This window comes from Squalius cephalus (assembly GCF_949319135.1).
Source record: "Squalius cephalus genome assembly, chromosome: 21".
NCBI classification, from domain to species: Eukaryota; Metazoa; Chordata; class Actinopteri; order Cypriniformes; family Leuciscidae; genus Squalius; species Squalius cephalus.
This window is the reverse complement of record NC_137142.1, coordinates 31,133,621-31,344,654: the sequence shown is the minus strand read 5'-3', so window position 1 is coordinate 31,344,654 and position 211,034 is coordinate 31,133,621. Positions and strand designations below refer to the sequence as shown.

At 36.3% G+C, this 211,034-nt stretch overlaps 10 protein-coding genes across 21 annotated transcripts; 9 read left to right on the top strand and 1 right to left on the bottom strand.

Annotated features, from left to right (window-relative positions):
• Nucleotides 1-9,783: 9,783 nt before the first annotated feature.
• On the top strand, nt 9,784-24,637 carry chp1 (calcineurin-like EF-hand protein 1). Its single transcript, XM_079856028.1, has 7 exons — nt 9,784-10,109; nt 12,963-13,035; nt 16,696-16,776; nt 17,797-17,924; nt 20,285-20,346; nt 21,060-21,182; nt 21,377-24,637. Exons 1-7 carry the CDS (start codon nt 10,043-10,045, stop codon nt 21,428-21,430), a joined length of 588 nt encoding a protein of 195 aa, XP_079712154.1. The 5' UTR covers nt 9,784-10,042; the 3' UTR covers nt 21,431-24,637.
• Nucleotides 24,638-26,410: 1,773 nt separating this feature from the next.
• khdrbs1a (KH domain containing, RNA binding, signal transduction associated 1a) lies at nt 26,411-36,649 on the top strand. 8 transcript variants are annotated; one of them, XR_013819541.1, is made up of 11 exons: nt 26,411-26,666; nt 29,269-29,390; nt 29,474-29,590; nt 29,672-29,818; nt 30,675-30,808; nt 30,914-31,151; nt 31,634-31,707; nt 31,925-31,953; nt 32,164-32,331; nt 34,480-34,533; nt 36,342-36,649. XR_013819541.1 is itself a non-coding variant. In XM_079855444.1 (9 exons), exons 1-9 carry the CDS (start codon nt 26,423-26,425, stop codon nt 32,262-32,264), a joined length of 1,206 nt encoding a protein of 401 aa, XP_079711570.1. In that variant the 5' UTR covers nt 26,411-26,422; the 3' UTR covers nt 32,265-33,633. The 8 variants fall into 8 exon arrangements, 4 of the variants coding, with proteins under 4 accessions (XP_079711570.1, XP_079711569.1, XP_079711568.1 ...); XR_013819542.1 differs by having other exon boundaries at nt 32,161-32,331; XR_013819543.1 differs by having other exon boundaries at nt 31,925-31,983.
• Nucleotides 36,650-42,796: 6,147 nt separating this feature from the next.
• On the top strand, nt 42,797-91,469 carry LOC307149609 (V-set domain-containing T-cell activation inhibitor 1). The gene is made up of 4 exons (XM_079856014.1): nt 42,797-43,181; nt 73,218-73,565; nt 75,846-76,118; nt 90,162-91,469. Exons 1-4 carry the CDS (start codon nt 43,136-43,138, stop codon nt 90,269-90,271), a joined length of 777 nt encoding a protein of 258 aa, XP_079712140.1. The 5' UTR covers nt 42,797-43,135; the 3' UTR covers nt 90,272-91,469.
• zbtb8os (zinc finger and BTB domain containing 8 opposite strand) lies at nt 91,288-104,732 on the bottom strand. Its single transcript, XM_079856021.1, has 7 exons — nt 104,519-104,732; nt 103,276-103,300; nt 102,846-102,967; nt 94,607-94,689; nt 94,473-94,525; nt 92,683-92,719; nt 91,288-91,426 (listed from the first exon to the last, which is right to left on the bottom strand). Exons 1-7 carry the CDS (start codon nt 104,598-104,600, stop codon nt 91,340-91,342), a joined length of 489 nt encoding a protein of 162 aa, XP_079712147.1. The 5' UTR covers nt 104,601-104,732; the 3' UTR covers nt 91,288-91,339.
• A 2,362-nt stretch (nt 104,733-107,094) lies between these two features.
• On the top strand, nt 107,095-112,265 carry LOC307149682 (uncharacterized protein). Of its 2 annotated transcripts, none has more exons than XM_079856188.1 (2): nt 107,095-107,173; nt 111,007-111,885. In XM_079856188.1, the coding sequence occupies exon 2, from the start codon at nt 111,037-111,039 to the stop codon at nt 111,787-111,789; it is 753 nt and encodes a 250-aa protein (XP_079712314.1). In that variant the 5' UTR covers nt 107,095-107,173; nt 111,007-111,036; the 3' UTR covers nt 111,790-111,885. The 2 variants fall into 2 exon arrangements, with proteins under 2 accessions (XP_079712314.1, XP_079712313.1); XM_079856187.1 differs by lacking the exon at nt 107,095-107,173 and adding an exon at nt 109,233-109,974 and having other exon boundaries at nt 111,007-112,265.
• A 5,771-nt stretch (nt 112,266-118,036) lies between these two features.
• On the top strand, nt 118,037-120,911 carry LOC307149608 (uncharacterized protein). Its single transcript, XM_079856013.1, has 2 exons — nt 118,037-118,162; nt 120,010-120,911. The coding sequence occupies exons 1-2, from the start codon at nt 118,049-118,051 to the stop codon at nt 120,790-120,792; spliced, it is 897 nt and encodes a 298-aa protein (XP_079712139.1). The 5' UTR covers nt 118,037-118,048; the 3' UTR covers nt 120,793-120,911.
• Nucleotides 120,912-121,421: 510 nt separating this feature from the next.
• On the top strand, nt 121,422-124,718 carry LOC307149611 (uncharacterized protein). Of its 2 annotated transcripts, none has more exons than XM_079856018.1 (2): nt 121,422-121,596; nt 123,485-124,718. In XM_079856018.1, exon 2 carries the CDS (start codon nt 123,522-123,524, stop codon nt 124,110-124,112), a length of 591 nt encoding a protein of 196 aa, XP_079712144.1. In that variant the 5' UTR covers nt 121,422-121,596; nt 123,485-123,521; the 3' UTR covers nt 124,113-124,718. The 2 variants fall into 2 exon arrangements, with proteins under 2 accessions (XP_079712144.1, XP_079712145.1); XM_079856019.1 differs by having other exon boundaries at nt 123,488-124,338.
• Nucleotides 124,719-125,568: 850 nt separating this feature from the next.
• On the top strand, nt 125,569-131,498 carry glo1 (glyoxalase 1). Its single transcript, XM_079856020.1, has 6 exons — nt 125,569-125,794; nt 126,891-126,973; nt 127,453-127,593; nt 128,956-129,023; nt 130,160-130,249; nt 131,099-131,498. The coding sequence occupies exons 1-6, from the start codon at nt 125,726-125,728 to the stop codon at nt 131,188-131,190; spliced, it is 543 nt and encodes a 180-aa protein (XP_079712146.1). The 5' UTR covers nt 125,569-125,725; the 3' UTR covers nt 131,191-131,498.
• Nucleotides 131,499-132,921: 1,423 nt separating this feature from the next.
• Nucleotides 132,922-148,152, top strand: btbd9 (BTB (POZ) domain containing 9). Its single transcript, XM_079856012.1, has 11 exons — nt 132,922-133,120; nt 135,211-135,422; nt 136,557-136,920; nt 137,005-137,272; nt 138,685-138,907; nt 142,138-142,257; nt 143,826-143,935; nt 144,034-144,223; nt 145,239-145,346; nt 145,455-145,533; nt 145,748-148,152. Exons 2-11 carry the CDS (start codon nt 135,238-135,240, stop codon nt 145,904-145,906), a joined length of 1,806 nt encoding a protein of 601 aa, XP_079712138.1. The 5' UTR covers nt 132,922-133,120; nt 135,211-135,237; the 3' UTR covers nt 145,907-148,152.
• Nucleotides 148,153-148,331: 179 nt separating this feature from the next.
• Nucleotides 148,332-182,005, top strand: zfand3 (zinc finger, AN1-type domain 3). Of its 3 annotated transcripts, none has more exons than XM_079856016.1 (6): nt 148,332-148,409; nt 173,083-173,123; nt 173,231-173,410; nt 173,827-173,892; nt 175,575-175,742; nt 181,298-182,005. In XM_079856016.1, exons 1-6 carry the CDS (start codon nt 148,366-148,368, stop codon nt 181,450-181,452), a joined length of 654 nt encoding a protein of 217 aa, XP_079712142.1. In that variant the 5' UTR covers nt 148,332-148,365; the 3' UTR covers nt 181,453-182,005. The 3 variants fall into 3 exon arrangements, with proteins under 3 accessions (XP_079712142.1, XP_079712141.1, XP_079712143.1); XM_079856015.1 differs by lacking the exon at nt 148,332-148,409 and adding an exon at nt 160,911-161,269; XM_079856017.1 differs by lacking the exon at nt 148,332-148,409 and adding an exon at nt 160,911-161,290.
• Nucleotides 182,006-211,034: the final 29,029 nt, after the last annotated feature.

The window sequence follows — 211,034 nt, the reverse complement described above, 5'->3', positions numbered from 1 at the left end:
TGGCCGACGCTGGTCATGTGTGTGATGCTGGCCAATAGTGAGCCTACGTTCTGACGTACACCCAGAAGCGCTGCGCTGTTACACTACGGGAACTCACTCAGAGGCCCACACAGAAGAAAATTAATAATTTAATAAAGTCGTTATTTTATGTGGGGTTTTTTTGCGCACAAAAATTATTCTTGTCACTTGATAAACTTAAGGAGAGTAATTACTGACAGAATTTTCATTTTTGGGTGAACTAACCCTTTAACTAATTGTTCACCACAGATGGATATTTTACAGCATGTGTGTGTGTACCAGTGAATGTTAAATATAGCTTTGAGGGCGATTTTTTATTATTATTTTAATTATGTCTCTGTGGTCTACTTTTTATTTTACTGACTTTTTTTTTTCACTAAAACTGTCATAATTTTGCTTTTTATCCCAATTTTCACCCTCCATTTCCATTTTTTGTTTTCTGACAAAAAAGAAAGAAAGAAAGAAAGAAAGAAAGAAAGAAAGAAAGAAAGAAAGAAAGAAAGAAAGAAAGAAAGAAAGAAAGAAACAAAGAAAGAAAGAAAGAAAGAAAGAAAGAAAGAGCTGTGAGTAAAGCGTGTGTGTGTTATTGATGGTTAAAGCAGTCAGCGCTGTTATGCTACTTAATGCCACTGGCTTGAGCTAATGGAGCTATTAGACTAAAGCCCTTAAACCCCACAGAGAAACACAGACAGAGAGAAGCTGAGGGAAGATCAAGGGTCTAGTGCTTTACTTATGGCTGAGATATGCATATCACTGAGAAACACCTTCACAACAGCGTTGGCTTTTTTGTAATTTGATGATGCAAAGGTAATATAGTGTAGTCTTACATATGTACATACTATTTTTTTTTCTTCATTTTTTATGAATATATAAAGAACTTTGCAGGATTTACGATGCTGTAAAACGTAGACTATCACTGGCCAGTGAAACGGGTCCCTTAACCATGAAAGCATCAGGGTTAGATCATATTCACAATTTTGTGTCTAAAAGTTACCATATTAACTTATTGATTATTGAACTGTTGTATAAAATCAATATCACATTTGTGAACGTGCTGATATTTGAGAAAACAGCATTTCTCGTGTTGTATATTCTTTATTAAAAACAAGAACTTATGTATAGACATTTTTTGCACCATATCTTTGTTTTTGGAAACATTTTTTGCTCATTTTGGTGGCATTTTTGCTCCAAGCCACTGTTGATTTCTGCACCTGGGGCTCTTTTTCGAGCGCTAAAGGGTTACACACGTTTTATGTTAATAATGTTTAGCATCTCAGAGACCCCAGATGAACAAATGCATTGCATTTCCTTGTTTATTTTGATTTCTTTTATTGTATGAATCACATTGAGAATTCTTATTTCTCAGTTCTCAGTGGAAATTCTCATTAAATTGAGTTTTTGTGTTTGGAAGGGCATAAAAGATATAAACTAAAGACAGAGAGAAGGATAGAAAACAGCTTTTTCACTTCAAATAACTATTTCCTTCAGCCGATGCCATCAGAGAACCTGCTGGTGAGCAAACACACTTTTTCTGCAAAGATTAATGTTTACTATGGTATTAGCCACCTGCACAAATTACATTAAATCTCTATTTTAACAGCACATCAGCTGCCGTTACATTCTGGTATTTCTGATATATTTTTGAATACATAAATGTGCATGTATCAGCTGTCTTTAGCCCACACACACACACACACACGACTTAAACTCTAAAGCGTTTATGCAGTTGATCTCTGTGACATTGGCGTCCCCTAGTGACCAGAGAAAATATATTTTAAACCAATTTAATGAGTTACAGTAGTGTTTTACTGTTGATTAATTATTGATTAAGATTTGGCTAAAGATTTGAAAGCTCTAATATTGAACATTCAATATTTGAAGACTGTTTTGGCTCTTAATTGCCATTAATGTGTTAGTTAACATTTGGATATGTCTTTTTTTTTTTATTGTTGCATTTTTATTGTTTATTATAATAGAGAGGCACGGCTAAAAAAGTAAATAGACAGGCTCAACACAATTCACTTAAAGGGGTGGTTGATTATGATTTCACTTTTTAACATTAGTTAGTGTGTAATGTTGCTGTTTGAGCATAAACAACATCTGCAAAGTTACAACACTCAAAGTTCAAAGCACAGGGATATGTTTTCTTTTAAAGAAATTGCTCCTGGGTTAGTGACATCACTGACCCTAAAATTTAAATAAACCCCGCCCCCAGAACACGATTTATAGATGATCAGACACAATATGCTAATCAATGACTAGAAGATAACTACACATAAGCTACATAAATTCATCAACTAACCCTTCGGAAACGTCCTGTTGCTACTACATGTTGTCACTTCTTCTCGAGTCTCTCCATCATTGTCTGACTTCGGTTTGAACATAAAAGGCTAAAAGTTTTTGACATTTTCGGTGCATGTCTGTGTGAGGTAAAAAGACACAAGCTCTTGAAGCTCCACCCCCTGTGCCGGGAGCAGCAGCTTATTTGCATTTAAAGGAACAGACACAAAAACTGTGCGTTTTTGCTCACCCTCAAAAAGTGACAACTTTAACATGCTATATAAAAATATCTGTGGGGTATTTTGAGCTAAAACTTCACATACACACTCTGGGGATTGCGATTCACACACACGCAACATTTTCAAATGAAAAGTGTATGAAATACTTCAGTATCTACATGTACATCTTTTGCTGTCCTTTTCCATAAAGTGCAAAGTTGTGCTGCCAAGCTCGAAAAAGAGCAAAAAAGTACAATAAAAAATCTCAAACGTCATTCATGCTTGTGTTTAATAAAAAATGTAGACTTTATTTGTGCCTAATTTGACATCATTGATATGAAATGCCTTTGAATATGTGTCCATAAATGAGAATCGAAAGCTATGAGAGGGGAAATCTTATGTGAACATGAACTTTTATTTGGAATGTAGAGCTAGAGTAATAAGGACTTTTATTATATTTTATGGTGTTTTTTAGGGGCCTTTTGAAACGTAGTAGGCCAACTGGTAACCATCCACACTCCACATTAAATGTGTATCTTGTATTTCACTGAATAAAATACCAGTGTGTGTGGTTAGAAATGACCTGAAACACAGGACAAGAATATATCTTTAAATTTTGACCTGAATGTCAATATACTGAAGCATTTGACTTAACTGGAAATGACAGCGTCTCTCCTGCTTCACCTGTGCTTCAACAGTGCTCTTCAGAACTCTAGAAGAGTGTTTCCATCCATATTGACTGACTGTTTGTGAGGAGAAAGTATCATTTTGCAAATATCTCTGTTCACACACAACTCCTGTTCTGTAAAAGTGGCATAATACACTCATACACAGAAGATATCCGCTTTCCCGAACCCACTGCAGGCTTCACGCCACTCCTCGGGCTCTTGGTTGGAACGGAAGATCTCGCACAGATAAAGTTGCTGGAACCCATTAGAGCATCTGTGGATTTACAGGGCTGGAGAAACGCTCTTCAGACGTCCAAGAACAACACCCGCGTGTCCTGGCGGGCGTTCCCCTGTCCCGCGTGCGCTGCGTGCGAGTGTGTCTGCCGGGGGAACTCAGGCTCCAGCCGAGGGTTGAATACGGTAAGCTTTGTATTACAAGTCATGCAACCACTCAACTCATAATATTTCTTGGCAGGAGCAGACATTTGCTCTTTTATTGAGCCTAAAATCTGTTTATTTTAAGGAATGGAAAGCCACCTGTCCCAATACGAGTTCATTAGGCCTACTTGGAATCATCTAAATGAAACCCTCCCTCATGCTTTTTGTATAACACTTTACAATAAGGTCATTTAGTTAGGCTAATTTATTAGTTAACGTGAACTAATGAGCCATCAGCCTATATTTTTTACATTAGCCTTTGTTAAATGTGTAGTTCACCCAAAAATGAAAATGTTGTCATCCTTAAGGATACTCACCCTAAAGAACTTTGTTCCAAACCTGTATGAATTTCTTTCTTCTGCTGAACACAAAAAAATATACTTTCTGTGGGTAACCAAACAGTTGATGGGCCCCATAGTATACTATGGAAGTCAATGGGGTCCATCAACTGATTGGTTACCAACATTCTTCAAAATATCTTCTTTTGTGTGTTTGCATCAACTCAAGGCTGAGTAAATGATGACAGAATTTTCATTTTTGATTGAACCATCCCTTTAATGTTGGTTAGTAAAAATGTGTTCATTGTTCATGTTGGTTCACATTAACTATTATGTTAACAGATACTTTTTTGATTTTAAATATTTAATTTCAATAAAGTAATAAATTAACATTAACTAAGATTAATACATGCTGTAGAAGTATTGTTTATCATTAGTTCATGGTAACTGATGTAGTCAACTAGTGTAACTTAATGAAAAGATTCCAAAAGAGGGTTTGCATATATGAAAATAATCTTTTTTTTAGTGTGAAGAACAATTTAATAATCTACAGTATTCCACGATAGGGAAAGATTCCATGGATGTTAAAGATTCGTCATGGAACCTTAGAAGCCAATAAAGAACCATTATTAAGGGTGTTGCATTGTGCACCACGTGGTTATGGTCCAAACCTGTTACATATTAGGTTTTGTGATATGAACGGCTACCTGAAATATAGAACATGCATTAGAATTGATCCCTCACACCTCAAAAAGTGATCAGGAACTCTTAAATCTCTTAAATCAGTCAGTGTTTACTCAGCTTTATGAGATATGAGTGTCTGGCAAACCCCTGAACTCATGATCTCTGCCCATTTAATCTCAAATATTTAGTAATAATAATAATAATAACTCTTTTGTGCTTGTGCTAAATTTTTGATTGTTTTCACTTGTGTCCTCGAATTATACAATAATAATAATAGAGCTGCCATCATTATTAAAACACACCACACAAACCTCAAAAATGAAAACAGTAATAAAGTTTATTTAATATATGTTTGGTGTGAAGTGTTTGTCTAATGTTTTATGTTGTTGCAGTTTGTTATCTTAAAGCTGATTATTCAGCACTTTGGTCTACATGTGTAGTTTGAAAGTGCTGAATAAATAAATGTAAAATAATAATAATAATAATGAATAAAAGTTCTTTCTGATTTAGATCTAATTTATTCCAGCTTAGTATTTCTGGTTTATATAGGGGAGTTATAGAAGTTTTCATCATATACATAAATATTAGGCTAAAAAAAATCTTTAAAACATTTCTAAAAGTACAAATATTCATTCGAGAGTCCAGAGGTTCAGCATTTGTCATATTTAAGGTTTTTATATGTAGCCTATTTACCTAAATTGATATTTATGCATTATTAAAGTAAATGTTGCTAAATGTATATTGTTTTATTTACATTTAATCATTTAGCTGACACTTTTATCCAAAACAACTTACAAATGAGGAGAACAATAGGGCAAATATGCAAGTGCTGTAACCAGTCCCAGTTAGACTACAGTACATGTAGCAAGGTGTTTTTTATATATATAAATAAAAAGAATAGTAAAGATATAATAGTGCAGTGTTATAATAATGTAAGTGTTAGTATTAACTAATTAACAGGTCAAGTGTTTAATTGTTGTTGCTTTTGTTAAATATCGATTATATTGACATCTCAACGAATAGATCGATCGATTTTTGCATTATTTCATATCTCATATCTGTCATATCTCTCTTCATGCAGTAGTTGGCAGCATTGTCACGCAAACGCACAACGCTGTTATTCCTCTAGTCGGCGCTATTTTGCCAGGAGATTTGTATTCTATTAAAGGGATAGTTCACCCCAAAATGAAAATTCTGTCATCATTTACTCTCCCTCAAGTTGTTCCAAACCTGTATGACTTTCTTTCTAGACTTTTTAGAGATAAGAATACCCGTTTATACTTAGATTTAAACTTAGATTCTATTGGCTACTCCACATAAAAATGTGGAAATATCTGAATGTGTAGATTGTTTGATGTGTAGACACATAATATTAACATTAAGGCCTCTCTGTGGCAGCACAAACTCTTTATCCCCATCGTCCTGTGAAGTACACTTTATAACACTATATTTGTCATCATTTCTGGTGTATTGAGTGGCTACTTACAACTTCCTGGGGTTCTGTTGGGACAGGAGGATCCAAAAGGCAGATATTACCATCAGAATCTGTTGGGACCAACAAAAAAACCCAACCCAAAGTAAAATAAATGGAAATATCAAAAATAGCCTATATGCACATGTAAACCTCTTACATTTCATGCTCAAGCCTTACCTGATTGAATTATGTTTTTATATTTAATTTTCAGCTGCTGCCATGTTCTTTTAATGCCTGCAGGATTGCACCTACATGAAAATTAAAATTAGGTTGAATAACATACTGTTATTCACCTCTGATATTATAACAGTTGGGTAAGTTACTCGAAAATAGTTATTAATTACTAACTACAAATGACATCTTCAACAGTGTTACAAGATAAATGTAATAATGACTATCTTTAGGAAGTATTGGTACTTATTGCTAATAACTAAATCCTATATCAACCTCAACCACTTGATACAAGGAGAGACAAGAATCTGCACTTTTAATGCTTTCAAATTAATATACAATTGCATGAATTATTCTTGAATTGACCAAAGTGTGTAGAGGGAGAAGGTTACATTAAAAATATACCTTTTAAAAATGTATGTTAAATATAAAGAATTGTTCTACACTGTAAAAAGTGAACAGTTGGATCAACTTAAAAAAATTACTTCAATTGGTAACACCTAAAGAAATTAAGTTTTCTCAACTTAAATTATCACGTAAAACTTAAATTCTTTAGGTGTTACCAATTGAAGTATTTTTTTTAAGTTGATCCAACTGTTCACTTTTTACAGTGTATAGTCTAATGCAATTACATCAGATTTTACTTTAAATTACAGAAGAATTAAGAGTAATCCCTTTAATTAAATTACAGTATTTAGATTACTTGGTAATTAACCACACCCAACTGTATAACAGTAATTAAAATGTAAACTTAAGCATTGACTCGAGCAACTATTTTCTCCCTATAGCTAACTCTCTGTCCCGGAGATATAATAATAATAATAATAAAATAATAATATGTGTTCGTACTCTCCATATACTTCAGAAGCTCATCCAGTTCTGCTGGTGAGAAATATGCAGACCTCTTTTTGTCTGGCGCTGTTGCCATGGTGACTCATAATATCTGCACTCCATTGATAATGGCTTTTTATAGTTGTGGTGCACGCGCTTAACTCAGAGTCAGTCAACTCAGAGTTGATTGAACTAACTAATTTCAGCTGTTCTGTAACCGAAAACTCAGAGTTTCCCATCTCAGGGTAAGTCAACTCAGAGTTCAAGTTTTAACTCAGAGTTGGTTGAACCTCCTTATTGAAACAGGCCCCTGATTTTCTCCCAGCGTCAATATTTATCCAGCTGTATGAAAGTATTTATCATTCTAAACCCATTTATTCCATAAACCCAAATATTTAGTATAATAATAATAACTCTATCGTGCTACAAGTTCGGTTATTTCACCGTTGTCCTCGAATTATATAGCCTAATAATAATAGAGCTGGTAGTACATTTCTGAAATACATAACTTGGACACAGTCACCTCTAATAATATATCACTCTAAATTGCAATGTAGACATGCATTTTCTGTAAAGCTGCTTTGAAACAATATGTATTGTGAAAAGCGCTATACAAACACACACACATATACATACATATATATATATATATATATATATATATATATATATAATCTTAAAGCTGATTGCTTTGGACATGTGTTGGAAAGCGCTGAATGAATAGATCAATAAATTCTAAATATTACTAATAATAAGAATAATAAAAGTGGTTTCTGAGTTATATCTAATTTATTCCAGCTCAGTATTTCTGGTTTATATATTCTGGTTTTTAGGCTATTAGACAGTTATATAGCTATCTGGTTTATTAAGTGTAAACAAACAAAGCAAGCATTACGATTCCTTTCTTATTTCTAAGCCAAATTTATGTACAATGAAAAACTTATTTGAATGCTACTCAGATTATATAGACATAATACAATAAACCTCACGTATATATAAACAAACAAAAAATACATATATACAGGAATTAGAAAATAAGTGATAAGCAATAAGATAATCAGTGACAAAATAAATAAGACAATAAGGTGACAAAAGTGACATTATGAAGTGTCCAGTATTCTTACCTAACACAAACATTAGTGTGTGTTGAACAGTCTTGGGGTAGAAACCATTCCTGAATCTTGTAGTGCGTGTTTGAATACTGAATGAATGAAGGAATGATGGATGCTGCGTGCTCAGTCCATGTGAGTTTACATGGACCATGAGGATTATGAGGGTGAATGTATAATTTAACTACTGTGGGTTGAGTGGATTTAGCTATTCTTGCTATTATGAAATATTCCGGATGTTTCTTCATTTTTTTCATTTTTAAATGTTTCGTGGTCATTCCTGTGGTCTGTATGTTCCTGTGACTATTAGACTCTCTGTTACCTAAAGCTCAGCTACTGACATCATCTTCGCGGAAGTGAGATCATTTTTTTGTTGGGAAAACAGCACCATAATAGCCCTGACAGATCATCACACTGACTGGGAATTATCTATGTTAAAGTATTGCTCAAACAAGGGGGAGGTGAAGTAAATATCCTTCAAAATGTTCTGTAGCTGTTTAAATTATTTTTGTATTTGTATATCAGACTGATTTTTTTTAATGAAATGTTCATTGTTTTTTTTATTTGTAGGTTTGGTGTGATTTGTTTTAATGTAGTTTGTCTTATGTTTGATATTGCTGTGTGTTATGTTAAAGCTCTTTGTTGAGCACTGGGCTGAATGAATAAATAAATGTAAAAAGAATAATAATAATAACAATAAAAAAGTTGCTTCTGATTTATATCTATTTTTTTCCAGCTTAGTATTTCCGGTTTATACAACAAAATGTGCCCTTTCTTATTGCAAACAAATATGGGAACATAATATAATTGCAAACATAATAAGAGAGCTTTATAAAACTCTGATCTTATATTTTGTATGTGACAGCTGGTATAACATTTGTGGTAACACTTTATTTAATGTGTCCCGCTACATTTATTTACTATAGTAATAACTAGGTCTAATTACATGCAACTAACCCTAATCATACCCTAACCCTATAATAAAGACAGTTTATTACTATAACTCAGTACTTAAATGTGTAATTACACAAGAGGGACACATTAAAATAAAGTGTAACTGAATTTGTATATTTGTAACAATAAAGCATACAAGCAGTGTAATGAACAAACCATCTTGTAAGGCAACTGCCAAGAGCAATGAACTTTAACTCTTGATTTCCAACATGTTCTTTCGCTTTCAAGCTATTATTTAGTTGACATGTCTGAGCTTGACTAGGGCATTTCTGATGCCATTTAATAGGCTAATAGGCATGTTATAATAATAATACTTTATTTTATTTCTTTTTACAACAAAAGCAAATTTATTTTAAGTCACATAAGGAAAATTATTATAAAGAAACAAATAATCGGTTTAGAATGTTTTAGTCTTTATAAGTAAATTTTGAATGGGTTTCAAAAGACAAATGAAATGCAGTTCTTTTGTGCTGTTCTCATGTTGTATTTTCTGACATGGCATCCCGTTTCATTGTCACTTTAGCCGCTTTACTCTATTTCTAGGAATTATTTTGCACACGCCTGGCCCTTTAAATCCCGCCCAACTTGACAGACAACCGCACAGACCAATCAAAGTGCGTTATTCTCTGGGCGTGGCTATAGCGCACACAAACGCGAATCGGCATTTGCTGACGTCACGGAGATCCACTCTCCGACCTGCCTTTAGCTTAGCCTCTTAAAACTCTTCCTTTTTCTTCTGGATTTGGTTTGTATCGCGCCTGGTCCGGGTGTAATTAAGAGGCAAGCGGGTAATATCTCCGGATAGACAGTTGCGGAGGCTGACTGCTCATCTGACAGCCTTCTAGAGCCCTGTGTTTAGAGATAACGAGTGAATTTCACGTGTTAGCTCGAGCTGATCTTCAGGAGAAACACAGCAGTCATGGGCTCCAGAGCTTCATCTCTACTCAGAGAAGAGGACATTGAAGAAATCAAGAAAGAAACTGGATGTGAGTATTAGTTTTGTGTGGGTTAATAGTGTGTTTGGCTCATATAGACTTGGTTTGAGAGTTCTGGTGATGATGACACATATGTTGATGTAATACAGTGCTTTCTGTCTTAAATGGGTTAGTTGACTTGACATACTTTAGGGAAGTATACATGTCTTGTGGTGTGACATTTAGCTATACTTTTTAGACCTGCAGTGTGCTAATGAGATACAACTATGATATACTAACTAACTATACTATGATAACACTAGAAAGGCTATATAAGTAGCTAATATTATATATTTTTTAACTAAATAGAAGCTCACAACATGTTATGTTTCAACAACCTGTATTCAACTATTAGTAGAGGTCTCACAAGCAGGTTTGAGAACCACTGAAATAAACTGACTGGGTGACCCCTGCTCCTCTATGGGGCAGATGATTGTGTGTGTGTGTGCGTGTGTGCTCCTGTCTGTTTCATGATATGAGTGGGGTGTGTGTGTGTGTTGAGGGGAAACAGATGAATATCTCTCATTTTCAGAAGCTGCTGGTGTGTTTGTATCAAATACTGCAGTACAGATATACACTGCCTGGCAAAAAAAAAGTCGCTGTTTGGATTTAAATGGGCAAATGCATAAAGCGATAATTTACATTTTTAAGTGAACTATGTCATCATTTACTCCCCCTCAAGTTGTTTCAAACCTGTATGAATATCTTTCTTCTGTTGAACACATAATAAGATATGAGGGGTGTCTGTAACCAAACAGTTGATGGACCCCATTGACTTCCATAGTATTTTTTTTTTCCCTACCATGGGATCCATCAACTGTCTGGAATGAACAGATCAGGGCTGCGTTTTCCGAAAGCATCGTAAGCCTGAGTTGATCGTTGAGACCACTGGTGGCAATTGTTCCACAATCAACTTACGATGCTTTGGGAAAACACATCCCAGACCATCAGACTGGCGTTTAATAGATCAAACCATGCAGCCAGCCCTATTTTTCCGACATCTGGATGAACTGAAGTTATATCTGGATCAGGGTTTGGTAATCTGCATTCCACTGATGTAAATATTGATATTTTAATGACACTGTTTACACCTGTGCAGCTGTAATTAGAGGTTTACTAAATGTTATGTGATCGTTGGTGTGAGGGCCGAGAAAAGCAGCATTTTCTGATCTCTGCCGTCTCAGTGCTTTGGCCTTCGGCACGGATGAACCACATGAGACGTACACCCCCACAAGATCTAGAAATAGTCTGAGGATACGGTTTATACCTCACTTGAGCTATATGGATTATATGTTAGTCTTTATTTTGCAGACCACACAAACCTAACTCAAAGGGGTTGCAGGCTTTTTAAATGTTTTGAATGGCTGTTAATATTTCATAGTTTCTAATGCCCAGATTTGTGTGAATGTGACCTATTTCATGTGCCTAGATTTCACTACATTCCTGTAAAGCCACATGAAGTGCTCTCCTACTTGTAATTGTCAGTTTTTCCGCTCTCTTCCTCTGGTGTCAAAGCCCACAGGGAAGAATCCAGGATTTCACACTGGTTGAGTTTTAACATGTGCTGCTGTATCCTGTGTGATTTCATTTATCACGTAGGATTGTTCTGTATTCATTTACTCTAAGCTGTGTTGATCAAAGACTGAATTGTTGTGGCAGATGTTCCACTGATGTGGTCGGAAATTGGCTTTACTGTGTTAAAAGAAATGTATAAACAACAGTTTATTTGTGTAGGGATTTCCAGGAATATATACCGTTCCAAAGCTGCTTTATTTATTTTTTGCTAAATGTATTCGTTTTGAAGTGAAGGAAACACAAGCCAATAAGAGTCAAGTATACATAAAACCTCATGAAGTTGGTTTAGATAATGAACAGTGTGTAGAGCTGGAATCAAAACAGTTTTGATTTATGAATTATAGTCCCTTTTTTGTATTTATTTAATGGTTTTGATGACTTTAGTTGAACAAATGTACAAGCAAAGTAAAAAATCCAAAATATATGCAAATTACAAAATCTCTATCCTGCAAATAAATCAAATACATTTATTTGCAGGATAGAGATTTTGTCATTTTCATATATTTTGATTTTATATATATATATTAGGGCTGTCAAACGATTAATCGCGATTAATCGCATCCAAAATAAAAGTTTGTGTTTACATAATATATGTGTGTGTATGGACTATAATTATTTTCTATATATAAATACACACACATGCATATATATTTAAGAAAAATGTGTTATTTATATATAAAATATTTATATATAATATAAATTATATATAATATAAATATATATACACAGTATATACATGCAAATATTTCTTAAATATATACATGCATGTGTGTGTATTTATATATAGAAAATAATTATACACCGTACACACACATATATTATGTAAAAACAAACTTTTATTTTGGATGCGATTAATCGTTTGACAGCCCTAATATATATATATATATATGCCTACCCTGAAGTGAACTTTGCTTGTACATTTGTTCAACTAAAGTCATATTGGACATTTTGTCATTTTCATGTATATCAGGGTTTCTGTGGGTCTTAAAATTACTTATTTTTATACACATAAGGGCCTTAAAAGGGTCTTAAATCAGAGCAGAACATCTTAAGTCTTAAATTTACCTTCATAAAACCTACAGAAACCCTGTAATCCTGTCTAGATGGATCTCAAGTTGTTAATAACTTGCTCATTATATCTTGTCTAGTTTGAGAAATCTGTAGTATGTAAGGTCATTGAGATAAGCCTTAAACCAGCACTGTCAATCTGATGATCACATCTGTGACCTGAATGTTCCCTGTCCTTAACCAGACTTCATTTGTGTGTGTGTGTGTGTGTGTGTGTTGCAGTCTCCCACAGTCAGATCACTCGCCTCTACAGCCGCTTTCACAGTCTCGATAAAGGAGAGAACGGAGCGCTCAGGTACGAGACACATGAGTTACATGAGTTGAGTAATAATGAACTTTAACTCTGTGATGTTACAACACCTTTGTCCCTTGAGGAAGCAGGTATTACACAAGCAGCTCAGTTATATCTTCACACTCGCTTTTAACATTCACTCCAGCCTCAAGCTCTGTAAGTTAATATGTTAAGGAATGTCTAGCTCAGTGTTTGAGTTTTGCCTATGAGGAAAGAGTTTTTCCTATTACATTGTTAAAAATAGGACTTTTACTGTAAATATTCCTTGTAAAAGAGGGAGCTCAAGGACAGTAATGAAGCACGCGTTTCCTTGTGTGACATTGCCGTAGTCGTTTCCATAATGTCCTACGTGTGTCCTCTGGAGTGACCTCTGTACACACCATGATTAATATCAATGAAAGTATGAAGAATATAGAACGCAAGCTGTGCTGGTTGTGTTCTGGTAAATATAGCAGTGATGGTGCATTTATAGCACAAACTGTCCACAAGTATTGCAGTATGTTTTATTGTTGTGCATATGACAAATAAACATTACTTAGTTAAAAAATTAACCGTTTCTAATTAACCCACTGGTGCTGTTCGGTCGTTTTTGACTGGAAAATCGAATGTTTTGGTTTTTAATTTTTTTTACTTCATCGGAATGGTACAAAACTTAGTAAAGGTTCGGGAACTTGCTATGTAAATAAAAAAAATTAAAAATAAATCATGGATATGATTTGAAAAAAACAAAATGGACCAAACGAATGGGAAGCGAATTTCATCTAGTGGAAGTGTTTGGTACTGCGCACAAACAATCTTATTGAAAAGCAAGTTTTTTGAAATATTAACCTCAAATTAACATCAAAATGGCTTTGATTTTCTCACAGCTTTTGAGTAAAACATGTTTTGGAAAATATTTATTTTATATAAAATTTAAAAATAGTATTTTTATGCACTTTCATAATAATAAACTTAAACTTTTTTTAATTCACTTTTGATTAACTATTCCATAAATTTAATTTAGTACCATAAAATCCCCCCTAAAAATACAAAATATTAAATAAAAACATTATCAAACTAAAGTATAGTACATTCATTGAAATAAAAATAAAAAATCTGTCATTTTTGTCCGCCACCAGAGGGTTAAAGTGTAACGTGTACAATCATAGTCAGATTAAATAAATTGTCAAAAAAAAACTACCCAAAGTACACTACCGTTCAAACGTTTGGGCTTTTTCTTTTTTGAAAGAAATGTTTACTTTTATTCATTAATTATTCTAAGTATAAATTGTTTAGGAGTGTCAGTAAAGGCATTTATAATTTTTTTTTCTTCTATCCATCAAAGAATCCTGAAAAATTGTATCCCAGTTTCTACAAAATTTTAAGCAGCTCAACTGTTCTCAACATTGATAATGATAAATGTTTCTTGAGCAGCAAATCATCATATTAGAATGATTTCTGAAGGATCATGTGACCCTGAAGACTGGAGTAAAATTCAGCTTTGTTTCACAGGAATAAATTACATTTTAAAAATCTTGCTGAGCATAAGAGACTTCTTTCAAAAAGCCCCAACCTTTTTGAACGGTGTTGTATAATAAGCCAAATTCAACTTTGAAAACTGACTCTTTTGTGAAAGATTTGAATGATTTTTGTGACATGCCTTATGAAACGAAACTCATTCTGTTGACCAAATATGCTGAAGTCACAGGTTGTGTTCTTGTTATAATCGTTTGTTTTTAATGACAACATCCTCTGTGGTTTAAAATGATGGTTACTTCAACAAACATCCTCAGCGATGTGGTTAGTATTAAAAAAAATCCCGATCGCTGCACGTCAGAGTTTTGATGACCTGCTGTATTTGTTGTCACCCCAAACATCCGTCAGACTGAGATTAGAGACACAGACTCTTGTGTTTGAACAATAAATAGCCTCTGAAATCCGAGGTGGCAAGGTGTGTGTCCTGTGTGTGTGTGGAGGTCACCGGCACTGCCAATTTCCTTATGCACGAGAAGGTTGCTCCCAGAAATAATCTGTCACTAAACTCTCTTTTCATCATTGTGATGGGATTACGGGTCTAATTACGCTTTCTGCACAGTAATTATGTTATTATTACTCATATCAGCCTTTACTAGATGAACAATAAAAGGATAGACATCAAAGTATCCTTTTAACAAGTCCCATTTTCACAGAATCAGGGTTGGGCTGTCCTGTGAAGCACAGCTTTATACACATTACTTTGTCCAATGTCAGCTCAAGAGCACAGAGACGTGCGCATGCCGAATAATACTAATTGGCTCAAAGAAACAAGCCTGAAAAGATCAAGCCGTATCAAATGTTTCAGCAGTTTTACTTTTCACCAGGAGAAAAGTGCTTGAAAACAGTCATTGTTATAGCAGATTTGTTTGGTTGTGTATTCAGGAAAGGGCATTTTCACAAGAACAGTCATTTAATCATTAAAAAAAAAGGATGGTTTCTCATGTTATTTCATTATTGGAAAACGTTTTCTTAATACAGTAACGATACACCCGACTCGTTTCCATAGAGGCACATCTGTAAAACCTGAAACTCAACCGAAACGTATTTACACACAACAGTGGTGTGAAGAATTTCAATAAAAGTAATTGGTTAATGTATTTAAGTATCTTTTAAAGTACATGTGATTTACTCCAATATATTCGCAGTGAGTAATGCAATAGATTTTTGAAGGCATCATAGATGTATCCTTCACTGCTTTTGATATCCCACAATCCTGTGCGTTCCATTCTGTGACAGTTGAGCTAAAATATAAAGATGGTGTCTGAAAGTTGCAGTTGGTGGTCAGATATTTATTTTTTTAATACCTACGTTTTCCACTTCTGATGTCATTTCGAGCGTGAAATTACTTTTACAAAAAAAAAAAAAAAACCTCAAGTTGTATTGAAATGGACCTGTAACTTGTAATTTTTCACTGTAAGGATACAGACTTTTTATTACTCTTAAAAATAGACATCCACACCAGATGTCGTATGAGTTTGACCCATGCTTTTTTTGCTTAAAGGTGAAGACCCAACTTTATGCATGTTTTGTAAGATTCCCCTCTCTGTTAAACATATTTTATTAGATTGTCCTGGACTTAATACTAGTAGAATGCTCTCTTATGAAGTTACCGCACTTAAGGACTTTAGTAAGATTATGCCTGAAAAGCAAGTCATGTTATACAAGATTTTTTTTATTAAAATATGATAAAAAAAAATCTTGTATAACTTGACTTGCTTTTTTTTGTTTGGTTGGTTTTTATTGTATTAATATGATATTTGGATTTTTGTAATTTAATTTTTGCCATGAAAATAGCCTTGAATGCTGACATGGCACTAAATAAAACAATCTGAATCTTCACTGTGAGGTATCTGTACTTTTACTCAAGTATGGTTGTCAGGTTCTCTTTACACCTCTGACACTGAATAACACCTCATTCTCTCTCTCTCTCTCTCTCATTCTCTCATTCTCTCTCATTCTCTCTCATTCTCTCTCTCTCTCTCTCTCTCTCTCTCTCTCTCTCTCTCTCTGTCTCCCTCTCTCTCTCTCTCTCTCTCTCTCTCTCTCTCTCTCTCTCTCTCTCTCTCTCTCTCTCTCTCTCTCTCTCTCTCTCTCTCTCTCTCTCTCTCTCTCTCTCTCTCTCTCTCTCTCTCTCTCCCCCCATCTCAGCCGAGAAGACTTCCAGAGGATTCCCGAGTTGGCCATAAATCCTCTTGGTGATCGGATAATTAATGCCTTCTTCCCAGAGGGGTGAGTAACATCTCAGAAGACAATTTGAAATATTAGATCTGTTATTAAACTAGAATAGTGTTTGTTTTTCTGCTTGTACAAAGAACATCAACACATATAAGTTAAAGAAAACAGCAAAACATAAGTAAATGGAAAAGAAAGATAAAATGGGTAATATTAAAGTGAGAAAAGGGTGTCCATATTTCACTTAATTTAATCAATTCTATTTTGGATAATCTTATTTCAGCACCAATAGGTTTTTTTTTTTTTTTTTTTTTTTTTGTTGTTGTTGCAATTTGACATTGAATTTTATTATAAACAACACATACACTTCTGTCCAAAGATTTAGGGTAAGTAAGATTTTTTTGAAAGAAGTCTCTTATGATCAAAAATACAGTAAAGACTGTAATACTGTGAAATATTATTACAATTTAAAATAACTGTTTTCTATTTGAATGTATTTTGAAATGTAATTTATTCCTCAGCTTTATCACTCCATTCTTCAGTATTCTACTTAATATTTTTATAGAAACCAACGTTTTTAAGGATACTTTAAAGAAATGAAAGTTAATATATAACTTTTTTTTTTTTTTGGCTTTGGGGGAAATTCTTGACCAGTCTCATCACATTCGTCTAGATTTCTCAGAGGATATAGTTTCCATATAGGTTTATCAGTGTTTGTGTGAGTTTTTGGCTGAGATTGTTACTGTAAGATACAACATGTTTAGTAACAACTAAAACTATGTCACTGCTCTCTCAAAACAGACAGCATGTGGGTGGTGTCATATGGGTTGTTGGTTTCTTCATGGTTTATTTGGTTTCGAGTGTTTGTTTCTTGAAGCATGAAGAAACTTTCTTGTGGGCATGTCTGTAAAAAACATTGTAAAGCACGATTCTAAATTAGGACTACAGTTTTTATAGCATCAGGGATCTTGTCTGGGCCTATAGAGATTCAGATATCAGTTGCCAACTAGTGTGGATGTTAGTAAACAAAACATACATTTTAAAGTGGTGTGTTTCTCTCTCTCTCATGTGTCTCAGTGAGGATCAGGTGAACTTCAGAGGCTTCATGAGGACTCTGGCTCACTTCCGTCCTGTGGAGGACAATGAGAAGAACAAAGTTCTGACACCTGGAGAGCCGCTCAACAGCAGGACCAACAAACTCCTCTGTAAGTTCAACCCAAACATCTCTCATGTTGATCAGAGAAAGCATCTCGGAAAGCTACTTGCCGGAAGCACCTTGTGTGAAGTAATCCCAGAAGGTGCTCTTTGGTTGGGTTTCAAACATACTCTTTAGAAAAGAGTCCAAGGCACTTCTTCCGGTACAAAAAGGTTAAATAGCCTTTATTTACATCATGGCTAATCACAATAGAACATTAAAAATAGTTAGAACATAAAAACAAAGCAAAAGAATCATTGCAGAGGGACCTATCATATCGTTAACCAGTACAAAGTATACTGACATGCATCAATTAAGAAAAAAGAGAAAAAATAATAATAGTAATTTCATTATTGAATGCATTTTGTGCCAAAGCAATGATAAATAATCCATAGTTTAGCCCACATACTGATGTTGTGCTCACTGTGTGAAGACAAGATTTGAAAAAGTAACCCAAGTGTTGTGAAATGTGTCATAGCAATTGTAAAAAACTGTACTATGAGCGCACCATCTTTGTAAAAGAAGAATGAAGTTAAATATAATTTAACTTAATAATTAAAATGTGTGTATATATATATAAAGTGCATTCACTTTATATATATATATATATATAGTACAGTCTATGCTTAGTCTGGCCCACATAGAAACAATTACAAGGACACTGAAGCCTATAAATCACATATGTACTTTTAAAATTAATATTTGATCTAATTGGATACATTTTCTTAATGCAAACATCTACAAATTATTTGGTTTGAATTACATTCTCACAGTGATTGCAACATCTACACTTAAACATTCCTTTTATTTCTCCGTCCAACTACGTTGTCCGTTTCATAGCAGGCAAGTCATTTCTTGTAAAGACTAATGTCTTTAATCGTGGGAGCATTTCTAGAGCTCACAATTTGAGGTCCCTAAATCATTTTAAACATTGTTACAAAAAAATATTAAAAATATTTTAAATAAATGCTGTTCTATTGAACTGTCTATTCATCAAAGATTCCTGAAAATAAAGTATCAGGGTTTCCACAAAAATATTAAACAGCACAACTGTGTTATAATAATTAGAAAAATGTATAATATTCAGAAAAGTTTCTTGATCAGCAAATCTTTCAGCTTTGCATCACAAGAATAAAATATAAATTTTAAAATATACTGAAATAGAAAACCGTTATTTAAAATTGTAATAATATTTCGCAATATTTACCAATTTTACTGTATTTTTTATCAAATAAATGCAGTCTTGGTGAGCAAGAGACTTCTTTCTAAAACATTTAAAAAATCTTACCGACTCCAAACTTTAGAACGGTGGTGTATATATAATCTTGCCTCCATATTTATAATTTTGCAAGGCCTCTATGAACATTTTTAAATGCTTTGAGTGAAATACTGTACACAAATAGCAGAATCAGATGGCAGAATAAATTCATTGAAATGGCCAGTTTTAACTAAATCACAAATATAAATGGAACTTAACATCTCCAATGCTATTTTTGCTGTAAGGTTTAAAAAGTCACAACATAAGGAATGATGGCAAAACTCATCTAATGCCCTTTTATAGAGGCAGTGTGGAGAAAAAATTCTCTGATAGCCGAGGCACTCCTTAATTAAAATGTATTTATTGCAAAAATGACATGTCCTAACTGGACAACTTTAAAATGCCCACGCGTAGCGGCATGGGGCCTTCTTCAGGGCATAGTGAAGCAGATAGAAAACTGATCTTATAATGACAAAGACACACAAGTAGAAGCAAACACACAGGTGCTGACAATCAGTGTTGAAGATCTGCAGGTAATTGCTAGGACACGCCTCTCACATGGTTCTCAGCACTAAAGCTATAAGTCACAATAATAAACAGAAACACAGGCAACAGATAGCATGCATATATATTCATGCATACATTGCTAGGGCACGCCTCTCACATGGTTCTCAGCACTAAAGCTGTTGGTCACAATAATAAACAAAAAACACACAAGCAACAGATAGCATGCATATACACTCATGCACACATTGCTAGGACACGCCCCTCACATGATTCTCAGCATTAACTCTCAGCATTAACTCTCAGCCCTTTTATAGATGCTTAATATAAAACTTGAATAAAAGACAATACAATTACAATTACAGTACAATTACAATGACAGTAAAATGTCATTTCCGAAAGAAAAGGAAGGGCTTGAACTGATCCTGGTCTTAAACCTAATTACTGTTTGTAACGATTCTGTAAAACCTGCTTTAGTTCACAGCTACTCTTTATTTCAGCTCAGGAAAGACGTTCTCTGCCACCAGCTCTTGCAGTGTGTTCATGACCATAGTGTTGCGATTATAAAGCTTTTCATAATAATTCGATTTTCTCTTATTTCTTCACAGTCGCTTTCCGGTTATACGACCTCGACAGAGATGACAAGATTTCTAGAGACGAACTGCTACAGGTGAGAGAATCGTACAACAGAAAGCCTCTGCACTCGGCTCTGAGATGGGACACAAAAGAACGTTCTGTGCCTGAACAATGACGTGCTGACTCAAACGCCCTTGCCACCTGAAACCAGCTATTGGTATTCGTGGAAGACACTCTGTTAGGCAGGGAAAACACTTAGTCATTCAAGCTGGATTTCAAAAGGTCATTCAGGAGCAATTCAGGGGACTTCTGAGAAATAATTGTTTTGCTATCAAAGATGAAACCAGTGAGTTCTCATGCGTTCTGTTGAGCTTCTATTTATGTTCGCGGATCAATGGATGCACAAAGCTACAAATTATCAGTTATTGCAAAAAAAACAAACAAAAAAAATGCTGGAATCTTAGCGACCGATTTAATATAAATAGTATCCATCCTACTTGTATTATGTTAATGTAACTGGTGAGCCATTACTGAATAGGCATGGAAATGTCATGATTGTATTTGAATTATCCCGGTTTCTGACATTAGAAATCCAAGGGTTTCAGTATGAACCTTTTTTGCAGCTTAGTTTCAGAAGATGGTCTTTATCACATCAAATGATATTCCTCATGAAATAAGCCATTTGAGAAAAAAGTGAATGCATAGATAATTGCAGTCTGCTTTTCAGCCTCTAGAGGACACTGCATAACAATGTAAAAACCAAATAAGACTCATACCCCCCCCCCCCCCCCCCCCCCCCCCCCCCAGGTGCTGAGAATGATGGTGGGAGTGAATATTTCTGATGAGCAGCTTGGAAGCATTGCAGACAGAACCATCCAGGAGGCGGACACTAATGGAGACATGTGTATCTCATTCAATGAGTTCACCAAGGTAATTACTGGAAAAGGGATTAGCAGGAAGTTTGTGCCCCACCTAAAGGGATAGTTCACCCTAGAGTTTCCTTTTGTGTTTCACGAGAGATTGAAAGCAATACAGGATCGGAATGACATGGAGGTGATTAAATGATGGCAAATTCTGTTTTTGGGTGAACTATTTCTTTTAAAATGCCTCTTTTTGTTCCTCAGGTGTTGGAAAAAGTGGACGTCGAACAAAAGATGAGCATCCGCTTCCTTCACTAAAGACCAAACGCGTTCTGAACTCTTGAGTGGAGATGATACGTGTCAATATAGATAAGACATGCCCCCGATTCTTATTTCTGTGGGACGATTCGTTCTTGATAAACATAATTGTGTTACTTTAGTTCCAATCGTCTGTCACTCTTGGGTTGCTGTTGCACTAGACGGATGGCGTGTCCTGGTGCCTTCACTGTTCTCAAGTCACTGCGGCTTTTCTCTCGTGTATTCAAATGAAATTTATTCCAGCTGTGGAAACAACTTTCCAGATGGGGAATATTGCTATTGATGAATGCTTTTCATCACCATCGTAAAAAAGGCCAAATCTGATGCTTCTGTAAAAAAAGGAATGAGTTTATGAGGTTATACATAAGAAACTTTCCTTCACACCCATGAAATTACTTTTATGACTGTTTAGATCTCAAAGTTAATTTTTAAATAGGAAAAGTGTGTAATTTCTGTGTCGCCTCGGTACCAACACGAAACTGAGATCTTTTTGTGTAAGCCACCCAACATTTTCCAAAATGCTTACCCTAAACAAGGCCGTAACATGCCTTGCACTTTGCGGGGGACCTTTTTTTTAATTATTATTATTTAAATTAATTAAATGATTAAAAGAGTTTTAAAGGAATAAAGAAATATTTGTAGGCGTGAACTAATCAATTAAGCCTATTAGCAAATTGTTTTATTTTAAAATATGCACACATGCAATCTCATTCGTATCGCTAATGTTGAAAACGCGAAATGTTTCTGGTCTCGTCACTTTTAGTTATGCATGAATAATGTACATGATACCATGTTTTATTTCGAAACGGCAAGACTTGATAAAGTTCAGTAGTTTGCATCACTGGATATTACCGTGAGTCGTTTAACATTTCTGTCGTGAAACATTTGTCAAATATTATATGATCAGCTACTCACATCTCACATAAAGCTAAAAGCATTGTGTTTGATTTCTCGCTCGTCTTCAGTGAACCGTAAACCCTGCCTTCTTTGATTTGATTGGCCATCTCAATCATTCTAACAGTGATGAGCAGATCGGACTAAGAATATAACTTTTCTTAGTCTGACTTTTCATCAGCTGAACAATCGGTATGTTAAACAACAGTACAATCCATTGAGCGCACTGTAATTCTATCCATCACAGCATCGTTTTACCCTGACTAAGGTCTGTTAAACAGCATGTGATGCGCACCAAAGTTTGTGTTACAATATGAAATTGTGCAACTTGTTGAGGAAAGTATGTTTTACTTTTCTTAGTAATCAATTAGATTTTAGATCAATTTAGTGTACACATTGCAATTTTCACCTTCCAGATAATAAAACAGCCTCAAAAAATCAGCTAGATTTGCTTTTGAAGAATGGACTCGAATTATAGAGAGGACCATACAATAATAGAGATGCGCATGGGCTCTTTCCATTTAGACCAGTAAACATCTATACATCTTAGCAACATGGAAAAAGACACTAAGAGCTCTTTATCAACCCCATAGAAACACCTTGGCACCCGCCAACAATGCCTTAGCATCAAGTTTTGCACAGTCAAACTTCTGAAAGTGTTCAAATCTAGTGATTTTTTGCAATAGTCGTGCAGAATTTACTCGCTTCACCTTCAAGCTTGGTCAAGTCAATTTCATGAAACTAAACATTGGTTTAGTGTTGTGTTGTGAGTGTGTGTGTGATTTGTGATGTATGTTCTCAGAATTCTCATGCATCATTATTATAAGAAGTGTACTCTGAGCCAAAGCGTCACTCCCGTACTACATCACTGTGCTGTTAACACTCAATCATTTAAAGCGCTGACCGAACGCTTGCGTTGATCAGGGTGGGAACTACAGTCTGATGCATTTCAATGCTTAATGAATGAACAAAATCAAACACTGATTATTTAATTATCAATACTACGATTAAATCCATGTATAGTATCGCTCACAGGTACTTGAAGTTCTGCTGCGCTCCATGCAGATTCTTGCTTCATGTAAAGATTCTTAAATAAGCTTGAGTTGGACTTGGAAAGGTTTTTCAAGAGAACAAAGGAAATGAAATCATTCAATGTGGTGTAATAATTATGATGTACATTTAAGGTGTTGACTCTAAATTAATAAAAAAAAGTGCCATGATTCCTTGGTGTTTAGTGATGTAACTGGTGTGGTTCAGACTTTAGATTTACAAAGATTGTGCGCTCATAGTACAGTTTTTCACAATTGCTTTGACACATTTCACAATACTTGGGTTACTTTTTCAAAACTCTTCACACAGTGAGCACAACATCAGCATGTGTGAGCTAAACTATTTATCATTGCTTTGGCACAAAATGCATTCATTGATGACATCTTTCAAATTACGTGAATAGATTTGTCTTTTAGACACAAACTCCACTGAAACTCTATGTATCAGGCCAATTCGCACGTTTACACACTCTTCTCAAAACTGTTGCACATGTAATGGGTGACACCACCTTTTTTTTTTTTATCCAGTTCTAAGGACCATCAAGATCAATACTTCTAATTATAACATGCTTTTATTTAATTAATTAATTTGTATGATTTATATGTATAAAATGGGCAATCATAGCTGTTTATTAGAAAGCTGGCATCATTCATTATAAAAACAAAATCCTATCGATCAGAGGGCAGAAGGCATGTTTTGTATAACAAAAATTAATATATTAAATATGATACGGTGGGCTTGGTTTGCAGGGTTAAGGTTAATGTTAGGCTAAAATAAACAGATTTTATAAAATAGACACCAGGGACATTTTTCTACTGTAGTGGTCAGAATATCATTGAAATATCACATGAATTTAAAATAAGGACAATATCCAATATATTTTTGTCTTTTAATTATTGTGGTGTAATATTATAATTAGTACACTGAATTTTTTTTGTGCCTTTTTTAAGATTTACAAATTGATTGGAACAAGGGAATGGACCATTTAGATAATGTGATTCATATTCATAAATTTACAAAAAATGAAAATATTTAAATGTATTAATACAAATCACATAAACTAAATGGTCCACTCATTTAAAATTCTTAAATCATAGTATGAATAATCAACTTGATGGAATTTTACTTTACGATTGAAATTTGTAAATCGTAAAGGCTGACTCTAGTTGGTTTTAAAACAATTAAAACAGGCAGAAAGTCTTAAATAAAGTCATAAAGTCATGGCATTAAATGTATTGCAAAAAATAAAATAACAAATGAATATCCTTCTCCAGTATTTTTGTCTTGTTTTTCAATACAGATATCTAAACATCTTTAAATCAAGACACATTTGCTTGAGATGCAAATGTAAAATGTCTTGAAAGTCTTGAAAAAATGTTGTTTTTGTACATTTTCTATAATATTTTCATTTTAATAAACTGAATATACTGTATATAGTAATTGCAAAGTCAGTAAAACATATAGGCTTTAAAGCACAATGAGATTAAATTCAACCATGTTCTAGTATGAATCTCTCTCATTTCCTAAGACTATATTCAGGAGATAAAGCAGACTCCTGCTGCTCTGCTCCCATTCCCAAGCACCCATTCATTCATTGTCCTATATGCCAGACATGCTGCAAACGGCACCATTTATGTTTCTTTGTCTTCGCCTTGCTCGCATTCACATTCTTACCCTGTGTGAAACACAACAATATGACCTAATCAATATTCTTTTGTCTCCAGTCTTCACATTTACATGTTAAAAACAATCTGCCCCATCAACATCAACCTCCATTCTACATGTACTCATCTTTGCACTTGTAATGTCAATCTATAAACATCACCAAGTCACCCAGTTTCACTCAGTCATTTCTGAATTGACTTTATAGAATTAAACTGATTATAAAATATTTATTTAGGACTTAATGTGGTTATTATGGGTCACTTGCTCACTTTACTTAAATACTTAATTATTATTCTGAATTGTAGCCCAAGTCATTTTTATTTTCTGCACATCTTTAAATTAGATTGTCTCATTTTATGTTATGTTAAGGTCAACATTCAGATTAAGTTATGGTGATCAGATTTCTGAAATGGAGACTGGGGACATTTCCTAATTTAGTGGTCAAAATATCATTGAAATCTCAATTTTATGAAAACACACACACACACACACAGAGAGAGAGAGAGAGAGAAAGAGAAAAGATTTTTGATTGAGTTTGTGTTTATTTGTTGTGTCCATTCCATATGACCTAAAATCATTATAATTAGTAATTATTATGATGTTTGAAAGTAACTGGTTTTAATACAATTCCTCAAAAATCACATGAAAAGTTAAATAGCAATCATTGCAAACAGCAAAACAGTAAAGTAACTACAACTTAACAAAAACTGCAAAATTAAAACAAATATGAGATTATACGATAAACTGTATTTAACCATTTTTTTTAACGTTTTTAAGTAATTACAACTTTTTACAAATATAACCTTTGAAAGTGCTTGATCATAGTTTAAACTCAGAAACACACAGCCAGTTGTTGTTGTATTTTACACCTTTTCTTTTAGAGCTTTCAGCATTTAACAATAGCCAGGTATATAAAGACAAAAATACAAATAAATAAATAAAACACGTAGATGAAAACATTGAATGCATTCAATACATACATGAATACATTTAACAGCTTTCTTGTTTTCCAGATTATAAATTGTCTTTAGGTATTGGAACTCATTTCAAAATTAGAAATAGTGGTTTATGATACTACTAAATTTTGTTAACAGAAGTAACAAATTAATCAAATAATATTCCTTATGGAGAGACATGTAATAAATGAAAAAGCCAAATTAAACATTGTTCAAGCTGGGCATGATATGATGTTTTACACCTCTTATAATGCATAATCACGTTTGAATTATAATAAAGTAAGGCTCACGATGGGCCTAAACTCATTTCTACCCGTGACACCTGATACTTTCCTCAGCGCTGATCGGGACCGTCCAATCACAGTCGTTTGCCATCAGTAGTTGCCCCTCCCCCAGGCTCTAAAACGGAAGCAGATTTCGCCTCCTGATGTCACTTCCACCCGCGCCATTAGCCGCTGCTTCCTTTGTTCAGAGAGTAGATAAGCTTCAGCACGCGCTTGCACCACCAGCTCTGACTTCGCCTGATTTCGTCGCGAAAACCGTGATCAACATGGATGCTAATAACAAGAGGAAGAGCAGCAGCGGGGACAGTAAATATCTGCCGGAGTTACTGGCGGAGAAAGACAGTCTGGACTCCTCGTTCACGCACGCGATGAAACTCCTCAGTGCAGGTCAGTGCGTCTCTATTCACCATTAAACCAATCACGCAGAACTTCTCTAAAATGTTTAATATTGAGCTCGAGATGTTTGAATGGTGGTTAGTTCATCTATACTCGCCGGAGAGAGTTTCACGTGCGTCGGGGAAATGCGTGTGTGTAGGCCCGAGGCGCGGATTTGCTCCGGTAGGCCGCGTCGTGTTTTTCAACGCAATGCTGTATGGGGAGGATTTAGTTTTGTTTTGTTTTTTGCGTTATGTTGAGTTTAATGTCGGGTATGTGGGAAATGACTATTTCTGTCGACCTACACGTTTAGCTCCTGATAGGTTTTTCTCATACAACATTATTGAGATTAAATTCGCCAGTTTATTGCACTTAGTAACTAATTGCGTTTTTATCTAGCAGACAATGACTCTTTTTTTTGTTTAATCCTGTTTCACATTGAGAATTAAGTCTCATTTGTACCACGTTGAAATCCATGTATTCATGATTCGGCCACCAGGGGTTTCATCAAAGAGAACCGATTCTGATTAAAAGGTTAAACAGGAGAAATATTAAAAATGTGCTTGCAACATAAGTTCAGTGCATTTAGGCCAATTGTAGAGTTCAATTTAGTTGAATATGTAGTTTTCATTCAATGTATCAAATTGAGGCAGCATCACGTGCTTTCCCTTTGTGAAGGAGCCATCCCATAATTCCTCTGTGTAAGGAACCCCAAGATTGCAGACAAAGAGATGTGGATTGTGTATTTTTTTTCTTTTATACAATAGTACATTATTTTAATCTCTATTGTTGTGTATATCTGAGTGAAACTGCTTCTCGAACAGAAATGCAAGGCAGGACTTTTGTTATTGGGGAATTGATTGAATCGTTCTCGTTTGCGATGGCTGTGATCACGTGATCGACCGGTTTTCCCGCCCTCGCGGGGATTTATGCACCTTTAGGAAAGATGGCTGGATCTCTCCTCCTATTTTTGACTCTAATCTATTTGTTGAACAAATGTCTTTTCAGTAGCATAAATCTTAATCTCTTATTCTCAGATTTCTCTACCGGCTTGTGTAAGTTTTTGGAATAAGTTGAGAGATATAGAATGGGAATTTCTGGCTTAAACAATTTATCTAAAAGTTTCTGAAGTCTATTAAATTATAGGTGATTGCTAACCAGTAAATTATAAACTTGCTCAATTTAATAGTATTAAGTGTGAATTTTATTTTTTATTTTCAAGATTTTGATATAAGATTCATGGATTTCTAAAGATTCTATTGCATGCAGGACTCTTATGTTGTAATAGGTTAGTATAAGCTTTGAGAGAATGTAAGGTGACCCTTTTTTATTAAACTTTCATGTAACCCCTATTTTTTTGGTATAATTCTTTCTTGCAAATCAAACTAGAATTTGCATAAAAATGTTCGTGTAATTTGTTTGCAACATGTTGGATACCACATAAAATTCTAGGTTTGGTTCTTTCACACAGGAAACAGGTTATGGTTTCATTCGAGAAAGCAGAATCCAGATTTGAGGGCCTGCATTTGACGTTTATTTAAATCCGTTAACCACAAGGATCAAAGGGCATACAAATCAACATCAGTCTTTATCATTCAATTAAATTAGATTTTCCATTATCACAAACCATTATGATTTGGTCCGTCCTGACAGAAACTGGCACCACGTGACAACACTGTGCAGCTTCAGCAGTGACTGATGGCGTAAAACTGGGGTTCTCAACTCTGCCCTCAACATCCTCTTTCAGCTTCAGAGTTCAGCTTCAGCTCTGAGCATCTGCCTGTAACTTACTAGTAATCCTGAAGACCTTGATTAGCTTGTTCAGGTGTTTGATTATGTTGGAGCAAAACTCTGCAGGAAAGTGAATCTTGAGGGCCAGAGTTGAGGAGTTTCTGCTTTGTTTTTTTTAACAAGCAAACTTCTAGTACTTTTGAAAAACCATGCTCTAGTCCTGAGCTCTGTGGGAAGAAAATGAAAGTTATGTTTTTTTTTGTTTTTTTTTTCACTTTCTATTACAATAACTGCAGCCAGCTAGTAATTACACATTTAAATCAAAGTGCATAAAACAAAGTAACAGTTCTCAATCTATTTCTATTTGAAGTTGTTTTTTAGAATGTTTGCAACTTCTAGGATTGATGTGGCAATTCAAAATTGGACCATTTGTGACTGGATCACAAACCAAGTCACATGTCGCACGGGTATATTTGTTTCAATAGCCAACAATACATTATGGGTCAAAATTATCGATTTTCTTTTATGCCAAAAATATTAGGATGTTAAGTAAAGATCATGTTCCATGAAGATATTTTACCATCAATATATAAAACATTTATTTTTGTGAGTGAATGCAGCACAATCGTGAACATAAATGGACAACTCTAAAGGCGAGGATTTTTCTCAATGTTTGCTTTTTTTGCACTATCAGATTCCAGATTTTCAAATAGTTGTGTATCTGCCAAATATTATCCTATCCTAACAAACCATACATCAATGGAACGTGTATTTATTCAGCTTTCAGATGTATAAATCTCCTTTATGAAAATTTACCCATGTGACTGTGACAAGGGTCACATTTCTTCATTTTGCTGTGAGCTGATTGTCTTTTCTTTTGCAGAGATTGAGAGGGTTCAGAAGGGTGAGCCTAAAAAAGAGTCCGAGACATACCTGGATCTGTTCACTGCCAAGAATGTGAGGGTGAAAGAGCGAGTGCTCATTCCCGTCAAGCAGTATCCTCGGGTAAGTCATGCGCTGTCAGTTCTCTACAATGCAAGAACATGTTGTTGAATGTTAGACTAATATTTTCTCATTTCTCCTGTCAGTTTAATTTCGTGGGAAAGATTCTGGGGCCGCAGGGCAGCACCATTAAACGTCTACAGGAAGACACCGGGGCAAAGATCTCAGTGCTTGGCAAAGGATCCATGAGGGATAAGAACAAGGTAATGAACTGGTCTTTGACCTGCTAATGAGTTTACTATTAAATGACCCGGTTACTAAATCTTAAATTGTGAAACCTTCAGGAAGAGGAGCTGAGGAAGGGTGGTGATCCGAAGTATGCACACTTGGCCATGGAGCTGCACGTGCACATCGAGGTTTTTGCTCCCATTCCTGATTGTTACCTGCGTATGGCGCATGCTATGGATGAGGTCAAGAAGTTCCTTATGCCTGTAAGTGTGAATGCAAGCCAAATGATACTTTTACATCTGAATTTTCCCCCCTTTTTTTTAATTTATCATAATCTGTGCATGAGCCGTCACTGGAAGCTGTATTGGCCGATATAGATCACTAAAATAAATACTACATGATTAATGGAGGTCTTCAAATAGACCTACTGGCGTTTAGCGATTTAATGAGGCATTTTAAGGATAAATTAAGAGATGGGAGCGTTTATTGGCAAGCTATGTGCAACATTCCATTCCCTCTCTTAAAAAATTTAGGAACGGCTTGGGGCTTGAATATAGCATTCCTGTGGGGGAAAAGAGGTCTATCAAATTAAAACCACTGCATAGTTCTTCACTGTAAATTAAATTTAGATTAATCCTAAGTCTACTAAAGAGCAGTGAGTGATTTGGTCTTTTATTTATGAACATTGAAACAGACGGCAGCAAGTTTATTGGACTGCTGTCACTTTAAGAACTACTGCACGGCTCAAATATACGGTTACACATGAAACTTATTTCCCAACTGTTTGTTCACTTCAGACATAACTGATTTAAGTAAATGCTCACCAAGCCGGCATTTGGACGTTTTGTTGTTTTTGAACCCAACGTATACTTTGCTTCTCCATGTTCCACTCCACCCGGTAGTGCACGCACAGAAAGCCACTCGGAGAATAGTGTTTTCGTTGTGGATCAATGCTTTGTTTTTAACTTTTAAGCACACCCTGCAGTTTAGCAACAGTATACTGTATTTACCGTAATCACTGAGTTTAGCTGATTTGGTGGTTAAGTTTAGGCTTTAAGCATTGCCGTTTAAATCTGTTTTTTCTCCTCACAATCTCACAATCCTTTTCTCTTGTGTCAGGTGGATGGTCTTGATGAGATGCATCCGGATGCTTTCATGGATCCAGGGTTTTTGAATGGCTCCCAGGATATGTCTGGCCACGGCAGAGGTCTCGGCCCTCCTGGCAGAGGTCGTGGTGGCCCACCACCCCCTAGGTGAGAACCAACAGATATGTAGCTAACAGGCTATATTTGATATGGAGTTATTGCTCTGAACAATCATAAGTGTTTGGAGTGTATATGTAATACATTTTCTCGCAGGGGTCGCGGTATGCCCCCTCGTGGAGCACCACGTGGAGGAGCTCCAAGAGGAGGTCCAGGGCGCGGAGCTGCATCACGAGGTGCCCCCGTGGGACGGGGTGGTCCCCCACCCTCCACAGCAACCAGAGGAGGAGGTGCCTCTCGATCAAGACCACCAACCCAGACTCAGAGGATGACACCAGCATCTGCTCTCTCCCACCAACAGCACTCGGCCAAACCTGAAGCTTACGGGGAATATGTGAGTATATCCACGACACCAGCAATTGCTCCTGTTTTATATTCGCTGCCATTGAAAAGTTTGGAGCCAGTATGTAGTTATTGGAATATATATATATAGATATGCGTGTCTTGTAATATAATGCATCCTTGCTGAAAGTTATTGTTAAATATTTGTGCAAACCATATTTTCAACATTAAGTCTTTAAGCATCAAATAAGCATTTTTAGAATGATTTCTGAAGGATCATGTGACACTGAAGACTGGAGTAATGATGCTGAAAATTCAGCTTTACCAACATGGGAACAAATAACATTTGAAATTGTATGTTCAAATAGAATAGTTGTTTTAATACCAGTTTGAATGCATTTCGTTCATTTGATGACACATACTTCAGTCACAACTAACCATTCTGTTGGATCGAGCCAGTAATTTGTAACTTAAAGGCTTCGCAAGTCTTTATAAATGTGTTTGACATCTCCATTGTCTCCTATGCTTTCTCAGGCCTATGAAGAACAATATCCAGAGGCTGCCTATGAAGGATATGAGAGCTACTACAGTCAACCTGCACCACAGCCGTAAGTGCCTTTTCATCTTTAGATTTGAAAATTCTTCCTTTGATTTCCAAAAAGTTTCATTTAGTTTCAAGTTAAAATGTTTCCGAGAAAGTCGAATTGACTCAATGTAATCCTGTAACTTTCTGGCTGGCCGAAGTCCAAGTCCTGCCATGATTTAAGATTAAGACTCCGTTTAATAACAGCTTTTAATTAATAGCTTCCTTTTTTCCTTCCACAGAGACACAGAGTATTATGACTACGGTCACGGTGAGGCACAGGAGACTTACGAGTCTTACAGTAAGACATGTTCTCGATTGTGCAGTGCATAGAATATGGTTGTTGTACAACAGCTCTTATGTTAGATGTTTAGCATGCTTAAACTACAACAGCAAAGTGCCTAATGCAAGGAAAAGTACATATGATGCACTTATCCTTGAGTGAATATCCATGTTTAATGTGCATTTGTGTGTTTAGCAGAAGATGACTGGGAAAGCGCCGCTTGGGGTGGCGCTGGTGGAAAAGCACCGACTCCCCGCCAGGGCAAATCATTTCGGGAACACCCGTATGGCAGATACTGAGAGCTTTCCGTCACTGCAGTTGTTTGGGCATCCGCCTCCCCTTCGTAACTTCTTGTAACCACCTAAAGTAATTCTAGTTGTTTTTGTATCCTGTTTTGGTTAACACTCCCTTTTTAATATGAATCTACTCTTTACGTAGGACGATGACCATTTATAAGTTCAACATGACACGTTTTAGATTTGCGATTATATGCTGTGCTTATATTCTTTGCATTTTGTTTTACTTGTTTTTGTTATTTTATTTTTCTTTTAATGGTTAACTGTTTCTTCTCTGAAAAATTGATACCTGAATGCTAGATAATTAGCTGACGTCCATGTGTAAAGTGACTTGCTAAAAAAAGAGAAAATTGCCTGTTAATATCACTAAGATTTATTACAAACGCGCTTTTGTAAGGCATAACAAAAAAATTGAGGGATGCTCAAAAAAAACCAGTTCCTGTACAAACCAACATGTTACTTAGTTTTCAAAGAACAGATTCCATTTGGTTTGAGGCTATTTATTGTTTGAAAGTCTCGTGAAAAATTTTCAAAATTCGCATCATCTGATTCCTTTTGTTAAATGAGCAAAACAAATATCGCAAAGGTTCAAGTTTACTTCTAGACAGGTAAAAGTACAGCCCTCTCAAACCTTTGTACGTACAAGATCCAAATATTAGACTTGTTTTTTGGTGTTTTTAGTTTTTCAGTTTCCGAAATATTAGCAACCTTGTGTGCATTGCCTAACTAGGGAACTAAATATGTCCAAAATGTGTCCCTATCAGTTTGTCAATAAAGCATAGTTTTCTTTTACAGCCTTCAAAACGTTTGTTTTTGACTTATTAAAGTTGTAATAGTCATCCTATATAAAACTGTCAACTGTTGCAAACTGTCAAAATTCTGCATGCATTTTATAACATCACAATATTTAGATAGAAAACTTTGTTTTGATGTTCAAAATATATTGTGTATAAACCGTTGATAAATAGCCTGCAATTAGCGTGGAGTTATTTGTATCAAGTAGATCGTGAAAAAGCTGCACCTTATGTCTTGTACAGGAACAATTGACATTAGAATAACATTAAAGACAAATATTTCCAAAATCTGTTACCTTGGTCCTCCAACAAGCTAATCTGAGTTGTTTTTGTATTTCTGAATAATTTAAAGGGGTCATATCTTTTAAATCAGTTTATGCTTTTGATGGTCGTTGTACTATGAAAAAATTCAGAGCTCAAAACTTTCAAGTAAATGAATTCAGTCGAGCCACGACGCTAGTCTATTCGGTAAGACTACTGGGACAAACTACGATGAAGTGTCTGCCTGTTTTTGGTGCAAAAACAAGTGGATTGATGTGACCTCTTTAACAATAGTCAACCTATTCAACATTAACCAATGATTTATACACAATAAGGAAATCCTGGCATTTTAATGTGTTTATACCTGTTTTTAAAAGCGATAACCCTGTTGCAACCTCGCATCAGTCACTAAATCCCTCTGATGTCACAGACTCTACATGTTTGTCTTCTATTGAAAAGGATCTTGAGGTAAGACCTGCAGAGTCACCTCTAAAAGCACAGATAGATTCCCCTTTTTAAAAGGTAAAGTATACATGCACAAAACAATTTAGATGTTTGGTGCTCATATGGTAACTTTGCGTGCAAAACAACAAAAAAGCAAAAGAAACGGCATGAGATGTATTGTCCAACCAGATCACTCAACACAAAGGCTTTCGTAGCCCAGGGTCAAAGTTTTGACCGTGAAGATGATTTCAAATGTTCAGTCTTACCTGACTTTCGCCGGCTTAAACGACAAAATTGGGAAAGATGGCGTAAAGTGTAATGCAAGCTTCAAAAAGGTAATATCAACCCTAAACTTCTCTCTTAGCACAACTGTTCATTCACTCATTTGTACACAATCATTGCAAATTCAAATTGCGTTGTTTACAAATTCAAAAGTCAGTATTCCTAAACCTGGATCATAACACATCATAAAACATTCAACTTTCTCAAAACAAGCTTAGTGTTATTTTATATGCAACTCTTGTTTTAAAAACAAATAGATTCTAGTTTTGTCAAAATTACACTGTTATTAAAAGTTTTCTTGTAGCTGTACAAAATAGACAAAAAAATGTCCTCAAATTTTACAAGCATTAGATATTTGTGTAGCGCTGGACTTGTCTCTTTGTGAAATTGTTGTTTTGTGAGGTCTTGTGTACTAACTCTTCTCTTGTGTTGCTCAGTGACTGATGGCGAGAGCTTCTCTCCAGACTGGGTCTACTAGGCAGCTGCTACAGGTGAAATGTGTAAATATTTAATGAGTTATCAGCAAATACAAGAGATAATTGTGCACACGAGAATTTATAAAACCACTTTAGTTGGATCTGGTGGCTCCACTTTATATTAGGTCTTTAACTACGATGTACTATTAATCATTTGATAGTGCACTTGTGTGCCTGTTTTTACACCTATATTTTAAACACACCTGCATCTAATTACATCTGTAACTAATTTCTGTGTTTCAGAGTTTTAGTTTTATTTTGAATTGGCTATTTTAAAAAAAAAACTAACTTTATATGTGACCCTGGATCACAAAACCAGTCACGATTCGCACGGGTATATTTGTGGCAATAGCCAACCATACATTGTATGGGTCAAAATTATAGATTTTTCTTTTATGCCAAAAATCATTAGGATATTAAGATCATGTTCCATGAAGATATTTAGTAAATTTCATACCGTAAATATATAAAACATTTATTTTTGTGAGTGCAGCACAATCGCCAACATAAATGGACAACTTTAAACATTGAGAATCACCTTTAGTTTTTTTTTTTGCACCCTCAGATTCCAGATTTTCATATTGTCCTATCCTAACAAACCACACATCAGTGGAAAGCTTATTTATTCAGATGATGAATAAATCTCAATTTAAAAACATTGACCCATGTGACTGGTTTTGTGGTCTAATATAAAATATTAATTTGAGTGCTTAAACTAAATGGCAATATTAAAAATAAAAATATTATTTCCAGTTTATTTTAGTGCTTCTTGTATTTCAGTTTATTGCTAAAGTAATTTAATTTCAGTTTTTCAACTAATATACATCTTATTTTCAATTAGCAAATGGTTTTAAGGGGCGTTTACATGACAATTTTTTGCATACAGACAAGAACATTGTCGATCTGCAGAGGACAAACTTGTCTGTTAGTACATTGTGTAAACGTACCTTTCGTTAACAATAACCCTGCTGTAAATGCATCTATATTTACACTGTTGACCATTCACTTACAACTTAAACCGAACCATACCACCAAACCTGTCCCTAACCTTACCCGCATCCCACCTCACTAGCAGAAAAAGTTTTGCAATACAACATGTACTAAGTACATTGTACCTAACCATATTTTAATTTATTTTGCCATAAGAACATGGTAATGGATCCTAATATAAAGTGGGACTGATTTGTGATTGAACTTGTACATAAATGCATTCATTGGCATAAACGAATGGATTCTTCATGGGTTTTGAACCTCAATTTCCATAAATAAGGTCTTTTGAGATTTGTCACCTTTGATCTTGGTACTGAGATTTAAAAAAAAAAAAAAAAAAAAAAAACTTTTTTTTTGTTAATGAATCCTGACAAACATTCTACCCTTTTATTTTAGTCTTAGTTTGAGTCTGACAAGGACATTTCTATAGAATGCTACTTTCTAGGTTTTTTTGGTCCAAATTTGTTTTGAACTGCAGCTGCATATCTAAAGCTTGACGTTACATCCAGTTTCCTATTCCATAGCAAGTTCTTTCATGTTTTCTTTTGACTGGAATTCTCATGGGAAAAGTTCAAATTCATTGGACCAAAAATAATTGGTTCTCTAAAAGTAGATTCATTTCTGTGGGACTTGTGTATTGTATTATGAATGTGTTTTTAGTATGGTACTTGTAGCACCAAAGTTCACCTTATTTTCTATGTAGCTAATTGGCATGCATGTCAGTACAGATCCTTGATCTTTAAGTGGGGAAATACAAAGTCTGCAAGACATTTTAAAGGTTTTGTTCCAGTGTGACTCACTTTGTGTACAACCTGTTTCTTTGTTTGTTGCAGGCTTTCGGTGCCATTTTGTACTGAAGAGGAAATTTACTGTACTTTTTTATACAATCTTGTGTAATGTTTAGTGAACGAGTCATTTTTAATGTATTTTAAGTTGTCTTACTCTTTTTATACATGCATTTTTTTGGATCCTAATAAAAAATGATTTTATACGGTTTTATTGAAGTTGTGAAATTTTAACTTGTCTTCAGAATGAGGAAGAAAATGTTTGTCTTGCTAAAGTTAATTGAATGTCTCCCAGTTGTCACTTACATATCAGCAAGTTTGTTTATTTTAAAAATTAAAGCTAAAACTGTTAGTCTAATGTATTTGATTTAAATTATTTGACGGAGTTGGTTAAATGTTTAAGGGGATTCATTTGGGGAATACAAGCCATTAGAAAATTGGTTACCCACTGTTGTGGTGAACTCACTGCTTTTTCCTGGTCGTTTTAGTGTGACCACTTATTGCTGCAATTGACCAATCAAAATTACAACAGTAGATGTTGCTGTGTAGCTGCCAAGGTATTATTGGTCGTTACTAGGGTGTTGCGGATGTGCTATTGACTCGGGTGAATAATTAAATGCCTTGGGAGGAATTCAGTAGGCTATTAAAGGTAGGGTAGGCAATTTTGGAAAGACTAGCTTTGAAAGCATAAGATCCACCCTCCCTTAAGAGCATCTCCAAAGCCACACCTCAAAGCGCATGAACATGTACAGCAAGGAGCAAACGGGTGTTAAATCACTGTTAATTAACAAGCGTACTCTGTGTGTTGGCATGGTGGCCACTACAAATAAAAAACTGCTTTACCTAATGCAGCAAAATCCTGTGGACCATGGTTGGTTCCAGAATCAAATCACAGCGGGTGTTTCTGAAATTACTGAGGCTATTTTTGTCTCGTCCTTTGCTATGATTATCAGTCAATCATCACAATTTTTAGAGTGAATCGCACATTTATATGCAGATCGTTTTCAATCTGGAATAGATGTTTTCGACCTCGTTACCTGATTTTCTAATTGAGTGGGAGATTCCTGGAAAAACACAGATCGCCTGCATATTTGTAAGTGGACTCTAGTGGAAAAAAGTGGACTTTATTGTATTTGAAATGTATTCCCTTTTTTAATAGTACATTGCAAATATACTAACAAAAATTGTACTCTTTAAATGTATTAAAAGTATATTAGCGACATGTTTTTACCTATTTTCACAATACCACTTTTAACACACTTTAAAATAATTGTACTCAAGTATATTTTAGAAAAATATGCTTGCAGTCAAAGTTGAGTTTTTAGTGTTTATTTGCACTTTATTAAATATATTTTAACACTGCTGAAAATGATCATTTGTAATCCAGCAAGCAGCAGCCGTCATTCCACCGTCTCTAGGTTAAAGGTATAGCGGAGGATTTTCCTGAATTTTAGAAAAGAACCGCCCTCTCCACTTTTTGAAAAAATGCACATGCGCAACACTCTACCTGCTCCTGAGAGGGAACGCCTATTAGACGTGTGCACGAGAGCATGCACGAGTTAATCATAGCTTACATTAACTTTTACTAGCAGTGATTTTAAATGGATTTCTCCAAATAGCATGCCAAACTTTACCTGTCGAGAAACTTCGCGACTGAGGCATCAGTGGGAAGCCCAACCTGTGTTTTGAGCGCACGCCATCGTGTGAATCGTGTGCACGTACGACGGCCTTACGTGAACCTTTAATTATAGATCCGAAATAGTCTGGCTATGAGTAACCCACTTCTAGCCAAAATAACCTTGATTACATGTCTTTTTTGCCAAAATAACTTGCGAGATGTATGATATTCCATCATGAAAGCAAAGTCAACAGTAATTACAAGGTGTTTGGTTTCAAGTTTGAATGTCTATTCTTGGGCTATGGTTAGACATCTATTAATTTTTCACAGAAATTTAGCCTTGTTGTAGCCTAGGCGTCAGGGCTGTGTTTTTGGACGTCTTTTAAATACAAAATTGCTGGCTGGGAACAATGCATTGAAAGAATACTTTCAAAATACATTATAGTAGGCTATACAATAGTATTTTGTACAAAGTATAACTAAGTTTTATTTGTCTAATAATGTACATTTGTTATTGAAGACAAAGTATGTAATTTGTAGTATTTGGAATAAGCCAAAGATATTAATGAGCCTATACTTTTTACTCAAATATATCACCACAATAGCCTTGTGGGTCTCTCTCTCTCTCTCTCTCTCTCTCTCTCTCTCTCTCTCTCTCTCTCTCTCTCTAGCAACTGTACTATCCTAATAAAATACCAAAAATTATAATTTTTTTTAAAATAAAAATATATATAAATACACTTATGGTATATTGCTTCTATGTTTCGAAGACACTCGTAAAGAATTTGTAGTACACTTTAATATCACAGTGATATTAAAGTGTAGGCTACTACAAATTCATTACGAGTGTGAAAACTCCTCACGTTTCGGCGAAATTCGCCGTTTTAAAACCAAAATGGGTCACCTACGTGATTTGTGCAGATCCGATGAGAAAATATTTATGGGGGGGGGGTCGTGGTCGAGGTCGAGGCCAGCATTTACCCGCTATAAAGTTACCATAAACTTGGCAGCTTTAAAAAACAATCATCATTCCTAATGCCGAAACATGACAGCCAATACGAGTCAGAGTAACGTTAGGGCAGAAATGTTTTCGAAGTCTTTTACACCGCGAGTCTGACAACTGGACACACTGCCGAACAAAGAACCGCACGTCGGAAAGCAATCCTGAGGTAAGTTAGCTTACAATGTTAACTGTCCTGTCAGATAGGCTACAGTACAGACAGCGATGTTGCCAATGTCATTATTTTTAATGTCAATTATTTTAATGCGCCATGAGCTCTGAGCGAGCAGGAACGAGTAACGAGTTGTCGTCGAAAAAGATGGATAACGCAAAAAAGCTGTCGGGGGCTAAAAATAGAAAAAGAAAGAGGGGAAATGAGATGGCATGTCAACTGATGCGACAGCAGCTAAATAAGTGGATGGTGAAAGGCATTTGTTGCATTTCAGTGCATTTGTTTTACAATATATGGCTATTACTATCATGGGATTAATATTATAACTATTATTGTAGTAGTAATGTAGACAGACACTGTAACTAAAAGAGTATATATGCCGCATCCTTCTCACCTTTTTTACCCCTGACCTGTTTTCATGCCTGATCACTAATCAATCATGTAATTAGTCCCTACACAGGCATATACTTATACTAAACTTAATCTACTCACAGAGAGGTGTGACGGCAGGGAGAAACATTTGGAGGTTACTGAGGTCAGGTGTCGCCAAAGGAGTCCGAAAAGTAGCTAAAAATAGCGACAAAGGCGCGAAGTTGCCAACACTTGGGAGATGGTCCTCAATGCAGAGCATAAAATCCGGGGGGAGGAGTCGGATAAAATCCAACTCCTCCCACCTTACATACCTAAACCTACCAATCTCCACCCCCTGATCCCTAAACCCACCCCTAAACCTACCCATCTCCACCCCTAAACCTACCAATCTCCACCCCTTATATAAGATCCGACTCCTCCCCTCGGATCTTGTGTACTGCATTGAGGTGCTACTGACACTTGGCTGCATGTGCACTTGACATGAGACTCCGCCCACACGCTGTTCTGACTGGCTGTGGGTTTTGATTGATTTCGACGCATCTCGTATTCGCAGGGCCGTATAGAGAGCCTAAGTCCCACCCCTTCCGGTCGACCACCATGGGACCTTATTTCGGAAAAATATTGTATGGTAGTCAATGGCGAGAGACAACAAATATTTTGATCTCGTTTGAATTGTGCCCTGATTTACACATATGATGTTTGTCAATTTAAAAGATACATTTTAAAGTCAAGAAAGTCGCAGCTTGATGTAAAACTGCTGAGGTATAAGACTGTGAAAATACGTAATTACAAAGACTACAAACCCAGAAGGCGCACATGCGACGTCATACCTTTTCTCTCAATGAATGAAGCTAACTTTACTGAAGCTAACGTCTGTCATTTTTTCTATAGTCTTACATTATAATCGTAACGTTACGCCGTCATGCCTGAGTGTTTTGAGCCAGAATACACACATACGAGCAACGGATCTTGTGACGTACATAGTGCGAGACGAGAGATGTAGTTCATTGAGCGATTTTCACATAAAACTAAACGTTACTCTTCTGTTTTATGACAAACTGCGACTTTCTTGACTTTCATAATTACCTTTTAAATTGACAAACATCATATGTGTAGTTCAGGGCACAGTTCAGACGGAATAAAAAGATAAGTTATCTCTCGCCATTGACTTCCATACATATTTTTTCCGAAATAAGGTCCCATGAGCCGGAAGCGGAGGGGCGGGACTTAGGCTCTCTATAGAGCATCACAGTCCCGCCCACAGCCGGTGCCGGAAGTAAAAATTCAATACAATTTCTCCATTGACAGTTGGGGTATAAGCCATAAAAACGTAACCATACATGGTAGACTTAAAACCAGCTACGGCTGTACTAAGCGATTGTATATGCTCATATAACCGCCAAAAGTTCATGGGGCACTAACCTTGTTTTGAGATAAATGCCTTTTATTCGCGATGTCTTGGAGAAGTACTTCATTACCCACAATCCTAAACAATCCCACAATCCCACAGTGATGCATCTGATTGGTGGAGCTCGTGTAAACCCCGCGAAAGTTCGTGAAGACTCAAGATAAATAGAAAAAAAAAAAAAACTGTTGCGTTTTTTTGCACGGTATCACTGATGTGACATTTGAACCGAGGAGTCTTCATATATGGTATGAGTCATATCAAGCATTTTATGATGCCACTGTCAAAACAATATTTAGCTTTGACATACCCAGAGCCATAGAGAGCTCTTCATGCATTTACTGAACATTTGTGTAATAATTCATGGCAAGTTAATAAACTGAATATGATGCACTTTCTGGTTTGCTGACCTTCACTTTTTAATTTTCACTTGTTGTTATTAAGAAAATACATTAAATGTTATTAAAATTAAGGATGAACTATAACTTCATGAATAAAATGAGCATGGGCCACAAGTGGGAAATTGTTGAGGCATTTGTCAGCAACCTGCCCGTGGGCCGCTGAAACTGATGAGCAGAACGCCGCGCGGACTGCCAGATCTGCACCCGTGAGCCGCGGACCGCCAGCCATGCTTTCCAGTCTATTTACACAATTACTACTGAAAGAACTGCTATAAACGGCACAAGAAAAAGTTCGCGTGGCTGTCGTCAGATTTTAAAGTCGCTCTAAAGGCTCTTTCGCGGTTGTGGCTTCAGTCGACTTCAGTGAGGCGCGGTGGTTTATGGGATGAGTAGTTCCTTCGCTCGGAAATGAAAATATGTACACAGTCTTGTACCTTTGACTTTTTTTGGATTTTCTCTCCGTTTTTTCACTCGAAATGATATGTTGTATGCCTATGAGTTCAGCCGTAGCTGGTTATCCTCAGACATGCTCTAAAACTCTTTAGATACGGATTTTCGAAAACGTCAATGGGAGAAATGAATGGGAAATTTACTTCCGGCACCGAAGCGCTCTCGGGCTGTGGGCGGGACTGTGATGCTCTATTAAGACAGTGTGGTGCCCCTGGGCACTATACCTCAAAGCCCCGCCCCCCCCATCGGACATAAGGTGATTTCTCAAATTTAATTTACTAACTTGTCCAACTACATACATGCAGGCATATGAGCAGTGAGCACTATATTCAAATGTCTCAATTCAAAATGTAGCCTACATCAATTCATTGACAGCGTCAATTCACGTTTGCCCAAAAAACTTAATTAATTAATGTCCTATTCCTCACCCGAGTCTTCCTCGCTCCTTTCTCCCCCAAGAAGAATATCCTCATTCGCCTGGCGGTCATCGCCGACGCCTAGTAACGGTGCGTGTCCACTACAGCGGCAAAACTCCGCTCAGTGCCACTGGCAACGCTGTAACGTCTCCGCTTTGGTTGCGAGTGTGTATAATCGAAGTTTTTTTCAACACGCGGAGAGTAGGCTATAATCATCAGCGATGCTTAAATTTAGAAATAGACCAGATTTGTTTCCAAATGCACCAAGCAAAGATCCTTTCAATTTTATAAACTTTTATAAACCCAGCCAGTAATCACAATGAACACATCCAAAATAAAATCTTTAACATATAACAACTGCAAAACCACTCAATTGACATCTGTCCATTTTGGATTTAGATTCATTTTCTGTAGCGGTTAAAAAAAAAAAAAAAGACACATTTGCGCGTACTTGTTGTGGACCAACTCAACTCTGACAGATTGGGGAGGGAGGGGGGGGGAGTGATAGTGGTCATGTAATCTTTATTTATTTATAATTTATTATTATTATTATTGTTAAATTAGTGTTCATAAACGAGTTATGTATGGTCTTTCAAGAATTCCAAGTTAATAATAGAACAATTTACGAAAAATATTTTTAAAGCTTGTGTCATGTGGTGCCCCCCTAGTGGTTGTGAACTGGCCCAAGTGCCCTTATGGATAATCCGGCTCTGCGTATTCGCGTCGGACAGACTAATTATTTGTTGCAGGAATCATCGCGTCTGGTTAGGACAGGGTGTGAGAAGTTGGATTCAGATTCTTCAAATTGAGTTGCTTCAACCGCGGAGGCGCGGACTATAAAGAACAGCTCGCTGCAACACAGCCATTTGGCTCAAAAGTCTGAGGGGTAACTTACCCTTTTATTTCCCTCTCTTTGAAAAGGTTAAAGGTACTTACTGCACTCGTTCCATCACCATTGAACCAGAACTGTTTGCATGATTTACTGGATTAAAGTAATCATCACCAGGAATGCTGTCGTCTCTTCTTCTGTTATGGATCTTACTGCGTTGCGCAGGTTGGTACAAGGATTTGATCTGCGTTTTTTAACTTCGTGTTTCTGCTTGCAGGACCTTACACGGACTTACTGTCCACGCTGAATCTAGGTGATGTTTTAAACTATAGTTTATAATATACAGGAGAGCTAGAAACCTAAACCATCACAGACGGGTTAAAAACTTTGTTTTTACCTACTCTAGAAGTTTTGTTTGCATCTCCATGAGAGTCAAACTAAACCTAGTGGAACTGTGATATTTGCATGCGTTTTTTAACCCTATCTCATTCCACATGAGCATGTCTACTTATCTAATGAAGTTAACTCTGTAGCTTAAAGAAGTTTAGTAGAGTAGCTACTTGGACAAAACAGCAAAAGCACACAAAAAAAAAGAAGAACAAACTCTTAGGTCATGCTTTTATCTCTGGTGAGGACTTACAAAGAAAGGTTTCAAGTTTCCATAAACAGCCTGTGTGGTGTTGAGCGCATAGGCAGGTGGAATAAGGACAGAAAACCATCAAAACGTGTTCTCTTATTCATTATTGTAATGTTTTCATTAAGACTATGATGAAGAAGAGTAAACAACACTGTAAAAACTTAGAAAAGAGGTGCATTTTTAGTATTCTTTACAATAAAGTCTCATTTATTAACATTAGTTAATACTAATCAATATATTTACTAATACTGAACAATATATATATTTTACAACATTACAGCCTTTGTTAATGTTATTTAAGCTAATAAAAATGTTCATGTTAGTTGATAGTTCATTAACTAATATTAACAGATACAACATTTGATCTTCGTAAATGCTGAGATTTAACATTAACTAAGATTAATAAGACGTATGTTGTTGATGTTAAGTAACGTATAGTTAACTAAACCTTATTGTTAAGTGTCGCCCTTTATTCTTTAAGGACATAGTAGTAAAGTTTCTTTTAATTATACATATTTATACTTATCCTTTTCCTAAGTTTAATATATATTTGAATCTGTTGGAAGTATGAGGACAGGTGGTTTTCAATGAAAATGTTGTGATCCTTTTTTTAATATTCAAGATTGTATTTGTCATTTGTAGAATGATCATTTTTATGAAGCTTGTATATTTAAGTACAGTAATTTCACATAAATGGCAATGAAAATGACCTATTAATTGTCATTTAAGTAAAATTACTGAACTAATATAACCAAGCTTGATAAAAATGATCATTCTAGAAGAAAATTTCAGATGGCACTTAGAGGCTTTTGCATCTGAACTCTTCATATATATATATATATATATATATATATATATATATATATATATATATATATATATATATATATATATATATATACTGTATATATATGGGTCACTGACGAATAAGGTTTTTAAAAGTGTAAAAAAAAAAATAGAATGGAGATATAACTATATTTGAAACCATTTTTTTTAAAGTTTACCTAGGTGTTAACAATAAGATTTTGTGGTTTGTACAATCAATTAACACTGTTTTTTGTCATTTTTTTACAAGATGGAAAAAATGTCACCAAAAAAGTCATTCGGTTTCACCACTGATTTGAAAGTTAAAAACTGATTTGACATTGATGTTGAGATAGTATGTAGTGTGTACCACAGAAGAAATATTAAAAAAAAATTATCACTGATCTCATAAATGTAATCATTTATTGGACTACTCTAAACACTCCAACATATTCAAGTAAAACATTGCACAGGGAAAGGAGAAAAGGGGAAATGTAAAAAAGAGCCTTATCTGCTTTATATTTGTATTATTGTAGTTCCTTTAGTTATTAAAAACAATATTATTCCATTTAAATATTTACTATATCGGTTTTACCGAATGACCTTTTGACACTTCAGAATCTTTAAAATACCTTTATATGTAGTAAAATATAATTAAAACCTTTTGGATTCAGTAAAAGAGATCAAGTTGTACTACCTTACATACTTTGGATGTTATATATTTAGGGCCCAAGCCCTGAAAGGGCGAAGGCCCTATTGTTTCCGTAAGGATTATTTTTTTTTTTTTTCTTCATTATTTTTTTTTTTGCCTTTTTGACACTTTTGGGGCCCTTAACATGCTCAAAAACTCTTGAAATTTTGCACACACGTCAGAACCCGCGGCCATCAGGGCCGGGCTGAAGCTGGTACCGGGGCGTGGCAGGGGGGCTCGACGGCGCCCCCTGGAATGGGGTCCGAAAACTTGGTCCATAAATCAAACACGCTTGCGTGTAATAATATGAAACTCAGTACACATATAGATCTCATCGGGCCGAACAACTTTCGTGCTCTAAGTTTTACAAAAGCCCAACAGGAAGTCGGTTATTATACGTTGTTTGGAAAACGCATACAATGGAATGTGAAATACTCCTCCTAGGGATTTCATCCGATCGACACCAAACTCGGTGAGAATAAAGTCAAGACATTGAGGATGAATTCTTGCGAACAGATTTTTGATATCTCGAACGGTTTGGCCGTGGCGAGGAAACTAATTTATGGCGAATAATGGGACACAGGAAGTGTGTTATAACTTCTGCATACATTAACTGATCTTGATGAAACTTCAGCAGTGTATTCGTTGTAAGAGGCCGATCACATGGATGTGACTATTGTGAGTCAAAGTTATAGCGCCACCAACTGGCAGCAGGAAGTGTGTCACTTTCAAAATGCTTTGAAGTCACCCTCTTACTTTTACCCGATTTGCTTCAAACTTTATGTGTATAATGTAAACACACGGCAGATGTAGACCTGTGAAAGGATTATTGATATCTTAGATACTGTTGCCGTGGCAACGCATCAAATTTTAATGTTCTTTTCGGATGCGTTTGAGACTCTTAGCATGCTTGAAATTGGATGAAACTCGACAGACACATAACACTTATTAGCCAGTAGACATGTGAAAAGTTTCAGAAACGGGCGTGGCAGGGGGGCTCAACAGCGCCCTCTTGAACAGGGTCTGAAAACTTGGTCCATATATCAAACACGCTTGCATGAATTAATATGAAACTCGGTACACATATAGATTTCATCGGGCTGAACAACTTTCCCTCTGTCAAGTTTCACGCCAGCCCAACAGGAAGTCGGCTATTATGGGTTGTTTGGAAAACGCTTGCTGTGGAATGTGATGTACTCCTCCTAGAGAATTCATTCAATCACCTCCAAACTCAGTGAGCATGAAGTCAAGACATTGAGAATGCTAAATTGCGGACGGATTTTTGATATCTCGAACGGTTTGGCCGTGGCGAGGAAACAAATTTATGGCGAGAAAAGAGAGGAGACGAAGTGTTATAACTTCTGCATACATTAACTGATCTTTATGAAACTTTAGCAGTGTGTTCGTGGTAAGAGGCAGATCAGATGGATGTAACTATCGTGAGTCAAAGTTATAGCGCCACCAACTGGCAGCAGGAAGTGTGTCACTTTCAACATGCGTTTGACAAAAGTGGGTGGGTTAGTTTTACCAACAGTTACAAAAATCAGTATATATATTGGTCTCACCGAGCCGGACAACTTTCTAATTTACAGTTATTAGCTCAGAGCAAAAGGAAGTCAGATATTTTGGTTTGAATGTGGATTTTTTGGATATTTCAGACTCTGAGTTTTTAGCTACTCTTCCTAACTGGTTTATTTTATTCACACCAAACTTTTTCAAAATGATAAAGATACATTAAAGATGCTAAATTGTGAACGGATATTAAACATCTCAAACGGTTTTGCTATAGTGAGGGACTAAAGTAAAGTAACACTTAAAGCCTCATCTTCTAAAAATGTAATTAAACACCATTTATTTCTATATAAAAGTATAAAAATATCACAACTAAACCCATTTTATTCTTTTTTTTTTCAATTTAATAAATATTTATAAGTTTAAAAATAGTAATTGTACTATTTAGTCCCATAAAAGTCAAGTCATACATAGGGCTATACTGCCCTCTTATGTTCAAAATCAGGTAGGCCTATTGTATCTACTTAAAAATATACTAGGTATGTGACGGTGAGAATATTTTACCACCGGTTAATCGACGTGTGACACCGCTGGGGGCTTTTGAATCGCCAACTTAAAAACGAAAGTAAAATATGTTCGTCCACACTGACATTGATAGTGGTTGAGCGAGCGTTTCAAATTAATTCCTATGGAAGTAGGAATTAACTGAAAAACGTTCACTCTGTTCTGCTCGTTCCTCGCCGTGGATGCGCACCGTTATGAATGCCCGTGCAGCCATGAGCATTTTAGTTTCATTTTAAAATTAGCGCCTTTCGGGGGTTGATTGCTTGAAATTATTTTACAAAAGCACAATGTTGTGTTTTATTGCGACTGTACACAAATATAAGTTAACACTTTGCAGTTTGAATGTCGTCCTGTATAATGACGGAGTATGTTTTTATGTGTCCACTGTTCCATCGCGCCCACGCCACACACACACACGCACACACACACACACACACACACACACACGGTTTACTATCTTTGTGGGGACTCTCCATAGACTTAATGGTTTTTATACTTTACAAACTGTATATTTTATCTCCTCACACTAACCCTACCCCTAAACCTACCCATCACAGAAAACTTTCTGCATTTTTACATATCCCAAAAAACTCATTCTGTATGATTTATAAGCTTGTTTACCCATGGGGACCTCTATTTAGGTCCCCACTGTGACACGAGTCCCCATGAGTCTGTGTGAATTCAGGTTGAAGTCCCCACCGGGATAGAAAAACATGAACACACATATACACACACACACACACACATTCCAGCATTGCAATCTTGACATCGCAGCCTGATCATTATAGCCTTAATAAAATATAATAATAAAATAGTCAACCTAACATATAAAAATTACACTGCTCTAAATAGTCAGTAGAACAATTCGTACATTCACAGTAAGCACCGCTCCACTGTGATGTTTCCAAGCACATTTTTGCGCATGTGAAGAGGATGATTTTTTCCATCAATATTGGAACACGAGTGAAGAACAAAGCCTATAATAAAGAATAGTTTAGCATCCAAATACATGGCAAATGTTGAAACATTTTGATTCTAATGAGAGGGTTACGTGAACCCAACACTGCTTACTTTCATTTTTATTTTTACATTAAATTTAAAGGATTTGGTGTGGAATATTTTGAGTGTATCGTAAAATCAGAATAAGGTAAGTCAAGTAATATTTTCTGTCTTTTATATATTTATATATGTGTGTATATATATATATATATATATATATATACTGTATATATATATATATATATATATATATATATATATATATATATATATATATATATATATATAAATATAGCTGCGAGCAGCGATGAAGGGCCAAAGCCGGCGGTACCGCCACCCCGGTGCCTTTGCGGTGCCACCGGCTTGGGCCCGTAATCGCTGCTCGCAGCTATATTTGTTTTTTTTATTATTATTAAGGCCTTTGGACCAAAAAAAATGACACGTCATTGACCCATATATATATATTATGGAATACTTGCTGTGGAAGACTGCGTTAAATATAAATAAAATGTTCATAAAGATCTCAAAGTGTAGGCTAAATGTAATTATTTTTGGAAAGTCGCTATTTTAAATACAGCTGGCAGACATCTGGAAGGTTTTCAAGAGGGGGCGAGTCTGCAACTAAATACCCATAAAACCCAGTGGAATTCAGTAATTTTGTAATTCAGAATGAAGTAGCCAGACACATGGCTTTGTTTGCTGCCTTAGACAAATAAACTTGACTGACACTGCTGATGTTTTTGTTGTAATGGGAGACGCTGAAATGATAAATGCATTGGGGGAAGAAAGGAAGTTCTTTCGGCATTTTGACATGAGGGTTAGTGAATAATTACACAACTTTTGAGTGAACTATCTTTTAAACAGCCCGTAAATGAAAGTATTTGTTAATTTTAGTGTATATTTCAGCTGAGAATAAGACCTCACGTTCAGAATCGTGGCTTAGATGACTGAGCATCAGTCTGGTTCACGGTTACTGTGATTTTTTCCATGTAAGACATGTTCCTGTCTGAAAACATAGTCTTAACCCTATCCCTAACCCTAACCCTACCCGTAACTTGCACCTAAATCCGAGGGAAATGATAGGTGAATAACACTGATGTAGAAGTGCCTAACCCTGGTTGTAAACATAAACTTGACATCAACTGTAAACTTGTCACTCAAATCTGAAGTTGTTCCAGGAAAACTAAAGATGCTGATCCAGGAGCATGTTGTACTTGGTGGAATCACATTCACTGTATAGTGAACAATTAAAAAAAAGACTCCATTTCACAGTTTGAGGCACAAACGCAGTCCTGATACTTTCTTTTCTTTTCTTTTCTGGTCATTGAGTAATGTGTGATGGCCTCATCTGCGTTTCTTTAGAGACCGCCTGCAATGTCGTTTTTTGTTACCTTCTATTTGCCCTTTGCCCTTTCATGCTGATGTCATGCCTGTTAACAAAGAAACCCCGTTACTGTTTCATCCAGCTTTTTGAGTCCAAAATGCTTCTAAATGATTGTCATTTGCAGCTGGTTTGGTGACTTTTTGATTATTGCGTCAAATGGCAAAGAAGCACCAGACTGTGGGCCAGTTGAACGTCTGAACATCGTCTTCAACGTTTTGTTGAACAAAAATGTCTTTGTTGTGTCTCAATGGAAACTACTGTTCAGTTTGGGGTCAGTAAGTTGTTGTTTTTTTTGTTGTTTTTGTTTTTTAAAGAGAGAAAGAATTTGATTCAGCAAGAATGCATTTAATTGATCAAAACATTATGAATGATTTAAAATAATTGCTGTTCTTTTGAGCTTTCTATTCATCAAAGAATTCTGAAAATACTATCACTGGTTTCAACATTAATAATGATAATAATAATAAGAAGAAATATATCTTGAGCAGCAAATCAGCATATTAGAATGATTTTTAAAAATTCAGCTTTGCCATCACATGAATAAATTACGTTTTGAGATATATTCAGATAGAAATCAGTTATTTGTAATTGTAATATATTACTGTTTTTACTGTATTTTTGATCAATTAAATGTAATGCAACCTTGGTGAGCATAATTCACTTCTTTCAAAAACATTAAAAAATCTTCCCGGCCCCAATCTTAAACAGTTGTATATCAAATGGTTTACAGGGTTGCCATGGTCATGGAAATCTTAAAAAGGTTTCGACTTTAAAAACAGGAACAAATCATAAGTGTACAGTCTTAATAAAATGTTTTTAAACATTCTTAATATCCAGTAGTCACAGATGACTGGAAAATTCACCATATAAACATTTTTTGTCTTAACAGTGTTTATATGATTTTGACTGCAGTATAACCAGTATAATATATTTAGAGGCCAGTCGGTGCAACAAACTTTTTGTAAAATATTCTGTATTCTGTAAAACGGGTTGCATTGCTTCCGGTTCAGGTCTGTTGTATATGCTTTGTTAAATATATAGCCGTTATTTAAAAGATGCATTCAAAGGAGCGAGCAAAGATGAGCTTAACTGATGTCCATCGCATATGAATATTGATATCTAAAAGTTTTTTATTTTTCTTCTTCTCACTGACATTTAGATATTTAAATTGTATAAAATGCCAACCATATCCATAGTCAGTATTGCCATCGGTTCGTACTGCCATTAACACTTTCTCCGACAAGCGGATGCAATAAGACCTTTTTTCCTGTTGGTTCATGTGACGTTTGTAGCAACTGTGTAATAACAAAGCATAATATAATAACTGCACATAAAGTAATAGGTATTACATTATTAATGTAGTAAAAATGTTTTTGAATCATAAGCAATCTTGAGCTCATATTGTAAAATGATTTTCCATTGTAATTTCCAAATAAAATGTATTACATTATGAACACACTGTAGCAACTTATAATGTAATCATAGTTTAGAACGTGCTATTTTAGGGGGTGTGAAGTAATTACAGGCAATACCAGCACATACTGTATAAGTGAAACAATTATACATTGACATTGCAATTGCAGTTATGGCATGACTGTATGACCTTTTCCAAAACTGTATGACTTTTTTTCTGTGGGACAATATTTTGATAATGTTTCAGTGTTTTCATCCATACAATGGAAATGAGCTAATTCTAATGTTGTTTTTTGGGCCGCATCTAATTTTGTGTTCTGCAGAAAAAATGTATTCATACAAGTTTGGAACAACATTAGTGTAATTGTATGATGGTATGATTTTTATTTTGGGTGAACTATCCCTTTAATTATTTCTCTTAAGGTATTTTTAAAACAGTATTTTATAGAACATTTATACTCAAACGTCAGCAAACTAATGAAATTGCAAACTCAGCTGCGTCTGGTAACCTTTAGGAGGATTAATTAGATCTCTAGTCATGGGGCTCATAATGAACAACGTCTCGCTGTGCTCGTGTGGCAACAGAACACAGAGGAGGGCTTTGAAGAATGCAGACAGGTAAACAAGGCTTTTCAGAAATTACAGCTTTCCATGAAATGTAGGCTGTGTCACGGAGACACTCGCACCATCCACTCAGCCATCAGCACCAGATCCACCCACTTGTTTATCTTCACCGCAATTCTTATCACTTGCACCTGTTCACCCTCATCAGCCTCACCATATCAAGCCTCATTACCTCCCTGTGTCTTTGTTCCCTGAATGTGAATGTGATAGGAGCACGTCTGATCTCTTCTGGAAGCTGGTTCCAGCTGCGGCTGGCACATAGCTAAATGCGGACTCACCATGCTTTGAGTCAAGTCAAGTCAAGCCATCTTCATTTATATAGCGCTTTTAACAATGTAGATTGTTCCAAAGCAGCTTTACATTGATAATAGGAAATTAAAGTAAAGTGTTTTGGCTTTATAGCAGCTCTAGAATAAAGTTCTTGTACAGCTAAAGTTAGTTTGATTGATTCACTTCCGTCGCAACGATCATAACAGACACCGTTTTAACAGAAAACTCTTAAGTTCTTTCTGCGCAAACTTCAGAAACGCAAACCAGTGAGAACGTCGATGGCGTGCACATGCGTATTACGAGTTCAGTCTATAGGTATGAGCATTTGAATATATGTGTGCAGGTGTGTAGTCCTTCCCTACAAATCAACCCTCAACATACAACTTGTCTGGCCTTAAAATTAATAATACAGAATTTTTATCGCTTCCACGTAGCCACGCGAACCGGAATTATCCCGACAACACTTTTTGTGGCAAAAACAATAACTAACAAAACAGCATCACAGCGTAAGAGACATCAGGATTCAAATTGTCCTTAAAAGATATTTATTCTTGCAAGAATAGTTCCCAGTCCATCCACAGTCCAGGTGCAGGCGGAGTGAGACCCAGAGCAGGTGTTCTTTTCAAAGCTATCTCTTGTCACCCACCCCAAACACAAGGAACAAAGGGACCCCCCTTGACCCCTCCCCAGCCCGGGAATCTTCTCACCTCTGAAGTCTCACACACACACTTCCAGCTGTATCAGCATCATAAAAGACACTCAAAATACAGACAAAGAACGCATGGCATTCATTTTTTAAATCATTGAAAATAAAATACAAAGAAAAGATAAATTTTTCCATAGCACGCTTTATCTGTAGATAGGTAAAGGGAGGGGAGGGAGGCCTTCACAGGGAAGAGCCTAGTTGACATTTCAGGATTAAACAAGAGTGAACCCTTGGTATTTCTAGCTGATCTGATCCTAATGATCTGAGTGATCTGTTAGGTTTATATTCAATGATCATATCTGCATTGTTTTGAGGTCCTAGGCCACTGAGTGATTTATATACCAGTAATAATACTTTAAAATCAATCCTAATTGTAACTGGGAGCCTGAGGACTGGTGTGATATGTTCATATTTACAGTCAAAGACCAAGAACCAGATATGATGAATGAAGACCCGGAGTCAGAATTATAATACATTAAAGAGAAGATTTACTGAAGGTAGTTTGCAGTTTCATCAGCAGAAGTCAGCTTCAAGGCTCACACAGGAGTTCGTAGGCCGCCCCGTTTACAGTTACAAAGATTACAACAGTCTAAGCTACGTCCTTGCTTCAGGTTGCAGTTTCTGATTGGCTAAGGAATAGATAAACAATAACATAGTAATTTTCCACACATATACAGATAGATTGAAGCATATCTCCATCGATTATGCAGCTGACACTCGGACCCTGAAGTTAGGCATGTCGTGACCTTCCAGTTTGCAGATTTGGGTTGCTGGGTGCCAGCATGTCCCAAACAACAACTCAGTCAATCTCCAATAATGCCAGTAACCTGCAACCAAAAAGACTAGCACACACACCGACACACAGCTTTTCCAAGGTTGGATTTGGTTGGACTCTAACTATAAACAGATGAGTAGTCTCAACATCAAGGAGAGAATACTTTTTTTCTCTCAAGGAGAGAATACTTTAAAGGGGTGGTTGATTATGATTTGACTTTTCTAACTTTAGTTAGTGTGTAATGTTGCTGTTTGAGCATAAACAACATCTGCAAAGTTACAACGCTCAAAGTTCAAAGCAAAGGGAGATATTTGCTTTTAAAGAAAAGGACTACAACAAACGGCTGGTAGAGACTACACCACATTCCTCCCGGGTTAGTGACATCACTAACCCTAAAATTTACATAAACCCCTCCCCCGGGAACATGCAGTCTGTGTTGAGAAGAGGGAAAGTTGTTGTATAAGAGTACATTTGTGAGTCAGCTCAAACTTTAGCATCCATCTTTTCACACTCAATAGAAAGTCACTCTGTGTGCATCTCACAACAGTTCCTATACGAGCGATTTATAGATTATCATGACAGAATATGCTAATTGAAGATAGTTAACTCCACATCAGCAACATAAATTCATCAACTAACCATTCAGAGACGTCCTGTTGCATTCTACGTGTTGTCACTTCTTCTTGAGTCTCTCCATCTTTGTCTGACTCCGTTTTAACATTAAAGGCAGAACAGTTTCTGTCATTTTAGTGTCTACGTGAGGTAATCGTTGCTGCTAACACACACGAGCTCTTGAAACCCCGCCCTCTGCAGCAGCTCATTTGCATTTAAAGGGCCAGACACAAAACGGTGCGTTTTTGCAAACCCTCAAAAAGTGACAACTTTAACATGCTATATAAAAATATCTGTGGGGTATTTTGTGCTAAAACTTCACACACACACTCTGGGGACATCAGAGACTTATTTTACATCTTGTGAAAAGGGCATTTTACCACCCCTTTAATATAACGCAGGATAGTAAAGCTTTAACAAAGAAATGGTCCCTTAAACTATAGACTTCAATGACCCCTCGACCATTGCTGTCAGAGTACCCTAGAAAAACAGATGAATATATATCACATGTTGAGGGTTATCCCAAGGCCCCGTACATGTCAGCACGGCCTAGATACAGAGATCCAAATGTACCTAAGAGCTGGTTAAAAACTCACAGCAAACATATGATCAAGAGTATATTTGAATCATTCATTGAATATAGAAATGAAATGAATAATCATTCAGAAGGATATATATATATATATATATATATATATACATACATATATACATATATAAAGATCAGACCAGGGATTTTGACCTGCAATTCATGAGCTGCAACTCCTATGGTCTTTTTGGGAAGGCCAGTGGGGAGTCCATTCCAATAGTCCACCCTGCTGGGGATAAAAGCATGCACAAGTTTTTCTATGTCTTGTCTGGAAACAAAGCATCTAATTCTTGCAATATTTTTGAGATGAAGGTATGCTGATTTAGTTATTGCTTTGGCATGACTACTGAAACTAAGGTCTGACTTCAGAATCACACCAAGATTCCTGACTTGATTTTTAGTTGTTTGACCCCTAGCGTCAAGGTATGCGTTCACCTTGAGAACTTCATCTTTGTTTCCAAATGCAATGACTTCAGTTTTGTCTTTGTTTAACTGAAGAAAGTTTTGACACATCCAACCGTTGACTTCATCAATGCATTGGCACAGGGAGTCAATGGGGCTGTAATCGTTAGGCAATAGGGCTGAGTAGATCTGTGTGTCGTCTGTATAGCTGTGGTAAGCAATTTGGTTCTTTTTCATTATTTGGCTCAGTGGGAGCATGTACAACAGGAGTGGCGCAAGAATTGAGCCTTGAGGGACTCCGCATGTCATGGATGTCCACTCAGACCTATACTCACATTTAACACACAATTTAATAATAAAATAAACAAATGCAAATGCAAAACAAAAGTAAAAGACAGCAGGACGACTGCTGTCACATATAATAAAAGATAAACAAAACACAACATAAGTCCAGGCCTGTTCCTCTTTCACTGTTGTCACTCCTCCTTTAATGCTTCCGCTCCTCCGTGAGAGATATGAGACCGGTGCATCGCTCATCATCAATCACACCACCGGCCTCGCGCCGTTCTCTTACGGCCCTCGGCCTCATCCTGCTCGCCACAGGGTGATATATGGCCACCCTAAAATATTATTGCCCCCGGACTTGTAACCCGGTCGTGAGTTCGAGTCTCAGTACCGGCAGGAAATGTAGGTGGGGGGAGTGAATGAACAACACTCTCTTCCACTCTAATTACCCACAACCGAGTTGCCCTTGAGCAAGGCAATTAACCCCAAATTGCTTCCAAATTGGTACTGTGCTTAAATGGTTTTGGGAAACAACAAATGTGAATTTGGACAGGTGGTGTTCCTCAGGGATCTGTCTTGGGTCCTGTATTGTTTAGCATTTATATGCTTCCTTTGGGGATTTACATCAGCTCCAAATCTGATTTTACTGTCACCTCTACAATTCTCTCAGAGTGTGTGCAGGAAATAAAAATCTGAATGCATCATAATTTAGTTCAATTGAATTGTTCCAAGACAGAGGTTCTATTTATTGGCACACCAACAGATATTCACAAAGGTAGCCATTTTAATTTTTCTATGCATGATAATTTCCTATTCTCATCTACTCAAGCTCGTAACCTTGGTTTGATTTTTGAAACTCGTCTGACATTAGACTACCATATTAAGAGTATCACAAAATCTGCCTTCCATCGTCTCAGAAACATTGCTAGAATTAGGCCTTACCTCACTCTGCCTGATGCTGAAAGGCTTATTCACGAATTTGTTACTTCTAGGATTGATTGTTGTGATGCGCTATTTGTTGGTTTACCTGCTAAATCAATAAAAAACGGCTGTAGTATATCCAGAATTCAGCAGCATGTGTTCTGACATACACACCATCACATTCATGCTCTATAGTTTGCATTGCCTGCCTGTTCAGTCGTGTATTGATTTAAAAAAACTCACACTAACATGCAAAACTATGCATGGAATAGCTCCTTCTCATATCCGTGACATAAGCCCTATTCGCACAGGATAAGTATTACCTGGTGACCTCTAGTAATTTGTAATAATTGCGGAGGTTGTATGTGATCTTAATCCCATGCGAATCGGCCATGCTGTAATTTGTAAAGTAAAAATTCCCCTGCAAATGACCTACCATATTTCACCGAACACCAAGGTCCTGTGATGATATTAGTCCCGTGCGAATCGGCTTCTCTGTGATTTGACGGGGTCATTTATAATTTTTTCAAGGTTTTTGTTTCCTGTGCGCTTTTTTATCCATCTTTCGCGAAGAATGGAGGCTGTGTTGGAGTGTTTTAATAGTATTTTGGGTGCTGGGTCATATCGCTATACACCATGATACGATACAACTATACAATTTGCAGAAAGAGAAAGCTGAAAACCGAACAGAAGAGCAAAAATATGGTTTATTTAAGAATTGTTCACTGAAAGATTCTTTGGGGAATGAAAAATAGTTCTTCAAAAGCACAGCGGTAAAAACTCGGTGCCAGGCCAACATTTACACCGCAGCGGGGAGTTTTGCACAGGTATGCTGTTTAACTGACTGTGATTTTTTTTCTGAGGCATTTACAGGAATCGCTTTAAACAGGGTCCTACATCTGGTGGTTTACATGTTTGTAACAAGGGTATTATAGTTTTGCATTTTTAAATTAGTTTGTATTTTAATATTTTCAAATTTCCTATAAATTTCAGTTTAGTTTTAGTTAGTTTCATTAATGGTTTTGTTAGTTTTGTTTTTACTTTGTGAACACCTTTATATTTAGTTTTTATATATTCAGTTTCAATTTTTGTAATTATAGTTAAGCAGAGTTAACAGAACACTTCCACTTAAAGACATTTAATTCAGCAAAGTTTAATGTTTGCAGTTTACAGTTAACTCTTGTGCAAAGCAAACCTCTTAATAATAAAAATAAAATAATTGTTTGAGATTTTGAGATCTCAGTGTTTTGAGATCAAAGAACCAAACAAATGCAACTTAAAAGTATAAAAGTAAAAATGATTCATTCATACTCATTCATATTAAAGATGAAATCTTTAAACATGTGGCGTATAAGAAAAAGAAAGAAAATTATGCGTATGGTAATTATGATTATTCTTTTATGGTTGTTCATATGATTAATCCTTTCAAATATTATTCTTTTATTGATCCATTTATGCTTTTTGTCTGTTATATATTTTAATATATTATACTCACAGTTACACTCGTATTCATGACATTTAGTTTACTTCTACTCTGAAAAGTGTATGTCTATTTGTGGGCTAGACATGCTATTTGTTTTTTCAGTTTTCTCATCAGTGTGGTCTTCTTTCTAATATGTGTGGTATCTTATTGTAAGTTTCACATGAGATGGTCATCTTACCTGGAATTAAGGTAGACCTACAGCTGTTTTTGCATATGGTCGAGACATGATGGAAATAGGACTAGTCTACTTATTTGGCCATTTCGGCTTCTTAAGGCTGCAAAAGAGCCGCATACATCTGTCTTGTTTACATTGAAAAATAAAGTAGCGCAGTCCAATGGAAAAACTTGATTTTCCGGCATAGCATGAGAGCTTATTAATTATGAAAACGATTATTTATTTTTGCTAATTATTATTTTATTTCAGTTAGTTTTTCAGTAACTGTTGTTAGTTTCGTTTCATTTTAGATTTTCATTTATGTTGACATTTCTATTTTATTTCAGTTTACAAAAATGTTTTTTGACAAATAGTTTTAGTCTTAGTTTCAGTTTTCGTTTACATAAATAACCTTGGTTTGTAAATGCTAATATGAATGCTGAATATGTCCTGATGCTACCTGGACAAAAGCATATATTTGTTGTGTATTTTTAGGCAACTAGCTAAGTTTGTCAGATCTGTCTTTATCTGTCTTTAAACTGAAGTTGAAATCATGGACAGGAAACAATAATTGGGCAAGAGCCTCCTGAGTCCAGACATTCCAGACAGTATTATATAGTTATAAATAGTTTTATTTTGCACAGTAAAAAACAAAAACTTGGGATTTGGGACTAATATCTATATAGAGGCCGTTACAATAATCCAGACAATTTGAAATAAAACTATGAACAAGTCTTTAAAGGACAGGAAAGATTTCACTTTGGTGAGTTGTCTCAATTGGGAAAAATAGATTTAACTATCAAGTTAAGCTGTTTGTCCAATTTAAAATCACAATCCATAATAACAACATTTTTTTAAATTTGGACTTCACAAGTGGATTCAATTCACCAAGGTCCAAATCTAATGACTCATACGTGCCTCCCGGCATAAACAACTTAATTTATCAAATGTCTGTAGAGGAGCGCTTCAAGGACTCAAAATGTTAGCTTGAGGTGCTCTTTGGATGGGATAATCATAATATAGAACAAATTAGGAAACTCCAAGGCACTCTCTTTAAGAAAAATTAAAAAGCCTTTATTTTATGGCTTGGTCATCATAAACCTTTAAAAACTCTGACGCGTTTCGGCATATATTCGTCAGGGAGTCAACAGTTTCCAAAACAAGAGACCTTCTTATAAGTCTTCACACAACCAATCAAAAACCTCCATTTGGCAGAGGTAGGTTCAAAGTTGTAGGATTATAGAAAGACCACTAGATGTCCTCCTTGGTACTTAAAGCTGCCGTCGGCAACACTTTTTTGATCATATTCAGTGAAATCGACACTATAATCCGACAGAACAACGTAAATAAAGTGATTTTAGAAAAAAACCAGAGCTTCTAACTCCACCTGGAGCGTGTTATTTGTTTTGCAAAAATCCACCGCTCCCGGGTCATCGGATCCAATCAGCGCAGGGGGGGTGTGAGATCTGACTGTCAATCACAGGTCGTGCACACGCCACAGTCACAGATCCCCTCGCGGCGCGCGCACGTTACAATATCACATGCACAGGACATGCCTGAAGAAGTTTGCCTGAGATTGTACGAAGCGTGATGGCGGAGAGAAAATCTACTAACAAGCTTCCAATTCCTCTGTTATTGCTATCTATGGATAGATTAGCCAGGGCAGCCTACCTCCGAGTCCATGGTGTTGATCGATGCTGAAGAGACGCGCGCGTTCACAGAAAATCAGGTACACATGCACTGACGAACACGACGTCTATGGGAGGGTGCTCGTTGGTAGTGGGGGAGGGGCATGAGAGTTGTAAACATTCAAAATTTTGGCTAAGTCAACCAATCTGCCAGACTTGCCGACTACCGCTTTAATAGAACAGGATATTTGTGACTACACACCAAGGTTACATACAATACATGCATCACCAAAGTACAGAAAATATAAATAAAAAATAAAATGAAATTTTTAGAGAAAGAATTGTAGTTTTAGAGAAAAACACTGAGATCAAGTTCTTCATTCAGGCCTGGATATCTAGTCGCCTGCAGTTTATCAATCCAGAAACTTTCTCTCTGGTTTAGTAGTTTTTGCCTGTCTCCTTTCCTTAGTGACAATGGGATATGATCAATTCCACAGATCTGTACGGTCGATGGATCACTAATGTGGTGTTCCCCGTAATGTCTCGCCATAGGATAGTTCATGTTGCCCGTGCGAATTGCATATTTATGTTCAGCCAATCTGTCCTGTAAGCACCTCTTTGTCCTTCCACTTTACACTCAGGGCATTCCAGTCTATATATAACAAATATCGTTTTACAGCTTATAAAGTGGTTAATGGTAAACTGTTTTTGGGAAATAGTATCAACAAAGGTTTTAGACTGCAAAACATTTGTACAATGATTGCAGTGTTGACATTTATAAGACCCTTTGGGTTTAGATCCCAACCACGTATGTTGGCCTTCTGGTTTCAAATGGCTCCGGACCAGTTTATCTCGAATAGTAGGACATCTCCTGAAAGTTACCAGAGGTGGCTCAGGAAACAGCTGGCCAAGCACCTCATCGCTTTCAATAATACCCCAATTTTTTCTTATTATTCTCTTAATTTGGTCTGCAGGCGACTAGATATCCAGGCCTGAATGAAGAACTTGATCTCAGTGTTTTTCTCTAAAACTACAATTCTTTCTCTAAAAATTTTATTTTATTTTTTATTTATATTTTCTGTACTTTGGTGATGCATGTATTGTATGTAACCTTGGTGTGTGTAGTCACAAATATCCTGTTCTATTAAGTACCAAGGAGGACATCTAGTGGTCTTTCTATAATCCTACAACTTTGAACCTACCTCTGCCAAATGGAGGTTTTTGATTGGTTGTGTGAAGACTTGTAAGAAGGTCTCGTTTTGGAAACTGTTGACTCCCTGACGAAGGCTTGTATGCCGAAACGCGTCAGAGTTTTTAAAGGTTTATGATGACCAAGCCATAAAGTAAAGGCTTTTTAATTTTTCTTAAAGAGAGTGCCTTGGAGTTTCCTAATTTGTTCTATATAAATTAATTTATGTTGTTACTGCCTTAATTTCCTCAAGACACTGCAATAGAGTATCTTTTCGTTTCAAAGGCAGATAAATTTGCGTATCGTCTGCATAATGAAAAGAAATGCTAAATTTCCTAAAAATATGTTCTAAGGGGAGCATATACAGGGAGAACAAAATAGGCCCCAAAATGGAGCCCTGGGGGACCCCACAAGTGAAAGAAGCCGTTGAGGAGACTCCAGTCTCAAAAACTAACTGAGAAAGTTCTTTCAGACAAATAAGATCTAAACCATGCCAACATTGTACCCTTAATACCACATTGTTCTAAGCGTGTAATCAAGATCTTATGGTCTACAGTATCAAATGCAGCCGAAAGGTCTAGTGAAATTAAAAAATTTAGACGGTAAAATTACAGTCAGTAGCGAGTAACAAATCATTAAAAACCTTCACCGGTGCAGTTTCTGGACTATGTAGGGATTTAAAACCAGACTGAAATACTTCATGAGTACCATGCAAATCTAGAAATTAATTCAGTTGTCCAAATATGACCTTCTTCAGTAGTTTGGACAGAAATGGAAGTTTCGATATAGATCTAAAATTAGCCAAGACTGATGAATCCAGATTGGGTTTCCTGATTACTGGTTCCACCGTTGCATGTTTAAAAGACTTAAGTACAACTCCCGAGGACAGGCTACTATTTATCATTTCAAGTACTGTAATTATAAGATTGCTGTACTGTGGATGCCATATTATATTTCATCCATATGGCTCTTTCACATCTGAAACACAAGAACAAGTGTCAGAATTCTTTTAATCGATTTCAGTTCAGCATTAAATGCTATTCTTCCACAGACACACATTAGTAAACTCTACACACTCTGACTTAACCCCATGGCCTGCAACTGGGTTCTGGACTTCCTGACTAACAGAGCTCAAATAGAAAGGATCCAAGAGAATACATTCTCTCACTCTGAACACTGGAGCTCCTCAGGGCTGTGTTTTCGGCCCATTACTGTTCACACTACTCACCCATGACTGTATTGCTCAGCATCGGAACAATCATATTAACAAGTTTGCTGACGATACAACAGTGGTGGGCCTAATCTCACATAACAACGAGATTGTGTACAGAGGAGGTGAGAAACCTTGAGCTGTGGTGCAACGACAACAATCTGTCCTTTAACATCAGCAAGATGAAAGAAGTGGTTGTAGACTTCAGGAAATCTCCTGCGGTTTACCCCCCACTGCGCATTAACGGAGCGGCGGTGGAAATAGTTTCCAGGGCGTTCACATAACTAATGATTTCTCCTGGAAACAGAACACCACTTCCCTGGTGAAAGCCCAACAATGTCTACACTTACGGAGAAGGCTTAAAAAGATGGCATGAGTAAGATCATCATGAATAATTTTTACAGATGGAGAGCATCTTGACCAATAACATCACAGTCTGGAATGGCAGCTGTTCTGTCACTGACAAGAGGACCCTACAGAGGGTGATAAAGACTGCCCAGAACATCATTGTGCCAGACTGCCATCTATGGAGGACGGTGCCTTAAGAGAGCAACCAGAGTTGTGAAGGACAGTACCCATCCCTCTACTGGATGTTCTGCCCATGTTGTGGCACATTCAAAGTCCTTTTTGGTTCAGGTCTCAAAAAAGCTCTCAGAGTCGAAGTTCCAGGTCAGAAGAATTAACTTTATTGACAAGCAACAAAGTGAGACGCCAACTGGCCATCTGGACATCTAAAGTTTTAACCATTCCCAGTCCTCATGTCTTATACTTTTTTCTTATCGCTAGGTGCCCAATGGGCACCCTCATATCTATCTCTTCTTCTTTGTCACTCCTTGTGTCCTTGCCACCATTAAAAACATCTTCCCCTAGACCTTCTTCTATTGGTGGAACATCTCAAAACATTTTATATAACATGTTTTTCTTCCAGTGCCTCCCAACACCTGCATCCCTCCTACAGGTTTTTGGGTACTTATCCATTCTTTTATCCTTGTGGCCTATTTTCTGCTGGGCATTACAGCATTCAGACTTTTACATGAGGCAAGGGAAATTCTCCAACACCCACTGCTATCTGGAAGACTCAGAAGTGTCCAAGCACTTGACCGAGCACAGACTGAAGAACAGTGTAAGCCTGTTTATTGTTCCAAATGTGGGTTTCCGCTAAGATGGGTGAAGGTCTCTGCGTGTTACTGTCTTTCCTTTTACCCAACACAACAGGATTAAATTAAATACATTTTCTCATATGTATTACCTCGTTATTTCATCTGACTCCATAAATGAAAAATGTTTTAATGATATCTGAGCTACATTAAAAGTGAGCAAATGTTTGATTATTCTTTTTAACTCTTTATTTTACCTGCTCAGATTAGGAAACTATGTCGCTATTGAGGTCCTCACGCCTTCTGTTTTACGCGGGTCTCACGATCACAAACTTGCCAGCTTCGGTCACTAAACAGAGGTAATTCTTGTCTTTGCAAAACCAAGTACACTTGAATTAGCGCCAAATATTAGTCATCACTAATCTGACGCAAATTTGAGGTAACATATGAATCTGTTTAGTCTACTTGGGAAAACAATTTCAGAGCAAGTCAGAATAATCAAATGTAACAATTTATTATGTCAGGTAAATGTATCATGCCAATTTCATAATCAGTTCAAAGTTAATCAATACAATAACATCAAATGCTCAGAGATAAAGAGTAAAAGATGTCGGTGAAACCCGACATTTTGAAAAATACATAATGCTAAAGTCTTTGAGATCCTTCAACTTTATGGGCTGAAAATCGCTTGTTGCAATTCATTATATACCCAGACCAAGACAGAAACTTCTTTCACATGGAAACATTTGCTAACAATGGGAATTTGCATTCAGAGTTTACACCTTTGGTGAGCAGAATGCCATTTGCCTGGAAGACACACCCTCCTCGGTGTGCGAGTTATCTCTAAACTCTTAAAAACTTTATTTACATTTTGGTTTACTTCTTTGGGAATGAACCATTTGTACCAGTCACACTGAGACATTTAAAATGGTACCAAACATGTATAAAACTATGATAATAATTCACATTTAAACCATATAGATTTTTGGGTGAATTTCAGGTGATCTCAGCATGAGAGGAAGGGAGTGGGCGAAGAGTGAAAGAGAGGAGGCTTACGCAAGTCAAATGGGGATGCTAACTTCACAACAAAGAGCTCAAATGTTCATTTCCAGAAATGTCTTCTCAGGGAGTGGTCGTTCCTCAACCAGACTGCCTGGCATTTTCTAATTTCTCAAGTCTTACAACAGCTTCTTCCCCAGGCGATCAGGTTATTTAACAGCACTGGCTGTCCACTTGACTCCTTACTTTTCTGCAACATGATTTTCCTTGTGAAAGTCTTTTTATTCTCTTTGTCCCTGAGGAAAACCTTATCAAGTTACATTTAAAAAGATTACATTAAAAAATGGTTTCGGTTTAGTAGGTTATATTTAAGCAATCAAAAATATTTTAACAGTATGGCATAGAAAAATAAATATTACGTAATTCCATTTCACCAGCTCCTGATTGTTACTTGCCTATTGAAATATTATTAAAATCTTTATAATAATAAATCCTCTTTTCTTCAACAGTAGTACTTTTTCTGCCTTTCTCCGGTATTTGCTTTACAGTACATCTTTTCTAAAACTGTACTATAAAACGATTTTTTTTAGATAATTTCTACCTTTTTAATTGTGTTGAACTCTTTGCAGTGTTCGTCATGTGTATTACATAAAGGGAATTTTCCATGAAAGGGTGTTTTACAGTAGAGTTGTTTTGGAGTTGAGACTTTGGTGCTGTCGCCATGGGGAAGTCGTTTCTCACAGCATGACCCAAGCCCTGTCCTTTTCAGTAGATGCCATTTATCTAGAGAAAAGCACACCATTGTCTTTGTACCATACTGTATCAGGAAAGGGATTTTGTTTTTTATTTTTACATTAATTTTTTTATTTTTATGCTTCAGTGATGGCTGAGTTTGACACCTGCTTTTTTTTTATAGCTGACAGGAGATTTGAAGACAATATATTTGCATTTGGTCCGACGTAACTTTTTTTATGTGTGCTTTATTTTTTTTATTTATTTTTTTTTTTTTTTCAGGCCTGGAAAGGCCATAGAAATTAATAAAATCTTATTTTTTTCTTTTCTTGTTTTAAAGGTGCTCTAGGTAACTTTTTAACCTTAACTGAACAGCTTCGGAGTCAGTGGAATGGTTATATTACTTATTTCGGGTTGAATGGTGGTGGTTTCGCACCCCCCTGGTGCCCGAGAGCGGAAAAAACTCACTTGCAACTTTGGGACGCGGGTCGGTGTCAGGAAGTATCGCGTGATATCAGGTCTCGCGATGTAACGAATTGCTTGACGGCACTGCACACGTACACGCCCCTATTCAAGCACCGGCGGGCTAGCTATAAGCAAAGGGCAATGATAGATTGAGTTATGGCTGAGGCTGAGCCTGTAAAAAAGAAGCAGAAAGCTAGGAAATCTTTGTCGGAGGACCAACGAAAGAGGAAACGGGAGACTGACCGAGCAAGAAGTCAGACTCGAGTAAATATATCGGACCGGCTTTTTCAGAATGGTGAGAACTGAGAGAAACAGAAGCCTGCAAAACGGATGCTGATCCTGCTGTTGCACTTGTAAGTTAAGTATCTTTGGAATAAACTGTGTTTAATATTTAAATTTCAAGTAATTGTGACCTCAGGATGTTTGCTATTGTCTGTAAAGGTTTTTATTATGATCGCTGTCTGTTAGGGGCTTACTAGTACGCTAGATACTATAACTTTGATGTTAGCATTGTCATAGCAAACACGTTTGATTTCTGTAGTTGTTTGGCCGTTCCTCTGTCGGTTTTATTTGTGTAACTTACACTTTTATTTTATGTCACTAAGTCAACGCGTCTGATAGTAGGCAATATCAGACGCGCAAAATGTTGCACATATCATGATCGAGCTAGAAAAAACGTTCTGATGTTTTCTTAGACAAGCAAAGGTAAACCATCATTCTACCAGATGAACTTATAGACCTTGCTAATATAACTTTAGACAAATATTAGCCTCCGATATATATTTTTTTTTTATGCTCATGCCCATTCTCCCAAAAAAACAAAAAAACAAACAAACAAACACGAAAGCAGTAGTTCGCCTCGTTCATATCGTTCGTTCCCGGTAAAAATCCTAGTATGCATGACAACACAATAAATAAAAAAATCGCCATCAGTTGAAAAGAAAGTATTGCTTTACTTGCCTCGGTAGACATAACTGGTTTTGAAATAGCCGATTCCTCTGCTCAGCTAGGTTGACAGCTGATCAGCTGGGTTGCTCGTGGCGAGGGGGGAGGGACAACAGTTCGTTTTTACGACAGAGTGTTTGAAAGCATTATACTACCAGACACTAGGGGGAGCTCGTAGAGAAAAAACACTCAGACTTGCATAGTGTCCCTTTAAATCTAGGATTTAGCTAAGTTATTTTATTTATATAAATTATTTTTTAAAAATCCTTATGCATTCATCACAAACAACTGCAAAAGATGTTTTTATCTGGGAAGATGGCGGCAGGTAGCAGCAGAGTGGCAGGTACTGCTGTCTTACCTCTCCTAAACTATACTGGGAGACCGCCAGGTATCATAAAATACGACATGAAACTTGGGCGCCTCGGCGATATAAAAACTTTGTTAAAATCAATACGTCATTATGCCTTGTTACCTTGGTGATGCACCTGCTTTTTTTGATGGGCACACAAATGTGGGGGACCTCTAAACGTGCGCTTATGGACTCACCTGGAAAACTCGCTGTCGGCCAGCCGGTGGATTCGTGGAGCCAGTATATCCTATACTCAAATATCCTAGATGATGGTCGAGCGAGGCGTGTGCAAAGTGAGCTGCATGGACACTCAACATCGGTGTCAACAAAGCCAGGCCCAGCCATCGTCCTTTTTGTAATCCTCCTTTTGTGCGGGGATGCACTCAAATCCTGGATCGAGGTCTTTGGACATTTGCCAATCAGCTGATCCTGACATCCCTAGACCGGCGAAGTGTGCTGCTTTTACAGGAACTCAAAGTAATATTCCTCCAACAAACAACATTAAGCCTGATAGCAATATTGGCCAAATGGCGATAACATCGTTCCTGCACAGACCTCCAACAATCACCACACAAACTACATCGTACCTCAAACAGCAGCAGATGAAATTGTTTCAGACTGTAAATCATGCGAGCGTGTTGTGGGACTCAAAAACGAAGCCGAAAGGCATTTTTGGTGGACATCTGAATATACGTAGCATTATCTCAAAGACCGAACAACTTGAACATTTACTGACGGACTCAAACATCGATTACTTATGCCTCACAGAGACTTGGTTAACCCCAACAACCCCTTTTTCCTAACTGGGGGGGGCCAGGCAGGGGCCACTTGTGCTTTTAGGGGGCACACCTTTAACATTCATCTTAACCTATTTTCAGTATTATTTCAAGTCATTTTTCACCATGTCATGCATGACTGCAATCTCTAGAAAAAGCTAATAAATAATATTAGCTAAGCTAATAAAACAATTTCAATTCAAATGAATGTTTCATTATGTTTAATTGTAGTGTGATATAATGATCAATAATAACACATTTTTAGCATCTAAGCACATCTAGGCACTTTTTTACACCTGGGGTGGGCGATATGGCAATAATATCACAATTTTTGTTTGTTATTTTTCAGAAAAAATCACGATTTTATCATGATTCTTTTTCATGTTGGTTTTACTATTTTGCATGTGACTGAGCATTACAGCCAAACTAATGTCCCTATTTTAAAAACAAAGCCTTATAGCAAAATATAGGTAACAAAATATAAAATAAAAAAGAATGGCAGACATTTAGGTCAAAGTGGCGAAGATGAAATCTTTGTCACTATTTTCTTTGTTATTAAAAATTAAGAACAGAGATACATATTACACATACACAACTTAATATACAAATGAAATAAACAGTGCTTTATTTTTTCAGCTATAGGTGTATTTAACAGTAGAATTGAAGAAAGTAATTAAATGGACAAATATGAAAATAAAACACAACAGACTTAAAGTTCTCAGTCAAGAGCAGTGAATGATTTCCTCTGTGTGTTTTGTTGTTTTATTAACATTAATGGCATAGTTCTCCCCCCAAAAAGTCATAATTTACTCTCTTAAGTTGTTTTAAACCTGAATAAGTTTCTTTCTTCTGTTGAAAATAAACGTTATTTGAAAGAATGTCAGTAACCAAACAGTTGATGTACCCCTGTGACTTCCATAGTATATTTTTTTTCCTACTATGTATGTCAATGGGGACCAGCAACTGTTTGGTTTTGGGTGAACTATCTCTTTAAGAACAAGCGGCAGCATGTTTATTATTAGGGCTACTGTCTCTTTAAGAACTGCACGCGACGCGTCTAATATACACGCATATATGACAAGCAGATTTTAATTAATTTTCTCTGTTTGCTTTCACTTTAGACATAACCAACTTGTTTATGTAAACATTGTCTGTATTTGACAGTATTAGCGCAATATAAGACTCAAAAGATAACTTTTAGTCCAGTAACAGGCTTTTAGTGCATATGCGCGTCGAGTGTACGCGCTCAGTAAAGCGCATATTTGAACAGCGCATCAGCAGCGAATGACATGTTTAACCGGCAAGGCTTTAAAGCACATGCAAATAATGAACTTTTGTGAACTGCAGTGTCCCGTTCCTCTGCGTTAACATTTGATACGTCGTGCTGCAGTGTAGCCTATAGATGAAGGCGCCGCAACTGATAAAATGCGCAGTTGTAAGACTTTCCCTCTCTGCCGTGCGTGCGCGCGCTATCGGTTGGACGACAGTCTCTGTCTCGCATGCGTGCTCGCTCTAGGTTCTGGGAGATTTTTAACTAATTTGCGCCATAACTAGTGGTCCATCCAGTAGTTAAGAGCCTGAATTGTTTATAGTAATTCTGAAATTTAGTGCACATGAGTGAAAAAAAATACAGCACAGAAGAATGTCTATTTTTGTGTGAGATTTCTTTGTTGAGCGTGAGAGCGTGAGATTGAGGCTGAATGCGTGACTGTCACGCGAGATGCGTGAGAGTTGGCAACCCTGCCTATCCCCCCCCCAAATGTATTTTGCTGTCTTTGCAGTCTACCGCCCTCCTACTGCCACAAAAGAATTTTATGATTGTCTAAATGTTATACTTAAACAACATGGAAAAATGGAAGTCATTCTTATGAGTGATTTTAATTTAAACTGGCAAGATAAAACATGTAGGAAAAAGCTTAAAGATATTGCCAAAACTTTTCAGATGACGCAGATGATCCATAAACCCACAAGAATAACAAAGTCTTCCCAAATGCTTTTAGACTTAATTTTCACAAAAAAGCCAGATATAATTAGAAAGATTTATAACTTCATCACTGGGTTATCAGATCATAATCTTACTCTGGTCTCCAGAAAATTGTCAAAAACAGAACTCAATGAAGGGGAAATCCATGCCTTTTATCGCTCCAAAGGACATGGCCTTCATTGAAAATGAAATAAAGCAAATAAACTGGCATGACACCATTGGTAGTATGCCCTGTGAGCCAGCCTGTGCTGATTTAATGTGACCATTAAAGGCATTATATTAAAATACACCAGGAAATGGGGCAAGAAAACAAATAAAAAAATATAATCTATCCTGGTTTAATACAAATCTCTAGGAATTAATGAAAAAAAGGGATGCTTCTTTGAAAAAGTTTTTAAAATCAAAATTAAATACTGATCATCTGATTTTTAAAAGTTTAAGAAATAAAGTCACACAACAACTAAAAAGTTACTCTAAAAAGTTATGGAAGAGCATTGACAAATTACTTGGAAGGGAAAAATCAGCAAATAAACATTTAAAACTCATGGTGGATGGCTGTATCCAGGATGATGACCAGATAATTGGGGAATGTTTTAATGATTATTTCATAAATTCGGTACGAGAATTGAGTCTAAGTTTACCAAAAATTCAACACACACAAGCTTTAACCTGTGATGATTCTGCTTTCAAGTTTTCCTTAATCAACACAGTGAAAGTGGAAAATGTAATTTCACTTCTATCTAATAGTAAAGCTAAAGATATATATGGTTGTGATACAGCTTTCTTTAAACAACACAAGACATCTATTATGATACCTCTAGCGATGATTATAAACAAGTCTTTTAACGAAAACATCTTTTCCAGTGTCATTGTCACCCCTGTGCATAAATCTGGGGATACTCAAGTGGTCTCTAACTACCAACCCATCAGTATTCTCCCAGTTGTATCAAAGGTTATCGAAAAGGTTTTGGCATGAACAACTAATAGCACATCTGGACTCTAAGTCCCTTTTCCATCCTATGCAATTTGGTTTCAGGAAAAAACATTCCACTGAAACTGCATGTTGCTACTTCCTTGAGGAGATTAAAACTAGCTTAGATCACGGAGGAGTGGTGGGAGCAGTCTTCTTAGAGGCATAAATATTGTTATGTATGCTGATGACACAGTATTTATATAGCCATGGGAGAAGTGCAACAGACGTAGACAAAATTATCAAGTGTTATGAGCAAGGTCAGTGACTGGTTACATGTCTCATGCCTCACATTAAATGTTGAAAAAAATGTAACACTGTTCTTTACAAATTGGTCTATACTTAAAACTTATCCAGAAATTTTAGTAAATGACCAATATATAAAACGTGTAGATAAATTTAAATATTTGGGGGTAACTCTAGATTCGACACTTAGCTTTAAAGGTCATGTTAAAAAATTGTGCAACAAATTGAAATTTAATTTAGTAAATTTTAGATACAGTACCAGTCAAAAGTTTGGAAAAATTATATTTTTAATGTTTTTGAAAGAAGTCTCTTATGCTCATCAAGCCTGCAGTTAAAAAAAAAAAAAAAAAAAAAAAAAATCATATTAGAATGATTTCTGAAGGATCATAAGACACCAAAGACTGGAGTACTTGCTGATGAAAATTCAGCTTTGCATCACAAAAATAAATTACATTTTAAAATATATTAAAAAAGAGAACCATTATTTTAAATTGTAATAATATTTCATAATATTACTGTTTTTTGTTGTTGTTTTTTTTTAGTTTTTTTTTTAACTGCAGGCTTGATGAGCATAAGAGACTTCTTTCAACCCCCCCCCCCCCCCCCCTGAAAAAAGTTTGTAACACTCTGCTCTGAAAAAACAGTGTGAACAACTAGAAGTGTCACAAGGGGGGAGTGTAGCTTCCCACAACATAAAACTCAATTTGGGAGTTCCTCCTTCTCATGTGTGGCCATGAGGCAGTGGAATACCCTTCCCACGGAACATATGTTATGAACAGATTCTCTCACTTTCTCATGACTAACAAAGAGTTGGTTGTTAAGTAAGCAAGTTTGCATACATCTTTGAGAATGTGTGTGTGTGTGTGTGTGTGTGTGTGAGTGTGTGTGTAAATGAGTGTCTAGAGTTGGATTGTACTCTAATGTGCCTAAGATGCTGCTGAACTATTTAAGTGTGGGGGGGGGGGGGGGGGAGGAGGACAGAGAGTAAATGGGCTGATGGCCTCCCTGTTTCTGTTTTTGCAAACCTGTTTGTTTTTAATTACAGTGGACATCACTATCCATAATCCTGTGGAATTTCTATTTTAAAATGTGTTTTTTGTTTTTTTGTTTTTTTGGTCATACCTGCCCAGGGACTACAGATGGAAATTAGCAATTGCTATAACCTGGCCCAAGACATATTCTCTTGTTTAACAAGTTTAATGTTTATTTGTGCATTGTCCCTGTTTCAAATCAAACAATTTCCATTCCATTCCATTCCAAAAATCATGGAAATTCATGCAGTTGTAGCCACTTTGTGGACTGAATGCGGTCTGGATACTGTTGTCACATGAATCAGTTTTATATATGATTTTTTTTTTTTGTTAAATCATTTTGTTTTGCTTATATCAGTCGTTTGCCTTGCCTTTGTGGAAACACCTCAGAGAGATTTTATGTTGACCTAGTTATTTGGTCATGCAAAAGTATCAAGGTCCAAATACAATAGTTCAGACATTCATGGATTCGGTAATCTTTGTGTTGACATCCAGTCTCATTCTGTGTCTGACGCATGGCTGATATTTGAGTAAAAAAGAAATGTAATGTCTGCAACACATGGTTTTAACTCCCATGTTTAATAAAAAAAAATATTTGAGTCAGCCTGACAATCGATTCTGTTACAAAACCATACTCCCAACAGGCAGCATTCATTTTACAAGAGACTACTCATACTTTTTGGCAAAATTATTGAATGTATGATGGGAAAACGATTCACAAAAGGCATTACAACAGTTTCAACTGATTACTGATTTGAACTCATTTCATATTTGATGATCTTTACAGAGTTATTGAATGAAACTGACTTGAGCTGAATAATGACACTATTGTCTTTTTAAAGTTGCTTTACAGTAGAATTGAACTGTTTGCATCATTGAATCATTATTTTCCTGTTTATCACTGTAAAGCTGCTTGAAAACAATCTGTATTGTATAAATCGCAACAGAAATAAAGGTGACCTGACTTATGCTGATTAGAGTATTGCATCCCACTGCAAAAATAGCATATTCAGTATCAATGTGCTGTGTTAATGTGGCGAGCAGGATGAGGCCGAGGGCCGTGAGAGAACGGCGCGATTGATGATGAGCGACACCTGCGCGACGCACCGGTCTCGTATCTCTCACGGAGGAGCGGAAGCATAAAAGGAGGAGCGACGACAGTGAAGAGCGAGAGAGGACCAGGCCTGGACTTATGTTGAGTTTTGTTTGTTTTATTATATGTGACAGCAGTCGTCCATGAGGGGCTACTGTCTTTTACTTTCGTTTTGTATTTGTTTATTTTATTATTAAAGTTGAATAATAAATAATAAAGGTGAATGTTCGCCGGTTCCCGCCTCCTTCTTCCCACAACAACGAACTGTGTTACAGTAAATTTGAAGGAATTTTTCACAGGTGTTTTACCCATATTTTAATGAAGGCATTGCATTGTGTTTTAGAGTTAAAGGAAATGTCTGTTAACTTAACAGATAATGTTCTGGCAGAAATTAGTTTTTCTACTTTTCCTACTTTTTTTTCTCTTACAGCATACAAATCCTTAAATATGAGATAATTTACATGAGAAGCAACGTTGCATAAGATTTTAAGACATTTTTTCATCGATTTTATCTATAAGTGTAGACTATTAAGACTATGAAAAGTCCTTAAGTCTTATGCAGTGTTGCATCTCAAGTAAATTAACATCAAATTGAAATGGGTGTCTTTGTGTGCTGTATGATAGCTAAGTGTAAGTAAATTGAATGTATTTGCATTAAATATACTAAGTTAAGCTTCCTCTAAACATTATCTCTCAATATAATTATAATTTCTCCTTCCTAGACTCCTTTTCCGTCAGAGTACCACCCGGTCCTGTCGTCGTGGTCCGTGGAGCAACGGCTTTACTTCCCTGTGAATTCGAACCAGACCTAAATATCTCCCAACTGGTGGTCACCTGGCAACGGGGAGAAGATGCACGAGTGGTTCACAGCTTCTACTACCAGAGGGACCAGCTCGAACGACAAGACTCAGATTATAAAGGACGAACAAAGTTAAACTACAGTGAACTTCCTAAAGGAAATGCATCTCTGAGTATAACAAATTTTGGACTGAAGGATGCAGGGAAATACCTGTGCACAGTGAGCAACACCAAGGGAACTGGCAAAGGAGAGCTACAGCTGGTCTACGCAGGTAAATGCCAGCGTTATTTTAGTATATTTAATATACTGTTATAGATTTTATTCATATTTTTTTTTATTTTAAGTTTGGTTATTTTGTTGTGCATTTTTGTAATATGTATTAGCTTTTTTCAAATTTGTCTGTATGGTTTTATTAATTCTACGTTTCAATTACTTTAGTACATCAAGTTAAATTAAATAAAATAGTTTTGGTTGTGCTTCGGCTCTGCGTGACTGTGCAGATGAATATGGTTATCTTATCTTACTGCTCATTAGACGATCACTACTAGGCTTAAGAGATATAACCAGTTGGAAAGGATCTCAAGCTGACCAGGAGACGTTATAGTAGCTTTACCCATTAATAGACACTCTACTTCCTTGAAAATAAATTCCAGCACAGCGCTACAACAACCATAATGATATGACTCTTCACAATAGATAATGCTTTACAATGAACTCTGTTAGAGAGCGACATGTGGCAATTTATCTGTTCAATAAATGAACTTACTCACCTGTTGTATAATAAAAACGCCATCTTTCGTCACTTTTACAACATTTCAAATCCCTCAGTTCTCGCCATCTCCGAAAAGCCAAGCCAGTGTTGATTCTTGTTTTATTACGAGATCTGTCGCTTTCTCTTTTTGCCAGCAGACAATCTTCTCTGTTCTGTTTATATATATATATATATGTATATGTATAGATATATATTTTTTTTTATAAATGTGTGATTTCCAGGAGGTTTGAGATTTAGCTGCTCCATGTCAACCTTTCTCACTCGTTGTGACAACTAACCTCTGCCACTCCCACACTAAACAAGCGCCAGAGTAGCCGGAGCAACTTTTCTCTAATTACGAATATGACAAAACACACACAGGCGAGTGACGTACACAATTTCCCACAAAAACCATCCCAACATGTCTAAAAATAATGCCTTTTTTCACAGACAGGGCTTAGATTAAGCAAGGATTGGGCCTTAGTTCAGTTAGGACATTTGAGTAGCTTAGAAAAAAACATTACTGATGTGTATTTTAAGACAAAACAGTGGCACTGCCATATTTAAAAATGTGCCAGTGCAAGTTGCTTTCAGTTAAAACATCTCAAACATGCATTTTAGTCTGGGAATAGGCTTAAGCCTTGTCAGTGAAACTGATAAACACTTATAATAAGCTTACCATCGTGAATCAGTGTTAAACAAAAACACATTTTGGAAGAAGGATGGATGATGTATTGACTCATTATTTAATTATTGTTAATTTTGAACAAAAAAAGTTACATAGTGTACCTTTAACTATAATAACTCTGCCAAACACTAGTAGTCACCATTCGAATTAAAGCAATCGTTCTGTAATTATTTACTCATCCTCATGGTGTTCCAAACCCGTATGTTGCAATGTTTTAGGTGCAACATAAATTAAGGAATTGGAACTAACGAGGGTGAGTTGATAATGACAGGAATTTCTTTTTTAGTGTGAACTATTGCATGACTATCCAACTTTGTAATGACTATCCAACTTTTGCGTTGGAACTCTGTATTCTGAACTAATGCATAAACCAAGTCAAATAGATTTTGACTTCTTATAGTTAGATGTGAGAGATTTAAATGTATATACAGTACTGTGCAAAAGTCTTAGGCATGTTAATGCCCCCCCCCCCCCCCCCCCCCCCCAAAAAAAAGAGGTTTTAAGTCAGTTATTTCTATCTTTTGCTGTAGTGTGTCAGTAGGAAATATCAGTTTACATTTCCAAACATTCTTTTTGCCATTAATTGTAATAATCCAGTGAGATTTGTGTATGCACAAGGAGTCTGACAACAGCCGGTATGATCTGATCTCACCATCATCGAGTCCGTCTGTGATTACATGAAGAAACAGAAAAAACTGAGACAAACTAAATCCAGAAGAACTGCGGGAACGTCTCCAAGATGCTTGAAGAAACCTTCCTGCAAAGCTACCTGAAGAACTATGTGCAAGTGTACCTGGACAAAAGCCGTTTTAAACGCAAAGGGTCGTTACACCATATATTGATTTGAATTAGTTAATAGAAGTTAAATCATAAAGAAATTCAATTTGTGATTTTATTTTTGAAAGCATTCTCACTTTACAGCATTTTAACAAAAGTGCCAGTACTTTTCACAGTACTGTAGCTTTGCAGGAAGGTTTCTTCAAGCATCTCAGAGACGTTCCCGCAGTTCTTCTGGATTTAGTTTGTCTTGGGGGTATTATAATGCCTAAGACTTTTGCACAGTTCTGTATTTGATTTGGTAAATCCTTGTATGTGTGTTTTGTGTCTTCAAGCCGTCTATTCCGAGCCGAGGTTAAGCATCCATCTCAAATCCTCTGCTGTGATGGTCCAGTATGAGATGGAGGGCTACCCGAGGCCAGAGATCCTGTGGCTGGGGTCGGGGAATCAGAATCTCACTGACCACCAGGAGGTCTCGTCTGCATCAGATGGAGGGCTGTACTACTTAAAAAGCTACGTAACCCAGAATTCAGCGGTCAATTTAACGTTTACTCTAAAAAACCCTACAGCGCATCAGGAGCTACAGAGGCATGTTATCTTCAGCTACGGTAAGCATTTTTGCATTTTTATTGCATGGCTCTATGGGATACTAGTTTACATTTGATCAATCATTTGATTCATTTTATTGTGTTCCAAACCGATGTTACAAAAACATGATGATTTGACGGATTTTTGCAAACGTTTGGGGTCGGTACAATTGTGGAATATTATTACAATTTAATAAAACTTTTTTCTATTTGAATATATTTTAAAATGTAATTTATTCCTGTGATGCAAAGCTGAATTTTCAGCATCATTACTCCAGTCTTCAGTGTCACATGATCCCTCAGAAATCATTCTAACATGATGATTTGCTCAAGAAACGTTTCTAATTATTATCAATGTTAAATCAGACAGCTCGTGCAAAGTATGGTGATTCACAAGTATTAGCTGTGATTCAACAACCGCATATCTTGGTTCTGTGAAACACAGCAAAGCCAATGATACTCAGGTATGGAGCAGACACAACGCAACCTTTTCAGGCCTTCCCGGTTCCCGCTCTCTAACCTCTCTCCAGCACTGGAAAGCTTCTCCAATATTAGCACGATTCCTAAAGCTCTTGCCTGATTGTAACCCTTCTTTTTCCAATGATATTCCTCTGACCCTTTCCTCGCAGCCATCTCTCTTTCTACAGTCTTTCTACAAATGCCCAATGTTTGCACTTCATCACAGATGAGTTAGGACTACATGCAATGTTTGTCAAACACAGATGTTTCTGACGTGTTCATGAAGGAACAGAAACACTTTTCATTCAATACTTTATTTACTGCCTAAAACAACACCTGTACGAACAGGAATAAAGTTTAACATAATATTTAAATACCAATAAATGAGCAAGCCGACTGCTCTCGAATAGCTCTATTCAAGATGGCCTTTATTTTGTATTTTGATGGCATATGTCACAGTGACGTGATGTCGGCACGGTTTCAAGCTGGACAAAATTGCTAATCGCCATGCACTACTTCAAGTCAGATGCCAATCGTCTGCGCAGTTATCTTCATAGTGTGTAATTATCTTAGCAGTTATCTTCATAACTTCCAGTGTGTACATTTTTTTTGGAATATACTGCAAAGTATAGTGGCAAGGCAAGGCAAGGCAAGGCAAGTTTATTTATATAGCACATTTCATACACAATAACAATTCAAAGAGCTTTGCATAGAAGAAATTAAAATAATAAAAAGAAATAAGAATAATTAAAACAGTTTAGAACAATTAAATAAAATACAGGACAGTACAAACAGTCGGCATAATGCGATATGTTACATAATACATTTCCATATATGGGAAACTAGTGCTTATATTTGTCAATATACTGCAATATATGCATTGACCATGTATGGCAAATAATTCTTTATGTATTATTCGATATATTGTAATATATTAACACAATATATTATTCTGTATATTTTCTAATATACTGTTAAACCATTTAATATATGGATAATTCATATATGGGAAATATATTTTCATTCCGTAAGGGATCATTGCTGTGGTTTGCCAAGAAGCAGTTGGTGAAATGGCAGTAGGCCTAGTTCAAAGTATTCCCACTGGAATTTCTGAAATACTCTCTGGTTTTGACAAATAGTCAGTAAAGGGATAGTTCACCCAAAAAAGGAATTCTCATTTAATTCAGAAACCCATCACGAGTGGCAATGCTATTTCAGGGAGATGTTGTTTTCCCAACAAAATATGTGTTAATAGTGTTGTCTGGGTGTGTCATATTATTCACTTATTATATACAGTAAGTGTTTTCATTATTCCAAGTTATTCCAAGTATGCCAAGTGTTATGAAACCATATAAAAAAAATTGTTTGTCAAACATCTAGTGACATGCTTGTTTGGCATACATCTGCTTCAACTATATGAGGCTCTTATAAGACGAGATTTTCAGGGCACAGTGAGATCTTCTCGAACTTATCAACAGTATGCAAAAAAACGTGAAGCATGGAAGGACAACCAGTGGCAGAAATGGCATTATTTTGGTAAACAAGTACGCTTTTTTCACGTCCAGGTTAGGGTTAGGATCTTAACGTTGACACGGATCCTCCCTTCTGTTTCTCTTTCTCAGACATGCCTTAGCACAATTTTTCCAACAGCTGTAATAACATGAGCCACATGAAAAGGCAGTGATGGTTGTGACTTCAGTCATATTTTCTGATGATACAATGGTGAATTTACAAACATGGTATATACATTCTGAGACTTGAAATGAAACGTATAATTAGGAATTTTTTTATGTTAAATGTTTTAACGTCGCCTCCCTTACTTGCCCTGACAGGCCGTCACTGCTTATTTCATGTACAGGGTTTGGACAATATAGTGTTGTAGGGTTCACGCCGTGCGGCCTGGTGGCCAATCTTCTCTGATTTTACATTTTGTTAGTAAGAGCAGAGTGTGAAGGTTGAATTAGCAGAGCAATAGCACAGCTCTACATAAAGAGATATATCAGAGTTCAAAAGAGGACATTGTTGGTGCGTCAGTGGCGTTGGCTGGTCATTCTCATCTGTGCCCAGGGAAGCAAGTATTTGTTCTGTGTCAACAGCTCTGGTATCCAGGAAAATGCATACAACACCACAGACGAGCCACATTCAACAGTAACAGTTGACACAAGAGGAATCTGTCTGAAAGGGATGGGTGGGTACAACCCCAGGGATGGGGTTGCGGACAATGTGAAATGAGTCTTTCCCACATCATTTTGGTGGAGCAAGTCCAAAAACGTTTTTCTCAACCAGCATTTGTTTATTCAAGTGTGCTATTAGTATACTTCTTTTAAACTAAAAATAAGAAAGGATACTTAGTCAAATTTGTATGTACTTCTCAGAAATATACTTAAAATTGCACTTAAGTATATTGACTTATACTGACAGCTCTAATTATATTTGGTCTATTCTTGTACTCAAGTCTTTTGATCGAGATATACTTAAAAGTATATAATTAAGTATTCTAAGTAAACTTGGCTAGTAGTTGTGTTTACTCTTTTGATTGAGTAGCCTATTTAATAGCCTACGTTTTTCATAGTTTTACATACAAACTTATAAACTTATTTTTTTTGAAAATATTAATTTATAAAGAAAACAGATATGGTCTGAATTTTTGTGTAGGCTACTGCACTGGTAGTGTACTTTACTTCAGATCTACTCTTTGTCTGAATTTTCCAGATATCCATGTCTCCAAAAGCAACATTTTTAAACAAAAAGCTAAGAAAATATTTTTTTTGTCAAAGACTACATCCGTACAGTAGATTTGAAGTAAATTCCTCTGTCCACTAGCCTATAGATACTCAGAATTAGGAACATATCTGTTTTCTTTATAAATCAATATTTTCAAACAATGTAAGTTTATAAGAGTAAAACACAACTACTAGCCAAGTATACTTAGAATACTTAATTATACTTTTAAGTATATCTCGATCAAAAGATTGAGTACAAGAATAGGCCAAATACACTTACACTTTTCTGTCAGTCTAAGTCAAGTATACTTAAGTGCAATTTTAAGTACTGTACTTTCTTATTTTTAGTTTAAAATAAGTACTAATAGCACACTTGAATAAACTTAGAAAACTAATCACTCCAACTCTGTCTATCTATCTCTCTATCTCTCTGTCTCTCTAGTGAAAAAAAAAAGTATACTACAAATACATTTACATATTTATGCTGATCTAATCTGAGCTAATATAAAATATAAAAACCCTGCAATTGTACTTTTAGTAAACTAAACTGGTATACTTAAAGTCTGCTAAATTGGAACAACTTTTTTTGGTGCTTAATGCACTTTAGTTATCCGGAAATACTTAAGTATTTAAGTTAAAGTGGGCTAAAGTGGAACTATTGCAAGTATACTTTGGGTAAACTTTTAATATATTGCATTTAAAGACCGATATCATACAGTGATCATACTATCCTTAGTAATGGTGATATTAAAACACATTTTAGGAATAATCATAATTTGAAAGTTTAATCAAAATTTTATATCAGTAAGTCTTCTTAAGTGATATGTCATTAAATATGTTAATGCATTTGAAGTATTCTTAGTATGAAAAAAAGTATTTTAAATAGATTTTGGTATTTTTTATTTTTTTTACTAGGGATGACATGAACAAAACTTTTGAGTCTTTCTGTACTCGTTTACATATTTGGTTTGCAACCTCAAACAACCAGCACTGAATCTCAGTCCTCAGTCCCAAAACTGGTAATTATGTTGCTTGTGGTTCCCCCCTCACAAACATAATTCATCACATTATGAACACAAAAGACACAACCAATGGATACATTGGCACATTTTTATTCATTCATGTACACAGTACAACACACACACACAAAAAGTTTTTTAAAACTAAATTAATTTTTATATTTACTTAAGATGTGTGTGACCATCATATGACAGTAAAAGAGCACACACAAACCTTATTCTATTATGGAATGATAAAGAATGTTGGTCGTGGCAGGAGGGCCTCCACTCAATGATACAATATGACGAACAAGTCTAAGAATGTTCCACATATGGTTGAAATACCATCATTGGCCTAGAAAAATCCGTGTATCATTCGTTCAATCGCTTTTTGATTTAATATTGAAAGTAGAAAAATGATAAAACAGTTCCTTTTTCGATTTTTCATTTTTTCCAAAAAAACGAAAAACAAGAATTCAGCTTGATTTTTCGTTTTTCGTTCTGAGGTAGCAAAATTAATAAACAGCTGGAAAATTCGATTTCTACACGTGGGCGGGAATGAAACGCCCCTTTCCTCTGATTTGTCAGCCGAAGATCAAACTGTCCCGTCATCAGCTCTTCCTCAGTACTGCACTGCAGAATAAGAGTCCTCCGTTGTGTGGATTCTTAACGCGTTTATTGCAACTTTTTCATGTTTTCCCATCAACGAGACTAATGAATGGCTCGACACAACCCGTACTGGGGAATAGACTAGACGGGGCTTTCTTCTTTGTAGACCAGAGTTCTCAAGTGCCAGGGGATTGCTATTTTCATATTTTCCGAACTGTAAAGTTTTTTATTTTATTTTTTATCATGAACCACGCTGAGTTTTATTCCTAAGTGACTATATAATGCATTTTACTTCAAATAATCTAAATGTTGACTTTGAAAAGTAGGCGCGTCCGAAGGCTATTCACTATATTTTGGTTCATTTTTGGTGTGCGCCAGAACGATGTTCAAGGAGACTGAGACGCACTAAAGTAGAAATCATGTTGTTTTCTTTATTTTTCAAAGGCATGACATTTTGTAGTCATTTTGAATGTACACAAATAAAAATATATTTTTTTACTGTTTCGAATGACAGAGTAACGAATAACGAAGTTATTTCCCCTGCTGAGCAACAAATCCAAGTGATGGCGCCGACGCATCGCTCGCTCTCACAACATAGGCTATTATCAGTTCACTTCTGGCATTGCTAACTTGACATCGCAGCCTGTTCATTATTAAAATAAAACACAGTCAACCAAATATATAAAAAGTTATTCTGCTTAATTTAATTCGTCTGTTGTACAATATAAAGGCTGTGCCGCACAGCAGTTATTCCAAACTCATTTCCCATGCTGTGAAGATGATGATTTAGCCTATACGTGTAGGCCTATATTGGGACTCGACTGAAGTTTAAAGCCTTCTTTACATTACTAGTTAGCATCCAAATTTTGCATTGCAAATATGGAAACTTGGGACCGAGATGCGCGAAACCAACGTCGGTACAGTTTCAGTTTCGATTCAAATAGCCTAAATTTGTTTAGGCTTGGCGTTTAAAATAGGCTAAATGTTGTTTATAATAAAGGACACAATAGGCTATTATTATAAGCTATTAGGTTATATTTTTATTATACGTGGCTACTTATTTTTTATTCTTGTTGTTTTCTGAATACCATTCATTTAAGGATTTGACATAGGCAAATGTCAAAGGGGAAGTAATGGTAAGGGGAAGTAAAATACGCATAGAAATAGCCTATATGTTATTAATAGTGTTTATAATGTTAATGCTGAATTTTATTTACCGGTCTTTTTCTGAATAGGCTAATAATAAAATGCGTTTGTTTCCCTCTCAACATGACCCAGTGCACTGCGCACAAGCGCACATCTTTGAGATATAAATTAATAAATTTTAATAAAACACAATAAGGCCTACATTATAAAACTCAGAAGAGTATGTATTTTAATATCTCTGTTGTTCTCTGTTCTCCGGTTGTTAGATAGTCAGTCTGAATGACAGTTCATGCGTTTATGTTAATATAGCCTAGGCTATATATAGTCAATGCATTATTCTTTTCTTTTTCTATAAGTGTTAAAATATTTAATTTACAACTAATTATATTGATTATCTATATCTACATTTATTATTTAAAAAAAAAATTACTGGGCGATCGAGGGCGACCATGTTAGGCTAACAGCCGTCATTTACCCTGCATACCGAGCTGATGCAAAGCATAAAGTTGAATTTATATCTACACAGAAGAAAGCCCTGTGTAGTTTATTTCCCAGTACGGGTTGTGTCGAACCATTCGTTAGTCTGGTTGTTTGATGAAAAAAAGATTAAATGTAGTTGCAATAAACGCGTTAATAATCCACACAACGGAGGACTCTTATTCTGCAGTGCAGTACTGAGGAAGAGCTGATGACGGGACAGTTTGATCTTCGGCTGACAAATCAGAGGAAAGGGGCGTTTCATTCCCGCCCACGTGTAGAAATCGAATTTTCCAGCTGTTTATTAATTTTGCTACCTCAGAACGAAAAACGAAAAATCAAGCTGAATTCTTGTTTTTCGTTTTTTTGGAAAAAATGAAAAATCGAAAAAGGAACTGTTTTCTCATTTTTCTACTTTCAATATTAAATCAAAAAACGATTGAACGAATGATACACGGATTTAGAAAGATAACATTCTGGGAGTCAAGACTATAAAGGAGAAAGGATGCACTGTCACACTCTGTGCCACTCTGTGTGACTGTACGACTGCTTGCCTTTTCTTGCAAGAAAATACACCTCATCAAAAACTATTGGAATTGTTTGTCTTTTATTCAGTGATAGAATTTTGTTTGCCACCACACCTCCATGAAGGTTCTCGAGGCGACGGTAAAGCGACTCAAATTTGGCCTTACTCGGAGCCTAGCCTCCCTCATAGTCATACCATTGACTAAGACATGGGCAACTAGAGTGACTTGAATTTCATCTGAGACTGCTTGACTTCTTGCCCTTCCTCCTCCTCCTCCTTATCCCTCCTCGATCTCTTCCTTCATGTCTTTCTGGATCCATTGTTCCAAAACTCAATAAACTGATTTGGACCCTTTTATCTTGATGTGTTAAATGTTGACACTTAGTGTTTATAGTTTAGGGAAATGGGTGTGCTTTTTGATAAATGGCATTATGGTTTTGACATTTTAGTTCAAAAGCCTGGTTATAGTGTTTAAGCAATCAAGAAAAACTGTAATACTGTTTCCTTTACACTTGGCCAATGTCTCTGCAAAATGAAAATAAATCCAAGCTTCAGTTCTTACACTGTAGGCTATGCAAATTCAACAGAGTTCTTATCACCAAAAGCAACCAAGAGGAGAGAGAGCTGTGTCATCACTGGGGAGAGAATATAGCGCTCACCACTTTTAATGAAATGTTGAACTTTCAGGATCTGACACCAAAGGTTGAATTTGTTGACAGTTAGTGTGTTTGCTTGCTGAGGAAAGATGCTCAACTGTTAATCTCTGGTGTGACATATCTGTGGCGATGTGTGTTGTAGTAGTAGCACTGTCTGCCAGTATAACATGCTCTCACACGTTTATCTTTTTTTACCACTTTGGGAGGAGAAAAATTTACACATGTAGCTTCACTAATATGTACACTTAAAGTACTACTATGTACTTAAATAACTAATATGTACACTTAAAGTACTAATGTGTACACTTAAAGTACTAATATGTACTTAAAGAACTAATATGTACACTTAAATAACTAATATGTACACTTAAAGTACTAATATGTACACTTAAAGTACTAATATGTACACTTAAAGTACTAATATGTTCACTTAAAGTACTAATATGTTCACTTAAAGTACTAATATGTTCACTTAAAGTACTAATATGTACACTTAAAGAACTGATATGTTCACTTAAAGAACTAATATGTACACTTAAAGTACTAATATGTTCACTTAAAGTACTAATATGTTCACTTAAAGTACTAATATGTACACTTAAAGAACTAATATGTTCACTTAAAGTACTAATATGTACACTTAAAGAACTAATATGTACACTTAAAGTACTAATGTTCACTTAAAGTACTAATATGTACACTTAAAGTACTAATATGTACACTTAAATATGTACACTTAAAGAACTAATATGTACACTTAAAGTACTAATATGTACACTTAAAGTACTAATATGTACACTTAAAGAACTAATATGTACACTTAAAGTACTAATATGTACACTTGAACTAATATGTACACTATGGCCCGGTTTCACAGACAGGGCTTAGACTAAGCCAGGATTAGACCATAGATCAATTAGGACATTTAAGTCATTTTTATAAACATGCTTAGAAAAAAACATTACCGATGTGCATCTTAAAACTAAAAAGGCACTGATATATTTTTAAGATCAGTCAGTGCAAGTTTATTTCAGTGGAAACAGCTCAGACTTACATTTTAGTCTAGGACTAGTCGGTCTTTGGTGTTTTATGCCCCCAACATCGCCTTCCAGGCAGCGAGGGGATGGGTAGGTTGAAGGTTGAGGGTAGGGTTAGCTGCCTCTAAGGAGCCATTGGGGGCATAAAACACCATCGAACGGACTAGTCTTAAGCCCTGTCTGTGAAACCAGGGGTTAAAGTACTAATATGTTCACTTAAAGTACTAATATGTTGACTTAAAGTACTAATATGTACACTTAAAGAACTAATATGTACACTTAAAGTACTAATATGTTGACTTAAAGTACTAATATGTTGACTTAAAGTACTAATATGTACACTTAAAGAACTAATATGTACACTTAAAGTACTAATATGTTCACTTAAAGTACTAATATGTTCACTTAAAGTACTAATATGTTCACTTAAAGTACTAATATGTACACTTAAAGAACTAATATGTACACTTAAAGTACTAATATGTTCACTTAAAGTACTAATATGTACACTTAAAGAACTAATATGTACACTTAAAGAACTAATATGTACACTTAAAGTACTAATATGTTCACTTAAAGTACTATGTACACTTAAAGTACTAATATGTTCACTTAAAGTACTAATATGTACACTTAAAGAACTAATATGTACACTTAAAGTACTAATATGTTCACTTAAAGTACTAATATGTACACTTAAAGTACTAATATGTACACTTAAAGAACTAATATGTACACTTAAAGTACTAATATGTTCACTTAAAGTACTATGTACACTTAAAGTACTAATATGTTCACTTAAAGTACTAATATGTTGACTTAAAGTACTAATATGTACACTTAAAGAACTAATATATACACTTAAGTACTAATATGTTCACTTAAAGTACTAATATGTTCACTTAAAGTACTAATATGTTCACTTAAAGTACTAATATGTTCACTTAAAGTACTAATATGTACACTTAAAGAACTAATGTGTACACTTAAAGTAGCCTACTAATATGTTCACTTAAAGTACTAATATGTTCACTTAAAGTACTAATATGTTCACTTAAAGTACTAATATGTTCACTTAAAGTACTAATATGTACACTTAAAGAACTAATGTGTACACTTAAAGAACTAATGTGTACACTTAAAGTACTAATATGTTCACTTAAAGTACTAATATGTTGACTTAAAGTACTAATATGTACACTTAAAGAACTAATATATACACTTAAGTACTAATATGTTCACTTAAAGTACTAATATGTTCACTTAAAGTACTAATATGTTCACTTAAAGTACTAATATGTTCACTTAAAGTACTAATATGTTCACTTAAAGTACTAATATGTACACTTAAAGAACTAATATGTACACTTAAAGTACTAATATGTTCACTTAAAGTACTAATATGTACACTTAAAAGTACTAATATGTACACTTAAAGAACTAATATGTACACTTAAAGTACTAATATGTTCACTTAAAGTACTAATATGTTGACTTAAAGTACTAATATGTACACTTAAAGAACTAATATGTACACTTAAGTACTAATATGTTCACTTAAAGTACTAATATGTTCACTTAAAGTACTAATATGTTCACTTAAAGTACTAATATGTACACTTAAAGTACTAATATGTACACTTAAAGTACTAATATGTTCACTTAAAGTACTAATATGTTCACTTAAAGTACTAATATGTACACTTAAAGAACTAATGTGTACACTTAAAGTAGCCTACTAATATGTTCACTTAAAGTACTAATATGTTCACTTAAAGTACTAATATGTTCACTTAAAGTACTAATATGTTCACTTAAAGTACTAATATGTACACTTAAAGAACTAATATGTTCACTTAAAGTACTAATATGTACACTTAAAGAACTAATGTGTACACTTAAAGTACTAATATGTACACTTAAAGTACTAATATGTACACTTAAAGTACTAATATGTTCACTTAAAGTACTAAAGTACTAATATGTTCACTTAAAGTACTAATATGTTGACTTAAAGTACTAATATGTACACTTGAACTAATTTGTACACTTAAAGTACTAATATGTTCACTTAAAGAACTAATATGTACACTTAAAGTACTAATATGTTCACTTAAAGTACTAATATGTTGACTTAAAGTACTAATATGTACAGTTAAAGAACTAATATATACACTTAAAGTACTAATATGTTCACTTAAAGTACTAATATGTACACTTAAAGTACTAATATGTTCACTTAAAGTACTAATATGTACACTTAAAGTACTAATATGTTCACTTAAAGTACTAATATGTACACTTAAAGAACTAATGTGTACACTTAAAGTACTAATATGTACCTTTAAGGTACTCTTATTTTAGGATGTAAGTGACAGCTGGCCCAGTGTTTTTTTCCTGAGTGTTCATGTCCAGTTTCGTTTGGAATGTGTTTTAAATGTATTTGTAAAACGTAAAATCTATTTAAACCTCAAAAGCGTTTCAGAGGGCATTTACACCTATTTACACCATCATTTCATGATCTGATCCAATCAGAGAAAATGCATGACGTGACCAGGTGTAAATAGGCCCTTTGTTGTGTGTGTGGTCCTGGCAAACCCTCCATTATGGGGACAAAATTTGGGCATTTTTTGGTCCCCATGAGGAAAACAGCTTATAAACTAAGTGATGTTTTTTGAACATGTAAAAATGCTTTACATTTTCTGTGATGAGTAGGTTTAGGGGTAGAGTTAGGGTTAGGGAACAGCATATACAGTTTGTACAATGTAAAAATAATTATGTCTTAGGAAAATCCCCATAAAACATGAAAACACAATTTGTATGTGCGAGGGAGTTTTAGAGAGTTGATTGAGATTAGATTAAGAATCGGTCCTTCATTGTCTGATTGAATAGGTTTATCTCCATTGCACATTTTTTCCCCTCGGGACAATATTGAATAAGTATCACCCTAGGTAAACATTTGTTGTAGCCTATCGGGTGTATTTTTTTAAGTAACCTAGTTCCCAAACCAGCATTCATTGTAAGAATAAAAGCCACAATGTCTACAAGGTGACATTGCAAGTGATTGAGACACAAAAGTCTGTTAGTCAGTTTTGAGCAAATGAGAATCAGGAAATGCCAACTCTCACGGATTCACCGTGAGACACACGCAATTGACACTTTTCACACGCCACACATCCATTTTCTCACGCACAGAAAAATCGCGGAGACCGACAGATTAGACAGAGAAGGTTACTTATTATATGAAAAAACTCAGCTCTCAGATTCTGTCACTTTTATTACGAAATTCAAACAATAAGACCGTTTTGGCGCTTGTAAATGTGACGCGACAGATCCCTAGCGGCACGTGACCCGATCATCTCTAGCTAATAGTAAATAAACACGAATGAACATTTGAAAGATACAGTACAACTTACCGAAATGTATATTCCTCATACATAATATCGACCAATCAATCAAACAAAGGGGTCAATAAAACCGCTGGAGAACAATTATGTCACATATAATATTTACCTCAGGAAAGCCATTTGATGACCATAATATAGGCTATAGCACGTTAGTTGGCTAGAAAAAAAGAGTGTAAATATGTGTACTATATTACATATTCATTATATTTTTACTTATATCATTAAATAAAGTTGTTATTATAATAAAATTAAAAAACGCATTAGATTTAATTTGTGTTATTTTTAACCTTAAATAAAACTAGCAGCTGATAGGGCTCTCTGTATGTTTACAGCATTAGGTGAGTTGTTTTTTTCTTGAGAAAAATTAATGCCTATCTTGTGTAGCCTACCTAATATTTATCCAAATGAGTCAATATTAAATCAAATCACAATAATTGAATTGAATTGAAATAATAAAAAAGCGTAGCTTACCAGAAATTGTACCATGTAGGCTAAACATTGTAACATGTTGTCACTAAACCTAATAAAATTCAGTTTAGTTACTAAAATGTTTTGACAATCACAATACACTTATTGTGATGCAATATTTTTTTTTTGTCAGATTTTTTTTTTGCTGATAGAAGATCATCGTATTACGGAGCCCCTGAAGGGACCTTTGCAAAATAAATATGTACAGACTTTCGCGTGTGCACGCATGCTCACGCGTTACAATTTCCAGTTTGCGTTATAGTGTCATTACTACAAATGTGGGAATAGGGATGAGATGAGAGTGTGCTAGGAGCATGCCTCCAGAGATTTGTCTTATTATATGGAGATGAGAGTGTGTCTCTTACCATTGGAGAAAGCAGTTAAAAAAAAAACAGTCAGTTTCTTGTGGAATATTAGCGCGTTGGTCTTGTGAATAATGTTCTATATTTGGTGTTATATCGCTAGTAAAGGTACAGTAGGACTGCATTGTTTGTGGACTGTGCTTTACTGTGGGAGAAAAGCATTAATATCTCTATTAGCAGCAAAGTACTAGTCATTGCAGGCCGCAAAAAAACTTAATTGTAATTTAATACATATTTAATTCATTAAAAAAAATGTTTATACCATCATTCATGACAAAGCGTTATATCATCATCATTTAGCACACAGCAGTTGACACAACACTTCATGTCTTATTTTAATTAAACAACATACAAATATTTATAATTAAATTCATGTTGTCTTTATTCATTAAAATGCATAATCAACGTCATATGCATACATGCAGTTACAATTCAAGTCTTATAACTGGTAAAACCTGAAAGACAAAGAAAGAAAACATCTGTATTTTATTTGTCTGTAACATGTAGGCCTACTTTCATTAGACCATATAGCCTGCAATAACAAAATATTACTATTAATGGTAATGTCGCAAATGGATCCTGCCTCTCGCGACATTCCCTTCTTTGCATTCTCTCATATAATAACCTTTTTATCATAGTAAAGTCTACATAGCCTCATTCCCAACAAAAATATTGTTTTAAGATTAGTGGACAGGCAGTCGATTCATCAGGACTCGCACTGCAAGATTCTGTAATAGCTGTAATGATTTCTGAAGGATCACGTGACACTGAAGACACTGCAGATTATATTCCAAAATAAAAATATATTCCAATAGAAAACAGTTATTTTAAATTGTAATTCTATTTCTAAATATTACTTTTTACTGTATTTTTGATAAACAAATGCAGCCTTTATGAGCATTAGAGACTTTCAAAAACATTACAAACTCCACTGACCCCAAATCTTTGAACGCAGATAAAGTGTCAAACTCAATATGAAATTGAAAGAAATGAAAATTTGATTCATCAGTGCACAATATTTCAAAGGAAAAATAATTTTCACTTTTATGTTAAATATGACTGAATATTCAGTTTGAAACGTCATTATAGAAGTAAAATTGCTCAGTTTTATGTTGACTGTATAAGGTGTTTGGAAATGAATACTGTATAGAGTCATTTGTCAGTGACGTGTTCCTCTTGTCTGTCTTTTATTTCAGATGAGAACATCCAGAACTCCAGTACATCTGTTGTGGTTCTGTCTGTGTTGTGTGTCATCCTCCTGTGTTCAACAGTCCTTCTGCTGTGGTTATACTGCAAGCAGAGATGACTTCAGTTTACTGGACTCATAAGTCCTATGAATAGCTTACAGCTACTACCAAAGTGGGCTTTTATTCTTGTATTTAAAGTAGTTATGCTGCTCAACTAAAGTTTTTTATGTAAAGCAGATTTGGTAGAGAAGTACAAGAAACCATTTAAGTTGAAGTGTGTGATTTTTGTTGTAATTGTAATCCATTAGTTTACAGTAGCTTGCACTCCCAAATCCTTCATCACTGAAAAAAATGATTCGTTGAATTTAATCATTTTTTTTATCGTAAGTGGTTGCACACAATTGATTTTAGCTACATTTAAACAAATGCATTAAGTTGAACTAAATCAATTGTGTGCAACCACTTACGATAAAATGTATTAAATTCAACAAATCATACATTTCAGGCTTTTTAGCCTTTATAAAAAGAATCAAGAATAGTCTAAGAAATTTTACAAAAATTATATTTTGCAGAATTCACAGCTACTTTTAAAATTGCCATTAATGGAAAAAGATGTCCATAAAGTGATGCAATTACAATATCTAGCACTGCCTGAACACTGGCTCGACCCATTGCATGAGTTAGAGCCTCAGAAATGACACACTTCAGCTTTAAGACTGATACATTTAAAAACATCGACTGGACAAATGTTTGTTTCTGTATAAATATGTAAAATCACTGAAAGTCATTGTAGCTGCTGATGCCAAAGGGTTTCACACCCATCACTGGAGAGGTTTACTGTCACCCTAACATTGAAATGAACAGAATATAATGAGATTGATGAGATGCATTTTATTTTTTTAACTTTAGTACAAAAATAAGCTTGATTATGCATAGCCTTGATGTTTAAGTCATTTTAAATGACAGTATTTATTTGGGGTCATGTTTATGCTATCATAAAACGAAATGATTTTTTAATATCATTATTTATCATGAAAATCAGTCCAAAATATGTAGTATTTCAGCCATGTAATCCACATAACACTCCACAGTTTACAGAAACGACACCTTTCACGTGCCCATTCCAACTAAGGTACAATCTTTCCAAATCATGTCATTTAAAATGAGGTTTTGAATCAGTTGTAATTTTAAATATCGATGATGACGAAGATTTCTGGCTTTTCTGTATCATGCACCTGCATAGCAGAGTACGTGATTGCTTTCACCTCTGTACCCTGCGAAACAAGAAAATAAAAGCATTAAAATCTTTGGAATCTGATGCCTGTTGTAAATGAAAGTGTAATTTATGCACCACAGGGAATTTCAATGATTGCTTGAGTAACCCGGGCCAGAAACGCCCAACCAATGGTTTGCTTGGACTTTCACCAGTGTTTCTTAAGACTTAAAAGGATCTGTTCGAATGAATAAACATAGCACATGTTCACAAATACTTTCACAAGTTAAATAATGTAGAACCTGGAACAACAGTGTTCTGTACTTAGAAAGACTTTATTATGAGCTTGTTATGTCTGAGGTTTATTATGTTTGGAAACAAGTGGACTGAAACGGATGAATGTTCCACTATTCAAATACTATTTTCGAGATAAATCAGACTTGGGTATAAACAGCTCTGTAAAAATGTCAAGACACATAGTACAGGAGAACAAGTTTGGTAAGTACGATCATAATGTAATAAACATTATATAACAGTACTTAAGTTGCCTATAACATAGAGACAGTAGTCAGTATCAACACAGTCATGATTGTATAGCTCCAATCTACTCCAATATCTGTGTGACAAAGTTACATTTCATTAGTATATTTCAAATCAGGAATTAAATCTGATAATAACTGCATCATAAATTTAGCTTAAATCATCTAATAACAAAAAAAAAAAAGGTGGTCCAGCTAATGCACATGTACTACAAACAGACTACTATATGGATTACATATTGAGCATTATGATTTCTCCCATTATTTTTATATGATAATTCTAATTCTATTGTCAATTTCTGTACTCTGGTTCAGTGCTGATGCAAGCAACAAAAAACATGTCCAATCATGCATAGTGGTTGAGGTCAGCTAGAAGTGTCACAAGAGTCATTAAGTGATTTTGTGGTCATTTTAATGTTTCTCTGCTCATCTTCAACTTCTGACGAATGTGTTTTGGACAGAAGGCACTGTAATTATGGAACTCCCATGACTCTGCTACGACTTGAAAGGAAGTTTATATAGTTCTAGCTTCCATTTGTTATTGCGGTCGGAAAGAACAATACGGGTTGAGTCATAATCCCGGTGGATTTCCATAATGGATTATCAAACAACCAACAAACCCTAAATGCCCATTGATGCGTTTTCTTTATAGGCTTTATTGCATGCCAACAACATGAGCTACTGTTTAAAAAGATGTGGTTTAGATAAAACAATGCCTACCACAGATGTGTTTTTATTTTATAGACCACAGCTGTGGCCACAGACAGACAGACTTTACCTGTGGGTGCTTATTTATGCTGAATTCTTCACCCCATCTACAAATTAAAAAGGGAGAAAGAATAAATGTTATTTTAGGTACATAGTTCTCAGAAAGCACACTGTAACGGTCGCCAGCTGGAGTGCCCTTGAGAGCCACCAGAGGGCACTCCACAACAGACCGCTGTCACTCATTAGCACTCATTGTTTTCACCTGTGTCTCATCTTCTCGTTTGCTCACCCTATATAAGCCTGGTTCTTTCTGGCATTCCCTGCGATGTCTTGTTTAGTGTTTATACTGCATTTCTGAGCATTCTCCCTGGTTACGTTGTCTCTTGGATTTTTGCCTCTTCCCTTTTTGCTGTGTTTTTGCCTGTGTTTAATTATGATTATGGATTACTCAAATAAACTGCATTTGGATCCTCAGCCTTTTTGTCTCAGAGCAGTTCGTGACACAGACTCTGAAATCCCCGATTCCAAATACTAGAAGTGAAAGTCACTGCTGGGAAAGCCAGTCACAGTCAGGAATGTGGGGCCGCCTTCAGGGCACGAGGAAATCAAGCTGTGAAAGTTCCTTTGATGCTCTGTTAAATAGGTTGGCTAGAATCACAATGAAAGGCCTGAATTACAATGACTGTGAAGCCAACTTTACCCACATAAACACAGTATACTCACGAAAAGCAATATACAGTAGTGGCTAAAAGTGATGTCTAGAGTTGACCTTATAAGTTCAATTAAACCATCAAAATATTAGGAAAAATATTTCATATGTTTTTTAAATACTTAGAGTGAAGAACAAAACACTTGGTTAAGGTATTCATCTGACAAAATGATTTGACAAAAAAAATGCAAACTACAACTTTTATTTTACTATGCAAAAAAGCTCATGTGAAAAACACACACGGACTACAACATACTCAGTTATTAATAGTTTATTGGGTTCTCTCTTGTTTTTGCATGTGTTCATAATTTCTTTGTATGACCGCCTGGCCCAAAATTATCTCCGCTCAATTTTATTGCATTATCACAAATAAAACAACTGACTTCAAGCACAGCTAGCAATATGCTCCCAAAATCTTTAACAAATTTTGTATAATATTCGAATAGATGAAAAGACAGACGTCACTTTTGGCCACTACTGTATCAAATCTCAACTGCTCGATCCTTCTGCTTAATGAGACTAAAAGGAAATAAGATATTAAGATATTATAAACAATAACGTTATGATTTTCTGTAAAGCTGCCTTGAAACAATGTATATTGTGAGCAGCGCTATATAAATAAATTGAACTTGACTTTACACCTAAAGATTTGGAAGCTCCTATAATGACACCAATCTAGAGGCAAAAATCATCTTATTCATTTGTAATACACAGTATCAGTGTACTCTTGCTAAATAATTTATTTTGTAAACTGAATATAAATATCAAATATTTCATTGTATTATAGCAGGTGTATTGCTTTTCTCTTTTTTCTTTTGTCTTTTTTTCCCGGGAAAAAATTTGAGCCAGATGTTGTAACTTGTTTTCTTAGAAACTCACCCTGTGATGAAATATCACCATGAAAGATTTCCAGTGAAAATCTCACTTTCACTATGAATCCGATAAAGAATGACATAATTTGGAGTCTTTCTGAATCTTTCCACAGCTTCACGTCTGGCTTTGTAGACCCAGCCCGAAGGAAATAAGGTAATTCGGTTCAAGACACAAAAGGTATGTGTTCTGCAGAAAGTTTGCCTGATATAACTCTGTGGGCCATGAGGTGCAAGACTTTTGGGACGGAGGCTCTCAGCATTCCTGGAGTCAGAACTTACCCAATAGAGCGGATTCTGTTCTGCATGCGGTCTATATGCAGCACTTTGACTTCCTGAAAAACAGGAAGAAGTGGGAGACTGCTGGAAAATGGATTGAGGTTAGGGAAAATAAAATCAGTGTGTGAATGTGTTACCCTTGGGACGAAGAACAAATCAGCGCTAAACTTAAAGAGCCAGTCGTCCAAAAAATGGAAAAGAAGTGACTCCATATCGTCTCCTGAAACAAAACACACCAAGCAATCACTTTTTGTTCGCTACAGCTACACGTTTTATTTTACTATGAGAGAGAGAGAGAGAAATAAGAAAACATAGAAAAACACTGAATACAACATAATCAGTTATTAATATTTTGTTGGTTTTCTCTTGTTTTTGAATGTATTCATAATTTCTTTGTACACAGCCTGGCCAAAAATTATGTCTGCAAAATTTGCCATGTTTCCTTGCGTGATCACAAATAATACAACTGACTCCACGCACAACTACACAATAAGCTTACAAAATCTTTAACAATTTTTAAATAATATTTGAACAAAGGCTGAAAATATCTATTTTCCAAGGCCGGACATCAATTTTGGCTGATGTACAATGAAAAACAAAAAGACAATTATTCAGCTGCTTTTGCTTAAAGGAACTGTTTTGAACCTTTTTGACTCCAAGCCCCCCATATAAGACAATATTCAAAGGCTCTCACATCTAAGCTGATCTGAACCAGAAGTAAATAAACTCAAAAATATTTTTCTCTGTTGAATCACGAAAATAGCTCGGTTTCAGTGTTTTGCTCCATAAAAGTCTGAAAAACAGAATAATAAAGCACTATACATATGGTCTTTGTCTCATTAAATGTTTTGGTCATCTGAAGTCATGCAACGGCTATATAGATCATTTCTGCCTCTGCACACTTTGAGAACTACTAGACTCAGCTAATTAAAACTAAATTAATTAGTCTACTCCTCAGCAGTAGACTAACCATAGTTTAATTATGATGACATAATCCAATTTAATTTCTGGAATTATATTATTTCTGGAATGTGGTCTGGTCTGGCTTCGAAGCTTTAAAGAGTGTTTATTGCAGAACAAACTCTCCTCTGACTCTGGATTATTCACTAGATTCCAGTAAACGCTTCACCTCACACTGTAGGGCAGGGTGTCTCCGTGCACCTCATGATACGATACACATCATCATAAATATAATAAACCATGAGTGAATCACGACTGAAACTGGCAAACAAGAAAAAGATACAGGCTTGCTCTGTGTGGGCAGATTGGTTGGATGACCTCCAGCCCAAAAGCTCATCAAAACACACCTATTCAAAGGAAAACCTGCCCAAAACTTATTTTTAAAGGGTTTATCTAGCGAAACAAGCGGTCATTTAAAAAAAAAAAAAACTTTTTAACCACAACTGTTTGTCTTGTGCTGGTCTGTGACGCGCCAGGCATTACGTAATCACATAGGAAAGGTCACACGTCATGTCATCTATCTAAGTTATTTGTCTGTGAATTTTTTTCGTGACCTTTCCAACTTGATGACGTAATACATGGCGCATCTCAGAGATGGTACAAGACCTTTATTTTACTGTCTATGTCATGGTCTATGTACAAGATGGGCATTTGTGGTTAAAAAGTATATATATGTATATGTATATATATATATATATATATATATATATATATATATATATTGTTTTTGTTTTTTGAAAATGACTGATCGTTTCACTAGATAAGACTCTATTCCTCAGCTGGGATCGTGCAGAGCCCTTTGAAGCACTTCAAACCCCTTTGAAACTGCATTGATTTGGACTTCAACAATTTGGTGACCATTGAAGCCCATTGTGTGGAGAAAAATCCTGAAATGTTTCTCAAAAAACTTAATTTCTTTTCCACTGAAGAAAGAAAGACATGGACATATTGGATGGCACTGGGGTGAGTAAATTATTAGGAAATTTCATTTTGAGGTGAACTAATCCTTTAAAGCAGGATAATGATGACAAAATAAAAAAAAATTACTTCCAAGGAAACCGGATCAAAACAGGGCAAATCAATCAAAGAGAATTAGCAAATATGACTAAAATATTCAGAAAGAAATCATATTTAATGTCAATAGTAAGAATAATCCAATTTAAGTGCAAAAAGTGCCCATTATAAGTGATAGGAATGCAGCGTATTAGCAGGCATTTCACACACGTTCATGCGCACACCATGACAAGACAAAAATGTGTAATTTATTGATACATATTGTAGAACATAATGCAGAACTTTCCACAGTTAAAACTAATCAAGTCCAGCAGCTGTCAAGGACGAGTCGAGTACCAGAGTCCATTCTGGACGGTTTAAAAGATGACCTGATGCTGGACAGGAGTAGTATAGTCCTATATTCAGTTTCGATTTTGATTAAATCATTCAATTGTGCTATGATTTCAGAGATACAATCATATTTACCAGGAGCCTTCGCGTCATCTCCTACCACAGGTGTAATATGCATTTCGAGAGTTGGTCAATCTCCCACTAGCTTAAACTGAGCCAATAAGGGTTGTGTTATTTTTGTTTTCGTAAAATAACATAGAAACGAAGAGGAAAAAAACAGCTGATCAAAAGAGGCTCGACTGGGCTGGAATCTGACAACACATGGTGTTCCGTTCACACAGGGTTGCCAACTCTCACGCATCTGCCGGTTTCACAAAGATAGACTTTGACTATGGCTTAGATATAGTAGATAGTCAGACTTCAGATAGACATCTAAATCAGACCGTTGCACAAAGCACTGAAGACTCTGACTTTCTTAAGTAGGACTACACTGCAGTGCATTCTGGGTAAAATAAGACACTTTTCAAAACAAAAAACATGGCGGATCGAGTAAGCGCATTCAACCGCTCCGTGCAGTTTACCCCAGCGGAAAATATGTGTTTGTTGGAGGAGTATAACATTTACAAGGACATTTAACTTGGGAAATTTAGCGGAGAATGTAGTAACAAGAAGAAATGTTTAAATTATGAGCCATTTTCCCTTTTCTTTTGGCTGTTTGTAATGTAACTGATTGTTACTGTTGGTTGCCAAGGTAACAGAGTCTTAGACCTAAGTTAGCCTGGGGGTGAGGTGTCTAATTTTATTTGGTCTAAATTAAGTCAGTCTTTATTTTTGTGAAACAGTCTAACTTGCATTAGACTAGTCTATGAGCAAATTTTAGACTTGTCTAACACTATAGACCGGTATAAAATAGCTTTGTGAAACCGGCCCCTGGCGTGACACTCACGCTTTCAGCATCACGCACACGCAAGAAATGTCACGCCAAAATCCATTTTTCTTCCCTCTCAATCCGTTAATTTTCTGTTGATGACTAGACCACAGCGTATTAACGACAGGAGAGGAGTGTAACATGATCTGCCTACAACGTTCTCACTGCAGTATTCTCTGATCGTTGATTCGCTGAAAACCTTGCACCTGATACGCCAGTTGCGTGTGAAAGTTCAGAGAAAGGTTCGGAGTCAGAGCCACTGATGCGCGTTTGAAAGTTTGGATGACAATCAAGGTAAGCAGATAATAAAATGGTGTGCCTTTCACTTCACATGTCCCCCCTCTTTTCGAAATCCCGTTCGTTTCCCCCCCACTTTCAAATTAGTTTGTTATGATTTTTTAACCGCACGCCGTCATCGCCAAAGAGGAGCAGGACCGAGCAGGACACGGAGCGCCTGCCTGCGTCAATGCGCGCAGCCGCGTCCAGGAACGTCGCTTGCACACACAAAAATACCTCACTGAAAGTTATAATGACCAGGTATTGCGCTGTCTGTGAATGTTCTGACGCACACACTCACAGACACACGACGCACAGAAAGACTCGCGCCAGTATTGACGCACACACTCACACACACGACGCACAGAAAGACTCGCGCCAGTTTCGAGCGCACAGACAGCGCGTCAGAATCAGTTTTGCTGGGCAGTTCTCTTTCGCGCTTGAACGAACAATAACACACACCAAAATGTCCGTTTTGGCAAGTATCCTCATAACAGAAAAGCAGTCTTAAATTAGTTACATAAAGTCTTAAATGAACAAGACAGAAAATGAGCCTGTCAGCAGCGGCAGATTTTAAAGGGACAGCAGCCACTAATTCTGTCTGTCAGTGAAGTTAACCAAAGAACAAAGGGAACAGAGAAAATCACTCACTGCTCTTGACTAAAGAACGCTTGCAGCTTTAATAAGGATTCATCGAATTTAATTCATAATTTATGCAGTGCAGACTGTTTGATAACCTAATTCAATTTCTGTATATTTACCTGTTAGACAGGAAGGGCACATGTAAATATTACATTTATTTTGGGGTTTATGTGAGGATAGTTTTAAGTTCACTTATATTAAAAGTTGTTATAATTTTCAAAAGTAAAAAATCTTTTTAGTGATACTGGCCTTCATTCATAAAAAAAAATGCCATTAAACAATTATTTAAAATATACTGTCTTTATGTTGTTTCTCTATTACAGTGGAAATTGAGTCTCACATTATTTACATTGTATTTGCACACAAAACATTAATGGTGAACATTTTTAACTTTATAAAATGATTCTCTCAAGTCTTGGCAATTGTCCCCTATTAAACAATAAAGAAAGTAAGACTTTTTTCTTATACATAGTTTAGTAGCCTACTATATTTGGCAGAATTTATCATTATAATCAACTTAATTATTTCCTGATTTTGTCCCGAAAGGTAAAATGCAGGAAATGAGATTAAAATTGTAAAAAAAAAAACTTTTCTGTTTTACAGAGTCTCACTCCAACCAAAGTCCCAAAGTCGGCAGCCCTGTTCACATCACTTAAGTCTGATCCAAAAACAGCAAGCCTGACTAAACAAGAAAGGACAGTGCACACATTCATTCCAGCACTACTTTTTATCTGTGGCTCAGTAGGTCTGTGATACGAAGTGGAACAAGGAACTGTCTCTATGCACTTTGAGTGCACACACACACACACAATACCCCTTTTCTCACAGAGATTCCGGAAAATACACGGATAAAGTGACCTGGGATTTGACCCGGGTTCGTTTGATTTTGGTTCATTCATAGTCCAGGCGTTTTAAGCCAAAATGGGGGTCAACTGTGAACAAATTGCAACAGAATCAAACTCAACTGATTTTGTATCATCAATATGTCTACACTACCCATGAGCATTAATACATAGAGGCAGGAAGAAGTACTTTAAACCAGCCTTTATTAATTATTATTGCAGAGATGGGGTTTGGGGCTGGGTCCGTGGGACTGTTTCTGGGGATTCACTTTTTATTTTGCCTACCTTTTGTCTTCTGCATTCTCCTTACCATCGTCTCCTGTTCTTCCCTCAGACTCGTCCCCCAGAAACAGTCCCACGGACCCAGCCCCAAACCCCATCTCTTAAAAATTAATAAAGGCTGGTTTCTAAAGTACTTCTTCCTGCCTCTATGTATTAATGGTCATGGGTAGCCTAAATGGGTTCCATTCAGACCTTAACATTAAGTATTTTACTGTTATATGTCAACAAGATTCAACAAGACATTTTCACCTGGCTATACCCAATGTTTAGATCTGTTGTGGTATTCATGCAAATTAGCACATCTGTAATTAGATTATGCACCGTTTGTCCATGTTAACAAACATTTTTTTAAAACTTGTAATACATTTTTTGTTTGTCTTGATATAAGTAATCAACTCAGTAATTTTCATGGTGATATCTAAAGGTTAAATTTTTTACCCAATTCAAGTGAGAAAAATAATGAATAGGTTATATTTGGGTCTTTTCCGGAACTTTCCGGAATCAGAGAGTGCGTTCACACACAACCCGTAAAAATCCCGTAAAGACACGTGACATCGATGTGACTTGTAATGTCTCTGCAGCGTCTTAAGTTTGCTTATGAGCTGTGATTTCTCTCTCGAGAAACCACGCTTGTGCATTTTTTCTCTCTGAATCGATCAACTTGCGCATTACATACGTTTCACAGCTGACGAACGATCCCGGTTACGACACAGCATTATTACGGCTTTTGTTCACACAGCGCGCGTTCCGGGACTTAACACGGCAATGTTACTAGGTCCCCAACCCCGCATCGATGCCGGCATCAATCCCGGGTCGTGTTTGCATTCACACAGAAGGCGCTCTGGCAATTTCCCGGGATCATCGCGCTGTGTGAAAGGGGCTAACTTTCTGCATTTCCTCACGGGGACTATAAAAATTCTCTCTCTCTCTCTCTCTCTCTCTCTCACACACACACACACACACACACACACACACACACACACACATACACACACACATACACACATACACACACACATACACACACACACACACACACACACACACACACACACACACACACACACACAAGCCATATGTATGGAGAAGAACTTTGTTTTTTCATGTCCTCAGCCAAATGAATCTTACACACACACACACACATGTCTGGTGCACTATCTTTGTGAGGACTCTCCATAGACGTAATGGTTTTTATACTGTACAAACTGTATATTCTATCCCCTTACACTGCCCCTATCCCTAAACCTACCCATCACAGGAGACATTCTGCATTTTTACATTTTCAAAAAAACTAATTCTGTATGATTTATAAGCTTTTGTACCCATGGGGACCTCAGTTTAGGTCCCCACGGTGACACGAGTCCCCATGAGTCTGTGTGCATTCAGGTTTAAGTCCCCACCGGTGTAGAAAAACATGTCCACACATACACACACACCCACACACACACACACACACACACACCATATGTATGGAGAAGAACTTTGTTTTTTAATAATGTTTTTGAAAGAAGTATCTTTTGCTCACCAAGGCTGCATTGATTTGATTAAAAATACAGTAAAAACAGTAATATTGTGAAATATTTTTACAATTTAAAATAACTGTTTTCTATTTGAATATATTTTAAAATGTAATTTATTCCTGTGATCAAAGCTGAATTTTCAGCATCATTACTCCAGTCTTCAGTGTCACATGATCCTTCAGAAATCATTCTAATATGATGATTTGATGCTCAAGAAACATTTCTGATTATTATCAGTGTTGAAAACAGTTGCTGTTTAACATTTTTATATGCTCTATATAAAGAGTGATACACTATCATTCAAAAGTTTGCAGTAAGAAAGTTTTTTTTAAAGAAAATAAATTAATACTTTTATTCAGCAAAGGCATGTTAAATTGATTAAAGTGACAGTGAAGACATTTATAATGTTACAAAAGATTTCTGTTCTAAATGCTGTTCTTTTGACATTTAGATTAATCAAAGAATCCTGAAAAAAGCATCACGATTTCCGCAAAAATATTAAGCAGCAAAACTTGTTTAACAACACTGATAATAATAAGCTTCATTGTTTATAACTGAGAATTGATAATAATTTAGCGGTAAATCTGCATATTAGAATGATTTCTGACGCCTTCCTGTACAATGGGTTCGATTCCTAGGGAATGTAAGAACTGATCAAATGTGTTTCTTGAATGCAATGTAAGTTGCTCTTGATAAAAGCATCTGCCAAATGCAAAACTTTAAATGCACTGAAGGATCATGTGACACTGAAGACTGGAGTAATTATGCTAAAAATTCATAAATTATAGAAAATATTATTTTTATTATTATTATAAATTGTAATAATACTTCACAATATTAGTTTTACTGTATTTTTGATCAAACAAATGCAGCCTTGGTGAGCATAAGAGACTTCTTTCAGAAACATAAGTTATTTATGTAGGCCTATTCTTAATAGTGCTGGGCAAAGATTAATCGCGATTAATCGCATCCAAAATAAAAGTCTGTGTTTGCATAGTATATGTGTGTGTACTGTGTATAATTATTTTGTATATATAAATACACACATATGCATGTATTTATTTAAGAAATATACTGTATATATATTTATACATAATTCATATTATATATAAATATAAATAATTTATATATAAATAAATAAAAATTCTTAAATATACATGCATATGTGTGTATTTATATATACAAAATAATTATACACAGTACACACACATATACTAAGCAAACACAAACTTTTATTTTGGATGCGATTAATCTTTGCCCAGCACTAATTCTTAAGTATACTTAAGTATTCCAAACTTTTCCACCATAAACAGAGCCTTTCTTCATTTATAAAATTCCCATTGTTGTACCTCTCAAATCTCCTTTGTACTTTTCAAACTCACCATGTCACAATCGGTCACATGACACACAAAAACCAATGGAATTTATCATAAATTTCATTTACAGAAGCTTAAATGAGATTTGAGATTAAAGCCTACAGGTTTAGTTTTCCATTTTTGGTGTTATTTATTTAGGGTTTAATACAGTAGAATCCTGTAATTCCAGGTGGTCTGAAAAGAAAAGGTTGAATATTGTTTCCCACCTTCTGATTCTACTTCTACAGTGTTAGTGGGTTCCACAGTTTCTGTATCCGTCATGTAGCCAAACATTCCCATTGCACACTGCTCAAAAGCCTCTTCCAGAGAATCTCCCCACGAATGAATCCTACAGTAAAACAATAAAGCAAATGTGTCAAAGTTGGGAATGTCGCTATAAAAATGTTTTTCTAAAGATTCAAGGGTGGCTTCTTCTTAATCTTCCCTTCATCTTTAGCTGGTTTACCAAACATTCTTGCTCTTCCTGTAAACTTCCGGTACTGAGCCAATGTTGCACAACCCATCACGTCAATAGTTACGCAGAAATGACAAACTTTCTTTGAAACCACTGTGTTTTCCACCCGATGTTTATTTGTGGAGCTTTGAGATTTCCAGCTATCTTTGCAATAAAGTAACAGTACACAGGCAAATACTTACTGGACATCTGCAGTATGATCAAGATCTGAAACAGAAGATCAGATATTGCTTTGATGACATGATTTTGATTCACACTCAAACCTAAAACCTACACTCTTAAAAATAAAGCGGGGTTTCGCAGTGATCTTATAAAGTCTTAATCTTTAAAGAAATCTTTTTTTTTTTTTTTTTTCTACATTTAAAGAAACATTAGAAAGAAACATTTTCCATTTATGTTAAAGGTTCTTCATGGAACCATCCATGCCAATAAAGAACCTTTATTTTTAAGAGTGATTATATAAATATATGATGAAACAAGAATGTGAAAACATTGAGCTATCACGGCACTACAATATTTGACTTCCAAACACTTTCTCTTTTCTTTTTAATAAGAGCTGAAAACACAAAAGAAGATATTTTAAAGAATATGAGTGATCAAACAGTTAATGGGTCCCATTGACTTATATTGTATGGGAAAAAATACTATGGAAGTCAATCTGCTGTTTGTTTACTCATATTCTTCAAAATATCTTCTTTTGTGTTCAGCAGAAGAAAGAAATTCATACAGGTTTGGAACAACTTGAGGGTGAGTAAATGATTTTCCTTTTTGGGTGAACTTTAAGATTGAGGTATTAGAACATTATATAATACTATATGAAACAACTACTTTGAGAGTATATCACAGATTATATATAGTCCCTAAACATTTAATAATTTATTAACTATAGATTACGGTAAATTTAATAGATTATACTTTTACGAAGACATTTGTTTGTGTTCGTTGCGTTTACACCGTTTTGACCTGCAGGTGTCGCCAGCGAGCAGTGTTTCAGCACTTCGAAACTACAGACTGTAAAAAAAAATAATTCTGCAAAGCAATTGCGTTTATTTTTTTTCTATCGCTACTTCATACACATTTACCATAACTAATCTTAAAATTAGGTGTAGGGAATATATATGATTATATTTTAAATAGTTTGCTATCATTACGTAAATTGTGCGTGTTGACGTAAACCTCTTGGCGACTCAAGTCACGTGACCCAATTCATTTTCATGAACCTTCACAACTCACTCGCCTGTTAATAGTGCGTTTCTGTAACGTTCCCGTCAAGTAACGTCCATACATTTACTTATATGTGACTCTCATGTATGAATGACATACTTTTAAGGACATTTAAATCACGATTAAGTACGTTTTGTTTGTGTTCGTCACTGGATCTACATGACGCATGCGGAATAGACAGTGAAATTTGATTTCACTTACACTCATATTTCCTGGTGATTGGAGGGTATTTTGACTTTGTTGCTTTTTGCGCTTCCGTGAGATCAAGTTCGCGTTCATTCATGGTCCTGGTCCGAGTTATTTTATTCCTTTGTAGGGGTTATCTCCGTGAAAACATGCTAGACATGTGTGAAGACAGAAACAGTGAACTGTTGTCTATGCACAACAGTCAAAATAAAAGTCCCGTTAGGACTGCAACAACAACAAAAAAACCGTAATACATATTTGCAACAGTTTTATAAATGTCATCACTTTTTAAATGTATAAATGTTTAAATGCTCAAACCCCTGCCCCTTTTGTCTCAAAATGTATTGTGCCCCTCTCTGATAAATGTAAATAATAATAATTATTAAAATAAATATTATAATAAATTACAATACACCATTGCCACTAACAATAATAATACAAAAAATATTAAATAATATTTTTTTTTTTTTGGCGGAAGCATTTAAAAGTTACATTTATCCTACCATGCTACTGTAAAAGTTGTGGCAGTATGTGAGTTATGCTTAACAATCATAAAAGTATAACTCAATTTCAGCCGCATTCTGAGTTTGACAATGTCATTCGTTTTTATCCAAGGCCATAGCAAGTGTTATTAGCTCGGAGAAATACATCTAGTGAAAGGAAATTTTAATGTCCAGCTCTAAATTGTAAGGAATTTATATCTGTGATTTCATATATGAGTATATATATACTATAGTACGCTTTACAATACGGTTCATTTGTTTATTATTCATATTAACTAACATTAACTAATCATGAGCAAAACATTTGTTAGGCTACTGTAGGCCTATTTATTAATCTTAGTTAATAATAATACAACTTTTAATTGTTTGTTCATGTTATGTCACAGTCAGTGCATTAACTAATGTTAACAAATACAACTTTTGATTTTAATAATGTTTTAGTAAATGCTGAAATTAATATGAACTAAGATTAATAAATGGTGTAGAAGTGCAGTTCATTATTAGTTAATGTTAACAAATTTAACGAATGAAACCTTATTGTAAAGTGATAGCTAACACTTTAATGAATAGGCTACATAACAAATCATGAATTCCTCATAATTACCTACTTGATTCTCTGTTTTGTTTGGTAAAGTAAATAATATTTAGTAATATTATCATCATTTCCCTATTTTTGTTTGATGTGTTATGCATTCTAATTGTATCAACATCTTTTCATTGGTAATGAAGAGAGGCTCTCTGACCTACTCGCGCGAGGTATTCCAAATAATTGTGAGGAAGTCATTAAAATATATAAAAACACAACAGACAGACGAGTACTGCTTTAAATAGAGGTGATTTATTTAAAAAAAGAAATGTTTTTTATTCGGTCCTTTATTTTGGTCCTTCCGCCCCTGCCCCGGAGGAGGCCTGTGCACGCCACTGCTTTGATGGATTGTTTCCTGTTGACATGCATTGCACAGGATTTGCCAGATGCAGTCATTTGTCAAGTTATCTCCCATCATACTACATCATTGATATTTTTTATTACTCTGAACTCATGAAGTCTCATTCAGTAAATACTAACAAGCACCTGGCAGAGACACATAAACTCCCGGCAGCTGCTGTGTAAATCACGCCAGGAATGTGAGGAAGACAGTACATTTCCTCAGTGAAGTCACAGGGGCTGAATTTGAGATGGATCTTTCAACAATGTTCGAAAAGGGAAAAACCTTTCCATTTTTAGTACATTCTTGTAATGTTACACCCTAAAAGTTCATAAACACAAAACTGAAACTGTCTGAACGTCAGTTTTTAACTTCCTGACCGATTTCCATCAATCTGATTATTATAGCTAATGCTTTCCAAAATGATTTGCATTGTTATAATGCTGTGTTTTTTGTTTGTTTTTGTTTAATTTAAAAAGGTTGTTATATGTTTTATCTCAAATTTCTACATCATTAACTCTTATTTGTAATATATATTGAAGAGATAAACTCAGTATCACCTGATAAGAGTTGAATAATAAGGCCACCAATGACATCAGCCTACTTTTGGAAACTCTTTTGGAGTAAATGAAAACAAGACCTTTATCAGAACCTCGTTTACATAAAAATTATATCTCCGAAAAAAAATCAGGGATGACATCTCATATTCTGTCTTCACAGCACAAATAGTTCTTTATCCATTTATAAAACGTTTCCACTCCATTCTGGGCACATACTGGGAACACAAAAATGTCCTAAAGCTGTCATAGTAATGGGACAGATGACCAAATGACCAAAACTAACTGTTGTAAAGGGTGTTATTCTGATCAGAACAACAAAATACACGGACCTTCTAAGCCAAGGTTCCTGGCAAGTGAATGTGATACATGGCACACTGTAAGAAATATGAGGGAAAAAGGTGGGAAATGATCCAAAACCTTGGAATGAAAAGAATACATTTTGATTTAATAGAAATTCTTAGAAAGAACTCAAGAGATAAAAAAGATTAAAAAAAAAAAACTCCAGAAAGAAGAAGAAGAAATGAATGTGATATTCCTCCTAAAAGCAGAAGGGGTCAGTACTGTGTAACTTTAGTCATGCTGTCCAACCGTGCAATAAAGAAGAAGAAAGCATGCAGAGAAAGTTATAAATGGACCAAAGAATGACCTGTTCATTGGAACTACGAGAAATATTGGTGATTTGTAAGTAAATGCCTTGTTGTTAAGATATGAAATGATTTAACAGTAGGTTTCTGACTGAGTCTAACTTTTGTGAGTTGACAAACAATGATAAACAAAACTGACAAATTTCAACATTCAGGGTAAAATCTCTCTCTCTCTCTCTCTCTCTCTCTCTCTCTCTCTCTCTCTCTCTCTCTCTCTCTCTCTCTCTCTCTCTCTCTCTAGTTTTTAAATAGTCTTGTGTGTGAATGTATTAACTACAAATACTCCCTGTTGTCTCTGTCACTCAACAAAATCAAGCCATTTTCATGTAAATGCTGTAAGAACTGAGTTCACTTTTTTGAGCTGTTATTTAATTCCTTTAATGGGTGATTATTAGTGAATAAATGGAAAAAGTCAACATCTTATGAATCTTGTCTCAATGAAGGCTCATGCTCAGCAAAGTTTTCCTTTCGGAGTCTGTAGTTCTCTTAGCCGAAAACTCCCTTGCTAAACATGCAGACACAACATTAATATTCTTGCATCTTGAAAACAAGTTCTGTCATTGGTTCACTGACTTCCATCTGTTGACTCTTTCCTGTTGTTAACTTGTTAGTGCCTAATAACTTCCTTATATACTCACACATATGCTCAATTCCTCTTATTCTCATTGAAGACTACGTTTCTTCTAATGCAACAAACTTCATACATTAAAAGTACACTATGCAAATTTTTTTGTTAAAAATTTAAACTAGTCGGTCTCTAAATGTGCTTTTGTCTTTCACTGATTCACTATGTTAAGCCTATTATAAGTGTTATTTTAGACCTCGGGATAGTTTTGCGTAAATGCGTCACTCGCCCGTTCATTTTTAATTTGTAGCTGCTGCTCAGTCCGAGAGCTTTCTGTCCCTCCATTGAAAATGTATGTACGGTATACTGTCCATGTCCAGAAAGGTAATAAAAATATCATCAAAGTAGTCCATGTGACATCAGTGGGTTAGTTAGAATTTTTTGAAGCATCGGAAATACATTTTGGTCCAAAAATAACAAAAACTACAACTTTATTCAGCATTGTATTCTCTTCCGGGTCTGTTGTCAATCCACGTTCACGACTCCGCAGTGACGCTGCTGACGTAAGACGCTGCTGATTGGCGATTAGGACATCCACGACATGCACACTTACGCTAGCCTGGGAAAACCCAGACAACTTCCGGCAAATTCAGATTTGCTCGAGAAGTAGTCTGGCAAAGAGCTCATTCAAGCCCATTTCCATGGCCGAGAAATCGCGGCACCAATCAGAAACGTTGAGGCGGGCTTTACACGATGACGATCGCTCTGATTGGTTGTTTTAGGTCTATCCAATTGCGCCCAGAGGCATTTGAGCGACGCCCGTTCAATTTATAAATGCATTATTATATTCAAATTGCAAACACATGAGGACAGTCTCCATGAAAGACCCACTGGCAGATGAACGTGTTACTACATTTCTCTCCGAAACGGTAGGAAATTAAATTAGATTTAATAGAGGATTTTAACTGTGACAAGATGATTGACAGGGCAGTTTACGTGACAGGATGCACGCGACAGATCCGTCCGATAAAGATGACGAAGTAGTATGTCCCAAAGCTTAATTGCCTACTTTTTTGCTACACATTCAAAAGTAAATACCTTTTCTTCACAAAAAGAGTACATACTTTTATGGCGTAGTGTAACTTAGGTGAATTGGGATGCAGCATATGGCTTTACACGATGACGATCGCTCTGATTGAGCGACGTCTGTTGGTGACGCCCCTTTGGAAATGAATTGTCTATGCAGCTTTGCCAGACCATAACTCAGTTACTACTGAGAATGGTCTGGTTTTAACCAGGCTACACTTACGCACCATTTTAAAAAATATAGCAATACCAAAATACAAACAATGTAGAATAGCTTGAATACAGCGTGCGTCTCCCTCAGACTGTAAACGAAGCTCGGGCGCACCAGATAACACGTCAGCAGCGTCTTACGTGTAATGGAAATTTTTATTTAGCCAGCTTAAACCATATATGGTGTTAAAGAAACTGCAAGTTGCATATCATCTTCTTCCTTACAGCTGAAGACGAGTCGACAAGGACATTTGCATAAGAACAGAGTGTTCTTCTCTAAAAACAGATAAGCTTGCTTGCACTAAGAGCAAAATATATACTTAGTTGTTTTTAGAGTGACGTGTGTGTGTGTGTGTTCGTATAGCAAAGGGGTGTTAGAATATGTGTGAAAATGGAAATAGAGATAACAGTGTACATGGGCTTATATATCAGAAACACAAGCTCTGGTATGCAAAAGATAAGAAAGGGAGGGGTAGGTATGATGAGTTTTTCTTTGTATATGAACTGGGCAAAAGGAGAAGTCGGGGCCCTTCTCATATCAGACTCTGCCTGTTGTGTGAACTGCCTTTCTTGCAAGAAATAAAGCTTATACTTTAAAACTTTTGAGATCTCCAACTGTCTTCCAATTATTGATTAAAGTCTAGAAATAATTTCCACGACATACGTCAGCAGCGTCACTGCGGAGTCGTGAACGCGGATGGACAACAGACCCGGGAGAGAATACAATGCTGAATAAAGTCGTAGTTTTTGTTATTTTTGGACCAAAATGTATTTTCGATGCTTCAAAAACCTCTAACTAACCCACTGATGTCACATGGACTACTTTAATGATGTTTTTATTACCTTTCTGGACATGGACAGTATACCGTACATACTTTTTCAATGGAGGGACAGAAAGCTCTCGGACTAAATCTAAAATATCTTAAACTGTGTTCCGAAGATGAACGGAGGTCTTACGGGCTTGGAACGACATGAGGGTGAGTCATTAATGACATAATTTTCATTTTTGGGTGAACTAACCCTTTAAGGTAGTTGGTATATTATCAGCTGGAGCAGTTCAAACTAAGATCATGTAATTTAGGCCTCCTCTGCAACATTTTTTTCCCTCAGCACTCTAAAAAGTGAAATACTTAATGATGATTGGCATATTTTTGGCACCTTCAGACTCGCCTTATCCCAGTTTTACGAATGGCAGATTCGCAAGTTTGGTGGAGGAGCGGCGGTAGTTCCAACTTCAGTAATATTTCATGATGTTAAACTGGTGAAATTACAAACAAAAAATTGAGTGAGAAAGGTTGATATGGAGCAGCTAAATCTCAAACCTCCGGAGAATCAACCTTTAAAAAAAACAAAACACATAACAGAGGAGAAATAAAATGCGACAGATCTCGTAATAAAACAAGAATCAACACTGGCTTGGCTTTTCGGAGATGGCAAGAACTGAGGGATTTGAAGTGTTGTAAAAGCGATGCAAGATGGCGTTTTTATTATACAACAGGTGAGTAAGTTCATTTATTGAACAGATAATTTGCCATATGTCGCTCTCTAGCAGAGTTCATTGAAAAGCATTATCTATTGTGAAGAGTCATTTCATTATGGTTGTTGTAGCGCTGTGCTGGAATTTATTTTCAAGGAAGTATTGTGTCTGTTAATGGGCAAAGCTACAATAAGTCTCCTAGTCAGCTTGAAATCCTTTCCATCTAAACTGGTTATATCTCTTAAGCCTAGTAGTGAGTCTAATGAGCAGTAAGATAACCATATTCATCCGCACAGTCATGCAGAGCCGAAGCACAACCAAAACAATGTTCTTCCACTAAATGCATGCAGTTTTGCTTTTTTAACTGCTAGAGGGGCAAAAAATAACAGTACCTTTAACTGTGGCCTAAGTATTTAAATAACTTATGGGGTTGTTGTATTGTTAATTTATGTGAATTGTGGATGGTTTAATGAGTAATACATTTGAAGAACAAATCTGAATGTTTACATCTCTCTTCAATCTGTTTCCCTAGTTGGTGGTTTGGAGTCCTGACTGCATCGAAATGAAGCCTTCTGAGAATTTTCTTGGAGTTTCGAGGGCCGAGACGACTAAGGAGAGTATGGAAACTTTGGTGCTGAACAAAATGGAGGGATCAGCTGTGCTCTTTTGCCAACGGCTGAAATATACAGTGAGAAGTATTCAGGTGCCCGATGGAAGTCCTTCAGATACTAAAACAGAAGCTGAACCATCCGACTTCCTCCCTTCGAATCGCAAAAAGACTTTGGGTAAAAAATTCAGCTGTAATTTGTGTGGCATGGAGTATAAGCGGAGCTTAAACCTGGTGCGCCACATGCGAATACACACAGGAGAAGCGCCGTACACCTGTGAACTCTGTGGGAAGGGCTTCCGTCGTTCAGACTGGCTTAAATTGCACCTCACTATCCACACGGGAAACAAACGGAAGCGCGTGAAGAGATTCAGTTGCGATCAGTGTGGGAAGAAGTTTTGTGACTCCACCGCATTCCAAAGTCATTTATACAAACACAGAGGCGAGAGGCCGTTCGCCTGCGCGTACTGCGACAAGTCGTTCTTCAGTCAGACTGATCTTAAACGCCACCACAGCGATTCTCATTCTGAAAAACAGTTCTGTTGCCCCTTGTGTGGAAGCGGATTCTCACGCCGCTCGACGCTACAGAAACACATGCGGATTCACACGGGAGAGAGGCCTTTCTCCTGTCCAGAGTGTGGAAAGACTTTCCCTTATAAATACTGCTTGGATATGCATCGTATTAAACTGCATTCAGACAAAAGTTGATGTAATGCACATTCATGCATATCACATGAATTTATGATTTACTGTTTATTCTAATTTATTTTCCTGCACAATGCCAATAAAGAGCGTTTACATTAACATTTTATTACTGTTTTTCTCAGTTGCTTAATAAATCATGTTACATTTTTTCTAAAACAAAGTTATACATATGCACTATGAATCAAAAAATGTTTTCAGGACATGCAGCTTTACATTTGATGTAGCCTATTGTTATTTCCCCCCCAAAAAAGTATTTTTTAGATAAGGTCTGTAAACTCCTTTCAGTCTCATCTCATCACATTTCAAGAAAAGCAATGTATAAAGGTATATCACATATGATTGTGTAAACTGTATAAACCACTCGAAATGTATAATCAGTGTGCAAGACAAGGTTCATCTCTACAAGAAGTCAAATAATTTATTGCCATCTAAGGTTGATTTCATCAAGTTAATGGAGAGTAAATGCTCTTTTAAAATTTAAGCATTTGCGTTTCTGTATTTGAATCCTGAAATGTAGCCTTCACTAACGTCTAAATACACTTTCCTCCTACACTTCTTATAATTTACCTTATTTAGTAGATGCAGATAACCCTTCATTTCTCTTGACCATATAGGGGAGACCGGGGATGGTTGTAACAGTTTTGACCTTTCTGTCTATATCTTGTAGTACTTTGAAGTCAGTGTGTTCAAAATGTGATCCAAACTAGTTACAAGTGTCTGCTATTAAATGACATAGCTATTATCTTTGCAACACAAACAGAAAATGCATGGTTTTCAAACACGAGGAGTGAAATGTTACAATTCACCCCATAGTCTGGGTTAGTTGTAACATACCCTGGGGTGAGATGTAACATTATGATATCCACCGGGGTGATATGTAACATAATGAATTAAGGATTTTGACAAAAAAAATTCTTTGAAAGGTTTTTATTCAACACTGACTTTTCAATATAACTGATGTGTGTGTGTCACTCTTAGTCTCAGTGTGTTTGTCACTCTCAGTCATAGTAATTGACCATTATAAATTGATAAAATTCTAATAAATAATAAATAAAATAATATTAAATTGAATAATTAAATTTTAAATTTTAAATAATAATAATTAATCAAATTGAACACTTGAACATTGTGTGTGTGTGTGTGTGTGTGTGTGCGCGCGCATGTGTGTGTGTGTGTGTGACTCTGTTGTTACTCTGTCATAGTAATTGACCATAATAAATTGAACTTGAAGACTTGAACATTCTATTTGTGTAAGCATGGTTGTTACTGTCAGTCTATAGTATTGGCCATAATAAAATGTAATGTTTCATTGTTGTTACAACTAACCCAGAGTCATGTAGCCATGAACTAGCTCACCTTACAGCTAACAGGCAAAACATTAGCACTAACAACTTGCATGGAAAATATCTACACAGACACACAATAAACATAATACAAGTTTGATGAGTTTAACTACAAAGTAGAAATTCCCATAACAAAAACAAAAAAAAGTAACTTTCTTATCTCAAAATTGTTTTTTCCACTCTAACATGTGCTGTGTCTGTCACAGGGCTCTACTTTATCACATGTGGAATAAGAACTAAACTGAGCATGTGCGAAGTGAATCAGGTGATTTGTAACTAGTTCCTGATTGGACAGATTGGAATTGTTACAACTGACCCGTGTTACAACCATCCCCGGTCTCCCCTACATTATTTCAATACATTTATAAAACCATATTTATTGAGCAACACGATAAACTCTCGGCTTTTGCTGTGTAAATTACGGCAGGAATGTGAGCAAGCGGTAAATTTACTCTGTGAAGTCACAGGGGTTGAATTTGAGAGTGACACTTTTACGGTGTAACGTGAACTGGAATGTTCGGGAGTTGCCCTGCAGAGAAAAAAGAAAATGCGGGATGGAATGAAATGAATGCAACTACTCCACATACAGGAGGATGAGTGGGGAAAAGTCCTACTTAAATGAACATTCTGCTCGCCAGTGACAATAACAGTATGTGACCGTTATTAAGCCACCACAACCTCATTTTATTTAATATATTCATTCAATTTAATTTACATTACTTTCAATGACTTTATGGATTTATACTGATGGTCTTAAAAATCTCCCACTTTTTTTCTTTTATTGCAGAACAAGAACACCAAAGGATTTACACAGAGTCGACTATACAGTGTTGGGGAACACAGTTTGACCCCATAAAGAGAGACCAAAATGTTCAATGGAGACCTGGGGCCTCATGTATAAAACTTTGCGTAGATTTCATCCTTAAAGTGTGCGTACGCACATAAGGCAGAATTTGCGTACGCACAAAAGTTTTCAGATTTATAAAACCGTCCGTACGCCAGAACCTGCGCAGAATTCACTTTATAAATCCCAGTCAGCGGAAGATTGTGCGCACATGCGTCTCCACCCTGAAATAACCATATATGAAGCTTACAACGCCTAGTTTTACTATGCATATCCTCATCTGCATATCATTTGCATATGATTATTCATCCACGTGATAACGTTTAACGGTACAAGACACATTACATTAATAAAAATCATGTATTTGCCTATCCTTGTCTTGTTTTTGAATACATAAATCAAATAGTGTAAAATACATTTAATCTTATCCACTGGCCGAATAGTATTTTTAATTGATTTATATTTTTAATGGAAACAGATAGGCCTTGGGCATTATTTGCACGAAACTATTTTCTCAGACAATCTGGTATTATCATGATAAGCAATTATCTCTGTGGTTAAAACATTTAAACACAGCACGCTACAGGAAACGTGTTCAAAAACATCGCATCCACAACAAATATTTCTATTGATTGAATTTGAATATAATTTTTTTTGTAACTTCTCAGTAATGATTTCATGTTTAAGTGTTCTCCATTAATTTGAATGCCATATTTAATCTAAATGTTTATATCATAAGTAAAACATAGTTTATATCAGAAGTATTTTATTTATTTAAGCTGTTATTTGCATCAGTTTCACTAAACGGCCCAACGCGCTCGCTGGCGCGGACATTTAAGAAGGGATGGATATTTGCTTCAAGTGACAGGTTGGTGAGCGAAATTATATTTGTATTATCTTGTATTTCTTTAGATTTTCTGTCTAAAAGTGATCTTCTGCAAGACACCAGTGCAGAGCTATAATGAAATAGAGTCTAAATTTAATTAAAATCAATGAATCCATCAAACTCCATCATAATCATATCATAATGATAATTCAGGTTGATGCAATTTGATTTATTGGGTGATGTAATAGGATAATTTAAAAGTTTTTCATTTTAAATAGTTATTGCTATTTGGGCCAGTTGGTGTCGCCAAAACACATAGGCCCTCATTTATCAAAAGTGCGTACACCAAATTTCCAGCGTACACCTGGCGTACACCCAAAACCACGGTGACTTTGAGATTTATCAATATGGACTTTGGCGTACGGCACGCTCAAATCCTACACCTGCTCAGGAGGTGGTGTACGCACGTTTTGAGTGCGGGAATGCGCAGAAAAACAATTCCTAACACCACAAAACGCACTGACAAACTAAAAGATATGATATATTATGACCCACTGTAAAAAAAACAACAACATAGTAATTATAAACTTCAATGTTTATTTTTGTGCAACATGGACTTCAATGATTAATTTGTGTGACTTTACCAAATCATTTGATTTGTAGGCATATGTATTCCTTCAGTTGCGAGCCTGTGCGCTTTACCTGACGTTTCAAGCCTTGTTTATACTTTCGTCTGGCTCCGCAGCGCGAGTCTCCGCAGACTGCGCGCGCACCTCCCCAAACTGACGAGGCGTTTATACTCGACGCGCTCGCCGTTGTACTATTCTTTGAAACGATGGTTAGGCAGGGTTAGGCCCGGCAGGTATGCACGGACTGGGTTTAGTAATGAAAGGCTTTCAATGACCAAAAAAATAATTCAGACTGACAAAATAATAAAAATGCCATTCTTCTTCTTTTAAATAATAATAATACAAATAATAATAACGACATTCTTCTTCTAAATAACAATAAGCGTCATTAATAATAAAAATCTGGAAATCAATTTTGTTTCTTTCCACTTCTCTGGTTTCGCTTTCTCTTTCTCAAAGAAGTTTCTCTTTAATTTGCCGTCTTCCGTGTGTCCATGGCGTAAAATGAGGGCGTGGGGGGAGCGGAAACTTGAATATATAGGGGCGTGTTATTCTAATGACGATCGATTTCAGCCGCAGCATTTATCAAGGGCAGGTATTGCGTACACCAGAATTTCAAAGGTACGCACAGCTTCATAAATCAGGCGATGAGAGGAGTGTAAGCATAATCTTACGCCAATATATACGCCCGTTTCTACGCAAGATTGATAAATGAGGGCCATACTCTTCTAAAAGAGTGCGTACGCACGGTCAAGAGCATCCTTACGGTGCGCACTTATCTACGCCTAGTTTATTTTTTATAAATCCCGATATGTGCGTGGAAAATTGCGCACGCATATTTCTATGCCCATTTTGTGCGTACGCAACGTTTATACATCAGGCCCCAGGAGTCAAATTTTAAGTTCAGTTAGTTCTCCACCCTTCCAAACGCCGTAGAAAATGAGAATCCAGCCTCGAACTATCTTAACACAGAAAAAACAATATAGGTACATGACAGATCAGTTTATGCCATTTTCTAAAGGTTCTGCTTGGTTAACAGTACAGGTAATTCCAGCAATGTCCGAATATGCAAATGTGGTTATTTAAAGACAATAAACATTCTCATTCATAAGCAGCTATCCGGATCACTTCTTATCTGGGCGGCTGTTAAAACTGTTCCTTTGGCATGGTCACATGATAGGCATGCCTATCACATTCCTAACAACTCCTGCAAAAACAACATTAGATAAAACACAGGCAATTTCTTCCCCTTCAAGGTCGAGTCACAGCACATGGCCAATACATCCACACAGAGCAAACATGAGCTGACATTAACTTCTACTAATAATTCATTGTCTCATTTCAACATATAGTGATCAATGGTGCTGAAAAATCCTAAAGAGTTACGAATGGCAACAGGGCCGGAGTGGGGCCACTTTTCAGCCCGGGAGTTTCAGGCCCAAGACCGGCCCACTTTTTCCATGGTGGAATTCCAAATTAGCACTTTTTCTAAATTGGATAAATGAAGCAACAGTTCAGCTCTTACTATTGTGTAGTTTGTATTAATACCATGGGTTAACAAATAATGTAAAGGTTAAATAATAATTCACTTAGACTTTATAAGAAGCAATTGCGACTTTATTTCACACAATTCTGACTTTATATTTCACAATTCTGACTTTATAACGCGACTTTATATCACAATTCTGACTCTATATCTTGCAGTACTGACTTTATAAGCAACTGCAACTTTATTTCACGCAGTTCTGACTTTATATCTTGCAATTCTGACTTTATAAGAAGCAATTGCGACTTTATTTCACACAATTCTGACTTTATATCTCGCAATTCTGACTTTATAACACACAATTGCGACTTTATATCACACAATTCTGACTATATCTTGCAGTTCTGATTTTATAAGCAATTGCTACTTTATTTCACGCAGTTCTGACTTTATAAGAAGCAATTGCGACTTTATTTCATACAATTCTGAATTTATATCTCGCAATTCTGACTTTATAACACGCAATTGCAACTTTATTTCACGCAATTTTGACTTTATATATCGCAATTCTGAGAAATAAAGTGATAAAAATAAAGAGATAAAAAGTCGCAATTATCTTTTAAAATGTTTTATTCTGTGGCGGAAACAAGCTTCCATACCTCCTGGCCTCTTTCTCCCATCCATCCTCCCTGACGTGTACCGTTACGGTAGGGCCGGCCCAGCTTTCGGTAGGCGCCGGTGGTGCCGCGGTAGCCTACCTGAGAAAACGTTTTGGAAAAGACGGACTAACCAAACCAACTCTATCGGAGGGGAGGGGAGAACTCCCTCACATGGTACAACCCATGCAGAGGCTGCGCGCTGCGGTGTCAGAATGCGAAACGTGTGTAGCCCATGTAACTAACGTGACATTGAAATGTGACACAAAAAAAAAAAAAAAAAAAAAAAAAAAAAAAAATTCCTCGACCGGCCCAAAAGTGAAGCGGCCCACCGGGAATTCTCCCGATTCTCCCGATTACCCACTCCGGGCCTGAATGGCAAGAAAAAATACATGGACCTTCCAAGCCAAGGTCCCTGGCAAATGAATGTGATATTCCTCCTAAAAGCAGAAGGGGGCAATACTGTGTAACTTTAGTCATGCTGTCCAACCGTGCAATAAAGAAGAAGAAAGCATGCACGAGAAAGAAAGTTTTAAATGGACCAAACAATGTTCTGTTCATTGGAACTACAATAAATATTGTCGGCTTGCAAGTAAGAGCTTTGTTATTAAGATTTAAAATTGTTTAACAGTAGGTTTCTGACCGAGTCTAAGTGTTGTGAGATGACAAATAACGACAAACAAATCTGACAAACATTTAGGGTCTCTCCCTACGTTATGACCAAATGTCCTCGCAAGGAAAGTCTTACCATTAACATGTTTTGGTCCCCATGAGGAAAACCGCTTTAAAAATCATACGAAATTATGTTTTTTGAAAATGTTAAAACCTGTGACGGGTAGGTAGGTTATGTCTATGGACAGTCCCCATATAATATGGTAAGTAACCCAACATTGTGTGTGTTTTTGTGTTTGTTTGTGTCTTTGTAGGCTCTCTCTCTCTCTCTCTCTCTCTATATATATATATGTCTAGGTTTCAGGGGGGAAACATATATAAATTAATTATATATATATATATATATACACACACACACACACATACACACATATTTATATATATATATATATATATATATATATATATATATATATATATATATATATATATATACAGTACCAGTCAAAAGTTTGGAAACATTACTATTTTTAATGTTTATGAAAGAAGTCTCTTATGCTCATAAAGCCTGCAGTTAAAAAAAAACAAAAAAAAAAAAAACAAACAGTAATATTATGAAATATTATTACAATTTAAAATAATGGTTCTCTTTTTTAATATATTTTAAAATGTAATTTATTTTTGTGATGCAAAGCTGAATTTTCATCAGCAAGTACTCCAGTCTTTGGTGTCTTATGATCCTTCAGAAATCATTCTAATATGATGATTTGATACTCAGTTATTATCAATGATGGAAACAGTTGTGCTGTTTAATATATTTTTTTGGAATACTTTTTTCAGGGTTCATTGATGAGTAAAACGTTAACAGCATTTATTCATAAAAACAGCATTTATTCAAAATAAAAACATTTCTAACAATATAAATCGTTACCATCACCTTTTTATCAATTTAACGCATCCTTGTTGAATTAAAGTACTAATTTCTTAAAAAAAAAATAGTTATTGTTCCCAAACTTTTGAACGGTAGTGTATATTGTTACAAAAGATTTCTATTCTAAATAAATACAGTTCTTTTTAACTTTTTATTCATCAAATAATCCTGAAAAAAGTATCTCAGGTTATAAAAAAATATTAAGCAGCACAACTGTTTCCAACATTGATCATAAATCAGCATATTAGAATGATTTCTGAAGGATCATAAGACACCAAAGACTGGAGTACTTGCTGATGAAAATTCAGCTTTGCATCACAAAAATAAATTACATTTTAAAGTATATTAAAAAAGAGAACCATTATTTTAAATTGTAATAATATTTCATCATATTACTGTTTTTTTGTTTTTTGTTTTTTTTAACTGCAGGCTTGATGAGCATAAGAGACTTCTTTCAAAAACATTAAAAATAGTAATGTTTCCAAACTTTTGACTGGTACTGTATATATATATATATATATATATATATATATATAAAAATGAAGGCTCATGCACAACAAAGTTTTCCTTTCCACAAAATTAATATTCTTGCATCTTGAAAACAAGTTCTGTCATTGGTTCACTGACTTTCTTCTGTTGACTCTTTCCTGTTGTTAACTTGTTAGTGCCTAATAACTTCCTTATATACTCACACATATGCTCAATTCCTCTTATTCTCATTGAAGACTATGTTTCTTCTAAAGCAACAACCTTCATATTTGAGGTTGAGTGTGGAGTAATTGTCCAAATAACTTATGAGGTTATTGTATAATTCATTTATGGGGAATTTGGGTTTAATGAGAACAGTTGAGAAATAAATCTGAATGTTTACATCTCTCTTCAATCTGTTTCCCTAGTTGGTGGTTTGGAGTCCTGACTGCATCGAAATGAAGCCTTCTGAGAATTTTCTTGGAGTTTCGAGGGCCGAGACGACTAAGGAGAGTATGGAAACTTTGGTGCTGAGCAAAATGGAGGGATCAGCTGTGCTCTTTTGCCAACGGCTGAAATATACAGTGAGAAGTATTCAGGTGCCCGATGGAAGTCCTTCAGATACTAAAACAGAAGCTGAACCATCCATCTCCCACTTTTCAAATGGCAAAAAGACTTGGGGTAAAAAATTCAGCTGTAATTTGTGTGGCATGGAGTATCGCCAGAGCATAAGCCTGGTGCGCCACATGCGAATACACACAGGAGAAGCGCCGTACACCTGTGAACTCTGTGGGAGGGGTTTCCGACGTAAAGACTGGCTTGTACTGCACAGCAGTGTCCACACGGGTAACAAACGAAAGAGCATGAAGAGATTCAGTTGCGATCAGTGTGGGAAGAAGTTTACTGGCTCCACCGCACTCCAAAGTCATTTATACAAACACAGAGGCGAGAGGCCGTTCGCCTGCGTGCACTGCGACAAGACGTTCTTCAGTCAAACCAATCTTAAACGACACCAGGTCGATTCTCATTCTGACAGCAAACAATTTTCTTGCCCTGTGTGTGGAAGTGGATTCTCACGCCTTTTTTCGCTGCAGAAACACACGCGGATTCACATAGGAGAGAAGCCTTTCTCCTGTCCAGACTGTGGAAAGACTTTCCGTTATGAATATACCATGAATATACATCGTAAACGTCACTCAGCCAAAAGTTGACGTAATGCGCATTCATGCTTCACATGAGTTTATGATTTTTTGTTTTAAGCAACATCCCTTTTATTGATCTTTCTTTTCTCACTGAATCTCATTATACCTGCTAATAAAGAGCTTGACTTAACATGATTTTCTTTTTAGTTTTGATTTCTTTTTTAGTTTTTCTACATTGCTTACATTTTTCAAGTTATGCATACAATACTGTGCAAAAGCCTTAGGCACATTTGCATTTTTTTTTTCCCAAAAAATGGTTTTAAGCCAGTTATTTATATCTTTTGCTGTAGTGTATATCTTTAATAATCCATTGAGATTTTTGTATGCACGAGGAGTCTGACACCTTGTGCATACAAAAATCTCACTGGATTATTACAATTAATGGCAAAATTAATGTTTGGAAATGTAAACTGATATTTCCTACTGACACATTACAACAAAAGATATACACAACTAGTTTAAAATATTTTTTTATGGTGAAAATACTAACGTGCCTAAGATTTTTTTTACTACTTTATAAGTACTGCTCTATGAATATGATCAAGTTCCATCATAACCTGATCTCCGTTAAAACACTTTATTTATAAAATTATCTTTTGCTTAAAAAATTATTATTCTCCCCAACAGATTTTTTTTTTGCAAATCAATTTACTGAGCAATACATTCAGCATGTTTTGACGACAGACGGGGGCAGCACTGACTGTCTTCGGTTCTGCTACCCAACCGAGAAGTGAAGAAAGAAGTGTCAAAAGTTGGAGTTGCTCATTTCTGGTTCAGACTCCGAGGATGTTCCCTTGAACAAGAGCATTGCAAGTAAGTGCTTTAGGATTAGGATTTAAGATAATTGACCAGTGATTTTCAGATTGAACTTGTAACCTTTAAAGTGAAAACTCAAATATATAGGCATTTAAGTTAAAATCTGAATAAGTGCATAATGGAAAATAGGGCTGGGTGGACAATATCGATTAAATCGAGTTTGTCAATGATGTTTCCCGTTGATTCGTGAGCGAACTTCTTCAAACATTATAAGCAAGCCTGCCATCCAATAATAGAAATAAGCTTTGCTACTTTTGAAACAAAGTGTCAGCTTTCATATTTTGTCACTTTTATCACGAAATTCATGCGTTTTGACGTGTGACAGATTGCGGTAGCCGTCTGTCAATACCCAGCCCTGAAAGAAACTATATTGAAATATTTAAATCGTCTTTATAGGTGGGGGTGGTTTGACAAATGTATTAAAGAACGAACATTCCTAGTTGTTTTTCAGATAATATGAGGTTGTGAAAGCTGCAACGGACCGTTACACAGAAAGCCTTGCTTTTGCCTTTGTAAACATGCACTAGACTGAGGGGGTTTTATTGCTCTTGCACCTTGTGTCTTTTGCAGCTGCTGACCTGTTTTTGTTTTCTTTTGTTCTCATTTCAGTTCTTTGCGTCTTTTTTCTTTCACAGAGAACGCGAGAACGTTCTAAAACGTCATTCTATTAGAACGCCGTGTCGTGTCATCCGCAAGTCGCGTCATAGAAACATTTAGATTTTTTCGCTTATTAGAGCATATGTCTCGTGGCATGTGTTTTTAAAAGTTAAGCTTATTTTAAGTTGACACATCATTTTGAAAACCCACAAATATATGCAGGTTACTGTAGTGGTGTTTTAAAATGTGTGTATACACACACACACACACACACACACACACACACACACACACACACACACACACACACACATACATATATATATATATATATATATATATATATATATATATATATATATATATATATATATATATATATATATATATATATATATATTTCACCAAGCTGGTTGCTCATTTAAACCCCCACAGTCATCATGTTTTCAGTCCATTTCAAGTTTGATTTTGATGTGATTTTGATCTAAGTGTGGTCTCAGTGGTCTGTTTAATGCATGCATTTTGTCAAGCAAATAAATGTTTACATGTCATACAATATTTAAGTCATACATATACCAGTACAGTTGCAGAGTGATAGTTACTTTTTTTTTATTGTAAGCTATCAATAATAAAAAAAAAATCCATTATGGTGATAAAAATATAGTTAGCGAAATTTATAACAGAACTGACTTCCCCCCCACCCCAACTTAATTTGACCTTAATTCATCATGATATATGGCATTGCGTTTTGTGGTCCAGATGGATTTTTAAAAGTCCAAATATTGGCAATTTTATAGGCCTGGCAAATACAAAAATCCTAAAAAGTGTTTTGGTTACTCTTTATTTTAAGGTGTCTGTGTTACAGTGTAATTATACATTTAAGCACTGAGTGATAATAATTAATTACATGTACCTAGGGATAGGGTTAGGAATAAGGGTTGGTTTAGATGCATGTAATTATGCATACTTTATAGTTATTACTACAGTAACATTTACTTATTATTACAGTAACATTCAGTGTTACCATTTTGTTTTACTTTTTTTTTTTTTTTAAAGTTAGTCTTTGAAATGCTATTAGATTAGATGCTAAATCAAAGCAAGTGTAAAGCTGTTTTCAGAACTAGCTTTCTGCAATGCCTTTTAACCAACTGATGTTTCTTTAGAATAGTAATTCCCTCACTGTACATGCACACACACACTATTTATATTCTTTCTTGCAACTTTGAGTTAGCCTATATACAACTAAGGGATAAATATGAGTGTTTTATTTCTCGATCTGTTTCTCCAGTAGCTGCTGTTTCTCTTGGTGTCCCGACTGCATCGATATGAAGCCTGTGATCAAAAAGGACGAGTCTAATACTGAACAGGAGAGTTCATCAGAGACCCCTGGTAAAAAATTCAGCTGTAAGCTGTGTGGCAAGGAATTCCGCCGCAGCACAAACCTGGCGTGTCACATGCGAATACACACAGGAGAAGTGCCGTACACCTGTGAACTCTGTGGGAGAGGGTTTCGGTGTGCACAATGGCTTAAAATGCACAACACCATCCACACAGGTAACAAACGAAAGATCGTGAAGAGCTTCAGTTGCGATCAGTGTGGGAAGAAGTTTTGTGTCTCCACCGCATTCCAAAGTCATTTATACAAACACAGAGGCGAGAGGCCGTTCGCCTGCGCGTACTGCGACAAGACGTTCTTCAGTCAAACCAATCTTAATCGCCACCACAGCGATTCTCATTCTGAAAAACAGTTCTGTTGCCCCGTGTGTGGAAGCGGATTCTCACGCCGCACGACGCTGCAGAAACACATGCGCATTCACACGGGAGAGAGGCCTTTCACCTGTCCAGACTGTGGAAAGACTTTCCCTTATAAATACACCTTGGATATGCATCGTAAACTGCATTCAGACAAAAGTTAATGTGATGTACATTCATGCATGTCACATGAATTTATGATTTAGCCTACGGTTTATTCTTATTTGTTTTCAGCTATGCCCTTCTTATTGAAGATTTGTACCTGCACGATGCCAATGAAGAGCTTCACATGGTTTCTTTTTTTATCTTAATTGCTTGCATACTAAAGACAGTTACAGTAAATCATGTTAATTATTTTCTAAAATAAAGTTATACATGTGCACTATGAATCTGCTCAAAACATGCATCTTGTCCTGTTTTCTCACATTATTTTCCCCAAAACAAAGTTGCTTTTCTTTAGATATGGTCTGCAAACTCCTTTCAATCTCACATTTCAAGAAAATCAAAAGTGTGCGTTTTCACATAAGATTGTGTAAACGTGCATGTACAAAACACTCAAAATGTATAATCATACACTGCAAGACAAGGTTCATCTCTACAAGTAGTCACATTTTGTGCCTGTCAATCAAAAAATTATATTCTTAGATTTTATTTTTAAGCACGCTGTTAATAGTTTGCATTGAGCTATGCAAAGTGAAATAGTCAGGAATAACATTTTAAGATTTAAACTGTTAAATTCAAAATAAAAATAAAGAGCTACCCCACCCCCTAATCTACCTGAGCTCCATCTCCTTTTCCTTATATACTTTGAAGTTTTTATATTTTTTATTATAAGTTATTAAACAGTATTAATCCTTGTTATGACCAACAATTCCTCCGTTTCCTAAGACAATCTAAAAGATCGGTCATGCTGTGTGTGATACAATCGCATAAACTCATCAGTTTCCAAATGTTCTAATATAATTTTTTGTATTTGTTTACATTTTTTTACATTTACATTTGCATTTTTATTGACTTAATTACTACCTCGTCATCTTTGTTATCAAAGCAATAAGCCACTCAATGCCATTTAAACCCTTTTATTGCAATGGAAGTTTAATTCATCAAGAGTAAATGGAAAATAGATGCACTTTTTAAAGTTAAGCAGGTGTGTTGCTGTATTTTCATCCTAAAATTAAGCATTCAGTAGCCTATCTGTATTCCTATCACTCTCTCTCTCTCACACACACAGACCTTATATTTATGCCTTTTACCTGTGTCAATGAGTTGACAATACATTTGATCCGATTTCTGGAATATATCATTCAATCTATACATTTTCAGTTTACACACAGAGCTCATAAATTCACTCATTCACACAGAATGTGGTATACTACTGTCATCTTACAGGATGTGTGTGAATGTGTGAGCCACAGTCTCCATCACATTCATTCATAGCCTCCCACTTTTCTCTCAGTTCATTAACCCTTTTCTTTCTGTAATTTTTCCTCTTACACTTATTATAATTTATTAAGTTGATGGGAAGAGAACACTCCGTTTCTCTTGACAATCCATGCATGATTTCAATACATTTGTGTACACACACTTTAACTGAGAATTGTGTCTCCCTCTGCAGGAAGGAAAGGGAAACTACAGCATTTCAGTTATTTCATGGCTCCTCCCACAGTTACGTTACGCCGTCGACGTTGCACGCAATGGCCACGCCCCCTGCGCGGGATCTTTCTGCGGGACTGTCAGCTGTTGAGTCGCCAAACATCAAGCCGAAGCACTCCTAAAAATGACCGACAAAGGGCTGACGAACGAAGCAGCTGCCGCTGCGTGTAAAGACGGAAACCCCATCACTAAAGTAAGACACTGCTTTTGAGTCCAGAACTAGAGAGCTTTCAATCAAACACGAACATCGTCGCTCATTTCCCTGTTGTTCTCCATTATAACTCAAAGCACTGCAGGAAAATAGTGCGATAACATCTCTCTTACGTTGTTTATTAGTGATTTATCCGCATCTATGTTTGTTACTCAACTTACTTTAAGTTTGTATGCGTAACTGCTTTATTGCTCAGTCATGTGGAAATGTGGAAATGCAATTAAAAAATAGACTTAATTCTGTATGGAATGTTAGTAACATATCAATCTGCATTACATTCAGAATCGAGCCTAATTTTAATTAATTTTAATTAATTTAAAGTTACTGTTTATGATCATTTATGATGACCTTTGACATTTTACACAGATTAAGTGTTGACCCGCGGCTCCTCATACAGAGCAGTGCAAGCGGACAGATTTTACCATAAGGACACAAACTTCATATATCAGGGAATTATATTGTAACACTTTGTTTCCATTCTTTGAAAAGTCATTTCATAAACAATCTTAATCAAAGATATGCTATAAAATAACTCCTGTATCAGAGAGATGAATAATAATTCATTTACAGTGCAAACATTTACCAGAGATTCCTAGACTGATGTTTGATGCATTTGCAAAACGATAAACTACTCTTCTTTTTTTGAGCTGAGCTGCAAGATATTACAGAATGACCAGATATGGATTTCTAAAAGCATCATGCACAGCCTGAAACTGCATCAGCTGGTTATTTTCAACTTATTTTCAACCTTTTCACATTTACGGGTTTCTCAGAAGTGGAAGTCGTCATAGTTGGGTAAACTTCTATAGCGGTGAATGAGAGACTACATTAAATATATTTTTTGTGTTATACAGAGATATATACAGAGAGAGAGATTGATAACAGCAATTTTTTTAATTATTTTTATTATTATTATTGATACAGTGTTACTCAAATGTCTGAGACCACTAACATTTTTTTTATTAGTCCTCCAAAATGGTCTTAGACTTTTGGTTGCCACTGTTGATCATTTTCATCGCATTATCCATCTTTTAAATTATGTTCTTCTGACCAAAAGTTATTCATGCCACTGCTGTAGGACTTCATGATGCAGCAGACAATGCTGAGGGTTAAGGATCCAGTTAAATCCCTGGATTTCTACACACGCATCCTGGGAATGACGTGAGTTTACTATTGTAAAAGATTGCATCTCTCAGCACTGAACTTTTTCTCTATGAATGAGAATCTGAGTTCAGTCTTGATCTTTTCATTTGCCCGGTTTCACAGACAAGGCTTAAGCTCGTCCCAGACTAAAAAGCATGTTTAAGTTGTTTTAACTGAAAGCATCTTGCATTGATATATCTTAAAATATGTGCCTTTATTTTGTCTCAAGACATGTTTTGTCTTTTATCTAAGACACGTTTATAAAAGCTGTTTAAATGGCCAGGGTTAATCCTGGCTTAATCTACGCCTGGTCTGTGAAACCAGGCCATTACTTTATAATTTCCAAATACGTTATGCATGTAGAAATGTTTTGCATTTTAGTTCAATTTTGTCTCATAATCAAAATGGCATATTAAAATGCATTGCAATAATGTGAATGGGCTTTAATTGCTGACCTTTGCAAAGAAGTATTTTTTAATGCGAATGTTTTATTTTAGGCTGTTACAGAAGTTAGATTTTCCCTCCATGCAATTCACCCTCTACTTTCTGGGTTATGAGGATAAGAAAGAGGTCCCTGCAGATGTGAAGGAGAGGACAGCCTGGACGTTCTCCCGCCGAGGAACTATAGAGCTCACACAGTAAGTTCAGATTAAAACCTTCAGCATCAGCCATTTAAAAGTTATCCACTAACCTTCTGCATTGAGTAGAAAAGCCCTTTACCATCCTTACCGTGATATCTGGCAGGTTTTGTTAAGGCAAATTCACACCGCAACCAACAGACGCAGACCAACAGTCACCAGATTACAGCACGTCACTTCTCAGACATTCCAACATTGTTTAATCTGCGAAAAAGAGAGTTTACAGGGACGCTTACACACTGATCCGAAACCAGGTTTCAGTTGCTGTCTGTCTGTGTCTGTCGGTGCATTGTGAATTGGCCTTTACAGTATGTGGCGTAAGACCTGAAAAATGTTATTGTAGAGCAGAGTCACAACCTTTGGCGCGCAGAGGGATGATCACTGGCACGGGACATTAGCTAAAGAGGAGTCCCTGAAACTTACATACGGATGAACAATTTGAGGTACTTATTCCTTATAGACCAATTTCGAGCCGACGTCACAGTTACATCACTGCGCTAGCTGGAGGCAAAACAAAGGGAAAACTGGAGGCGGCCAATACAAACCAGCACAGATTCGGCTACATAATAAGGAGCTTAAATTATTATTTTTATTATTAAATGTCATCTTGTTGTGTTGTTGGGTGCAAGAATCAACGAAAAATTAGTATGCTGTATCTGGAATATTTATTTCTAGAAAATATTCACATCATTAAAATTGCACTGTATTGTCACTCTTTACATTGTCGTCTTCTTGGTGCTGGCTAGGCAGAACTGTGGATCGTACCACACAAGTCTTGTACGTGACCATTCAGCACATAGTTATAGGCATCTAAATATATATATATATGCCCTCAGTTTCTCTTTATGCTTGGTTTCTCTATCGGGTAGGTGTAGAAGTCAGGCCACTCAACCGGAGGTAGCGTTAACGTTAATCCTGTCAGATTGTCCATCCATTGACTGAGCGGGTCAGCCAATCTTGTTCCGTCCGTTAAAATGAACTTTTGCAAATAACAATTGCGGTCCTGGACAGTGAGTGACCTTACACATTAAGATAAAATCGGATTTTCTCCAGTCATTGTTAAAAAACAAGCTAACAAAACTTGCGGCCAGAGGGATCGTTCTGCCTCCACCTAAGCTCCGCCCACAAAGAAACGTCACCATGTTTACTAACTGAAAAGGGGTCTATAGTCACACAGCCAGTTTTAGTAAAAGTGTGAGATTTTAACCTGTGCTAGCACACAGATCCGACAAACCATTCGCGATTAGTGATTATCCCTCTGTGTGCCATAAGATTGCTGACCACTGTTGTAGAGCCTGTCATCAGAGGTCCAAGGTTTGAAGCTGTTTTCATGTGCCATTCTGTATTTCTCTTTTTAATCAGTAACTGGGGTTCAGAGACAGATGACAGCCAGTCTTACCACAACGGGAACACAGACCCAAGAGGCTTTGGTGAATATAACAAGCAGAACACAATTTCTCCCTGTCATAGTATCGACTGTGATTGAAGTCGGGCTGGACTATACATGTGTATATATATATTTTAGCCTTTTGACTATATTCAAGATACATCTCCATCCTAAATTGGTGTTTATTAATTTATAGGAACCGTCATTTTGACTAAACAGCCATCTTGCATGTTGCATGTATGAACTAAAAGATACAAAAAATATAGTTAAAATATTTCACTATATGGACACAAGAAACATTTCACCAATATAACAGTTTACATTACTGAACAGCAATATTTACCCACATATATATACCCACATACCCACAGACTTCAGTGAACATTTTTGAATGATAATGCAAAACTATTCAAATTCAGATTTATTTACTTGAATATATTTTTGTTTCTGAACTTTAAACCAGAGTGGCTAATAAAGCAAGTCATTAGGAAATGTAATGTTCAAGGAAACAATAAGGTACAAGAGGCGTCGACTCCAACAAAAACATTATTTGATGACGTGAATTCGCTGTATCACATTAAACACCAGGACAAACTCCAAAACCCTCAAACCCAGACCGGCACATAACGCTTCATAACTGCTGATGCCATATTTTTCAACTTTGGAGCTTCTGACGGTTCCGTAGATGTCACCGAGAATTCCATCGAGTTCCGTCTTGGCGATTTGTTTAAAATCAATGCTTTCCCTTTTCATCACACTTGTCCCCAAAGCGTTTCGCTATCATTGTGACATTCATGATGTTGCAATATTTTATATTGCAAGAAATATATTTATGCATATATATATATATATATATATATATATATATATATATATATATATATATATATATATATATATATATATATATATATGTATATATATATATGTATATATGTATGTGTATGTATGTGTGTGTATATATATGTATATATATATATATATATATATATATATATATATATATATATATATATATATATATATACACACACATAAATGATATAAACATAAACTTTTATGTTAGATGCGATTAATCGATTTGACAGCCCTATGGCAAATGTAGTCATGGATAAAAGAAGAATGTAATATACTTAAATTACATTATTAACCTAAAAATTTTAAATATATTTATCTCAGGCCATATTGGAATTGCTGTGCCGGATGTCTATGCTGCCTGCAAGCTGTTTGAAGAGAATGGAGTGACCTTTGTAAAAAAGCCCGATGATGGTAAGTTCTTTCATATAATCCTACACAATTATTTTAGTTACATAGTTTTTCTCCACCAATAACAAACTAGCTAAACTTTCATTTCTAAATATGTTAGTCTCGTGGAATGCACAAATTTAGGATGTTTATATTTGTTTACTGTGTTCTTAATAGCATACTCTTAGTATTTATGCAGTCATATCATCTGCAGATTTTCTGTTTGCATGGCATACCCGGATAACTTTTTTTAAAGGGGTGATGAACTTAGAAATCAAATTTTCCTTGAGCTTTTGACATATAGAGGTCATCATACTATAAGAATATCCTGTAAGTTTCAGAACTGAAAACTTCCTTGTTAGTCCAATAAAAGCTTTTATTGACACCAGGCACAGCGAACGACAGGTTTTTCAAAGTGGGGATCTATGACGTCAAAGGGTATCAAACACCGCCTCCGCAGAAGAAGATCAACGCCTACTGCCTGTTTAGCCCCGCCCACCGATTCGCGCACTACATGAAACTCATTATAATATGCAAAGCTGTTATCCAATCATAGCAGTGGGCGTTTACTTCCAAGTCTTCAATGCGGCACGACCATAAAAACCAAGCGTTTCAGGAGCTAGGCTCAAAACCAGGGTAGAAAATAGCCTATTACTTATTCATTTTGATGTTTCTGAATGTAAAAACTAAGCAAACGTCATAAGTTGACCTCAGACAACAATATAAAAACATTAAAAAAAGCCAGTTCATGACCCCTTTAAAAATGCTAAATATCCCTTTTTTGATTTCCAGATGTCACTGGAATAAGCAACTGTCATACAGAAATACTTTGTTTATAATTATCATTTCATTTTCATTCTGTCTGTCTTGCAGGTAAAATGAAGGGCCTGGCCTTTATTCAGGATCCTGACGGTTACTGGATTGAGATTCTCAGCCCCAACAACATGGTGTCCATCACTTCTTAAAGACTATTGTTATGCTGTGACCTTATCAGAAGACACTAATTATGAAATTCAAGGACAGTTTGGGATCAAAAAATGGTGATATCTCTGTGCTCAATGAAGACAGACAATCTTTATGTATGACAGCGGCAGTGTGTTAGACATGAATTAGGCTGAATGTAACAATGCAATTTGACACCTTTTGAAATTATGCAGTCTTAAGTTCTAAGCTTAACATTCTACTTTATTAAAATAAAATATTTTTTGAATTGATGCAGTCCCAGCCCTAAAACCCTAGATTTTATTTGTGAAAATAAAGCAAAGAAAGCATTTTTGTTGTGTCACTCTTTTGTTGACTTTGAAAAAAGTACAGTAATGCTATTGGCATGTATCCTTATTAGGATTTGTATATGTAGAATACAACCTCAAGCACACTTTGCAGGTTTGAACATGCTGGGACATCAGGGTTTGAATGAACAGGGTTTAAGAAGATCAATTGCTCAAACAGTTGATCAGCATTAAAATGTGACTTCAAGCAGAGTTCAACAAGAGCTTAAAAACTTGTATGTGTGGTTGTAAAATGGGTTTGGTCAAAGTGAAGAATCTTGCTTGGGAAGGATCCAACCTGTTTCTAGATTCACGTTATGATAAAGAATGCAGTTGGCATAATCGGAATGCATCCTCTTGAGGATCTGTAATAATAAAGTTTTGTTTAGTTTAGATTGCTGTCTATCTGCTAAAGCTATTCAGTTTTTAAGTCCTAAAGCCTTCTACAATTAAATGTGGAAGGACAATGGGAAGTTGAGCTGAACATTAGCTTCTTAAAATTAGTTTAAAGGGATAGGTCACCCAAAAATTAAAATTGTCATCAATTACTCACCTTCCAGTTGTTCCAAACCTGTATCTTTCTTCTGTTGAACACAAAGGAATGTTGGTAACCAGACGGCAGCCTATGTAGTATAATACACCCTTAGTGTTTTTTTTTTTCATGGAAGTCAATGGGTGCCGTCAACTGTCTGGTTACCAACATTCTTTAAAGGAGAAGTTCACTTTTAAAATGAAAACTCTGTCATCATATACTCACCCTCATGTTGTTTCAAAGCTGTATAAATTTCTTTCTTCTGCTGAACAGAAAGGAAGATATTTAGAAGAATATCAGTAACCAGACAGTTTTTGGGTCCCATGGGTATATTTTTTTCCTACTATGGAAGTCAATGGGACCCAAAAGCTGTCTGGTTACTGATATTCTTCTAAATATCTTCCTTTCTGTTCAGCAGAAGAAAGAAATTCATACAGCTTTGAAACAACATGAGGGTGAGTATATGATGACAGAATTTTCATTTTAAAAGTGAACTTCTCCTTTAAAATACTTTATTTTGTCTTCAACAGAAGAAAGAAATTCATACAGGTTTGGAACAACTTAAAGAGTTAGTATAAGTAATGACAACATTTTCATTTTTGGGAGAACTATCCCTTTTAGTTAGCTTAAAGTTACTTTAGTTTGCTTACTAGCTTTAGTTCCCCCCCAATATATTTTTCTCCATACATTGGAAGTCAGTGGGGCCATGCAATCAACTGTATGGTTAAAAATATCTTCTTTTGTGTTCAGCAGAAAAAAGGAAATTCATACAGGTTTGAACAACATGAGGGTGAGTAAATGATGACCGTATTTTCTGAGCTTTTTTAGCCCTCAACCGCTCCGGAAGAAAGACATTATACCTCATCAGTCCACTAGAGGCGCTGTGACACAAACGCGTAACATACGGGCGCCTTATAAACATCCGGCTCGGTGTTTTTCTGTTGAACGAATGGATTTGTGGCTCGTTACAAATCTGTATTTAACACATTTTACTTATTAATTGATTGATAAATTTAACATATTTGGAGTCAAGAGAGCTTTGTTGCCTTCTCGGTCTGCTTTAGGCGGAGACAAATCGAGTCTTTATTGGTGTTGGTGAGTAACGTTAGAAGCTTATAGACGATAACGTCACATTTGCTCTAATGTAACGTTAGCCTTGCTATATTTCATTGATTTTACCATGAACCTAGCATGTATCATGGTATCTTTGAGTAATATTTGTGTTTTTATTGTTAATGCGAATGACGCTGAATGTTCGGTTAACGTTATGTTTATAACCGCTGAGAAACCGCAATTTAGTGACATATGAAACATTTGTTGGTGTTGAGACATATAATCTTTTTTTTTTTTTTGTTATTGGATATTCATATCCTATACTACATAACTACTATATAATGATGCTTAGACCGTTTATGCATTATTGATGTTATTGTAAACAATTTTCTTCTCACAGAGGTTTGCCATTTTATTATTTAAGCCCATAAGAATGTCAACTTGTTGTTAATGTGATTATTTATTTAACTATATATTAACATTTTGATCTTTTACATTTACATGCATTTATATGTGTGATTGTATTTATCATGGTAGAGTGTTTTAAAATAAGACAAACCAACTAATACATTTTGGCCTTGTTTCACAGACAGGGCTTAGATTAGGCCTTGGTTCAGGACATTTAAGTAGCTTTTATAAATGTTCCTTAGAAAAAAAACCTGGAACTATAGGCTTAAGCCTTGTCTGTGAAACCGGGGCGTTAGATTTAATTTGACAAAAGATGAACAGTATGGAAAGTGACAGGACAAAGGAGAAAGCGAATGTATTAAAGGGATAGTTCACCCAAAAATGAAAATTAGCCCATGATTTACTCACCCTCAAGTCATCCTAGGTGTATATGACACTCTTCTTTCAGACGAATGCAATCGGAGTTGTATTAAAAAAATGTCCTGGCTCTTCCAAGCTTTATAAGAGCCGGAAGCTAGTTATTTTAGTCAATAAAGGTTTAAATATGGATATTTTTCTTACACTAACGCATCACTTCGCTTTGCTTCAGAAGGCCTTTATTAACCCCCCAGAGCAGTGTGGAGCACTTTTATCATGGATGGAATGGATGCACTTTAATAGACTTCTAAAAATATGCATCCATTCAATGCCGTTATAAAGCTTGGAAGAGCCAGGACATGTTTTAAAGGAGAACTCCGGTCAATTTTAACATTGAGCTAATTTTTTTGTAAATTTGGAGTGCTGTCAGTACAGAGAACAACGACAAAAAATCGGTGTTGCCTACACCGTGTTATCCTCTTTTTAAAATTTGCACCCTGTTGACTTCAATGGGGCAAGTTTTAAACCTGCTTTTAGCCTCTTAACATCCTTGATGTGTCATTACAAGTGCCCAGCCAATGTTGAGTGATTCCTTCAGAGTGAACACGGTGAATCTGACTATAGTAGATGTGAAAGATATGAATAAAAATGAAGTTAATTCGGCCAGCGCTCATACCTGTATTTATTTCCTGTTTTCGGTCGAAGTCCACAGTAGTCGATTGTCAAGTTCACGCGCGTGATCATAGGTAACTAAGCAACAGTGGAGAACTCGACAATCGACTACTGTGGACTTCGACTGAAAACAGGAAATAAATACAGGTATGAGCGCTGGCCGAATTAACTTCATTTTTATTCATATCTTTCACATCTACTGCAGTCAGATTCACCGTGTTCACTCTGAAGGAATCACTCACATTGGCTGGGCACTTGTAATGACACATCAAGGATGTTAAGAGGCTAAAAGCAGGTTTAAAACTTGCCACATTGAAGTCAACAGGGTGCAAATTTTAAAAAGAGGATAACACGGTGTAGGCAACACCGATTTTTTGTCGTTGTTCTCTGTACTGACAGCACTCCAAATTGACAAAAAAATGAGCTCAATGTTAAAATTGACCGGAGTTCTCCTTTAATATAACTCTGATTGCATTCGTCTGAAAGAAGAAAGCCATATACACCTAGGATGACTTGAGGGTGAGTAAATCATGGGCTAATTTTCATTTTTGGCATATTTAGACATATTTAATGTCATAAGAACAAAATATTCTGCACAGCCGGAATGAATGCATGAATCTAATGAATCTAATGAATGCACACATCCATGCACTGTTTTCATTGACAAATTCAAATGTTTGTTGTTTATGATTCAGATGTAAAGGTGTTCCCCAGCAGTGGTCATGAGTGACAGTCATCCTCTGCGGCCGGTGAGCTCTGCGTCTGAGATCGACCACCTCCATCTCCTGTCAGAGCAGCTCGGCGCTTTAGTTCCCGGGGAAGAGTACAGCGATGTCACCTTCGTGGTGGAGGAGAAGCACTTTCCTGCACACAGAGTCATTCTAGCGGCCCGCTGCCAGTATTTCAGGTTGCTCTTCATGAGATGTTGCTCGTCTTTTGGGGCATTTCTTGATTTAAATTATTTATGATAGAAAAAAAAAGAATCAATTTTGTACTATAGTGAATCAGTGTCATTCTATGAAACGCATGCCTTTTTTTATTTTGAAAGTTTTTGTACGATTTTAAACATTCAGACAAATGATGTGACAAAAGTGATGCAGTAATTTAATAAATTGCATTGTGTCATCTGAAGTTAAACTAATACATTTTGGTTTACAATAAGGTTCATTTGTTAGCATTAGTTAACTACATAAGTTATGTTAATAGTTGTAATAGTTAAAAGTATGTAAATGTACATAGTTAATTTCAGCATTTACCAGTACATTATTAAAATCAAAAGTTATCTGATAATATTATTTAAAGGGTTAATTCACCCACAAATTTAAATTCTGGCATTCATTTTTCACCCTCATGACATTCCAAACCAAAGGCTTTTGTTCATCATTTTGTTCATTTTTTTTTATATTTTTCTGTCCCTCCATTGACAGCTACGCAACTACCACTTTGACACTTCATAAAGTTCATAAAGAGATCGTAAAGCGAAACCATATGAATTGAGCGGTTTAGTCCAAATTATTCTGAAGAGACACAATCGCTTTATACGCTGAACAGATTTTATTTAGGCTTTTAACAAAAGTCTTGCATGTTTGGAAAAACACGAGGTTGAGTGAATGGTGACAGAATTAAAATTTTTGGGTGAACTATCCTTTTAATGGACCTGATCTAACATTGATAGGATATAATTATCAATTCAGAAAGGTAACAGGGTTAATAATTTCTAATTTAATTTTACAAACAGTTCAACTGTTCAAAAGAATTTGATGCTGATAAGCTTTTATGCTTTCTACACAAAATGTAACAATTATGAAACCACTTCAATTTCAGCCATGAGCAGCTCTATAGAAGACAGTAGTATCATCATCCAGCTCAGTTTAGATTCAGTGTTGAGTCAGCTCAGTACAATAACAGTGTCAATGTTGCAAAGAAGTACCCATTTTGTAAAATCATTTCTCGTTTCTAAAATAGGCTTTGTAACCTAACCTTGGTGAAATTCTTCTTTCATTGCATCCTTTTTCTTTTCTTTGTCTTTAAAACTCCTCAGGGCTTTGCTGTATGGAGGGCTGAGAGAGTCCCAGGCCCAGGCAGAGGTTCGGCTGGAGGAAACACGTGCTGAGGCTTTTTCCATGTTATTGCGGTATCTGTACACGGGCAGAGCCACCCTGAGTGAAGCCAGGGAAGAGACTCTGTTAGATTTCCTGGGACTGGCGCACCGCTATGGCCTCCAACCACTAGAGGGCTCCATATGCGAGTTCCTCCGCACTTTATTGAGCACGCGAAACGTCTGTCTGGTGTTTGATGTGGCTAGTCTGTACTGTCTGAATGGGCTGGCTGAGGCCTGCATGGCCTACATGGACCGCAACGCCACCGAAGTGTTGAAGTCAGACGGCTTTCTCAGTCTTTCAAAGGTGAGTGATATAAGATATGACAATTTTAATGCTTAATTGAGTTTAGTATGTAATTTGGCTGTTTCTTATGTTTGCTCTCTGCAGTCTGCACTGTTGACCGTTGTGAGGAGAGATTCCTTTGCTGCAAGTGAAAGGGAGATCTTTCAGGCCCTCTGCCGCTGGTGTCACCACAACGGTGATGGTCCAGAGGCAAAGGAAGTGATGTCATCAGTCCGACTGCCCTTGATGACCCTTTCTGAAATGCTGAATGTGGTTCGTCCCTCGGGCCTCCTCAGCCCGGATGACCTGCTAGATGCCATACAGACCCGCTCAGAAAGCAGAGACATGGACCTCAACTACCGTGGCATGCTCAGTCCGTTTACTTTTCTCTGCTTATCACTCTTTACATAATGAACACTTAAGCTGCTTTTCCAGCGTTGGGCCAAATTGTTCTCGCTTCTTGCTTAACCGCTCAATTCCGTGCAGATCTGCCCCAGCCTGTACGGATATGGTTTCATTAACGAAGCTGATAACGGGGCTCTTTGGAATATAATATAAGTGCGTCAGTCATTGTCTTGGTAATGCAAGAGTTTACAGACGTTATTTGATGTAAATTGCAACCGTGTCATGGAGGATGATCAGATATTTCTTTTAATTTTATTATTAACTTGTGTTTACGTTGCTCAAATAGCATGCTTGGCCAGCTACAGAGAAACTGGTAGTCAGGCAACAGACAAGTGATCAATCCTGAGTGGCGACATCACTACACGCATTCTACCAGCACGGTTCAACATGGTTAGCCAACCGTGCTGAGAATTCTGGGTCGATAACGGTTTGTTATCGTGCCGAGCCAAACTCAAGTGGAAATATACCTTGAACCATTCCCGTTCTTAGAACCGTTGGGCCCGACTGTGCAAAAGCTGCTTTAGATTATTAAAGGAAACAGAGGTCACATCATGACAAATCGGTTAACTTTTTTTCTTGACTTTAAAAAAAAATATATATTACTGTCTGATTTTAAAATGATCTATAATTTATTCATAATTATTATTATTGGAAACCAACTGCCTGCATCAAACATGATTTTCATCTTGCAGAAGTTTAATTAAAGCTCATTAGAATGTCAACTTGTTGACAAGTTAATTTGTAATATTTATTAAAAAAACATTTTTTAAATTGATAATATGTATTTTTGTGTGTAATTGTATTTACCATGACCAGTTTTAAAATAAGAAAAACCAACTAATACCACAAAACCTCACAGAATTCATTGCTAATACCCACCAAAATTGTCACTTTCTTGAGGATGATGTCATTAAGAACCGGCTGGCTTTTATTAGTTAAAGAGATTTCGCAAAGGACTAACACTAACAGTATGGAAAGTGACAGAGCACAGAAAATAAACCCAAATATTGCATATTAAGACAAATATGATAGAGAAACAAAAGGTCTGCATGGCCTGTCTAATATGAATGGTGTAAAATGGTTATGTATAACTGAATGACTATCATGTTTGGTGCAAAAAACCTTGACTAACGATGATAATGTATGATATGGCCTATTTAATCTGTAGCCAACAGTTTCTAATGCTTGAGATTTACAATTTGTGTATTTTTTATACACAAGTATAAGTATAATTAAAAATGTAAATATCTGGAAATTTGAGTTATTTGTCCACCTTTTACAACAATGACATGTAAAGTAAAGATCCGTAGAGTACGGAAAAATTTTATAATGCTTCAGTTTGACTAAAATGTGTCCTCTGCTTCGTTGTGTGTGTTGTAGTCCCAGAGGAGAACATTGCCACTATGAAGCATGGCGCTGTGGTGGTGAAGGGTGAGCTGAAGTCTGCTCTCCTGGATGGAGACACGCAGAACTATGATCTGGACCATGGTTTCTCGAGACACCCCATAGAAGAAGAGGGACGAGCTGCTGGCATCCAGGTCCGCTTGGGTCAATCCTCCATCATCAACCACATTCGTCTACTGCTGTGGGACAAGGACAGCAGGTAATGCAACATTAAAGGGACAGTTCACTCAAAAATTTAAATTCTGCCATCATTTGATCACTATCATGTCAAGTCACCTTTATTTATATAGCGCTTTATACAATACAGATGGTTTCTAAGCAGCTTTACAGTGATAAACAGGAAGATAATGATTCAATGATGCAAACAGAATTCAATTCTGCTGTAAAGCAGCTCTAAAAAGACAATAGTAAACAATCATTATTCAGTTCAGTGTTGATTCATTTTGGTTCAGTAACTGTATAAAGTACATCAATTATGAAATTAATTCAGCTAAAAAGTAGAAAACAGTGATGTCATCTTCCAGCTTAGCTTAGACACTATTATCCAATAGTGTCACTGCAGTCAAATCAGTAAAACTGCTGAATATTAAGTGTCCCCAACTAAGCAAGCCAGAGGCTACAGTGGCAAGGAACCCAAACTCCATCAAGTGACAGAAATGGAGAAAAAAAAACCTTGTGAGAAACCAGGCTCAGTCGGGGGGCCAGTTCTCCTCTGGCCAACGAACAAACACGGTGCGATTATGATTCATGCTGCATCAGAAGTCAGATTGTGAATCGGTAGCATTCAAAATATTTCATCCAGTTCCTTCTGCTTGAAGATCGGATTCATCACTCTGGTATGGAGACGATGCTGGTCATAGGTCTGTGGGGAGGACTTGTCTGGTTCTTGTGGGCTTTGCTGAGGATCTGTGCCGATGGCTGTCATGTCGCCGAGGTCTTCATAGGGGATTGTTCTAGTTGACATGGTCTCTGCTGACATTCAGGGCTGTGTTGAAGTCGTGTCCAAGTGCAGGTCCACCATCTGATCTGGATATGACCCGGATCCGGCTGACTACGGTAACCTCGGGATAAGGATGAGACAGACAGACTAATATTAGCGTAGATGCCATTTTTCTTACCATGTAACAAGTACGTCTGGTGTTATGGGAAGTGTTCCCGGTTCCGGTTGACCTAATTTATGCAGCCTAACAATCCTTTAATGGATTTAAATTATAGACTCAAACTACTCGAACAAGGCTAGTAAGGCTGTTCCAGAGTTTGGGCGCTAAATAGGGAAATTTTAATTGGGAGCCAATGCAGTGTTGACAGAACCGGGCTAATATGGCCATATTTCCTGGTTCTAGTAAGAACTCTAGCTGCAATTTGGAACAGCTAGAGTTTGTTTATTAAGCATGCAGGGCAACCACCCAGTAGATCATTACAATAATCTAGCCTTGAGGTCATGAATGCATGAATTAACTTTTCTGCATTTGTTATTGAGAGCATATGTCATAATTTAGATATATATTTTTAGGATGGAGAAATGCGGTTTTACAGACGCTAGAAATGTGGCTTTCAAATGAAAGATTGGTATCAAAGAGCTCACCCAGGTTTCTAACTGACGACAAAGACTTAACAGAGCAGCCATCAATTGGAGTTTTTTTTTTTGTCCAATAATGTCGTTTTAAACTCAAATGGAGATTGTCTGCCATTCTCTTATTCATATAGGCTACAATTCACACAGTCATTTTTTTGGGATTGACAACCGTATTACTTACAGGTTTGATTCTCGAAATGTTCCGTTGTAACCATAGTGAGAATGACCTAAGTAATATCAAAGACCACACAGTAGACACGCGTTTGTGCACTGCATAGTATGACATGACACTGTATGACATGACAGCTAGTTATCCGGTCCGGTTCCGTTAAAGGGCACCTATTATGCAAAATTCATTTTTACATGGTGTTTGAACATAAATGTGTGTTGGCAGTGTGTGTACACAACCACCCTATAATGTTAAAAATTATTATTTTTTTAAATCCCCATAAATCATAAGCACTGTCTCAGAAACAACCCGTTTTCAGATTCTGGGCAATGTGACGTACTTTTGCACAAGCCCCTCCCACGACTGTTGATGGACACTGCAGTTTAAGCGTAGACTTGGCCTGTTTTCTTATAAGATGTAAGAATGAACATAGCAGTCTTCATGTACTCTCGTTGTTACTCGAGGATGGATCTCTACCAACTGTTTGTGATCCAGCTTACAGTCTCCGGAGCGATAGGCCTAACGTTACTGATCACGGCAGTAATGGAAGGGAGAGCGCCCACTTTATTACACTTCATCTGAGTCGTTTTACGGATACAAAGTTTACCAGTTTATTAAGCACCCCCTGAAAACATGTGTATATATTTGTTTATTGTTAGTTGTAACGAGTGTTTCGTTACATTGTGTATTCGCTGATAATGAAAGGGAGAGAGAGAGTTTATGGATTAGACTTTAATGTGCACTTCTTATACTGTATATTATAGATATATAGATTTTTTGGAGTAAAATTGACGATTCATCTTTTGTGTGATGTACAATAAACTTCATAAAACTCATCAGTAAATTTTTGGCCATCATTCGGATGCGGTCCGCCACAACAGGCTTGTACTAATAGTGGATAAAAGCAAGATGAAAAGTAATGTATAACTGTAATTGAACTAAATCTCCATACAGCATATATTCTCTGGCTCTGTGGGCATTATTGTCCGACTCCGGGTCGAAATGAACACTGCTACTGAAGAGTCTCTGTTCTGATATTATCATTCTGTGAGATGAGATTGTCCTGACACTGAGCGTGAGCTCGTGAAGCTCCGCCCTCTGTGCCGGCAGCAGCAGCTCATTTGCATTTAAAGGGATACTCACTAAAACGGCGTGTTTTACTCAGCCCCAAAAAGTGGCAGTTTGAATATGCTGTAAAAAATGATCTGTTTGGTATTTTGAGCTAAAACTTCACATACGCACTCTGGGGACATCTTTTGAAAAGGGGCATAATAGGTGCCCTTTAACACAGCGCAGTTTTTGAGAATGTGGTTGTGAGTCCTGAAACTATACAGGTGTAAGTTTAGTTATAGAATGCAGTTGTCTCTCCCACAAATAACTGAACTGTGTGTGAACACAACTGTATTAAGGACTCAAATAAAGAACTGATAACTGTATTCTGTTGCTGTGTGAACGTGGCCATAATGAAAGGAATGAGAATGGATGCCGATTAGCTAAAAAAAAATAGCACATGTGACTTGCAATATCTTTGGATACAAGACACAAGAACCACTGGCACTGATTATTGATGTTAAGCTTGGCACACCGTGTTTTCATGTGGCTTATTTTGAATGTACAATATCTTCACTTAACTTATTCAATTATGCCCATTTGCAGCATTTTGATGGCTTGCTCATGTCTGCAGGTCTTACTCGTACTATGTCGAGGTGTCTATGGATGAGCTGGACTGGGTACGTGTGGTGGATCACTCCAAGTTCCTGTGCCGCTCCTGGCAGCATCTCTATTTCCCAGCACGAGTTTGCAGGTAGAGCTCATTACACAACAACTGGACTCTGTTTCTCAAAATTTTTATTTGGTAAACCTTGTTTATCTTTGAAATAAAAAAAACATTTTGTTGTACTATACTTACTCAGTAGAAGACATCTAGATTGAAATTAAAATTAAGTTTAGACAAAAAAGTGAAGTTGCAAAAAAAAAAACATTACTCCAGTATTCAGTGTCACATGATCCTTCAGAAATCATTCTAATATGCTGAGTTGGTGCTCAAGAAACATTTCCTATAATCAGAAATGTTGAAAACAGAATTGTGATGCTTAATATTTTTGTGGAAACAAATTTTTTCAGGATTATTTGATGAATAGAAATTGAAAAGAACAACACGTATTTGAAATAGAAGCCTTCTGTAACAATTTACTTTAACTTTACTGCATCCTTGCTGAATAAAAGTATTAAAGTGCCCCTATTATGCTATTTTAAAGGTTCCTAATTTTGTTTTAGAGGTTTCCTACAATAGGTTTACATGCATCCGAGGTAAAAAAAAAAAAAACCTTAAATATTCTTCTAATATACATTGCACATCACCTCATTCCTCAAAGAGCCTGAAAATGGTTTATTCGAAGATTCAGTCTCTCTAAACCTCTCCTTTTACATGAGCCTACTCTGCTTTGATTGGTCAAATGGCCCATCTGTTGTGATTGGTCTACCGCTTACAGCATGAGTCTTCCTCAGCACTTGATACACAGTGATACGGACAGTAATGATGGCATCGGTTGTACCGTATAAATCAAGTGCGAGTCCTCATCCCTTTGAAGTGCATGCAAAGTGGATTCACAGCGCAGAAAAGAGTGTCTTCTCGACACGTTCACATCATGAACCAAACTCTTCCAGTCTCAGCTACCACTACAGTGTTTGCAAACGGGTCAAAGTTGACGTTGTTCGCGGGCAGCCAGAAAAGGCCATTGGCAGGCATTATACAAATTTGTTACATTTTAACATGGGTATGTAACAGGAAGTGAGACTTTCTGATGACTCGTTTCGGCAGTTCAGAGTTGATTCTTTCTTTTAGGAGACAAATTACTTTGTTGTGCACTTTCATTTTTAAAACTTTGTAGACCTTTTACATTCACAAACAGCTGTATTACACACTGCATGAAAGGTAATATTCAAAAGGCATGATAGGGGCACTTTAATGTATTTAACAAAAGAAAAAAAACGTATTACTAATTTATAACCGTTTATTATTTAATGCTTACATGCTGAACAAACCTTATACATCATGTACAATTATTATATTAACATGTTTTTGGGGTATCTTGTAGTAAGTCAATCAAATACAAATGGTATTTCCATTATATTTGTTCAATTGTGATACAAAAAAAGCAAATAGAGAACGTTTCAATGCTCAAACTCAAAGCTCTGAAAAGGTAAGGATGTCCTGGGTGGCATGTAAGGTCTAAAAGAAATCCACTACAAACAAATGTCTTCTGCAGAGGAGAGAAATTAATTGTTAGGATGTAGAATGTTATATTGCTATCTGACTGTGTGTTTGCTTGTGGACACTAATTTTTATTTTAATTTTATTTTTTTACTCAGGTTTATTCGCATTGTGGGGACACATAACACAGTCAACAAAGTATTTCACCTGGTGGCTCTAGAGTGCATGTACACACAGCGACCTTTCACCCTGGAGAGAGGCCTAATAGGTAATGTAGTAATTTCAGTGGTTATTCAGGAAGTTACACACATATCAGCTCGGTTACTGAAACTCATCCCACGTCTCCTCCTCTGCGTCTCCCTGCAGTTCCCACAGAGAACGTGGCGACCGTGCAGGCGTGTGCTAGTGTGGTAGAGGGTGTGAGTCGCAGCAGAAACGCCCTGCTGAACGGGGACACCAGCCACTATGACTGGGACTCGGGATACACCTGTCACCAGCTGGGCTCTGGAGCCATTGTTATCCAGCTTGCTCAGCCATACATGCTGGGCTCAATGCGGTACGAGATCTTATGTTTCAGGCTGAAGAGGCCGTATTATGCCCTTTTACAAATTCTTGAATTTGTTTTTTGAAGTCTACTAGAATAGGTTTTTATGCTTGAATGAATGTTAAAAAATTAACATTACTTTTCACATATTTTACTATAATGCTCTGTTTAGTTCATGTTTCTATGAAGCAAAAAACGCAATGTGCTCTGATTGGTGTTCTGATTGGTCAACTGCTTCGAACTAGTTTGTGAAATGTCACGCCCTTTACCATAACCGTGAGTTTCAACACACTTCTAACGCAACTCAACCAGGCTTCGCCCCTTTATTTTGCGTATGCCTTGGGCAGAAATTATTTAAATGAGAAATATAGTGACGTGTTCGTTCCCAGAAGAAACTCAAGACTACAATGTAGGCGTTTCAGGGAGTTCAGTGACTTTGTGCTTTGTAACTTTGCAACCTTTTTCATGCTCAAACAGCACTTTACACACTAAAGAAAGTGTATCATATAATTTATTACCTTGTCTTGTTTTCTTCTATTTAATTACACTGTAAGTGCTTTACTGTATCCACTGTTATTAGATTTGAGATCTGTGGCGGAGGTTGTTTTCGGCAAATAACAGATTCAATTTTATTTTGTTACTCGCACAGTGCTATTGTACGGCTTCAGAAAGCTTGGAACACATTGCACGAGTCATATAGACTACTTTTATGATACTTTAATGTAATTTTTTGAGAGGAGAGAATCTTTGAGTTTAATTTATCATCATCTAAACATCTTTTATCTATTTTCCACAGAAGAAACCCATCCTGAATCATGACAGAATTATAACCTTTAAAGAGGACCTATTATGCTTTCTTACAGTGTATATTATTAAAAAAAAAACAATGCGTTGAAATAATCTTGTTTCTGAACCCAAAACAACAGGGTAAAGTTGTATTTAACCCTCAATATGCCTTTCAATCACTGAAGTCTTTGTCTCAGTCTTTGGTTTAGACATGCTGACACTGAAATCTGTGTGTCTGTAGGTTGCTGTTGTGGGACTGTGATGAGAGGAGCTATAGCTATTACGTTGAGCTGTCCACAAACCAGCAACATTGGGTGAGAGTCATAGACCACACAAAAGTGGCATGCAGGTCAGTGAATGCTGTTTTTCTTTTTATTGTTACCTCATTATTTTCTTGCATTATAATTATGTCTATAACCACCTCAGAGTTTACATAAGTTGCATGTAATTCTTACAGGTCGTGGCAGAATCTGACGTTTGAGACACAGCCTGCATCCTTTATTCGTATTGTGGGAACTCACAACACCGCTAATGAGGTGAGCGATCTCTGCAAACTCACAGGATGTGTGCCTGTGACTCCTTCAAGCATCACATTAATGCTGCATTCATAAGTTTACATTGAGATAATATGATGTCAGTTTTGCATCATATTGCAAAACAAATTATACATGCAGTGGTTGTCAAAATAATCAAATTTTTGATGAAATTCTACCACCCTAATGCACTCTTTTCACATGCTGTCTCCACTAGGTTTTTCACTGCGTTCACTTTGAGTGCCCTGCACAGGTGGATACGGTTGTTAAAGAAGGAAGTTCTGGACCAGATCAGCTCAAACCAGAATCCAGCTCCCAGTCCTCCCGTTCACAGGGCATGACGCCCCAAAAACCCTTCACGTCTCCACACACATAGACTGGATGTTTCTGATAAGACACACTTGAGACGCTCAGGTTGTGTTCTCAAGGTTACGTGCTGCTAAACAAAGAATTCTTTATATTTATATTGAGAAAATACTTGAGCCGATTATAACATGATGGTGAGTATAACAATTACTGTCACATGCACTTATTTTATTATGTTCGGATAACTACAAAAAAACATAATAAGTATTACAGACTTGATGGGTTTTGCAATACTGTCTCATTTATTAGATATCTTAAAATTGTTCATCGTAGAAAAGTAAACAAATATCCTGTTTAAAATCAAAAATTAAAATCACCATGAAACGGAAGTTGTGATAGTCTTTCCTTCCCTATTGTGACGCTTGATTTTGTCCATGGGGAATTGATTGGATGGATGTGGTTTGCTATTGGTCGATCTCATGTGAGTGACAGGTTGTATGTACCGCCCTCTCGCCAGTAAACACATCATCAGTGGAGAGAAGAGATGTTATTTTGATTAAAGATTACGAGGGCACATGAATAATATTAAAAAAAAGATGTGCATGGATAAATAATTTACAATAAATACTGCAAGATTCCATAAAAAAAACAAGAATGTTCAATTTTGATTTTATGGTGGCTAAAATAATAAAATCACCATGAACTGCATAGTCCTAAAAGTCTCTTGAATTTTTATTTATATATTTTAATGCTGAAAATAATTTTAACTCAAAACTTATTGTGGTTGACACAAACCAGCTTTATTTAATGTAGTCTGGGTGTGTTTTTTCTTTTTCTTTTAACAGTTTTTATGTTGGCATCTAACTAACCTCTAGAGTTTGATTGGATACACAGCCTTTGACGTCAACAACAAAATATATTTTTTCAAGCATTTTTTCTTCCCCTTTCAAAGTCCCTAGGTTGTGTCTTATTTTACTTATCCTAACTTGTATATACGATAAAACATATATATTATATAGTTGCATTATATTATTGGCATTTAGCATTTTTTATTATTATTCCTGGCTATCTGTGACAGTACATTACAGACTAGGGTTGGGACCCACCAAATAAGAACCACTTTAAGGATGCTCACAAATGAAAATTGTTGAATTTTATTGTAACGCAAGCTCTAACGGTTAGAATTGGGGCTGATTTATTGTCAGGTAATGGTGAGAAACAGAGACAATGAAACAGATGGAAAGTGTGAAAGTGACTCTTCAGTCAGATCACATATTAACATGCTTCCTTCTCTGAGGAGATTTAATAAATACTGTTTCTCAATTAGACATGGAAGGGTGAGTGACACCATAATACCACCTTCATTAAGCCACCAGGAACAGACGCACACTATCAAACTTCCTCGCCGCAATCAAGAGACTTCCCCAAGGGCTGGAGGATGATGGAGACTGACAGACAGTTGAAATGAAAACTAGGATGCCAGTACCCTGTTGAAAAGACCAGGTTAACCCTATGAAACCTACAATATCTAAATTATCAACATGATCAACACTTAGTTGGAAAAAGTTGTTTGCACGCAATCTTTTACATGCCTTCTGTCATCTGGTTGATATTTTATACTTTTTAGTAAAAGGACTTTTAGTACAATTTTAAATACGTCCACTTTCAGTTTGTTATGTACATGTTTGTGTTTTACAATGAAATCTTTAATTATTTTATAAAGTAAACGTAAGAATAACTTTTATATTGTTAGTAATATTTCAAGATGCATATTTACTGGAATGAAGCAACTTAGGTTTACTTTATTACACATCCTTTTTTTTAGGGAAAATGTTAAAATGTGAGTATCAAATATATGATACAACAGGCTTTTGAGGAATGTATATTTGTATATTTGTACATCTCTCAATCATCATTATATTGCATTACATTATATCTTTTGCCCCCACAATAAAAACTACAGAGCTTTGATCATGAAATTTAAGCATTTAAAAATATAATATATTCCCCCGTTTCACAGACGAGGCTTAAACTAGTCTAAAAATGAGCCAGACTAAAATGAGGGTTTGGGGTTTGAGCTGTTTTAACTGAAAACAACTTGCACTGACATATCTTAAAATATCAGTGCCATTATTTTGTCTCAAGAAGCAGATTAGTTTTTTTTTCCAAGTATGATCTCCATATTCTCCTATATCATAGTCTACATGAGCCATAAAAGCCTGTAGTATCAAATTATGACAAAACATATGCAAACTTTTATTAATATATTTTTATGCATCAAATATTTTGTCTAAAGGTTCAATAAAGACAAATAAGTTGTTTTGAATGAATGAAATTTTAATACATATATAGGCTATATATTTTATAACAATATTATTATATATATTTGAAGCATTGTATTTTTATTCTTCAAATCCGTCACTTAAAAATAACTAGCTTAAGTAAACGAAAGATCTGCGTCAGTGCAGTTAGAACGAATCATTGATCATCATCAGTCCCTCATTTACGACACAGACGGATGCCAAGAAGATGGACGGGTCGTATTTAACCTCACCCTCACAAAATTACACAAGGTAAAAGATAATATAACCCACACTAAATATACGTAATTGCATGATAAAAATGGTTTGTGTCGAATAAACTGTCACATTAAACCGTCAAAATCCAAAGCTAACGTTACGTTCACAGCATTGCCAGCCCTGTTTTGAGTGCTAAATACGATTATGTTCATACCCTATAGTTCATACAAAGTTCGCGTATGTAAGATTGATAACCACATTCCATAATCAGTAACTTTAATTTGAGATCGAGTTTAGTTGGTTTGTGCTGTGTGTGTGTGTGTGTGTGTGTGATCTGAACCGTTGTCGACAAGTTCAAGCGCGCGGTTCGCGGGTCACCATTTGCTATCATTTCGAAATACCTGGTAACGTTAAAGGGACACTTCACCCATTTGCATTAAGCTTTGCATTGTTAGAAACCCAGTCATACTATTGTATGGTCGTGCAACACTCTCTCATTTTCCCCTGAGACGGGAGAAATCTGTTATTTACCTCTTACACTTCCTCCTACAATGACGCAAAAATCGTCATTTTGCGTCATTGTAGGAGGAAGTGTTAGAGGGGGGGATTTCTGTTAAGACTACAGACACTAGTTTCTCATCTTTCCCAGGGTGGGGCGCGCTCACGCTACAGACCTATTACAGATCAGTGGGTGGGACTTTACTCTCTGAAACTGAAAGCAATATCCTCCATCTTGTTTGAAGCTAAGCTAACAGGCGTTGTGGAGACAGATGTAAAGTTATGACAATAGCGGAGGAGAGTGCTCAATATGATATAGAAGCAGAGGATTTCGGAAGTCTGATGCTTGAATCAGGTGTTTGTGGCTACCTTTACAAGCCGCATTATAGCGAAGAGCAGCCGAGGCAGAAGACCTGCCTGCCGCGGACGAGGAGCCCGGACTGGCTCGAGTTAGGGCGGACTGGTGGCGCCGGTGATCTCACAATGCAGCTACGAACCACTACGAACACAGAGATAGAGTCCGTCTGCGGCAAAGAATTTCAACGATGACAATTTCTCCTGGACGAAATCTCTGAATCAGACGAGGACACGGACGTTTGTGTTGAGAACTATCCAGGTACCATGCAATAATTCACCTTTTCGAAAGAAATACAAACGAGGAGTAATGCACTATATGAGTTCGCCAACTAACTAGACATTTTGTGTGAATGTGAAATGAATTTCAAGCTCTGGTAGTAGCTAGCCTTGTAGACGGAAGAGTGATTTCTCTTATAGGGCTTGGGCGTCGTGACATCATACTTGGCGTGGCGGCCATGTTGATGGCCTCGCGAATGTAAACATACAGCAAGTCGAACGAGGAGAAGCAGAGTTGGGAGAAAGAAAAAAGATGTTAAAATCCCGAAAAGGATGTGGAATTTACGGGGATACGTTAAATAGGGAAACCAGGGACCAGTAAGTTATGTGGACAAATTTTCCTGTAAAATATCCCGTATTTTAATCATAACATTAATGTTAGCCCTTCCATCGGACCCGTCAGTCTCTGTACTGTTGTCCTGTTGCTACCCCCTTGCCCTTCCAGAAAAACAGATGTTTTCAAAGCATCGTTTTGCTTACTTGAAGGCAACCTTAGCGTGATATTGGCCTTTTTTTAGATAACAGCGTGGTTGTTGTGAGAGCACGATTTCACGCCAATCTGTAAGCAAAGTCACGTTAGACCTAGCTTCACAACTCGCTTAGTTAATGCTGCAGTTTTGCAGAGGGATAGCAACAGAAAGATGAATGTTGAAATTGTAATTTTTCGGGATATTTTATAAAACGGGAAGACAGCGGGAAAAGAGCTCAAATACGTGAGAAACCCGGGAAAAACGGGAGGGTTGACAGCTACTAACTACACTTTTTTTGCCGATTTTGTCCACATACTGGTCCCTTGCTTCCCTATTTAACGTATCCCCGTAAATTCCACATCCTTTTCGGGATTTTAACATCTTTTTTCTTTCTCCCAACCCTGCTTCTCCTCGTTGACTTGTTGTATGTTTACATTCGCGAGGCCATCAACATGGCCGCCACGCCAAGTATGACGTCACGACGCCCAAGCCCTATTGGCAGATATGCGCTTTCTGGATTAGTGGGAGTGGCTTGCGGAGCTGTGCAATGTGGTGCATTGTGGGAGTTGTTGTCTTTCATACAAATGCGTTCTGAAGTTATTTTTTGTCTTTTCTCGGTCACGAAGGCACCAAATTCAAAAATTATTTTACATTTCGACTACATATGACCCACTTTAAATAAAAAACAATGTTCAAATTGCTCATCTGATCATTTTTAGTATTGCTTCAATTTGATGTTTGATTTCACAGACATATTTGTTTATTTCAAATGCTTAAATCTGGGGCCGAAAATCTTTTTAAGAAAGAAGTTTACATTTCTGAAGATAAATTAATTTCCAAGTAGTTCGTAAGAATGTCAAATTCTTGGAAAAAATATTCTCAAATATATTCTTACGAAAATTGTAGCCTATTTGTTTTTCGAATACGAAGACTGTGTCTAAAATCGCGTAACATTAAGTTACTCTCTTGAGTAGGTAACGTACTTATTTTGAATAACTAACGTTAATTAACAAGTATGTACTATTAACAAGTATGTACTATTTATACATAGCCTACTTGTTAATAGTACATAGTACATAAATAGTACATACTTAACAAGTATGTACAATTTAGTATGAATGTGTGCAGTTTGAGTGTAATCCGAACATACTACATTCGACATGTCACTATCATGTGACCTACCAGCCTCAGTTGCATTGCTTCACTGCCGATTTGGCGAACAGTTTTGGAGAATTTGATGTTTTCCCATTCAAAGAAATACACTTTTATCCCTGGGAGAGGCGTTTAAAAGATGGCCGGCGAGTGAAATGAAGGGACATTGCTGGAGTTCAGCAGTCGGCGTTGCATTTTTTAATGTGCAAGGTATTTTAAATAGTTACTCTAAAAGAGTCTGCCACTGGTTGGAGCATTTTGTTTTGCATTTATTTGCGCTCTCTCTATAGCAGTGGTTCTCAACCAGGGGGCCGGAGCCCACTAGGGGGTGCTCAACAAACTTCCAAGGGAGCCTTAAGATGACTTAAAAATATTTAACATAAGACAAAACTAACTTTAAAATAAGCTAAAACAACAAACAATCAAAATATTTAGTATTTGTTTTTATATATTTCTGCTTATGCCAAGCTCTAAAACTAAAAAAAAATAATATACAGTAAGACACTGCTAAATGCCACTGCCACGTGCAAAATGACTTATATATGAGACAGCCACCCTCTGTTTTATGACATCATTATGACATCATGTTGGCAAGTATAGGGCATGCAAGTTTCCGTAGTGTAGTGGTTATCACGTTCGCCTAACACGCGAAAGGTCCCCGGTTCGAAACCGGGCGGAAACAATTATTGTTATTATTATTACATCAGATTTTTGTTACAGACTTAGCCTACACAAAGTTGGCTACTAATTTTACAATGCAAATTTTTATTGTATTTGATTATATCTAACAAACAGCCTATTAAACTGTGTTTGTATCAATGTAAAGACGATGAGTATTATCATAAAGGAAAGACAATGATTCTTTATTTCTTGCCTCAGACTCATGAAAGAAGTATTGCTGAATGTTGTTTTCACAAATCGGAGACAATAACATGAGCATATTTAATCTTTTTCAACAGAAGAAAACCTTTTGAGAAGTGATGGGAACAAAATCGTCCATGGCGAAAAGTGCTAAGGACCTCCTTAGTAATAAGTAAGAAATTAGTTTTTACTAATAGAACACATAAAAAAAAAGAAATTAAAGCGATCTTTCAAAGAGAAAAGTTTATTTAAATTAAATTTAAAACAATTTGACCACCTATTCAGAATGGTTTAGCATGTGAGTTTCCGTAGTGTAGTGGTTATCACGTTCGCCTCACACGCGAAAGGTCCCCGGTTCGAAACCGGGCGGAAACATTGTTTTGAAACTAAAAGTTTATTTTACAACCCTGAATTGTTCTGTCTTTTCTCAACTATTCATAATACAGTCTTGAAGAAAACATTGTGATTTTCACAGGTCTGTAGATTAATTTAAAGGACTTTTTGGGGTTTAGAATGATTGTTAATCCTCCACAAGATGGCGCAATAGAATCAGTAATTTTGTATAGTCCAGCAGCCTGATTTGTACACCGTGTTGATCTTTCTAAGACAAAATGGTTATTCTTGAATGCATAGTGGACTTGACCTTCCTAACCTCTGTCTCGCGCTCTCACTGCTATCTAGCTCATTATCATCCCTGCACTCCTCCTGTTTTAAAATCTCTCTTTCTTTCCATTGCATTTGCCAAAGGTTTTTTCTCCCTAGTCCCTTTGATCTTTCTTCTTTCTCTTCCCATGCCCTTTAGAAGCTCTAGTAAGACTCCTAAGACTGGATGACCCGTCAGCCCCAGTCAAATTCACGTGACCAGACGTGGACGTGTTCTGTCCATCTCCATTTGCTTTTTCCTCTTCTTGGTGTTTGCAGAATGAGAAACCCAGCCGCTGTGGCTGCGGCAACAGTCTTGTTTGCCTTCTGTAGTTGCTGGCAGTTTAGAGCTGCTTTGATCAGTGGATGGTAAAGCGGGCCGCTCTGACGGTTGCTGGGTCGCTCCGCTGGTTCACTGTGCCATGGAGGCTGAAGCCTGTTTATTTGCACCGATGGAGCAGAGCAACTCAGTGTGCCAGCAAAACATAATATATGTCATTAGGGGACAAGCAGTGAAGGTTTGATACATTAACACATTTTCATCTAATGAATTTGATGGCAAGGATGCCACATGGAAAACGAGGCAATGCTTAGATGTTTTGACATTGTCGATAAATTAAATGATAAGTCATGCTTGAGGTCATGCATCACCTTTTTGTGGCCTTTCTTTACCCTATGGAAATGTTCCAACACTTAAGATTTGCCTGCATGGTCCAGTCATGCACAATCAGTTTTTTTTCTGCGACTACCCGACTAATCAAAATTTAGTCGACTAGGCATCCTCTCGTTGACTATTAAGGGGCAGCCCTAAAATCAGCATGTTAGAATGATTTCTGAAGGATCATGTGACACTAAAGACTAGAGTAATGATGCTGAAAATCAAGCTTTGCAACACATTAAATTACATTTGAAAATATATTACAATAAAAAACTACAGAAGCCCTGAACCGCAACGTAAAAAAAAAAAAAAAAATAAAAGAAAAGAAAAAAAAAACATGTAAAAAAACCCAAAAATTATGTAAAAAAAAAAAATGCTATCATTTCGAGATTAAAGTCGAAATGTTTCGAGATTAAAGTCGAAATGTTTCGAGATTAAAGTCGAAATGTTTCGAGATTAAAGTCGAAATCTTTCGAGATTAAAGTCGAAATGTTTCGAGAATAAAGTCTTCCGTAGAAGTTGTGTGTGTGTGTGTGCTTGCCGTTATTTCACATTGCCGCACAGGCATTCATGCGTGTGCGTGCGTGTGTGTGTGTGTGTAAATAAATACATGCGCTTGTGAAGTCGAACTGCCGTCTATAATAGACACCGTACGTTCTGGATACATTTTAAGTGCATCATTCTGTATCCAATCATTTGGCCGGATCCCATGATTTCCTCAAATATAATAACCACTGGTGGTTGAGGAAAGATTCCCTGAAATGATTGTAAAGCGCTTTTAAGTGTAGGCCTACAGTAGACATAAAGCGCTATATAAATGCCTCATTCATGCCTTCCATTCATAAAGCTGGATATCTTGATCCAGTCTGACAGTATATTTTATAAAGTCCTATAGCCTAATGTCATGTTGGTAGACCTGTAGAATATCTCTTTGTTGAAAGCCCAGATAAAAGTAAAAAGCTATTATTTTGTGTAGATCCAGTTTACACACACACACACACACACACGCATGAATGCCTGTGCGGCAATGTGAAATAACGGCAAGCACACACACAACTTCTACGGAAGACTTTAATCTCGAAACATTTCGACTTTAATCTCGAAACATTTCGACTTTAATCTCGAAATGATAGCTTTTTTTTTTACATAATTTTTTTTTTTTTTTTTTTTTTTACGTAATTTTTTTTTTTTTTTTACGTTGCGGTTCAGGGCTTCCGTAAAAAACAGTTGTTTTGAATTGTAATATTTTTAAACGAAGAGATTTCTTTCAAAACCAAAAATCTTACTGGGCCCTAACTTTTGCGCTATAGATATATAATGCATCTTTAATTAATCTTTAAGCATATTTTCAGTTCACTTACACTCTTAAAAATGTACCAAACCTTTGGACAATTTGAAAAAGTACTTATTTGCACACTTATTCTAGTTAAGCTATTATAAACACTGTAAGTGGGGGAAATTGCTAAACCACACACACCGCAGCTTCATAACACATTACTGTAGACATTACATTACTGCAACAAGAGTCCAATCCAGTTATAACCAGATTAATGTTCTTATAAGATGGAGGCTTTCTGTTATCCTATCCACAACCCTATAAACACAGAAACACTACTAGCACACTGTCAATAAAGCCCTCGCTCTTTCTTGGGAAGGAATTAAAGGATAAGAGAAGCACTCATTTATGGAAAGACATGCACACATAAAGATTTCCCATGAAATCCATGGCTGTTTGTATCTTAAACATCCCTCCTCTGAAATTGGCCCTCATGAATCAAGCAGCTGTATTGATATACTAGTTTCTAGAGCAGCACTTTTTTTCCCTTTCATTTCATCTCGTTCATTCTCAAACTGATGTTAGTTTCATAAAAAATACAAAAAAAGTTTCACTCTTACAGTTTTCTCAGTCACTTTTCTCGAATCGTTTTTAGCATTTGCAAACCACTAAGTGCATTTCATGAAACAATACCTGCAAAAAGCCTGTAAATTGCTCAAATTCCTTAGTTCATCTCGCAAAAGTATTTACATCAGTGCAAAATGATGAGTCCTTGTGTCATTGTTCCCAAACAAGATTAGATTGTTTAGCCACATTGTACTCTATCAGTATTTTCAGATGTTAACTATGGCTACGATTTTGATGCCAATGACTGCACTTTTTCTGTATGGCATATATACATTTTAACAGTACAAATTGACACATTACTATTTATGGTATATTGATTGCAATTTGCAAAAGATTGGACAGGACAGGATTTAGTATTAGTCTGTTAACAAATTACTTTACAATGTCATTGTGATATATAAAAGAAAAAATCAAGACGATACACTGTATATATATATGTGTGTTTGTGAGGTATAGTATGTATCTGTATAAAGTATATTTCTATATACTGTAAAATGCAAGTGTAATATGCTACTGTAAAAATGCTACTGTAATATGAAGCATTACAGTAATTATGCAGTATTACAGTGCACATTGTTGAAATACAAAGCTGTTCTGTCTATGAAATGCTTGAATGACTGAGGAACCAGTTGTTCTCCCAACATTCGCTGCACCTTTCGACCCGCCTCAGCCATTGTAAAGTCATGACTCACTCATCATGATTGAGAACATGGTCCACAATAGTGACCCTTATGGAAACGTACATACTTCCTTTGCCTTTTCCACCTCTTCCTCTGTTTTGCCTCCCTACCCTTCCACCACACATCCTTACTCCTCTACTTCCCGGCTGTTGACCCTGTTTGTTTCCTTGTTGTTCTTCCACTATAAGAAATTGTAACTCTGTGTTGTGCTCTGTCTATCTATGCTTTCCAATTGAAGATTCGTGACATGCGTCTCTGAGCTATTTTGGAGAACTGGTTGATCATTGGTTTATCTAGCCCATTACATTTCCCTTCATTAGTGAAATTCAGGATTCACCTGTGCAATTCATCAATTCAGGACATATTTACACAAAAAAAGTCTAACAGAAATGTATAGAAAATATAGGCCTACTTGACTAGATGATGTGGATGTAGGGGTTGAACAAGTAGTTGTGATCTAAGAAATGTACCAAAGCGACTGAGAAACACTTGAAAAAAGTAAAGGCTCTTTATCGGAATCAATAGCCGCTTTTCCACCGTCGGGTCTCATTGCGTAACCGTTCCATTCCCTGCCGATCCGGGCCAGCTGTTACGGTTACCACTGTGGTGCTGATACGAGTCAGTCATTGTCTTGGTAACGCGACGGTTTGCTGATGATATGAGATGTAAATAGCGGCCGCGTTATGGAGAATGATCAGCTATTGCTTTTAATTTTATTATTGCTTTGTTTACTTCACTCAAATAGCGTGCTTAACCAGCTTCAGAGAAACTAGCCAGGCAATAGACAAGTGACCAATCGTGAGTGGCGACGTCACTTCACGGATTCTACCAGCACGGTTCCGTACCAGGCTCAAGTGGAAACACAACTGGAACCGTTCCTTACCATTCTAAGAATCGTTCGGCCCGACGGTGGAACCTTTAAAATCCACAGAATCTTTCCATTCCATATAATGGAAAAGGGTTCTTAAGATTATTGAAATGTTCTTCACACTACTGTTCACTGAAAGGTTCTTTGGGGAACTAAAAATGGTTATTTTATGGCATCGCTGTGAAACCCCTTTTTGGAACCTTTATTTTTAAGAGTGTGTTTGTGAACCAGGAATTTTCCACTGTGTCCAAGAGTGCCCGGTGCACATTGTAACAGACGAAAGATGACCAATCATGGTGATTTCTGTGGTCGTGGCTCCTAAACGGTGGTCCTTCGTCATACAGTGATGAAGGTTCAAAGACGGTCGTTGTCACGGCCTTGAGACCAAAGATAGTCTGTGATCATTTTCTGACAGTATCTGAAATTTAGCAATGATCATCACAGTGTGTTTGCTGCTACGACCTACGTCTACTAATGAAAACACAACATGAAATGGCATATTGATCAACGTGACATGGCACTAAAACTTAAAACTACTATTTACCTCAAGCTTCATTTGCAAGATTGGCATGCCAAGTTGGCCTCTTTTCCTCATCCATATTCTCCTCTTTCACTTCCTCCTCTTTTTTCATTGCACATAAAAACCACAATTGCCAAAGTGCGATTCATCTTGCATTTGTTTACCTCTAGTGCATGCTGAAGATGTTTTATTCTTCTGTACTAACTTGAGTCGTACACTGTAAAAAGTGAATAGTTGGATCAACTTAAAAACATTACTTCAATTGGTAACACCTAAAGAAATTAAGTTTTCTCAACTTAAATTTTCATGTTTTATCATGAAAAACGTGATAATTTAAGTTGAGAAAACTTAATTTCTTTAGGTGTTACCAATTGAAGTAATTTTTTTAAGTTGATCCAACTGTTCACTTTTTACAGTGTAGCCTATGATTCAGATGTCAACATTGTGAAGTCTACAAATTTATTAGATTCTTGTCGTACAAGTGTGATTTTTAATGATCTTATAGTATTGCAGAAATCGCAGTCTGTAGCAAGCATAAGACACTTCATGCCTGTTTGCTTCAAGTGTATTTGCACCTGCACTAGGTCCACTGAATGGCATTGGACACTGTATATCACTCTGAAACCTTCATCTTTCAATGTAGCACTTTTGAATGCACCTACCTTGATATATAAGTGACATCTGAGTATATTTTACCCTAAAGGCCTCATTGCAGTGTTATTGAAAAACATGAAAGTTCACCCGTGTTCATCAATTCACTGCAAAAATGATCGCAGTTGTTTTCCCGCTCTTCCAGGCACCTTGAGCTTCTTTCTCTTTTTTTGCACATCAATGCATCTTCAAGGTCCCGCTGCACCACACCTCCTGATTTCCCCCATTAAATAATCAAACCTCCTTTGAGAGTGTAGTCTTTGTAGATTTACTTCAGGCAGGAAACAACACAGAGGGTACAGGGGGATTTCTAACTCTGTAAAAAGTTGAGAAGTTGACATGAACTCTTGTAAACCCTCATGAATATGTGTATCAATCAGATGGTTATTTTCCTGAGTGACTGTTCGGTGTTTATGTGCGACTCGGGTGAGTGAAACGTTGTGGAATAAAGCGAATCTGTGTCACTCTTGAAGCGCTCAAGCTACATTATAGTTCTGTCATCTTTGAAACAGTTTCTCATTAATTCCTAAAGTTCTGTGTGTAGAAATGAGGGGAAATTTGTCTTTGAAGTTGTGTGGAGCGTCTCAGGAGACCTGGAGGCCTCAGGCTGGACTTAGCCATTGATGAGGGAGATGTTGCTTTGAAAGGGAATCATTCCACCCTCCACTCATGTTCAGCTCATGGTTGCACAGAGCATATGCTGATACAGAAAAGATCACTCACTCCAATGTTTGGTAGGTCATGAAACAGTGACTAAATTTGTTTTGTAATTTCTGAAGACTGAATTTACGGACCCTGTATATTTGCAGACACAACAATGTACTGACATTAAGGTTTAGGGTCAGGTTTGGTGGTATGGGTAGGTTTAAAAGGGAAGGGAAGGGCCAACAGTGTAATTATAGCTGTAAAGATGTAATTAGATGCAGGTAATTATAATAATATAAGTCAATGTGAAAATGTATGCACATAAGTGCATTGTATTAAAATAGTAATTTAAATGTTAGTACATAGTAGTTAAAGACACCTAATATAAAGTGGGACCTTTTATTGTAATTATTAATTACAATTTCTATTAGCCACAAGGTTACTTTTTATTTTTGTTGTTTCATGAATTATGCTCTTACTGGCCAGAGGGAGAACTGGCCCCCCGACTGAGCCTGGTTTCTCCCAAGGTTTTTTTCTTCTTCTTCATTCTGTCACTTTATGGAGTTTGGGTTTCTTGCCACTGTCACCCTTGGCTTGCTTAGTTGGGGAAACTTAATATTCAACAATATTATTGATCTGACTGCACTAACACTATTGGATGAGAACTGAACTGAGCTGGATGACGACATCACTGTTTTCTGCAGAACTATTTCATATAGATTAAATGAATAATAATAATAATTTAGGAACTGATGATCTTTACAAAGGAAATGAATCAAGATCTAACTTCAGCTGAACAATGACTATTTCCTTTAGAGCTGCTGTACAGACAAAATTATAAAGTAAAGCGCTATATGAATAAAGGTGACTTGACTACATTTGGGGCATGTTGTCACAAAAAAACCCCACTGTTTATATGTTGTAATTTCATTATTGTAATCATTAATTACAATTTCTTGTAGCCACATTCTTTGATATAACTATATGCTACGTTTTATATTTTTGCCATTTCATGAATTGTGTTCTTACTGCCATCATAAAATGTCAACATAGATGTAATTTTATACATGCTTAAGAAATTGTGCCCATCAAGAATATATGCTTATTAAAAATTTGATTTTGAAAAATAAACTGACAACTAAAGCTCGAGTTTCCCCTATATATTAGGCCTATTTGTGTACTCTACTTTGTGTTGTCTATTTGTGTACTCTGACTTTGCTAGAATATTATAATAATAAAATTGTGAACATGAAATCTCTATTTTGCAGTGTATTTTCAGTATTTTTATTTCGGAAGTCTGAAATTATGAATGATGTATATGAATATGGTTTAGGAAAAAGTCCCAAACCCAAGGCCAAAATTTTGACTCTGACTCATTCTGCAACTTTCTATTACATCCACCAAACTAAGGAACATCAGCAGACCTTTCGCATGTTCTGTCACAATGTGCTTTATTTTTCTAATTGATTGGATTTTGATTTTCCTGTACAGCCAGAGATTATATAGACTTTCAATGACTGAATGTATGTTTGGACTTCTTGATTTTAATATTATGAAAAAAATTATAAAAATATGTCTATATTTGTATTTGGCTTTCATTTCTTTAACAATATAATGGTTTTAAGTAGCCTACTTATGTGAACAGAATCCATATTTATCCATCCATTCATCTATGATGGATCTTTAGATCTTGAAGTAGCCCTATTCATAAAGTATTCAAGTTCATTAAGCACATACAGTAACTCAAGAGCTTTAGACATTCAGGCATGCTACAACAAATTGATGCACTTTCCTTTTCTAGTTTTAGTTCATGATAAATCGTGTAAACAAAAATAGATTTGAACCCTGAATATTTTCAACACACAAAGCAATTTTTGTTAACCATACTAAAAGGCGAAAATATAATATAATTTACTTTATGTGTAAAATTCGATCACTGGAATCCCCCTTCCAAGGATACTCTATGGCCTCGAGCCAGTGTGTTGTCAATGCGTTATTCAATGCTATGTATTTGTAGTGTTATTTCATATTTCTAATGACTATATAATATAACTATATAAATATGTGTTGTAGTCAAGGCCATCATGTGCAGCTCATCTTATACAGGGGTCTACAGCAGGTCTTGTACTTAAACAGCTTTAAAGCTCAAATCCCCTTTACAAACAAGGAATACAGCTTGGACCGTTCCACTTCCTTTTGGGGGAACGTTGTTTAGATAAAACGTTATTACACGTGATATTAATGATATACCGACAACCTTTAAACATCATATTATGTATTTCAATTTTTAACAACAATATTTTGTGTAAATTTGTGTAAAACCGGAATCTGAGTATTTAAATGTTTTTACTCATGATTAACAAAACCCTATTTAGGAGTTGGTATCTTCCACTCGCCAGCTGATCGGCCTCGACTCCCGGTGCGGTCCGTCGGACTGTACGCGGCCGTTAATTTCTTGAATTTTGTCTTAATTACTTCGAATTTATAGTAGCGGCTGCTCGTGTCTGTATCTTTCAGTTCTTACGCTGCATTTTCAGCTCGGGGATTTCGTTGTAAAGCGTTTTTGATCAAACGTCGAGCCGAGGAATTCCCGCACAAGCACTAGGCCGCCATTGGATCCCCGGTGTTTCCTGCAGAAACCTGCCGCCTTCACATCGCCGCCATGGGGGACACAGGAAGCGAGCGCAGCAAGCCGCCTAGTATTCCTCCCCGCTGCCCTTGTGGATTTTGGGGGTAAGATGATTCATTTTACACGTGAGTGTACCCGTGCGGCGAATTTGATGTGGATTAAGGCGATAAATGTGAATGAAATGTGGAGTGTTTGTTGTTCATTGTTGTAGGCCGATGGATGGGGGTGGGGAACAACCACTCCTGTTTTTCACATCTACAGCTGCTGTTTCTCCTCAAATACACGCATAAAACATACACTTCCATCAAACACGTTTTACATATAAACAGCAGGGCTAATCAAAAGCAGATTTGGGCGATCCAGTATTTTTTTACGAGCCGTGTGAGCTGGACTGACAGATCACTTAGCCTACATCTTACTGTCCTCTATCACAATCATTGGCTGTGTTTGAAAACCTTATCTGTACAACACATTTTGGCATTATAGATTGTATAATGTTGCTGTTGTATTTAAAAGCCTGGTGAACATTTTTGTTCCAATTTTTGGGGCATCAAAGGGGGACATAATTTTTTGTTCAATTTCAAAACGTAAAAAGCCAGTATTATGATTACTAATTTGACTGTATTCAGAACATAGTGTGCTGCCTACCTAGAAAACAATTTGGCCATTATAAGTGGCATAATTTTGTGGACTGTATTTCAGAACATAGTAAGCAGCCTACCTAGACAGCTTTTTAGGGCACCACAGGGGACATTGTGTTTGTGCTGTATTTCAAAACATTGTGTGTTGGCTTTCCTAGACCAGGGGTTTGTAATCTTTTAGATGCTACGGCCCCTTAAATGTGATGGTCCCTTAAATGTGATCATCATTGTGTGAGGGACTCCCATCCTAAAATTTAATAGGCAGCTCTATATTTCATGTAAAAGGTCCCAATTTATACGGTGAAACTCACTAAAATAATACTGTACTGTTAGATGTAGTACCGTTCATTTAAATACATTTTTGTATTTTAATCAATTTATTTATTTTAAACATTTAGTTAGTTAGGCAGATCTTATTTTTATCGAAACCCTTGTCCTAGACAACATTTTTAACTTTTTTTTCCTTCTCAAAAGCTAGTTTGTTTTGTAGAGTTGCTTACAACAGATTTTTTAATCATTGGGGACATCATTTGTGTGCTGTAGGCCTATATCAAAACCTAGTGAGTCGCCTACCTAGACAGTTGGTTAAACATTTGGTACACACCTCTGATGTCTTGAAATTCTGTTTAGGTAGACACCTCCCTAGGTATTAAGACACAGCAAGTGTCTTTATTAAGACACAGCAAGTGTCTTCATATAGCTGAATCAAAGGATAATGATAGATAGACTTTTGCTTGAGTGACACATAAATCAGGGCTCTTCTTCAAGCATGTGTCAGGCTCACAGGTGCAGTCATTTGACACTCCATGTTGTCTGTTCTCCAAACAAAAGCACCAGATCTAGGCAAGACCAAGAGAGACCTCTTGATGGGATTTTTCAATGATCTTTTATTTGTTAGCCATTAAACAATCAAACAGGTTTTAAAAAAAATAAAATAAAGGTTGGATAAATAGTTTGATAATAATAAGTAAAATGCTGATGATACACCAGTAATTACATGTTTCATAGCTCATGTACCAGTTGAATCAATCACATAGAGCCCCTCTCACATTACTCGTTGACTAAGCTGTTATAAAATAGACTCAATCTGCTGTTTTGTGTAAATTAGACTGTAAATCCAGGGCTTAATGCTAAGTGGTTTCAATTTGTACTTGCCTTGCCAAAGTTTTCACTGGCCCCACCCAAAAAAAAGTGAAGTAGTATTATTTCCATATAACCCTTGTTTTGTAATAAAAAATGTTGACACCAAAATGTATAGCAGCAGGTAAATTAGGCTGCTGTCACTTTAAGATCTAATTCAATGATTCAATGTTCATGCATTTTCTTTCTCAACTGTTTACGTTCAGATATAACATTACCGAATGAGTGCACTCGCCAAGACTGGCATTTTGGCGTTTTTTGTGTGTGTTTTTGACCATTCAACTGTGGACAGCCTCCTAATACTTCATAATAAAGCCTGATTCTGGATAAATTAAGAATCATAATTTTGTTTTTAAAATAGAGGCCAGTCAATTCAATCAATTTGCATACAAATTTGAATGAATGATTCAATGACTCAATTATAAAGACTTCACTTGTTTCATTACTGGATAAATCTGCATTTTTGAACAAATCTCTTGAATGAATGATTTTATGACAAATACATTTATCAGTCAGTTATGTCGCCACCTACTGGTGTAAAGATGTAATTGATACAATCTTTATTTGAATCGTCAAGTTACTTTCGAAAGGTGATTTAATCGATTTTGATCACAACTGTAGATATCGTTGTTTATCATCGAACTATGATATTCCAGTGCTTCTGTGATAATTTGAGTTATTGTAATAGAAATAATGATACTATGAGGTTGAGAGAAATGTTTGTGAAGCTGTTTATCTGACAATGGTTTTCTTTGGCTCAACGTCTGCGACAGTGCATGTTCTGCTGTGATCATACTTGCCAAATGTTTAATAGACAGCCAAATCATTGTGTGGGTGTTTGCATCAAGTAGGGCTGCCGTGACAACTGAAATATTGTAATACCGCACTATTGACAAGCCAACCGCGCCAATCATAGTGTTCACTTTTTTTTTTCCCACGAGGCTATGGCCTTCTTGTTTTAAAATTGATAACTGTACATTGAATGTTAAATAAATTAATAATGAATACAAGAGTGTTACGAGTGTCATTTTCCCGCCAACTGTTTGTATCCGGTGTTTTGTTGATTTTGAATAAGACTAAAACAATAGCATGTGCTCTCATCCCAAAACCTAATATAACTTCGCCAGTTTGAGAACATTGCGGTTTTCAACTGAATTAAAAGGATGAGCCAGCAAAATTAGATAGGCTATGCTAATATGCACAATTTGCGGCAAATGGTCCCTGTTACACGCGGCAATACATCGAATTTGAGGTCTCATCTCGCTAACTGTCATCCAGCCACAAGCATCAAGGCTGGTACCAGCCGACAGTTAAGAGTAGCTGAAGCCTTTGCAAAATCTGTCAAATACAGCCGTGAAAGTAACAGATAACAAGGTAAAAGCCTTACAGACGCTGTTACACAGTATCTCGTTGAGATGGTTTCATTCAACACGGTGGAGAAACCTGCATTCAAGACAATGCTTAAAGTTGACAAGCAGTACGAGTTGCCGGGAAAAAACGACTTTTCAGAGACTGCTGTGCCGAAAATGTACAACACAGTAAAAAAGCGAGCTTATGAATGTCAACTACTTCTCTGCCACAACTGATATGTGGTCAGGTGTCCTTATATGATTCTAACGGTTCATTATCTGAGCTTGGACTGGACTCTGAAATCACGTTGCCTCGAAACAGTGTTTATGAACCGACTGCCTCATAAACACTTTAGGCAAAGGCCTGTTTTTCAGATCCTAGATATAGGGGGATCATATCAATGACAAGGATACAAAATCCGGACTCATCAAAGAGACTCTGGTAGTAGAGGACGAAGGGAGCGCTGCCAGTACGTCAGAGGTTGGAGACGAAGGGCAAGCAAAGCAAAAAAATGGAAAGTTGGAGACCTGCTGAAATCCCGGGACAACATCCGCGTCAGCATCCATACCTAAGAGAGCTCGAGCAGATAACAAGCTCACACTACCTACAGGAGGAGCCCATAGACTCCAATGCAAATCCACTGTCCTCAGTGTCCTGGTGACACAATAGATGCTGTTTAGTCTTGTGTACGCAGCACACATCCGAAAGCCGTCTCTTATACTCACACAGCAAGTACAGAATTGAGTTCTCTTTCACGTCTTATTGCGTTTGAATATTTAAAATTGGCAAGGCTTAAAAACACGTGCAAAGGATAAACTTTTGTGATGGTGCAGCACTGACCTGATTGGGCAAGTGAGCGTTCCGTCAACTGTCCCGAGCTTCTTTTACGCTGGCTCCAGACGGTCAGGCGGTCTTTATTGTCGAGCCCTGTTCTGGAATGAAGTCAGGGTGTAATTTAAAGTCTGTGTGAGTGTACATAGGTGTGTGTTGTGGTGGATACACGTGGTGAATTATCTAAAAATTGGTCTTTTCATCATCATAATCACTCTGGTCATTTTCTCCTCTCTGCTTTTAATGTGTCATATTTGTGCAGCTGAAAGACTCATAAATAGATTCTAGCTGTGGTTTATTTTGGACTCTTTATTCAAGTGGCACAGTTGCTGTCATTGAAAATCCACATTAGACATGAAACTGGGCATTAACAGAGCACGTCATATCTGGCCTTTATAAGGCAATAAACCTCATTAAAAAATGTCACAGACTCTTGAAGGCTGTACATCCCACAGCTTTAAGCCACAGCCCATCTCTATTCTGATATTCTTGACTCTTATTGTTGTATTGGTGAATAATATAACTGACAATAAGTAAACTGACTTCTTGTGATTATGTAGTGTTAAACTGAAACTTTTTTTGTCTGACTCTGATTGTAGTTTGAAGGGATTAATGTGGACCAAATTATAGTTACTGATGGCTTGTAATGTCACTAAAGACAGTGGTCTCACATCATGATCGTTTTCCATCAAAATCTGAAATTAAGCGTTATACCTAGCATAAGTGGGGCTGCTTGATTATGGAAAAAATAATAATCACGATTATTTTGGTCAGTATTGAAATCACGATTATGTAACATGATTATTTCACATGACTTTGGGAACGTGTTGCATTAATTAAAAAGACACCTCTTTCAACAATTCTTAAAATTTTTTTAACATTTATTGTACTTTTTGAACTATTAAAATAAATAATAGAGACAGCCACTACCATGTAGCAAATCTTGCATGTTTCTGCTCGACATCGGATTCCTCGAAGCCAAACTGTTCCCAGACAACGGAGTTGGTTTTGCCTTTTTTGCTCACCAAGCCCTGCTGTGGCTGCCCTCCTTCTGCCATCTTTACTCGCGCTGAGTTTTTAAATTCTAGCGGATGATAAGCACACGACTTGCTCCCTGACTGTATAGGCTGAGAGAGTTTATGGCTTCGGGAGGGGCGGATGTGCGCGTGTCATTCAGAACACAAGACAAAATAAGAGTGTTCTTGCAAAACAGAACATGGCAAATTAAACGTTTTTACTCAATTGTACTATTTTGGTAATCGTTGGGAGCCGAAATTCAATTAATTGCACAGCCCTACTTGTAAGGTAGTTATTTTGATTAGGCAGAACATAAATCCTAGAAAACCGATACTTGAGGAAAAGGTTTCGGCTAACCTGTTTCGTGTGTAAAAGCAGTATCAAAACGTGAGTGGTTCTTCCCTCAACCTGCCTAACTGGTGTTGAATGACAAGCAAACGCTGCTCTGTTTTGATAACCAGTCAAGACAAATTGTGCACACCTACATCTTCACTAACATGTCAAGATTAGACCAACTGCTAGGAAGTATCTGATGGAAAGTCATGCGAGTAAACTCGGCCTGTGTGTAGTGCAGTTGGTTGTCTGAAAATGTGGATAACTATATATGGAGTACAAGCAAGGATAATAGTTATGAAGTTATACAGGTGCCATGTTGATTGGTAATGTTTTGTTTGTGATCTCAACTTCATCTTTTGCTTCAGAAATTCTAGTATCATTAGTATCCTCTAGTAAATTCTAGTCTATCAAGATTTTGTGTCATAGTATAGTTATTTTTGCTGTAAATGCAATGAAAAAAATTTGTATATTGGATAAACTAGGCCTATGTGTTAATGCCTATTTTTGGATAATCTAGTGAATTAAAAACTTAATATCGCTTGATTTTTGAGCTTTATGAATGCAAACCAAAAGATCAGATTATTCACAATAAATAAGTGGTTTAAAAGATATAGCAAAATTGCTGGCACATTTCTACTGTTGCATATTATTAACCGTCCTAATTGTATGATGTTTGCTTTGTTTCTAAAGACATTTCTCTGTTTGTGTAGATAGAGGGCACTGCAGTTCAAAGGGGCTGAAGTGTGAAGGGCAGCTGTGACATTTCATTTTTCATTCGATTTCCATACTTCCATCTGGCATCTTACATTTGAACACCTGTTAGCATGTCAGCCTTCTCATTTTCAAGCATGCATTATCTTTTGGGTGCTGGTGCGGGTTGGGAATGAGTGTGGATAGTGAGATCATCTGTTGTGTTTGGATGCACCGTCCCCTGTGATTCCCACAGAATACTCTCATTATTGCCAATTAAAACCTTCACCATTTCAATGTTGCCTTTATTTCCTCTAAGGTAGGTGCAGTAATTTCAGACCATAGTGTAGGAAACCTTGAACCTGAATTAAACATCTTTTAAAACATGCAACATTCCTGTTGCCTGCCAATCCACTGTAGATGTTGACTTTACACACAGTGATTTGTTTATTTCTGTGTGAGCTCAATTATTATTATAGGTAGGACTTCACATGTTGGTGATGAGCAGCTCTGTTTCTGACGTGTCCTGTTTGAGTGAAACAGAGCTTTTGCATAAATACAAATGGAATTGTTAGTCGGATAGATAAGAGACTCTCTTGTTTTCATTTGGGGTTTTAAGTTTCTAACCCCAGATATGAACAATCCAATTCATGCTTGCCCTTGAAACACTATTTGTTGAATGTGATGAGAAAAGACTAGGTATGATGAAATAAGTCGAAAAAGCTAGTGATTTTAGTGAATCAGTCAAAATGAGATTTTGGTTTGTATTGCTTTTGAAAGAAACTCAGATTTTGCTGAGTGTTTGCAGGAAATTGCATAATCTTTTAAAGATACACATTTGCTGCTTTTGAAACAGGTTTTATTTTAATTAAGTTAGATTTAGTTATTGGCAGGTGGGTTCATTATGTAAGGAAGCACTGCATCAATCACATCTACAAATTAGATTCAGTGTTATTGTGGTTATTAGGAAAATGGCTTGATTAATGGTGTGATGCGATTTGTGTTCCTCAGGTTGTTGAATGTGTCGCACACACAGTGTCTGTACAGAAAGTGGGCTGAGGTGTGTGTGTGCTGGAGTCTTGATTGGGCTGTTGCCTCTTTTCATAAGCAGTAATTGCAGATGACATTTAACAGGAGATGTCAGATTAATCCAGAGAGAGGCCAGCTTGATTAGCTAGGAATCATGTGACCGAGGAAGACCATGCACACATTCTCGCACACACATAAACTCACCGTTGCATTCTCTGAAAATATGTAAAAGTTTATCTGCTGCACAGTAAAAATGCTGTATGTATTTTTTTTTCCAACTAGGGCTGCAACAAATGATTACTTTGATAATTGATTCATCTAATGATTATTAGAACAATTAATCGTAATAGTTGATTATTTTCCCAAATAATCGGTAAGATTTGATCGATTATTCAGCTTTTGTAAATAGTTACAATATTGAGTTAAACCTTTTCTAACTAATAAATAAAACAAGGAAAAGCGCTTTTGAAAATGTCTTGTTAGTCAACTTTGAGCCTACTGAATAGACCAATCTCCTTGTCATCCTCAGAAGTCATCAATAGGCCAACTTTTAGAATGACTAATACGGTTTTTATTAGAGCTGGGCATTGACATAAATGTCATGATTAGATTTCTGCTCATAAGCTTGCGATTCGATTCCGATATAGATTCAATTCGATTCAATATCGATTCATTTGGATATTGATCATGTTGAGTACATGTTCATTTTTCTCAGGGGAAAAAAAATCTCTCAACTACCAAACTCAACTGGGAATCCAGTCAGCTGGTACATTACTATAATATAAAAGGTTAAAGCTCCAATATGTAACTTTTTTCACCACAAGAGGGCGCAGTTTCCAACAATAACAAAGGCGAAGCTTGATGACACTATGAAGGAGGTGACGATGGGAGATGTCGTTTTTAATGCGTTTTCACCATCTAGCGATGTATCTAAATGGAATTAATGAGTCATGATCACGGATGAGGTAATTTATTCGTTTTTGTATTACCTGTATGTCTGATCGTATTATTTTATGTCATCATAATTAATGAACTGCAAGGAACGTGAAATGTTATGCTATATTATTACAGGCATGTGGTGTAATTCATATCTATTAAAATCATCTTTACTGTAACTATTACGTTACTTGTACAATAATAAAAAATATGATTTGCTTATCTGTCTATCAATACACTCGCGAGAGCAGAGTCTCTGTCAAGTCCAAGATTGTCGCGCAGCTCTCTCCATCTCGAAAGCGCCTGGCCGATATTTATCCGAGTTTTATTCCTCCGTTTGTCACACAGTCTGCGTGTATCCGAATATGGACGCTTTCGTTTTGTTGGCACTTCAATACTCGCCAAAGAGTAATCGTGATCCATAACAGCTATAACCATACAGTCTATGGCTATAACCACCACTTCCGCATTTGACCATGTGATATTCCGGTGTGGTGGAATATCACATGGTCCACACCGGAAAAAAAGGATAGTGCGGACATTGCGTCACTGAGAGGCGACATTTCTTTTCCGGGACGGACAGTTATTTAAAATCGGAATTTCTCTGAAATAAAAAATCTTTGGAGACTTTTGAGATATTGTAAGTACACAACTGGAGGAAATATATCACACTGTGCAAGTTATTTTCGGAAATTTTATTACAAAATTGTTACATATTGGAGCTTTAAAATAAAACAACTGATTTGTATACAATTCTTAGCAAATATTCTTATTTGTATATTGTTTCTTAGCGAAATATAGATCTGCTATTCTGCAGATACTGTAATACTAACTGTTTGGAATTTTTATCATGGTTTATCACAGGGTCCGAAATGAACAAGCGCCAAATGCAGGTAGATTTTCCGTTTGGCGAGTAAATTTCAAAAGGCTATCCGCCACACTGGCGGGTGAATGTTCATACCAAAATATACAATTTTCTATGCACCCACTATTCAGAGCGGCCAAACGTCAAGCTTCCCCGTACTTCAAAGCTCATCGAAGCCGTGCAGAACGTCTTCAGCACTCGCGGATCGTGCATACTCCGCCGCTGGCCAGGCTGCTTCTGCTTTACACACCATGGACGTTCTTTTCTCGAGAAAATTAGTTTTCTCATAGCGTTGCAACGCAATAGCCTACTCGTTCCTTTATCTCTCAGGGAACCGAGGTTATGTAAGTGACCAGTACGTTCTGCCTTCCCCTCCACATGAGTCAGGTAACAACTGACAAAAACAATTTTATTTCACCCCAATGATAGTAATATTTCATATATTTCTCTCATTTTGATCAATATATATATATATATATATATATATATATATATATATATATATATATATATATATATATATATATATATATATATATATATATATATATATATATATATAATCAACATTTTTTTTTTATTATACATTTCAAATTTTGCTCTGGACAATTTTGTATGTTTGTATTCAACATAATTAGCCTGGTAATACCAGACTCTGCTACTTCTCTTTGCTTCGTAGACAGAGTCTGGAATGGCATAATAGAGAAGTGTTTTCTCTCTCGCGGGGGGGCGCTTGTCTGAAGTTTAAAATCATTGGTTACCCGTAAGCCAATCACATAACGTTTGGTTATGGCGTGTGTTATGCGCATGCTCAGCCGCATTTAACTTCCACTGTAAACACATGTATGATGCAAAAACAAAACCATCGAGCGAAATACCGGCGTGAACATGGCTGTGAACGACTTTTGCAGGTTAAGTGAAGTAAATCTACGCATCCACGGTACAATCAGCGTCTACGTCACGGCTCTCAGCCCGCCCTCTGTTCGTTGATTGGCCCGGCTGTTTCCAGACCGGTGGCAAACAGAAAGCTCTGAAGCTGTCTCAGACTAAGTACAGAAGCGAAATGAAATTGAGCGGAAGTACGAAGTCTGACGTAGTCAGGCTACAACATAATAGGCCTACCTTATTATCTCAATTAAATGTAGCCTACTTAAATGAATGTATATGTGACAAAAAAAGAATGCTGTTTATTATTTTGGCCGGTAAAAAATATGCCTGGCTGGTGGATTTTTTTCATCTACCAGTCCCCGTGGCAGGTGAGCAAAAAAGTTAATTTCGGACCCTGGTTTATCAAACTGGTAATCCCTAGTGCTGCACATTTTTTTAGTCTGCAACTAGACGATTCTTTTCCACCAGTGTGATCCATTCAGGCCGATTTGCGGATCAATTATAATAGGCGGGCACTATAGCATTGATCAGCCTATCGTGCCCAGGAGGCACAATGTCCTGTGGATCAACAGGTTTAACTGTTTCAGCTTATCTCAGTGACAACCGTCATACGTTATTCAGTCAGCACTGTCAGTAACACCTTTCCGACCTTTTTATTGCTCATGCACACGCAGCTACCCCATCGGGGTGTTCATGCGGTGTGCTCTTCTACACTCAAATGTGCTCATCTTCTTAATATGCATTATTCCTACCCACAATGCCCTGCTCTCTCCACATGCTTCCTTCCGCCTCCTTGATTGGCTGCTGATTATGATTGCGCTTGATTGTGGGTCTGTTGATGTTGTTTTCATTGCTAACCTCTGTCATCCCGAGAGGGAGTTTCGAGTCGCACGCAGGGAGTGCAATGGATGTTTGTTGTGTTTGTGTAAGTAAAGTATTTGATATGTCACCGCCCTCAGCCTGCAGGTAAAGAGCATTGAGGAACTCTCTACTGAAGAGGTGTCTGAGGCTATGTCCACACTAGTGCGTTTTCGTCCATACTGGCGTGTCCACTGCATATTAGAAAAGATCTCTGTCCACACTACACAACTGAAAACATGTCACATGACCATTCATGTACACTGGGCATGCGCGTACAAGTGTAAACCATTGCCGATTGCTCTAATAATAGCTTACGTCTTGCGCGTGTAGGAAGCTGCAGTATTATAAAATACTTTTTGAGTTCTTTTCAGTGAGTCAAATGAACTGATTCACAAAGTCTCAGTGATTCATTAGCAAATATTTATGAATTAAATTAATTCCTAAACATTTTTACCCAGTAATCATTAACAACTGGAAAGGTCACGCAGGAAATGCATTGAATAAAAGTGTGGTAGTCTTTTTTATTTATATTTTTTTTATTCATTATTTACTTGAATAATTTAGCAAAAAACTATTTAATTTTAATTATAAAAAATAGATATTTAAAAAAAATAGGTTTACATGTATTTTTTTTTAATTGAATTAATTTATTAATGGATATTTTTAGGTTTTCAATAAAGAATGTTTGATTTTGCTGTAGTATTGTAGCCTGGCTAACGTCAGACCTCTTTCTCATTGAGACGTGGTCTGGGAACCACATGTTAATTTTCTCGTATTTGAGGCGTGGTTTACGAATGCCCAGAGCCGTTTATTGGGCGCTACGAATGTCAATCAAATGCGCCTGTACGTAGCTCATAGCCAATCTTTTCAATTATACCAGATGACGTATGTAGAGCGACAGAAATTCGACAAGGAAGAAGACGAAATAAACTACTTAGAACACTATCTAAGGCTGCATCGAAAGGTAACTTTGCTTCTGCTGCCATGTTGGATCCATAGTTATAAACAAACTGCTTCGGTGTGTCGCATAGACGTCGTCATCGTCTTGCTGCTCCCTCCCCGTTCTGTGATTGGTCCCCTCGCTGAGGCGAAAATCTGGTCCATGGTATCCAGGCTGCCTAGCAGCGTGAATAAAATCACGCTGCGCTCAAGGCAGCATGGGGAAACCCAGGCTAGTAGTATTGAAATCTGTATCAAGAATCGTGAAATTTTGCTAGTGTTGGTTTCAACTACTTATACTTTGCTTTTGTGATGGTCATTTCACAATAGAGATGTGCTCTTCCTCTATACAGATATTTAAGAGAATATCTCCTTTGTCCTTTTCTCTCTCCAGGTCCAGCAAAACCATGAACCTTTGCTCCAAATGTTTTGCTGGTAAGTTACTTATAATAATCATCTCTATATAATCTATAATAGTCTATATAATCATTATGTCTAATCTATGTTTGAGAGACTCACATTCTCTCTGTTCTCTCCATCAGACATACAGAAGAAACAGCCAGACGAGGACTGCACTCCAGAGCCCGCCCCCAGCTCCAGCAATAGCCAATCAGCAGTCTTCTGCAATGAGACGAGCAGCAGCAGTAGCCAAACCCTGTCCTCCAAGCCAGCCAGCTCCGAGGAGCCCTCGACAGAAGCCACGCCTCTTCCTGCACAGGACGGTGAGGACACACTAATGTTTTCTGTCTTACCTGTAATAACTTAGATGATATTTCATCGCATCTAGTCTCAGATGGGCCTTAATCATTTTAATATTCCACAGCAGTCATGGAGAATCATAGACCTCTGAATATTGTGGATGAAAAAGATTAACAGACACATTTATAATGTTTGTTTTGGGAATGTGAAATCTGAGTTGAAGACAGTCAGAAAGTCTGAATCCTTAGAGATCTATACTAGTGGTTCTCAAATGGTGGGTTTGCAGCGAAGAACACTCCTAAATAGCAACGCCAAGGTCATATGTTTGATCCCCAGGGAATGCATGAACCGATAAATGCAATGCAAGTCACTTCGGATAAATGTATCTGCCAAATGCATAAATCTAAATCTTATCATTCTCTCTCTCTCTGTCTCCCAGAAGTCTCCAGTACAGACACAGCTCGCGGCACGCTATCCACTCCTACAAAACGACCCTGCGACTCAGGTACACCTCATCACTGCTCTTGTGCTTGTGTGTGTCTGGCAGCTTTTAATAGTCTAGCACATCACACCACTTTGGAACTGAGCTGTAAATGTACAGCAGCGTACAAAAGTGGTTTGAAAGTCTCAAAGCAGCTGCTTGAAGGTAATCAGGAGTTACATATTCCACAAAATATGTCTTTATCTCTAATTTTTTGTTGCAACATCTTTTTAGGAAACTTAATTTAAATATCCAATTATTATTTTTTGGTGAATCGATGTAGAAATGTGGTGCATTAATGTATTTTTTTCTCCCACCCGTTACCTACCGTACACATTTATTTCCACCTCTCTATCCACAAAAAAGAAGAGTTTCAAAGCTCTGAAAGCACAGGAAGCTTTGGTTTAGACTGACTAACCAAGGTCAGAGAGAGCTAAATCAATGGAGTTCAAGCTTTGGTCAAGCCATACTTCTGTCTAGAGTACTTGCAAACTTTCTGCCGACTCTGAAGTCCCTCCTTAGGGGCTCCATGATATATCTGCTTCTTAGCGCTGGGAGGTATGGATGGTGAAATTGTAGCGACAATATAAAGTGCCAGTGGATAGAGATTTTGGTATATAGTTTATATTGCAGTATGTAAATATATGCGAACTGCCTAAAGTTATTGATGCGTTAGAGCAATAAAGAAATAAAGAAATCATGAACTCTGTACTCAAGCAGACTAACACATAGAAACCTGCCTCTTTAAACAGCATGCGATCACAAAACAAAATTGTCAAAATGCCTGCCTTCTCATAAACAAAGTTGGTTATGTTTTAAGGGAATGTAAACAGTTGGAAATCGGATGTGTCAGTATATTAGATCCACGCGTTAGTTCTTAGTGACAGCAGCCTAATAAACCTGCTCCTCTGTCGTTAATGCTAATCAAACAACAAAAGAAAAAGAGAAAATCACTCACTGCTCTTGACTGAATAGCTTTGACTCTTAGTCAAAAGAGTATATATTAAATTCATACAATGAAGACTGCAGTTTTATTTTATTTTATCTAATTATTCAATATCTGTATTTTTTTAACTTGAATCCTACTATTAAATAGATTTACTGTACCTCAAAAACGGTTTAATAATGTACTGTTTATTTCATTTGTATCTTACTGTATGCATATATTTCTTAAATGTGTCCTGTTGTTTCTTATTCTTAATTCTAATTATGAAGAATAACTATACATGTACCTATGTAACTATTTGTTTTTGTGAAATATAATGACTTTAAATTACTTGTGAAATACAGGTTCTCATAGGTCACTGTGTGGCAACACCTGTCTAGCATAGTAACAACCTAGCAAGGCCTACATTCCTTAAACCTCAAATCTTTCTTCAGACTGCCCAAATATTCAAACTACATGCACACTGAATGTGCTTTGAATATCTGGGCAGTTTAAAGAGAGATTTGAGGTTTAAAGAATGTCGCCCTTGGTGGTTGTTACTATGGTGTTCTGAATGGTTTAACCTTCAATCCATCATAAACCATGCCAACTACCTTTTCCCCCCCGTTTAATAATGAGATGCATGGTAAGTCGAACACTTGCTTCCCAACTGAAGCTCTTTGTGCTCTCCAGTGTGCTATATAGTGCAGTTCAACTCGCACCAGGTAGTTCTGCAGTAGTGATGCAGTTGCAGTTTAAAAGTTCTTGTTTGTGTGTTCAGCCTCAGGGTCAGAGAGCGAGTCGTCCCCGGAGAAGCGTGTTCGTGTGGGAGAGGCCTCATGTTCTGAAGATTCTCCACGAGTTCCCAAGCAGAAGAACCGTCGGCGGTGCCATCGCTGCCAAACCAAACTGGAGCTCGTACAACAGGAGCTGGGGTCCTGTCGCTGTGGTTAGTATGGCCGCCGTATCATCTGCGAGGCGATGTGACAAAACTATAACGCTTCCTGACTCGCATGCGTCAAGTCTCGACAGCTTTGTTGATGATAACGAAAGTTTTCTAGTTTTGTCACATCACGTCACTTGTTCTGACGGCGTATATGATGGGTTTTCCAATTCTGTGTGAGCCTGTTCATTCCTCACCTGACTGTTTGCAATTTCAGCGAGAACTTTTAGATCCCTCCAGAACTAAAGTATATTTAACCCCCCTCGGTCATTTAAATTTCAGATGCTAACTGTAGGTAAGGAAATAAAGTGAGCGTTTAAACATAATTGCGCAGCTAACATCAGTCCTCCTGGCTGTGCTAGTTATTTTTTTGTCTTGTTTTGTTAAACTGAAGGTGGTATTGTAAGTCATCAGTCTAATGACAATTCCCACTGCTCTGCTAATACACTTATGGATCTGACTGTTCCCATGACAGCTCGCATCTGAGTCATTATCCCGCCGGGATAATGTTTGTCTCAGGCAGGACTCCTGCAGTTGAAAAACTATGCTGCATTTTCTTTCTAGGGTTCGGAAACCTGCTTGGATGCTTTTTAAAATGTACAGTAACGTATAAGTGAGTAATCCCAGTCAATTTAAGTGTTTAAATCCTGTGTTCGATTCAGACTGATTTGCTAATCTACTCGAATGATTCATTAAAATGAACCGCTTCATTTTGAGCGAATCTTTCATGAATCGGGCAGCACATTATGCTGTGGGTTTATGGTTGCATGCAGTCAGTGAGAACAACCCTGTTTTTCTTTTTCGTCAAACAATTCAGAAGCTGACAACTCATCTAGAATATATATTCAGCGGCGTCGCCCCTGAATAGCGCTACATGATGCACTGGTGTGTGTAGTGCCGTGCAGCTCTTCTGTGGCTGTCGTAATTGAAACATTGTAAGCTTTTAATCATCTCTGACTCATTAAAAACACCATGTGTATTAATGAATATATTAAACTCCTTAACGAGACTCTCTTCTTAATGAGGCTCTGAAGATGGAATGGATCCTCTGTGTGCAGAGCCGGTTTTTATTTACTTGGAAATGATCTCAGATCACACTCTCTAAGAAGTCAAACTACGTTTGGTCTATGCATAGTTAGTGGTGTTTGCTAGTGTAGATATTGCTCAGCTTGGTCTTATCGATTATGGATTTGAACTCTGCATGTGTGATACGGTCATGAATGATAACTCAAATTATGCGGCAGAACATCTTAGCAAACACACAGCAACACCTTAAGTATTAAAGCGATAGTTCACTTTGAAATTAAATTTTGGTATGTTTTAGCTTACCTCAAGGGCATCCAAGATGTAGGTGTCTTTTTTTACGCAGTAGTTTCAATTTTGATATTTTTAGGTCAAACCGTTCTTGTCTGTCAGTCATTGAATGCAGGTCTATGGTCACTGTCTCAAAGAGCATGCACAGAGTCCAAATTAAAACAATTCCCCATCGTCCAAATTAAACAATTCCCCATCGTAAGTACACATTGATGGCCTAAGACACGAAACGAGCGGTTTGTGTGAGAAAACGAACAGTATTTATATCGTTTTTACCTCTTATAAAACAACCACGTCCAAGTGATCTGAGGGCGCGGGCGCTGCCTGCTGTGTGACGTGTACGCAGACTGGTGCATAGATATATATACACTAGATGTCGCCTTGGCTACGGCAGTTCATTGGAACGAATGTCTTTAAGGCGACATCTATTCTAGTGTATATATATCTATGCACCAGTCTGCGTACACGTCACACACCAGGATGCGCGCGCGCCCTCAGATCACTTGGACGTGGCTGTGTACAAGAGTTCAAAACGATATAAATACTGTTCGTTTTCTCACACAAACCGCTCGTTTCGTGTCTTAGGCCATCAATGTGTACTTACGATGGGGAATTGTTTAATTTGGACGATGGGGAATTGTTTTAATTTGGACTCTGTGCATGCTCTTTGAGACAGTGACCATAGACCTGCATTCAATGACTGACAGACAAGAACGGTTTGACCTAAAAATATCAAAATTGAAACTACTGCGTAAAAAAAGACACCTACATCTTGGATGCCCTTGAGGTAAGCTAAAACATACCAAAATTTAATTTCAAAGTGAACTATCCCTTTAAGTATTTTATTTTACCTTATTGTTTTGCACTATTAATTTTAGATTTCATATTATTATTATTATTATTATTATTATTATTATAATATGTATTATTTTATATGATTATACATTTTTTATTGTGTTATTTTCTCTGATTTAACTACTAAGTCATTTCACTCGGCGGCCTTGTTTGAAACTCCTCTCGGGCAGCTTCAGTATTTCAGTCATGCAAGTACAGCTCCTTTCTCTCTGAATGGGGAAACATCAAATTCTCCAAAGCTGTTCACCAAGCTTACGATTAAATTTCATATTTTAAAATGAAATCTGACAACAACTATCTCAAAAATGTTGTTTTTAAATGCTCAAATCATGATAGAAAACTGCATTTTTCAGGCTGGACCAGCCAATGCGCATGTGCAGTCGTGAAACGCGCATCTCAGAACACTGACTGCAGTGACGCATTGACTTTACCAATCGATGATTGGCTCTTTTATTTAGAAGGCAGGATGTATTCCGCCGTATGAGTGCACTGTCTTTCTATATTTGAAGTCTTTGGCTAAGCTGCAAGCAAATATGAATGCACCCCATTTGTTATGCCCCCAAAAAACAAATTAAAAGCTGAAATTAAATTTTTACCTCAGCATTATGCCGATGAATTTTGCACAAGCAAGCACTACTAAAATCTGGTTACTTACTTTTAGGGCTGGGCGATATGGCCAAAAAAAAAATCACGATAATTTTTTTTATATCAGTCGATATCGATAATTATCACGATAAAAGTCAAATCTTTATTTCTTTCAAGTTTAAAGGCAGATTTTTGCTCCTAAGTGCAAGTTGTAGAAACCAGAGCGTTAATTGTGGTTTTAAACTACTCTTTATTGTCAGAACATATTATCAGGACAAACACTTGCCAAACTGGTGAACATTTCACAAATCTGAGGTAGAACATTCAAACATTTGTCATTTTTCCTTAACAAAATAAATATCTTTATTGGACAATTAATTTCTTAGTTTCTGCATGTGCTCATTTTTATTTGGTAAAATGTAATATTCTGACTGTTTGAGTTTTATTAAACTTAACCATTGGTCATCCAGTATCATGCATTTAGATCATGATAACCTCACTGTCATGGCAAAATGTAACGTTATGGTTTCTATGGTATTTGTATGAAAAACAGTAGCCTAAATACATTATTAAATACTGTAATTATATTCCATCAGTCCTTTAATACATCGTCTACTTTAATAATATAATACATTCAATATGTATATCCCACATTTCATGGAGCAGTTAATATTACTAGGCTAACGTTACAGTAAATCCCTGGTAGATGATGGGAATTTGTAGACGGAAAAGCCTTCTGCGCACAGTGTTTCTCCTGTTTGTCAGCGCTGTTTCATCTGCCTTTAAACTGGTATAAATCACTGAGACATTGTGTTCCTCGCTGAATTCAAGATCTCGTGACGAGAGCGATCAGAGTAAACGCATCGGCTCTAGTGAGCTCGCGCTCGGCGGTTTGGAGCCGAGCGGATAAATGGTCCGTGTGGCGCGCGGTTCAAATGAGTTTCGTTCTGCTTTTGGCGCATAAACATTATCGAACTCTTGATATCGTTTTATCGAGAAAAATTATATCGCGATAATCGTTATCGTTTTATCGCCCAGCCCTACTTACTTTGAAATGATCCGATATTACAATTTCACGCTACTTAGGAAGTCAATCTACGATTGTCTTGTTTATAAAGAAGTGGTGTTTTCTAGCTGCGTAGCTATTTCTCAGTTTGGTGTTAGGCATTTTAACTTTGCACATTTGTGCTATAATCATAAACGATACTTCATTTTGTGCTAGATAACACTCTAGTAACCACATGGTACACACACATTTTCTTTATTTTCTTTTGCTTTATTATACTTTCTTTTTATTGATTTTATTATTTGTTTGTTTGCACTATTAAATATTTTAACTTTTTTTTGTTTCATATTATTTAGCTTTTAACACAGCTTAGCTGCAAACAAATCTGAATGCACAATTTATATCAATAAACCAGATTGAAACTGCAATTGAATTTGGAGAGAAATTGTAAAAAACAATCCCATAAAATTGCATTGAAGAAACCTGAGCGCAAGCTTTAGGATAGGTTGACACTGCAGAAAACATTTGCTCTCTTTCTTATCCTAATCTGCATCCTCCTCATTGCCTGCGCACAAATGATGTCTTCCGTGCCACATCCCCTTATAAAAGAACACTTAAATGTTGACTTCAGTAACCCCTGTGTTTACTTCCGTATGACAGTGTGCTGCGCTTTGTCTTTTTATCGTTCTTTTGCACATACGGTCAGTTCAGGCCTGCTACCAGTTCATAATCAAATCTAATATTGGCCACATTTAACATCATGTGAGCAGCCTAAAAAAGAAATCAGTTCTGAGCAATAAATATGAATTGAGCGTGAACTTTGGCTTTATGACTTTATTTTACTTTTTTTATTTGTTTGTTTGCACTATATATTTTTATTATTATTTTATTTCATATTTACCTTTTAGTACAGCTGAGCTTCAATCAAATCTCACAATTTTTGTCATGCCAATTAAACAGTAAATTGAAAACTCCCGACAACAAAACAAGTCCCATAGAATTGCATTGAAGGACAGACCAGCAATATCAAGCTTTAGGATCTCATAGAGACTTGTTCGTTGGCTTTTTTTAATTCTTTTTTTTGGTCCCACTTTATATTAAGTGGCTTTAAGTACTATGTACTTACATTGAAATGAATAATTTGATACAATGTACTTATTGTGTAACTACATGTTTTTTTACATTGTACTTACCTAATACCTGCATGTAATTACAGCGGTAATTAATTTATGTAATTACATTTGTAATTACACTGTTGACCCTTCCCTGACACCTTAACCCACCCTTAAACCTTCCCAATCCACCACACCTGTCCCTAACCGTACCCGTATCCCACCTCAATAGCAGCAAAAGTGTTTTACAATACAACCTGAACACAATAAGTACATTGTACTTATTTTTTGATGTAAGTACATAGTACTTAAAGCCACTTAATATAAAGTGGGACCCTTTTTTTAAAACTTGTTCTAGTTACGGTAGTAACAACCCCCAGCGACACTCCTCATGCCAGTGATGTATTGCATGGGCAAGCACCACTAAAATCTTTTACTTAGAAATGATCTGAGATCAATATAATCTCTTTGGCATTGATGTTAAAAAGCAGAAACTTCAGCAGGCTAAGTGACTTAAATAGTGACTTTTTAGAGTCATTTGTGATGTGTGTGGCAAGATGTACTCAAGCATGCTGTTAAAATCTGTCAAATTAGTGTTACTTCCTGTTAAACGCTTTTTAAAACCAACCTTGAGCAGGTTATACAACACTTCCATCTCATTGTGAGCTCTCTCTCTCTCTCGTTCTCAGGTTATGTGTTCTGCATGTTGCACCGGTTGCCGGAGCAACACGACTGTATGTTTGACCATCTGGGCCGCGGCCGAGAGGAAGCTGTGCTGAAGATGGTTAAACTGGACCGCAAGGTGGGCCGAACCTGCCAGCGCATCGGAGAGGAGTGCTCTTGAACGCACACACTCGCACACACGCACGCACCCACACACACACATACACACACACACACAAACACACACACACACATGCGCATCCACCGATCACTCACCTGTTAGTGGCATCTTTTTTCCTCCAACACATCTCAGAGGACCCCTCACCCCTGCTTGACCTCTGACCTCTGACCCCTCAGTAGCCTTGTGCTCATCACACACAGGCGACCCGCACAGCCTTAACGTTCTGTTTTCAGTCCCCTTCCACACCCAGTGCATATGCAGGTCAGTAGGTCAGACCAATGTGGGCTCCCAAGCGGCCTGTACTTTGGAGAACTGCTCTTGTCTCAGAGGCTGCGATCGACTCCAGGGGAAACGCATCGATCGATCGAGACCTCTGGGAACTACTTCTCCAACACACGGACAGACGCTGACCGAGGGAACGGGGGGTGACCTGGATCACACGAGTCACTCCGTCCCGGGAAAAAAGCCCGGCTCTGCCGCGACTCGAGTTGATTCTCTCGGCCGATCCGCGTCAGAGCCGTGCCTGTTCTACTCGCGTACACTCACACTCACATATGCACTTACACCGTTCGGTGCAATCAAAACGGTACCCTTCGGTTTGGGTTCAGTTGGGAAAGAGCCGCCCACAGCTCATCTGAGAACTGTAGTTCGTTCAGGTCTGAATAAACACACTCTGTAACCTCGTACAACTCCCATCAGCCCTTGCATCATACACTCTGCCTCTTTAAAAGCAGCTGAAGATCTCGGTGGCTTTTTTCTTTTTTGCCCTTATTTCTTGCTTTCTCTCTCTTTCCTCCATCATTCTCACTAGTTTCCTGTTCTTTCTCCTGCCTGCTCATGCTAACCTTTCTTTCTGTATTCTCTTGATTCTTTCTCTCTCTTTTGCTTTCTTTCCTTCCCTCCCATACATGGCATTATGGAGGGATGTGTTCAACTCTGGTGGGAACGAGGAAGGCGGAGTCTCAATTTACCGGCGCTTTTGTTTTATTTGAATTTTTTTTTTTATTATTATTACTTTGACTGGTTTTCTGTTGATGTCGACATGGACAACTGAAGATAAGAGATGAATATTGTGTATCTTAAGAAAAATCCTTATTTAACCTCCTTTGTGTTTCTGGTTAACTCTCACTCTAAGCATAGAGCTGCATTACTTTGCCCTTTTTAGGTTAACATTTAAAAAAAAAAGCATACAAAAAGCGAAGATATGGATAAGATAAAATTCTGTAGCCTTTCTTTTGTTTTCTTGTTTTCCTTTTTTTTTCCCTTTCCTCTTTTGCTGAAAAAGAATAAAACTGGATTAGAGGATGTGTGGCATGCTTTTCTTTTTTTACTATATCAAGAGTGATTTTCATTTAAATACAGAGTTTGTGCAAAAACACGTTGACTTAAACTGCTGAACAGTGAAATATACAAAGAACAAGTCATAAATATAGTAATAAACTACCATTCAAAAGTTTGGGATCAATAAGATTTGTATGATTTTATAAAGATTAAGTGTTTTATTCTCATCAAGTTTGCATTTATTTGATACAGTAAAAATGGTAATATTGTGAAATGTTTAAAATAACCGTTTTCTATTGTAATATATTTTAAAATGTAATTTATTCCATTGATCAAACTGAATTTTCAGCATCAAGTGTCACATGATTCTTCAGAAATCTAATATGCTGATTGGCTGCTTAAGAAACATTTCTCATTATCAATGTTGAAAACAGTAGTGCTGCTTCATATTTTAGTGGTAACATTGTACATTTTGTTACTGTCACTTTTGAGCAATCTAATGTGTATTAATTTCTTTAAGATCTTATACTGACCCCACACTTTTGAACATGGCCACTGGGCAAATCAACTTCCTTCAATAAAGATGTTAGCCATATTAAATAAGTTAAGTTGTATGTGTGCAGTACTGAAGACATTTTATGTGCAAGGGATACTAAAACATGAAATAACAGAGTTTGGTCATGCGGGTCCAGAGAGTAAACAGAGCTTAAATTGGAGCAAAGCCGACATTGATTCTCATATTTTTAATGTGGTTAAAAAGAAAAATTGTCAACCAGCATAAGCCAAATGTGAATTTCTTAGACAAATAGGTTAGCTGTAAAAGCTGGAAGCACAGCCACAGGACTGACAGAAATTAGCAGGCTAGAGGAATGGCTTCATGAATTCCCCTGGATGGAATGAACACCTGTGACCCAGTTTCAACAAAACCTGCATCACGAGCCCCACGGATATGGGTCTGACGGCGGGCGTTCATAAACCGCTGGTGTGACCTGGGGTTGAGAAGCTCTGAACCTGGATCCCTACGGTGGTCTGGACGCTCCATGTCAAGCTGTGAACTCAACTGATAATGGCCGTGTCTGAAACCAAAGACGACTGCCTTTCTGCCAAGTCAGCCAATGATTTGGTGTTTTACCATTTATTTCAGACAGCCAACATTTCATTGCCATTAGCTAAATATGATGGCATGTGAAAGTGTACTTTTCATGAATATGGTACATTTTAGTGTCCACTGATTTTTTTATTTATTGTGAGACATACTAGATATGAAAAGAACTGTTATCTAACAAAAATAATAACAAAACACCTATAGCATGAAACATCTGTTTTTAAATGAATGTTTGCACTGAATATAATTAATTATATGCAATGTCACTGTTGATATAATATGATGGTAAAAGCAACGTTATTTATTTAAATACATTTTCTCATTCAAAATGTACATTTTTATATAAAAATACATCAGGGTTGTGTATTGTGGGGTGTGTGTGTGTATGTATATATATATATATATATATATATATATATATATATATATATATATATATATATATATATATAGTATGTATATACACACCACTGTAAAAAATGTCAATATATTGCCATTTCTTTGTGTATGTATATAAATATGTACGTATGTACCCTATTCATGGAAAGTAGCTAACAGTTGTCAGTTGTGTGTGTGTTTTGATGAATGTCAGGTAAGTGGATGATGAGTGTTCAATCTTCTCAGACATCAGTCTCGCAGATCTGTGTCAGCAAAGAGAGAATCTCTAATGAAATAACACCTTCAGATGCATCGCTGCCAGCCGCTGTGTTACTGAGTCAACACGGCCACTGCAGCACTGGCAGACGGGCTGATCAATCAAATACATGCAGACAAAATATTCCTCATAAACACAGAACTTTGATAAATATGTGGCTTATTGTGCTGAAACATAAAAAAAAAAAAAAGACAATACATACTGTGCAGCTCAGCATTTATTGAATAAATAATTAAAGGGATTGTACTCAGTGTAATTGAGTTATTTTTACAATACAGTATTTTTCATGTGCTCATATGTTGAATAAAAATATAAACAAAAATTTGTATAAATGGAAAACTTGGTAGGTTTTTTTTCTATCATAATAACTTCTTTGCTGTGAGCAGTTATTACCATTGTTGTACTGATTATTAACATTCAAAAAGTGGGTTTTTTTCTTTAGTTTGTTTAATGAAAATGTTTAATACATCATTTCCATACTGATTGTTAACTTTTAACATGTAAAACTCCAGGTGTTTTTCATTTTTACTTTCCTTAATCAAAATGTTCAAAACAAAACATTTTCTTTCCATTCTGTTTTTTTTTTTAATTTTTTTTTTTTTTTTACAATTATAGCAATTAAAAGAAAAAAAAAAACTAACTAACAACAGCCACTTCCTTAATGACATCATCCTCCAGGAAGTGACATCATTTTGGAGGGCCGTCATGAAATCAGCAGCACAAACAGAAGTGAGTATTAGTGGTGGAGTTGACGATCGCTGTGGAGTTTTGTGGTATAATTTGGTTTGTCTCAAATCCTGTTGGATAAAATTACAAAAGTCAGTTTGATCATCATTTCAAGATGATTGAAACAAAAAATAAATGAATTTCAAGTTGACAACCTCATGTAAAACAGCTGCCAATCCCTCACTGAGCAATGACTTTAGCACTTTCCATCCAGTTAATGTTCTTGCCTCCAAGTAAATAATCAAGTTATAACTTATAATGAATAAAGTTCAAGCATTTGATCTTGACGACATGTTTGTAGGGCCATTGTCCAGAAATACATCCTTTTAAAATAGTGCATATAGGCTACTTGTACACACACACACACACACACACTATTTTAAAAGGATGTGTATATATATATGAGGGCACAGATTGCCCCTAAATCTCCATCTCAGACCCTCTTGTCTCTTTATCTTGATAGGATATTTTCGTGCTGAAGCGGATTTGAGGGCCGCTGTGTCCAGTTGTAATCCACTCAAACCCTGATCCTCTGATGGGCCATGCGCGTGTAATCCACAGATTTATCCCCAGCGTCCGGTAACAGGCGTCCTGCTGCGTCCTAATGCTGTTCTCCCCCAATTAGCCTCATGTTTCTCTCGCACTTCTTGCAAATGTTTTCCTGAGACAGAACGATTTGTTCTGGCTGATAGCAAGTGAAAGCAAATTACCACTGGATTAATGGAGTGAGTGTGTGTGTGCGTTTGTAAGGGTTCATGTGTGTATGAGGATATTTTTTCTAATCTAATTAAGATGGCCTGCAGTGGATGTTCTTATTTACTGTTATATTAGTCAGATATCTGGTGGAGGACGAGAGAAGAAAGACTGCAAGGGTGTCTAATGTGATTTGCGTTCATTATCTCTGAGAATCGAGTTGAAATTGCATCTCTTGTTAATGCACACTTTGTTCAGTCCGAGTCTTAAATGAACAATCAATCTTGAGCTTTTAGTGTCGACAGTGACCTCTCTCATATCTCTCTTAATCTTCTGCTCTTTGCATGTATTTCTTTCCATCCCTGACACTTGATCTATGATTTTAACAGTAGTGTATTTAGACTATCAGACATGTTCCTGGAGTTGAGATAACAAAATATGTTGCTCCAGGAACATGTCTGTCTTGGCAAAGTCACGGTGACCCTACCTTTTAAAATGCTTAGCATTGTAATGGCATTATGCTTACATCTTGTGGTCAACTACTGTTTTATTTGAAATAACAGTAGCCTATGTATAGTATTCAGTGTATAGCGTGCAGTAGCCTATGCGGTAGTGGGCTAGAATTGTATATGCCACAAATAGCAGGGTCATTCTGTGTCAGTTCTTCACATATTCCTCTTTAAAAGAAAAAAAAAGGTATGCATAGTGAACCACATTTGGTTTTTCAGCACTGAAAATTTACATGGAGCCACATTGAAATCCCAAAAGAAACCCCAAAAGATACCAAAAGAAAAGTTAAGAACCAGAATCTAAAAGGATATTAAAAGATGTTTAATACTTCTTGAGTTTCAGGCATGCAAACTTCCAGTAAAATTCCCATTTTTGAACAATCACCATTGGCATTTAATGTATCAAATATTGATAAAGTTAACAGATTTTACTAATTGACCTACCAATCTCTGTGTAAAAATAAAATAATGATGCTGCCAATGTTTTAAAGCCATTTTACCCCCCTGTAATTTGACTCAAAATCTCAATGTCATTTTGACCCCCTCGACAAAAGAGTGGATTACTCAGTCAGTAAATATACATCTGTGACATTTCATATTTTGACTTTATTCTTCATTTATGTATTTATTTCACCAGAAAAAAATAAATAAAAAGATTAAAATAAAATATATGAGTCTGGGAAGTTTCGGAAATTTGGTTGATTTGCAAAGGCATTTGAAAGTAAAGGCATTTTAAACTTGGTTTAATAAATAGCAAAATAACTATGATAACTAGACGCCACTGCAATAAGCTGCAATTTGAAAACATTTAGTGTTGCCTAATGCATACTGATTCACATACAATTTTTAAGGTGTCATTGTTTCGGTGTAATTATATATTTAAGTACTGAGAAATATTAAGCAACTACATGTATTTACCTTAGGAGGATTAGGATTTGGTTTAGGGTAGTTGCATGTAATTATGCATAATTTACTGTTATTACTATGGTAAGTACAGGTAACATAGGTAACAAGGATACTGTAAAAAGTGTTACCCATTTAAAAAAGAAAATAGTATATAGCAGTATAGAATTCGATTCCCAAACACAGTCCTGGCGCAGTTTGTTTGCGTATTTTGTAACAAAATGCTCATTAAAGTGGTTCATTTAAAGATGATGTTGGTTATATGCTAATATGCTCTTTGTGTGCTGGTAATTTTGCTCAGTTAATAAGCGATGTTGATTCAGAGTGACATTTGCTCTTTATTTCTGTTATTGAATGCAGTGAAATGCTGTGATCCTCCTTATTTCAGCTCTGTTAACGCTTACACGTGGTCAATATGTTGAACATATTAATTCAATCATAGTGACTTTGTGATCCTTTTGTCAACATCATATGCACATGCTATCTTGTCGATGATGAATGTCCAGTGGACAATAAAAGGGAACACTGCATGTAAAAAAGGGGGTGTTATAAAATATAAATATGACGCTGATATACGGTAGTAGCCAAAAGTAGCCATTATCCGGTCTAGGATAATAGACATCTTCATCCTTTATTAAAATATTATTAAACATTTGTTAAAGATTTTGCAAGCACATTGCCCAGTGCTTGGAGTCAATTGTTTTATCTGTGATACTGACGCAATTTTTGACCAGGCTGTTATGCAAAGAAATTATTATTAACACTCACAAAAACAAGAGAGAACCAGCAAAATATTAATAACTGAATTATGCTTTTTCCTGTGAACTTTTTGTTTTTCTATGCATTTTAGTGTTATGTTTTTCCTTCACATTTTCAAATATTTTCAAAAATATAAAATATTTTCCTCATAAATAATGTAAATTCATACATTTCATGTCCACTCTTGACTGTCAGTGTTAATAAGTAATGGCAAAAATAGCCAATAATAAAATTGGAAAACATTTTTTCATGTAATGAGCCCCATTATTCTGTAAATGTTTCTGTAAACCATTCTTACATTAATTGTTGACATAACATTTGACATAAGAATGGTTTGAAGAACAGTTGAAATATTCTGATAGTCTCAATGTTAACTTTTGTAGTCTTGCGTTGTCAAAAAGTCTGGTTTGATCCACTTTTCAGCTTTTCAACAGAAACAGGAAGAGAACGCTTGACCGAAATGCACAACGGCCAACCACATCTGGGTCAGTCTGAAATAGATCAGATCACAATAACAGACTGCTAGAGAAAAGCTCTCCTTCAAAATATGGCATAGCAATTTTTAAAGATTGCATAGAAAGTGCTGGAAGAATGTGTGAAGAATTTGCAATCAGAATTTCTGTCTGGCTGAAAGTAATAAGTGATTATTTCATAGACTGACAGAATATGTTTTATTGTTTCTACCGTGCATGGCTTCAACCAAAAGTCTTTTAAAGATTCACAGTTTACTGAATTCAAAAATGAATTTTGCAAATCCAATGTATATCAAACATTTTCCATGCGGTTAAAAACTATGGATTCATTTAGTAGCCCACAGCTATAGTTTTGAAGTTACAGCCAGAGGTTTATTTAAGTTTACTGAACAATATTCTCAGGAATCAATTCACACACTCCATGGGGGTTTCTTTAAAGTTTTCTGAAAGAAGTCTCTTATGCTCACCAAAGCTACATGGATTTTATTAAAAATACAGTACAAACAGTAATATTGTGAAATATTATTAGAATTTAAAATAACTGTTTTCTATTTGGATTTTGAACATATTTTAAAATGTAATTTATTCCTGCGATCAAAGCTGAATTTTCAGCATCATTACTCCAGTCTTCAGTGTCACATGATCCTTCAGAAATCATTCTAATATGATGATTTGATGCTCAAGAAACATTTCTGATTATTATCAGTGTTGCAAAACTGTTGTGCTGCTTAATATGTTTGTGGAAATCATGACACATCATAATTCGTTGATGAACAGAAAGTTCAAAAGAACAGCATTTATTTGAAGTAGAAAGCTTTTTTTTTACTGTCACTTTTGATCAATTTAAAGGGTTGGTATAATGCCCTTTTCACAAGATGTAAAATAAGTCTCTGATGTCCCCAGAGTGTGTATGTGAAGTTTTAGCTCAAAATATCCCACAGATATTTTTATATAGCATGTTAAAGTTGTTACTTTTTGAGGGTGAGCAAAAACACACCATTTTGTGTCTGTCCCTTTAAATGCAAATGAGCTGCTGGGGGGGGCGGAGCTTCAACAGCTTGTGTCCTTTTACCTCACACTGACATGGACTGAAAATTTCAAATTCAGAAAATTGTTTGTGTCAGACATGCAAAACCAAATTTATATTCAAACCGGAGTCAGACAATGATGGAGAGAAGAAGTGACAACATGTAGAAAGCAACAGGACGTTTCTGAATGGTTAGTTTCTGAATTTATGTAGCTTATGTGTAGTTATCTTCTAGTCATTGATTAGCATATTCTGTCATGATAATCTATAAATCGCGTTCCCGGGGGCGGGGTTTATGTAAATTTTAGGGTTAGTGATGTCACTAACCTGGGAGGAAGCTTGTGTAGTCTCTACCAGCCGTTTGTTGTAGTCCTTAAAAAGCGATTTCTTTAAAAGAAAATATCTTCCTTTGCTTTGAACTTTGAGCGTTGTAACTTTGCAGATGTTGTTTATGTTCAAACAGTTACATTACACACTAACTAAAGTTAGAAATGAAGTCATAATCAACCACCCCTTTAATGCATCCTTGCTAAATAAAAGTATTAATTGTGTTAAAACCTTGGACAGTATTAAATGATAATTGTACATTTCTTATGTTATTTCAGCGATCAGATGAAACTAAAATGGCAGGAGTATCTCTGCGACGTGTGAGAGCGGGCGTCCGTCGACAAAGGCACCTGGTAATGGTGTGCAGACGGCTCTGTTGCTGCTGTTCTCATGATGTCCATGATAATAGGGTTTGCAGTGAATTTCAACATTTTAATTTCTCCTGTCTCGCCCCCTCTGTCTTCCCCTCCCTCTCCTCCTCCTTTTTTCTCATCTTCCTCCCTCTCTCTGTGTCTCGGTGGCTTCTGTTATTGATTTTTCTGTCCCCTGGACTCTTAAAACAAACCAAGTGGAGGAGATTGTTTTCTTTGGAAGGGTTCTCTCTCTCTCTCTCTCTCTCTCTCTCTCTCTCTCTCTCTCTCTCTCTCTCTCTCTCTCTCTCTCTCTCTCTCTCTGTCTCTCTCTCTCTCTCTCTCTCTCTCTCTCTCTCTCTCTCTCTCTCTCTCTCTGACAGGGGGTCTTTTCCGGTGTCTATCTGCTTTCTGTTGTTCATGAGCTGAGAGGGCACCGGTGTCATGGAGAGTTTTAGTGTTTGGTGCTTTCGGAGCGAACGGCTTTGGAATATCAATCAGCCGTTGTGAGTGAACCAGCAGGAAAACTAACAGAGTCATCTGATAGAGAGAGAGAGAGAGAGAGAGAGCGCTCTTCGGCCCAGAGGGACTCCTGCAACAACTTTCGTCTGATTGGTGGAGAGATGTGACCTATGACCACACAGCAGTGCTTAAATATCTGTGAGCAAAACTCTCTAACATCTCTCTTTAATCCCCCTCTCTCTCAATTCAATTTCACTTTTCAGTTTAGTGGGTTTTATTGGCATGATGACAAATTATACATGTATATTTGTTTGCAGGTCGGCTGTGCAATGAAAACAAAATCTGCAAAATATCTTAAGTAATATTATTAATTTAATCTTAATGGGATTAATTTAGTAATTATCCTATATATATTACTTTTTTTTTTTTAAATATAACATTTACTATTACATTTACATTTAATATTAATTAAATTAAATGATAGCGCAAATGAAATCTATTATTATTATTATTATTGTAGTATTAAGAAATAACACTTTTTACATTTTCAAGAAATATTTTGACATATTTCAAGTATTTTACTTATCTTAATTTATAATATTTTATCATTATTTGTAATTCGTAAATGTCATAGAAATTTGTAATTTCTTATAATTTTTACATTTAGTATTAAATTATATTTAAAGTATTAATATTAATGAGAAGAAACAAGTATTTTTTTTAAGTAATATTTTCACATAATTTAAGTAAAAGTATTTAACTTAACTTAATTTAATAATTATATTTAGGTTATATTTGCAATTTAATATACTTTATTTGAATTTTAAATGACCTTTAAAATTCTAGTACAAATGGAAACTATGTATTTAATTAATTAATTAAAAACAAAGTTCTGTCACAAAGCTCTAGATGGTGCAGCTGCGCATTCTCATAATTCCTTAACCCAATCTGCTTGCAATCACATTATTCTCTATACGGCACAGCTGATTGGTTCCAGCTGTATTGGTAGCCAATGAACTCGTTGCTCAACATTCAAATTCTTTGAATTCTATTGTTTGCTGTAGCAGTTGCAGTGCGCTTTCAGAAAACCTCCACCTTCCCCAGCTCCACCTGTATAGACCTGCAATGGGGTGATTCATGTATACTTGTACAGCAGCAGCATGTCTTGCTCAACGTGGTGTGTTATTGGCAGTGGCAAGTCCTGTACAGCAGCAGCAGCGTAGCAGATCTATTCCACCAAGTCCAAAAGTCAACATTGTCATACTCTGTGTTTGAAGAGGGCCGGTACGCATTCTATATTGAAATTTGTAGCGTACCCTCACTTTTTCTTGCGTACCGCCATTTCTCACATGTTGCCGGTACTCTGACTTAGCCTGGTAATACCAGACTCTGCTACTTCTCTTTGCTTCGTAGACAGAGTCTGGAATGGCATAACAGAGAAGTGTTTTCTCTCTTGCTAGGGGGCGCTTGTCTGAAGTTTAAAATCATTGGTTACCCGTAAGCCAATCACATAACGTTTGGTTATGGCGTGTGTTATGCGCATGCTCGGCCGCATTTAACTTTCACTGTAAACACATGTATGATGCGAAAACAAAACCATCGAGCGAAATACCGGAGTGAACATGGCTGTGAACGACTTTTGCAGGTTAAGTTAAGTAAATCTACGCATCCACGGTACAATCAGCGTGTACGTCACGGCTCTCAGCCCGCCCTCTGTTCGTTGATTGGCCCGGCTGTTTCCAGACCGGTGGCAAACAGAAAGCTCTGAAGCTGTCTCAGACTAAGTACAGAAGCGAAATGAAATTGAGCGGAAGTACGAAGTCTGACGTAGTCAGGCTAACTCTGACTGCCCCACCTGGAAAAAAAAAACACGCAATTTCAACCGAGGGGGACTCTCGAGACTCTCTCTGAGAATTGCCTTGACAGATTTAATTTTATTTAAAAATGTGGCCCTTTTCTGTATGGGTGGTTGCCAGGATATTGCTATGCAAATGCTATGGTGTTCTGAGTAGTATTTAGCGTGTTGCTTTTTGGTTGCTTGGGTGTTCTGGATGGTTGCTAGTACGGAGTTGCGATGTCGTTGCTAGGGCATTCTGGATGGTTTTTACTGTCCCAAGTGTAAAAACCCATCTGTTTCAGCCTTACAGATTTTTTTCTATTTAATCATCCACCAAGCACAAATAACAATTGATTGCATGGATTAACAATAATAGCACACCTCTCCTGAACATGTCCATTGCATAAACAATGCAGGACGAGTTACATGGGGAATTTTAATACTTATTTAATTTTAATTTTAATAGGTTAGTGGCCTGATTAAATATTTTGTGTCATAGTGTAAATGTCAGCATAAATGTGGCTGAAATTGATTCATGTCTGTCTCATCCATTACCCTGCAGCAAAACTCCAATCATTATTGATCTATATGTGAAAGTGTGTGTATCTATTCTGTTCAGTGTTCACATTCACACATGCGATCTCTGACGCTGCACCATGGAAAGCTGCCTGCTGGAGATCAAGTCAAAATTCCATCAGGTGACAGAATGGAAAAAAAAACCTTGGGAGAACCCAGGCTCAGTCGAGAGGGCAGTTCTCCTCTGGCCAATGAACGAACAGTGTATGATTATGATTCAGGCAGCATAACAGGTCAGAAGTCAGATTGGATTGGAACATTCAGAATATTATCCAGTTCCATCTGGTTGAAGGTCGGAGTCATCGGAGGATTAGTGTCGATGGCTGTCGTGTCGATGAGGCCTTCACAGGGGAGAGTAGTTGACATGGTCTCTGCTGACACTTCAAGGATGTGTTGAGGTCGTGTCTAGGCGCAGGTCCTCCATCTGATCTGGATACGGCCCGGATCCGGCTGACTACGCTAACCTCGGGATAAGGATGAGACAGACTTAAATTAGCATAGATGCCATTCTTCTTATGATGTAACGAGTACATTGAGTGTTATAGGAAGTGTTCCTGGTTCCGGCTGACCTAATTTATGCAGCCTAATAATAATTTAACTGATTTGAATAATAGGAATGTATAATGTATGCCAGGTTAAAGAGATGTGTTTTTAGTCTAGATTTAAACTGACAGAGTGTGTCTGCTTCTCGAACAATGCAAGTAAGTCTATTCCAAAGTTTAGGTGCTAAATAGGAAAAGGATCTACCGCCAGCAGTTTATTTTGATATTCTAGGTATTATCAACTTCAACTATCAATTCTGAGATTGCAATAGACGTGAAGGACTATAATGCGTTAAGAGCTCGCTCAAGTACTGGGGAGCTAAACCATTTAGTGCTTCGTAAGTAATCAGCAATATTTACAAATTTATACGATGTTTAATAGCCAGCCAATGCAGTGTTGACAGAACCGGGCTAATATGGTCATACTTCCTGGTTCTAGTAAGAACTCTAGCTGCAATTTGGAACAGCTAGAGTTTGTTTATTAAGCATGCAGGGCAACCACCCAGTAGATCATTACAATAATCTAGCCTTGAGGTCATGAACGCATGAACTTTCAAATGAAAGATTGGTATCAAAGAGCTCACCCAGGTTCCTAACCGATGACGAAGAGCAGCCATCAAGTGTTAGACAGTATGCTAGGTTACTACGTGCAGAGGTTTTTTGTCCAATAATTAGAAACTATTTTTTCAGAATTAAGTATTAGGAAATCTATTTTATATCAGTTATGCATTTCATTAATTTTGTGAATTGGTAAGTTTCGTCGGGGCGAGAAGAAATATAGAACTGAGTATCATCAGCATAATGATATTTCCCAAGGGTAGCAACGGTCCTAGTTCTGAGCAACGGTCCTAGTACTTTTGGAAATAAGTACTCTAGTACTCCTAGTACTCTGTGTCTACATGTACCTGTGTGAGACAGTAAAGCTTTACTCATGTGTCAGAGTGGGGTGACAGAATAATCTCTCTGCCATTCCCTGGATTCCATTACCAACAAACACATAAAAATTCTGAATAACATATAGTGGCATTGCATCACTGACACATGCATAAATTGTACACATGCACACAAGCTTTCATAATTCATAATTGCTGAAAACTAAGATTACAGATTAGTTCTGACTTTCGCCTTCTTTCGCAATACTTAATTTTCTTGCAATGTGTAAGTATATGAGCATGTTAAGATGGATGTTTGATGATTACATTTCTGATTTAAAGTCAACTTGAAACATTCAAAATCCATTTTACATTTGTGATCTTACAGATTTCTGAGTGAAGCAGAATATTCAGAGAAACAAATGTAGGATGGGACCTAATTTTATCATTGAGAATTGATTGGATTGATAAAAGTGGGTGTTGCACAATGATTGAATGTTTCTAATTTAATTAATCTAAATGGCACAGCTATATATATAGCTATTATAAATTATATATACATAGCAAGAAAATAAGCCAAAGAAAGTGTTTGTTCACCCTTCTCTTTTTTCATTTCTTCTGGGAATGTTCTTCATTGATGCATCTTATTTGTTTAAAAGAGCATGATGAAAAATGATAGGATCAATAAGTCATTGCAACATGTTTTTACAGTACTTTAACTCATCAAAAAAGCAATTTCAACTTTTTTGTAAAAGTTATACAAGATTCAACAATTATTTTTAAGTCAGTTCAATTTTTTAAGTTGAAATGACTTGTACAGACAAATTTGATTATACCTAAAAATTGAAGGCAGCAACTGAACTTCAGTTTTAACTGTGTCCATCTCCCTGGATGTTGCCATTTGAGTGTCATTTGTCTCAGAGTTGAACTGATGCGTTGAGCTGTGGTGCTCATGTGGGGGATATGAGTTTGAGTCTGGCTCAAGCCAATCCTAGATCCCGGCCCCCCTCTTCTCCCCACCATTTCCTGTCTCGCTGCCAAAAATAAAATGAAAAGATGAACAGGGAGACACCGATTTGATTCCCACAAGTGCTGATTGGGTTTTTATGTAAACAACCATTTTGTTCCGTCTTAAATAGGAATGATTGTGAAATAAAATATGCTTCATTGAAGGACATTATGTTAGTAATTGGATTACTGGCTCAATCTGTGTCTGGGAAGTCGTCTATAGTGTTTAGGGTGCAGCACTGAGATAATATGGTTGTAACACATCCAGCTTTCATTTGGACCTTCAAGTGAATTGATTTTAGTTCTCATTTCAGGCTTGTCAGCGGCGTGCAGCAGATGAAGAGATGCGGGGAGGGAAAGGACAGTGAGAGGCAGAAATGAAAGCGAACAGCTGGGGCGGCCGGAGCGTGTCTCTTGGCTCTGTGTTATGGCAGAACACAGGAAATGCTTTCAGATTATGTGTGGAAGGATCACACTGAGGCTGTATGTGAAATTCTTCTCTGATGAGTACCTGAGAAGATTTCAAAGCCAGATTTGCACGTTTGATCAGTGTCAGGGCTCTCGGGGGTCCCAACTCTATTTTGCTGCAAGGGTCAGATAATTAGATTTTATTACCCACTGTGAGGGAACCAAAACCTGCATTTTGTATGTAAAATCAACCCTTATTCATCAAAAGTGATGTCCAGAGGAAGATTAAACTGAGATATTTATTGGCTACCTAGCCCTACTAGGCCTGTTTGAAAAGGCAGAATGCTAGCACTCTTTAGCACAAATGTAAACACTGAGATAACTATAGTAATGCAAGCAACTTAGTATATGAACAGTCATAAAATAACTAAGATTTGTAACTTCAATCTTAAAACAGGGGTCTTCAGGGCCATTGATTTATTGGAATAATTAGGGGATATTCACTCGTGTGTGTGTGCATGCAAAGTGGAGTTGCGATGGAGTATGACAGTGAGAAAACCAGTCAACCAGCCCCACCGCCCCCTCTCTCTCTCTCTCTCTCTCTCTCTCTCTCTCTCTGAGGGAAAGTTCTGTTTGATTGAATGTGAGAAAGTGCAGTATTTTTTTAGGACTGTTTGTTGTTGTCTCCCAAAGCTCTACTTCCAGTCTGAGGGAAATGCCAACAGATCTTCTCAATAAACGCCACCCAGGACCCCAGTTCAGGTCTGAAGTAATGGAGGGGGGAATGGTGGGAATAATGAACAGATGATTCTTCCTCTCTTTGGGAGAAAAGTGTTGAAAACTTGCTTGCATTTTCAGGCTCAGTGCACCAGATGTGACAAAAATCTGATCTGTCTGTCTGTCTGTCTGTTGTTCGTTTGTTCTATCTGTCTGTCTGTCTATCTATCTATCTATCTATCTATCTATCTATCTATCTATCTATCTATCTATCTATCTATCTATCTATCTATCTATCTATCTATCTATCTATCTATCTATCTATCTATCTATCTATCTATCTGTCTGTCTGTCTGTCTGTCTGTCTGTCTGTCTGTCTGTCTGTCTGTCTGTCTGTCTGTCTGTCTGTCTGTCATTCGTTCTGTCTGTCTGTCGTTCGTTCTGTCTGTCTGTTGTTCGTTTGTTCTATCTATCATCTATCTATCTATCTGTCGTTAGTTTGTCCTGTCTGTTTTTCGTTTGATCTATCTATCTATCTATCTATCTATCTATCTATCTATCTATCTATCTATCTATCTATCTATCTATCTATCTATCTATCTATCTATCTATCTATCTATCTATCTATCTATCTATCTATCTATCTATCTATCTATCTATCTATCTATCTGTCTGTCTGTCTGTCTGTCTGTCTGTCTGTCTGTCTGTCTGTCTGTCTGTCTGTCTGTCTGTCTGTCTGTCTGTCTGTCTGTCTGTCTGTCTGTCTGTCTCAGTCACATCTCTTTATGCGCAACAAATGAGATGATTATGCAGTTGTACAGTGTTCTTTTGTTTAGGGTATAAATCCTTTGCTATTTTATACCTATTTAGGGTATAAAAGTTTTGCTTCTAATACCTCATACAGAGAGAGAGAGAGAGATCCATGAGTGTGGCTGTTTTTATTTTAACTGGGACATGAGTGATCTTATCATTAGTGCCGCTCACACCACTGTCAGATGGAGAGACACATACAGAGAGAGAGGACGTGAGCATGTGTGTAGTGTGTGGCAGGGAGAGGTGGTCTACTAACCATGTGTAAACTCCTGCTGTGTGATGTATCGTTTCCAGATTCAGATATGAGTTCTGCCTCCCACCGTTACACTGATGCTCAGACAACACCTGTCAAATGCCTCGGCCAAACGGGGAGCTGGAAGCTTGCAATGTGTGTCTGGAAATGCTGTTTCCGTTTATTAGTGAGTGATTTTTGTTTTAATTGCGTGAGTCATCTTTCTTACATCTGTAGTCTGTATACTGCGGCGAACCAAAAGGTAGATAATGCTATATACATACAATTCAGTATTAGGACACTTATAAATGCCTACATTTTATTGCATTAGAAAAAAATATCAAATCAAGTGGCATCTGTGCTCAGGTGATGATAGAACTGAATAGTTTCCATCCATCCATCCATCCATCCATCCATCCATCCATCCATCCATCCATCCATCCATCCATCCATCCATCCATCCATCCATCCATCCATCCATCCATCCATCCATCCATCCATCCATCCATCCATCCATCCATCCATCCATCCATCCATCCATCCATCCATCCATCCATCCATCCATCCATCCATCCATCCAAAAACTTTTGAATGGTAGATTTGTAGATGAATATTAAGTATGTTATGTAACATTTGGGCGAACTGATTTGCAGGAATATGGGATTAACATGAGGCAACCCAATAAGTTATACACTGATGCAAGATTATAATGCATAAAACCTAGTGGATTTTCAAAATATTGTGCTCTATACAATATACAGTAGTCAACATTTGAAGTGGATCAAAACCTTTCATCAAAGTTATACATGAATTTTGAACAATACCCGTTCTTTTCTTAGGACAACTTTGATGAACTTTTTTGATCCACTTCAAATGTTGACTACTGTATATATATTGTATATGGTATTTAATGACTTTTTGTTGTGGTGGACAAACATCTGGATCATTGCATATGCATCTGCTCTCCAATCTGCCGTATCCATGGCTAACATCAGAACCCAGCGTCCTACAGCTCTCGGCTGTTATCTAACCTCTATTGCTGAGCTGTCTGCATGCACTCCATTTTAACATAGAAGACTGTGTGATTAACACTTATATATCTTTAAGTCTGAGTGCGTGTTTGACTCACATCAGAAGTGGACTTGAGGACCACTGTTCAACCCGCAACCGAGCTCCTTCAGCCCTTATAAAGACCTTTTTTGCATTAATTATTAATTCCTGTCATACACTATGCTTGTAGCTTGAGGTCAATGCAAGATTTGAGGTGTAACCCTCGCTGCCCTGGTAACCTTGAAAAGGGAGTGAGGTGCTGAAGGGTTTTATATGCTGTCTTATAGATTCGAGAGAGATCGTCCTTACACAACACACAGAAGTGTATTCTTTGTGCAGGAAGATATGAGGATCTAATCTGAGTGCTGTTCATTGTGCTCTGCTTTGTTAATTGGTCTTTAAGACCATCTGCTGGCTAATTGACTGTCTGCGGTTAAATGCCATTAACTGCACAACCTTTGCACAGCCAATTCATCAATAAAAAGTCGTCAATTATATAGTCGTCATTCAAATATAACGAGCAATCTGGCTGGCTTCGCTGTGCAGAGAGAATGATAGAACTATTTCTTGCACCCTATTATGTGGAAATGTGAAACTGGAATTTAGAACATTGCTATAAATCAGATTATAGGACTGGACGGTGTGGTATGCACTGTATTTTGCTGTACCATTTATACAACTTTATGCCAGGCTGTATGCAACAAAGAAACAAGGAATAATTCTAATGTGGCTTATCCAATCAGAATTTTGAGATTTTTTTAAAGGAATAACTTTGTTTTTTGGTTTGTGTGTAATAGGCTATGCCTTTAAAGGGGCTATATGTAATAATTTTCATGTATTAATCGCATTGTTTGTAAAGACTTTTCCCGACTTCTTAGGTTGTCTATGAAAGCTACAGGCTGATTTTTATGTGAAGGACTCAGGAAAATCAAAAGAATGTGATGTTTACATGCGCTCTCGGTCAATGTGAACGAGTGCATGAAACGAATGCTTATACAATGTTCAGGATAATGCCAGAAGAGCCATTCTGTAATGAACTGTCAATGTGTCATGCAAAGAAAAGGGATTAATTCAAACTATAGTGCCACATAGTCTATATCTATATAGCAGATCTATATAGTCCATAGTCTCAAATATACTTTATAATCAAACTATCATAACAGTGTTTTAAATACCTCATCTGTTGACATGCTGTCTGTGAATTGCAGAACTTGTGCAAACACATCCACATCTCCATGATCAGATGCTTTCTTAACTGCTGCTTTCTCAGCGCCGTCATTTTTATTGCATGTTTATTATCGAGATGTGAGCAGGCAGCAGTGCAAGAAATATTTACATATTCATCTAAACTTCGCTCTCGACAGCGTGGACGGACAGCGTTGAGATGTTAGTTAACAGTATATCGCTGCAAAGGTATTTTTCAACTTCTTTTTGTTCTAAACGAAGAACAAAATTTCACCGTGAGTATATTGGGGCATTGAATCATGTTCAGTCTCTTGTATGTTACGTGTGCACAAGCAATAAGTTGCTGGCTGCACTTAACGGCCACCGGTGTAGCTAATAACGTGTTTCTGAATTCTACATATAGCCCCTATAAGTATTTTAATCATTTTTTTTTTTTTGCCAAAAAATAAGCATAACCACATCTCACATTCACAAGTCATAAATGCTTACCAAGGCTACATTTATTTGATAAAAATACAGTAAAAACACTAATATTTGTAACATTGTAAAAGTGTTTGTTTATTGTTGCTTTTGGTCAATTTAATGCATCCTTTGTGAATAATAGTATGTATTTCTTAAAAAAAAATCTTACCCCAAACTTTTGAACAGTAGTGTCCATTTTTTTCCTTCTAAATTTCTGGAAAAAAATACTGTTGTTGTGATATAAATCTTGATTTGCCATTTATCCAAAGTTTTCGGTCATACCGTCTACCCCATATGTGTTTTTGCTGTATTAAAGCAGACATGTGCTGTGTCATAGTCATATTTAATGTTATCATGACCTCAAATCAGCACTTACTCTCCACTTTACTTCTCAACTGTTTCCTATATGCCGCTGAAAGATGCGGTCACGTCTCTGATATGCACTTATTCTTGTTTGAAAACTGGGATAATTAACCACTAATTCTAGTTTATTGAGGTAAAAAGGTTATTGTCTGACATTTAAAGGATGCTGTGCACTGCTAAGCTCAAGTGGCCTTCTCTCTCTCTCTCTCTCTAAGAGTCACTTTACAGGCTTTTAACACTGTTTGGCCCATGTTTGACCGTATGATCATGTGAATAATCCCTTTGTCTACACACTTTGATGGCTTGTTAATCAGCACACTGTATGGTCACCCTTTATATCCAAACCAATACCATTGCAATTCCCAGAGGTTGTGCTCCCTAATTTACTCTTGTGGGTTTTAACGTCGGCCTGAATGCTTCTGATTTGGGTTTTGTGCGTAAGCTCAGGGGCTTTTTTGCCCTCTTGAATGCTGTGCTGGTTGTGTTGGTCGATGGTTTATTACTCAAAAGAGCCCAGATTTAAGTCTTTTTGGCATTGTGGTTCCTAGATCCAGCTGAGAGCCCTGTGTTAAAGTGTAAAGTCTATGAGATTTTGGACCCCGTTAACACCTGTATTTAACTCTGTCAACTTGTGATTGGATTGCGAGATGGATTTTAAAACCAGGTGTAAACAAACTCAATAGGTACTTTTTTCCCCACCCATTTTATTATCCTCCAAGTGAAAATTGATTGTTTAACCCTAATCTTAACCGTAAAATAGAGTTTGGAAACAAAGTGAAGTTTTGGACAATATCAGCATAAATCTTTATAAATTCTTGGCATAAATACGCTAAAGTATCTTGCAGTTAGCTATTTACGTACAGCTAAATAATCTGTTAGTAATCAGATTGAAAAGCCTCCATGTAAACACCTCAAACAATCCAGCTGAGCTCGATCCGAATAAATTTGACATGGGATTGAAAGGAGTGGTGTAGATCTGAAATAATCTGATCAAAGGGGCGTCACCAATAAACATCGCTCAAATGCCTCTGGGCACAATTGGATAGACCTAAAACCAATCAGAGCGATCGTCATCGTCTAAAGCCCGCCTCAACGTTTGTGATTGGTGCCTCGATTTGGAAAAATTGGAAATGGGCTTGAATGGGCTCTTGGCCAGACGGACTTGCAGATCAAATCTCAAATTTTCCAGAAGTTCGTCAGGGTTTTCCCAGACTACAGCTTTCCTTTTACGATGGCAAAAATGACAATTATACCCATTGTACATTCTTAAAAGTAAAGGTTCTTTATGGTTCAATGATTTAATGATGTTCTAAATTAATCGATTTTTTTATTTAATAAAATTTTTCATAATTTGTTCCATCCCTTATGAATGCAAAATCAACACAAAAGAAGTATTTTTGTTGATATTATCCAAAAAGTTTTGTCTTCACTTTGCCTAGGGTGTTTTAAAATTTATGAAGGGCTCTGTTTACACTTTAGCCAAAGACCTTTATTAAAAAAGTTATTTTGTCCCATAAGGAGATTTAGGACTGAATGCTCTCTGTATCCAAATGTTTGTGTTTGCATATTGCTAAAATTACAGGTGCATCATGTTTTTTAAAGTATGTGTTAACCCCGCGGCCGACTTTAACCTTCACATGTGTGAGGTTAAACGCTCTGATATGGTAAAACCGCATTGTGAGAACCATATCGTAAAGGCCACAGCGAGATGTGATTATCCCACCAAACAGGCAGTTCTGATCCAAGTTTGCTGCCGTTTTTGAGACATCTGAAGCCTGAAGGTTCAAAAACTCAACTCTTTAAACAAGTGTGTCTATCCACTCTGAGGATCTTAACAAGACCTCAACCTCAGCCATCATCTTGTTAGTTTTCCTCAGCGCCAGCTGCTCTCAGATCAGTGAGATAGAGGCTAGTGGGAGGGCGTCTGCTGTGCTGTCTTGTGTGATCAGTATAGCTGACAATATCTCTGAAGGCGGATCTATAATCAGTGATGGTGAAGAGTGGCCATCTCTTATCAGAGATGCACACAAAGACATGGTCCTTCAAGAACACAGAATGCATGAGAGGCAGACAAGTGTGTATGTGCGTGGAGGTGAAAGTGGTTTAATTTCACATGTAAATTAGGCGAAAAATACTGATGCATTTCTGCTTTTGCGTGAGGAATCTGTTTATTACTTTTCAGCAACAATATCCAAACATGCTTAAACCAAGATAAATATTATATTAATTTATATTATAGTAATTTATTATATTATATTAATTATATAAAAAAAGAGTCGATCATTTTGTGCAGTTGGCTACTTTTTTTTATCTTATATTACATTAGAACCTTTCACAAAGTAATCCAACTAAATTACTGTAAAATTACCAGAAAGGTTTTACCAGATAATACACAAATATGGTGTTCACACAAGCAATAATTTCCTGTCTTTTTACTGTTTAGAGACCATTCACACATCAGCACCAAAATACCTGTAATACCTTCTGTGATGTCAGTCATCGGAAATTATCTTTAAAACACGAGGCGTGCATAATAGTATCCAACTAAGCATAAGAATGATCAAAATAAAAAATATATGATATGGTTTATGTTGAGTTTGGATTTGCTCACTTCTTTGGAGAGCAGGGCTTTGAAGTTGAAGTTAAGACCCTATAGAAACACTTATAGTGTAAGTGTGCGTGTTTATTCTTATCTTAGTGTATTTAAGTATCTTAGTAACACTGTTGAGTTCAGTTTTTAGACTCTTTCAAGGCCTGGTGGATCAATGAGCCCATGCAGCTACCAAATGAATGCTTCTTAATGAGAGGGAAAAAACAGGAATTAGTCTGTGTCTGCTGCAGTGCTTATGGATTTCCAAAGCGGAGGACTTTCAGACTCGCCCTCGGCCTCCCTCTGTCACTATATGTGACTATTTTTCTTTTCTTTTTTCTTTTTTTTTAGGACAGCGTGATCAAGAATTAGGTGAACAGTTGTGATTTTTGTTAAAGAGTCATATATAATAATGAATTCTTTTAAATTTTAGTCAGTTCATTAGTTTTTCTGATTTTTAATAATAATTATTCCCTAAGTTTCTGAATTTCCAATAGGTGTTGTTGCTGTGAATGCGGGTGGTTGTGTTCAGATGATTCATCTGCCTGAAGTCTGTCTGTATGGAAATCTATTTTTAGTTTAGCCTGATAAAAGATTAGATGAGCTCTTTTGAAGAGAGTCGCATATATGGTTTTATTATTGAATCTCAAGTGGACCGGAGGTGTGTTAGTCAGGTGTTTTTTGTGCAAAAAAAAAAAAAAAAAAAAGATTTTTTGATGCTGTTCAAAACAATTCACTTTTGTTTAAAACCATAGCAGGTTTCTGGTTCAAATGTGATTGCTTCATGTTAAATTGACTTGAAACGGTTACTCTTTGATTTAATTTGATGTTTCAGTCAAGTATTCCAATCAAACAGGACTTTCACTAATGCTTTGAATGGGGCCGAATTGGGATAGTAGATGTTGAAACAAAGTGTTAATCTTTGCATTTTTTAGCAAGATGAGAAAATGGAGAGACTTGTAAATGTTTAATGTTCTATTATGTTGGTATTTAAAAGTTTCTTTTCTTAGTGTGTTGGGGGTTACCATTGTAGTGAAGTGTTGATGAAACCAGTATCACTTCAGGGCTGCCAATACCCAACATCACATGTGTACAGAAAAGTTCTGTTTGTTAAGTAAATCACAGGACTAAACAAGAAGCATTAATTGGATGATTATTTGGATAATTGAATTTAAATGAAAACCATTTATTTAAGTTAAATTAAAACCACTCATTCAAGTTAAATGTATACCATTGATTTTTAGTTAGTTGTACATGGTTGATTCTATTGGGTTTTACTTGTTTCAATCGTGTGGAACCACTGTCCTTGATCGAATCATGTTCAGCCAAAGAGCTACATTTTAGAGTATGTGTGTGTATATATATGTATATGTATATACACACACACACACACACACACACACACACACACACACACACACACACACACACACACACACATAAAAAAAAAATAGACCTTATTCTGTAAAAAAAAAGTTACTGCCTTAAATTTTTAAGTTCAATCAACTTGAATGTTTAAGTCGTTTCAACTTAAATTACATTAAACTGACTTGAAAAATGAGTTGAATCTTGAAGTTGAATCTTGTTTGAGTTGTATTCTTATCCTTACTCTATTCATTATACTGTTGTTTATGAATAATAATAATAATGATAGAAATCCTATTTTTCTTCCAAATTACTTCCACAAGTTTCTGAATTCCCAATAAGTTTTGTTACCGTGTAAATGCGAGTGGTCATGTTCAGAGGATTCATCTGCTATGTGTCTGAAAGTTTGCGTAATTTCAAATGAGTTGTTTCAGTTTCAATAAATGCTCTTTTCATTCTGACGGATGTTTGGGGTTATGAAAATGTTAGTGTGTTTTCATTGAACAATTCACCTCAAAAGATGAAAATTTGTTTTCTCAGATAATATCCTCTTTAAGAAGCAAAGCTCCTGTCCGTTCCTGTCCTCATTTGCCTCTCTCTACTTGTGTTTACCCTCTCCTTGTTTCGCCTCTTTCTCTGTGCACTTGTGCGTGTCCTTGGAACTGATAGCTAAGTGTTTGTCTCTCCGCACTCCCTCCCCGACCTAATGAGGATCAGTGTTGTTTTAAACATGAAATTGGAGTCTCGGCTGAGAGCAATCAATACACAGCCATTACTTCTCTCTGTGATGAAGCAGTCCATCTCTCTCTCTCCCTTCTCACACACCCGTCTCTTGTCTCAGCGTATTTTCTGGTATCGGATATTGGCTTTGAGGGGGTTATGAATTGTTGGCTCCCAAGGGCATCTCTGTGCACCGCTCTGCCAATTACACCTCTGAATAATGGCCCCCGTGGAGGAGCCTGACGCGCCTCAGCTGGAGTCTGATACATATACCAGAGAGGATGACCGGAAATGTGACCCAATCAGATCTGACTATAAAGACATCATTGGAATCTAAGTTGAAGGAATTTTTTACTTTTGTTTGAATGGGACATATCATGAAAATCTGACTTTTTCCGTGTTTAAGTGCTAGAATTGTATCCCCAGTGCATCTACCAACCCAGAAAACGTGAAAAGTGACAACCCAGTAACTTTGTTTTCGTATGCCTTTCTCTGCAAGCATAAGCCGGTCAGATTTCGCTCCTCTTCTGACGTCGGAAGGGGATCTTATTATAATATTACCACCCCTTTATCTGCACGTTTCCACCCACATCGCAGCCATTTGGTTTTTGCAAGTGACAACAGTGTAGCCAGTTCTAACGCAATGGCAAAAGTTCAAGCTAAGCAGCAATCTGTTCTGTCCTTGCTGCACAGACGAGCATAGAGCACTATTTGACCAAAAAATGTCTCTTGTAAAGACCTCAGGGAACTGTGTCAACTTGTGTAAAAGTTAAACATGACGGTACATGCAAGTTGATGAGATGAATCAATGTAACTCCACAACAACTACATAAATGTATCCACTAACCATTCAGAAACGTCCAGGTGTAGTCTAAAAGTTGCAACCTCTTCCTGAGTCTCTCCTGCACTCGTTACTGGTTATTTCTGAGATTTTGGATGAGTGAGATTATTTGCGTCTTTTGTTATTGCCGGAGTATCCGAAGCTTGTGTAAAAGGATCGGTCTCTTCTGAACGGAGGCGGGGAGCAGCAGCTCATTTGCATTTAAAGGGACACACACAAAAACTGCGTCTTTTTGCTCACACCCAAAAAGGAGCAAATTTGACAAGCTATAATAAATGATCTGGGGGGTATTTCGAGCTGAAATTTCACACCGTATATTTATATTACATCTTGTGAAAAGGGGCATCATTTAAAGTCATTTACTCGCAGTATGATTACAGCCTTATTTTAGTAAGCTGCCACTTTTTTTGCATTCATGCTTTTCTGTTGATGTGATATTACAGATTTTATGTTTTCGGGTTTATACTCGCTTCAATTTATATCGTGGTTGGTTGATTTACATGTCGCTGCAGGCCCATGTGAGCTGCAGAGTTAACTAGACTTTCAGAAGTCTGTTGGTTTTTCTGTAAGTGTGAACATCTGGCAGACTGTATACACTCCTGCTATTAGATCTGTCCAGCATTAGTGGCTCTTGCTTTGGGGGTTTATGATTTAGGCTCAATTTCACAACTGATCAGCCCATCCATTGCTTGAAATGCCAGCACACGCTCCCAGCGCTTATGTGCAGCATCTGCTATAACATTAATCTGATCAGTTTTCCTAACTTTTTTCCTAACTTACTCTTTGATACATATTGTATTGTATATCATCTGTAGATTTTCTGGGATAGTTAATTTGTTGCCGTTCAAAAGTTTATTGTTAATTGGAACGATTTTTAAAATGTCTTATGCTCACCAAGGCTGCATTTATTTGAATGGAAAAACTGAAAAACAGCAATATTCTGAAATCTTATTGTTATAACTGTTTTATATATATTTTAAAATATAATTTATTCCTCTGATGGCAAAGCTGAAAGTGTCACATGATCCTTCAGAAATCATTTTATGCTGATTTGCTGCTCAAAAACATTTGATTATTATCAGTTGAAAACAGTTGTGCTAATTAATATTTTTCTTTCTTTCTTTCTTTCTTTCTTTCTTTCTTTCTTTCTTTCTTTCTTTCTTTCTTTCTTTCTTTCTTTCTTTCTTTCTTTCTTTCTTTCTTTCTTTCTTTCTTTCTTTCTTTCTTTCTTTCTTTCTTTCTTTCTTTCTTTCTTTCTTTCTTTCTTTCTTTCTTTCTTTCTTTCTTTCTTTCTTTCTTTCTTTCACATATATATATATATATATATATATATATATATATATACATATACATATATATATATATATATATATATATATATATATATATATATATATGGGCCATTCTACAGAATTGGTGCAAACTGCTGTCCCTCATCCAGAAAACACATTTGAAAAGCATTTAATTATTAAAATCTTAGATGTTTACTAAGATCCTTCAATTATCTATTGAAACCCACAATAATATTTAAGATATCAGTAAGCTTTATATATATAAAATCATAATTTATGGGCTACTTTCAATTAGGAGGTGGCTGTCCCAAACCCTAACCCCTAAATTTCAACTTGTGAAAATGATATTGAATAATTTTTTGCAAATTTTTCCATTCTTGTTTAAAAAAAAAAATATATATATTTTTTTTTTTAAATGAAGTTAAAAAAATATTTATTTTATATTTTATTTTTAAATCATGAAACTTTATCTAAAAAAACATGTCCCGCATTTTCATGTCACTACCAAAACAGTGAATGTTGTAGTCCATTGGCTGAGACTGATTTTAACCACACTCCTACATTTTTGATCAGGAAATATTCCTGTGTCCCTCTCTCTCATGTGCTATATGGTGAGTAGATTGATCCCATCATTTTGAGGTAAATGTGTTCTAAAGTCTAAAAATCTGTGTGTAACTTTAAGGAATGTCACTACCAAACTCATTTTTTCTGCTATTGAGAAATTTTTTTGGGATGTTATTCCATAAAATTTAGTTGTTATATGTGTTCAACTGTTCTGACCAGTGATGGCTAACCATGTGCTGATTAGCATCTTCGAGCTAGGCTCAAAAGTTATCTAAAATTGTCACTACCAAAACAGTCACAACCGAAACATTTTCTTGAAGTTTCGGTTGTGACATTGTTTTGGTAGTGACAAAAGGGAACACATAATCCTTTATTTGGAGGAATAAACTACATTTTAGTACAGTTATGCAAATAATTACTACTGTAGTATGTTTTAGTAGTGTTTTAGTATGCAATATTCTGTTAAAATTCTGTAATGTGATGAGGTTACAATTACTTAAGGTTGCAGTCCATGATACTAGCTTAGGTGTAAGGTTGTTGTCAGTAATGTTAATTTCTATGATTAACTTGGCAAGGAGAATGACATAAAACACCAACATGCCTAAAAAAAATAGAAAAACTACAACAGAGAGACAGAGAGAATACAAACAAAGGTTGAGGGAAGACCCAGTGAAGTACGAGGAATACTTAAGGAAAGAAAATGAAAGAAATAAGAAACGAAGGGAAGAAGGAAAGTTGAAGAGTATCAGTGAATTATCTGACAGGGAGCAAAGACATGTCAGAAAAGCATGGAGGAAAAGACAGAAAAGACACAGGATGATGGTGAAAAGACAAAAAGAGATGGAGACATTTTGCAGGGCTTCCACACCACCTAGCACTTCCAGTGAGGGTGATCAGACACCAGTACACACACACACACACACACACACACACACACACACACACACACACACACACACAGACAGAGAGTTCAGTGGTTCTGGAGATTTATCTGAATGACTCATAAACAAAATGTTGAAAATGTGAAAATAAAACAAAGTGGTTCTGAGTCTACATTGTAAGTTGTTGTTTTTTTAGGAAGAAAAATCTATGAGCATACCTCTTCTCACTTGCACCTCAAGACCCAAAATATAGAATAGCTCTAGGTGTTCTTATAAGATATTTACTGTCAGATGTGTGTCTGCTATATGTACTGACTGCATATGTGCATCATAGTTATTTATTTATATTAACATAAAATGTGGACAGTCTGATTCAGCCATGGCAAACTAATTTTCACTACCAAAACATTACTGTCACTACCAAAAATGTGCAGTCACTACCGTAACATGGGATGTTTTGTCAAAAATAAAGTATATTGAATTATCAACTAAGATGTTATGATAGTGTTTGGTTCAATGCATATTAATACTAATGAATCCTTAACTTTGAAATCAGTACGATAAACTTTATGCCTTCTACAAAGAAAGATTGGGTTCAAAATACAACAAATCTCATAAATCACACTTAAAATATTATTAAAATTATAATCTTTATTGATTTAACCAGTAAAAATATTTTTTAAAAATAGAAAAAATATATATTTATAAGGTAGATGTAAACAAAATCTTAATAGGTCATTATAAGCCTTCTTAATAAATTATTTAATATTGTGTTTCGGTAGTGACAAATTTGGAGAGAAGGAAAATATTCCAGCATTTTCTGAAAATACAATATGAGAATTAACTGCACAATTACTAGAAAAGCATACCTTGGATATTATACAATTTGCATACATGCAAAATTTGTGGGAAAAAACAAAAAAAATTTCAAGATGTTTCCAACTCTGACTTTGCACCAATTCTGTAGAATGGCCCATATACATATATACATATATATATATATATATATATATATGTATATATATATATATATATATATATATGTATATATATATATATATATATATATATACACACATATACATATACATATACACATATACATATATATATACACACATATATATATACACACACATATATATATATATATATATATATATATATATATATATATATATATATATATATATATATATATATATATATATATATATATAAAATACATACATAAAATATATATAAACACATACATATACATACATGTTTTTTTGGAGCAACGTTTAATACAAAATAAAATGAATATGTTAAATTAACATCAAAATTAATAATTTAATAATAAAGTTGGAAAATGTTTTATAGGGATTTCTCATATTCCATTAGAATATTGTATTTTTACCCTGTTATGCTGTTTTGTCTCTCCAATATATGACAATATATATTTCTAAATATATTTCTTCATGTCTAATTTCCCCAACAGCTGTCAAAAATAAAGTTCTTAAGATTTTTTTTTTAATCATTCCAATTAAATCAAATTAAAATAATTACAAAAACAAATATCTTCTTATCCTTTATCCATACATTTTGCAGAATATCTATTCAGTCTTCTGAAGCCAACACATATTCATTACCAATATTCATTATTCATTATTGCTTCACCTCTCAATCTCACACATATAAGTGAAAGTGTGAATGGCATTGAGAGCTATGACTGAAGGCAAGAATTTAAGTAAAGAACTATTTTAAAATATGGGTCTGTATTTATCAGATGGCTATTCAGAAGAAAAATTCAGCAACTTTTATAGATGGAGGACAGTGCAGTATAATCCATTATAATCCATTTTCATTATGAAAACAGCAGCTTTCTCATTTTCTGTCCCACAGAAGAAAGAAAGTCACGCAGGGTGAGTAAACGACGACAGAATTTTCATTTCTGCGTAAACTTTCCCTTTAAATGTTAAATATAAAACATTCTTGCTGAGGGATTCGTGGTG

What these genes read in the sequence shown, in the direction of transcription:
- zbtb8os (XM_079856021.1), bottom strand. Translation starts at nt 104,600, where the DNA reads ATGAATGAACGCGAACTTGATCTCACGGAAGCGCAAAAAGCAACAAAG. An exon ending in AATCACCAGGAAATATGAGT is followed by an intron (nt 103,301 to 104,518) that starts GTAAGTGAAATC and finishes CTTCTGTTTCAG; the next exon opens with ATCTTGATCATACTGCAGAT. An exon ending in TGTAGAAGTAGAATCAGAAG is followed by an intron (nt 94,690 to 102,845) that starts GTGGGAAACAAT and finishes GTTTTGTTTCAG; the next exon opens with GAGACGATATGGAGTCACTT.
- zfand3 (XM_079856015.1), top strand. Translation starts at nt 161,199, where the DNA reads ATGGGGGACACAGGAAGCGAGCGCAGCAAGCCGCCTAGTATTCCTCCC. An exon ending in TGCCCTTGTGGATTTTGGGG is followed by an intron (nt 161,270 to 173,082) that starts GTAAGATGATTC and finishes TTCTCTCTCCAG; the next exon opens with GTCCAGCAAAACCATGAACC. An exon ending in TTGCTCCAAATGTTTTGCTG is followed by an intron (nt 173,124 to 173,230) that starts GTAAGTTACTTA and finishes TCTCTCCATCAG; the next exon opens with ACATACAGAAGAAACAGCCA.
- LOC307149608 (XM_079856013.1), top strand. Translation starts at nt 118,049, where the DNA reads ATGCTGTCCAACCGTGCAATAAAGAAGAAGAAAGCATGCACGAGAAAG. An exon ending in TAAATATTGTCGGCTTGCAA is followed by an intron (nt 118,163 to 120,009) that starts GTAAGAGCTTTG and finishes CTGTTTCCCTAG; the next exon opens with TTGGTGGTTTGGAGTCCTGA.
- glo1 (XM_079856020.1), top strand. Translation starts at nt 125,726, where the DNA reads ATGACCGACAAAGGGCTGACGAACGAAGCAGCTGCCGCTGCGTGTAAA. An exon ending in ACGGAAACCCCATCACTAAA is followed by an intron (nt 125,795 to 126,890) that starts GTAAGACACTGC and finishes CCACTGCTGTAG; the next exon opens with GACTTCATGATGCAGCAGAC. An exon ending in ACACGCATCCTGGGAATGAC is followed by an intron (nt 126,974 to 127,452) that starts GTGAGTTTACTA and finishes GTTTTATTTTAG; the next exon opens with GCTGTTACAGAAGTTAGATT.
- btbd9 (XM_079856012.1), top strand. Translation starts at nt 135,238, where the DNA reads ATGAGTGACAGTCATCCTCTGCGGCCGGTGAGCTCTGCGTCTGAGATC. An exon ending in GCCCGCTGCCAGTATTTCAG is followed by an intron (nt 135,423 to 136,556) that starts GTTGCTCTTCAT and finishes AAAACTCCTCAG; the next exon opens with GGCTTTGCTGTATGGAGGGC. An exon ending in TTCCCAGCACGAGTTTGCAG is followed by an intron (nt 142,258 to 143,825) that starts GTAGAGCTCATT and finishes TTTTTTACTCAG; the next exon opens with GTTTATTCGCATTGTGGGGA.
- khdrbs1a (XM_079855445.1), top strand. Translation starts at nt 26,423, where the DNA reads ATGTCACTTCCACCCGCGCCATTAGCCGCTGCTTCCTTTGTTCAGAGA. An exon ending in TCAAGAAGTTCCTTATGCCT is followed by an intron (nt 29,819 to 30,674) that starts GTAAGTGTGAAT and finishes CTCTTGTGTCAG; the next exon opens with GTGGATGGTCTTGATGAGAT. An exon ending in AGTCAACCTGCACCACAGCC is followed by an intron (nt 31,708 to 31,924) that starts GTAAGTGCCTTT and finishes TTCCTTCCACAG; the next exon opens with AGACACAGAGTATTATGACT.
- chp1 (XM_079856028.1), top strand. Translation starts at nt 10,043, where the DNA reads ATGGGCTCCAGAGCTTCATCTCTACTCAGAGAAGAGGACATTGAAGAA. An exon ending in CAGGACCAACAAACTCCTCT is followed by an intron (nt 17,925 to 20,284) that starts GTAAGTTCAACC and finishes ATTTCTTCACAG; the next exon opens with TCGCTTTCCGGTTATACGAC. An exon ending in CTAGAGACGAACTGCTACAG is followed by an intron (nt 20,347 to 21,059) that starts GTGAGAGAATCG and finishes CCCCCCCCCCAG; the next exon opens with GTGCTGAGAATGATGGTGGG.
- LOC307149609 (XM_079856014.1), top strand. Translation starts at nt 43,136, where the DNA reads ATGCTGTCGTCTCTTCTTCTGTTATGGATCTTACTGCGTTGCGCAG. An exon ending in GATCTTACTGCGTTGCGCAG is followed by an intron (nt 43,182 to 73,217) that starts GTTGGTACAAGG and finishes TCTCCTTCCTAG; the next exon opens with ACTCCTTTTCCGTCAGAGTA. An exon ending in GCATGTTATCTTCAGCTACG is followed by an intron (nt 76,119 to 90,161) that starts GTAAGCATTTTT and finishes CTTTTATTTCAG; the next exon opens with ATGAGAACATCCAGAACTCC.
- LOC307149611 (XM_079856018.1), top strand. Translation starts at nt 123,522, where the DNA reads ATGAAGCCTGTGATCAAAAAGGACGAGTCTAATACTGAACAGGAGAGT.